At 38.6% G+C, this 288358-nt stretch overlaps 1 protein-coding gene, 1 non-coding gene and 1 pseudogene across 7 annotated transcripts; all 3 read right to left on the bottom strand.

The window, feature by feature from the left end:
• Positions 1–119057: 119057 nt before the first annotated feature.
• ADGB (androglobin) lies at positions 119058–279702 on the bottom strand. 6 transcript variants are annotated; one of them, XM_047857999.1, is made up of 36 exons: positions 279584–279702; positions 250166–250328; positions 245518–245610; positions 242126–242197; positions 240050–240259; positions 228238–228377; positions 225364–225450; positions 218115–218344; positions 216267–216407; positions 214535–214629; positions 206112–206286; positions 201764–201854; positions 196900–197029; positions 189889–189922; positions 188802–188985; positions 187859–187922; positions 184352–184454; positions 181130–181271; positions 179669–179783; positions 176964–177131; positions 172241–172376; positions 171601–171738; positions 169542–169635; positions 164497–164631; positions 163829–163982; positions 160055–160242; positions 156917–157101; positions 154044–154243; positions 151054–151165; positions 143752–143921; positions 136808–136984; positions 135972–136074; positions 132988–133197; positions 126664–126754; positions 125756–125942; positions 119058–119514 (listed from the first exon to the last, which is right to left on the bottom strand). In XM_047857999.1, exons 1-36 carry the CDS (start codon positions 279655–279657, stop codon positions 119329–119331), a joined length of 4977 nt encoding a protein of 1658 aa, XP_047713955.1. In that variant the 5' UTR covers positions 279658–279702; the 3' UTR covers positions 119058–119328. The 6 variants fall into 6 exon arrangements, with proteins under 6 accessions (XP_047713955.1, XP_047713956.1, XP_047713961.1 ...); XM_047858000.1 differs by having other exon boundaries at positions 154137–154243; XM_047858005.1 differs by lacking the exon at positions 279584–279702 and adding an exon at positions 257968–258341 and having other exon boundaries at positions 250150–250328.
• Positions 139457–141968, bottom strand: LOC125165575 (calcium-independent phospholipase A2-gamma-like; annotated as a pseudogene).
• Positions 276665–276749, bottom strand: TRNAP-UGG (transfer RNA proline (anticodon UGG)). Its single transcript has one exon. It is a non-coding gene; the product is annotated as a tRNA-Pro (tRNA).
• Positions 279703–288358: the final 8656 nt, after the last annotated feature.

Here is a 288358-nt window from a genome sequence, read left to right as displayed (position 1 = left end):
CTCAACTGAATTCGGAGACCATAAACATCCACTGAAGCTAACAATTCAGCAAATCTGCCCATGTAGATTTGTGTTAAAAAGCATCTTCCTTGAATTTAAACACTGACTGAAATCACATTTATTCATGAATTTTAGCACTAAGTACTGATTCATGCATAAACTTGTCTTGTGCGCTATAAAAATGTGCAAAGCACAACATTAGTGGTAAATAAGGGCACTCCTGGCTTTTCTGTGCATTTGGAACAGCTATTTTCAGGTGAAACATTTAAACATCAGATCTTTCAGTGAAATGGCAATTTTGAGAATGCTTTCCTTTCTTATGTCCTTAGCTGAGGATGTGAACCCTGTTTTAACTGAGCACAAGCAGGAGTATGCAATCCAATGTGCTATAACCATTTACATGTGGAATAGAATCAAATATTTGCCTGAAATGAGTTCGATTAGCATTATGATTAAATCAAGTGAGCTGTAGACTGAATATGCAATTGGCGACTACTACTCTTCTAAAATCTGTGCTTTTGGAGAAATGATTATCAGGGTGAGTGCTAAAATAGCTCTCTACCTGTGATCCTAGTTGCAAAGACAGTTGGTTGATCAGATTCAGTGATATTACAGGAGAAAGATGTGGCGGCGGTGCTAATCATCCTGGCGGTGCCCTTTGAAGATTTGGACGGGAATGGCAGCAATGGTCAAATGAATGGCTGGCGAAATTAAACTTGATGACCACATTACTTATTATACTGGAGCTCATACATTACACTCATGAAAGGAACCATGCCATACAAATAGGAAAGTCACTGTTTCTTCTGGTTCCTAATTATATCGCATTTTCCATCTGTTCCTATTCCAACACCTTAACTCATTCTAGCAGAGAAAGAAACAGGTTTCTTTAGGACTGAGGAAATGAAATTGCATTTTTTACCACTATTTATTGAACGGTTACAAAGACCCTGGAAACATGAGATGTTCTGAAGATTAGTGCAATATAAGGAGAAAGTTATGGTTCCTGCTCCACGCTGTCAATATGCGATTTTTGGCTTTGATATGCCAGACATGGTGTTAGGCACTGATAGGGTTGCAGCACACAGGAAACTGATACCTTACTGAAGGGTAGAAACAGAAGCTCAAATGACAATTGTCTGTGGAAGGAAACACATTTTTTTCTAAATTCAAAGCGAACAAACATGAACAGACAAGGCACTTACAAGTTGTAATCAATGGGGTCACACAGTGGGGAGTGATTGCTGGGAAAGGAAGGGCAACTTCAGTGTGAGGGTCAATGAGAAGTGAGGCTTGGGAAGGCCTAGTTTTAAGGAAAATGAGAAATCAGTACAGAATCAGTGGTTGAAGCTACGACAAGATGTCTGCTCCAAAGGCTGGCCTGTGGAAGATCATGGAGTTCTCTCTACTTCTCACTGCGGTCTTCTGTAGGGCAAGGGTTCACATTCTTAATCTCTCCTGCACCTTTGTGCCACAAACGTACATACTTCTTTTAATACATTTTTATGATTTTTTTCAACTTCAATTCCTCATTTCTCTCGTTGGGACATTTTAGCTATTAAAACTGGCCTCTTTAGCTTTCTCAACTTCCCCTTTACCCTCAAGCACTTACCAGTTGTGCATATTATTGCAAAATAATCTTGAATTTTCTTTTTTTTTATTTAAAAAATTTAATGTTTAGTTTTTTATTTTTGAGACAGAGAGAGACAGAGCATGAGTTGTGAGGCGGGGGGAGGGGGGGGAGGGTGCACAGAGAGAGAGATACACACACACACAGACTCGGAAGCAGGCTCCAGGCTCTGAGCTGTGAGCACAGAGCCTGATGCAGGTCTCAAATCCAGGAACAGTGAGATCATGACCTGAGTCAAAGTCAGACGTTTAACCAACTGAGCCACCCAGGCACCCCTTACCTTGCATTTTCTGATGGAATGCCTCTTCTGGCCCTTCTGACAACCTCATCTTTCAAGGTTCAGCTCAAATGGCCTCTCCTCTGTACCAGTCTTGTCTGATTGACTCAGATAGAAAATGGTCCCCTTCTCTCTAGCCTACCACGGCTCTTTGTAAACACTTCTATTATAGTACCCACCACAATGTGTTGAACTTCTGTTTATACTCCTGCTTCTCTACACAGACTCTAAGCTCTTTGAGAATAAGGACCTTCTCACCAGCTCCTGGTTCACTGTATAACATGTAGTAGGTTCTTAATAAATATTAAATATTTACTGACTAAACTTCCAACATTCACTAAATAAAAGAATGAATGACTATAAGAAGGATCGATCATATGACAACTCTAGGCCTGCACTGAGTAACCTAACTAGCTGAACTCCCTTACGAGTGGGGATAACCATGAGAAATTGATATCACATTCATCAAGTATGAAATTGCTTAGAAAGTTGAGGAGTCAAAGCAGCAAATCAATACTTGAAAAGAGGCAGAGAACTAAAACCTCTTGATGTTTAAATGCATGCAAACCTGACTCAGAAGAAAATTTATAAAATTAAAGAATGGGAGGGGTGCCTCGGTGGCTCAGTCAGTTAAGAGTCTGACTTTGGCTCAGGTCACGATTTTGTGGCTCGTGAGTTCGAGCCCCGCATCGGGCTCTGTTCTGACAGCTCAGAGCCTGGAGCCTGTTTTGGATTCTGTGTCTCCCTCTTTCTCTTCCCCTCCCCCTCCTCTCTCTCTCAAAAAAAAAATTAAAAAGAATTAAGTTTTTTTATTTAAAAAAAGAATGGAAGTGTCCTTAGAAAACAGGTAGCCAAACTTCCAGAGAGAACGTAAATGAACTTTTCCATAGCCTCCCACATGGTTGTTGCCAAAGGACCAAAATCCAAGCCTCCAAATTCCCAATCTTGTGCCATTTTCTCTGCCCTCACTGTTGTGACAAATCTTGTTTCCAATGCTTGTGCGTCTGCCATAGAATGCAGATAATGGGTTTCTCTTCTGTTTTGCTCTCATGAATAATTTTCAGCAACTTTCTGTTGCCCTGCTGGGTTTATCCTTGCAAAGGACATCTGGTCATGCAGCAGAGAATCACCCAGTACCTTTCCAATATCCCTTCAGTCAATCAGTCAACAAGTTATTTATTGAGCTGTTGCTGATGTGCCCAACACAGGGCTAATATGATAGAGTTGGCTGCTTTTAAGCTCAATGCATCAATTAAATACCACTTTGCATGATTTTGACTTGGCATACCTCGAAGGACAATATTTTTCAAGGCCACTGTGAACTCGGTAATGGGAAGCTTACCCGGTAATTAATTTTACATGGAATCATGCTTTTTGGCCCGATCCCCAGTGTAGGCTTTAAGGCTATCTACACAAAACATCCAGGACCAAATTCTGCCCTCAGATGTTGAATGACCATGTCCATCTGGTCTTTACATTTTACGACTAAAACTGAATACCCAGAAGGCAATAGAATGTGAAAGGCATTCTCTTCAATATGAAGTTTTGAGGATTGCATTGAGGATTGAGGAGTGGAGTGAGAGAGAAAATGGCCACCAAGGGTTTGTGACAACTTTTCTGTTTGGCATCGAAACACCCTACCTTTTGTGACTCAGTCTTCACTTGAAATATAAAGATATGGATTAAACCTTTTGACAAGGGCCTTCCCTACAATTCAGTCCGTGAAGTCATACTGCAGAGACAGTGGGCCTGCAAAGTTGCTACCACAGGGGGGCTGGTTAGCTGGGGAGGAGAGGGGATATAGGGGCTTATATAACCATATTACAAACCTGAACATATTTATATTTTTTAAATGTTGCATTTACCTAAGATTTGAATTTACCTGGGCATTCTATATTTTTATTTGCTAAATCTGGTATTTCTAAATCGGTGCCTTCTGTCTGTTGGTTACTTCCAGGTCAAGGAGTTTTGGGTGTTGTTGCATGACTGCGGATTCCATCTTGCATAGCTCTGTAAATTAGTCTCAACTCATCTGACAGTAGAAGTTTAGCAAGTTCAGGCTCTTGGATAATGCATGGGTGGGAAACTGCCCAGGAGTAAGCTTTATGGGTAGTTGTGCATACTGGTTAAGAAAACGAGTTTGGAGTCAGGTGACATAAGTCTGAACCCAGACTCTGCCACCACTAGTTATGTGACTGTGGGCAAGTTACTTAACCCTTCCTGTAGCTTAGCTTTTTAATTTGTGAAAGGGGCATAATAGTATCTAACTTAAAGTTGTTGTAAAGATTAAAAGATCTCATTTACATAAAGTGTTCAGCACAACAAAAAAAAAACATGTAAATACCAGCTTATTGTTTATAAGACCCACATAAGTTTCTGGGTATATTTTTATTTATTTTAAAAATTAACCTTAGACTACTTATATGTAACATTAACCTCAAGTCACCTATTTTGAATTAATTCTGTACATAAAAGGGATACTTAACTTAATTACATGTTCCTGAGCATTTATCTGTTTAATTAAACAACTTACACATATTTTAATTGCATGACCCAATACAGAGACCCACTGGAGCCTCTATGCCATTCTAGTTTGGTTAACTTCTACCGTAATATTACACCAGTGGAATGTTCCATGACAAAGATCCAGGGAAAGGTAGGAATTAAAAAAATTATTTTAAACATAAATAAAGCCATCATAAGAGGTAAGTGACTCCATGAAGTCCAGGTAAAGTTTACATTCAGCAACCCTGTCCGAAAAGAAGCACTTATCTCCTGGTTGAAGACATTGCCAAGAAAATGTGTGATGACTGTGATAGTGGGATCAGAAAAAAGAAAATGTGAGACAGTAAGTTCCCAAGTTTTCCATAAGGACAGTGGACTAAAAATTTGCTGAGTAAGGAAACTCTAGACATTTTAGATAATGTCCCAAGTCTAATTCAATATGATCATGTCACTAAATTGAAAGTATAAATATAATTTAGAATCCTATCTTAGGTCTATGAAGGGAGCCTCATTCCACTTAATTGTGCAGTTTTTAATAAGTCAGACATAGTGACTTTTTTCAGCTTCGATTGAAACACATGAAAATGAAAATATAATTTCATTTACATATAAATGAAATTATATCCAGTTATACGGAGATTTCCAATTGAAATGGGGGAAAATAAGACATTTCAAAGCCTTTGGAAAGGAGAATTGTGAAGAGGGTCTACTTGGAATGTACAGGCTCTTTGATACCTGCATGGGTGAAGTAGATTTTTTGGCCTTGGCCCCTTGTGAGTTTTTGGGTAAGAGCTTCAGTTCTTACGCAGATGTTTCCAGCAATGGTGTTTGCTAAGGTCCCCATAGCATTGTAGGGGTGGCAAGTCTTGAGACCCCCAGGGAAAACTTTAGTGATGATTCTTCTGAGATGGGGTGAGGCTTCCCTGTACTGCCATAAGAGCTTCCAGGGAGATATACAGAGAAACTGGGGTAGTCCTTCAACACTTGAAGAGACTCCTTCCAATGCCAAGTTCCATGTCAGTCACCAAAGAGGCACGGTTACTGGAATTGAGAAACTAACCACTTAAAATGTGGTCAAGTGGGATCAATACATATGAAAACACAAATGTCACATAGAAGGGCTCATTGAGTGTTTGCTTGTTTTCATGGTTAATCCTGTATCTTATGCCTCGTAGGATTAGGCAGCCCTTTCTTTTCCACTGGAATTACTTTCAGTGCTTTAACTAAAAGGTACCTGATTTGCTTCAACTCAGTTCCTGAACAGAAAACAACAACAAAAAGCTAACATACATAGGTAAAGCATAGGTAAAGTTGGTTTTTTTTTTATGAACTTTGAGTAAGAAATTTGACCCATTTTTAGGTGCCAAGAGAGAAAAGAATGAGTACTTAATGAATTCCATGTTTTTTGTTTTTTGGGTTTTTTTTTTTTTTGTGAGTTGTGCTATTTGTAATGGACTGTAAAATGTTTTAAGCAAGCTGTTATTGCTTATACCTGGATAAATGTAACAACCTAGTTATTCAGTCTTATCAAGGTTTATAGAAAATAAAGATGGTTCCCTATCTGCTGATACTCTCTGGAAAATTCAGATGAGTTCATCATTTCATTTCTTTTTCTAAGGTTCATGAAAACTGTATATATATTTGCTTGTGATCTGTTACTTAAGGTTGTACTTTCATTAGCACGTATTTGAAGATGACTGAACCAAGAGGCAAACATTGCAGGCCAGACAGCTAGAGACAAGAGCAATGTGGGACATGTAGAAGATTCAGAAGAAGCTAAAAGTTGCATACCTGTTCTTAGAGAAAAGCTCCAGGAGATGGCCATCCAAACCCATTGCATCACTTATAGTTTATTATAAATAAGAACGTTAGGGAACTCCTACTTTGTTCTATTTACCAGAACAATGCTATATTAGATGAAACTAGTCAACAAATCTTTTAATAATCATAAAGTATCTGAAATACTTTTCATTTACAATAAAATATATCAAAATTTTGTACTATTTTACCCAACAAAAAGAAAAGGTTAAGTGCATTTTTATTTACCTTGACTTATAAATTCACATTGCTAGTAAATTTTGGATTTAAAACAATCTTTTCTTTTAAGTTCTAAGCAATGTTCCTTCTTTCCTACAACCCTCTTCATTTATAAGGTTGAATTTGAAACAGAAGACCTGAATTGACAGGTCTTTTTACTGTGGTCCTGCAAGGTGGGCCTTATTAGGGTCAGATATTTTAAGGGAGTAAAAAATAATTAGTAGGAAGAATTGCTCAGCAAATGGAAATAGAGGTGAGTGGAACTAAATAAAATAGATTTAGTCTAAAGGGAAATTATGGCAATTCCAATCAAAGTCCCCATGGGAATTTTTTATTTGCATTTTTGGTATTTATAATAAAGGTATTCTGGATCAAGAAAAAGAAGAGAGTGAAAAAAATGAGAGAATTGGCACTGTAATATACGAAAGCATATTATAAAGATTTAACAGTAAATACTATGACACTGGCCTAAGAATAGATAGAACAATGGAATGGAATGGAAATCTTAGAAACAGACTATGATATTTATAAAATGTTAATATATAATAAATATGAGCTTCTAAACAACAAGAAAATAGATCATTAGTTCATGATACTGGGATAATTAACATTTGGGAAATAATAAGGTTCTAAAATTTCGTGTCAAATATCAAAATAAAATCCAAATGGGAAAGTTATATGAAAAGACTGAAAATGCAAGCAAATCAGAACAATGGCCGGATACTTTGGTGAGGAAGTTCTCTCAAAGAATAAACTCCTTCCTTGCCCCTCAAAATGAAGAAAAATAAAAATGATATCCTCCCAAACTTCCATAAAACAATACTTACCAAACACAGCCTTAACAAATGACAAACTAATAAATGTTAGGTCCACATGACGAAGGATTAGTAGCCTTAATACATAAAGAGATTTTGTAAATGTACGTGAAATGAACATAATTTTCTGCAAAAGCAGAAATTAACACACCATCTCCCCCTTAACCTCCAACATTCTTTTCCCTTAATCCAGCCCACTGCCTGGCACACTGCACAATGTGGTATGAATAAGTGAATTACTGAAAAGATAAATATCCCAATGGAAAAACAACAGGTAATGAATTTGAAGAGACCATTACAAAAGAAGTATAATTATTCATAAATATATGATAAGAATCTCTAACCTTACTAGTAATTAAAGAAATGCAAATTAAAGTGCTATAACATTGTCTATTTTTTCAGTAGTCAAAGCTGACACAGTTAATAGTGTTTGAAGAGAATAATGAACCAGATGGTAGAATTGTAAATTGTTATGTACTAGAGATTTAGTTATATATATATCAAAAACTTGAAAATGTCTTTTTTTATTAAGAAATGTATCAGCAATATTCAAGAAGATTGAAAATAAAGCTATGTATTGCTTTATTATTATTTTACTAAAATTGAACTTGGTCTGTATGTTTGTAGTGTAGGATTATTTAAATTAATCGCAATGAAGGTATAAGGTGAAATAATAAGCAGCCATAACAATTGTATTTTAGAGATTATTTAGGGATATGATGAAATGATTAGGATAGATAATATGAAAAGAGCAAGTTAAAAAATTCTAATTCTTGATTGTTATTTTCCTGGGTGTTCATCATATCATAAAAGTAACTTTATAAGTCAATTCAGTTCTGTGCATCTGAGATCCAAAGGGTTGGGGAATTCCTATGTGTAATCTTGTCCCAACCCCTTTAAAAAAGCATATTATATATTTCATAAAGATTGTTGAGGAATTGGTAGTGATTACTTCTTTGAGGTAGTATTACTGATGATTTTTATCTTTTTTAGTATTATGATATATGTGAAAAATCATCTTGTAATAAAGTGGCTTCACCTTTACAGAAAGAAAAAAGTATATTTTAAATAGAAGGTTGAGTTTCTCCAGGTTGCCTGAGTGCTGAGTGGGGAAGGTCGCAAAGTTTTCCAGAGAGATGAAGGGAACCTTAGAGACAGAAGTCCATCTCCCCAGCGATGTGGAACATAGGGTGGAGCCAGCCTTCCAGGGTTTTCTGCAGGGAGAAAGCCTGGCGGATGTGAAGCAGGGCAGGGAAGATGGCCAGCAGGGTGGGGGTGTTCTGTTTGGCATCAATCCAGGCTCCGTGTTCTCTTGTAAGCCCTTGGGGAATAGGGCAGCTGCGGAATAAGGGAGGTTTGGGAGTCATGGGAATACAATTCTTCTCAAGCAGCCTGGCCCAGGCAGAGGAATGAGATGTCGTGGAGTGGACTGAATAGCATACACCCTACCCAAAAATTCGTATGCCCCTGGAACCTCAGAGTGGAAATCGAGTTTTTGCAGATATAATTAGTTAAGAATCTCGATGATGCAATCACAGGCCATGTCTTTGTAAGAGAAAGGAGAGGGAGATTTTGGCTACAGAGGCCCACAGGGAAGGAGGCCATGTGAAGATACAGCAGAGTCTAGATGAAGTTATCCAGCCATAAGCCCAGGAGCATCCGGAGACACCAGAAGCTGGGAGAGGCAATGAAGGACTCTCCTCTAGAGCATTCTGAGAGAGGAACGCTCTGCTGACACCTTGATTTTGGACTTCTCATCTCTAGAACTATGAGAGAATAAGTTTCAGGTATCTAAAACCACCTGGATAGTGGTCATTTATTTTTGCCGTCTCAGGAAACAAATACACGGTGGTGAGTTGGTGAAGACAGGTAAAATCCAGAAGACAAAGGAGAACTCCTGATCCCTTTCATGGTGAAGTCCCTGGTGACTAGAGTTCTGTCCAGGACTCTCGCTCTGCCTCCCTGCCCAGTATTTGTGGCACTTGGTTTATATTACCTTCTATAAGTCCTGAGTCTTACACTGAGTGGTGATCTCCTAAAGAAGGTCAGTACTGGGCGCCTGGGTAGCTCAGTTGGTTGAGCGTCTGACTTTGGCTTGGGTCATGATCTCTTGGTTCGTGGGTTTGAGCCCCACATCGGGCTCTGTGCTGACGGCTCGGAACCTGGAGCCTGCTTTGGATTCTGTGTCTCCCTCTCTCTCTGTCCCTCTCCCGTTCACATTCTGTTTCTCTTTCAAAAAATAAATAAACATTAAAAAAAAAAAGAAGGTCAGTACTTCGTTTTGAATGCTTACTTCCTGCATGAATTTGAAAGATATTCATTTAAACTGGGCATCAGGCACAGAGATTGCCCTGATGGTGTTTTAGCAAAAGGAGTGCTGGTTTTCCTATCAATTTTGGTAAAGTGTTTGTATGTAGCCTTTAAGAGGAAGTAAAGGGGAAATCTCAGAGATTTTTGCCTTTACCCAACAGGGAAATTTTGAGATCCACTGGCCTCTTCTGAAGAATGGTTGGCAAGAAAAAGCCTAACCTTCCACTGAATGTTAGCGTATAAACTTTCATGCAATTTTTATTAATTCCGAGATAAAAATGATTGTATAGGAATTCCCACTTCTCTGTGATTGCCCAAAGGTAAATTCCCAAGCAAGACCAGATATATACTTTGGCTTGATTAACAATTCAAGCGATATGAGATTTCAAAAAATTCTGATGTCTATATTTTGTATTCTTCACCTTTAAGAAATCTTAGTATGAACATTGTTTATAATATAACAGGGAATAATATGAACGTATAACTTTGCAGTGGTAGTCATTGATGCCAAATGGATCTTGCCACTAGTTTATTTATGGCTGTGCTATAACCTTAAGCAGAACACAGACAAGCAGCTATTGCTATTTAGTTATTAGGCATAAGCACAAAGGGTTAGGAGCTTCTCGGGCATTATTCATTGACAATAATCTGTAGCCTGCTATGAACAGTGCCACATGCTGTGCAAATATAGCAAGACTGCCTTCATAAATAATGCCAGAAACACTAGCTGTGCCAAGGCAGTTAGAATATATCGATAGCAAGTTAATGTGTTAGGCCCCCGGGTTTGCTTAATTGTACAGGCTAACTTAGGCTAGGCAAGTGAAGAGAACTGCCTTAGCTCATTGCAAATTTTGTACTCTATCATTCGGGCCCTTCTCCTCCCCACACTCCATCTTCCGGGCTTAAGATAGATCCTTCTAATAATGGTGCAATTTCCTTGGCTCTCACGAAATTTTATCTTCTTACAATATACAGTGGTGGTGTCCTTATTTTGGTGATGGAAGTGGAATGCATTTTCTCTACTTGTAATTATCTTCTACTAGCAACAGAAATGAATTTTTAGCCTGTCCAGAGAAGTCAATGTCTGCTTATTTTTAGCCTGTTTAAGTGCATATGTGGCAGTAGCCTAAACTCTTCACTCAATGTGTGCAAAGTAGCATTACTAGCCCCCTCAGGCCACAGCCATGACACGGGAAAATGAGACATAAGATTATGGGGAATCCTCTCCAGCATGTGACCATGTAGCACTTTGAAAGATAAAAAGTTTCCATAGAATTACCCAAGACAAGGGTGATTTGTTCAGAATCATTCAAAAGGACGATGTAGCAGGCAGAATAATGGCCTTCCAAAGATGTCCATGTCCTAACCCCTGGAACCTATGGATATATCACATTACAGGGCAAAAAAGTATGTTGCAGATGTGATTGAATTAAGGATTTTAGGTGAGATTATTCTGGACTATCCAAGTAGGCCCAGAGAATCACAAGGGAAGCCAGAGAATCAGTGTCAGAGTGGTAGAGCGTGACAAAAATTCAATGGGTCATTGTTGGCGTTAAAGATGGGAGGAGGCAGGGGCGCCTGGGTGGCGCAGTCGGTTAAGCGTCCGACTTCAGCCAGGTCATGATCTCGCGGTCCGTGAGTTTGAGCCCCTCATCAGGCTCTGGGCTGATGGCTCAGAGCCTGGAGCCTGTTTCCGATTCTGTGTCTCCCTCTCTCTCTGCCCCTTCCCCATTCATGCTCTGTCTCTCTCTGTCCCAAAAATAAATAAATAAACGTTGGAGAAAAAAAAAGATGGGAGGAGGCTATGAGCCAAGGAATGCAGGCAACCTCTACAAACTGGAGAAGGCAAAGCAACAGATTCTCCCCTAAAATCTCCAGAATGAATGCAGCCCTGACAATATCTTGATGATACTGACAATACCCCATGATACTCATGTTAGAGTTCTCATCTCCAGAACTATAAAATAATAACTGTGTTGTTTTAAATCATCAAGTCTGTGGTCATTTGATACAGCAGTAATAGGAAGCCAATACAGAAAGATAATAAATAATTCATACCGCCACCTTTATAAGAATGTGATCAAGTTCACTCATTCAGTTACACTGAGAAAATATTTACGGAACACTTACTACACACCAAGCATTGCCATTGTCATTGTGCTTTGGTATTGGTGGCATATGATCATGCATTTATTCTCAAAATAATTATTTATTCCCTATTAGGCACTGTTGCAGAGGATACACAGAGGAATAAGATGGATAAGATCCCTGCCTTCACATAGCTTATGCACTTGTATGGAAGGAAGTAGATGAAGAGCAAGTAAATGAATAAAATCATCACAAGTTGCTAAAGAGAAAATTAAAACAGGGTAGGTGATAGAGATCAACTTGGGAAAAGCTCCCCTAGGTAAGCTGAGTAGGGAGAGCCTCTCTGAGAAGAAGGAGGTGACATTAGAGCTGAGACCCCACGGACAAGAAGGTGACAGCCTTGTATGTGGGACACAGGATGTTTAAAGAAAGGAGTGGCAAAGAGAAATGGAAAGCCAGGGGAGGCATTTCACCATTGAGCGTCATGAGCTAATGAATGTTACAGTTTATTATGACCTTGCAATAATTAGAGGGCTTTTGTAGTATTATTCAAATGCTGAACTTAAGGAGAGTTTAGAGATCAAATAGCTCAATTTTCTCTTCTTAATGAAAACTGGTGCCTACTTCGAGTAATTACTTGTTGGGGACACAAATTTGTCTCTTGTCTTCAGTTCATATGCTTTTTACCATACCACCCACCACCTGTACATATTTTTCCTAGTTTTTCTTCAGGATTGACCCTTTTCTTTCTTCCTCCTTTTAAATGAAATCACTCAGGAACTAAGATTGGTTGTACAAATAATAAAGAAATTCTCACAACTCGTGGAACTGGACTTGGAAATTGGTCGGAAGACTCCATGAGAAATAGACCCTGTACTGTCCTCTTCTTTGTGACCTTCTATTCATGAATGACTTATTCTAGGTCATTCATATTGTTTTATGAAATAACTTATTTCTAGTAACAACATGCATAACCTTTGATTTTTTTTTCTTTTTATTTGCCACAGAGAAAAGGATTAGCACTGAAAATTGGATGCTTGACAGTTGCTAGGCACCAAGCAGACACTCAAGAAGTGGCCATGAAACACAAAAAGATTTAAAAATCAACAACCGTTTACATCTTTAACCACAATCCCAATGAAGTAGATAAAGGTATCTGATTACTGGTATCCTCCAGATATTTAATAAAAGAAATGGAATAATACTTTTGAACTTGCTGTGCTCTAACAGTTGTGTCTACTGAATATAGTTATTAATAGGTTTGTCAGGTTCACTAAATGTTCAGGTTTAGTGGCCAGAAGGGTAGACAGTTGTTTGCAAGGCAAAGTAAAATTGATGCCATTTAAATTTCAGTGAAGTTGGCTTGAATGTATCCTTAAAAAGACCCTGGTAATCTGAGTAGAAATAGGGTAAATGATTTATTCATTCCATGATCCCTGGTGTTTTTGGTTTTTTTTTTCTACTTTCCTGTAGAGTTTCATGCTCAGACCTTCACCCTTCTGACCCTCTGAACTAGTTAACTCCGACCCTGAGATGTCACCAGCTATATCCCTTTTCCTCCAAACCACTCCCTTTTCATTCATGGCTCTCTTAAGAGAAAAGCACAACCTCTCCCCTAAGCTCTGTGGAGCCCTAGTAATCTCTGTCATAAATAATGTCAGTTTTGTGTGCTGAATTTTATATCTACAGTCATCTACCATGACAATGAATGAGATAGACCCAACTCTATCAGGAAGAGCAATGACCTGATAATGTGTTACTTTGCAGAATTAGCAACACAGATCAATGACACAGGCAGCATTATGCAGTGGTTGAAAGCACAGCCTCTAAAGCCGGACTGCTTGGGTTTGAATCTTGCTTTGCCATTTACAGGCTGTAAACCTCAGGCAAGTTACTTCTTTGCTTCTATTTTTTCATCTTTAAGAGGGGAAAAATAATAGTGACTACCTCGTTGTTATTAAGACAATTAAAAGGGATGCTGTTTGTAAAGCTTTTAGCAAAATTCCTGGCCTGGTAGATATTATGTAAGCTGTTTGATGAAGTAAAATGCAGAGCTTTCATCAGAATAATCTTTCATGAGATCCTACTATTTGGTCCACTTTCTTCTCCCATTTTCTTAAAGTACACTTAGAAAACAGGGTCATTTAATTATTTTCAAAAGACAGGCATTATGAATAAAGAAGTAAATACATCATTTCTATTGATAGCAAGTCGATCTTTGGACAGTTCCCACATGCATGAATTTCAGTTACCATGGTTGATTAACACCCGTCCTCCAGCAACACGGTTTGAATTTAAGTCACTATGACATAGTAACCAAATAGGCACATACGGTGCAAACTTCCTACTAGCTCTTCAGCCCACAACTTTTATGTCCATAACAGATGCCCATTATGATCAGGGACAAATCATGTCACTTTTAAAATATGTTGGTGATGGGTCACTGCACATCTGTTATTAGATCACATACAGACAGTAAAGCGTGTAGTGGTGTTGCTTGTCTCCGGGTGGCCAACCTATGTGACATTTTACAATATAGCTAATCAATTAACAGAGTGAACTGGCCAACAGAGACGAGAGTGCAGTGAAGAGATAAGTGACAGCAAGTTGAATGAACATAAATTCAGCTGTAGAAACAATGGCCAACTGTGGGAATGTTGGCATTGGCCCATTTGACAGTCCGTAGATACGTAGCCAGAGAGACTTACTCAAGGTGAACTTCGTGAAGGTGAACTTATCAACACAAACAAGGAAAGTGATTTGACAAAAAGGTGAAGCTGTCCTAGAGAAAGTACCTTCTTCACATTGAAAGAGCTCTCAGAGTTGTTTCACAACATTGACAGCACGAAGGCTAAAATGTTTTGAAGATGATCAAAATGTAGAAAGCACTATGACAGTTCCCCAAAGCAGGAAAGATGCTCCTTTTGTAGCTTAAGTTATGCAATGACAACGAGAAGCCAGGCACCATTCAGACTGCTCTTGATGAATGTACAGATAAATAATTTTAATTCTCAATGGTTGTAATATTTTAAATTAAAATGCACTAAGTAAATATTATTTTTACTCTTTTTTTTTTACCTTTTCCTATACATTTGTAAACTATGATAAGGGAGGTTTTAAAGTTTTGACAAACATTTTAAAGGTCATAGAATAATTGTAATTTTTCCCATCAGTTATTAAGATTACTCTGTAGGGTATCATCTTACATGGTCATTTCTATGGTCTTGCACTACGGTGCAGAATGAGGACTACGTGTACTATTTTGGTTGCAGTCATAATCTAATAAAAGGGGTAGGAAAGATCATCTGAGAAAAATTATTATGCTGTTTGGGCTACAGCCTTGAAAACAAACAAAAATTTTATTCAAACATGGTAAATTATTCTGTCCTTGGGACATTTTTTGGCCCAACTTTAATCACCATTAAATAGTGTCACAAAACTTCATTTATTTGGATTATCAGAATCGAGGATTCTCTAAATAGATCAAGATACCTGACATCTGAATTCTCATTTCCTGGCCCTATATTTTCCACAGGGAAGGAGCCTTTTTCCTTCAGCAGTTCAAGAGAGCGTGTCATTGGACATAAATTATATGCTCAATATAGAACTTGAATTGTGAAAGATCCCACACTAAAGGGCACTGAATGTCAATGTTCATCTGAAATAACACATAAAACATTATAGTCATTCTATCCAACTTAAGAAAGAACACAAAATTTAAGGTTTTGTAAGTAGGCATCGATATTATTTTGATACTTATAGATTCCTAACGTTTTTTCATTGAAAATAGGCCTAAATAGTTTGGCCATCTGTTTCCTATCCATTTGAATATAATAAATTGGGGTTAGGAATTTCTGCACATTTTAAGGACTGTTTATATGCCAGTGTTCATAAGAATATTCCTTCCTGGGGCCCCTGGGTGGCTCAGTCAGTTGAGCATCCGACTTTGGCTCAGGTCATGATCTCTCGGTTTGTGAGTTCGAGTCCGCGTCGGGCTCTGTGCTGACAGCTCAGAGCCTGGAGCCTGCTTGGGATTCTGTGTCTCCCTCTCTCTCTGCTCCCCCCCCCCCGCCCCCGCTCATGCCCTGTCTCTCTCTCTGTCAAAAATAAATAAAATATTTTAAAAAAATTTTAAAAAGAATATTCCTTCTTAATTCAGGATCTTGTAATATTAACCCTGCCCTTATCCATCTGAGCCCCAATCAAAGAGAAACTTCCTCCACATTCTTTGCAATGGAACCTCCACTTCTGTATCCTCCACTGAGAGAAAGAGATAATCCTAGAGTCATAAGAAAATCTTCATGATTATTACTTTCAAGCTGGAAGTGGTCAAAGTAAGATTCAGAGAGATCAGAGGATTCCAAGAATCTGGGACTCTGGTTATTGACACTTGTTGCCTCACATTCTTTTTTCCTGATTCTTTCCCTTGGGGAGATTCTCAAGATTAATTCCAACCACACTTAGGCTTCATGCTACTTGAATTCTCAAAAGTCAGTTAAAAATTACCAGAATATTCTACATTCTAAAACATAAAAAAAAGAAAAACATAGGAAACACCTATAATTGCAAGTAGTTCTTGATCATAGCATGCCCATTTCTAATCACGAAGGGAAATGCAATAAAATATGTTTTAGCGTCACCAAGTAGACATTATGTCTTGTTAGTAGTAGTGTGGAAAAACAGTCTCCCTCAGTTATTTGCTTCTGGGGGTGTAAATTAGTTCATATCTGTGCGTAGGAGTATAAACATCAATTTAGCAATATCCATCAGAAGTCAAAATGGGGACCTTTGGTCATTGGCTTCACTTCTTGGACTTATCTAACATCTTGAACATCTGTGAAATGATGCGTGTTTAAGAACATTCACCTGCAGAATCATTTATAATAGCAAACAATTGAATGTACCATGTAACAAGATGTTAAAAATTACATTTCAGTTATGATGCCAGTGAAGTGAGTTTCAAATACTAAAATAGTTCTAAGATGTATTTCCTTTTACAGGAATTATAAAGAAAATGCTATAGAAATGGTTTTACACCTATCATCCCAGGTGAAGGATTATAAGAAAGGGTCAGAGATTGGAGAGAGAATCTATAAAACCTATTATTTCTAAGAGGATGAAAGAGAGATACAATAACATTACAAGTTGGGTGCCATGGAGAGAACCACTCAGAAATGTGTTCCTTGAAGTAGAATGTTTCAGAGAACTTGGTGCCTTGGTCATGCCTAAGAAAGTTCAAGTGCCCTGTGGTAGTACATTCAAGTGGCTGCACTGGGATCAGGCAGCATTCTGTTTGTTAGAGCAAAGGCATAGCCAACAGGGTAGTGGATGCAGTAGGCCCTATAATGGCCTCATAAAAATGTCTATGCCATAATCCTTGCTACCTGCCAGTATGTTAAGTTACATGGCAAGGAGTTAAAATTGCAGGTAGAATTAGTGCTGGTAGTAAGCTGACCTTGAGGTAGGGAGTGTATTTTGGATTATTCTGAACCCAGTGTAGTAGGAATTTAGATCCAGGAGTGTGCTGAAATATAATGAGCCTCTGTCAAAAGGGAGGGAGAGATTGGAATATGCCTGGGTGTGTACTACTCAGATTATCATCACCTTCATCTACCAGGATTTGTGTGAGAACCCCAGGAAGTAGAGGAAGTAATAACATAGTCCCACACAGCTTGCTGTGAGAAAAAGGCATTTCTTCACTTCAGCAAGATGACTTGTTTGTGTCAAGGAGACAAGGCAAGGAATCAGCAGTGACATCAGAGTAGTCAGGAGCAGGACCAGGAGCAACCATAGAAACCATGGTAACCTGGGAAGTGCACCGACAGCCCATGGCAGGGTAGTAGAAGGCTTTAGGATGACAAGCTGGGACTGTGACACTACGGACAGGAACAACATAGGAGACAGAAGGACATGAAAGCAGGAGTGGCTCTGACAAAGGAGCATCACTGACCACCCAAAATCAAAGGATTCGTCCATCTATGCATTCAGAAGCACATGTGCAAAGCCCAGAGGACCTTCCTTAATGAGTCTGGGGAAATTAGGGGCGGATAGAGGACAGAGTATGGCATTTGGAAACTCTGCTGGAGGAGGCTGAATTTAAAAAGTTAATGTTTCTTAATAATTCTGAGCAGTCTTCAACTCTCATTTAATGGGATTTGGGCAAATACAGATGAAATTACATCAGAACCATTCAGACTTTAAAAATTGAACTCCTGTTTTACTTTCATCCTCTCTATCAAGAGAAAGAATTTTCACATTAGAAAGAGTAAAGTCACCACGGTTAAGAAAAACACCAAATAGCAACACAGTGAAAAGAGGAGTAGATCATATTTCTTTCATAATAAATAGTTGCTAATATGACTGTAGAGCCATTATATATTGTCTTCAAAAACTTATGGAATGTAGAGGAGGTTCCTCAGAATTTTTTTTCTGTCATTTTTCTCTTTTAAGTTTTCTGAAAGGAAAGAGATCTGTTCCAGGGTCATATATATATGATTTCAATGTTTAATGGACTTTCCAAAAGGATTATGATTATAAGCATGCTTTGGGATCACAAAGAGCTAACATGGTTTCACCAAGACTATATAATGTGATTTGATATTCTTGAGAAGAGTGTGTCTGTCAAGTCTCTAAACTTCATGAAAGAGATGGTAAAATATGACTTTAATCATAGTAATATAACAGCTACCCACAAGCTAAGTATTCGGCCCTGTGATTTTCAACATTTTAATCTATAACTTGAATGAAGACAAAGATAGCCAATTTATCCAATTTTATTTTTCTAAGTTCATTTATTTATTTTGAGAGACACAGAGAGGAGGGGTGGAGGGAGAGAAGAGGAGAAGCAGAGAGAAAGGGAAAGAGGGAGAATTGCAAACAGGCTCCTCATTGTCAGCGTGGAGCCGATGCAGGGCTCCAACTCACAAACTGTGAGATTATGACCTGAGCCAAAATCAAGAGTCGGAAGCTTAACAGACTGAGTTACCGAGACACCCCGAATTTATCCAGTTTTGAATGATGCAAACATAGGATTCTGAACGATAAACATTTTCAATAGGGTGAAATTAAAAGTTAAAAATTAATGAGATGCAATGCAACAGAAATTAATATAAATTATCGCATCTATGTTTAAAACAATAAATGCAAATAACAGATTTGGGGAATTTTAATATAATGAAAATCAGTGTAAAGTTTTAGTTGGCTAGTACAAATTGAATAGATGTGGATAATGAAAAGGTTTGCGAAATTTTGTTTTCCATAAATGAAAGTTTAGTGTATGGAATGAGAAAAGCAAAAGCTTATTGTTCTCTGAAGAACACAAACCATATCAAAATATTGAACTCAGTTTTAACAGACTTCACCAAGACATGTATACATTAGAGCATAATTATTGAAGAATGGCCAGGATCAGAGAAATGAATCCTGAAAACAGAAAACTTTGGTGACACAAAGTTGTTACTTAAATACCTGAGAAATGGTCATGAGGAAGAAGTATTAGATTTGTTCTCTAGATTTTCTATTGCAAAAATTGCAACATGTTGGTGAGTTGATTGCTAGGACCTGAGGTGGTGAGAGAGGAGGCTGGAGAAAACAAAGCATCCAAGTCATGAAGAAGTTGCCATGATAAGGAGAGTGGATAATGAGACAGAAGGGCTGTCTGCAGTAGAGAAAGAGGAGTAAGTTTGTATTTCTGGATGGTCTCTTGGGCTGCTCTGGGGAAGCAGAGGCTGCCATCTAAAGAAGATGTTGTGACAAGGGTGGGGTCAAGGAATGGAGTCTGGGTAGGGTAACCTCCAAGATTTGTAGATTTTAACTACGAATGTAAAACTTTAGAGAAAATCAAAGCACTGCTTTTCCAGAATCATCCTGTGGTCACAGCCACTCTTATAATTAACAAAAAGGCAAGGTTTATATTTCCTTGAGAAAATTTCAAACTTCTCATCTAGAAATAGCTCACACAGAAATACAGTGAATGAGAAAAGGGAACGCTGTAATAAATTATAAACTGGAATTTAATTAGCAAGGAAAACTAAGCATAAAGCAATTTAAAATAGGCTTGCCTGAGACAGGCTCTGGTTTCTGAAGCTTTAGAAAATAAGCTTACTCATACATAGAAAAAAAAATGGAACTGAGAAATTGTTCCCACCATCATCATCGTCATTACCAACTGGAACATAAACCCCAAAACCTCCATGGTATATATTTTTTTCCTTTCAAGTAGATAACAGTAAAAAATTGCAGAGATGGTGGATTTAGAATAGCCAATGCTACTTCTATTTATTGGGTCCCTTTGTTACTTGCTGTAAGGAAAACTAAATTGTAGAGACCAAAATACTAAATTTGCTAAGTAGGGTCTACACTTCATTTCTCAACTAGCATCACATTGTTGTTGGATTGAACTAGCTTAATTTTATTAGCTTTATTACTAATGTCAGTGAATGCCTACATGTTGTGCGTTTTTTACAAGTCTTTCATTTTATAGCAAGGGCCAGGGTCAGCCAATAGTTGCATACCCTGCTGCACTAACAAATGGAAATAGAATGGCAGAATAGAATGAGGACTAGATTGACAGAAGGTTCCAGCTGAAAGGAGTTATGGTTAAGCACGTGTACTCTGGAATCAGTCAAGACTGGAATCACTCTGTCTTTCTGCATGACTCTATTTTCCTATTAAATGAGCTATTGAGTACCTCATAGGATAGTTAAAGGTTAAAAAGGTTGAAATAAGGAAAGTTTTATAGCTGGGGCTGGTGTAGGGTAGGTAGTCAAATGATGTTAGCTATTATTCTTAGTGCTGGCTGTGGCTCAAGTAGTTACTATGCAGATCAAGATCATTAACTTCCTTGGGATTTAGTTTCCTCATCTCTATAAGGAAGGCGTTAGACTAGATGCTAGCAAATGATCCTTCCAGATCTCCTTAGTTAATAGAATCATACTATCTTTTTTAAAATCTTAATGTATCAGTTATATATTGAGTGCCTATTATGTACAAAGAATTATGCCTTGGAATAATGGGATATGTGGATATTTTATTGACCTTCAAGAGTTTACAAATTGTAAAGGAAATGAGACATAAAGATGTAACCTTGATCAGGCCCTATGGGACAACTTTTGTGCACTTCATACTGTGTTTAAGGTTCAGCCGGAAGAGTGGGGAAAAGGGAGAGGAGCATTTGGGTAGAGGAAACACAGAGAGCAAAGATACAGAGATGGGAAAGCACAAAAGTATAAATACTTTTGAAGCATACACCAATGGGGCATACACCAATTTAATGAGATTCCCCATAGTAAGAGTAGAAGACCAGGTTGGAAAGAGAAGTTGTGCCACATTGTGGAGCATACTGAATGCCTGCTGGGTAAGCATGGGTCAGTCTGTAAGTAAAAAAAAAAGCTGTTATAGATTTCAGACAGCAGAATCATGGTCCTGGTAAGAGGAGAGAAAAGTGAATGCTAGATAAGAGAGTGAGTAAGAGCCTGAGAAGAGGTAGTAAAAACAGACTTGACCTGGTGATTGGCATCCTTCTCATTAACTCCCTTGACATTTACCACTTCCTTGGTTCTCCAGTCAACCCTGGTTCCAATGCACATCCTTTCTGCTCCCTTCTGATGTTCCACTTGGGTAGGTCTCCTTTCCAAAGAGCTGAATGTTCTCTTTCCCTTCATGATGCTAGGAAGAAGTGGGAATACCAGCTGCATTCATTTTTGCTGCCACAACCATTCTTCTCTCTGATGAGGTACATTAAAGAACCCTCACCTCTATGAGATTTGTGCTTTATCCAGCCACCTATAATCGCACTTAAGTGCTAATACAAATAAATTCAGATTTTTCCTACCTGGAACTTTTGCTTTGAAGCCTCCTCTGCTCTCCTGCTCTGGAGAACTCCATTGGGCAAAGTGGAAATCCCATGATCTTTCCTCTTTTACCTTAAAGCCTTACACATAGCCAAACTCCACACAGTCCTCTTTCCTTTGTTCTCTCTCATCCTACAACCTCTATCAGATATCCAGAGCTGATAGATAGATAGCAACAAAAGGAACATCTGGCTTCAAATCTTACCAAGACTAAGAACATGAAAAAGGAAGAAGAGAGATTTGGCAATCACCTGATTCCTTCCTCTCAGAGGCCAATCCTGAGCATGGGTTTGCTGAACATTGCTGCAGTGGTTCGTTTAGGTCTTTGATAGAACCTTCATATCTGTATTTCCTGAGGAGGTTAGAGTGAAAAGGTCTGGGTGAATGGAGCAAATGATATCTTACAAAGAGCATGAACCTTGGAATTGGCAGCCATGTCTGGATTCAGATTTTTGATTTATCACTTAATGGTAGCAAATACTTCTCTACGCTTCTGTTTTCTCATCTGTAAGTGGGCATAAAACACCAGGGAGAAATAAACAAACAAACAAACAAAAAAAAAAAACGACTACATAATAGAAATGTATTGAATTCTACCCTCCTCATTACTTGCTGCAGTGAAAGCTTCTCCCCAATTTCTTACACACTTAGTGCCACATCAGTGGCTTGTTATTTATTCAGACTTGTGGCAGAAAAGAATCTATTATCAATTATTTAAACAATTTATTTAAATATACTATCTTTAATAGTAAAATAAAATGTTTAATTCCTCATTTAAAATGCCCTGGAGCTCCTGGGTGGCTCAATCGGTGGCTCAGGTCATGATCTTGCAGTTCATGAGTTCGAGCTCCACGTCGGGCTCTTTGCTGACAGCTCAGAGCCTGGAGCCTCGTTTGGATTCTGTGTCTCCCTCTCTCTGCCCCTCCCCCACTCATGCTGTCTCTATCTCAAAAACAAACGGTAAAAAATTTTTTAAAATGCCTCAAGCATTTTATACTTTCAAAATACCTTGGAATGGTTTAGAAATCAAAACATTGCACTAATTACCTACTATACCTCCTTTTCTGCTTGATCCATCCATTCTTTAGGAGCTGTCTCCTCAGAAATGTCCTTTTTCGTGACCTTTCTTTCCATCCTGGTAAATTAGCATTCCTCCAAAACTTCTTTGAATCATGCACACATCTCCATTTGAACATATACTGCAAGATAGTATAATTGTATATGACATATCTGCCTTCCTTCCTGGACTGAGAACTCCTTATGAGACGTCCATTGACATTGGTTTTTCCTCTTGGGCTCATTATACCCTCTTCTGCCACAGACTAAGCATTCAGTGTCTTCACAGCACCCCCTTGGCTTCCAAGTGCTCCTCTACAATAGCCCCTGTATTGTCTTAGTCTTCTAGAAGTTTCTTCATGTTTTTGATAATTCTACATTCATCCACCTTAAAATGTTTCTGTCCTGTGACCCAATTCTAATAGCTAAGCTATGTAACTAGCAACCAGCTAATACATTTAAACAATCCATGCTAAAATGTTATCAGGCAGGGGTTTGAAATGCACCTTCCATGTAATATACAGTATATTCTAATATTTGCTTTAAAATGTAACCACTGAAGTCTATGTCAGACATTGAACCTGGCTAATGAGATTATTTCCTTCTTAAATGCCATCACATATGATAGGGTTAGCTCTGGAGACACATTGCCTGAGATTACTTTTTGGTTGTATCACCATGGGCAAGTTCGTTGACTTCTCTGTGTTTGATATATAAAGGGAGTTTGCACATACATATATAAAATGGGGATGAAAAGAGAAATTATTTCCTAGGGTTGTCCTGATGTTTAAAAGATTTAATACACACAGTGTGGTTAACAAATGTATCTGACATTCAGTGACCCTATATAACTATAAAGCTAATGCTACTCCTTGCACAAGATGCCTGACTATAGAGTTGTAACTGAATATAGTGAGAGACCTCACTTAAGAAAATATTTTCCTGGGGCGCCTGGGTGGCGCAGTCGGTTAAGCGTCCGACTTCAGCCAGGTCACGATCTCGCGGTCCGTGAGTTCGAGCCCCGCGTCGGGCTCTGGGCTGATGGCTCAGAGCCTGGAGCCTGTTCCTGATTCTGTGTCTCCCTCTCTCTCTGCCCCTCCCCCGTTCATGCTCTGTCTTTCTCTGTCCCAAAAATAAATAAATGTTGAAAAAAAAATTAAAAAAAAAAAAAGAAAATATTTTCCTGAACTCACCATTCCATAACCACAAATTATGTGGGACAGAGAACTTGAAAGGGAGGTATTTACATTAACCCCATTTCCTATGAGATAGATGATAGATAGATAGATAGATAGATAGAAGATAGATGATAGATAGATGATAGATAGATAGATAGATAGACACACATATGACACATACACATATACACACCATATATGTACCGGGTGTTGAGTTTGAAAGAACATTGAATCAGGAATTAGATGATTCATGTACATGTCTTGATTCCACCATTCACCAGCAGTACAAACACAAAGTCTTAGAGCTCTAGTTTATCTCTAAAAAAATAGAACTGACTGCCTGCCAAACTCACAGGATGTTGTGGAGACCAAATAGGTTAAAAAGTAAATCCCTTGGTAAATTGTAAAGTGCAATGCAAACAGGAGGCATCCTACCATTAGTCCGTGAGATTTTCCAGGGAAGGGACAGCTCTTATCCCAGTGTTTGTCAACCAATAAATGTTCACTAGTCTTGTGTAATATGAATTCTTAAGGACAGGATGCTTGCACCAGGTTAAGAAAATATTTAAAATGTGTGAGACTTAACTTGAAGAGCAAAATAGAAACTTTAAGATCTCATACATCCTTTCACTTCCATGGTGTTTGAAAAGAAGTGTTTTCAAGCAGAGGGGAAAGTTTTAAGGGAAGCTTTTGCTTACAATATTACCTGAAGTAATTGTCTGTAGTTACATGAGTACATGTCCTTCTTCCCCTTGTGGTAGACTCTGGAACTTCTAACTATTGCAGTGTCCCAGAGAGCAGTGCTCAGCATATGCTTGCTGAATAAATGAACGGATGAACAAGTGAAAATTTTCTATATTCAGCCAAATGAGCAAAATTAAAAGCATTCAGAAAAATCCTGCATCCCTTAACTATACATCTCTTAAAATTTTTTTATTTGTTTTGGCTTTTTTTTTTTTCTTTAATGAATACTACTATAAAAACAGCAAGTCTTTCTTTAGGCTGGTTGTCATGAAAATTCTTTTATATTAATTGTGGTGTTAACAAATTCACAATGCTAATTGCTGCTTTCTTCACTATGATTTGTTTATTGCTGGAAAATCAAACATATCAAATTCTTGTCTGCCTTAGTCCCCTGATAACATTCACAGAGAATTAGATGCTCCCTCGGAGATATGTGTACGTGAACACTGGTTGAGGAGAGAAAAAATGCATTCATCAGATTCCATCTTGAGAGAAAAAAAGATAAAACTTTGGATGACAAACTTTCATTGACTTTACAACTGCTTATGGAGTAAAATTCAAACTCCCTCATTTGGAACTGAAGGCACTCCATGGTTGTGGCATCTTTGTTTAATCTGTGATATTGTCTATTTTTATTTACTGTTCCATTCACATATGTTTTCTTGCTTCTCTTTTATAAGAACTTATGTGAGTCCTTGTTGAAATTATTTTCACTATCTTGTAATGTAATTCCTGAGAAGTATTCCCTAAGTTTATTTCCTTATTTCCTTGTAGGTACGATTGTGGTTATTTCTTCTTTAAGCTTTTGATAAAATTTTGTGAAACCATCCAGATCTTGATTTTTTGTTTTTATTTTTGTGAGATTGTAAATTAAGGATTCAATTTTTTAAATTGACATAGGACAATTTGGATTCTCCATTTTCTTATGTCAGATTTAGCAACTTACTTTTTAAAGAAATTTGTCCATTTCATCTAAGGTATCTAGTTTCTTGGTATAAGTCTGTTCTCTCAGTTTTTCTATTTTGGGTCTATTTTTCTGCTTTTAAGCTCACTGATCATTTCTTTTATAGCATCTAATCTACTTTTTTTTTTAAGTTCATTTATTCATTTGGAGAGAGACAGAAACAGAGACAGCACGAGTTGGGGAAGGGCAGAGAGAGAGGAAGACAGAAAAAAGCCCAAGCAGGCTCTGCACTGTCAGTGTGGAGCTTGATCCCACAAAACCACAAGATCATGACCTGAGCTGAAACTGAGTCACCCAGGTGCCCCAAATCTAATCTGCTTTTAAGCTCAACCAGTGAATTTTTAATTTTAGATATTATGTTTTTCAACTCTAGAAATTGTATTTTTTCAAATCGGTTCAATTTCTCCTCTCATTTTGCTCCTAATTTTCTTTAAATCCTTGAAAATATTTATAACAGCCATTAAAGACCTTGCCTACCGATTCCATCACCTCAATGATTTCTGGGCCTATCTCTATTGATTGATTTTTCTTAGAGTTATAGGTCATATTTCCCTGTTTCATTGCATGTCTATTAATATGTATAAATATATAATATAATTATAATATAATATTAATATATATGTATGTATATGCTGGATGCTGGACATTTTGAATGTTTCATTGTTGAAATTCTGGATTTTATTATCTTCCTTTAAAGAGTATTGAGTTTGTTTTGGTCAGAAATCTACTTATGTGGCAATCAGCTTGATCTTTTCAACATTTGTTTTTAAGCTTGGTTAAGGCTGGTCCAGAGCATATTCTACTGTCCAGCTAGGTTAGGCCTTATCCTAGGTCATAGTCTTTCTCTGATCTCCACTGAATATTCATAGTGCGCATTGAGGTCTCTTACCCAGATTGGTTGGAAGTGGAATGTAGTGCAGCTCTGTGCAGGCTCCAACAATAGCTGAATTTATAGTTCTCTGGTAGTTATATCAACCTTGTGACATGTTCCTAACATGGACAACTTTTTATTACATCAAGTCTCAAGGATAACCCTGTGCAGGTTTCTAGGGCCCTTGCTGAGTGTACTCCCTTCTCTCCTGCTATTTCAAATACCCCAACCTCTCCAAACTCTTGATTAGTGAGATCTCTGTGCTTTGCATGGATTTCTCCTCTTGCCTCTGCCTCTGTTAGAAAACCTAGGTCATGAAAAAGAGCTCACTTCTTTCTTGTTTCCATTCCCTTAGAGATACTGCCTTGTGCTGCCTATTGTCCAATGTCTAAAAACATTATTTTATATATTTTTATGTATTTTGTTTAGCATTCTGGTTGTGTACAGATAGTCCAGTATCCATTGGCCATCATGGCCAAAAGTGTGGCTTCATACTCCCAAAATACAATTATATTAATCAGAATTTTTTTTTAATTTGAAGGATTTTTATTTTAGCAAAATATTTCTAAAGCAATGTTTATAGATAGCATATGAAAATACTGTCATTTTTAATGAACTTATTCTTTTGAATGAGCTATTTCTGTGTAATTTTTAGAATTGATCCATTGATAAAATTGGTATATATTAAATTTTACTGGTCATAACCTCTGAAACCTACTATACAAATCTGCTCTGGCAAAGTTTATCAATGACAAAGTTATGGGTGAAGACAATATTATAATCAGTCCTCATCTTGTTTAATTTTGAAATTGTTTATTTTCCCTTCCCTTCTAAATCATGACTCTCTCCTGGTAGTCTTCCTTATTATTAAAAAAAATTCTTCTTTTCTAATTTCTCTTCTTCTAATGATGGTTTAAAGTGTTTTTGTTCTCCAGGTCTCTGTTGTTAGGATGTTTCCCCCCAACTAGGCTCTCTCTGGGTGAGCTCGTTACTCTCTGGGTTTTAACATCATCTATCTGTTGACTTCCAAATCTGACAAACAAATCTTTTCATGCATCTCAGGCCTCTCCCTCTTGAGCTTGAGACTTAAGTGACTCAATTGTCTATTACTGAGATATGTTTCATATACTTCACAACGTGTCCAAAACTGACCTCATCGTCTTCCACAAACCTATGTCTCCTTCTGCATTCTTCATTTTAGGAGTTCACCAAGCTGTTCAAGCCAAAAAACGTAGACTTGTGTCTTTTTTTTCATCTCTTGATGTATAACCCTCACTAAATCCTATAAATTACGTCTTTGTAAATCCCCACTTCTCTAGTTTTGATTCAGGCCCTTCTCATCTCTCACCTTGACTATGGCAATGGTCTCTCCTGATATGTTTTTGTCTATAGTTTCGTACACTCTCAAGACACCCTCCACACTGCTGTCACTGCGACTATCCACAGAAATTCAATAATATGTGAAATTCACTTGCTCAAAATGTATCTGTTTTCCCCCTTACCTATGAAAAAGGGACAAAAGCCAAGTTCCAGAGTATGGCATAGAAAGCCATGTACATTCTGTCTCTCATTGATGTCAACTGTGATCCTCTTTCTATGCTGTAGAGAAATCAAGATAATCATCATAAATGGCAGGTTGCTTCACCTCTCCATTCATGTGCTACTCTCTTCCTGGAGTTCCTCAAAGTTCCTTTAAGTTTTTTTTTTTTTCCTTAACCTACTCCCTCCTCTAGTACATATTCGTATAGTAGTATGTCAAGTGAGCAAATAATTGAATAAATGCTAAAGTACAATTACCATGAACATTCAGAATAGACACTGAAAACTAAAGCTTTTAGGTTTACTCATTCATATATGAACTTATATGTGAACAACACCTTCACAGTTTTAAATTCTGTTAGAATTTTAATAGTAGGTCCGAAACCTTAGTTTCAATTTGGCCCAATAAAAACATTTTGACAATTTAAATAAACTGAAAACGAATATTTTCACTTACTATAAAAATATTATTGTTATGTTTAGTTAGTTTTAGACCAGAGAAGGCAATGAGATCACACACACACACACACACACACACACACACACACAATTATTTCTAATTAATACTTTGCCTTTTTTGATTTATTTAAAGCTCTTAGCATCATTCTGGAGCCCTTAATTTCTATTATTTTGGAATTAAAGAAATAGAGAATCTGCTGGTGGTCCTAGTACTTGGTTAGAGTAACCAAATTCGTATTATATAACTTTATTTTAAACACTTTGGCAGAGAATTTGATCAGAGGAAACGGAAGAACATGTAAAACATAATACCTTTCTCTCCCCATCTTCCTATTCTCTTCATTTATTTATAGCTATACTTTTCGCTTTCTAAGAAATGCTTTGAGAATAAATATCTGGCCCTCCTTGACATGAGGTTCAAGACCTTCATTTCAGAAGCTGCAACATAAGCTGGAAGGAAAAGTAGGTTTAAATAGTGAAATATTTTTTTTTAATTAAAGGCTTCTCCCCAACTCATCCACAGATTAAGTATTTAAATAGCAAAAGGGGGAGCTTAGAAGGATCCCTAGGGGACCAGTAATAGCAAGGAATGTTAGTGTTCATGATCAGAAAACAGGGAAATGGAAACTAACTGGAAACAGATAAGTCAACTGCTTAGTCAGTTCTTGCTAGGAACATATTGGCTATTCTAACATCAAATTTGAAAAGCAAGGTCCTCTCACAAGTCAGTTTGAGCTGTCTGGAGAATCACTGATGTGCCCTGGGAACACTGTTAGATTATAATTAAAGCCAGTTCTATAAATTCAAAGGGAGATAGAGAATAAGAGTGAGAAAGGAAGAAAAGAAAACACTTACCTCTTGTTAGTTACATAAGAAAGCTATTTGACTGAGCATTTGGTTCCAGTATTCAGTTGTGTAAAGGAGAGAAAAAGAAATTAAGAGATTCTGGCGTGGACACCATTCTATCACATTAGCTGAACTATAAATGTAATATGAAATGATGATAGTTACTAAGCTATGACACTTAATATGGGCTGCAGGGAGGAATTGATAAAACCGTGAGAGGGACTTTCAAGGGCAAATACAGTGAACTTGGAAAGAAGAAGGGAAAGAGAAAAGAGTGCCAGCCCCCTTCCTTTTTAAACAGTGTTGAGTTTTCAAAAGCACATACCCAGTAAAAGCAGGGAAATCTCTAAAATGAACAAGAAGACAACATCTTATGATAGACTGGTTTACTCCTTGATGAGCCATGAAATTCTGTATTAAAAATGAATAAAAGTCATGATAGTAAATCAGGTTTTTTTCAGCAGTGTTTTGCTTCTCAGACAGACCTTCATCCTACCAATTACCAGATTCTTTCAGGTGGGACAATATTTTCAAAACATTCATCTCAAGAAAAATAAAATATAAAATAAAAAGTATGAAAGTGAGGCTATAATGTCAACAAGAATCACCTTGATAAGAGTTTGTCTCCAAACGCACATGACCCTCCTCTTGCTTTACTTTTCAAACTAGACTTACTGTGCAGGTATCTTAGTAGGATATAACCTCTAGCATAAGAAAATAACTGTAACAGTAACTTGTTAATCGCATGTCAAATACATTTTCATAATAATGGTAGTTGTGAATGCTTTGCTTTTGGAAGGGATTGAGAAAAAAAAATTGAAGACACTACAAAATTCGTATGATATGATATGAAGAATATGATATAATCCTTGAGCCAGATGGACATTTGTAACTATGGATAGTAGGGAAAACAAAGACCGTTATAACTTTGTAATAATAGAAGTAATTTCATTGATTGTGTCTACTGACTGAGCAACTGTACCACATGCTTTGCATACATTATATCCTTTAATATAGGTAAGTACTATTATGTATGCTTTACAGATGAAGTAACAGGTTCAGAGAAGCAACGTGGCCGAAGAATCTTGGCCAATAAATTGTGTAACTGGGATGCAAGGTCAGCTGATTCCAGCCTTGAGTTCTTGCCTTTATACTACACTGCCTCTTCTCTGAACTTGTTTATAATGAGCAAGCATATTATAGTAAATAAACTTAAATATGGTTATAAAATTAAAAATAACATTCTGAGGTCAACAACAAAACTAATATTTTTAAGTTAACACATTATTTTACAGTTTCTGAAAAATTTTGTGACACTAATATTTTATATTATATCATTTCACAGTTTCTGAAACACTTTACAAACTTTAGATCATTTGATCTTTGTAATATCCCAGTGATAGGGGCAGAGCCATTATTTCCTGTACTCTATAGATGAAGTAATAGAAACTCAGAGAGATTAAGTGACTTCTCTGTGGTTCCTAAAGTTGCAAACTGAGATTTGGATGCAGGCCTTAAGATTCCCGGTCCCAGATGCTTTCTCATTCTTCTGGTGTCATGGGTAGTATAGTTCAGGCTGCAGGTATAGATACACCTACAAGTCAGAGTTTTACTATGAGTTCCCTCAACCAGCACCATTAAAGCATTTAGAGTCCATTGGGCCCATTTCAATATGTTTGGTTCATGTTTTCATTATGGTTTCACCAATCCAATACTCTTCAAAGCCCAAATTTTAGCCTACATAACAAGATAAGTGCTAGTGACTTAAATTATCACTAATAATTATTACTAAATGCTGACATCTGGAAAAGTATCACCTGAAAAACATGAATGCTTTATTTCCAATAAACAGAGTCACTCAAGAGTGAACCAACAGTTATTTCAATGTTTCTGAATATTGTTAGTATCGTGCAGTACATCCTTAGTCTGCAAGAGGTGTCTCCAAAATAAGCAAATGAGTATCTCAACAAGGGGTTAAATTCTATTTAGCTGGTAAGCCGCCACCAACTGGCATATTAAAGGCGCTCAATAATATATCAATTTTGAATAGATGATAAGGTGGAGAGATTCACTGAAATCATTTCCTATAGCATCCTTAGGAGTTTTGCTATTTTCTAATGAAGTAACTTACTCTATTTCTAATCTGATCATATGTCAGTATGCTGATGAAGTTATATGTGTGTGTGCAGAGTATGTTAGTGAAGCAAATAAGAGATATAAATTATTCATATCATGCTGAGAATATTGGTTGCATGGAGAATTGTGTGTGATACAAATGAGCTACCAAAACATATGAGAACCTAAATAAATTGAGAACAGATTATCTAGAACTTCCTTCACTCGAACGATATATCCCTGTATGTATAGAATAATGAAGAAGCATGGAATCCTTCACTTGGGTGGAAATTTACAAAGTGATATCATGACATTGTTTTGTTTTGTTGTTTTTTTTTTTTCAATTGTATTTTATTTTATTTATTTATTTTTTCTGAAATTTATTGACAAATTGGTTTCCATACAACACCCAGTGCTCATCCCAAAAGGTGCCCTCCTCAATACCCATCACCCACCCTCTCCTCCCTCCCACCCCCCATCAACCCTCAGTTTGTTCTCAGTTTTTAACAGTCTCTTATGCTTTGGCTCTCTCCCATTCTAACCTCTTTTTTTTTTTTCCTTCCCCTCCCCCATGGGTTCCTGTTAAGTTTCTCAGGATCCACATAAGAGTGAAATCATATGGTATCTGTCTTTCTCTGTATGGCTTATTTCACTTAGCATCACACTCTCCAGTTCCATCCACGTTGCTACAAAAGGCCGTATTTCATTTTTTCTCATTGCCACGTAATATTCCATTGTGTATATAAACCACAATTTCTTTATCCATTCATCAGTTGATGGACATTTAGGCTCTTTCCATAATTTGGCTATTGTTGAGAGTGCTGCAGTGTGGAGGTTCCTCAGAAAATTAAAAATAGACCTACCCTATGACCCAGCAATAGCACTGCTAGGAATTTATCCAAGGGATACAGGAGCACTGATGCATAGGGCCACTTGTACCCCAATGTTTTGTTTTTTCTTAATGAGCAAGCACTTCTAAGGAATAAGACACATTCTACCCATAACATTGACCTTCAGAAGTGAAGTGGGCTGGGGAGGAAATAGGAATGGAAGATGTGCTTGACTTGGTTGCACAAGTGATTCTGATGTGCTCCCCTTCCCCTGACTCCTCTCACTGAGAGCTACTTGTTTATATGTCACTGTACTCAAAATTATAGATGTACTATAACGGAAAATTTTGCCTCATCAAGTTTTGGCCTCTGATAAGCTCTTATCATTTTATAACAAAGATGTTAGTTAATCATCAGGCATTTTGAAATAATCATGTGCATTAGCTATAGGTGCATAAATTCCACTTTGTATCTTTATTGGTTGGAAATTAAAACCCACTTGGTTGGAAATTAAAACCCACCTGGAAATGAATGTCAGTCCTTTCATTGATGACTGTCTGATCTTGATACAGTAACTGAAACTCCTTGATTCTCAGTTTCTAGTGAAATGGGGATAGTTCCCCATCTATGGTTCTTAAGAATATTCCATGAGCAAGCAGGGAGAGTTTCTGGTATGATAAGTGACATATAGTACTTGCTCAATAAAACGCTCAATTAAATTACGTGTTCTTTTGCTCATTTCAGTCTGTTGTCCACAGCAAAATTTTAGAAACTCTTATTTAAGAGTTATGAGTTTCACTTGTTCCATTTCTGCAGTGTCTTTTCCTTTTGAAACCTGCCCTGGGGTGGGAGTCCTGAACAGAGCTGGGCCACAGCTCCGATACTCTAATGGGAATAAGAGCCTTCTGAGTAACAAGGCATTCACTGGAGCTGGGCACCGAGGGTGACAAGGTGTCCATTGTTGAGGGCAAGATCAGAGAGGTTAGTGCTACCAGGCCAAAGCTAGGTCTGGCCTGAGTCATCATTGCTCTCTTTTTCATATTTGACTAATCTTTGCCTTTATGATTCTCTCTTCTGACATATTCTGTCTGCAAACAAGCAGGCTCTTCATCCAACAAATTTTCCCTCCATTAGTCATATGAGACGCATGCTGTTTTGACCATTTTCATGTTAATCATTTATTGCTGCTCAGTCACTTGGGATATGGACACATGCTCTTGAGGTATTAAATTAGCCTTTCCTTAGTTGGGGTAAGGGTGGGGCACGGGGTGCACAGAGAATTTAATTCCTTTGCTAACCCAGCCAGCTATTAGAAGGGATTATACCTCAGGATCCGCTTTTCAGAATTTTGGTCACTATCCTCGCTCTGGGTCAAGTATTACTTTGCAAATGGAACTTGTTTCTTGGATTTTTCTGGAACCCATGTCTATTTCCCAATCTTCAAACAACAGATCTTTGGAAAATTGCTCCTATTGTGTCGACTTGGATTTTGCTTTAACTTCAGAATTCAGCTTTCGTGCTTGTTTATCCCATTTCCTATTTCTCCTTCTCCCTTCGCAAAAGGAGGTGGAATGACCTGATGGATGTCCATCCTAAGGCACAGGGCAGAAAAAAAAAAAAAAAAGGATTCTAATTGATTCCTTGGTTGCTGGAATGTGGAGGAGTTACTGACTGCTCTATGCCTCATTCCCTCATCTATACGATGAGGATAGTAATTTTAAGATAACTTCCTCCTAAAAACCTCCTGCCTGAACCCTTTCACTAGAGTCTCAAATGCAAGGGCTTCTGGGTCTGGGAATATGTGGCTCTGGCTACTCTTCATGGGTGACGTCTGGAACACTCCAGGTTCATGGTGATCAGCTTTCAGATCCTGCCCTAAGTGTTACTTGGTGACAGTCCTTGCAACCTAAAGGCATTATGGTGACTACCTCTTCCTGGCTTATCATCCAATTAGAGCCCCAGGGCTAACCTGACAGCCATGGTTATAAATAGTTTGGATCTCTGACTAGATTATTCGCTTTGGATCACTTTAAAAGATAAAGTAGGATTTTCGTTGTTTAGATAGTATTGAGATTTGGCATTTCCAAAATGCGGAAGAGAAAATAAAATTCTCACGTCTAGTATTTTTATTATAAAGTGGTAATAACCACGTCAAGATTGTTCTAGGGGCTGACCTAACTGATTAAGGGAACAAACAGTTATAAGCAGTTTATAAAAAAAAAAAACCTAAATAAATTAGAGCCAATCTTTAATTCTCTGTATCCCAAAATGACCTCTTTCTCAGGACTTTGATTTGAATCTTAGTCCCCTGTGATGAGAAAAAAAAAAAAAAAAAAAAAAGAAAAAAGAATCCTCATCTTCATTCTGCTTTGTAAGGAATTTCTTTACCCTTTTCTATGCTTATCACCACATCACTTTTAAAATCAGTTTAGCAGAGCGACTTTGACCTTTCCAATTGAAACTAAACATCTTCCTCTTTATCAAAGGGAGGTTGTAACTTTGGGCAGGAAATTACCCCAGGTGATATATTTATTAATTTTAGCATCTTAAAACAGACTCAGCCAGACCCACCTAACTGATAAAGTCCCAGATGATAAAGAAAAAAACTCATCTCAAAACAGAAGCAACAGCTTCAAATCTGAGCCGAATTTACGTGGGGAATTTTGATTGGTTCACATCAGATCACTCATGCTACAGTGAATTCCAGCTCTGTGGTCAGAAAATATGAGTCTCAGTCAGATGGAGGAGAACCTTAAGAAAACAGGAGCCAACAGCCCTGACATTCGGCTCAGCAGTGCAATGAAAACGCAGGCACTAATGAACTGGGCGCGGAATTGTCTTTCTGGGAATATCTGTGTGTTGCAGAAGGCTGGCTCTTCTGCAGAATCTTCTGTGCTTTCCGGTGAGGCTGCTGTCGGCTGCCGGCTGTCAGAGGACTTGCTGTGCTTCTCTGTACTTTAATCTTGTGCAGCAACACGGGGTAATATCATTGTATCATCCAGCCAGCCGACAAGAAGAGATTAAGCATTTTTTCAACAGCAATACATTAAAACTCCAAATTAGCCCATGGAACCAGGGTGACCTCCCATGAACCTTTCCTATATGACTCAGAGGCGAGATGTGGCCAGGTTGCGGCCAAGACGGATTTTGAGAAAAGGCAAATTTTGACTTTTCTGCCTCACTGGATTCAGTATACGCTGCTGACCCAGAGCTATCTAACACAAAGAGAGAAGCCAGCAGAGAGTCTCTTAAAGCCAGATTACTAAAAGGGCTCGAAGGACGTTTATTTTCAATGAAAGGAATTACAGCTCAGAGTGATTGCAAATCCGAATGGTCACCATAGGTCTCTCCTGAAAACCTCATCCCTTTGTTGAGCACTTACTGTGTGCCTTCACCACGGAAATGAAAACCCAAGGCAAAAGGGCAGCCCTGGAGTCTTTTGTCCTTTGTTCCTTCCAAGTGGCAGATCGCGTTTTTGTAGTTTCAGTTCAAGTCAGCCAATTTGCATTAGCCGATCATGAGCCTGGTTACCAAGAAAATGTGCCTGAAGAAGAAAAATCAGAGTGCGTTCATGGTCATTAGGCTTGTATCATGAGCATGAATCAGCAGTTTTGAACTGCACAGCTAGGGAAGAAGCAGGCCCATGAGCCAGCAGAGCGCACGGAAAAACTATCCATTGCCTGGACGAGCTCTACCTTTCGGTGCACTTCACCCTCCTACCTACCCAAGGGGCCAGGGGGACCCATGGCTCAGAAGCTCCTCGTTCCTGCACGCCTGCATTTGCCCTACTCCTTTATCAATTATTGACTAACTGTAAGAGCAAAACATACATTGGGCAATAGTCATATATGAATCTTTGTATTTGAAAGAAACAAAAATTAAGGCAAAAAAGGAAAATTAATTTCCTCTGATTTTCTGTGTGTGTTTTATACTGTCGGTATTGGAAAACAATAGCAGTAGTTTTCAAATAGCTGATTTATGTCTTGCACAATAAACGTACGAGATGCAAAATGGTTTTAAGACTCCTCTCATGCTAGCAGGAATATAAATAATTGGCAGTCTGTGTTGTTCCCTCACAGGACATCCTTTAAATTTTCATTTATTACATGGGGAGACAAAGGCACAGGCAACTGAAGTGGCTTATCCAACGCCAGGGCAGTCACTTGATGGTAAGCCTGCCCTTGAACCCAGATCTTCTACAGTTTTTTTGTTTTGTTTTGTTTCGTTTCGTTTTTGTTTTTCAATGCTTTCTTGCTCTAGCAATGAACAAAGCTATTGGTCAAGAACTCTCTGCCACCTGTCAGCACGTTGGGCTAAGACTTCGGGCTGAAGCTTACATGACACAGTCTGTGATCAGAGGCATGTGATCACTTGTCCCCTAATCAGTCATGACCCCCTCTGAGAGCTTCCTTTCATCAGAGGACTCAGAAAGTTAACAGCAGCTGCCTCCAGGGGGTCACACCTAAGGTAGATGGGGAGGGAGGGAGCAGGAACTGGAAGGTATTCAGGGTGGGGGGCACGGGAGGCTTGTGGATGCAGGACCCCTGAGTATTCATGAGAGGAGCTGCAAGGGAGGGAGGTGGCCAGACCCCACTTTTTTTCACAGTCCTGCCCGGGCCATCCTTCTGTCTCTGGTCTGCGTGGCTGGGGTCTTTCTGTTGCTCTCCCAGTTGATTCATGAATGCTGACAATTCCATGCTGATGGGATCATTTTGATGGCTCTCTGCGGGGTCAGAGTGTTCCCATTAACGATATATTATTGATTTCCTGAGTGTGTTGGGTATATACGTCTTTCTACATTGGGGCTCCTTAAAGGAGTGAGAGTTTTATTTATTTTCCTATCAGGTGGCTATCTTTTGGGACTCTTATGAGAAGGAGCACTAACCACCAAAGTGCACCACAATCAACTTGCATATTGAAATGACTTTTGTCACATTCCTCTTCATTTTGGAAAAATGTTAATGTTTTTTATATTCTTCAATAGAATTATTAGAGTATTGCCTCATGATAGCATAACCTGCTTGGGAAACCAGACCTCTTGTGATAGAAATAAAATTGAAGCTAAATCACATGTACCTTTATCTTGGCTCTAGCAGCAAAGTAACTTTATAAAGTGTGATCGTAAATAATTGAAAATGTTCTTAAAGATGGAAAAGTTGAAATAAAAGTCATCCAAAGGAAAAAAAAAACACACTGCCATGATTTTTGTTCATTTCTTAAATGATTCATAAAGTACAAGTTCAAGAAAAAATATTTATTTAGGTGTTTGTTTACAAACTGTTTTCGTCAAAGATAATTTAACAGGATGGGGCACCTGGGTGGCTCAGTCAGTTAAGCGTCCGACTTCGGCTCAGGTCATGATCTCGCGGTCCAGGAGTTCAAGCCCCCGCGTCGGGCTCTGAGCTGACAGCTCAGAGCCTGGAGCCTGCGTCGGATTCTGTGTCTGCCTCTCTCTCTCTGCCCCTCCCCCACTCATGCTCTGTCTCCCTCACCCTCAAAAATGAATAAATGTTAAAAAAAGATTTCAAGATAATTCAACAGGAACTATAATTGATTTTCTTCAGATCTAATTTAAAATTTAAAAACTGGGGTACCACCAGGTAGGATTCATCATCGTAAACGTTGGAGACTTGGGGACCAATCATTAAAATGCCATCCCGTCAAAACTTATGCATGAGCCCATGTGTGTGCTTGGCCAGGAGTGCTGACTGGGGCAAACATGTGCAGTCAAGGCATGTTCTTGTGACACCTCTTCCATTAGAGCTCTCTTCTCCCTCAGGGCTCTCTAGCTAAGAAAGTATAGATATATCCACTGGTTTTGAATAAGCTCTAACTGGGTCCCAAGCTAAAGCAAGGTCTGTCTCCAATGGAAGTCATATGACTTGAGCAACAGGAACATTTCTACCCGAGAATGTTTGGTGTCCTCCTCTCAACTCTTCTCAAATGGAAAACTATTAATTGTATCAACCTCTTGGGCTGGAGTGAGGGAGGAACACCAGCATGTGTGTGAAAGCCCTTTATAAATGCAGAATGCCGAGCAAATGTCAGCTCTCTTCTCTAGCAAGAGCATTAGGAGATTCTCATGACACTCGTGAGCTACTCTGCTCTGATGGAAATAGCATATACCGGTTTAAACATGAAGGAATTCTCAACATCGAAGATGCATTTAAACATATTCAATAGGTATGCATGGTCTTTACATATTTATTGAATATTTAAATATTCAATAGGTATGCATGGTCTTTACATATTTATTTGTGGAACTATTGCAGAATTATTTCATTTATGCAGTGGTAAATTAAAACCTCAGAAAATCTGAGGTGCCATCCACTTTCTTCTACAGGGTAGCCGTGTAGCCTTGAGTAAGTCACTTAACCATTCTAGGCTTTGTTTTTCTCATTTATAAAACATGAGATTTGGATTGGGACACATTTACAGGTTTTAAAGCCATGAAACTAAAGGAATGTGATGAGTTGATGTTCTAAAACTCAAAGCTAGTTCATTTAATATAGTTAAGTTAATAAGTTATAAGTTAATATAATCAGTTAAGGACTGATTATAATCCAGATAAAATTGTCCACTTCAGCCTTAATTTCTTTTAAAAAACTTTTTTTTAATGTTTGTTATTTTGAGAGAGAGAGACAGAGCATGAGCAGGGGAGGGGCAGAGAGAGAGGGAGACACAGAATCTGAAGCAGGCTCCAGGCTCTGAGCTGTCAGCACAGAGCCCAACGCGGGGCTCGAACTCACGGACCGCGAGATCGTGACCTGAGCCGAAGTCGGACGCTCAACAGACTGAGCCACCCAGGTGCCCCCGGCCTTAATTTTTCAAAACTTATAGTTCCCATTCAAGAATATGATCCCTCCAGAGGAGAGGACAAAGCAGAAAAGGAACCTAGTACCTTGCTATGCAATCCACAGACAGAACATACATTTTGCCTGAAGAGACAAATGTTTTATTCAAATAGCACCGTGCACAACTGAGGAATACTTATACCTTGGTGAAGATGAGGACAATGTGATCTAGAACTCATCTTTGAGAAACACCTTAGCACTTGAAAAGAAAAGGAACCTCCAGTCAGGAACACTAGACAGAATTTAAATGTTAAAAAGGAAAGTGTGATTAAGTATCCATAATGACATGGGCCTTGTTTCTTACAATTCTGTTGGCTGAGGAGCGCCTGGGTGGCCCAGTCAGTTGCACATCTGGCTTTGGCTCAGGTCATGATCTCATGGTCCCTGTGTCAGGCTCTGTGCTGACAGCTCAGAGTCTGGACCCTGCTTCGGATTCTGTGTCTTCCTGTCTCTCTGCCTCTCCCCTGCTCATGCTCCATCTCTCTCTCTCTCTCTTTCACACACACACACACACACACACACACATAAATAAATAAATAAATATTAGAAAAAAATTTTATTGGCTGAATTCAGAACCCCCAGCTCCCCTTGGAAGTGCATCTTGTCTCCTGTCTCTCAGCAGTAGCTGAGCATCTGGGAAGAGTCAGGGATGGGAAGGAGTAGGAAGGGGTGTGTCAAGCCACCATGACATGGAAATGGAGACAGAGTAGTTATGAACAATCCAGTTACACAACAGACTTAGAGACAAAGACTGGAGGTTGAAAGGAATCCCAGTACTATCCCTCTTGTGCAGCCAAGATGGCCGTCCACGCACAACTCCGCACCCGCTTTTGTCTTCATTCCCTGGGTAGTTTGGGAAAATGTAGTATTTTCTTCTGTGCTGGTTACATTTTTGGTTTTGGTTTTGGCTTTTCAGTGGGGGGAGGAATTATAAAAGGTAGGAAAGAAGAAGTAGTAAATCATTTAGGAAGACGGTAGAAGCTCTAGAAATAGTCTTTGTGGAAAGAATATCATATGATATGTTTACAAGAAGGTAAATTTTGTTGCAAGAGAAATGAGGAACAAATCAATATGAGGTAAAAGAGGTGCCAAATCATAGGAAAGAGGAGAGACAGAAACATTTTTTGGACTTGTCAGAACAACTCATTATTGTACTCTCTACGCCAAGGTCTTAAGAGTCAGTACATTTATTTATGTTTGCTCTTAGGAAACTATTGAGTTTAGGCATTCACCTCTCCCTAGAGACAAACGTTGCTTTATTTCTGCAGTACTTATGGTACATACTGTGCAAATTATATTATAATTGGGCATACTTTGCTAAGTAACTGACTTCTTGGTTTCTCCATTCTTGTTTTATACATTGCTTTTTCTAGCATTGACTTTGAGATTTTTCCAAATACTTGGAGACACTATGTGCAAAGACATAGTGTGTGGTCTGCTTAATGTCAAATGCACTTACTGCCAGAATGATTAAGAGTTCAAAGAAATTGCACACAAAGGCCGACATAGGAACAAATCTCCAACGTGCCTTACCTGAGAAGTAACTTGCAGATAAGTGGATCGTATTCTTCTATACAAGTATAAATGGGTAAGGTACTTCATCATCAGACTGCCTTGTGCTTTAGCAGCTCTGCATCCAAAGATAGCTTTAAATGCACATAAATGACTCAGGCTTGGTAAGCCAGAAAGAATGACAGGACAGAGAGATCAGTAAATATCTCAGATGGCTGGTGCTAAGAGGATGGAAGTAAAAATTAAGAAGAGCCATCTATGTCCAGGACTGGCGTTAGAAGAACATTAGTAAGGACATAAACACTGAAAATTCAAGAGTTTGTAGGTCCAAGAGAAAGCCATCTTGGCAGACAGAGTGTTATAAAGGGTAAATGACAAAAGTCATTTCTCTACATTTGCTATTGGTGTCACTGCATTTTTATTGCAGATTGCCCTGAAGGAGCTAAACTATGTATCTTAACATCAACCAGTAACAAGTGAATAACACTCATGTCCTCTGGTGCACAGACTGAAGTTACTTGTGTTTATTCAAACTGTTCTGCAGGGAACACTATCTTCCAAATATCCTCAGCTTCCAAAAAGAAATTGCTATAAAAAAAATGAATTTACTGCTCAGAATCCCAACTTCGATAACAAGGTTTGCAGTCTTTTATCCTATTCATTCAAGGATTTTATTGCTGCCTGTGGGTTGGAAGTGTTTCTAGTTTCTGGGACCTACGACCCCCCAAGAAAATGTTACTTTTTAAGAGACTTTCTGCTTTTTTGGTCAACAAACTGTTCTCTCTATATCTTAGACATATAGCTGGCTGAAGCAGTTTTCTAGTCAATGCTGTTTGTGAGTGTGATTGGCTTTTACTCACATTTTAAAGATGACCATTAACATTTTCCCTCGGGTGTCTCAGCAGCTGAACACTGTGGTGTTTTTCAGCGACCTGAGCCAGATACCTGATGATCCCCTAAACGGCTGGGCTGATTGTTTTCTGATTGACTGGTTCCATCTAATAAGATGCACCTCACTGGCCCCAAAGAAAAGGGAACCCAGTGTCCTAATTCCAGGACATCTTAAGGTGAAAGGGCACAAACTCAATGTTAACACCACTGAGTTCCAGAGACAGAAGTGCTGTCCATTCTCCAGCCACATAAGATTGGACTCTGCTTTCTCATGTACCCATGAGTCGCCCTCATCCCACACCCCCACCAATGTCACTCTCCCTTCTCAAATGTAAACATCAGAATCTTCCTGGAGGAGGTGAGAAATTTTAACACTTTATTCTTCTCTTTGGCTAAGGAATCTTCTTTTTCAGGAGGTTTAGAAGTGGCATTCTTACTTGTATTTTACCATTCCTTTTGAGTCTGAATCTCTACGTGAAGGGCCAAGTGTTTCAAGAGAGAGAGAGAAAAAAAAACCTCATTCTAGCTTTATTTATTGAACTAGATCAAAGTCTTAAACCAATATATAAGAGAATAGTGCTGATTTCTATTGAATAGAAATTTCAATGTTTCATCTACTTTGAGTTACCAAAAAGGTTCCATTTCACCTTTCACCATCCCAAAGCCATCCTGTTTATACTCCAAAGAACACGTTGATTGAATGAAAGGTAAACTTTAAAAAAAATCTTGTTTTTCTATCACCTTTATTGTCTGGTTGAGGACAGTTGCCTCATATTCGATTCATTCAGTTCACCTTTCAATATACGATTCCATCCATAATGGTTGTTGTGAAATCTCCCAAGGTTATCAACAGAGCCCGGCTTTAGAAATTCTTCTTTGATTCAACAAAAAAGGAAGAAAATAATCTGTGCTTAGGTATTTAATTCCATTTCACAATATACTTCACAGGTTTATTTTTTAAGTAGAAATAGGAGACTGTGTAAAATAATTTTCAAAAGGCTTCAAATGTTCTTGGCCATGGGAGATAAAATTGCAGGAAAAGTCTGGCATGGAACACCCAAGGATAGAATAGAAGGGGCATAATGTGAAGATATGAAAGAATGGTATCTTGAGTCTCCATCAATGTCTGTATTCACTAAGCCACCTTAAATAATCACATAATCTAAAGAAAATGAGTGTGCTTAGTATGTGAATTGCTCTGCTTCCAACCCTATTGCAGCCCTCAAGCCCATACTGTGTAGATATTCTTGTGACTTCTAGCTTCTTCATTTCTTTTTCTGTGTTAAGTCATGACACATCTTCAATTCAAGCAATTTATAAGTGGATAATATTAAGAATGATCATATTAACAATAACACTGCTTAAGCACTTATGCACTTGCTATGTTAAATGCATTATTAAGCACTTACTATATGCCAGACTCTGTTAAGTACTTCTTACACATTATCTCACTTGTTTCTCACAGTAGCACTGCGTGAAGTAGATACAATTATTTTTTCCATCTTAATAATTGAGAAAAACAAATCTCAGAGAGCACGAATTACTTACCAGAAGTCACATAGTGAGGGGCAGAGCTGGGAGGTTCTCACAGGCTGCCTGATGGGAAAGCCCAAGTTTGTACCCACCGTGCAATATGCCCAAACAGTAAGGGGATATTTGAGTTCTTAGAATCTGTGCACACATGCACTTTGATGAGTTCTGGGAAGCAAAATATGAAAATAGCTTGGCTTGTGCAGAGCAGAAAAATGTTGATTCTATTTCCTATGATGTAGGCTGGTGACAGAAAGGAGACCCTGGAGAACAGAAGCACTTGGTTCAAATAAAATATCTGCATTAAATATTCAGGGTTCCTGCAGTTTTATGTGAGTGCTCTACCAGAGAAATGGGCAAGCTGGCAAGAGCTCTGGCTCGGCATGAACAAATCTCTACACTGGCCCTATTGAAAGCCTAATATATTACCAACCAGTGCGATCCAGAAGCGGGGCCAGGAGCACACTGTTTCTTGGGGGCCAGTGCTGTTGCCTCCCTGGTTAGAGTGTGATGCCAGTCAGATGGGGGCTCTGAGTCGCTGTGAATTGATGTGGGTTCGTTTCATAGCTAATTCTCTGAGGCACAGTCAAATGCAAGGAAAACGTGAGCTCTCAAGGTGAACTAAATGTTGGCACTGAGAACTCAGAACGTTTGCTGTTGCTTGGATAGTAGGTGCGTTTATTTACCCTCTGCTATCTGGGCAAGTGCCAAGGTCCAGGCCCCTGGCTAAGGAAACGGAGGAAATCAAAGGGAAATTACAAAAGGGCTGGCTCTGGCTAATGGCTTCTGCTAGCAGATATTTGATCATTCCAAACATAAAGAGGAGGGGGAAGAGCCAAATTCATTTTGCAACTGGAGTTCTTTGGGTGTTTGGTCTCTTTGTAATCTACTGTTAATGTGATTAAAATGGAGGCATTTAGACTTAAATGGTTGTTGGAATAAATTAGAGACATCAAAATTGGCAGAGTTTAGGTTTTGAAGAGCTCCGTTCTGTCAGCTCTCCTTGAAATTTAATCACTCCCATATTAAGCTATTTTTTTTTCATGATGTGAAATTTGGCAGCGAGGAAAATCAACAGGGTCACAGTTTTGAAGAGGAATCCACTGCATTTTGGCAGAGGAACTATGGAGATTCTAATGCTTAAGAATACTTCTTCCAAAGGGCTTAAGAAAAAGCAGACATTAATTAAATCACTGCAGAAGGGGTAAAAAGAGGTCTGTGTGTATGTCTGTGCGTGTGTGCGCGTGCATGCATGTTAGAACGTGTACACATAGTCTGAACCCGATTTTGTGAAACAGATTTTTTTATGCAACCTCCTTTCTTTAAACCCTTTTCCATTGGCCTTTCAAAAATAAGAAGCGGCAAAAATTCAAATATAAAAATGACCTTAAACATACATATCACACACACACATACACACACACACACACGAACACACACATACAGAGAATGAGAATGTGAGAGACATGTGTATTTTTTTTTTGCTGTTTTTTTTTAAATTTGTTTTTAATTTCAGGAATAGAATTTAGTAATTCATCACTTACATACAACACCCAGTGCTCATCCCAACAAGTGTCTTCCCTAATGCCCCTTGCCCTTGCAGCCAACACCCCTCCAGAAACCCTCAATTTGTTCTCTGTATTTAAGTCTCCTATAGTTTGTCCTCTTCTCTGTTTTTACATTATTTTTGCTTCCCTTCCCTTATGTTCATCTGTTTTGTATCGTAAATTCCACATATGAATGAAATCATGTGGTATTTCTCTTTCTCTGACTGACTTATTTCACTTAGCATAATACACTCTAGTTCCATCCACGCTGTTGCAAATGGTAAGATTACACTCTTTTTGATGACCGAGTAATATTCCATTGTATATGTACACCATATCTTCTTTATCCATTCATCAGGAGAAGGACACGTGGGCTCTTTCCATACTTTGGCAATTGTCCATAGTGCTACTACAAACATTGAGATGCATGTGCCCCTTCGAATCAACACACCTATATCCCTTGGGTAAATACCTAGTAGTTCAATTGCTGGGTCATAGGGTAGTTCTAGTTTTAATTTTTTGAGGAGTCTCCATACTGTTTTCCAGAGTGGCTGCATCAGTTTGCATTCCCACCAGCAGTGCAAAAGGGTTCCTCTTTTTCCACATCCTTGCCAACATTTGTTGTTGCCTGACTTGTTAATTTTAGTCATTCTGACAGGTGTGAAGTGGTGTCTCATTGTGGTTTTAATTTGTATTTCCCTGATGATGAGTGATGTTAAGCATTTTTCATGTGTCTGTTAGCCATCTGGGTGTCTTCTTTGGAAAAGTGTCTGTTCATGTCTTCTGCCCATTTCTTCACCGGGTTGTTTTTGGGGTGTTGAGTTTGAGAAGTTCTTTATAGATGTTGGATACTAACTCTTTATCTGGTATGTCATTTTCAAATATCTTCTCCCATTCGGTCAGTTGTGTTTCACGTTTGCTTATTGTTTCCTTCACTCTGCAGAAGCTTTTTATCTCAATGAGGTCCCAATAGTTCATTTTGCTTTCATTTCCCATGCCTCTGGAGACATGTCGAGTAAGAAGTTGCTGTGGCTGAGGTCAAAGAGGTTGTTAACTGTTTTCTCCTCTAGGATTTTGATGGCTTCCTGTCTTACATTTAGGTCTTTCATTCACTTTGAGTTTGTTTTGCGTATGGTGTAAGAAAGTGGTCCAGGTTTATTCTTCAGCACATCGCTGTCCAGTTTTCCCAATACCATTTGCTGAAGAGACTGTCTTTTTTCTATCGGATATTCTTTCTTGCTTTGTCAAAGATTAGTTGGCCATACATTTGTGGTTCTATTTCTGGGTTCTCTATTCTGTTCCGTTGATCTAGACACACGTGTATTTCTACACACACATACATATATGTGCACAATGACATTCTGGTTGCCTGGACAGCAAGCAGAAAGTTACTTGGTAGAGTTAACCATGCTTGTGTCTGACGTGTCTCAGGTCATCCTGGATAGCTTAGACAAAAATCTTTGAAGAAGGCAAATTTAAATATTTCTTTGATAGTTTTTATATCTCAGACTTTTGGCTTTTTACTTGAGATATATATATATATATATATATATATATATATATATTTGGTATATATTTATATCAGACTCTTTAAATCTAGTAGGAAAAGACTGAAAATAGAGGATTGACTTGTTGGGCAAGGAATTAATATGAGTTTCTGGACCAGCTGTTTTCTAAAGAACACATCTCCTCTTTCTCCAACTCACACATTCACATATACACATGCATGCACACACTCAGAATTATTCAGTATTCTATATAATTGTGTCTGCCAGCTAGGAAATGTCATTCATTTTCAGGGTGTGTTAAATAATTCCCTGCAGGTTATCCAAAACTAGCTTTAGAAAAAAATACGTAAATGACCACATTCAAATTGTCTTTTAAATGATGCCCTTGCTAGCCATGAAAATAAGTTATTTTGATATGCCTGGGGCAGTACTAAAAAAGAATCAGGCCGTGGCCTTAATGAAAATCCAGTTTGGTGACTAGAAAAAATTTAATATACTGTGTCTTTTTTTCTGAGGTCATGACTCTATTCTCAAGAAGGTTAAAGCAAATAATATTTATGGGTGGACATCGCTATATGTAAAATATCCTTTGGGAAGACAGCATTAGCTTGCTCACATCGTGCTTTTGCTAGGGGAGAAAATGGAAGCCTTTAGTTCCTATGATATATCAACACTGGACTTTTTGCATGATCAGGCAGAAGGCAGAGTGGGATACGGGTCTGGGAACCAGTTTCTGTCCATTTTAGGCTTTGATTCTGTCTCGTTTCTGACCTCAGATACGTCATGTCCCTATTCAGGATTCTTACATGTGAAATCAGGATGAATATATCTATCGGCCTCCATAGCATCGTGGTTAAGACAAACGAACATGATTCTTAGATGTTGCACTGTTATGAAATTAAAACAAAGTGCTGTATAAGTATAAGCCATGATGTTAGGGATTTGCACTGAGGAAAACTAACGCATGCATGTCGTGCAGAGTGCTTTCTGAGTGAAGACGTTTCTGAAAAGGCAGGAGGGACCGGCTGCCATTATTTAAGGCATGTGACACGAGAGAGTGCCAGAAGTGCCTTTTGCATCTCTGTCTCCTAAGTGCCTACCTGGTTTGAATGCCTAGAAGGTCAATTTGAGTGCAACATCCAGCCTGCTGATAGGTGTTGATGTTGTTGCTGAGAAGCTTGTATTTCTCCCATAGATTATTTGATATGCTCTTCTATAGAGTATAAATTCCTAATGTTTCCCCAATTTTGGTGCTAATGTAATGAAAACAAAATTATGCCTTAACGATCCAGAGCCCTGGTTGATTCTCCAGCTGACTGCAATTGAATCTGTGACCTCAAAATCCATCCTGAAGTCTGTCACTGGTAGAACATTCTAACCAGAGCACAGGGCTACAATGGACAGTGAGGGAGCCTCAAGTACAGGAGATCTTATTTTAATTCATATTTGACCTTTTTAACAAAGGAGACTGGAGTTATTTTCAGGTCTCAGATGCTAACAGGAGCAAGAATCTTCCTGGGGCAAGTGAACCTCAATGTTTTTTCTAAAAAGTTATTAGCTTTTCAAATGACCAGCCTGCTCAGTCCCCCAACAATCTAGATAGTAGTCTGTCTATAAATAGCTTATCTCATTACATTCCTGTTTATTCTGTCTCTGTGGTTTTGGGCTTCATCTCTGCCTACTGTGCATAGATCCCTAGGCTCACAGGCAGCTTTGCATTTTTGTCCTCTGGCATAAAAAGAACATAGGGTGAAGGTGAAGAAGGATAAAGCTAATGATTCCCTCCAACGTAGCACCCCCCCATATTGCCTGTGCCAAGGGCCCCAAGGGCCCCAAATAAATGACAATGTTGTCAAAATGTGATTGAATTATTAAAGAAGGTGAATGATCTAGGTAACTGATAAAACCGAAGAGAAATACACATCCGTATAGATGCGTATTTGTATATGCCTATGTATGTGTGTATTAGGTACATATAGGTCCATACATAGTCTGCCCCTATGAATATAAATACGTTAAAAAATTTAAGTAAAAAGCAAGGAAGATAATGAGTGCCATCTCATGGAGATACCTACCACTGCATTTTCCAAATTGTCTCTACTTCAAACTTTTTAAAATGTTAAACCAATATTCCTGGAATAAAAATTCTCTTCCTCTCTTGCCAACTTGTTGATCAAAATGATAGCATGTACACTACATAAACAACGCGATGGTCCGATGTGCCAGGATACACCATAGAGAATGGTCTATGTTCATGGAAATGGATGTCGTGGTGAGTCAACAGAAAACCCATTCACTACAGATCCCAGCTCAGGCAAAAGCCTCAAAAGTTGTGACACTTAATGATAATTATGGTAATGGATTCTAGGACTCCCAGTTTTTTATTGATGATACTGCCTGGTGACCAGTTGATGTCGTTGCCACCATGCCTGACAGTGGAGTTCCCTCACTTGTTTATGCTCTGTCCATGCACAAAAGGCCAATCAATCCTAAAACAAACCTTTTTACTCCCTTTCAATAAACTGCCATCACAGTCTCAGAGCCCGTCTACACAGTGGTGGAGGCACCACTGGATCAATTGCCTGAGACACACACACAGGCAAATGTCTGTTCAAACTCTGTCATATCTAGAAATGTCTAAGAAGGTGCACTTCTTCCTACTGCAAACCTGACCAGGGATACAGGTTCCCATTCTGTTGGAGGGGGTGGGGGTGGGGAATCTTTAGAGAAATAGATTTCTGCTAAAGGTTACAATGAAGTAATAGGAGCTCCTGACTCAGCATAGGGGAAGAAAATCCACAAATGGGGAGTGGAAAAGGGTAACCACGTCAGGGTTTGTGACTATAAGTGAAAAAAGGGCACTAATCATAAGAGTAGCTCATGTGTATCATTTCATTGACTCATTCAACAAATTCTATGGAGTGATGGCCTGTGCACAGTCTGCACTAGGGTAATGGAAGAGACCAAACAGGCAAGAAGAGACAAAATTCTTTGCCCTCAAGGGGCTCGTGTTGTAGTAGAGAATACAGACAATAAACAAGTAAACTACATTGTTGAAGGACGATAAGGACTAAAGAGAAAAATAAAGCAGGTAAGGAGAAAGAGGGATCATCGAGGGAGAGAGTGTTGCAGTTTCATGTGAGGTGGCGAGGGAAAGCCTCATTGAGGACATGACATTGGAGTTAAAAGTGTAAGGACCAAGGAGAGCTAGCTTTGCAACTTTGTGGGGGCAGAAGAGAGAGTAGAACAAAAGCCCTGAGGCAGGCCTGTGCCTGGCACATCGAGAAACAGATTTCTAAACACCGGGTGCTGGGTTAGGTTCTTTTTCATGTTTTATCTCATTATACCCTCTCCACGGGCTGTGAGGTTGAATCTGATATAATCCCATTTCACAGAGGAGAAAGCCAGCACACCAGGCAGTTGCTCAATGCACCAAGACTAATGAGTGGTGGACTTGGGTGGGTGCCAGCTAACCCTACACTTGATGTGTTTTTTTTTTTTAATGTTTATTTATTTTTGAGAGAGGCAGAGACAGAGCTTGAGTGGGGGAGGGGCAGAGAGAGAGGGAGACACAGAATCCGGAGCGGGCTCCAGGCTCTGAGCTGTCAGCACAGAGCCCGACACGGGGCTAGAACCCATGACCTGAGCCGAAGTCAGACGCCCAACCGACTGAGCCACCCGGGCGCCCCGCCCCTCCTACACTTGATGTTGTTACACACAAAGCCTGGTAGCTAATCAAATGAGTCTCTCTTGGAGGTTAGAGAGGCACTGCAGCAGACTCAGAAGGAAAGGGTCTGGTTAGGATTTTTTTTTTTTTTTAATCCAGGGATAAATATCCAAGGATTTTTTTTTAATTTTGCAAAAAAAAAAAAAAAATTGGTATTTTCCACACAGACTGTTTTTTTCAGAAGTCTAGGTGTAGAATTTCAGTGCCTGTTCATATCTGATTTTCCATGCTTTCATATTTAAATTAGACCTCATATAGAAACTCAAATACTGTAGCCGTACGTGGACCCTTAGGTTCGATGAGCAACCCAGCGGTGCCCACCTGGATTCATGCAGAGTTCTCAAAAGGGAGAAATGAGCAAAATGAAGTAACCGTGCGCCCACGGTATGACAGAGAAATTGGCCCTTGTCCCACCATATGAGGTTGTTTGGGTTTTAGATTTATGTTCAACATAGCACAACAGCATATGCTCAGAGCAGAGATACTCAGAGTACTACTTGGTCTCCATGCTTCATTCACCTGCACCATAAACACAGCTCGACACCAGAGCTCACCCACTACCTGCCGTTTGGCTTTGCAGACAGGTAGCACACCCACCACCAAGCACTGACTGCAGCTTGTCCTGTCTCTAGAAGAGATTTCTTTTGCCCAGACCTGGGGACAATCTGGATAGGCTGGTGGCTGAAGTGGACCGTTCACCCGGGGTCTGGGCTGCCTCCTAAAGATTCGGCATATTGCGCAGCTCTGGTTGTTCTAGGCAGGGGCAGGGCTGAGATCAGCTTTCTTTCTCGCAAGGTGAAGGGGAGCAACACAAATCGGAACTCCTTAGTCGTGGATCGTGCCATCTTTCACGTTATATTTCCCACTAGTCTTTAAAAAGTACTTTACAATCATTGATTTTACGACCACAGAATAATGTTCTCATTTCCTGAGAGTGTCACCAGGCTGGTCAGCAGGAGTATGTGCGAATTCACCTGCCGACAAAGTGACATCTAAAACATCGACAGGTGAGAATCAGTTGTCCACTGAAGTCTTTCAGAGAAGATTTAATAACTGTTTTCATGCCCCCGTTCGGTATTTAAAACATCAGTAGAAAGGTTTTGGAAACCTAAGTTGTATCTCTCATGCTTTAAAATTTTTTTTCTTCCTATTTTCAAAAATAAAAAATTAGAATATTTGAAGTTAATACATCGACTCCTTGAAAACCATTAAGTTGTCCTAAACAGTCTGGTTCCAACTCACAGTGAGGTCTAGGAATCATATTTTACAATATCTGTTTTAAAAAGTAATAGATATTAGATATATCCTGATCTTTCTGGCTTTTTTCGGGGGGTGGGGAGGGAGAAGTTTTCTGTGTCATTGACTTCCTTCTGTCTTACAGACAAATCCCTCATATTTAAGGAATCAGTACTCATTTGAAGACTCATTCATAATTTGGGCATGGAAGATTCTGCCATAAACATAGTGATAGCCAAATGGTTTGTATGGAGAGATGGTGATTGAAGGGAAGGAGTTTTGATGAGAGGTTGGGGGAGGAGAGTCTTAACCATACAGGAAAAATGACAGAGTAACAAGGGAGGGAAGGTGAAGTGAGCTTCAGAGATGAGACCTCCAAAAAGGCAATTGTTGGCCCCAGCCCCAAACTGAAATAGCTCTTTTTGCCTCCCCTTCTGGATGGCATGTCTTCCTGCTTCACTCCTCAGGGTTTTTTTCTTTTCTTCCTCTCTCCAGATTTTCAGATGAGAAATAGTCCTAATGACAGCCACCATTGACTGAGCATATGTGACAGTTAAACACTTCCTATTTTAATCCTTATAAAAATTATGCGTTTACCATGGAAAGAGAGAAATGCAGACAGAGATGAAGAATTTGTCCAACTTCTACAACTACCAAATGGCAGAGCTGTCCCCCAAATGGGACAGACTGTGAGCCTGTCTATTTTCGTGCTGTGTGACTGCTCTATGCCCAAGTGATAACCTGTCCTTGGACCATTTGCATTTTCATCGAGAACACATTCAAAAGGTGAAGAAGGAATGGATTCCAGCATCGGATTTTAGGGGTCTCCTTGGTGTCTGTCCTTGAGACGGGTCCCTGATACGGCGTACTGCCCTTGTTCATGACAGTTCAATCAGCATTTATGGAGCACATCCAAGCTCCGTATGAAGCTCTGAAAATGATAATATTGTTATCAGTCACATTTCCCTTGTCTCTCCCTTTTTAACCTATCCTTCTTTTCTGGAATTTTCAAGTTGTAGAGTAATGTCCCTAAGATCTAGCTCTTCTCTTTTATTACTAAGAATAATTCTCATCCCACCTTAGCAGATATTCCCATGATGTCATTACTACGGTTTAAATTGTTCATTTCCAGGGGCGCCTGGGTGGCTCAGTCGGTTAAGCGTCCAACTTCGACTCAGGTCACGATCTCGCGGTCCGTGAGTTCGAGCCCACGTCGGGCTCTGGGCTGATGGCTCAGAGCCTGGAGCCTGCTTCCGATTCTGTGTCTTCCTCTCTCTCTGCCCCTCCCCCATTCATTCTCTGTCTCAAAAATAAATGAACATTATAAAAAATTTAAAACAATTGTTCATTTCCATACATCATATTGGCTGTATTTTTTTCAATTCATATTTGATCTGCTTATCCTTTAGGAAACAATAGGCACCTGAAAGATTGTTTTTAGCATGCCTGGTATTTAGCTTATACTAAAATAAGGGACATTAAAATGTCCAAAGTTAATTACCAAAATTTATTTGCAAAGAAACTTGCAAAGGGTCACACACACTCACACACACACACACACAAAGAAAACACCATATTTTTAATTTGGCAAAACGAGTCCCTTTTTCATGGACACTGATTCAGTTGGTGAAGGCGGTTTCCTTTTTCCTCAACTTTTTAATTATTTTTAATCCAAATGAGACATGCCCAATTTCTTCATTTACTCCCAGTGTGATTTTCCTGGGGCTTTTCTGGGGGTTCCCCCAGGATTACCTGTACGTTATCCTCCTTAAAATGTGCTGTTCAGAGTTAAAGATAGTATCTCAGCTAGGGGCCCACAAGACAAGAGTCCATGATGATTTCCTCTGTCTGAAAAATCGCTTTTTCTGTTGGTTTAGGTAGTGGCCATTTTTGAGCATTTCTCTAATGAAACGAGTTTATATTGAGCTCACTCATTCAGATCTTTTTCTCAAAAATTCTTTTAAAGTCCGTCCTTTTTTATCCTTAAAATTGAAATCAATTAAGTTTATTAAAAGGCACCCATTTAAAACTCCTGAAAAGTAGAATTTTCTGTGCATGCTGATGGAATTTCATCTTGTTCGTACCAATGTATCCTCTTGGCCTTTTGAGATGTTTTTGTGTCTTGGTGGGGATGGGGAAGGTGATGGCAGTGATAAAACAAAATTGGCCATGTGCTCCAAATGCTTGAAATGAAATGACAGGTACATTACCTTCCTAGCTATTTTTGCATACGCTTGAAAATTTCCAAAATAAAAAGTAAAATGAATAAATAAATACCCACAAATTATCTTTTTTGCTTATGCTTAACCTCAGCCACAGCATAGCAGAAAAGTTGCCCAGTGTTTTGCTAAAATGGAAATACATTTTTCAAAATCGTTTTTGTCAGTTAATTGGTAAATTTTTAGAATTCCTTAAAAATTGGAATAAAGCATTAAACAATTAAATTCACAATAAACTTTAACAGTTATCAATAATCTCTGTTAGTTTTGTCTCCAATCTTGGCCATAGCTCTGTTATATAGTGCAGCATTCCCTTGTTATTTTATTGCTGCCATAGCATTAAAATTGTACATTAATGTACATTTGGGGATCTTATTTATTAGCCAAGCTGAGTCAAAGGGTAGAGAGCCCAGGACATCTATCTATAAGGAGAGCTAAATGTCACTAGGTCAAAGATATTGACAAGGATATAAAAAGCAGAATAAATCATATTTACTAGAATTCCTCTAGGGAAAAGCAGTCATGGGATTTACTTTGTTAAGACTCTGGTGATGAGTGCAAAGGCTTCCGAAACTTGTGCTCAGGTTACAATAAGGAATCTCGAACCTGATTCTCAGAATAGTGAGTTGGGTAAGGGTACAGCCTATGTTTGCAGAGTGAGTGCTAGTTGCGTCTGGAATCAGAATTGAGTTACTCACAATGGTTCCACTTAGCTGAGAGCACCCCTCCCTCTCAGCCCCACCACCCAGAACATATAACATGTTGAACAAAGATTTTTAAACCATCAGTTTAAAGGGGCAACAAATTAATAGGTCAGCCCTGAGTCTCAGGAGTCCATTTGCAAAAATTAAAATTATATGCACATTATTTGAAAGTGAAAGAACACATGACTGGCACTTTTCTAGGTGATTTTTGCCTATCTTTGCTTCAGGAATTATAATGTTCGGTGATCCAACTCAGATTGTCTTAACTGTCTGATATTCAAAGATGTAGGAGGGGGAAATGCACCACAAAAAGAAGTGAAATGCCAAGGGAAAGGGACTGAGCCACAGCTCAGGAACACCACCAGACACCTGCTAGGCAAAGACAGACTATGCCTAGGGGGGTTTACCAACCCCACGGGGCCAAAGTAGCTACAAAGACTGTTTCCATTATTTTCCATGAGCACTGTAGACACAATCATTGATGCTACAGAGAACATCAAATACAGCTAACCAGCTCTAGGTTAAGAGAAGGGCAAATACAGTCATGACAGTGGTTAGAAATGTTTAATGAGGTGTTGTGTTTTTGTTTTTTTTTTCTTTTTTGCATCTTCCAGGAGACAAAAACGTGAAAGACGTGGCCTTGATAGACCTCCACATCTCTCTCATCAGGCTGTGGAAAATTAGAGTCTCCTCCTGTTAAATAGGAAAGGTTAGCATTTAATAGTTAATGAAGGCAACGGAATCTGAGCAGATAAGAGCCCAGTCTGCACAGGCTGCATTTGCACAATCCCAAATCCTCTTATCTCTTCTCAGAAAGTCTGCTGTTTGTAAGATATTGTTTTAAGGCAGAGGGAGGACAGGAACTGCAGTATATACAAGGAGAACTGCTATCCTTTCGAAAGAATGCTAAAGCAGAATTTATGAAGAAGGGCTGCTTTGCAATGTGCTGCTACACCAACATACTAGAGTTTTTGGTCCTGGAGTCAATACCCTGATTTCCTGACAGAAACTTTAAATGACTTACGATATTGTAGACAGATTGCAAGATGTCTACCTTCTTTTGGCACGTGCACTATTCTGTGATCTACACTGTTTATACCCAAGTGGCTCCGATTACTCGTACGGGGAAATGTTCTGAGCTGAGTGAACCCCAAGAGAGAATGGAGAGGGGGTTAAGCTTTCTTTCCTAGAGGCATTCAGGTAACATGCCTTTGAGCTCCGTGTTAAAGACAGATAGTGAAAGGAAAGGGGGGGGGGGTCTTGCCCTCATCCAACACCCACCCTAGCTTCTCTGTCTCTCGTTAGGGCAAATCTAGCCCGACCTCCCCAGTTCCCAGCCAGTCCCATCAACACAGATCACAAGTAAGTCTTCCACAGAAGCTTTATCCGTCTTTCCCTGACAATATCTCCTCCTGTTCACTGGAAACCAATGTAACAGATGCCTTCTGCCCCTGCTGCTTTGGTGACTGTATGGTGTGTAAGAACTTCTTCCTCTGTCTTCTTCCTACTTTTGATTCCCAGACACATCTGTCTTGTTCTTCCTATTATTTACCTTTTCCTTTCACATGGCCCTCCTCAGCTTTCCTTCGGTGCCCTTTCTTATCCTATATGCATAGGTCCCTACACCTAAGGCCCCTTCACCAGACACTCCATCCACATTCTTGCCTGACCTGATGCCTGACTTTCCCTGATAACATTGCTTCCCTCAAGTAGGGGTGGCCCAGTTCCCCAACTCCAGTGATGGGCAACATCCTTCTCATCCTCAAAGCTCCTCCCAGGTCATAAGTCCTCCCTTCTCAGTAAAGATTCTTGCTCAGGGCGCCTGGGTGACTCGGTGGGCTAAGTGGCTAAGCCTCTGACTCTTGATTTTGGCTCAGAACATGATCTCAGGGTTTGTGGGATCCCCGCGTCGCGCTCTGCACTGACAGTACGGAGCCTGCTTGGGATTCTCTGTCTCTGCCCCTCCTCCTGCTCACATGTGCTCTCTCCTTCTCTCAAAATAAATAAATGAACATTAAAAAAAAAATCTTGCTCTTTTGAGAGGGCCATCCAATGAAATCACCATGTCTCCTCATGTCATTCTCTGGAAGACCTGGCTCACGACCTCATCCCATTCTCCTCCGCAAGCTTCCTCTCCATCATGAGGTACTTCCCATGGGACACTCTGACCTTGAATTTTTTCTATCTTCTTCGGTCCAACAACCTTCACCTTTCCCCACTCCAGCTCCTCATTCTCACAATCCCACCCTCACCAAGATCCTTCTCTGATCACGGAGTCCTACGCTTGCTTTCAGCCTCCTCAGCCCAGAAGACCCACTGCCTCTGTTCCTCAACTTCATCAAGAGGCTCAGTCTACCAGAGGCCACCCCTGCTTCCAATGAGCCATGTTTTAGGTCTAGTATGAGTTCACATCAGGTTGCTATCTAGTCTTGAGGACTTGGACTCACTCTAGATCTTTTAGATGACCTTTATACATCTGCTAAGATCCATTATGAATTGATCTGTGGTTTTATACAATAGAGAATGATCATATATTTCTCATTTTCAAGTCCACAGTGAGTACTTCTTGGTGGTGCTCATCTATTGCCTATTCTACCACGTGCCAAGGGTTGACAGGGTTGGATCTCATTAATTAGTACTAACATTCATATTCTTACATATCAGTGCATGAGTCTATAATCCCATCGTGGTCACTTCCATGGCTTTGACTTCCTGCAGAATGCTCTCTTCCCTTCTCGGAATTGAATTTCCTAGAAGTTCCTACTTATCTTCATGGATCTCTATGGTTCAGTCAGCATCAGCTCCCTCCTAAAGAAAGAGAGAGTCGGGGTTTGGTTTTGTTTCTCTTTTAAAATTTTTAGAGCAGTTTTAGGCCTCCTCTATTATTAACATTCACTCACTAAATTGGTATATTTTTAAAGAAGGATGGACCTACATTGACATATTATCACCCAAAGTCCTAGCTCACCTCAGGGTTCACTCTTGGTGTTGTACATTCTATGGATTTGGACAAACATATGACACATAACCCGTGTTACAATATCAGAGTATATCACTTCCCTAAATGACCTCTGCCTTTTCTGTTCATCTCTGCCCCCAACCATGAGACTCAGTTTTAATTCTTGTACAAGATTCCACTCATGTGATATGTGAACTTAAGCAACTTCCTTCTCTTTGTGATGTTCTTCTTCAGTGTGATGCATAATAGCTGCCACTATAGCTCAAAGTACAGGGCAAAAGTTTGCTTGACAAACAATTTTAAAATTGTATTTGCCAAGCCAACAGATGCCCCTCATTCATTGTACAGGAATAAATCCTAAAATCTATTTTCTGCATAATTTGATGTATTATAGTCTTAAAAATTAAAGTGAATGTAGGGGCACCTGGGTGGCTCCATCGGTTAAGCCCCGACTTTAGCTCAGGTCACGATCTCACTGTTTGTGAGTTTGAGCCCCGCATCAGGCTCTGTGCTGACAGCTCAGAGCCTGGAGCCTGCTTTGGATTCTGTGTCTCCCTCTCTCTGCCCTTCCCCTGCTCGTGCTCTGTCTCTCTCTCAAAAATAAATAAGAATTTTTTTTTTTAAATAAAGAAAGTGAATTTATAGCGCTATGTAAGAATTCTGTGCAGGGCACCTGGGTGGCTCAGTCGGTTAAGCGTCTGACTTCAGCTCAGGTCATGATCTCGCGGTTTGTGAGTTTGAACCCTGTGTGGGGCTCTGTGCTGACAGCTCAGAGCCTGGAGCCTGCTTTGGATTCTGTGTGTGTCCCTCTCTCTGCCACTCCTCCCCTCTCACACTCTGTCTCAGTCTCTCTCAAAAATAAATAAACATTAAAAAAAAAACAATTCTGTGCTTCAACTCTATGACTGAGGTTAAAGTGTTTCTCTTTCTGCATTTGCTGAATAAACTGCACTGTATTCTCTTTTCAAATACCTAGAATAAAATACACATCATTGAATTATAATAGCTAATGTGCATCTGCTCCATTACTAACAATTTAATGATCAAGGTTGATAATTTTCCCCCAGATGAACTGGCTTCAATTTGCTTGCAACAATCCAGAAACGATAATAATAGTTCCTGTGCTAGCCATCATGTCTTGTTACAAGTCCAAGGATTAGCTCCATTTTTCATATGAATAAACTGAGAGAAAATGAGAAACCAAGATGACACAATAAGTAGTTTGGCTGATATTTCGCAAAAGGGTCACCAGCACTTAAACCCTGAACGTTACTATTTACAAGAAGTCGGGAAGAAACCGAACTATAATTTCCACTATGTTTCGAGCTCCTGTGTTCCCTCCCCTATGCCTACCATGTCCCTACCCATTCTTCATGTCCCACTGACATGACTGGTAATACATATACAGTTCCCAGCTGAAGAATGATTTTTGGGGGTTGGGATGGGTCAGTATTTAGGAAAGAAGAGGTGAGGCCATGGTTGACATTCCGGTGATAGATGGAATGTACTACCTGGAGAGGCACTTATGCTCCACACGGTAAGGAGAGTCTGAATGGAAACTATCTCCTGAAGGGTAGAAGGAACCGATAAACATGCCGGATGGACTGATAAACAGAGGAGGTTAGGTCATCTTCCCAGAAAAGAGGAAGTTGGGATGACACATAAGCACACGACTACTAACTAGAAAGGACATTTTTGCATAACAGGAAAGTTGGGGAAGAGAAATGCCATCCTGTTTAATTTTATTTATTTTATAACACTAAGGCATTCAAATAAGCATCTGTTGGTTTAATCAAAGGATTTAATGCAACGTGACTGGCAGCATTTCTCATTTAGACACAACCTGTGACCCTAATTTCAATGCTGCAGCTTTTAAGGAACATTGGCTATCTTAAATTAGGACCCAGAGTCATTCGTAGAAGAGCTATCACACATCATTATCTGCCCCTAAACTCTTGTATGCCGAATCCCTCACCTTACTTCCAGAGTCATTTTTCTAAGCCACCGATCAGCTAGAGTAACTTTCCCCCAAAAGCCTGCAATGGCTTCCCACTGTCTTGCAGGTAAATTCTAGCGCAGTGTTCCAAATTCTCCATGACGTGATGCCTTTCTGCCTCTCCTGGTTCAACACACAGGGTTTCTTTGAATTAATCATTAACCTCCCTCCAAAACTTTGCTCAGGCTGTTCCTGCAGTGTATTTTGTCCTTCCCCATTGCTCTGCAACTTAGGATCCTTTACCCCTTATTGTTTTACTCGACCCTCTCTACAAATCTTTTAATACCCCATCCTGAAGGGCCCTGTAATTCCCAAGCTCTGTCACACTCAGTTGCTACATAGTGCCTTGCGAGTAGCTAGTTGAAGTCTGTCTGACTTCCACTGCCTCAACTTATTTAATGCTTTCTTGAATTTCCTACATGCAGTAGTTCTCAAACTTTAAAAAAAAAATTTAATGTTTTTATTTATTTTTGAGGCAGAGAGAGACAGAGCATGAGCAGGGGAGGGGCAGAGAGAGAGGGAGACACAGAATCCGAAACGGGCTCCAGGCTCTGGGCTTTCAGCACAGCCTGACGTGGGGCTCGAACTCACAGACTGTGAGATCATGGCCTGAGCTGAAGTCAGACATTTAACCCACTGAGCCACCCAGACGCCCCAGTTCTCAAACTTTAGCAAGCATCAAAATTACAGGGGTGGGGGGGAGGGAGGCGGGAGGAGGGACTAGTTAAAACACAGCCAGCTAGACCCCACCCCATAGTTTTTGACTCAGTGGTTCTGAAGAGGGTCCCCCAAATCCCCATTTCTAATAAGTTCCCAGGGACTGTTACTTCTGCTGCAGCCCGGGGATTCTCTGCTCTCTTCCATCTAGTACACTTTAAACCTAACAGGCTCACCAGATAACTTCCTAGATAATTGGGGAGGTGATACAGCTCTATTTATTGATTGAAAATTTAAAAGGAGTTTTACTAAGACTTTCAGCAATGTGTCTAAGAATACAAATCCAGTGTTGGTTTTTTTTTTTTTAACCAGACGTAGAAAGTGGAGTTTATGTGATCAATAAGAGTTGGCAAATTTCATTTAAGTGGGTCATCCAGGCAGTTCTGATCTATAGAGGAACTTTGAACGTGTGTGATGGGGCACAAGGCGAATGAAGATCTATCTGTAGGGAACTGGCAGGAAAAGAAACTGCATATTTTCCTCAAGGACTTGTGACAATCTAAACAGTCCCACTTTACCAGCTTTACCGAAAGGGAGTTCGGAAAGATCATAGCAAGGACATAGCAGAACTGGAGTTCGAGTCTGTCTTTGGTCCCTCCTGCTCATCTGCTAACACTTCCGGCTTCTCCTCAGAAGCAGCGGTATCTTCTGTGAGATTAAATAACATGTCCTAAGCAAATATTAAGTTCCAGTTCAGGACGACAACCCAAAAATCGCAATGAATTTTGAGAGATTTGTAATGAGTAGGTGGCAAATATGTCACACTAAGCACGGGCCGTCTGTCCCCGGTATTCCGTAGGCACTATTCATCTCATGCCTCCATAGGCATGACATGGAATGTTGGCTTTCTGCTTTTGCTTGGTCAAGACCTGAGGCTTATTCTCTCTCTCTTTTATAATGTACACACAGCTCTTTTCTTCTCTTTGGGGGAATGAGCGAGATTAGAGCTGCTGCCACCCAGAGGTCAGAATAAGTCAATGAAATTGACAAATTGTCAGAGAATAAATCTATACCTGGATGTAAGGAGCAAAGTTCTATGACAAAATTATGAATTTCTGCTCTCAGAGATAACAACAACAAGCAACAACCAGATCGAAGCCTCCTTTGTGACAGTCAAATGGGTTATTCCTATATATATATGTGTGTGTGTGTGTGTGTGTGTGTAATATATATATACATATATATATTTTTTTTTGAAGAAGAAGAAGAAGAAGAGGGAGAGAGAGCAGAGGGAAGGACAGAGGGAGAGAGAGAATCCTAAGCAGGCTCCACACTCAGTGAAAAGTCTAGCTCAGGGTTTGATCTCATGAACTGTGAGATCATGACCTGAGCTGAAATCAGGAGTTGGACACCCACCTGACTAAGCCACCCAGGTGCCCCACAAATCCTATTATTGAAATACCTTACCGAGTACACAACACATGATTCTGTTTCCGACTGCAGAATTCCTCCAAGAACCATCAGGAGTTCCATAGAAGCCAAAATTAAGAGTTTCTGCCCTAAGAAGTTCACTTAACACCAAGATAAAGAAACAGCCTTTTCAAATTTTCCCTCTCAGCTGAAGACATTCTGTAGAAAACTTTTTTGCTCCCCTATGAATCCTATATAAATAAGTTCCACCTTGTTTCCCTCACCTCTACCTCCAATGCTCCAGACTCAGCCCTGCCTTTGGAAATGGCAAATGGTAAGGTCTAAGAGGCAGATCCTCCAGTTTATCTGCCGGAGACATTCTAGCTCTCTCTCCCCAAGGACTCCTGTCTTGCCACACTGAACCGGTATCGTCAATGTTAGTGGAAATAGTGGCAAGATCTGGAGCCATTTTTAATATGCCTTGTGGTAGCCGAGATAAGCAGAACATGCAACTCACTGCCGCGTGCTGGACATACAGATGCAGTAGAAATTGTATGCACGTTTGGAAAGCTTGCTTATTTTAGGATTTTGTTCAGACATGAATCACTTGAGCTTCTCTTTCTCACTGGCTTTCTCTTTTGTGGTTCTGTCTCTCAGAATGATAAAATTCCCAACTAGCAGCCGCAGAGAACAGATTAGTTTAAAATTTTTTCTAGTAAAGAAGCTCATCCAGTGAAAGTGCCAAAGGACATGTCATCACAGATTTACAGTTTGCACAATAAATAAAGAAGTGAAGCAGTCCAAAGGGAGGGTTTGAGGTGAGCACAGAGGATGCGTACAGTCGTGAGAACGGACGGGTCACGGAATCGGTAGACGTCGAGAAGACAGTGACGGTGCTGACTGTCTCTGGGATGCACACGGACATTCGGGTACAGACATCCTGTTACGAGGAGGTGCCAGGTGAAAAGGTGAAGATGTTATGTGTGGTTACTCTAGAATCCATTACCATAGGTTGAGTGATTGGTCACATAAACCACAAACAAAATCTAAACGATTCATCATGGATCCAGATATTTGGATTGGGGTAGATCGGATAGTTACATGGGGGAGGGGGGGCAAGCTGACGGGGGGCATAGCTGGGAAGAAGTGCAAGAGGATCATGTCTGGGGCGCCTGGGTGGCTCAGTGGGTTGAGCATCCGACTTCAGCTCAGGTCGTGATCTCATGGTTCCTGAGTTCTCGAGCCCCGCGTCAGGCTCTGTGCCGACAGCTCAGAGCCTGGAGCCTGCTTCGGATTCTGTGTCTCCCTCTCTCTCTCGGCCCCTCCCCAGCTTGCACCCTGTCTCTCCCTCTCTCAAAAATAAACATTAAAATTTTTTTTTAAAAAATGGGATCATGTCTGTGGTTAGGCTAAATGACCGTGGCAGGAAGACTTAGGAGGTCTAACAAGTGGGTAGGAGTCCCTAAAGCAGATCTATTTTTTTTTCTTACTATGTTCCCCAGTTTTTTGAAAAATTTTTCAAGAAGGGCTCTTATTAGCCTGACTAAAAAAAAGAAAAAAAAACTGTCTCCTATTTGAAATCCTTTTATGAAAAGTTCAAAATGACCCGGCAGATAATGAGAGCTATAGAAAACGGGATCCCTAAATAAACAGTTAATGGTTTGAGACATTAAAATTATTTTAGAATCTTATTTAAAGTTAGTAGGTCATTTTTCAAAAGAGTCTCCTTTTAAAATTGAGCCATCACCTAGTAAAATGTCAGAGGTTTCCTAATCGATAAGCTGTAATACGTGTGTTTGAAGTAACGACATATAGCTAATGCGTTCATTATTCATGACAATTGTATACGCACCATTTTAATCTTCATTACCCTCCACAGACATTAGCTAATTTATCTGCAGTGGGGCTCCAGAGCAGTGCACTGATTTTTCTGTTATTGGGCAGGGAGAGGAATTAATGCAAGGTGAAAGGCCTTGATTCTCCAAGGTCCTATTTCTGAAAACTGGTCCAGCTGAAATATTGAAGACAAATTGTTGACTGTAAGCAAACAGAAAGATAAAATGTTTGCCAGTTTGATTGGAAAGTGTCACTGGTGTTTACTTACCCTAGAAGGCTTAAATGAAGCAGGGATCTGGAAACAATTAAAAGCCTCATATGCATTTCCACTTTAATGCTCCAATTACAGTGTCAAGACTCTGCAACTTGTGAGTGGCACCAAGGAGTTCCCATACCCTTCCCTCTAGGGAGACTGAGGCAGCTTGGTTTTCCTAGAGCTCCCTGTTCTCTCTTTGTCTCAAAAATGGTGCCTAAAGTGAACATTTTCACAATCAGGCAAGTTTGCAATGCTCTTGTCTTGGGCCAACACTTTTAGTCATTTTTTTTTTCCCCACTGTGTGTCGATCTCTTTTGGTCAAAAGCATTCATGGCCACGGGAGAACAGCTGGCTAGCTTTTTACCTTCTTACCTATCTCCACTACCCTTTCTTGGCAATCTTTTTATTATTCTTTATTATTTTTATTTATTTTTTTTATTTGGCTCACCTAAAAGTGGCACCAATGAAATTAACCAGAAATCCATTTTAGAGGATCTGGTAGAACCATAGATAGGATAATCGGATTGTATGATCCTTGATTCCTCATAGACCCAAATCTTTCTTTTGGAGTTTTCCTCTATTGGCTAATCCAGCTTTAGAGTGTAGGGTCTGCAGTTGGTTGTGGAGTTTTACATGGTTCCACCACGTACCAGCCATGGAAATTTGGACACTTCGGCAGGTTGTTTCTTTCTTTCTTTTTTTTTTTTTTTTAATGTTTATTTATTTTTGAGAGAGAGAGAGAAAAAAAAAATGAGTGAGCAAGGGAGGGGCAGAGAGAAGGGGACAGAGGCTCTGAAGCAGGCTTCATGCTGACAGCAGTGAGCCCGATGTGGGGCGTGAACTCACCAACCATGAGATCATGACCTGAGCTGAAGTCAGGCACTCAACAGACTGTGCCACCCAAGCTCCCCAGTTGTTTCTCTTAACAACTTAAGTTTAAGTTTCCTCATCTAGAAAATAGTTTAGTTTCCTCATCTAGAAAATAGGACTAGTCCAAGCAATGCACTTAAATAATGCCTAGCTCATACCAAGCTTGAAAAAATTCTGAACTATTATTTGCTAAGTCACAGTATCATAATTTGATAATTAGATGTGTGCTTTTTATTAGGTGAATGGATTCCTTTAAAAAAATTTTTTTGGAAAATGTTCGTAATTTGTTTTATTTTCGGTAAAGAAAATATAACCTTCCTTTAGAACATAAATGCTGGCCTCTGGTTCCCTAGAACGATCTGAATTCTGTTACCAATGGCAAACCAGCATCTCTCCAGCTTTTTGCCTGTTCTTACTTCCCTTTCTGAAATTCCCCTTCAAGAAACTGACACCTCCTTACACGTTCTCCCCTAGTCTCTCAAAGACATCCTTCTGGCTGACCCTGGACTTGTCACCACGCTCTTTCCACCATTTCCTTAGCATCCACATAATTTCTGGAAGCCAGGCGTAGGTAAAAATGGAGAAGGTCTGTCCACAGGAGATCGTAACAATCATTACAAGAGGAGGGCACCGATGGGGGGAGCCGTTCATCTTGATCCTGGCAGCAGAAATCTTCAAAAGATGAGTGCCTTCAATTTACCTTAATTCTCGTTGGCTTCTCTTTTCTCCTGAGAGAAACAGTTCTTGTCTGAGTTTTTTCTCTTGAGATGGCATCAGCAGAGGGAGGCACAGCAGTGGCGAAACTTTTATTAACTCTGACACAGGCCTGTCCACAAGGCAGAAAACTCTTTCAAACCGACAAGGAGTCAATGGTTGGAAAAAGCGGAGATGCAAGAACCAGGAGGGAGGAGCTGTGGGCAGAGGGTCTCGACAAGGGAGCAAAGTGCTGACATCTTTCAGGGTTCTGCAAACAGAACCAGGGGCCTTGTCCTTTTCACAAGCTGTGTTTGCTCTTCTGGGACAAGCGGATGGAGAAACCTACTGGAAAATCTTTTGTACTCCCTTCTATTCCAAGGTAGAATATAGAAATCAACATTGTTGTTCTCGATTTCAAAACAATGAGAGGTTGTGTGTGAGGTAAACTCGATGCTTCATGGTCTGATACCCCAAAGTTAGAAAAGTGTAAAAGAAAAGGCTGGAGTAAGTGGCTGTTTGGGGGGAAATCCGGTTGTTTTGGGAATGGGTTCTGCTTGGGGAACATTTTGGCAATATCATTTGAATAAAATATATTATTTAACACCCATAAAAGCTTCCTTGGATATATGTACAATTTTGAACACAGGCACAGAAGTTGCCTAAAGTTCTGATATTTTTTTTTCTGAATTAGTCTTTGTGACAGAAAAAAAAGAGTGCTTCAAAAATGACTAACCTCACAAAACATTCCAAAAAATTCACAAAATTAAGGCAATTTTTGCAAATTTTCTTATCGTATTGAGTGGCTTTCTTTTGTCTTATGTTAAATCAGGACATAGTTGAGATTTTGGTCTGGTCTGGAGACATTTGGTGTCTCTCTCTTCTTCTAAGATCTCGTCTTGATTCTTGCAAAGGCAGAAAATAATTCGTTTAGTTTGACATTGCTTCCCAAATAGCTATATTTACTCTATAAGGCCACTATAAAAAAATTCCCTACCTCTTACTCTTTTTCACATATGTAAGGGTCACTTTCTTCTATAGGAAAGCATAACACCATGCATAGTCCCAAACCAGTTACAGTAAGTCCAAAACCCAACAGGTAATGATGTTTCAACTGAAGCTGTCAACCTCTTAGCACTCCTCCTGTTGACCTATTTTAGTTAGTGTTTTACACCAAACGAAACTTGAAAGTGTATCATAATCTAGGGTCTGATCTTATTTTAGGATCTTAGGCTAATTGGTTGATTTTTCTAAGCTCTTGTAAAACAAGGATTCGACTTTTACCCCCTTACATCTTCCTCAGAATGACTAAGAGAGAAGTGGAAGCCAAAAGCTGAACCAAAACTTGACCAAGTGTCATTTAAAGCTTTGGCTGAGTTGGTATACACATTGGGAGGCAGGCACAGTGCAATTTACTGTAAGGAAGGGGGAATTATGGTTGAATTATTTTCCATAAACATATGCAAGGAAGTTAATCTTTGTGTTCATTAGAGGTGAAATAGAGAGAAGCTTGGTAGGTGAGACTGGGAGCATGGAGGCAAGACAAATCATTTTTTTTTTTTTTTTTTTTAATTTTTTTTTTTTTTCAACGTTTATTTATTTCTGGGACAGAGAGAGACAGAGCATGAACGGGGGAGGGGCAGAGAGAGAGGGAGACACAGAATCGGAAACAGGCTCCAGGCTCTGAGCCATCAGCCCAGAGCCCGACGCGGGGCTCGAACTCCCGGACCACGAGATCGTGACCTGGCTGAAGTCGGACGCTTAACCAACTGCGCCACCCAGGCGCCCCAAGACAAATCATTTTTAAGAATAGAAATATCTAATGTTCAACTCCAGATTCTTGGTGGAGGTAAAGTAAACCTTGTCCTTTCTTTAATATCTCTACAAACCTTCAGTAAAGTCTGCTACCCACATAGAAGAAGCTCTTTATGGATAGAAATCAAAGGAAGAAAGTGGGCTCAACATTTGGGTTAGTGTGGAATAAGAAAACTAATTCATCAGGGCCAGGAAGCTGGAACCAGAGTTTCCACAAGAATGTAAGTCCCAGACAGAGTTACAGGAATCTTAATAAAGGCAATGGATGTTTCCTGAGATGTGGCATTGGAATTGGAACCAATCTTATCATGAACGTAAGGGGCATCATGACCCCAGACACCAGCTAATTATGAGTCTGAGGCCCTGACTAGTTTTGAAGGCTGGCTCAGCCACACATGAGCTGGTTAATAGGAAGAAAGCACAGCTTGGTTTCCTCATCAGTAAAATGGGAATAATATTTTTTTATTTTATTTATTTATTTTTAATTTGCATCCAAATTAATTAGCATATAGTGCTAATTAACCCCCTCCAGTAACCCTCTGATGTTCTCCATATTTAAGAGTCTCTTATGGTTTGTCCCCCTCCCTGTTTTTATATTATCTTTGTTTCCCTTCCCTTATGTTCATCTGTTTTGTCTCTTGAAGTCCTCATATGAGTGAAGTCATATGATATTTGTCTTTCTCTGACTGACTAATTTAGCTTACAATAATACCCTCTAGTTCCATCCATGTAATTGCAAATGGCAAGATTTCATTTTTTTTATTGCCAAGTAGTACTCCATTGTGTGTGTGTGTGTATATATATATATATATATATACACCACATCTTCTTTATCCATTCATCTGTTGATGGACGTTTGAGCTCTTTCCATACTTTGGTTATTGTTGATAGTGCTGCTATAAACATGAGGGTGCATGTGTCCCTTCGAAACAGCACACCTGTATCCCATGGATAAATGCCTAGTAGTGCAACTTTTGGGGAAATAATATTCTTGTAATAACTGATTCAGGGTCACCAATGGATGCTGAAATAGTCAGGTGAAACATTGTTGATGAAACAGATATTCTCAAAGTGGCACCCTCCATCCCATATTACCTTCAAATTACGTGAGAAAATGTGTTTTTACAGTTGAGAAGTCGCAAGTGATCTTGTAATTGAGATATTTCCGAGAGATCAAACATGACATCACTAATAACGAGAGTGTGAACAGTACAGAGATTTTGTGGACGAGCATCCTTGTTTTGTAGAGGTGAGTGCTGAAGTATTTAGAGGTCAAGTGTCATGACATCTACAACTTACTTAAAAATATATCACTATATATATGCATATATTTCTAATATATAATAAGTATAAACATATTACATGCCACATATATATATGCACACATACATAATGCATGTATTTCTCTTTCTCTATATATATACACACACACAGACACAGACACAGACAGACATATATATGTCTTTCTCTCAATATATATCTCTCTATATATAGGTATACATTTCATCTTATCTATATATAATATAGATAAATAGAGACAGAGAGTGTGCAAATGGGGTGAAATTTTAACAATCAGTGAGTATAAGTAAAGAGCATGTAAGTGTTTATTGTACCATTCTTTCAAATTTTCCAAAATCAAATGTTTACCGTGCAATTAAGGTAAAGTAGATTACCCATCATCACATCAGGCACCATGCCTATGCTCGTTTTGTGTGGATTACCTTTTCCTTTTCCTTTATCCTCTACCAGAGTTGTTCACTTTCCCCTGATCATGATAAGCTCCCATAATGTTTAAATATACCTTGGGTCCAGTTACATTGCCCTAAAAAAAAGCATTTTCTGAAAAAGCATAAAGTACGAAAAGGGCAGAACATTGTAAAAATGCCAAGAGTGGCAATAATTGGCAGCTGGGCAAGATGGTTCTGTTCTCCGAAAGGGGCGTCTCATGGCATTGCATGTGAAATATTTTGCAGAATTATGGGAGGAAGAAATCAATAGTTTAGGGGGGAAAAAACAAACAAAACTCAGAATATTAACATTTCTCAATAAACACCAAAATAGAGAAAACATGTTGTTTCAGAGTGCTGATTTAGGAATGCAAAACCAAGATTATCTTTCCTGAGAGCTTTTCTCCTTAAAGTAATAGTTTTAATGCTTGTAGAAATGATGAAAATTTAGTTGGAAGTTGCCTCGGGGGCCTGAATTATGTGCACAGTTAATTCTGTACCATTGAAGGATTTTTCTGCCAAACCTATTGGTCAACTTAAGTACAGGCCAGTGTATGTCTTGATTTTTAGGATAAATATTCCAGGGTTCTGGGATATTCTTTCTTTTGCTGTGCCTAGTTCATATCCTTAAAGCTGGGATGGATATAGGAAGGGAATGGGAGAATATGCCCAGTCTGGGTACCTCTTTGGGCTCCAATTCTCTTCAATTCCATTTCTTCCCTTGGTGGTTTTGTAAAAGGAGTCCTTTTCCTAATTTTATCACTAATCCTCAAAGCTTTCCTGATAGAGGGAAGGGGGTGGCAAATTATTTACCAGCCCAACTTGGAAAGGGAGAAAACAGGAGGGCTAGTAGGGGAAATTATTTTCTAAAACCATGCAGTGAAAAGCTCAGTTTTTCTATCTAGCTTTCTATGCACAAACGTAAAAGCACTATGTAAAATGTAGGAAGATGTGAGGAAGAAACAAACTTAGGACTCAGTTTCTGCTAATCAAATAATAGAGATTGTAATAACAACACTCTAAGTGTGTGTATCAGAAATTGCTATGCAAATTGCAAACTCCCGCCCAAATGTAAGCTGTGGCTACTATTTTATTCATCAAAGTTATGACCATTATCTTCCCCATCATCCTTTATGTTCATAATGGCAGGGTTCTCAGGAATTGAGGAGGAAGAAGAAAAATGATTTACTGTCTGGGAAGAATAATTACAAGCGAGTTTCCAGGGAAAGCCGTCATCCTGAGGATTTTTAAAAAGTCATGGTTGGGCAAGTTGGGGGGGGGGGTGGCAGGTGTATTCATATGGAAGAGGCAGCATACGTGACGAGGCGTGAGGGGGAGGACAACACATGAAATTCTGATGGCAGCAGAATGTGTGGTGATAGCAGACAGGCAGTTAGGGTCGGAATAAAATGGGAGGGTGGGAGGGAGGTGTCCAACACCAGGAAGGCAATGAAACCCCTAGTCAGATTTTAATGAGATTCAGGAAGCAATAAAGAGCAACTGTAGAATTCTAAGAAAAGAAATATTGTGACAAAGTGATGCTTGGGAAAATGAAGTCTTTTCAAGTGTTTTGAATAGATTGTGGACAATTGAAACCAGGAGAGGAAGGAGGGTTTAAGATAGAGCAGATTCAGGGAAATAAAGATCTTGCTTTGATCAGCAAGGTGAAGGCCGAGACGATGGATGCCTTGGCACAGATGGGGATGGGGGTGAGATACGCTCGAGAAGTGAGGCTTTGCTAGATGCTGGATGTGTAAGAACACAAAGAGGCTAACATGGATCTAAAGTCAGAAAAGCATCTCACTGGGGGCCTGGAGAGGAAGTCGGACCCGCGTGACATTCAAGTGTGTTCGATGAGATTGGAAACCTGGCACTTCTGGGGTGCCTGGGTGGATCAATCATTTCGGTGTCCCGCTCTTGATTTCCACTCAGGTCATAATCTCAGGGTTCATGAGATCGAGCCCCATGTCAGGCTCTGCATTTACAGCATGGAGCCTGAATGGGATTCTCTCTCTCTCTCTCTCTCTCTCTCAAATATATGGATAAACTTAAAAAAAAAGAAACAAAACTGACACTTCTAAGATTTTGTCAGCCCTATCACCATTGAAAACCTCTGATCACTGCCTTGTGCTCTCAAGTTCTTCCCTCTTTCCATAGTTGCGGGGCTCCAAGTGTCCAGTTTAGGGTCCCCTATCATGGGGTGACGACAGAGCCAGGGCAGGACAGTGATTGTCAGCCTGCCAAGGCATACGTTTTAGATACTGCTGTTGTTGTTCTGCTTTAGAGAATTCCAAATAACACGTGATTCTTAAAAAATGCCTTGTTGAGGGGCGCCTGGGTGGCTCAGTTGGTTGAGCCTCCGACTTCGGACGGTTGGCGGGTTCTTGGGACTTGCTGCCGTCAACCTGCTTCGGATCTTCTGCTTCCCTCTCTCTGTGCCCCTTTCCCCACTCACACTGTCTCATAAATAAATAAACATATAAATTTTTTTTTAAAAAAGTGGCTTGATGAAGGCTACTTCTTAAAAATGTCTTGTTGGGGCGCCTGGGTGGCGCAGTCGGTTAAGCGTCCGACTTCAGCCAGGTCACGATCTCACGGTCCGTGGGTTCGAGCCCCGCGTCAGGCTCTGGGCTGATGGCTCAGAGCCTGGAGCCTGTTTCCGATTCTGTGTCTCCCTCTCTCTCTGCCCCTCCCCCATTCATGCTCTGTCTCTCTCTGTCCCAAAAATAAATAAACGTTGAAAAAAAAATTAAAAAAAAAAATGTCTTGTTGCTGTAACCTCTGAATCACCGCTCTTCCTGCCTTTTTGCAACTCAGATGTGCCCGTGTGGCATAACCTTTCCCATCCAGACATGGGGAAGATGCAGGAGTGACTGTGGCATCCCGGAACTGCTGTCCCCCGATGGCGCCCGCATTCTCCACACAAGGTTTTATAGTTTTCTCTCCCTGCTGTTCAGCGTTGTGGGAAGAAAGAAATCCTAGAGTCCTTTTGAAAAAGTTCTCTCTTTATTTATTCTGCTAGCAAGCTCCCCAAACAGGACTCCTATGCCATCATATCATGTATTCATTATGAAAAAGATGGTTAGTGTTTTACCTAAGTCCACAGGGGCCTGGGATGGGAAACAAATCTGTGCGACCCACTGTACTTTTATGGACTCTTTGGAAATAAAAAGATGCTACATTTATTTAACAACGCTTATGTAGTTCTTACTATGCACTCTGTCGTAAGCACTGTATATAAGTCCTGTAACAGCCCTAAGAAGTAGATGCAACTATCTCCATCCTCCTCATTGGTTTTAGATGTGGAATCTGAGGCACGGAGACATGGGAACCTGCCCTGGGTTAAACAGCTGGTTCGTAGGGAAGCTGCCATTTCATTCCAAACCCTTAGGTGCCAGAGTTTAACCCCCATGCTATAGTGTCTCTCTAAGTAAAGACGAAGATATATGTATCTCCTCCAGGTAATGCTATTTATAAACACATTAAATCCTGCAATTTGTAAGCTTGGAAAGAAGCCTCATAAGCTGAAAGGCAGCGAGGCCTCTTTCACGCCACGGTAGCCCACTTTCTCTGCCCGTGGGGATGTAGGAGCTGAGGCATTACGGATATTTCCATAAATTCCCAGGGAAAGAGCCTGACGTCCCAAGGCCTGCCTCATAAGCTTTCGCTTACTCATCTCTTGTGGGAACCACTGGGATACCTGGCTTCTTGTGGATGCCGGAAACAGAGACTCAAGATCTAAGGGAGTGGATGAGGGATCATGTCGTGTTTGGTCTGCCTGTCACCTTCTCTTTGCTTCCCTCTGCTATCACATGAAAAGTTTCAAATTCCAAAGGAGGTTCGTATACATAATGTAGCTAAGCACTCTCACCTCTTCTGGGCGGAGGGCTGTTTTACCAGGACACTATCGGAGTGGTAATTGGGTTGCTTTTGAGTGACTTGTACAAATTATAAAAAAGGGAGGCAGGTTAGGGCTTCTTGCCTAATCAGGAGGCGGTAGGCTGGTCAGTTTCCAAGAGAAGGGGTCCTCTGGGTATGGCAAGCTCTAGGACCTACATTCCAAAACACCTCCATTCCAGCCAGTGTGCGTGCTCACTGTACCCCAAACCTATTTCATAGTTTGTTACTGCTTTTATTCTTTGGTTTATTCCTTATCTTCCATCGGTAGTGTCTCTTCCCTCACTTCAATGTCTTAAATCTTTCCCATCCTTGAAAACTCGGTTGATATTGTCCAAGAACTCTTCCATGCTTATCCAAGCTGGAGGTGACTGTGCTGTGATTATGTCCTGCCAAGATTTTTTTTTTTAATTTTTTTTTCAACGTTTATTTATTTTTGGGACAGAGAGAGACAGAGCATGAACGGGGGAGGGGCAGAGAGAGAGGGAGACACAGAATCGGAAACAGGCTCCAGGCTCTGAGCCATCAGCCCAGAGCCTGACGCGGGGCTCGAACTCACGGACCGCGAGATCGTGACCTGGCTGAAGTCGGACGCTTAACCGACTGCGCCACCCAGGCGCCCCTGTCCTGCCAAGATTTTTAAGTTTATGTCCCATTTATTTGGTAATCATCATTTACTGCTTTCCATAACCTATTCATGGGTCAGTGTCTCATCTCCCCAACTATATTGAATGCTCTTTGAGGCTAGGTAATAGGTACTTAATAAAGACCTGTTAATTAAGAGTCACTTCTACTCTAATCCCTGGGAACTCACCATGGTCTTGGTTATACCTTGTACATCAGTACCTAAAGAGCTGCCCCATTCCCCTGTGGTACTAGTGTTATATAAGTGTATGAAGGACTAACCTAAGAGTAAAAGCCTACATAGTAACCAACAGGAAGGAGGACAGCATATACGATCAAGGGAAAAGGTATCAGTGGAGGCTTTAACAAGGAGGTACAATGACCCCGATTACCAAATCCTAGAGCAGGGATCTCCGACTCCCAGAATCCAACCATTCCAAGTGAAGCTACCAGAAGACAATGGGGCTAGATGGGGGGATGAGCACAACTCTTTTCCACTAATGTTATGCCATGCTGCAAACAAACATAAGCGAGGAGCTTCCTAAACTAGAACATCAATTTAGAATCTAGGGGAAAGCCAAAGGCTATTTTAGTTTGACCTTTAGCACACAGTCTATTTCAGACTAAATTTTATTATGGAGGCACATCCCACAATATACTTGTAGTGGGAAATAGAACCTAATCAGAGCTGACAGCAGCTCCTAGCCTCAGCAGAACTAACAACGGTCTGAGACAGAGCCTGGCTTGGTGGAAATCTGAAAGGAAATTATGGGGGAACTGGATGTAAACAGAGTACCCAGGGTAATTCAGGGAGTGACTAGACAGGCACATGGTAGTCGCATGGATGAGATTGGCAATGGTTAAAAGGTTGAATAACTCACTGCATTGGCAGCAGGAGCTAAATAAAACCTGACAACAAAAACCTAAATGAGAACAGAAGTCGCTAAAATAGATGCACTCAAACCAGAGAAAGCAGAAGAAAAAGAAAAGGTTTTATAAAATAATTCTTTGAATTAAAAAGATTAACATTCAAACAGGCTACCCCTTCTCTAAGGATTCTAGGGAACCCATTTTTAGGACCATGGAGCAGGCTTGCTAAAAAAGCAAAATCACTCCGTTCTGTGCTTTATTTTTCAGCATTACATTTGATTTGAAAAGATAGAAGGATAGAAGTCGTATAGTTGTTGTGCAAAGAGTTAGACATAAAAGCATAAAAAGATAAAATGAGTTCCTCACAATTAGGTGAGGAGTCAGCGTGGGTCCAAGTTTTGGACCATAGATCTCTTGGCATCAGTTTTGGGAAAATGCTTTGAAATCTAAAATCCTATAAAAAAAACGGAGTGAATAATTACCAGTAAAGGCCTATTGCCTTTCATACAGTAAGCACTTTACTCATGTTGAATTGATTGTACACAGAATTATCTTTATGTTCTTTTTCTCTTGCTTTCTCTCTTTATATTATTATCATCATTATTATTATTATTTGCTCTGGGTAACATCTGTGCATGATACAAATTTAAGCGTTTTCTCATTTTTATCCCCATATGTAACCACTTTTGTTGCTTTTATATGTATCCCTCTGGAGCTAATCTGTGCACCGATAGGCCTATATGAGGAAATAGAATTATATTTTGCCCATTATTCTACATTTTGGTTTTGTCCTTAAAATTGTATCTGATGAATTTGTACATAGTTGTCTGCCTTATCCTTCTTAGAAGCTATATTTCATTGTTCATATCTATAAGCCAAAGATATGTATTTTATAGCCCTCTATTGATGCATACTTAAGTTGTTTCCAAGGTTTTTGTTTGTTTTTTGGTTTTGGTATTGCCAGCAATGATTCAATTAATATCTTTGTTCAAAGACATTTCGCATGAGTGGGAGTGTATCAGTAGAATCATTTCTTAAAATTAGAACTTACTGAAATGATAGGCTGCATCTGTAATTTTGATAGATATGGCCAAGTTGCTCTCTATAGAACTTCCATGAACATATATTCACAACAGCAAAAGATAAGGATGCCAGTTTCCCATACCCTGGTCAATGGGCATGTTTTTTAACTTAAGAAAAATTGTTGCCAACTTAATCCATACAGAATGTTATCCTATTTATTTATTTTTTCTTTTTTTTCACTTTGAATGAAAATGAGAATCTTACCATATATTTAAAAGTCACTTTTATTTCCTAAACAGTTAGCATCAGTTTGAAAAAGTATTCTTATATCTTTTCATTTAGTTATTAATTAAATTTAAAAAATTAATGACACTTTGCATGACACTTTGCACCTTGACCTTGTAGCTTTGTCTGGGCCTCTTCATTTTTCTCTTCTTTTTTTTAAATTTATTTACTTATTTTGAGAGAGACTGAGAGCAGGGGAGGAGCAGAGAGAGAGGGAGAGAGAGAGAGAATCCCAAGCAGGCTCCATGCCATCAGCACAGAACCTGACTTGGTCCGATTTCCCAAACTGCAAGATCATGACCGGAGCCGAAACCAAGAATCGGATGCGTAAACATCTGAGCCATCCGGGTGACCCCATTTTTCTCTTCTAAAAGCAGAGGGGTGTATATATGCATGAAATGGGTTATCACCAAGGTGGCTTTTATTCAGCATATCACAATGTGACTCCTTTGACAAGCTTATATATCTGTCCCTTTGTTGTCTGTCTTTAAATGTTGAATATTCATGAGTACAGTCTATCTGAGTACATTAGCCAATAAATATACATTGGCTTCAAGGAGTAAATGCCAGAATAAGGGTGATGGTTATCTTTTCTTTTGTTCCTTTGAGAGGGATGATTAGAGTTTTTTTCCTTGTGCTCAGCACATTTTGCAAGTTCTTTATGTGACTTCAACTCAGTTAATCCTAACTTCCCTATCTCATCTCAGAAGCTCTCCTGCAGTCTCAGGAAGAGATAAGATCTGAATCTTTTAGGAGGTTCTGAGGACAGTAAAGACGGCCAATGCCAAAGGAGAAGACTTTTACCAGAAAAGAAATGTACTTCATCTTTTAATACACAAATAGAGTCTGCACTGTCAATGAAAACGTCCTACGTGAGACCTTCTGGTGGAGGATTGATGCCGTCCCTTATGTCTGCTGCAAACCTCCCTGGGTTTGCTCAGGCTACATTTCTCTAATCTTATTTCCACGAAAACGCCAGTAGAGAATGGCAGCCTATATCTGGCAACGCTGGACTGTGTCACATGACTCGACAAAACAGATCAGAAGCGGTCAAAGGAACTGTGCAGGTCTCTGTTGCCAATTTTATTGAGGGAAAAATGAGTCATTAAAAAAGGACATCTGAAATTATAGGCCTAATTTAGTTCCTGTGTATTAACCAGCAATTCAATAAAGCCCGAGAGCAGTTTTAATGCACCTGAAGTAGCTGAGTGTAACCAGTTTCAAAATCTGTTTAGTCTAGTCCCAGGAAAACTCAAAGATCTGATTTCTCTCCCTTTCTCTAAAACATAACATCTGCAAACCTGGAAGATATTCACCCCTCTGCAAGATGGTGATAGCATTTCACAACCTTCTCAACCTCTTTCTGTAGACACCAATTTTGGAAGAAGAAATAACTTAAAGCTGTATGTTTCCTTATTTGAGGATTTGATTTTATCCTTTGAAAGGTTTCATTAAAATCTTTGATTTTATAAGTGATGTTACTACCTTAGGAAAAGGGTATTTGCTTATAAAATTCTCCCATTTGGCTCTAATCATATCTTTTTCTTGCCATCACAAACACCATCGGTGAGATCACTATTGAGTGTGGGAATAATTGGGGGAAATACAAGAGGCAGGGAGGTTTTTTATAAACCTTTTTTTTAATAAGAAACTAAATGCCTATAAATTCTGAAATAAGTATACTGAATATTTTAGCCTTTATACCTTTTGCTTTTTAAAGAATGTATCTTATAACAATTTTAGATATAGAAGCTGAAATCAAACGGAGAAAATGAAAAGAATATTCTGTGATTCTTTCAGTGGAATGCCATTTATACAAGTATATTTTTTTAAAAATAAGAAGCCACTCAAACAATGTGGAATTATACTCAAAGTTTATGCTGTAATTCCCAAGACTCTTATCAGAGGACAGTATTTTCCTCCATAATGGTGTCCTCACATATGGAATATGGCAAAGCAGATGGACCAAATTTAATGGTCTGGTGACTGTATACAAATTGACTATTTACAGTTTTCCTTTATGCCAATAATAGCCATCTAGAAAATATAATGAAGAGAAGATATCATTATAAATAGCAACAAAAATTTAAAATCCATAGGAATGACCTTAAAAGAAGTGTCTACCCATATGGAAAAAAACCCACTAAACTTCAGTGAGTCACACAGATGATTTGAATAAATGCCTTCCAAATGGAAAAACAAAATATTGTGTGATATCAGTGATTTCCAAAATGATATTTATATTTAATTCAATCCCCCTCAAACATTTGGATTTTTGAGAAACATTCTAAAGTTCGTTTGGAAGGACAAATAGCTGAGACTCGCCATTTTTTTTTTTTTTATTATTTTGTTTAAGTTTATTTATTTTTGACAGAGACAGAGTGTGAGCATGAGCTGGGGAGGGACAGAGAGAGAGGAAGACACAGAATTTGAAGCAGGCTCCAGGCTCTGAGCTGTCAGCACAGAGCCTGACGTGGGTCTCAAACCCAAGGACCGTGAGATCATGACCTGGGCCGAAGTTGGACGCTTAACCGACTGAGCCACCCAGGAGCCCCAAGACTCACTATTTTTAAATTTTTTTTTCAACGTTTATTTATTTTTGGGACAGAGAGAGACAGAGCATGAACGGGGGAGGGGCAGAGAGAGAGGGAGACACAGAATCGGAAACAGGCTCCAGGCTCTGAGCCATCAGCCCAGAGCCTGACGCGGGGCTCGAACTCACGGACCGCGAGATCGTGACCTGGCTGAAGTCGGACGCTTAACCGACTGCGCCACCCAGGCGCCCCTAGACTCACTATTTTTAAAAGAAAGTCTTAAGATGAAACTTGCATTGCCAAAGATATCAACATATTATCAAGCTATGCAATGTAAAGTGGGTAGTCTCCATGTCAGGTTAGGCACACAGATCAATGAAACAGAGTAGAAACACCAGAAAAAGACCCATGATTACACGTTTTTAGCATATAATGAAAACGATATTTCGAATGAGTGGAGAAAAGAATGAATTATGCAATAACTTGAATGATTGATTATTTTGTAAAAAGTCATATATTTACTTATCTTATACCAGAAGTGCCAGCGGTATGCCAGGAATGGGATTACAGATGAGCTGGGATGCCATCCTCTCAGAGACAAGGGTGGCTAATCAATTCTATGGCTAATCAATTCTCATTTGTTTGCCCCAGAGTGCCATAAAATAGTCATTGTCTATGTGCAATTTCTATGTTACAAAATATGATAGCAAGCACTGTGTTTTACCATATACCGAAATACATTTAAAATGGATTTAAGATGTGGGGATACCTGGGTGGCTCAGTGGGTTGAGCATCGGACTTTGGCTCAGGTCATGATTTCACGGCTTGGGGTTCAAGCCCCACGTCGGCCTCTGCGCTGACAGCCCAGAGCCTGGAGCTGCTTTGGATTCTGTCTCCCTCTCTCTCTGCCCCTCCCTCGTTTGCACTCTGTCTCCCTCCCAAAAATAAATAAGCATTAAAAATTTTTTTCTTAATGGATTTAAAATGTTATTTTTAAGGAATCTCTACACCCATGGGGTTCAAACTCACAGCCCTGAGATCAAGAGTTGCATGCTTTTCTGACTGAGCCAGCCAGGCACCCCCTACGTTTAAAATGGGTTTAAAAACTACATGCAGATAAAACTGTAAAAGAACCACCAGAAAATATGAACAAGTATCTTGGGCTCTGGAAGCTCTTTGGAAGAAGAGAACAGAACGTGGATATTATAATGGAAAACAAATAAGACTTGATGAGCTATCATGAAGATTTCTGTACTTCAACAGCACAAGACTAAAAGAATTAAAGGGCAAGTGAGAAACGGGGTGGCGTGGGGGGCCAATGTTTCAGAGTGTGTTCAGCAAGGTAGAAAACAGAGAAGGAAAAGACAGCTATCTACATATCTTAAAGCAAAAGGTATGAGCAGACAATTCACACAAGTTATATTTTTAAAAAACATCAAACATGAAAAAAATGTCAACGGTCATTATAGAAATGCAAACTGAAACAAATGATGGCACCACTTTTCATGTGTCACATGGGTAGGGAGAAAAGATACTCATAATTCCCAGGATTGGTTAGGGTGTGGGACAGTGGTCACTTTCACACATGGTTGAGGAGTAAGTAAATCGAAATAAAATTTTAGAAGGCAATTTGAAAATAGATTCCCGAGGCCTTTAAAATGTCTATGCACTTTGACCGTCTGGTTTTAGGGATCTATTCTAAGTAAATAGTTAAAAATGGAGTCAAAATTAAACATATTCAGTCAGCATAATTCATAAAAGGGTTAATTTAAAGAAGTCTAAAAGTTCTGTAAGGGCTTATATCAACTCTGCTGTATATTTATTGTAGAGTTCTATCTAGTCATTTAAAGTATTAACAGAAAATGCTTACTGTTAAGACAAAAATACTCACAATGTAGAACCAACAAATAAAATGCAAGATGTTGAGTATGACACTATTTTTACAAAACAGTATTTAAAGAAATGAAAAAAAAAAAAACCCCAGCAGTCAAAAGTAAAGGATTATATATCAGTGCTGGATTACAGATAACTAGAACTTTCCTGTGATTTTTCTACTTCTTCAGTAATCTGCACAGAACATGTATTCCTTTTGCAACTATTTTTAAAAGACAGGTGTTATTAAAATACAAAAAGCAAAAAAAAAAAAAAATTATCCCAGTTTAGCTATGTTTATGTCCTCTTGTTTTAAGTGATGATTCAAACTTGGGCCACATTTCTAAGCTACCATACATAGAAGAGTCAGTCTTCTGATTTTTGATTTGTCATGGTCATGGAAGATTGGGCCATTTTAGAAGAGGGGATGATGAGACAGGATGGAAATCTGCAACGGGCATGGGCACTAGCCAAGACTCTCCTAGCTTTCCGGTCCAACCCAGAGAGATAGCTTCACCTAAATAAGTACCTTGCACACAGCCAATAAATATTTGATGCTTATTTTGAAAATTCTTAACCTTATTCACTTTCATTGCAGACACTTTGCATCATCGATTCTGACAAAAATAGTAACCCAGGGGCGCGTGGGTGGCTCAGGCAGTTGAGCAGCTGACTTCAGCTCAGGTCATGATCTCGTGGTTGGTGAATTTGGGCCCCGTGGCCGGCTCTGTGCCCACAGCTCATAGCCTGAAGCCTGCTTTGGATTTTGTGTCTCCTCTCTCTCTGCCCCTCCCCCACTCCAGCTCTGTTTCTCTCTCTCAAAAATAAATACACATTAAAAAAAAATTTATAACCAAAAAATAAAAAAAAATAGTAACCCCAAATTTAAAACTATCATTTATATTTCAGCTACCCAAAAGTTTGTGTTTATATAATGCTATATTTTGATCTCATATATTAGTTAAGAAATAGATTTAGCTTTCAGGATTGTATATAACTTTCAGGATTATGTATAAAAGAAGAATCTTTAACTTATTCTCATGGCACTCTTTGAAAGGGGGCATGGCTTTATGTGTTCATAAGTTTGGGAAACTCACAAAATTTAATATCCTACCGTGGTTTATTTATTTTTATCAGATGTAGAATATTGAAACCTAACATATGCATGGCTATGTTTACATTGATAATGCAAGTACTTATCTGAAGTACTTAAGGAAGAACAGAGTACTTATGAAAGTACTTATCTGAAGAACAGGGACAAATAACTCCGTTTAAGAGAAGGTGGGGGCGGGGCGCCTGGGTGGCGCAGTCGGTTAAGCCAGGTCACGATCTCACGGTCCGTGAGTTCGAGCCCCGCATCAGGCTCTGGACTGATGGCTCGGAGCCTGGAGCCTGTTTCCAATTCTGTGTCTCCCTCTCTCTCTGCCCCTCCCCCGTTCATGCTCTGTCTCTCTCCGTCCCAAAAATAAATAAAAACGTTGAAAAAAAAAATTTAAAAGAGGAGGTGGGGGCAAGTACTGTAAGTGTCTTAAATACTTAGGAATATTTAAATATTCCTTATAACTCAAGTTATTATGCTGAATGAAATTGACCAAGGATGATGTCATAATTTGTAGCATGTTTTTGTCAGTTCTGGAAAACTGTTGACTTGCAACGTCTTTGACCTCAGACGCACACCCACTCTCCTAGTGAGTGTGTGGCTGAACTTGAACCCAGAAGGAGCATGTAAAAGGCCTTCCTTATGAAAGTCCAAGAAGCATCTTGACGGATAATATGTAGTGTTTCACAGCATGAGTCACTAGGGTTTCGAAGCAACATCGATTTGGCCATAATGTTTCTATGGTTTCCACATTTATCACTCTCTACCTTGGTAATGAGCACCAATAAAATATGACCTGAGTGGATTATAGAAAGAAAAAAAAAATCTGGAAAACACTCTTTGTTATAGTTTCTTCTCTTGTAAAACACTCGACTGACTCCTCTTGCTGAAGCTATCCTCTATTTTCCTGTACAGCTCAGTGTGAGGTCATTGGCTCTCAGGATTGCAGGAGGGTTCTATGCTGCAATTAGCTCAGTATTGTGTGCCTTGCCAGTGTCATTAGAAGAGATACCTGCCTAGTTACCGGAGTGGGAAAAAAAATGCCATTGAGTGGCATTAACAGGAAAATGCGCAGTGTTGCCAATGTCTGTAAGATGCATGAAATGCACAAAAACCTGCATCTTTTATGGGTAACAGATGGAGCTCAGGTAATGGTAAAAAAAAAAAAAAAAAAAAAAACCAAAAAAAAACAAAAAAAACAAGCGAAAGCGAGTTACATAAGGGATCCTCCAGAGCTGTTTGGAGAAGAGACACACACTGCATCCAGCTTTCAGCTCCTTAGTGTTGGGTTAGGTGGTAGAACAAAACGGGAGTAGTTTTTCATGATGTGATGGTTTATAGGTCACTCAGTCACACTGAGTTCCTTCTGAGGAAGATTCAACATCTAGTTATGTTTTCTGTGCCAGCTGTGTGGCCTTTTCATTGATAGGAATTCCCAGCTTCCTTTTAATAAAAGTGCAGCATGTTCGGGAAGAAGAGGCTTGCTTTCTGTTTTACGAACCCCACATGCCCCTCCTCCCGGGGGCCCTCTCTTCCTCTGCTCTCCAGCACCTGGCTTGACTAGCAGCTGCCTCTCAGCCTCGCCTGATGGGTGAAAGGGTTTACCAATGGGCTGTTTAGTGCCTGTCCTAGTGGGGGAAAGTGGCACAAAGGACTTTGTACCTCAAGCATTTGGCAGACCAGTAGAGGCTGACAACAGGCATCCTTGCTGCTTGGATCTTGACTGCTGCTATCTGAGTCATGCCCAGAAAATTCCTGGCACAAAGTCACAGGGTCCTGTTTTTCCGGAGTGTTGTGAGATCTCCTCTAGTGTCTATGGCTGACAACTCTCGGAAACCAAGTTCATTTTCACTGTTTTTTGTTCCCCCCCAAAGAAAATGAGAGAAACAGAAAGAGAGAAGGTAACAGAGCGTGAAGCTGACGGAACAGAAGTTGTATAGCGATCGTGATAAGTCCTATCCATTTTCATGTTCGGATATCATGGAGACCAAAGGTTGAGTTCTGGAATAGGGAAACCATCTTGTTTTGAAATTCTTCAAATGTTTCTGTCCAGATAGGGAGCTCTAGTCATGGCGAAGATGTTTATTCTGCCACTTGTCAGTTGTGCTGGCCTGAGCAACTGACTTGACATTTTTCTAGCACAGTCTCCTTATCTGTAAAACTGAGATAATAATGATGCCTATCGTGAGCTTAAATGAGATAATGCATCTGATGTTGTAGCATATGATAAAAACTCAATAAATGTCATTTATCGGTATTATTATTTCAAGGGAACAGCATAGTATTTTTCTAATTATTACACATTTCCTGGCTGTTCTAGGCACAGACTGCTTTTGTTCAGAAAAAAAAAAATAACCTTCAAAAAGCACTTTTATTTCTCCAGGGGCTATAAAAATGTCTAGTCCTATTATAAAGACTTTTACTTTCAGCCCAACAGACATGCTCAGAAATGGACTGGACTCTGGGGCAGCTGGGCCTATGGGTTTAATGACATCAGACACATAACAACTGCTACTTTAGGCAAGTCTAGAAATACCCTCTGCCCTGCCTGAACCACATGGCAGGCCAAAATCAAGCAAGCTACACAGCTAAGAAATGGTTTTTAGGCTCTGGGAGCCGTTTTCATTAATTCTTTATCAATTACATACTGAGTATTTACTGAGTTCTTTAAGTGAAATGTGGTAGGCTAGTTGCTTTGGGGCTGTATAAAAATGTATAAGACACAATCTGGTGACCCACAGGAACAGAAGTATAGTAGAAAAATTTATGTGCAAAAAATAACCACAATAAAAGTAGGTGTAGAAACTACCATCAGAGCTATGTAAACATGGGAGCTCAGACTGTTCACTTTTTCTAACAAAAATAAATTTGGATTTTGCAGGATAATTATGCGTTGAAGAAAAAGGCATTCAATGAGGAGCAAATGGCAAAAGCAAATGTGTTAAGATTCTAAAAATGACTACTATCCTAGTAAAAAATGACTACATTTTATACTATGTGCTATACACACATACGTACTCACCTGATCAGATGGGCGCTAGGGAGTGTGTCTGAAGGCAGGTAAGGGATTAAGCTGCAAAGGTAAACTGGGATAAGAATGAGATTTTTAACCCTTCAGCGATATCACACTTCTCTAACAGGACTAAAGGGCGTTCTCATCTGGAGTGGCCTATAGCTATGGGATCTGGTGGCAGGTGACTAAGTGAATATAGGTCTGGTCTGCTCAGCTTCTGGGGTTCAGCACCTATTAGGTAATCCTATTAGGTAGGGAGTGAAGGTATTGTTATGCCCACTTTACAGGAGGTAAGAATGAGGCACAGAAGGTTTAAATGACTAAGCCAGGGGGACTTGGAGAGTCATTTCCAGAGCTCAGAGTATCCAAATCTTGCTTGGCTGACTTCAAATGCACTTCCATTCTCACATCCAGGTTGTTATCCTGTGGCTATAATACTACATGTTGTTGATTTTAGAGTGGAAGGCAAAACATTCATGTCCAGAGATTACCGTAACAGATTAAAGTAAGCAGCAGCAAGCCCAGCGATTTGGGGCTGGTTGAACTGCATGTAAATTGTAGAAATGCTAAAGACTGTGGTTGTGCTCTTACTTATTTTTGAGGAGCTACAAGAGTGGTTCTAAAGGATTTGGGAGAGTCCAAGCACTTGAGCATTAGGAATTCATAGTTCATAGAATTTCAGAAGTGGGAGAAGTTTTGAAATCATCCAATTCCTTTATTTTACTAGTGAGGAAGCAAAGGTTCAGAGAAGTCAAGTGAATTGCCAAAGTCATATGGAGAGTGTAGTAAAGGACATCCAGGTCTTTTTTCTCTTAATCTACTTGTATCAGTCAGGGTTCTCTAGAGAAACAGAACATGCCAAATCTATATCATCTATATCTATATCTATATCTATATCTATATCTATATATGTATTTATTGAGAGAGATTTATGTATTTTTATATATAAGATTCATATTTTTATATATAAAATAAATATATATGTGAACATTTATTTATTATGAGAATTGGCTCACATGATTATGCAGCCTGAGAAGTTCCATGATATCTGCCATCTGCAAACTGGCAATCTAGGAAAGCCAATGGTGTATGTTAATATAAGTTCAAAAGCCTGAGAACCAAGGAAGCCAATGGTACAAATCCCAATCCAAAGACCAGAGAAGATGAGATGAGATGTCCCCACTGAAGCAAGGAGAAAGAGAGAAACAAAAAAGATGGGAAATTCTTCCTTCCTTTGCCTTTTGTTCTATTCAGGCCATCAACAGGTTGGAGGTGCCCACCCAAGTTGTGGAGGGCATTCAGTTTACCAAATCCACCAACTCAAATGTTCATCTCATCCAGAAACACCCTTGCAGACACACCCAAAGCTAATGTTAAATCTGAGAACCTTGTGGTCAGGCAAATTAACATATAAAATTGACCATCACACCACTGCTGATGGAGAATGAAGACCTATTTTCTTAGTCCTTTAGAATAAGTATTAAAAGTGGCAACAGATGAGATGGGAAAAGAATAATGGATTAAGGAGCGGAAGAGGGTGAGCTTAGCATTGCTGTGTGTGTCCAGAGGAGAAGATACTCCTGGGGCATTTACCAGAGCTGGGACACCAATGTGAAATTGTAAAGTGTCCTGCCTCCTTTTGGAAACACTGTCTTCAATTTCACCATGTTCAATTTTATCATGTCCCTCCCCAGATGAGGAAGTAGAAAAAGGTAAGTGGTCTTGAATATGTCTGAATTTTCAACTCAGAGTGACTGAGAAAATCACCAAATCGTATTAGATTTAAATGGGATTGATTAAATTGTTTCCTACATAAGAAAAATTGGAGGTTCAGAGTCATACGTTAAAATTGGTTGCAGAAAATAAAGTTAGGGTTCAGTAACACCTGAGAATACTACGGTAAAAAATTCATATTTATAAGATTTCAGGTGAAAAAAAATCCTGAGGTTTAAAAAAGCTTTTAAGCTTCTGTGCTATTGAACAGAGAAGGGTGAAAATTCCTGGTCTGTTCTACAGAGAAATTTAGTGATTTGCCCAAGGTCACAAAAATGAACAGGCTGGAGCAAAGATATGACCCAGGAATATGTCTATCCTTGACTTTTAGAATCTGTGCAAAGCAAAGGAATGCCACATGTTACTAGGTGTTGAGCAGGGTAGAATCCTTTTATAAACACACTGACCTCTTTGCGTTGAGGTACTTTAGGGCAGATATCCTTGGTTCTGCCCAGGGTGACCTGAAGCCCCTCTCCCCTGAAGGCTGGAGAGACCTTTACTGTCCCAAGGGAAGACCAGACCAGGACCTCCAACCACTTGAAGAAGTCTGCCCTCCCTAAATCCGAAAGAGGAGATCCATAAGTTTGCCTAAGAATCCCTGGGACTTTAGAGAAGCAAAGGGCTGAGGACTGAATTTTGACATTTGAAGTTAGAGTAACTTGTATCCTGGACAACGAAAGACCTGTAGGCAAGAAGGAACACCAAGTGCCCTAAGAAGAAACTCATGAAAAGAGATGGGATAAATTGTACTGGTAACGTTGGCACAATAACTTCGAGTGTTAGGAAGAACAGGTTCAGATTATATAGATCCAGGCTTCAGCAGTGGACCCTGGTGTCACTATTGCTTGTGCATTGACCAGACTCTATATTTTTCTCTCTCACGGACCCACCACCTGTCCTTCTCGTATAGAGGGAACACTCTGGAATGAGTAATCCTGTACTATTCTCAGTTAAGTTGGTAAGAGGGAACCTGAATAAAGTGATGCTGGATGTTTTTTTTCTAATAAAAAAATTGTGGGAATTCAAAAATTAACTGGGAGGGAGTAGAAAATAAAAAGTGATGTGATCTATAAACTGAAAAAAATGACTCATGCAGGCTACACAAGAATATCATCAGCTCTACTAATCTGTAGATAATTTTTTTAATGTCTTATTTATTTTTGAGAGAGAGAGAGAGACAGAGCATGAACGGGGGAGGGGCAGAGAGAGAGGGAGACACAGAATCTGAAGCAGGCTCCAGGTTCTGAGCTGTCAGCACAGAGCCCAACACAGGGATCGAACCCACGAACCTTAGATCATGACCTGAACTGAAGTTGGATGCAGGCGCCCCAGGTAATTTTTGTTCTCAAATTCTCCAATTCAATATTTTAAAGAGCTCATGCACCTCAAATGTATTGGTGGATGCTATGGTGAAAAAGACAGGCATAGCAAGAATACTTTGGAAAAACTAAAAAAAAGAAACTTTGTGAATTTCCGGGGAGAAGCTTCTATTATAATTATTTAATGAGACCCTAATTTTGAATGAAAAAATAATGTACTTAATGTTTTATCTTAGCAGTTTTTGCCAGTTGTTCTTATCTGGTTTCTTCAGTTGACTGACAAAAAAGTACCAATAAATGCGCAGTTAGGTGAGCAAAATAATTTCTTGTACTTTTTTTTTTTTTTAATTTTTGGGACAGAGAGAGACAGAGCATGAACGGGGGAGGGGCAGAGAGAGAGGGAGACACAGAATCGGAAACAGGCTCCAGGCTCTGAGCCATCAGCCCAGAGCCTGACGCGGGGCTCGAACTCACGGACCGCGAGATCGTGACCTGGCTGAAGTCGGACGCCCAACCGACTGCGCCACCCAGGCGCCCCAATTTCTTGTACTTTTATTCTCCTTAATTTGTGAAGGAGTGCCTTATTTCTTTTTACCCCATTGGGTACCTTAACAACACATATTCAAGGTTCGCTACAAAACAAATAGCACCTGGAAATGATTTAAGTGCAGTTATAGAAATAATATACAAGAAGATTACTTCTGACCTTGAACTTGCATGCCAGTGATAAGCATTACATCTGTACCTATTCAGTTATTTCCATTATTAATTTTGCTGCTGGCTCCCTTTGGAACTTAAAACAAATCATCTGTTTGTATCAATTGCCTTCTTCAAAACAATAATAAATAATGTTATTCTTAAAAATCCACACACAAAAAAATGAAAATTCAAACTCTTTTTCAATAGGCTACAGTGCCTTTTAGAGGCAACTGTCCTCAAGCAGAAAGAAATGAGAGAAAAAGCCCTTTCATAACATGAGCCGGAAAATGGGTCTCCCTGTGGCGCAGGAGATAGGAGGTTTCTTTCTGATGGTGCTCCCTGGATTTCACAGAAGACATGTATTTTGGGAGATTCAGTTTGAGTGTTCACAGAAAACTGTGTATAATACACTTCTACAAATACCATGTTGGTCATTGGGAAAAGAAAGACATACAAGAGAAAGTCACAGAGAAATGTAATAAAAGCTTGATTATTTTGGCAAATATGCTATGTTTAAGCATTCATTTGTTTTTTGGACTCTGTAGTTTAAACTCCATAAAGATGATTTGGCGTATTGGCCTCTTCCTTGGCTAGTTTATGGGCCCAGATCATGTACGTCTACTCTAACCTCACCTACTAACGCGCTAATTGGCTTTTCCAATCCAGCAGTTCATAGCTATGTGCACTCTGGCCATTGCGATTCTGAGGAAGATGGGCAAGTTGGCTTTCTCCACTCTTCTACCAAACCTCTGCTCAACACTTCTCGGAGGTGCTGTACAAATCAGATAATTGAAGAAGTTCCTGATAGCTTCGCTCTCTTCTTCCTTACATAGTTACCTTTTTGGTGACTATATTTGCCCATAATTTAGAATCACTCAGTGGGTTAAATGGGCGTGTGGAAGTGAATGAAACCCCATTCAAAACTCCATTCGTGGAAACAGATTTGAAATATGGAATTCACAATGCGTGTGGCCAGACAATAACATCCTGCAAACCAGCTTAGGATTTGAACTTCTCAACCATTTCACGTCCACTTCACTCCTCGTGCCACGGGCTGTTAGCAGCTTTTCTGGCACATGTCAGCAATGCCCCGTGACACCAATGCCTTAATTTCTTCTAGGAGGGTTGCAGGTTCATGTTTCTGGATTACTCACGAAACTCCAGCCATAGTTCTGTGCTCTCCACGGCCTGTTCCATGTAATTTCATTTAACCCATAGATTCATATTTGAAGATTGCGGGGCATAGGCTACAATTCCTTAGCATGACTGAGATGACCAGTACAACTTATGTAGGCGCCAAACCCTGCCATGTGGTAGAATACAGGATTTGGAGAAGCAAGCCCCAGCTTTCCCTTGTGTAACTATGTGGTTTCTCCCATATATTCGCCGTGCCTTGTGCCAACCTTGGACCTCTGAAGGTCAGCTTTATCCTCTGGTATGTAGGACTGTATTGCTGAATAACGTAGCCAGGAAATACATGGCTAGTTCTCGTACAGTTTGCTATGGGCCTTGATGCTACATCATTTCAAATGGAAAACAGAAACTCACCCACTCTTCCCAGAAGCTCAACTTTTGAGGCTGTCGGAGGAGCTCCCGTGCATGTTTGCTGGAAAGAGCTCAGAGATACAAGAGTTCAGTTTGTGGAGCACAGCCAGGGTCTAAGGCTTCTTCCCACAAATGCATACACTGTAATGGTGGAAAGGCCAAGGATTGTGGAGAGGTCTTGAGCCAAGCATAGAGTCACTGCTCCGGTCCTTGGATCTGTGCCAGTCTCTCCACTCCCAAGTAAATGTGGGATAATGTATTGTGCTCTTCCAAGGCAAAGCAGATCAGGGAAATTATTTTATGAAAAGTACCTGGGAGTTTTGCCAAGCTCATTTTTGGTTCATTATACCATCTATTATTAATACATTATCACATAATGATCACTTGGCCTGATGTTTTTTTTACCCCATGAACACAGTGGTGGTTTTTCCCCCTTCTGTGTTTGCAGACAATGTAACTGAGTCATCGTCAATGTTGAATTTTAAAATTTGATCATCTGAATATTGGAAGAAAGAATCATTCTAATGATTGCAGTTCTGAGCAGTTCTTAACGTATTTTGTCACAAGGCTCACATTTAAGAAGATAGAGAAAAGAAAAATAAAATTACCATTATGGACTGAAGTCTGAGAAGCTGGTAAAAAAATATGAGGTGAAGTGAAGTCATAAAGAATGTTGGGAGACAGTAATTATATCACCATAGTTTTCATCATAAACTTGGAGGACATACAGAGAAAACACAATACACAGGTTTTTAAGTGATCAGACAAAAAAAATAGGAACACTTCCATGACTGAAAGTTTTAAATAGTAAAGAAAACTCAAAAGGAATGAGATTTCCAAAATATTGTAGTGATACAATCTTGGAAGATCTTGATAATAAGGCAGTTAAGGAACTAGCACAGTAGGAAAGGCTCGCTGTTTACTTTTAGAAGGTATTTAGGCCAGAAATGGAAGGGCCGGGGGCACCTGGGTGGCTCAGTTGGTTGAGTGTCCTACTTCTGCTCAGGTCATGATCATGCAGTTCATGAGTTCAAGCCCCGCATGTGTTGACGGCTCAGAGCCTGGAGCCTGTTTCAGATTCTATGTCTCCCTCTCTCTCTGGCCCTCCCCAACTCATGCTCTGTCTCTCTCTGTCTCAAAAATAAATAAACCTTTAAAATTTTTGTTTTTAAGATGCGCCTGGTTGGCTTAGTCGCTTGAGCATCTGACTTCGGCTCAGGTCATGATCTCACGGTTCGTGGGTTCGAGCCCCGCGTCGGGGTCTGTGCTGACAGCTCAGAGCCTGGAGCCTGCTTTGGATTCTTTCTCTGCCCCTCCCCCACTTGTACTCTGTCTCTGTCTGTCAAAAATAAATAAATGTAAAAAAAATTTTTTAATGTTTTTGTTTAAAAAATTTTTTTAATGTTTTATTTATTTTTGAGGGAGAGAGAGAGAGTGAGTGGGGGAAGGGCAGAGAGAGACACACACACACACACACAGAATCCAAAGCAGGTCCAGGCTCCGAGCTGACAACACAAAGCCCGACACGGGGCTTGAACTCACGAATGGACAGATCATGACCTGAGCTGAAGTCAATGCTTAACCGACTGAGCCACCCAGGTGCCCCCAATTTTTTTTGTTTTTAAAAAGGAAAGGTCAGTGCATAAAGAAGAATCTATTTTTATTTTCAAAATTTTTTGTTTGTTTCTTTATTTACTTATTTATTGAGAGAGAGAGAGAACAGAAGCAAGGGAGAGGCAGAGACAGAGAGAGAGAGAATCTGAAGCAGGCTCCAGGCTCTGAGCTGTCAGCACAGATCCCAAAGCAGGGCTTGAACCCACAAACCATGAGATCATGATCTGAGCTGAAGTTGGACGCTCAACCAACTGAGCCACCCAGGTGTCCTAAGAAGAATCCATTTGTAGAGACCCACATGGCATCTGTTTACAAAAAGGACTAATGTGTGGTCCTATTTTATTCATCTTTATAACTCCAGCATCTACTGTAATGTGACAGTCACCACTGTTTCCTTCTTGATTCCAGGGTTTGGAGAAATTTTAACACAAGTTCTTATAATAAGTTGCTGATGAGATTCCAGCGTCATTGTTGATAACATGTGATGACACGTGGAGAATAAGGGAGGCATCAAAAGATGCAAAAATACCGTGGCAGAGACATCTAGTTGCTCACCCCAAGAGTCATTCTCTTTTTCTTCTTTCCTAACAGGACTAAAGTGAACTAAACAGAAGTAACGAAACTGATTTCATTTGGGGCAATGTTTTCAATGGCTGGTGACAATATTCTGGCCAAGGAAATCCAAGAGCAGGTGTTAATGCGAGTTCTGGATTGACCAAGATCACTGAGCCAGGAAGAGTGGCTCTTTTTTCTCTCTGCTGTTCTGGCAACTGTCATCCTGTAATGAAGCCATCTTGGGTCATGGCAGAGTCCGAAAGAGGGAGGTTATGAGCTGAGAACAGTGAAAGTGACAATTGAGACACGGATTCTTCATGGCTCCACGGACTGTCTGCCACTGACCTATCTCTGGATTCTCTTATTTCAGAAAAAAATAAAACACATCTATTTGAATGAGATTATGTTATTAATGGTGAATGTGTTATGCAACTGAACCTAATCCTACCTGATAAAATATCCAGAGTCTATAGACGGGCTTCAAGGACTAGACACAAGTGTGTGTAAATCCCAGGAAAAACCCTTGAAGAGAATTCTAAGTCACTTTGAAAGCACTTTGGGAAAGAAATTGTGATTTATAGGGGATAAGACACATTCAAAAAGAATAATTATTGCCAAATTACCTTCATTTATTTGGACCTCGTTATCAGATTAGTAGCTTTCATTTAACAGCAAACACTTGGGGAAGATTGACTACTTGCCAGGTGCTGTTTGAAGTACTTTACATGTATTTTTTTATAATCATCACACAGGTACTGTGAAAATCCTCACCCTGCAAACGGTGAAACCAAGGCACTAAGGTTTATATAACCAATCCAATAAGACACGGTTATGAAGGGATGGAGACAAGACACAGCCCGAATAGCCTGAGTTCAGAGGTCACTCTAACTCGTACTCTACATTGTCCTTTAGAGGAAAGCCGTCGACAACCAGTGGATTACAATTTTGCCACTAGACACAATCTCATAATAGTGGCATGGAGACATGGGAGATGAGCACTTGGATAAATTCATGATGCTCAACCACTGTCAGCCTGGACGTCTCCTGACATATGTCAAGGTTCTTAATCCATTCATGTTTAGAGTTTTATTAACAGCTGCAGACACAGAAGATATCTTTTATCAAGCGTGTGAGGACCAAAATAAGTTTAGCCTGCAAAAGAGAACACCTGTGGAAACATGGGAGGTCTCATTAAAATAATTATTCCATAATTTTAGAGCCTTAGCAGTCTCCAACATCATCAGTTTAGTGGCCCTTCCTGGAGGCAAGAAGGCAAAGTGGTACAAAACCCATGGGGACAATATTTTGCAATACTGTAAGAATTGACAATATACTGAAAAAACATGTACATTTACCCTTTAATCCAGAAATTCCATTTCTAGGGCATTATTGCAAAGATACACTAGTGAAAATGAAAAAAAAAAGCAGCAAAGCAGCACAAATTCATAAAGCTCTCCATTGTATACTAATTACATATAACTTAGTTTCCTTAACAAATAAATTGTAAGAAAAAAATAAAAATGAAATGGACAGAGGGCACCTATAGAGTCAAAGAGACTTAACTAATTGTAGTGACAGGTCCTTATTTGCATCCTGATCCAAGCAGAGAGAGACGGGCGGGGAGAGTACATGTTGGAGAAAGATGAACCCTGCCCTTAGAGTTAAGATACTTAGGAATTGTTTTTAATTTGGGAGAGAATAATAATGGCATTGGGGTTGTTACAAAGTCAGAGCCCTTATGTCTCAGAGAAGCTTTAAATCATTATGGATGACTTGATATGGTATCAGGGATTCGCTTCAACACAAACCCAGGGAGGAGGGAACGAGGGTGAAGGTAAAGGTGAAATCAGATGAATCTCAAGCTGATATCTTTACAGCTGGGTGTCGACTAAAAGGAGCACTCATTATCCCATTATACTGATTTTTGTACGTTTGAAATTTTGCATTGTAAAAAGTCATCCTTAAACCGTATCTCTGTTGAAACTAAAATATTCAATTTGCCAAAAAAAAAAAAGTTTTCCCACTTGAAACGTACGGATGCAGATCTTTAAAAAAAGAAACTCACCAAGAAGGAAACACAATGAAATCCTTAAGGAAAAACTCACTGAATTTAAGCACAGGTCATTCATTCGATCTTTCGCAGAGCTAAGGAGCCAATCTGGGACTCCAGAAACTTACTCCAGTGGTCTATTTTGTGGCTGGCTTGCAGTCAAAGGGCACTGATGTCAAAGGCAGTGCACTGTTTCCTGGGTTGCTGGAGGGGAACCAATCAACCAAAGTTCTACAGAGACATATTTCGACTCAAAATAACAAAAAGTCTTTCCTACAATTGGAGCTACTGGGCAGCACAATGGGATTTTTCTCTAGGTTCTGCACAGCCCCAGGCGGGGTGAATGCCTGGATAGAGGCTTGAGGGCCCCTGGTATTGTAAAGGATGTGACAAAGAGAATTCCTGTATCAGCTTCGAGGCTGCGCGAGGTGACCTTGAACCTCCGTTCCTAGTTGATGATGCCATAATTCTATAATGAGAGGATCCTTCTTGTTTCGACACATAACCCATAACTCTTGCTGGAGGGCCGGCATGCACCAAGGGCAGCATTAGTACCTGACTTGAGAGAAAAACACTTGATTGTAAGAAACAAACTGATACAGTCCTTCAACAAACTAAAAGCTTGAAGACTCAAAGTATTAATGCTAAATATTTACAGTTGTAGTAGTTTGGCTTTTAATGCATATATTGAATTCTTAGAAAGTGCAATGGGCTAGGAAATAGACCATAGAGAATAAAGGAGACCGGGCCCTGGTCCCAGTTCTGAGTGCCCAGATGGGTCTGGGACCCCCTGCCTCTGCTCCCCCTCTGCTGGGAGCTGCCCATGGCCCACCATTCCTGACCAGCTATTTCCTGCATGGAAACTTGCTCCTAGACAAAGTTCTGATACCTACCTTGTAGAGCCAAGTGTGAGCTAAAAGCAACATGTCGCCATTCTCAACCATGTTTCTTAAAGCTTTATTTCTAACCAGAGTGAAAAGACTTATTTTTCTTAAAAAAAAAAAAAAAAGAATTCTTAGTGTCAACAAATAAATGGGGTGATAATTGAGGTTGGAGTTCTGGAATGGTACAGTATAACCGGCCCAGCTATTCTGATGATTACAGAGAGAAGTTAACTCCATGGTCTACATCACAGTGGGTCAGGGCCCTGCTGCCTCAGGCCAAAGGTGAATGCCATCTAGGACCTCAGAGTTAGCCTTGCAAGGACAGATCAGGAAGGATATAGTGCCAGCCTTCCAGAGAGATCCATAAGGGAGTCCATTCTGCCCCTGTGATACTATTAGCTTCTCCTCCCTGCCACTTTTTCCTCTGATTGTCAGTGACGTGGATCTCGGCTCCATTTTATATGGGATATTTATGATATAATTCTAATAGCCCCTGCTTTTCAAGAGATGGTTATAAACACCAGATGGATATTACAAGGAAATTGAATTGCTCTGTGGTGAGTGAGATATGGAAAGGCCTTTTCTGAACCAAGCAATAGACAGAATTGTAACAATAAGTTGTGTTTGAAACAAAATGGTTCCTAGATCAGGGGTGACACTGCCTTTTGTAAAGTGTGAAGCTGTTCCTTCTTCTGGGTAGAATGAGGATTTTAAAAAAAAGAATAACACGGATATGTTATGATCGGCCTTAATTCACAAATATCTACCTATATATATGAATACAACAATAAGAGTCTTTAAAAGGCTACAGATTTAATGTTTCCATGCTTGATGGAGAGCAAATCTGATTTGTCCCTGCAGATAAATTATCTTGAGCTCTAGAGTTCTAAAGGGTTGACTTCCAACAGTCACCTGCTAGATTTCCAACACATCCATTACTCAATTATATCTCCTCTTTTACATTTCAGGCCCTACGTCAACGTGCCCTTGACATTGCCTTTCAGTTCACTCTCCCATCTTCCTTAATCATTTCAGCACCTAACTCACAATTTTGCTTCTTTGTGTGACCTCTGCCAGCATCCTTGGTGTCCTATCAAGTTTATGACCCTTCTGGAACCTTACCATAGTGCGTAACAGCTTGTATCGTAAGTTTTATAAACACATTTTTATCTACCTGTAGACTCGAACTATAGCAAAAGTTGCATTTCCCATTCAGAGAATGCTCTGCTGCAAATGTGAGCTTACCCGACGTCTGCTATGACCCTGTGTGTGGTGGGACAGCTTTTATCTCGGGCTCACCCTGTCCACCATCCCCATCACCTAAATCCTGCATAGAGGCTGACATCTACCAAGGTTACAATCACAGAAGAGGGCTTTGAAAAATGTAATCAGGCTGAGAAGGAGATGTACTTTTAGGCACATTTGTGAGAAAAGTGGCAGGAAGTTAACCTCAGTGCAAAATGTTCGCTTACCCCTCCCTTTCCACAGGCCAGATCACCATGAGGGACCCGCACTCCTTGCCAGTCTCCAAGCTTTCAGTGGCCTCTGTTCAGAAGTGGGTCAAACACCGAGTACCTCACCCCAGGGGCAGAGGCAAGTGGCAGCAACAGGGATTGTTACTTCGTTTTAGTTTTTGTTCAGTGGGCAGCGATCGGAGGATAATGAGGCTGCAGGAAAGGGCACGCATCGGGCGGAACAGGGGCCTCTCTTGTCCAACAGTGGGGCTCTTGAAGGCCCTGTGACCACAGATGGAGCTGGAGGGCAGACTGGAGTAGGTCACAGAAGTTATTTTCAAGTCATCACCATCTCATGGGTTTTGAATGTATTATTTGACATTATTAAAGGTCCCCTAAGGTTCCACATAAGCCCTTTAGCCAGCTAACAGTTAAAGTTTTATGTCCCAAAGTAAGTAATGAGTGTTGGGGTTATAACTGTGAATCGCTCCATCTCAAGGTCTAGGTAAAAGTACAGCTTTGGATGAGGAAGGACTGAAAAGGGGGTATTTCTAGAAGCAGGTGCCAAAACAGGACTCTGGGCCAATTTGTTGAAAGCTAATTTACTAAAATTAACTTCATGAATGACCAATATCCCGACTCACTGAGAGCTTTGTTTGTAAATTTTCGTTTAGTTCCTTCCCCTACCTCTGCCTCTCCTAGACCGTGGCTCCGAGCTTGACCCTGCCTCTCTAAGAAAACCTGGGAAAGCCTCTGAGAGGGGACAAGAGAAAGCACAGGTTAAGATAAAACAAACTTAAGGGTCCCCAAAGTTTTGAAAATTGAGCATTTGGCAAGTTGTTTTTCAGTAAATTGATGGCTGGGGACACTGACTTGCCTTCCCCAGAGCAAAGCTATCTCTCACTTGTCTCTCTCTTTCCTAGCACAGGCTCCTGTCTCTTTTACACTCAGTTAAAATAAGAAGGGATGATATCTGCAAAGACATGAATTCCCAGCTATGCACACTTGCGCCCTGAAAGATGACAGATGTGCACACCTGTGTGTACAAACCAGTACGGAGTTTGAGTCCCTGGTTGAAGAAAGACTTCCGAAAGGTCATCTCTTTCCCCTATGCAAACAATCTCACCTTGTTAGGCCACCTTGGGGGAAAAAATCACCAGAATTCTTGTGTGAGTCTTTCTGGCCATGGTGGGTCTTTTAGTTACTAAAACCGAGTAACCGGGGGGGGGGGGGGGGCACCTGGGTGGTTCAGTCTGTTAAGCATCTGACTCTTGATTTTGGCTTAGGTCATGATCTCACAGTTGTGAGTTCGAGCCCTGTGTTGGGCTCTGCGCTGACAGTGTGGAGCCTGCTTGGGATTCTCTCTCTCTCTCTCTCTCTCTCTCTCTCTCTCTCTCTCCCTCTGCCCCTCTCCCGCTCTTTCTCTATCTCAAAAATAAATAAACATTAAAAAAAAAAAACCCTGAGTAACCAAATTAAGCATTGTTCCAACCTGGATCCCCATGCCCAGTCCCTCTCTGATTTTCTTGGCTGTGAATATTTCCCAGTAAAGATCCCGAGTCTCTATAAAAGCATCAGTCTATGCAAGAGGCATTGTTTCATCGTCTCAGATGCCTTAAATGCCAGAGCCTCCCACCGCATGGCCCTGTTTCTTCCGCTGCTACACATTCTTATCTTTTATTGCTTACATCAGAATCTTTGCCCATTAGAAAGGTCCTTACAGAAAATGTCAGAAATTCAAAAGAAAACGACAGAGGAATACAAATTGGAACAACAACAAAATACCACTTTTAACTTACAAAGTTGGCAGAGCATACAAAAAGGAACTGTATCAGTGTTTGCTTAGAACTGGTGAAAAGACAAATTGGCATCATGTGTCTGGAAGGACCTTTGCAAACACACACTGAGTATCTTAAAATGACTGTTGATCTTTAATTTCTCTGCTAGGAATTTTCCTAAGGAAATACATACGTATACAAAGACTATCACCCCAATGATGTTTACCATTGTAAAAAAAAAATGGAATTATCTTTAATGTCCAATCTTATGGTACCAGCTGAATATATTATGCTACATTTATACGACATATGATAAGGAATACTATGCAGGTATTAAAAAATTATCACAATATAGTAAAGAAGGAAAACAACAGAATTAAACCAGTATGTATACACTTTGTAGCATAGCATTTATAATGTTAGAACAGAAGGCCTTCAATTCATATACTAAATTAAATAACAATTATCTCTAGGTCGAGAGATTATGGGTGAATTTTATCTTTGCTTATTTTCCAGATCTATACTTTCCAAATTTTCTACACATGACATGTCTTCAATGTCATAAAATGGGTTTTGCCCTCTTCCTTATTTTTCTTTAAAAATATTTTCATGATTTTCCTTATAGATAATTAAGTAAGGAAAGGGGTAAAACAACCAAAAAGCCCTATTACCCTACCCGAAAGAACTGCATAGCACCTTTCCTCTCCTTTAGCCAGTATCTTCTTTAGAATACGGTATCAGAAGAGATCACCAACACATTTGAGGGAAACTGAAAACAAAAGAAAGCGAAACGCACACACACAAACCATTAAACGGTGAAACAGCCGCAAGATGCAACTGATTTCAAAAGAAGAAAATCCAACAATACTCAGTTCCCTGTCCGTTCTCTAAACTCAAGCTGTCTGCTAAGCCCAGTAAATTCAGGAAGCGGTTGTTTTCCTCCCTCCCTCTCTCCTTTAGAACGAGCTGTATTCACGCAGCTGCAAAGGCTGGTAGGACCCCTTGCTGCAGGATGGGGGAGAGAACGCAGAGCAGAAAAAGATCCACGGTGCACAATCAGGCGCGTAGCTCAGCGAAGGCATATAGGGGCTGCTCAGGGAAGGGTGCCTATAATAACTGCTATTATTTTTTACTTAAAAAATGTAAAAATCAGGACAGCCCCTTTTGGAGGAAAACAAGCAGGAGCACTGAGCTAGCGTCACCCAGTTCCCAGCAGCTGACCGCTGTGCACAGCAGCAAGTCAACCAGAAGAACTACTGAGCCGTTTCCGGGGTTTCACGGGAAGGATGAAGAGTCCTGAGAGTCCGTATCCCCTTAGGGGAAGTGGGTCACTTGGGCCCCAGATGTGCCTCTCAGCCCAGACTCAAGCCTGCGTCAGCACCTGCCGGTTGGCCGGTCACCGGGCGGAGCGTGCGCCCTTGGCGTTGCATAATCCTCCCGGGGCTGCCTCGCACCGCGCGCTTGTCGTAGGCTCCCCCTGCTGGAGCAACGGGGAAACGGCGCGTTCCCGGACCTGGGCTCCTGGCCCCAAGCTTTCTCCACTTGTCTTTTCCCACCGCGCCATCACCAGAAGGGAATTTTCTGCAGAGGAGGAGAAGCAATGAACCTTAACCCCGCAGCATAAAGCATCCACTGGAGCATCCGTCAGTAGACACTTGCAATGGGAGGAAGGGCTCATTCTCAACAGTTTCCTCACATGCTCCAATTCTTGTCTTAAGCCTGTGCACCGAGGCGTGGGGAGGCCAGGCCTCCGTCTAGCAGAGCAGAGCAGAGACCCGGCCATAGTGTCCCAGGGGAGCACCAAGAGACCGGTGTCTTGCTTTTAACCGCGCATCATACCACAGAGGCAGAAGGACCCTCAGACTACAGGGACGTCCTAAGCTTTCTCTCCTCCCTTCCCCTTCCCTACCTTCCCCCTGCACCCCCACTTCCCCACCCCCCCCCCCACCCTTCCCCACTTAACTCCTGTCTGGACCAACGGCCTGTGGCTTCTGTAGAAATGCAGTAATGCCCCTTGAAGTGAGATTCAACTAGCAATAAGAATATCAGAGGCATTCAGTCTTGCCTCTGACTTGTCTTTTCAAAAATTTACGACCACTGAGCTTGGGTGGGCTGTGTCAGCCCCAAATTTCCCATACCACGGTGCCCTTGCACTTAGAGAAAGGCGGTGTCCTAATTGTGCGACCGAGAAAAAGTAACCGATACCGTCACCTTCCCTTTGCTCTGTGACAGATGTGACACATCTCTCACCGGAGCTGTGGCTGAAGTGTGTCCAGGGTGAGTAGAGACCGAGGGGCTGACCGTGTTGTGCAGGCGAAAACCACGTGCCCCCAGAGAACTCTCTCAGAATCTTTTAGGGAATCCTTGACATTTAATTTTGGTCCACGTTATTTATGATCTTGTCTTCTCGTGGCTCTCAATCCTAGCTGCCCTTCAGAATCACCTAGGGAGCTTTTAAAAATCGCTGATGTTCAGGCTGTGAATAATTAAATCAGAACCTCTGGGGAGTGGATCCGGGTCGTCTGTATTTTTTTTTTAATTTTTTTATTTTTTATTTTTTTTAAGATTCTCAGGTAAGTACAAGGATCAGCCCAGGTTTAAAAACACTGCCCTAGTCTTTACTTTCCTAGCTTGAAAGATACGACCTGATACAAAATAGGAACTCAGCAGTGTTTGATGAATGAACAAATTAATAACAAGGAATGAAAAGCAGCCTGTGTCTAGTAAAAGAATCGATTCTTGCTTGGAGGCTGGGGGGGGGGGGGGGGGAGACCCAGACCCAGACCCAGACCCAGGACAGGAAGGAGTTGGGAGAGGGGAGGAATTTGAAATCTCCCAACTGATTAGGAAGAGAGGATGGCAGGGTTCCCTGTGTTTCAGCGAGTTAATGTGCCTGCAGAGCCTTGTTGAGCACACAGAGCATGTGGAACTTGGGGCACCCGGGAATGGTTGAAGCAGAGCATCAGGGTGCCACGTGTTGAGTGGGGACGGGACACAAACCCATCCAAGAGACTCAGGAACAAGATACCCATGCAGGGAGTCTCGGCACATCCGGTCTGCCACCCAAACTAGCAGGTGAACTCACTGAGATCAGAAGTAGTATATTTCTCAGACCCTTTCTGGAAAGTTTCCCCACACACCTGGAAGTGGACTGGCTTCTCAAGTGAGTGTAAACAGTAGGGCAACTGAAAGAAAAATTAAGGACAGAATTCAAGTTCAATGGGATTGCAAATAATTAAAACTCATGCAGTAAGTGTGGCACCAGACAGAGCCCTTCTGGGACAAGTGGATTGCTAAAAAGGAGCTAAGTGGTTAAGACATGCGCGGAATGAAAACAGGTCTCGGGTAGGACTAAGCTGGCCCTCAGGAATTGTATCTCCAGGCTTGAAGCTGGCCAATTTTTCATAAACAGCGAAGATTGGTTCCTTTCTCATGTTTAGATTCAAAAGAGGATTAATAGCTTAGAGTTTCTGTCAATGCTTGAAGCAAAACAGTGTACCTTATTAGTCACTTCAGAATGACCTGCTTCATAATTCAGTGGTATCAGTTCTCTCCCCAGCTAACATTTCAAATATAACTGGCTCATTTAACACAATGGAATAGTTAGATAAATGTGGAAGCTCTTAGGTAAAAGTGGAAGGAAAAAAAAAATTGTTTTTCTATCCTGGGTTGGGGGACAGGGCTTTGATGAGGTCTTGGACCCTCACAAATATTCCCTGATTTGACATTAAGAAGCCTTGCCCAGTCTCATAATTCTGTAATTCCCAGTCGACTGTTACAATGCATACTCTGAATGCTCAGATGATCTGAAGTTTCTCCTTCCTCCAACTTGAACCCAAGTGAGGCTTTGGAGATGAGAAAGATGGGTGGGAGCACAGGTGGCCCTCTCACTACTTCCTTACTTGCTAGTTGTCTTTTAATTGCTCTGAGGTTGGGGGTGAAGGGTTAGAGGGTGGCACAGTTGTCATCTGGTGCTGGTGACCTTGCAGACGCATTACATGTTTGAAGGTCTCCTGTGGGATGTCTGTTTGCAAGTCTTTGGAGGTCCTTTCTCTGGAGACGTGAAGCTCTCTCCAAATGGGAAATGCCTGTCACCTGTCATCTGGCAGTTGCCTGCAGCTTCTAGCTCAGTCTCTGCACTTTGGTGCTCCACCCCTCTCTTGGGTCATACGTGGCTCCAGGCATTCCCCATGGGTGACCTTTTTCTAGATTATCTCAACCCAACTCCCCCAAAGGTTCATACTTCTTTTCTGACAAACTCAAGCCTTTGCCTTGCTTAAGTGAGGGGACACCTGGCTCATTCTCCTATAGGAGGCTTACACGCATGTCCTCTGACCTTTAGACTTTTAAGCATATCTTGGAATTTGGTCCTCATGTTCCCTACATTCCCAGACACACAGAAACAACTCTCCACAAGTCTCCTTAAAAACCTTTCCACTTGGGCTTAAGGTAAGGGGCACCCATTCCTTTTCCCATGTTGGCAGGATCTAAGGAACGTAACTAACTCCAGATATGTCCTCCGGACCTTTCCATCTTAATCTCTCAAAAACTTGCAAGTGAGGTCGAGCATCTCACTTTAGAAGAGAGAGGTTGTTGGCACTTGTGGAAGTTTTAAAATATATTTATAATTTGTATTAACATCTCGCTTTGAAAAGCGGAAGTTAATTTCCTTACCCTTGTGTGTGGCTGGACTTAGGGGCTTATTTCTAGAAAATAGAATAGAAACAAAGTGATGAGATTTCCAAGATAAGGTCATAAAAAGGCATTGTAGCTTCCTTCTTGCTTCTTTTCTTTTTTGGATCACTTGCTGTGGGAGAAAACAGCTGCCGTATTGTGAGGACACTCACACAACCCCTGGAGAGGTCCATGTGGCAAGAAACTAAGCCTCCTGTCAACAGCCTTCTGGGTAAGCCACTTTAACAATGGATCTTCCGTCCTCAGTCAAGCCCTTGCCAACATCTTGTTTACAACCTCATGAGGGACCCTGAGCTAGAATCACCCACCTAAGTTGCTCCCAAATTTCTGGCCCACAGAAATTGTGGGATATAAGAAAAGTCATAGTGATGCTTTTGTTGCATTATCATGGACTATAAAATAGTAACTTCACCTTTTTAAAAAGAAATTAATGTTTATTTTTGAGAGAGAGACAGAGCATGAGTGGGGGAGGGGCAGAGAGAGAGGAGACGCAGAATCCAAAGCAGGCCCCAGGCTCTGAGCTGTCAGCACAGAGCTCGACGCGGGGCTCAAACCCACGAACCAGGAGATCATGACCTGAGCGAAAGTCGGTCACTTAACCGACTGAGCCACCCAGGCACTCCAGTAACTATGCCTTTTGAGAAGTACCAGGGAGAGTTGCACAGGGCAGAAGCTGGTAAGACCCCACCCATATCTCCAGAACTCTTAGCACTCCCCTCAGTTCTACTGCTTTTTTTTTTTTTTTTTTTTTTTTTTTTTCCTGCAAGCCAAGTGAGAGTCTCTACCTGAGGGCTTCCTCTGGCCACAGGAGCCTACTGTCTTGAATGGTGGCCACACAACTACTGAGGAGTTCTTGCCTCCAGGAGCAGCTGTCCTCTGCTGATGGGAAGGGTTGGTGAATAATACCTCAGGAACCTCTCCGACTGTGTGGGGCAACTTTCCGATGTGTTCTCCACAGTAACTCAGGGGCTCCCAGTAGCACCTTGTCCACTGATGCCCCATATTGGCTTCTGTCCCTTTTGGGTCTCACTTTCCTACTCCATGGTGGAATGGGATCATTTCCCATATAAATCATTTGTACTTAAGTTCTGTCTCAGAGTCTGCTTCTGAGGAAACCCAACCCAGATCATGTCCCCTCTGCCCCATTACACCCTCTTGCCTTGGGGAAGACCGACGGAGCTGATGGGTGAGTTTGAGAAAAAGAATGGAGCATGGGTGACTCAGCCAAGGCTGGGCTCTCTCATCAGAGATAAGTGAATCAGGGTCAGGGTGCCCTGTCATCAAGAGGCCCACGATCTCTGTGCATCCAATAACATGCTATCAGGGCACATTCTGCCTTCACACAGGGGGATATGAGATTTGGGGTTGGTGAGCTCAGGGGGAGTTAGATGTTTTAGGAAACCTGATGGTGGATGGAGATTAACCCATGCTTTCCAATCCTGTCCTTTTTCTCGAATAAACTGCTGATTCCTGCCACGATTCCTGTCTCTTTTCTCAAATTGTTTTAGTATTCAGTAAAAGTTAAGGACAACGATTTTTATTTGTTCCCTAAAACTTCAACTACTTGCAAAATATAGGCGGTGAAATGTGTAATTTGTGAGCATTTTCAAATAACCTGAAAAATTAATTGTAGAATACTCTACCAAGTATCAGTTTTTTTGTCTATACAAAGATTACTCAAGAATCTTTAGTAAGGCATCATTTTAAAAGTCCATCTCAGATAATCAAGCTCTACAAAAGACTGAAAAGGAAAAATAACATGGCAGGAAAACAGATTTGTAAGCCATACACACTTGTATCTAATACTGTTGGGAGAACTCTGGTATAGGGGTTCTAGAATGCTGTTGGGATTTTAGCTTCACAGAGTGCAATATCTCCTAGCTTAGTATGAATTTGTTTTTGGCACAGTGGGATGTCCTTAGTCATAAGCTTCTGGGTATTTTCTAGTCAAGATGGTATTTAGCATTTACTTTTTAGCTGCTTTAAGCTTAATTCCACTGCACTCCCACACATCCCCACTACCACTCCCTCCTTAGAAACAAATAATTATAAATTAAAGATACATTTTAAAATTGTAATAAAAAAGATGTCGTTCACTCCAAATTTGACTTTTTTAAAAGAAAGGCAGAGAGACAAGCACCGTAGAAACTAGAGCTGAATCTGGGGATATATCAGCTTCCAGGAAGACAAACAAGTGCTTGATTGTATAAGATGATGGCGACTAAACACACCCAGTAGACAAGAGAGAACCATAGCCAAAGTCATGGTACCAATTGGAGCTGGGGTGGCATCCTCCCTCCAGTAAGGAGACTGAGGAATCAACCTGCTCATTGTCAAGGGCGGTGACTTGTCCAAGCTGCATGATGGGAAGAACATAGTAGGACATCCACTGCCTGGGCCACGGCACCCACCAACTCCACGCACAGACTCTCACTGTCTCTGATATAATTGCTAGATAGGAGCACTGAACGATAGCAGAAGACCTGGGGCCCGTTGGGAGGAAGCTGTAAAACTGCCAGAAACGGAAGGAAGATGAAGGCACAGAGGGTTTCACTTCAGCTTGCAAACTGAAGTTTGAACATATGCAGGGAAAATGATTGCTAAGAAAGGCATCCCACAAAGCCAACATAGGAACTCAACGAGCTATTTTCAATAAAATACAAGCAATAGAACGCTCTGAATAGAATTACAGCATAACTGAGCTTAATATCCAGACGTTGTTCTAAGAACCTCACACGTATTGGATCATCTGATCAAGACAATAGCACCGCAAAAGAGGTAATATTATCCTCACTTTACCAATGAGAAAAACCAAGATACAGAGAAGTTTAGGAAGTAACACTAGGACATCTTTTCATGGAGAGTGCCAGAGTACGAAATTATAGATTGGAGCAATGAATTATGAAATTAAATGGAATAGAACAATAAATTATGAAATTTTAAAAGGACATAGAATAAAAATAGGTGGATATAAAAAACATTATAAATCTTGGCGGGGGCGGGGGCGGAAGATGGTCAAAGAAGTATTCCCAGTAGAGAATAAATTTCTCTGAGATACAGTTGAAGGATGACCCAGTGAAGACACACTGAGTCATTTTCCTGTAACTTGACATGGGCAAGATTAAAAAAAAAAAAAATCAAATGTATGAAGCAGATGTTAACAGTCATGGTGAATACACAGGGGGGATTCCAACTTGTATCTCATAGAAATCCCAAAAGTAGAAGCGTGAGAGAATGCCTGAGAAAAACCATTCCTAACCCTGTATAAACACTGTACCTAAAGAGACATCAGCTGGAAGGTCTCTAGAACCAGACGAAGATACATTACTCAGCTTGAAAGTATATACTGAGTGCTAATCAGGATGAACAGAAATAAACTCACACTACACACATTGAGTGGAATTGCAGAACAAGGGTAAAGATTATACCTTAAATGCAACCGGCGAGCAAAAAAATCACACTGCATTTAAAATAATTACAATTAGACTGAGGTCAGACTTATCAGCAAAAATAGATGCCAAACATCAGTGAAGCAATATCTTTAAATGCTTTGGGAAGTCGTCTGGCCAAGTCTCCTTTGTGGTCAACTTCTCTTACAAGGGTAATAAAAGGGCTAAGAAAGTTGGCCATGTGGCCTCTCACTGAAATAACTAGCGAAGGATGTATTTGTTACTACAAGAAAAAAGTCATTCCAGAGGGAATAAGTAGAACTCCAGACAATGCAGTGAGCTGGGAAAAATTCTTTCAATATATCAGGAAAATCTGAATTGTGTGTATTCATGAGTTTTGCTAGTCTGTTGAAGTGCTGATGTATATGATAGCCTTCAATTATACAGCCCCAAGTTTCTCTGAGAAAAGGAGGTCAGTTGCCTTGGTTTAAAGGTATAATCAATGGGGGTGCATGAGACTATATTAGGAGCAATAGGGACGGAGAAATACAAGTGTGTTCGAGCTTCTGGATTTAGGGAAACAGTGAGTAGTTTTGTCCTAAAGTCATGCCAGAATATGAAAGAGTGTAGTGAAGGGAAAAACTAGGAAAGCAAGTTTTCTTTACCTTAGTTTATAATACTAAGCACAAAGCCATGATAAATTTTTAAGTTTTGGAGAACAAAAATTCGGAACCAAATCTATGTGTGTCAGCATATACAGCATGCATCTGAACCAAAAGTCAAATATCTTTGTAGCATATATAATAATGACGCCATATAAATTCAATTGCAAAACAATACTGAACATACACTAACATTCGTGTTACCATCACTTGATGAAAAGGAGATTAAAACTGTTATCTCACAACGTCTTGTCCCCTGGCAAACTCTCCCCTTCCTGAAGGTAACCACTATTCTAATTTTGACACTATAGTTTAGTTTTGTCTTCAAACTTCATATTAATGAGACCATTTGCTATGCATTCTGTTGTGTGTTCATTCTTTTGTTCAGCATTAGATTTGTGATGTTTATTCATGTTGTTGGTTTGGATCCTACTGTCTATTCATTCGGAAGAAAATTCTATCTGGCTATCATCTGTTCATTTTGAAGTGATAGTATTTTACCTGGTATTAGTCAAGGTAACTTACATTTATGTTAGTAACGTGAGGGTAGTAAAAGAGTTACAACATCTCAGTGGATTAACACAGTGTTTATTTCTTGTTCATGCAAAGTCTTCCACAGGTCAGGGGAACCTCCATGGCTATTGTCCTTCCACATGTGACTCAGAGACCCAAGTTGCCAGGGTCTTATGGCTCTGACATTCAACACATGGCCCCACACTTGCTGCCAACAGGGAAGCAAAGGATGTGAAAGCACAAAAGGACTGTTTTCTGCTCCAGCATGGAAGTGACACACGCGTCATGTGGACTCACATCCATTCGCCACAAACAGACACAGAGCCTTCTTTACCTGCCTGGAAGCTGGGAAGTCTAGGCAGGAGAGGAGAGTTAGATATGGGGGGGAAGGGGGCATTCATGAGGTCCATCGCACATACTTTAATAAAAAGAATTTTTAGATAGATCTAATATAAAGTATATGTTGCAATCATGGTAGGAAAAATATTGGTTACTCTTTTATGATAAACTAATGCTGGATGAAACCTATTTAAGCAAGATAAAGAATTCAGCTGCCATGACAACAAAAAAAGACAAATTTAATTACAAAATATGTTTAAATGTTTGTATATGAAGGAACACCATAAACAAAGTCAGATATATACAAAGTGAGATGTAAGTAATGTAAGCCTGGCTGAAAGTCGATTACGTACCTCCCCCAATCTTCCTTAGAACACCCTTCTCACACCTCTCCTCCACCTCCGCTCCTCAGTGAAGACACTAAACCTTCATGACATTATCACCTTTACGAAGAAGGAATTTTGTTTGCCCTCAAGTTGTTTCTTATTGTGTATGTAAATTCGATTTTATTGTCAATGAACCTTTTTTGATATCGTAGATTGGATTGGAAGAAATCATAATTTTCCCATTAAAATTGATATAAATATTTCCTTTCAATTTAATGACTTTCTACTTAATGGCATGGTTTGGGGTATGAATGGAAGTTGCCTAAACAAAGTATGGATGTATTAAGGAAATTTTGCATAATGATGCTCAAAGTTTTCCCTGGTCACTGAATAAGAAAAAGCAAGTTGCTGGGTGTTTTGTAAGTTATGATCTCTTTTTTATAAACATGATCTGGGATGATCCAGAATGACACTATTAGCTGTGATTCTGTCTGGGCTTATACAGAATATTAGTTATTAGTTTTAAGAGCCGGAGACACGATGCAAGGATCATGCACTGGCTCGATCGCCGGTTAACAGTAAAACCTTGGGCACATAACCCTTTACTCCTTAGCCACACTTTTCTTTTTAAACTGAATAGTCAGGATAATAATTGTTCTACTTCCCGAAGTGGTTCTGATGATTAAAGGAATCAATTAACTGTCAGATATAGTAGTTTAACTACACGTTGAAGTTATGGTTACTAGGTTTTTGGGTTTTTTGTTTTTTGTTTTTTAACATATCTGCATTGTCCAAGTTTGTGTAGAAAGGAACATGTAATAACTTTGTAACAAAATTAAAACAAATCTGTAAGGTCTGCTGAGCTTTTCAAAAGAATTTTTTTAATGTTTATTTATATTCGAGAGAGAGACAGAGTGTGGACCAGGGTGGGGCAGAGTGGGAGACACCGAATCTGAAGCAGCCTCCAGGTTCCAAGCTATCAGCCCAGAGCCCCACGCTCTGGGGCTCGAATCCTTGAACTGCGAGATCATGACCTGAGCCAAAGTCTGATGCTTAACTGAACCACCCCAGATGCCTCTCTTTATTTTTGAGTGAGAAAGAGAGCACATGCACGTGCACACATGAACGTGGGGGAGGGGCAGAGAGAGAAAGGGAGAGCGAGAATCCCAAGCAGGCCCCATGCTGGCAGCTCAGAGCCTAACCAAGGGTGAGATCTGACCTGAGCCAAAAACAAATCGGGGGCTCAACCGACTAAGCCATCCAGCCTCCCCAGAGTACTGGGATTTTAAATGACAAACGGAATAGGTGTATTTTTTTCACCTAAGTCATAAATACCTATGATTTATTTATTATTCCTTCTGTCTCATGTTGCATTTGTTCTCATCGTTTGAGAGAGGTGAGATGGTCATGAGAATACTTTAATGTGGAAACCCTGAGTGCATGACTTCCACTCCCCTGTCTAAACAGGGTTTGGTAAGGAAATTGGGAAGCTCCCGGAACTAGCATAGTAAACCTCTGTCCACTGCCACACCAGAGACAGAGGGGCCTTATGGGTAAAGTAATGAGGGTTAAGGGAAAACAAACGAACACTGACCTAGACCTAGATTATCTACCCAGAGAGCATTCTGTGGTAGAGCGCAGTCTCTGTGTGAAGTACTCGAAGAACACTGAGCAAACAGGCCTCCTCTTCTTTGAAATATAAATAAACGCGTGTCTCCTAGCCATCGTGGGGAGGAGGTTGGATGGAAGGTGAAAATTAAAAGGGGAAGAAGAGCTAAGGGAAGGACATGGAATCACTGTAGATTTATAGATGTAGCTTTCATTCCTTGCTTTCTTCACACACAAAAAATTACATAACGAACTTTAATTTTGCTGGAAATCAACTTGCAACATCAAACTTGCTTCCCCTTGGCCTGCCTGGGTTTCGGTCCTCACGGATTAGGAGTTATTCTGGGTGTTCCATCAGTCAGCCATGGTTCTGAGGCTCGAGAATCATTTCACACTTCGACAGCTCTTTAACTGAAGCATCAAGTTACCTCATAATCAACTTGTCTCCACTGCGTGCTTCAAACACACAAAATTCCAGCCAAATTGAAATACAACAGATGGGAAAAGTCGCCTGGAAAGAAACACTAATGAAATAGTTTTACTTTCTCTTTGAAAGCTAGAATAATATACGGATTTTAAATCGCTCAGGTTGTGTTTCAAATCCTTGGGGTTTGGAACATGAGTATGCGGCTTAAAAATCCAAGCAGTTTGGGGCGCCTGGGTGGCTCAGTCGGTTGAGTGTCCGACTTCAGCTCAGGTCATGATCTCACAGTTCGTGAGTTCAAGCCCCGCATTGGCCTCTGTGCTGACAGCTCGGAGCCTGGAGCCTGCTTCAGATTCTGTGTCTCCCTCTCTCTCTGCCCCTTCCCTGCTCATGCTCTGTCTCTCTCTGTCTCAAAAATAAATAAACATTAAAAAATAATTTAAAAAAAATAAAAAATAAAAATCCAAGCAGCAATTAATGCTTCTTCCAAGTCTTTAAGGTAATGTCCCCATTTCAGATGGGTCTTTATCGGGGTCATCACGTGCCATAGCCTCTGCCCTAGGTACTGAGCTCCTGCTTGGGCATTGCACTACTCAGTGCTTGTGAAAGCAGCCGACGCTACAATTATCAGCCTAGTGCTCGTCAGTTCTGTTCCTACACAGGAACAAAGCAAGATAAATCTAGCTAGTCAGGATCATTCTCAGCAAACCCCAAATCCCAATCTCCTCAAGCATGTAGTTAGCCTTCCGCGATAAGTATAATGCCACATGGAGGATATTGACATTGGTACAATCTACCAATCTTATTCATGTTTCCATAGCTTCATTCATATTCCTTTGTGTGCACATGTATTTAGTTCTATAGAATTTTATCACCTACTTTCACAATGACGAACACTTCCAACACCACAAGGGTACCTTGTCACACCTTTTTATAGTGAAAGCAGGCTCCCCTCTCCAAATCCTGGCCACCATGAACTTGTCCTCCATTTCTAAAATTTTGTCATTTCAACAATGTTATTATATAAATGGAATCATACACCACGTAACCTTTTGGGGTTGGCTTTTTTCACTGAATATAATTTCTTAGAGATTTATGAAAGCTGTTACATGTATCCATTGTTCATTCCTTTGTATCGCTGAGAACTATTCCATGGTATATGTCTATCACTGTTTGTTTAAACATTCAACTGCTTAAGTGTATCGGGCTGATTCCAATTTGTGGCTATTGTGGATAAAGCCTCTATGAATTTTCATGTAGAAGTTTTTAGGTGAACGAAGTTTTTATTTTCTGAGGTAAACATCTAAGAGTTCAGTTGCTGAGTCATACAGTAGTTGCATGTTTAGTCTTTTTGAGGAACTACCAAATTTGCCAGAGTGACTGTGCTGTTTTATATTACTCCTGGCAATATATGAGTAACCCAGCTTCTTGTTATCCTCGTCAGAATTTGATATCGTCGATATTTTTTTAGCCATCTGATGGGCATACAATAATATTTCATTGTGGTCGTAATTTGTATTTCCCTGATTGTTAATGATGTGTTGTGCTGATTTGCTGTCTCTCTTTCCTCTTCTGTGATGTCTCTTCAATGTCATTTGCCCATTTTCTGTTACTTTTTGCTTACTGTTGAATTTTGAGTTACTTATGTATTTTAGATACTGGTTCTTTGTCAGACGCGTGGTTTGCAGATATTTTCTCTCATATTTTATCTTCATATGTACTGCAGTGCAAGTTTTTAATTTTGATCAAACACAATTTATTGAATTTTCCTCTTTCGGGATTGTGATTTAGATGTCAAGTCTAAAACTCTTTGCCAAGAATCCCAAAGATTTTATCCTATATTTTTTTCTAAAAGTTTTATAGTTTTATGTTTCCATGTTAAATTCGTGGTCCATTTTGACTTAAGATTTATCGGAGACAGCAGGTCTATGTTGAAGTTATTTTCTTTTGCTTTCTTTTGTTTTCTTTTTCTTTTTTTTCTTTTTCTTTCTTTGTTTGTTTGTTTATGGATGTCCATTCTCTCCAGAACCATTTGTTGCAATGTTATCTTTCCTCCATTGATGTGGTTTTGAATTTTTTGCATCTTGGTCAAAAATCAACTGGGTGCGTTTGTGTGAATCTCTGTGGGGCATCTCTGTTCTATTGATCTATGGTCTATCAGACTGACAATATCTCATTGTTTTGATCACAATAGCTGGAGTGTTTGCCTTATATTGGGTATAGTAATTTTCCTCTTCACTATTTCAGCTGCTCTAGGACTTGTGACCTAGAGAATATTGGGCATGTGGGGACAAAGAGGCTTCCTTGACCAGGTATCAGCTATGGCAGGGTCCCTTCACTAAACAACCGGGTATTTAAGTGAAAGGGGGGAATCCCAGGCCTGATGAAGGATAATGCTTCCGCCAGCTGCTTGTTTGTTATGGGTCTCAGCTGATTATCCTTGCCAGTGGTGTCAGCTCACCTGTGGTTGGAGAGATTGCCATTCTAACAGGGAGAAAAATGAACCTACCCCTGACTGCTTTTGCTAATTTGGTGATCAGAAAACAATGGGTCTGGGTGGTCTTCCTCTGTAGGGTGGGGAGAAGAAAGATGCCCTGCTGCTGGGCTGTTCTCCAGTCCTGGAGTCCAAAATCAGTTCATCTCCTTACCACTTTCCAGAGTCTTCCTTCGGTTGTCTGGGGCAGCATTTTCAGAGTTTATCGTTGTATGTAGTGGGGAGGAGCAAGGATAAGGTCAGGAGTCAGGGCCTATCACATAGATATTTTTAAAAGACAATAGATAAGCAGCTACTTATTTCAATAAAGAAGATACTGGTATATCAAGAGTGGTGCTCGACTCTTCGTGCAGAATCGGACAGAAATTTCAGAGCCTGGAAGATGCGTGCCATATCCCCAATTAACTGATGTTCTTGTTCTTTATTAAAATGCTTAAACTTTTTTTCTCTTCTTTTCTTTTTTTTTCCCCCTTTGACAAAAATAGAGTCTGGGCTAAATTCCAATTTGAATAAGTACACTGATCTTCCAAATTCCCTTGGCAGTGTAAATCACACGCAGTTTTCCTCATGTTCTGTCTTTAGTGGAACAGGATGGCTGTGCACACTGAGATAGATGCCGAGTTCTACTGAGAGCTGCCTGGAGATGAGACACCTTTCAATTAAGTATCCCACCAGATTTACAATATTACCAGAGCCTACAAACTGTGTACTTGAATCAGCACTCTGTTTTTCTCCCTGATTGAAACCCGCTTATTTTCCTTGCCATTGTTTTCGAATCTGTTTGATACTTTTATGAAAATAAAGAGATCTGTTTGCTGAAAAAAAAATCATGTTGACATTTCCAAGTGCAACATTTGGATGAGTGTACTAGCTCCTGCCAATGAATCTGCACATACCTCTGTGCTTTACCCTCCCACATGGTAGTTCTATGGAGGAAAGAATCTCCACCTTTATTTCTCAATTGAACACCTTCTCTTTGCTCTTATGTCCTTTTTAAAAACTGGTGGCCCAAAGCGCTGACACCATACAGTATTTTGTATTTAGATACCATTCTATTTTTTTCCCCAAAAGATAGAATCTTAAAAACATAGAATTCATAAGATGTCCAACTCAATCTTTTTAAGGACAAATTTAAATCAATTTACATTGTATTTTAGAACTTTCAGGGAAATTTATTTCATGATATCTTTTGCAGATACATTCTAATATTGAATAGCTTTATTTATAAGAGCATTTCTGCAAGTATTAGAGGCCTTGAGACACTCTTAAAAGAAAAAAAATAATATGCAGTAGGAGAAAGTATTTTACTATTTTACTATCCCTTATGCTAATTAAAAATTGAAAATAACTTTCTAGAGCAGTAATTGTTAGAATTTTATGGATTGCAGACACTAATAATCTGATTAAAACTACATATTTCACCAAAAGAAGATATATATAATTGCAGGATACTCAGGGGTCACCAAAACCCACCCAAAGCCCCCAGATCAAGAACACTTGCTCTGAAAGGTAAGTAAAGTTTCTCTGAGAACTTCTGAAGTATCTCTTCTAAATTTTAGAATCCACCAAATGGGATGTAATTCAAGGAGGAGAATCTAAAATAAAATTTGAGTGGATCAATTATGATTCTTTGGTTATATTTAACAGAAGCAGATTCTGATTAACTTAAGAAGAAATCAAGTCACTGGAGATATTGTCTGAGTAATTCATAGATTTGAAGAAAAACCCAGACCAGAAATGACATCAAGTCTTTGGCAGACACTAAGGTAATGGGCAGTCTCTCTGAGAGGTTCATAATGACTCAGCTTCAACTCTTTTGTTACTACTACCAAAAGGGATTCAGGGTAGGCAGAAAAAAATAAGAAATACCCATTATAGAATCCATGGACTTCTGAGAAGTTAAGAATGGAAACTACTGTTATCCTTTATCTTCACTGACATTTAATATTTTCATTATGGCCACAATTATACTCTTACTTCATATTAATTTATGTCTGCATATATATCTAGATGAATTTTGAGGAACCAAGATATAAAACCTGGTCAGCCTCCAAGAAGGATATACTTTCAAACAACCTCTTCACGTGTGGCCAAAGAGTGTAACAGACAAGAAGACATTCTGAGAAGATGGAACCAGGGGCCATGGACATCAACTGAACAGAGAAGTCTTGTCAGAGTACAAAATCAGACCTAATCATGGACTTCAAGGACCAAGAAGCAGGGACCTTCATGATGTCTACACTGAGTCACTGTGGAGGGTGTGTGTCTTCCATTCTCGTTTCTGAACGAGAGAGCTGAGTGATCCATACATTGCATGTTGGGCTTGTGTTAGAGTAATGGACCAAAAACAAAAGAGAATTCTCCTTTGGCCAAAGACATCAGTAAAAGGCAGGTACTGGCAACAATTTGGAATATTCTCATTTTAATTGCATGAACATAATGAGCTCCCTGGCTGCTTTAGTGGTATATGAATTAAGATCCCCTCTGGAAAACAAAACTGTCTTGACAAAACTATGATACGTGTCTTCTGTGAACATGGCAGAATACTATTGGTGACAACCTGCCATCTGGTATTATCACAGTCTCTTAAAGGGTGTGAATATTTTTTCAGGTTCTATAAACTATATTTTTCAATATTTTCACATGATGGCCGATCTGATACATTTTTGTAAATGATCATAAGCATTGCTGTAGACCCATTTTAACATCAGCCTAATAGCCCACATGATGTGAAATAGAGCAGTTTATTCCATTGTAATCTACTGAAACCCTACTCTGTGAGGTTTTATGCTATAATTTGTGGGTGATTAAAATGCATAATATATGACAATTACAATTTAGTCCTTGCACTCAAGGAGAGTATAACCCATTATATAACAGAGAGATGAAATCTTTATTCAGAGTATTAGAAATGTTCTCAATGTGACAAGCTAATTAAACAGTAGTAGCACAATATAAGAAATAAAGCTTATCATCCAAATTTGAAGCATCCAGATTTCTGAAGGCCAAGAGTTACTGAAATCTGCAAATGATATGTGAGCATCTCATGAGGAATTTTTACTTCCCTTCAGGACATTTTTCTGTTATATCTGTAAACCACAAATGAATTTTTGGATTTTCCCCTGCTTTCTTCCTCTTTGTCTTTATGGAACTGGAGATTATTTAAGTGTTGATAAATGGAGAGTAAATATAAGCACTCTGTATGAATCATTAAATTGGAAAGCAGCTTTTCAATCCAAGTTGACTATTTTTTGTTTTTCAAGTAGGCTTCATGCCCAGAGCGGAGCTTGAACTCATGGCCCTGAGATCAAGACCTGAAATGAGATCAAGAGTCAGATGTTTGGGACGCCTGGATGGCTCAGTTGGGTAAGAGTCTGACTCTTAATCTTGGCTCAGTCCATAACCTCAGGGTCATGAGATCGAGCCCCCGCCCAGTGTGGAGCCTGCTTAAGATTCTCCCTCTCCTTCTGCCCCTTGCTTATGTGCTCTCTCTCGCTCTCTCTCTCTCTCTCCAAATAAATAAATAAATAAATAAATAAAGAGTTGGATACTTAAGTGTCTGAGCCCCCAGACACGCCCAAGTTGACTATTTTAAATACTGTTTCCATGCAGTCTTTTTTTTTTCTTTTAATATGAAATTTCTTGTCAAATTGGTTTCCATACAACACCCAGTGCTCATCCCAACAGGTGCCCTCCTCAATGCCCATCACCCACTTTCCCCTCCCTCCCACCCCCCATCAACCCTCAGTTCATTCTCAGTTTTTAAGAGTCTCTTATGGTTTGGCTTATTTTAATAGTTAATGGCTTCAGACGATTTGCTATGGCAATGATGGTCTTCGACAAAACTATGTTTGCCAAAGGTTGTTTTCCACACATTATGTTGTAAAATATGCAGACTTTGGGCACATGCTACTCCAGAAGTAACAGTTAAAACCTGGCTAAGTTCATGAAAAAATACATGGAAATTTCAAAGTTCCTACAGAAAAAAATACATACAAACAATTTTGTATATAATTAATTGTATAACAATATAACCATTAATTCATCATTAATCAAATAGTCCTTGATTAGGTTGTATCTAATATGATTTTGGCCATTTGCACAAGTTTAAACTAATATTCTTAGTGAAAATAGCATGTAAATTTTCTTTTCAAACCTGTAAAATATTATAGAGATATTAACCAACTGAGCCCAGTTTCAACAATGAGCTATATTGATTATTATTATTATTATTATTATCTGATGTCTTTCTATGTAAAATAGTAATTTGGAATCTTTTCTACAAAAGCAAACAACATTTTTTACAAATTTTCTTTATATCTTTATAAATATATCAACCACCCACAGTGGAATGAAAGAGATATTCATATGCTATCTGTATTGGTGATTCTGAAATCAATGGTTTGATAAACATAGAAAATAGTGTCATTGTATTATATGCCAGATGGGAAAAGGATTTTTTTAGAATTAATAAAACGTATTAAAAGTGCTTGATTTATTTGGATAAACTTAGGTTTGTTTAAAGCTATGGATTGAAATTATTATACATGGTAATTTGTTATATGGGTTCACTTAAAAAATAAATCATACTGTCTGTTGATGCTGCCCTCTGTGCCTGTACCAAAAACAAGGATGTTTAGCCTAAAGTTCTGAGCACATGCAAAGTCTTCAATATGTAATGAAACTATTCCGTGAAAACACACCTGTGGTTGGAAACTATTTTATCTAAATCAAGATGAATAGACTGTTTCATAGTTGATTGGACAAAAAATGTTACACCAGCTTAAAACAAGTTTCTTTCATAATGTTAATTTCAGAAATGTCCTGTGAAGGCCATTGAAAACTTTCATTAGTCTGTTATAAATGCTCCCACCTGGAATATGACCCAGGGCACACAGTTGCTTCTCGGAGGCAATTCCCTTATACATGGCTCTTGTCACTTCCCCCACTAATTTCCATTTTCCAAGAGGCAGTGGTTGGCTAGGGTTTCTTTTGAACAAAACTGAGACACAAGGTAAACATCAATTAACGAGTGTCAGAAAATCATGCAACATTTTTTTTAATGTGTAAAAATAGTCTATATGTAACAGAGGGCTCAGAGACCAGAAGTCAGTGTTTTTTGTTTTTGAAAACTTGATTTCTAAAACCTAGTTAAAAGTTTATGGAAGTTGTCAGCAATTTTCTGATCCATTTAAATGAAGACCGTCCTTTGTTACATTTCAGAAAACACTGTAACGCACACTGTGATTTTGCAAAAGGGAAAACCACAATCCTACTCTTCGGTGGAGGTGTTGGAGACCCTGAGGTGTTAAACTGCTCTTATAACGATGTTTCATAGTCACTAGAGTTGCACCCTGGGGATTATTACTATTGACTCAGAGGCAGGCCTGTGACTGCAGAAGAGAAAATTGTTTTCTCTGCTCTTACAAGAGCCCCTGAGATAGGGGGAGGAGGGTTGACCTTAAAGCACTTGAGGGCATAGAAAGAGGTAGATGGCAGGAGAATATGGAGAAAGAAACTGAATGAGAGGCCATCCATGTGTCAAAGACAATGATCTAAGGATTGTAGGAACTATGAGATGTTTCGTATCTATACCCTGGTTAACTCGATCAACACAATGGAGGGTACTTATCTAGCTATGTATTCTAATGGAGTTACTTATTAACCAAGATCCACAGACATTACTATCTTCAGCTTCTCATTAATATTTACTGATCTTCTATATGGAGATGATCTCAGTGGGGAGAATATTTAGGAAATATGTGGGGGCATTTGGGGTTGTCCCAATAATGGTAGAGAATTACTGCTATTTACTGATTGAAGGCTAAGGATGTTAGCTATCCCTCAGCATTTGAAAGAGTCACATACAACAGAGAATTCTCTTACCTCTATATGAGTTGAATGGCCCATCATTCACATAGTCTAAAGGTAAGATAATGACCCGAGAACCTAATTCTGTAAGATACAGAAAGCAAAGGTATTTTTTGCACAGATTTAAAGTTCACTGAATATTTCACGGATGCAGCAGTTGCATACACTAAGGGCGTGGTTATCTTTGAAAATTTACCAACCTTGTTCACCATTTTGGAAAATGTATCACCAATGGCAACCCCATTCCAAAAATTTGAGTGACAATTACAAACCACCTGTAAGTCAGTCTGCGTGCATTTGTATCTACTGCGTTGTCAGTGATTCCAAGCATAGGAATGAACATCGCACCTCGTGTCCTGTGTCCCATGTGCTTCCAGTGTAGTCACTCCGAACTTGTATACAGTAATAGGTATAATGTCTTATTACAAAATGATTTCCTTCGTTTTTCCTTCTTTTTAAAGGACAGGCGTTATATTTCTTTTTTATTTACTAGGAAATAATTTGTTAAATCTATCATCATGTTACCTCTTTTCTGTTTTTACCACTTTTTCTTGTATGGAAAAGATCTGGAAACAAAGTAAATATCCTTCAAAGAAGAATTAGCTGAGTCGATTATGATATATTTGTGCCAGGGAATATTTCACAACAATCAAAAAGAATGAATTACTGGGCCACCTGGGTCGCTCAGTCAGTTGAGTGTCCAACTTTGGCTCAGGTCATGATCTCACGGTTCGTGGGTTTGAGCCCTGCATTGGGTTCACTGATGTCAGCGCAGGGCCCACTGTGGATCCTCTGTCTCCCACTCTCTGTCCCTCCCTCGCTCATGCTCTCTCTCAAAAATAAGCAAATAAATGTTAAAAAGAAAGGTTTTAAAACAGAATGAATTACTTTTGTCTCAAAGAGGTTTTGTAATCCTTGGGAAGAAAAATCAAGATATGGTGAAGCATGTAAAATAAAATGCCATTTTGTAAAAATAGGCCATGATATAATATAAAATATTGATGTGTGATTATATGAGATGAATGACAAACATGGAAACATTTATACCAGGTTGTTATCATGTATTATTTCGCTGGGCTGGCAGAGCATAGGGTCATGAAGGAGAGTTTAGGCAAAGAATAATAGAGAGAAAATGCATGTGCTTGCACATTTAAGTAAAACTGCATATATATGTATAGAGAGAGAGCTGAACATTTTAATACTAAAGATTTAAATACATGAAAAAAGGAAGAACACCTATCAAAGTGGAAAAGCTATGACTGATTAAAAAATACTGTTGGGAGTTTTCATCTGAGAAAGTCATGAATTCAAAGTGTGCTTTTGGGAGCAGTTCATTTCCTATCACGTGCCTCGGTGAATGCACTCACTTCAGTTTTCTATAACTGGTGTACAGAACATGTTCTGGGTCTTACAAAAAACACGAGGCTGGGACACGTGACAAGGGATGCGTCTGCGATCACACTCCCTAAGTCTGGGTGACCTGGCCTGTGAGGATTCAGAGTTCGCGCTTAACTGCTGTGAGCTTAACCCACAACAGATTTTGCCCAATGAAGGACGTTTTTGGAAGTTCAGTTTAAAAAAAAAAAAAAAAAAAAAAGCACAAGACTGAAGCATATTTTAAAAATATTTTAAAGTCTTTCAAGTTAGAAACAAAATTTCCTGTAAGAACCGTAGCTATTTTCCTCATCGTTGAATTTTTTCAAATGCAATCCTGTTAGCCCATTTCTGATCTTGTTTTACTACTTGCTGAAAATGCAGCAATTCAGAGGGAGACACGTACATTGTATTGCATTCTAAATATGTTGAGGCAATTTTTATTGAAATTAGAGAAACCTAAACTCTAATGATTACTCAAACAATAGGTTTCTGGGAAAACAACAACAACAACAAATGAACCATAAAATGCAGAAACTAGTTCTGAGAAGGAAAACTTCTATTTTCTATTGGCCTAATACCTTATCAACAGGAAAGGTTATAGATCACTAAAAAAAAAAAAAAAAGATAAACAAATAGGGATTTTCCTCTTCAGAAGAAGGTGAGTTTTGAGCTCCTTCTGGTTACTTCTTCTTTCCTTTCTTCTTTTCCCGTGTGTCAGGAACCGGCGTCTTCTTTTCCGTCTCCGCCCGACTTGCTGCTTCCTCCGCAGCCAGAGCTTCCAATCTTAGGCGCTCAGCTTCCAGCAACTTCTTTCTATACTCTTCCCGGACACTGAAGATCTTCTGCCGGGCTTCATCTAAGGAGTCCTATTCCAAAACAAAACCTCAAGCAATTAAGGTTTACTGATAACGAGAGAAAACATTTTTTGAAAGCAATCCCTTTATCCCTCCCTTATACCCATAGATTCATGTGGCAAATTACTGAGGCCAGATGAAAATTAGGTTATGGTCTCAAATGTCTATCAATACATGAAACACGAGAAGGCAACAAAAGGGTACAAGAGATTTTAACAGAACGGGGAATAAAAGCATCAGTAGGAGAAAAAAGAGAGAAAGGTGAAGAGATAGGTATGCGTTCAAATATAATCTATAAAACATGCAGCTCATTGTGTCCCTCACAGGAATTGTGCTAAGTTACTGGTTTCCCACATTGTTCTAGCCCCAATGAAATGTGTCTGAGCTATATTTGAAGAACTTTCAAATAATATCACCTAGTTCACTGGTTACCTTTGTTATTGTCAGTTTGGCTTTCATTCAAGGACACCAAACTGAATCTGAAATCACATCTGGGTCCCCTTCTTACTCACCTCTACTCTCACCGCCGGGATCAATTGATTCACTTCGTTTTCTGGACAATACATCCCACTGACGTTTCTTCTACTTCTCTAGCTGCTCTGTATCAGTTGCCTTTGCTGATTTCTCCTTTCCCCCTTCATCTCTCTCTCTCTCTCTCTTTTTATTCCTTCATCTCTAAATGAGGGGATGGCCACATCTTAGATCTTAGGCCTCTTTCCTTGCTGATTTTATGTAGCCCCATTGCTTTAAATTCATTTCTCTACTGATGGGTCCCCCAAATTTTTTAATCTCCAGCCCAAACCTCTCTTCCAAATTCCAGAACTATATATGTAATTTCTATTCAACATCTCCATGTGACTGTAATAGATATCTAAGAATTCTGGTTTTTTTTTTTTAAGTTTATTTATTTTGAGAGAGAGCATGAGCAGGAGAGGGGCAGAGAGAGAGGGAGAGAGAGAGAGAATCCCAAGCAGGCCCTGCACTGTCAACATGGAGCTCAATATGATGCTTGAACTCATGAATCATGAGATAATGACCTGAGTCGAAACCGAGGGTCAGACGCTTAACCAACCGAGCCACCCAGATGCCCCAAGAATGCTTTTTTTTTTTTGGTCCAATACATATATCAAAAAATGTCCCAAACTGAAATCTTTCTTTCCTCTCAAACCATCAGATTTGATGGCCTCTCAACCCTATCAGTTGTTTAAGTGAAAACCTCAGAGTATTTCCTGACTCTTCACTTTCTCTTATAATATACCAAGAATCCATCAGAAAATCCTGAGTCTACTTTCAAAATATATACAATATTCAATTGCTTTTCACTACCTCCACTCTGCAACTTGGTGTGAACCACTGTTATGTGTCCAATGCATACGCCTCCTCACAGATTTATCTGCTGTTACATGTGCCCCATTCCATACTTACTTGTTTTCCACACAATATTCAGAGTACTCCTTTTAAAACAGAAGTCCAGGGGTGCCTGGGTGGCGCAGTCGGTTAAGCGTCCGACTTCAGCCAGGTCACGATCTCGCGGTCCGTGAGTTCGAGCCCCGCGTCAGGCTCTGGGCTGATGGCTCAGAGCCTGGAGCCTGTTTCCGATTCTGTGTCTCCCTCTCTCTCTGCCCCTCCCCCATTCAGGCTCTGTCTCTCTCTATCCCAAAAATAAATAAACGTTGAAAAAAAAAATTTTTTTAAAACAGAAGTCCAGGGGCGCCTGGGTGGCTCAGTTGTTTAAGTGTCCAACTGCGGCTCAGGTCATCATCTCACGGTTTGTCAGTTCGAGCCTCATGCCGGGGTTTGTGCTGACAGAACCTATTTCAAGTTCTGTGTCTCCCTCTCTCTCTGCCCCTCCCCCACTCATGTGCGTGTGCATGAGCGCACATGTCCCTGTCTTTGTCTCTCTCTCAAAAATAAATAAACATTAAAAAATTGAAAATAAAATGGAAGTCAGATCATGTTACCCCTCTGCTCTTTAGAACCCTGTCGTGGTTCTGTACATCCCTCTGAATAAACGCTAATGTCCTTACAGTCTTTTGCAAGTCCTATGTGACTACCTTGTCTGTCCACTTCCCCCCAGTTCCTCTCTGACCTCCTCTCCCACTCATCTACCCCTGGCTCACTCTGCTCCAGGGGCACAGACCTCCTTGCTGTCCTGCCTCTAACGCACCAAGTGTTCACTGCCCCGGGGCCTTTCCTCCAGCCAGTATCTCTTCTGAATCACTGTGTTCTCGTAGTGTTCCACTTTTCTTTTTTTTCAACACTTTCCCTTTCTATCATACCATACCTTGTATTTATATATTGTGTTTGTATTTTAGCGTCTTTTGCTCCACTAGTATGTGAGCTCCACAATGGCCAGGGTTTATCTTTTTTGTTCATGCTTAGGACAGTCTCTGATACAAAAATGCCCAGAAATATTTCTTGAATGAATAAATTGTGGAAATGGGAACTGTCAGAAAATGATAAACGGGTAAGGATAGTTTCTCTATAGTTTAACTGTCCTTAAATATAGTTTATATTTTTTTTTAAAAAGGGTAATTTTCTTTTTTAAAAAAATTTTTTTATGTTTATTTTTAAGAGAGAGAGATAGAGTGCAAGTAGGGGAGGGGCAGAGAGAGAGAGAGAGAGGGAGGGAGGCACAGATCTGAAGCAGCCTCCAGGCTCTGAGCTGTCAGCACAGAGCCCGAGATGGGGCTCGAACTCTGAAACGGTGCGATCCTGACCTGAGCCGAAGTTGGACGCTTAACTGACTGAGCCACCCCTGCCCTCCCCACCCCCCCCACCCCTGCCAAAAAAAGGGTAATTTTCAAAGCTATAGGCAAGAACTGAGTTAATGACCTATTAATGACTGACTTAATGGCAACATTCTAGAAATGGCTTCCCTGAAAATGTTCACAAATAAAGCAGTGATAACTAAGGGCCAATGTAGGTTTATGAAGAGGCTTTGGCTTTCTCATTTCACTTGCGTTTCTGATAGTATGGGTACAATTATGGTTCAACCTGTTGACGGTTTCCTGTTTCAAGAATGATATAATTAAAAACAGAAGGATGAACGAACTGATGCTAACCAGAAGAGAATCTTCTAGAGTGACTGTTTTGTCTTCATTGCTGAATTCTTCAAGAAATTTTGCCTGGCTTTGCAACTTGCAGAAGTTGACTGGAGACTGCAGAAGAGCTAAATGTCAGAACCAGGCTCTTCTCCACGCTTTGGGTGGAAGCAAAGCACTGTATCTACCACAATAAAATTGGCTTTACTAAACCTACTGCATGAGATGATAGTGGTGCAATATTAAGAAGAGAGAAAAAATCATCTAAAGGGTTTAGTGTAAAGTAAGTTTAATATATATCCGTAACCTCTTGAGGATAGGCATGCTTTTCTCCCATCTGATGAGAAATGTCGTGCTGACGATGTTTCTATTAAGATAGCTTCAATCAAAACTAGGATTTTTGTACCTCACACTTAAAGAATGAGATCTGAATTAAAAACCATCCCAGGTGATACGTCTTCCCTTATGGCCTTCCCATCTACTGCATTTTCTTGTCTTTTAAACACAGAAAGAAACTAGCTGATTGGCAATAATGAATTTCCCTTTTGTCTTATAATATTTTAATTTAAACTATTTTCTATACGATATGAACTGAATTTACATAATTTAAACATTCATTTATGGATTCACTGATTCATTTTTGAAACAAATTTCTGTGAAATAGACATCTCTTCCAGGTTTGGGGTATTCAACAGTGAATCAAAGTTCCTGTTCACATATGATCTATATTCTACACAAGATATATTTAAAATGTGTGCATGTTATATACATATATATGTTATATATGAATATTATATATTTATATATGATAAAGAAATACTTCTAATATTTATAAATAACATGTATCAAATACATACCTTCCCATGCTGAACCATGGTAAATCCTGTAAAGAAAATAATAAGGCCAGATACAGGTATACAAATCTTGAAGGGTGCTAATTGAAAAATAATAGCTTAGAGAAGATCTCTCTAATAAAATGGCAATAGATGAAAGATCGCAGAAAGTGAGGCTATAAACCATTTGGCTGTCTAGAGGAAGAATATTCCAGGAAGAGGTGGGAGCAAGCCAAAGGCTCAGAGGTGGGAACATGTCTGGCTATTAGTGGAAAGGTGAGGTCAGTTTGGAAAAAAAAAACAAAAGGAAAGCATATAGAATCAGAGAGAAAAGATCAGAGAGGAAAGTGGACACTAGATTATAGAGAGCTCTAGACACCATAGTTAAGCCTTTATTTCTTAGTGGAAAATGAAGCCACTACTGGAGTGAGATAGTCCCACTCTCCATTTTAAAGATGTACTATGATCTGCACCAGCGCAGTTCATAAAGGGTCTGCAGTTGTTCTCCAGGCCTAGGGTAGCACTGCACTGTGTATTAGCATGCTAGGGCTTTCGTAACAAAGTGCCACAGACTGGGTGGCTTAAGGAACAGTAATTTAATGTCTCAGGGTTACTGATGCTAGAAATTTGAAATCACGGTGTCAGCAAGATTAATTCTTTCACTGAAGTTGTATGTGACCATGTGACTAGCTTTGGCCAATGCAATGTGGCAATGAAATGTAACTGTGAGAAGGACCCTCTGCTCAACTTCACTGGACCTGTAGCTACAAGGAGAAATACTCTTTTACTGTTTTCATCCAGTGGTTGCTCAACAAAGGCCTATGGAAAAATCTGGCTCATTGCCTAGTTTTCCAAATAGAATTTATTGAAACACATGTAGGCGTTATCCTTGACTGAATTTGTGGTAACAACGGCAGAGTTAAGTAGATACAACATATGGTCTGCAAAGGCAAAAATATTTACTATCTGGCCCTTTATAGAAAACAAGTTTGCCAACCCGTCTTAAACCACTGAGACACTGTGGCTGTCTGTTACCACAGGATAAAATAGTTTATCCTCATGGTTAGAGCCATTTTGGCTTCTAACAGAGATTCCATTGTAGGACATGATGGAAGCAGTGAGATCAGTCAGGAGGCTATGGCAATAGAATAGAAAACACTGAATAGGACACTCTGAATAGAAAACACAGACCATTTGGACTATGGTGGTAGGGGTAGAGAGAATGAAAGGTGATTGAATTAGAGATATGTTTTAAAAATGTTGGTAAACGTTGATTACGGGTTAGATGAGGGAGGTAAGAGAAGTCAAGGATGTCTCCAAAGTCTGTACTCTGAGCAATGGAAAGACTACAATTGCCCTTCCTGGGTGGGGAATATTGATGGAGGAAATGTTTGGGCTGACATGAAAGAGAGGGCAAAAATGACAAGAATGATAGAATAATGGATTTGGAGAGGTTTGGTTTAAGATGCCTATTGGACAAACAAGAGAAGGTGTCAAAGAAGCATATTCCTCAGATCAGCTAGTGCTGGAAACAACATAGAGAACCTAATGTCACTGTGGCTGAAACGTTTAGAAAGTCTTGTAGCCATCAGTATCTTTGGGAGTGTGTGTGTATGTGTGTGTGTGTGTGTGTGTGTGTGTGTGTGTGTGTTGTAGGAAAGAGGGAGGGAAAAAAAGTCTTTATCCACTATAGTGGAAGTCAGCGATATATATTTATCGAATTTTCCCATTCCTTGTATGATACTTCCATTTTTAATTAAACTTGGTCTTCTTCACTACGCTAATCCACCCCCCACCCCTTTTTCATTTTGGCCCTTGTCTAAATAAAGCAACTTTAGTCTTCTGCTAGGGTGGAGGGACAGTCACCTGGCTACAAAACATTGAGTTGGTGATCTGAAAATGAACTACTTCTTAAATAGCTTCAAGCCAAGTAAAACCAAAAGTCTTGTCTTCCTCCCACCTCACCTCCATTTCTTCATGTGGCTGATGCCACCAATTGCTGAGCCTTTTAGGGATTCTATGGAGCGAATTGGATTGATTGTTTAAGAGCTTTTCTACTGCCACCTTACAATTTGGGTGCCTCAAGTCTATTAATACGTTCTTCATCCAGCTCTCTGTCAACTTCACAAGTATTTGGTCATTGTCTTCTTTCTCCTTCTTATTTTGTGGATAGATTCCCAATACTGCATTTTGGAGGGGTTTAAGGAAGTAAGTGAAATTAAATGTGTTTCACCATTTCTCCACCTTTTCTGAGGAGCTGACAACTAAATACTTTCAAAATGTCTTTCTACCCAGTCCTACTTGATTCTATGGTATCTTTTCAACATTATAAGAGAATGTATCAACTCTGACCCATGGGTGTATGTTGAGACTCACCCGCATTTCCCCATACATCTCCAGGATTTTATCCTTTATTTTAAGCTGTTCCTCTTGCTCAATGTCTCGAATGCTGAGTACTCTGGTCCTATACTGTCGGAACTGGTGAACCTCTTCTGCCTTTTGCATTGCCTGCTGCTGGTTCAGATCCTCTGTTTGTAGCACAGGATCAGCGTCTCTTGTTTTTCTACAAAGACATCACAGGAGATGCATAAATCATTTGGGAACACTGCGATGAACTTTAGAATTCAAATAATTTAAATTCGTCTTGACAGTGTGGTAGACTGAATCCAATAGAATATTAGCAATGGAAAGAATACACTGTTATTTTTTGATTGGCTATGCTCCATTTACTGGTTCACTAATATTTTAGGAAACAATTCTAGAGAAATACCAGTAACATTCGAGCTCCATCTGATAAGGTGTTCGTGGGATTGGTGTTGGAAACTATGAGATTATTTTGGAGGTTTTCTTTTTAATTTATGCGGCTAAATAATGTTGAAATATTTTCAAACTTATAAGTATGCTTGAGTAACTATCTCTCTATTAATCCTATTGTCTTCTTCTTAATAAAATTGAACCTACTAAAAAATTAAATTAAATTAAATTAAATTAAACCTACTTAAATAATGCCAGCAGACCTAGTGGGAATTTTTTGTAGCTCAACTCCCCTTAATCAGCTTGCAAACTAAAATGTTAAAGAAAATACTTAAATGCTTTTATGATTGACTTAATAAAAGATTTGCTAAATGGAAGATGTAAAACCACGTACATCTAGAAATTTGAATATACTGAAAATATATTAAGCATTTAATTTCAAATTTTCACTAGTTTAGTAACTGGTTATCCCTGTATCAAAAATTCTGTGAACAGAGATGTTTGCATTAATCGTGTCTATTAAAACTTACCGTACATATTGTGTTATGTCTACACATTCTAGTGCTTTTCGAATAAGTTGTGGAGACATTTCCAAAATTGTTGGGGATCGCGAACGAGGCCCTGTTGAAAAAATAAGTCCTAGATTTTCAAAAAAGAATAGACACTGACAGACAGTTACATCTCATTTTAGTTAAAAATAATATCTTCTGTTTAAGAAAAACCACCACCATTTTGGGCACCTGGGTGGCTTAGTCAGGTAAGCATCCAACTTAGGCTCAGGTCAGGATCTCACGGTTCAGGAGTTCAAGCCCCGGGTCAGGCTCTGTGCTGACAGCTCAGAGACTGGAGCCTGCTTCAGATTCTGTATCTCCCTCTCTCTCTGCCCCTCGGCCACTTGCACTCTCTCTCTCTCTCTGTCTCTCTCAAAAATATATAAACATTAAAAAAAAAAAACACTGATTGGACTTACCTAATTTAATATTATTTTAATGTGACTTTATTTTAATGTGACTCAATATGATTTTATTAAAATTTAATGATATTTCGTATTTGTCCTCTAGCTGGTGTTACTGTACTTACAGCAAAATGAAGGAGATGGGCAAAGTGCATATACTCTATAAGCAGAGTAACAGAACGTTATCATGACTGTAGTTAAGTGAAGGTAGAGACAAAAAGGAAAAGTCCTACTGTACTTCATTATAAACAAATTAAGTGACCCAATATTGAAAACACTTAGTCTAGGCATGAAAGGTCTCATAAGCATTATGGGGGTGGAATGTAAAAATACTTAAGACATAGTACTCTAATTCAAGAAACTTGTAGATCCAGCGGAGTGGGTAACATACACCGAATGCAAATCAAGTTAGCAGGAGATCTCTACCCCAGGGACCCATAGGTACCCACTAGAACGTACTTAAACAAGAGACTTTAGAGTCTAAAATAGTAACCATTCAGCCTTCCCAGGACATTTAATCTCCTGTTTAAAAATTTCTGGAGTATAATTTACATGCCATCAAATTCCCCCATTTTAAATTTTTTTTTTTCAACGTTTATTTATTTTTGGGATAGAGAGAGACAGAGCTTGAACGGGGGAAGGGCAGAGAGAGAGGGAGACACAGAATCGGAAACAGGCTCCAGGCTCTGAGCCATCAGCCCAGAGCCGGACGCGGGGCTCAAACTCACGGACCGCGAGATCGTGACCTGGCTGAAGTCGGACGCTTAACCGACTGCGCCACCCAGGCGCCCCAAATTCCCCCATTTTAAAAGTGTAATTCAATATGTTTTAGTAAGTTTACAGAGTTGCGCTACCAGCGCCAAAACCCAGTCTCAAAACATTTCCGCTCTCCACGCAGATCTCCTGGGCTTTTTACATCCCCTCTCCATTCTCACCTCAAGCCTTGGGCAGACATCCATGGGCTCTGTCTCTACAGATCTGCCTTTCCTGGATATTCAATGTAACTAGGAATGGTAAAATGACATCTAACTTTTTAAAGAAACTGTCAAATTGGAGTGTTTTGATTATTGTTAGCTTCAAAGAAATTCTAAAATCATGAAGTAAAAATCCTCCTCCTTGGTTCTTTATCAAAGTTATCTTGATCATTCTGGGTCTTTTGCATTTCCAAATAAGTTTTGAGATCAGGATGTTAAATTCTATAAAATGTCTACTAGAATTTTGATAGAGATTATACTGGATTTATAGATCAATTTGGGGAGAATTGCTATCTTACTATAGTGAGTCTTCTAGTCCAAAGCATGGACAGCCTCCCTCTTTAGATTTTTAAAAATTTCCATTAGTGATGTTTTGTAGTTTTCAGTAGACAAGTCTTGCGCTTTTGTTAAATTTATTTCCATACATTTGTTACTGACATTACTGTGAATAAAATTGTCTTAATTTACTTTTTTGATTGCTCATTGATAATATATAGACATAAAAATAGTTTTTATATATTAACCTTGTATCTTGTATTTTTTTATTTAGTTGTATGCTTTCAGAGTTTAAATTTTTTTTTAATTTTTTTAAGGTTTATTTATTTTTGAGAGAGAGCGAGAGACAGAGTGTGAGTGGGGGAGGAGCAGACAGGGAGAGGGAGACACAGAATCTGAAGCAGGCTCCAGGCTCTGAGCTGTCAGCACAGAGTCCAACACGGGGCTCAAACTTGGGACCAGTGAGATCATGACCTAGGCTGAAGTCAGATGCTTAACCGACTGAGCCACCCAGGTGCCCCTAAAATGTATTTTAATTAATTGTTTTCAGTTTATTATTGCTTTTTGGGAGAGGATATGTCAAATCCATGCAAGAGGTCTCATGCCCACTAATCCTGCTTTTTACATGTGGTTGCAATAGCCTTCAGAAATATTGTTAAAGTGCTTAATGCATAACAACTTGTTAAAAATTATCGCTCATTCAGAAATGTAATCTAATGTAAACCTTTAAAAACATTTTTAAAATAATATCCAAATTATTTTTTCATTTTTCAAAAACATAAAGACATGGTCCATGTGAGAAAACAGAATATTTCAACTCTACTCCATTATTAAAACTTAAATTCAATCAAGTTTTTTATTTTATAACATTAAATAAAACAATCCTGAGGAATTAACATTTTACCATATGTTTTTTAGAAACCAGTAGCCGGGGTGCCTGGGTGGCTCAATCAGTTAAGTGTCTGACTTCAGCTCAGATCATGAGCTTGTGTGGTTCCTGAGTTCAAGTCCTGGATTGGTCTCTGTGCTAACAGCTCAGAGCCTGGAGCCTGCTTTCGATTCTGTGTCCCTGTCTCTCTGCCCCTTCCCCGCTCATGCTCTGTCTCTCTGTCTCTGTCTCTCTCTCAAAGAATGAATAAACATTTTAAAAAAAGAAAAGAAATCAGTGGCCAATAGTTTTTCTTTTTTCATTGTGATTGCTATGGTATCTAAAGTTCATTTGCTTTTCTTATGAACATACCTACTTATGCTGGGTATATTTTTGGCAGTTCAAACATGAGTGATTTCTATAAGACACCAACTCTGCTGACTTTGACTGGAAAGAACATACTTTCTGATTAATGAGATGTTTGTGTTTTCTTACATCCTGCCAAGTAACATACATTTAAGCAGAAGAGGGTGTGGGAAAGGGACAGAAAGGATTAACTTTCATGTTCTTCTACAAAACTCTGTTGTGTCAGAAAAGCGTATAAGAGTACTATGACAGTCTTGTACCTCTAGAATAGTACAGCCCAAAGTGTGTGTGTGTGTGTGTGTGTGTGTGTGTGTAGGTACCATCCTTTGCAAACTGAGTCTCTATGGGATAAGTTCTGAAAGTGAGAATATGTATTTAGAAATATCTTTATAGTAATTGGTCATCACTGGGTCATTTTATTACATTTTTCAAAAGTTTCAGCTTTCAGCAGACTAGGGGAGAAGACTGACTTCATCATAGGTAGTCTGAGAATCTCTGCTTAAGACCTAGTGATTGTGATGGCCTGGCAAAAGATGTGGGAATAAAGACAGAGATCACCTGCAACCTCTGGAAGAGGAATTTTCTAGAGGCTCCCAGAGATCAAAGGGAATTTGAAAGCAATGTTTATACTCTTGACCTTGATGATGGCTTTGGTATTGAGGAAGAATGCGTAGGAGTAAAATCCATAATGACATCATTTCCATGTCCTCTGGTACTACGAAAGAAATCATCTAAGTTACCTATTGTATGAAAATATAAAGTGGCAAGAATAAAGTAGTTTTCTGGGAATCACAAGTATCTCCAGGTGTGTAGAGGCCAGATCACCCAAAGCTCTCATAGGATCTGTAATCTCTTATGGGTGATGCTTCCCCAGGAGTGAGGGCCAGTATGACGGAGGCACCAACAGCAGAGGTGGCAACAACATACAGAGTTCCAGAGAACAGCTGGACAGCCAGACCCATGGCTCTCAAACAGGATTCCTTCTACTACCCCAGTACCTGGAGTACATGGTAGTGTTTCGGTGCTGTAAGATGTGCGGGAGACACAAAAGCACCCCTCTTCTCAGAGGGAGAGGGGCTCAAGTTTACTTGGTAGTGTGATTAAATTTATATTTTATTTTATATATAATATATTTTCATATTATTATATTATACATATGTTATATTATTTATATTCAATAAGAATTATAATAAAACACATATAAGAATGTTTTGGGGGAATTTTGCTTGAGGACAGGCTGCTTTGCCCTCAGTCCACTCCTGCTCACATTTACCTTTCCTCCGTGTTTCCTGCCCCTTCCTTTCTGCCCCAAAGTACACTCTTTCATGGGGATGTGAACTTTAGTACAAAGGTATGAAACTCTGCCGGCCAAAAGTATGAAGACCTGAGAAGCAGGAGAGCCGACACTGACACAGCCCTTCACAGCACTGGTCTGGGGCTCAGAGTGAAAGTGAAAGCAAGGCGCCTGGGTGGCTCAGTTGGTTCAGCCTCTGACTCTTGATTTCAGCTCAGGTCATGATCTTGCAGTTAGTGGGTTCCCGCCCGGCATCGGGCTCTGTGTCAGCAGTGCAGAGCCTGCTTGGAATTCTCTCTCTGCCTCTTCCCTGCTCTTCCTTGTGCATGCACTCTTTCTCTCTCTCTCTCTCTCTCTCTCTCTCTCTCTCTCAAAATAAATCAACGTTAAAAAATAAATGAAATCTCCACCACCTGTGGGACACAGTACCCGAGGCTGGTGTGAAGAATCATGATTACATTCAATTTTTTCAACTTAAAAAGTTACCTTATTAGCACATAAATAAACAGTTGACCTCGGAATTTAATTGTATTTTCATTTCACAGGTTTCTAATCGAGTGTAGGGAAAAATTTGCCTTCTGTTAGAGATCACAACGTGCGGAATTCCAAGAACTAGGGTTTGATTCCTACAAACTGTTTTGGCTTCCTGCCCTAGGGTGAGGCATTTATCAATCACATCAGTTTTGAGACAGAGATACCAGTATATGGTTTGTTTAGCTCATGGAGGCTCTAGTGAGATAATATATGCAAAACCACTCTACAAATTAAATGTTCATATAGAATGAGAAGTATTATTCTAATAAGCTTTAGTGTTATGTCATGTATGTTATTATTTATTAAATGAGTGCTTGCTTTCAAAATATTGGCTCAAAAATAAAATCTTTTGTAACTATAGTAAAACACCCTTTGAACTTTGGAATTTTCTTCTTCCCTGTGGAAATCCTTCAAGGACGTGTTTTAACCTTAAACAGTTTTTGATTTTAAGCTTCTCAGAGTGGTTTAGCCATTTGGAGTAGAGAACCATTTTTGGTGTTTCTGAGGATGCATCCTTCCAAAATATCTTTCTCTCCTGCCTGGGTTCTGAATAAGTAGGGACATAAAGAGTAAGATTGTACTCCTGATACAGGTATGGTTGGAGGATGTAGCTTGATGTGAAAGGCCAACCATCCAGGGTCACAGAACTTTAGAGCCAGCTGACCCTTGCAGCCCCCTCAGTCATAGGTAGTGCTTCCAACTCAGGGACTAGCAGGGGATTCAGGACCCCCTATGATCAGCCCAATTCATTGTTTCAACCATATGGGACACTAAGTCCTTTACCAACAGAAAGTCCAGGAGTTGCTTAGGGGAAATCCTTCCACATGGAGGCCAGCATAGAAAGACCTTTCTCCTTAAAACCTTCAATCGAGGATTTACATTCATTTTATTTTTTATTTTCTTTAAAGTTTATTTATTTATTTTGAGAGAGCAAGCACACCAACAAGAAAGGGGCAGAGAGAGTGGGAGAGAGAATCCTAAGCGGGCTCCTCACTGTCAGCACAGAGCCCAATGCAGGGCTGGAACTCAGGAAAACTGAGATCATGACCTAACCGAAATCAAGAGTCAGACGTTTGAATGGCTGAGCCACCCAGGTGCCCTGGATTTGCACTCATTTTAGTGAATAAATACGAATCTCCATTATACAGAAATGAACCAAATTAGTGTGGCTCGTACACCACTGAAACTTCCTCCCCTCCAGAATTTTAGAATCCAAATATTTAAAACTTGTTATAAAAGGTAAAAAGAAAATCTACCATGTAGCATATCACAGATTAACAAAAAGCGTCTGTGTTGAGTGACAATGGCATATGTGGTCACTGCAATTTTATTTTTAGTATTTGTAGACACAGAAAAATATACAAAAATACACCTGCTACATTTGTTGGCCCACTTCTATCCCTAAGATAACTGGTTAGTAATGAGGTCCTTGAGCAGATTATCAGCTCTGACAAGCAAAATGAAGACTTATAAATCCAAAATACATATTTTTCCATTTATCACCCTAGACATCACATGTGTTTGTGCCTCTTCCAGAATTTTTATTTCCAAGTATGTCTTTGTCTCACAAATGAGAATAATGCTTACTGATATTTTCCTTCCGCACAGTCTGTTCCTCCTTCCCTGCTGGAGACGTTCCTCCAATTTCGCTGCTCACCAGTTTTGACCAGTCCTTCAAGCCCCTGGTCATCTGCCACTTCTTCCACAGCATACTCCCCAACGGCGGGATATCTTTGCTCTCTGAACTCATGGAACCCTTTGCGTCTGGCTCTTTTATGGCACTTGAAGATGTTTCAACTACAACATGACATGTGCATTACTGAAAAAAAAAAAGCTTGCATTCTATGAAATCATATCCAAAAAGTAACCGGGCTAGTGGGAGCACAGATTTGGAGCAGACTTGAAATATTTGTCACCTCTAAGGAGCACTAGCAAACAGCAATCATTGGTCCCTCAGAATACATTGTGGATGGCTCAGGCAACCCGTGTGTCTGGAAGCTGCCCCAGGATATGAAAAGATTACATAAGAATAGAGGCTTTTTGGAGGTGAGACATTACAAATGGAAATGGGGTCTCTGAACCACTGGGGCCACTGCTACGCTGGGCCCTGGAGGAAATACAACCTGCCTTGTGTAAGAAATGTATGTGAATGGGATTCTCATCTCTGGATAGGGGAGCCCTGTGTATAGGTACTTGTCTAAAGTTATCTTAAAATAGAGCAGAGATCAGCTATTGCTTGTGAAGTAGGAAAGTTTTTCCTTCATGCCATAATTCTACTCTCATTTTTCTAGATCTTTATGCCTAGGAAAAACCATGTAAAACCTACCCCAATTCCACAGCACACAGATATTTCCCTCCTATTTATGAACTGCAGACAATTTAACTGACATTATATTCCACTTTGAATAAAAGGTGATGATAGGTTAATGCGCAAAACCTGGGAGAAATGTTGAAATAAGTACATTTAAAAATAATAAAATTGGTACACCCCTAGAGCAAAACTGATGAACTAAAAAGAGATTAAAATAAAATTTATTCCAGGAAGTTTAACTTAGATGAAGTGGACAAATCTCTTATAAAACACAACTTACTAAGCCTGACACAAGAAGCAGTGGAACAGCTTAACAGTGAGGAGTTTAAAGTGTATACTGTCTGAGTCCAAATATAAGAAGTTCAAGAACAGACAAAGCAATACATGGTAACAGAGGACTTAACCTTGAGGGAGGAAATGGCTGAGGGAAGGGAAGGAGAAAGACTCTGGGGATGTATTTATGTGTTTTAGATCTTGATCTGAATGGTCGTTCCTGAGTGTATCTGCACGTAAAAATGCATCAAGCTATACAGTAAATATTTATGCCTTAACTGCAGGTATGTTGTAGGACAAGTTCAGGCTCCTCAGAACCTTGTTCTCTACCAGGCCTTGTCCTTGGCTCGAATCCTAGTTTTAGCAAAGAATCCTGTTAGACTAATTTATCAAGTATCGCATTTCCAGCCCCCCCCCACCCCTGCTTTGATATCCAATCTAGTTCCTCTCTTTTTCCACCCTCCTAACCATACCTAACCAAGTTTTTCTGAGTAACTTCCCACCCACTCCCTGCCTATTTGCTATGAATCCCCATTTGTCCCTGTGGTATTCAAAGTCGGATTCAACCTCTCTCTCCTACTACAACAGTCTTGACTCCTATTACAAGTCTTGAATGATCTCCCTTGCCATTTTTAACAAGCATCCAGTGCAACATTTTTCTTACATATAATTTAATACAACGTTTAAAAAATAATAAAATCTAATTAAGCAATACAATTTAAAGTAATAAAATCATAAAATCATAATAAAACCCATCCACCTTTGTGTCGTTAATAGGACATGAGACTTTAACCCTTAGGAAAGGGAGTACTTTAGCAGTTAGAAATATTTCAAATCCCAACTCTGTCACGTTTTAGATGTGTGACTTAGGAGCAGTTCGGGGACTCTAAGCATTGGTCTCTTTGTCTATAAAATGGGAATAGCAGGGTCTACCTCATGGTTGCTATAAGTTAAAATGAGATAAACAAAAAGTGATGTGAGGAATGCGCATCCCAAGAAAACAAAATCAGGATGATATTTGTTATTCATACTCCTTATATGAAAAGTTAAGAGGCGTTATTATCTTTATAACAATTATTGAATTATACTCCTGTAGATGTGACCATGGAAAAGCATGATTTGGGATGTGAATGCGGTCAGCCTCCCTGGGTGTCCCAGTGAGGTTGGAATGGGCCAGCCAGGTTTTTGTGAGAAGGCACTCGGGGTCATGGGGAGCTGTTTGCAAGCTGGTTGTGTCTCTGGGTATCTTATGAATTTAACAAATTACAGAGCAAATTACTCTGGGCCTGTGTTCTTATTGGTAAGTTGAAAATAACATTACAGATCAGTGGATTGATGTCTTAACTGGAATAATTAATATTTTCAGTTTCAGGCCCACGGCAATCACTCAATAAAGGCAGTCTGTTTTATATTATTGCTATTATTTATAGTTATTATTACTAGAAAGGAGCCAGAGTAACAGCATCAGGCCTACCTTCAAGTTTACACACTGATACCTTTGAACTATGTTGCATTCTTATTTCTGGTTTCATCTCTTGTTTGTTTGTTTGAGAGAGAGAGAGGAGGGAGGGAGTGCATGTGAGCTGGGGAGGGGCAGAGGGAGAGGAAGAGAGAGAATCCCAAGAAGGCTCCACGCTCAGCACAAAGCCTGACGCAGGGCTCTATCCCACTACCCTGGCATCATGGCCCAAGTGGAAATCAAGAATGGGACGCTTGACCAATGAGCCACCCAGATGCCCCTGGTTTCATCTTTTCTGAAATGGAGAAAACCATATCTACTTGGGGGGAAAAGTAAACATCTGCTAGGCAAAGAGAAAATGTTCCAGGACCTGTTTTCCTACAGGATTGTACGTAACTTTTCACAATCCTGTAGGCAAACAGCTTGTCCAATGCTTTCTTTTTACCCAGGGTGATGCCCTGACTATCTTTTAAGAGGTGCAAGGAGCAGTCTTGTGCTCTGAGGTCGCGGGGGGCAGAGTTCACTGACCGTCCTCTGGTGCTTTAGTTTGGCATTCAGATATAGGCATACTCTCAGCATCCGGAATTTTCCTAATGAACCGGCTGAGGTAATGCAGGCGAGCCTGGGAAGCCTAAAGAACAAACACTGTCAACAAACAGTATAGGCAACAACATCTTAACAGTACATGAAACATGTACCACTTCAGCAGTTTGAACTAGTGCATTATTATCAGATACACTCCAATTCTGAGCCATCCGTAATTTTGACGGTTATTTTTGCGAACTAGGGAAGCAGCAGTCCTAAAGCAAATACACCAGTCATGCAGTCTTAGATCTAGCTGTTCCTGAACCTTTTTTTATCTGGCTTAATAACCCTGAGTTGGGACATGAAACACATACAAGTAATAATGGCCCACTATGGCAATGGTTCTTACATAAAATACAGTGAGGGGAAACCATGAAGTATGTATATTCCACAAGGGGAAGCAATGCTGTTTATCTAGTCAAGGATGTTCAAAGTACATGAAAGGACATATTAAACATTTTTATGTTTTCTTACTTGGAGTGTGAAGGACAGACATGGATATGGCTCACACGGTGTGGAAGGATGAGGGAACCCACGGTTTGGGCCAATAAGTGGCACCACTATGCGCTTTGCTTTTGCGCCTCATCTGGTACCAGTCATCTGCGCAACATTTCACGATTTGTTCAGATGTGGTCTTAACATTTAGTTAGTCAGTGTCTAACAAAATCCCAGATATCACTCCTAAAGGAAAGACTGTGTGGTTTCACCATCATGGCTCTCCCTTCAGACCAACGCCTGGGAGTGGAAAGGTAAAGAACAACTTTTCAAACTCAAGTGACCTTGATAGCCCTTCCAGGTTCAGTCATCTCCCAGGCTTGCTTCATGGCTCGGATTTCATCTGCTCGTTCGGTATCTTTTTTCACTTCGAAACTGTCTGCTTCGTTGTGCTCGGTGACCAGCCTCAAAATCCAGTAGGGTTTATTTGGGTCTTCTTGTTGAGGGTGAAAAGTGGACATCTGATAAATAACATACAAACCTTTGGGTCAGGTGTTTTGCTCCATTCAAAGAGTTTGAATTTTACCTTATGATCCATAATTTCACTACTAAGTATTTACCAAGAGAAATGAAAACACATGTTCACAAAAATGCTTGGAGAACATTCATTACACCTTACTCTTAAGAGCCAAAAAAGGAAACAATATAAATGTCTACCAATTGGTGAATAAATGATCATCTATCCATATGATTGAATACTATTTAATATTGAAAAGTAATTGGGGCGTCTGGATGGCTCAGTTGGTTAAGCATCCGACTTTGGCTGCAGTCATGATCTCATGGTTTGTGAGTTTGAGTCCCACATCGGGCTCTGTGCTCCAACCAGAGCCTGGAGCCTCCTTCAGATTCTGTGTCTCCTTCTCTCTGCCCACCCCCCCCCCCCACTTGCACTCTGTCTCTCTCTCTCTCAAAAATAAATAAACATTACATTTTTTTTAAAGAAGTAATAAACTACAGAAGTATACCACAATGTAGAGGAATCTCACAGATAGACATCATACTGAGATAAAGGAGCTGAGCAAAAGAGAATACATTTTGCATGATTCATGTGTATGAAAATAATGGAACAGTCAAAACTGCTCCCTGGGGTAAGGTATGAAGATGACAGAATCCATTGCAAAGAGGTTTGAGGGATTCCCAAATTATGGAAATGGCCTGTACTTTATTCCTTGATAGAGGTGCGGATGTGGATTACAGGGTGAATACACTTGTCAAAATTCATTGAATTGTACATTTAAAATGATTGCATTTCACTGCATGCAATGAAACAAAACAAAACAAAAACTAAATTACATTGAGGGTTACCTAGTATCTCTTTCCAAAACATGTGGGCAGGGATGATAGATCATTTCCAGGTGTGGATATACGGAAGGTTAACTTTTTGATATTTATGAAATCATTATGAAAGTTAACATTTTGATATTTCATAGGATCATTTTCATGAACCATAGGCTGAGAGCAGATCGACATAGGGCTTGAAATGTCTAGACAAGTGAGCCTCATTGGTGAGAGTCTGGTAGGGTGAGAGGCTTGAATCTAACATGGTTACTAACACTTTACATATGACTGAGACAATGTCAGTTACCCAGGTTAAATGATACACGGGGGAAACAGGGATCAGTAGGGTCATTGAATAAAGGTTTTGTGGGCAGTTTGCTTTCAATCTTACCAAAAAGATCTTGCTTTCTACAACATTCCCCTAATATTTGGATGAGAACCTAAATCTCACAATTGGAAATTCTTTTATTTCTTTCTTTTACACCACAGTACAAAGGATTTTACCGTCTTTTATATTACTTGATAAATGAATTTATCAGAAACTTCTCTGGGATCAGGAAAGGGAGTATTATGAAATATTAAGGGGTGGGGGGCACATGTCTTATAAATAAGTTTATGGATTGAGTTAAGCTCATTTGTTTAAAACTTCAATAGCATATTTTGTTGATGATACGAATATTTTCTCAGTGAGTTCAAATAATTGAAACACTGAATTATAAATTGAAGCTATGTTTAGAAAAGTTAACACACAGCATTGTCTTGAAGCTTCAAGGGAAAAAAGTGGTGAACTAAAACCACTTCACCTCTGTTTTTTAAACAAACAACGTTAAAATAAGCTAATTTTATTAAATTTTTAAAAATATTTATTTATTTTTGGGAGAGTGCAAGGAGCAGAGGGTCACAGAGATGGGGACAAAGGATCTGAAGCGAGCTCTGTGCTGATTGGCTGATAGGCTGACAGCAGCCAGCTAATGTGGGGCTTGAACTCAGGAACGGTGAGATCATGACCTGAGCCAGTCAGACACTCAACCGACTGAGCGACCCAGGTGCTCCCAAATAAGCTAATCTTAAATAGAGAACTGTACCTGGTCCTCTTATATTTCAAATACAATAATCCCTTTATAGAGAAACTTCCCCTTTTCCCTATCCATTTAGATATTGCAATAAAAGACAGCATTTGGATTGGAATATGTAGCCAGTGAAAAAGTAAGTAAGGTAAATTTAAGAAATTATCTTTTCCACATGAAATAAAATCAATGATCAAATAAATTCGACACGATCATGGTGACTAAGGTGAAAATACAAAGTATAATATAAAAGTTTCCAGTTTCTGGTTTGGCACATATACTAATACATTTTCAAACAGGAAGCATTATAACTGCAGTGTCTGCTAAAACCGACTAGCACAATATTAAGATTCCTAAAGCTTAGTTATTAATATCTTAAAACGTAATTCCCATATGAATTCTGTAACCAAGCATGCACTTTTTGCTGTGCAAGCTAAGCCAAGCACCATCTTTCTTTCCCAGGATTCCCCAGAATTCATGAGTATCTCAAAGTTAACTCAGATCAGATCCCACAATTCCTTCTTAAATGGTAGATCTTCTGAAGAAGCTTTTCAGTTTCCAGAATATATGCATATATTCATTACAATTTCAAACAGAAAGAAGGCCACCATCCATGTCAGTTTTTTGTTTTATACAATCATCAATTTTCTGCAGAATTGCTTTTTCTTGACTTCACATTTTTGCAAACTTTTTAATTTCTTCTTCAGTTCTTTTTATGTACCTCAACCCTTCCAACTGCACTGATTCAGCTTTTCACTTTAACTGTCATCTAGAGGTATCTTTTCACACAATATAGGGCTAAATCTAAAGTAAGTGTCCCAGGGCACCTGGGTGGCTCAGTTGGCTGAATGACTGAGTCTTGATTTCGGCTCAGGTGATGGTCTCATGGTTGTGAGATCGACTCCCGTGTTGGTTTCTGCACTGACAGTGCGGAATCTGCTTGGGATTCTCCCTTTCCCTTTCTGCCCCTTCCGTTCCTCACTCTCTCAAAATAATTAACCTTAAAAAAAAAAAAAAATTCTCTCTCCCTCTGACTCTCTTTCTCTCTTTCAAAAAAATAAAATAAAATAGGTTGCAGGAAGTAATAAATCATCAAGTACTATATGGACTTCTGTATCTGTAGCACCGTTTATGATATTAAACAGTTTGGTTTTCTAGCTTGTGTATGTTGTGGTGTTTCTCACATTTGTCTTATAATTCCCAATGCCTAGGGACACTACTATGCGTGCTAAGGGAACATCTGGCCAAAGACGTTTAGGCGACGTTTATGCTCGGGCAGCGCTCATACCTATGAGTTACTCAGAAACAAGCCACCTTGAAGAAGATCGTTTCCCAAATGCACGCTCGGCAAAGTGGCCTGGAGCAGCAGATGTGGCTGAAATGGCCTGCCACACTTTATAACGACAGCTGCCCAAATCGTGAGAGCTGACTCCAGGAAAATGAGCGTCGTTTCTGCACACAAAAGCCTTCGGCATATTCCCTGTTTATCACGGCCCTTAACTGCAGCCACCTCAGGACGCGCAGGATTTCTGCCTCTTCCAATCGTTAGTGCATTTTCCATTCTAAATCTTCAACGTATTTTCCCACAGCTGACTCATAAAATGCATGGCTCCAACTCATTTTGACTGCTTTAACTGTGACATTTTGTGAAAGCATAAGTGATACGAATTTTTGATGAAGTTCCTCGCATTCATCCGGGGTCCTGTGAATTAACCCCCACAGGAAAGCTCATACAGCACCGGTGTTTACACCTCAAATGCAGTCATAGAGCTTCTAAGTAAGTTCGACTAGTTTTTGAAGTATCTAAAAGTGCCCCTCTAACATCAGTGGTGAGAATTTGGACACCTCTTCCTTTCACTGGATTCAGGTAGCCAATTAAGGCCTGAAGGGCACCATTCTTTTCCCCATTGTAATAAATATGGACTAATTCTTTCCATGGAAGCCATTTGTCTTCCCTCGGGAAATTCTAGTAGATGAAAAGTCCGTTCTTCAACTCTCTTAATGCAGAGTTGTGGGTCAGTTGTTCTTAATGTTTGAACTAAACCCGGGTTCTGTCATTAATACTCACCCTTGCAATCTTCTCTTGCTGAGTAGATGAATTCTTCTTCTCTTCTGCTTTTTTGCCTTTGCCATAGCCCACTCAGCTTTAATCACCTGTTTTTGTTCTTCTGACTCTTCTGACTGAATGATACTTTGATTTGGGGGTAAGCCCTCCATATAACCAGCTGTCAAGCTTCTATGCCTTCAGTGGGATAAGAAAGCAAGTTAGCAGTACTTTGTTTAGTAGAAACTGGACGAATGTCAGCTGTCCCAGTGGGGCTTGAAGACTTGCTCATGGAGTATAAAGAAGATTCTGAGCACAGTTTCTTGTCAGTCAGGATGTCAGGACCTGGAGAAAACCAGATTTTTCTTCTCCAATGTTTTGTCTTCAATTTCTGATTCATCCTAGACATGTTTATGTTCGTTTTTTTGAGGCATTTTCCCCTCGGCATGTGAAGTATGAATTAACATGATTTGACAAAAATTGGAATGACTTTAAATTTTGTGGTTATACTATTTGTGTAATAAAAGGCTTTACTCATCATGACTCTTCTTTTCTGGAAAACTATTTTCTGCCGATTGAGCACTGTATCTTCTCAGAGATTTTTAACCAGCCGCCAACTGATACTTTTTAAAATATCCTAGAACTCAGCTTACCTTGGGCTAAATGTGAAATCATTTCATTCTGATTGTCCAAAACAGCTTCTGAAACAAACTTCAAAGTACTTTTAAAAATAGGACATACAGATGCTCCCTTCTGTAAGTCCCTTGGGAGAAGAAGTGCTAAGTTTCCAAATCCCAATATGTAGATTGGGGGTGCTTAAAGAGTCACAGGGCTTACCACAACAATCTGCTTCACTTTGGGCCCATTTACATCTTATTTTGCTTGTATGAAAACCCTCTTTGTAGACCGATGTGACTTGTCCTGCGAGTACAAGAAATGCAGCTGCTTGCTTCTCGGCTTCGCAGGGGACTTCTTGCGTCATGGTTTGTAGGTTGCAACCTCTCCAGCAGCAGTGGTGGCTTGCCTGTTTCCGGCACTGGCATTGACAGGGGCCATTGTGCGGCAGCTGAGTCCCCATGAAAGTAAGAGCACCAGCCCGGGGGCCACGTGGTCATTTCCATTCCAACCCCCGCAGAGGTCAGGTTAAGCTTCTTTACTTCACAGTGTTTCCAAGAGTAGACTCCAATTAAGAAATTAAATCTTGGCAATGCAAGTGGACAGGATTTTCCACTACCGGAGTGTAGGACAGCTGACCGTTATCTCTTCTAGTTTGTTAATTTTCCTTCATTGTCCTTTACTGGTGGTCTCAACATCCTTCCTCTTCAGTTGATTCATTTGCAAACTTGAGAGATAACCTTTGTTCCTTCTTGTTCCTGACCCCCATCTTGGGATTAAGAACTACAGACAGCAGTCGGTTAAGCGTCCGACTTCAGCCAGGTCACGATCTTGCGGTCCGTGAGTTCGAGCCCCTCGTCGGGCTCTGGGCTGATGGCTCAGAGCCTGGAGCCTGTTTCCGATTCTGTGTCTCCCTCTCTCTCTGCCCTTCCCCCGTTCATGCTCTGTCTCTCTCTGTCCCAAAAATAAATAAACGTTGAAAAAAAAAAATTAAAAAAAAAAAAAGAACTACAGACACTGTTTCCTTGATAGTTCTTTTTGGTCCTCTGCTTCTTTCTTACCTGTACCTGCTATACCTTGCCCTCTCTTGCCTAGACTACTGCAGTACTTTGTTGAATGATTTTCTCCATCTCTAGCCTTTCCCCTTTAAAAGTATACCTTTAAAAGCCACCAGGGTATCTGAAATGTAAATCTGATCATGTCAATACATTTTTTTTACCCCCCCTTCCCCCGTCCTACGTCTACCCTGGCTTAACTTACGCAGTGATCACCAATGTTGGGAAGATTTTGTCCTCATAGGTATTTTGAGTTCAGTGCTTTTAAATAACCTGAATTTGAGTATATTTAGGCCTGTGCTTGTATTTCTCAACTTTGCCCCACATCCTCTTCCTTACCCCTAATCATTGTAATTACCTAACTGGCCCTGAAGGAATTTGGAATCGTGACCTCTGGGCTGTAGACAGAGTCCCAGCCTCCTAATCAAAATTAAAGGCCCTCCCCCTTCTGACCCTTACTTACCCCTCTAGCCCCATCTCTCAAACTTTAATGCTAAAGAAAAAAAAAGGCAGATTGTGTAAGATTTCACCTTAGAAGTCTTTGCTCATTGACTCAGGTCAGGATTTCACTGCTCTTGGAGAAAGAGGCCAGAATAAGTACAATATCTACCATTAAAACCTCTGTTTACCTTCGGTCTCTTCCATTAGACTGTAAGTTCTTTGAAGATAGGGACTGTGTAATATTAATATTAGAAGCCCAATGCCCCAAAGCAGTGTCTTACAGACACACATGTCTTAAAAGTTTGATTAATGATTTTTGATACTAAACTAGGGCAAGCAGCTTGCAGAAGGTGTCCAAGGAATTTCCTTAATTTATCTAGTCAGTTGCTAGAATCAAGGAGATGGAATTTTTCAGTTTTGACCTCAGGAGAGATAGTCAAGTAGGGACCCAATGAATCTACATTTATTAAGTGACTCCAATAAAAAAAAAAGGGGGGGGGGGCGCCTGGGTGGCTCAGTCGGTTAAGCCTCCGACTTCAGCCAGGTCACCATCTCGAGGTCCATGAGTTTGAGCCCCGCGTCGGGCTCTGTGCTGACTGCTCAGAGCCTGGAGCCTGTTTCGGATTCTGTGTCTCCCTCTCTCTCTGACCCTCCCCCGTTCATGCTCTGTCTCTCCCTGTCTCAAAAATAAATAAAACGTTAAAAAAAAAAAAAAGTATCACACCCACCTGAGGCTCAAAGCGAGGTGCTTGTTTTTCTTTGGCTAACTTTTCTTTCTCAGAGGACCTCTCTTTGCCTTTTCTTGTTTTGGAAGTTCCTGAAGATTTTTGCCCCTCACTAATAGTATGGGAATCCGGGCTTCCTAAGGTAATTAATTCCTCATGTTTCTCTCCATGAACTAGAGAGACATAAAAAAGAAAACCAGTGAGCTGTAACAATAAAATCATGTCATATAGGAAAAGGGGAGCAAGTCAGGGAAGAGTTGTTAATTTAAGAGGCTTGGATTTCTTTTCTTTTTTAAAACAAATATTTTATAAAGATTCTCTTTTACAAAATCATTTTATAAAGATTCTCTTTTACAAAATCATTTTATAAAGATTCTCTTTTACAAAATCAAGAGGTAATTCACATGCCACACACTCACCACTTGAAGTGTGTAAATCAGTAGGTTTTGATTTAATTGCAAGGTTATGCAAAAATTATCACCATCTAATTTGTTTCCAATCTGGATGCGTTCAGTTCATTTTGTTGCCTAATTTCCTTGGCTAAGATCTCCATTATGATATTGAATTCATTTATCTCTGCTATAATATGTGTTATTCTCTTCCCTCCTGCTTTCTCCAAGCAGGGTGTGAAGGGTTTTTTGCCTTATGTGCTATTAATTCTTTCTAACAACTAAATATCCAAGTGGCAGAGGGACAAATAACATTTGTTGAATCCCTACAATGTTTCTTTCTTTTTTAATTCTCAAACCACCCCAACAGGGCAGATTCAGAGAGGCAATGAATTTTCTTACGTTCCCCCAAGTGGTTGGAATTCAAATATGAGTTCCAAAGACATGTCAGCCCCTTTCAAAACTGGAGTCTTGTAAGTGGTAAGTGATCCCGTTAGCAAAGTAAAATAGTAATTGTCAGAACCCAGCTCTTATCGATTGCTTAGTGCTGGTTGTTAGCTACTCGCAAATGTGGGCAGATCATCCTGTATGACTGCAAACTGACTATAAGTAACCCAAGTTCACAAGCGGGCGACTGGTCTTTCTGCCAACAATCCTAGCTGCTGAGAAATGTTGCACTAGGGAAAAATTCTTCGGTCATATAATCAAAGGGCACGGAGGTAAATTGTGGATCAGCCACTGGATAGGTTAAATTTGGCAGGTTTATTACATTCTTTGATTTTGTTTCCTCCTCTATATAATGGAGATATTAATTCCATGCCCACAGGGCTTAAAACTAATCAGTATAGGTGGGCGCCTGGGTGGCTCAGTTGGTTAAGGGTCCGACTTGGGTTCAGGTCATGATCTCACAGCTTGTGAGTTCAAGCCCTGTCTTGAGCTCTGTGCTGGCAGCTGGAGCCTGGAGCCTGCTTCAGATTCTGTGTCTCACTCTCTCCCCCTCCCCCCGTGCTCGCTCTCTCTCTCTCTCTCTCTCTCTCTCTCTCTCTCGGCAGCGGGGGGGGGAAATAAATAAACATTAAAAAAGTAATCAATATAGGGCATTTAAAATAAGATAGTATCTGATATCATACACACTGGGTTTTTAAGATATTAACAAGTGTCAGCTGAAATTGAATCTCAAACTGCCCCATTAAGTATTTCTGGGGCTCCATTTTTCTTACTACTCATAGGTCTTAGTGTTTGAATCATATATTTAGGTGTATTTGATTCCTTTCAAAGTAACATATTCTAATATTCAAGTTTATATATGTAAACACATAATACAGTATCAGGCAAACAACAGGTGCACTCTTCCTTTACATTTTAAAATATAGAGTAAAATAATTTCTCTATTCTTTAATGTCATATAGTATAGTAACATTTTTTCCAATTAATTACAAGTTCTCCAAAGGCCAGAATATCATTATATACTTCATTATTTTTAATGTTTATTTTTGAGATAGAGAGTGAGTGATCCCTAGTTGGGGAGGAGCAGAGAGAGAGAGAGAGAGGATCTGAAGTGGGCTCTGTCCTTACAGCAGGGAGCCCAATGTGGGGCTCGATCTCAGGACCACGAGATCATGACCTGAGCCGAAATCCGACGCTCGACTGACTGAGCCACTTAAGTGCCCCTATATATTTCCTTTTGATCCCGAATTTCACCTAGTATGAGTCTAAGCTCATTGTATGTATTCGTTATCACATTGTTTAACTTTAATATATAAAACTTTATAGGGAAACTGTGTTGAGAGTATGTGTATCAGTTAGGTGCAAGAATAAATGTCCTCCTGATTCAAACACCATGAAAAATGTGACATCATATTGTATATACCTGTAATTAGAAGAGGTCTAGAATAAATGACAATCAGACTAAACTAATATACTCCTTGCAGAGAGGAAGCAGCAGTATCTGTTGATGAAATGAACTTGAAAAGACCTTTAGCATTATGGCTTTAATTTTCCTCCTACATTATCTTACATTTATCCAGGATGCAGCAAATAGAAATCTTCAGTGGATACTAAGACATAAAAATTACAGAAATGTATTTTTTATGATTAAAGTTCAGTGCTTTGATTTATGTATCCAGGAACTAAAAACTGGCTGGGATTTTAACATTAACATAATTTCTAAGCTAGAATACTTGTTCAGGATAAGGTATACATTTACCAAGTACAATCATACTTGGTAAATGTAAACAAGAAAATCTTTAGATAATAGATGATAGATAGATAGATGATAGATAGATAGATAGACAGAATCTAATCATGTTTGGTTTCTTCAAAGACCTTGAATTGGAAACACCATGCATATATTGTGCCTAAGAAAGAACAATATACTATTATTTAGAGTTAAGAAAATAGTGTTACAGTCCTGTTAACAAAGGTGGGTTGGGCTTGAAACCAAAGACCTTTGAGAATGACAAGCCAAATTTATATGTGTCTTTGCAAATAGAGTTAGAACCTGAAAGGTGCAGGCCAGTAACATAAAAATGTAACATATTGGCAAGAACTTTAAAATAACAACACAACTAATTATACACGAAGGCAGATGATATCCCAAAGTACTACCTGGTCCAGATCTTCCAATTTCTATTTCTTTAAGAGAAAGCCACCTGTCTCTGCAAGCAATTTTTACCAAAACTTAGGTATTGAAATATACTAAAGGTGGCACTGTTGTCTCATGTTAACCAGAGGGTAAGCTTCCTAAAAATTTATAACAGAAATATTCTAGGTTGAACATAGTTATATTTCAGAACTTACTTTTTTATTATGGGTTATAAAGATGTGAGTCTTTGGGGGAAGATTTTTATTTCTCACAGAAATTAAATGTTAAATTTAAATGAATAAATGTGGTGATATTTCCATTAAATTCAGGATGTACACAAAATTTAAAGTTAGGACACCAATATACTTATGAAAAAAATTGCTTCCTCATCTTCTTCTTAATCTGAAGTATTGATAACTGAAAAGTAAGCTAAATTAATTATTGAACATGTTAGTAGCAATTTTTCTAAAATGCATCATACCCTTAAAGTTGAAGTTTGTAGGTCTTGAGTTGTAAATATAATTGACACATAGAATCTGACATATCTATGTTTTCATTTAAACAAACTGGCTTCCTAAAAATCCACATTTATAAACATGATACTGATTAGTCTGAATTCAAAAGCTGCTTAACTTTCATAAAGATTGGCCAACATATTCTTTCAAATGGAAAATTTTCCTATTTCATTGTAAACATCATTCAATTCCAAATTTATTTGCTAGCTACTTTCAGCAACAAATGTGTGATACAATGCAACTTGTAATTTAATTTTAGTAGCTTGCACATAAAATCATCAAATGTGATGTCAAAAAAAAGAAGATGCAATTATGCCTGGAGGCTTTTTTTCTAGTTAGATGCATAATCATGGGAATACCATTTTGTTGAGGTCTACTAGGTTCTAGAAACTTTACATATATTATCTTGAATCTTACAACAACCTTGAAAGATAGGAGTTATTATTCTAATTTCTCAGGTGATAAATAACTCAGTTTCAGACAGCCTAAGGTATTTTAGCTTCTGTGTTATATTTCTCCATTTAATATTAACTTCAGTTTCTTTTCCTTATTTTTTTTGTGTTTATTTTTTTATTGAGGTATAATTGACATGCAACATTACATTAGTTTCAGGTATACAATGTGCTGTTTTATATTTGTACATACTGTAAAATGTTCACCATGATAAATCTAGTAAATGTTAACTTAAAGAAAATTTAATTTATATTATTAATTTTGTACCATTACCCAACTCTATACATTATACTATTTCATGAATTATACTACTGTGTTTATTTTAGATATTAACTTTTTAGTTTCCTCTAGAATTTTAACATTTATCCATTAACATACCTAATGTATTAAATACAATAATTTGCCACATTGATTTGTTTACTGGAACTCCATCTATGGTGGACAACCTGAAGTTGAGAAACCTAAAAGATCTTCAGGAAAAACATGATAAGACTCTACACAAACTTGTATGTTCAGCAAAATATAGACAATTCCCTAAATAAAGACATTAATTCACCACTTCCACTTCAAAGCAAGTTTCACTTCTGGGGCGTCTGGGGGGCTCAGTCAGCTAAGCCTCTGACTTCCTCTCAGGTCATGTTATCATGGTTCCTGGGATTGAGCCCCCATCAGGCTCTGCCCTGACAAAGCCCAGCAGGCTTGGGATCCCTGGTCTTCCTCTCTCTCTCTCTGCCCCTCCCCCACCCACGCACACCCTCATGCTCTCTCTCCCTCTCCCTCTATCTCTCTCTCTCTCACTTCCCTGCCTGGCATACTTTGGGACTGCATGGTACAAACTATTTGACACCCCCTCCCCTGTTCACATTTCAGAGTGTCATTTCTTCTTTTCCTAAGGATCCCCAGTTTACATAAGTTTACACAATTCACACAACTTACACGTACTGGGAACAAATTTCAATTATTGAAGAAAATAGACACAGAGATTTAAAAACCTGAATTTGACTAGATGTAAGGGTATTTGCAGGTATTTTGTGCCTTTTTTAGATGTTAGAACTTCACCTTGGAGAGTTGGAAAGAAAGCCTCATTCACTGTTCTGAAAGCATTGTTCAATGTGATGCTACCTTTCCTGAACAGCTTAAATGTTTTCACAAATATCTCCTCCTTTATCACTGTGCATTCTTCTATCTTGTTGGAACATTATTTTGAAACAGGTTTCCCCTGTGAACAAGATCTCCAATTGAATTTAGAAGGACTGTCTCTGTTGTTTCCTTTTCATGATTTATAATGGGATCATTTATTCCCCGTCATGTGGATATGAGTTTCCATTGATAATTTCTATAAACAACAGTGGTATGACTATTTTGAGTTTATAGAGATAGGCACAACAGAATATTATAATATAAAAATCAGAAGTATCAAGAGCTACAAACAACCCATTAAAAAGCCCACACAGGAAAACAACAAAATAAGACAAAACAACAACAACAACAACAACAACAACAACAAAACTAGATTTGACTCTCACTCTCTGACCTATGAAAATTCCTCATACCCAGAAATGTTATGTAAAATAGAGTAGTCTATAAATTTTCCTTGAAAAACAAAAAAAGAAATAATGACTTTGCTGAACACACATCAGACACATGTGCACACACAAACTAGGCAGTTTCTCACACACAAACTGTTACTTTGACTTATCTTACAATTATGAATATTTTATTTGTACATAGATCTTTAACATAAAATATTTAATCCAATTAGTATGAAGCACATATTACCAACTTCTTTACGGGGGGGGGAGACACAAAATCACCCAGTAATTTGCACCATCCATTATTTCAAGCAGATTTCCATTGATTTATATAGGAAAAATATCTAGATTTTTTTAAGCACAGTATAAACTATAAGACTTTGATTTAGACTAGAGAGAAAGTGGAGCGAATGACCAATTTAGAGAAATTTCCAGCTTCCACATGCCGCTTATTCATATTGTAATTGTGTCCTTTTCTGGTAGACGAGAATTCTAGATTGTAATACCTGTCTCTGGGGATTGTATGTTCATCACTAGTAAGCAGTAAGCTGGTTCAAGAAACAAATTTTGAGCTCCAGAGCACCTGCCCTGGGTGATACACACAACACACGTGAATAGCAAAGAGGTGGCAACAACGTGGCTCTGGTGCCACCACTCTGTCTACATGTGTCCATGCTAGACCCTGATAAAAGATCACAACACTCTCTTGCTAACCCCCAAACCGCCCAGAATGTTTTCGAGACAACACTCCCGCTGTTCCTGGCATGGCACTTTTATACATTTGTTCAAGAAACGTTTACCAACAGCTTCTATCTGGTTCTAGAGGAACAGGGATGAAGCTGCAGCAGAATCCCTTTCCCAGCAAGAGAGGTGCAGTGGGGAGTCAGACAAGTTCAAGATTCCCATAGGGTGGCGTATATTTCATGGACATGAACTCAGTATATGCGAAAGGAAATGGGGATTCTTTGTGGTCATGCATTCTTATAAATCTTCTTTGGATTTTATGTCCCACCATAGAATCTGTCCCTTCTAATAAAGGGGAAGCTCAGCCATAATAGCTTTCTCTAACTTTGGTGATAAACAAACCTCTATCGACGCTTTCAATGATCAGGTTCATGCAGTTAGTATAAGCAAGCAAACATAGGAACGGTTTTTGATAATCAGTGAATAGAAGCAACAATAATAATGAGCAGCTTTCGTGTATCCCCTCATTCATTCGTTCAACAATAATCATGGAGTGATTACTGTGTGCATAGTTTGCACTATGGATAATGTAAGACTGAACAGGCAAGATTTGGCAGAACTTCCTACCCTCAAGGGGATTGCATTCTAGTAGGAAATAAGGTTGACCCTGGAACAACATTGGTTTGAACTCCATGGGTCCACTTGCGAATTTCTTTTTCTAGTGCATCAAATTTCCTGCTCAGGAATATTGAGAGTAGTTTATATTTGAAAAATAAACCTGAATCTTCTTTCACTTGGAGATTCTCCTCTTAAATATTTCAAGAACTAATCTTCAGGGTGATACCTTCTCAATGACTTAGACAATAATAATTTTATAACTAGAAAAGTTTTTTGTACACTTATTAGATAATCATCAAGTAATATTCACTAACTGGACAAAACATTTTTAACTAGACCTAAACAATCTCATATTTTGGTTCTTATAAACCAAGTTGTAAAGAGTTTGAAACATAATTAAAAAACAGAAAATGTCACTGGGTATGAAATACAAATTGTAAGCAATAATGATTTAATAATTACATGATCAATTTGCTATTAAATATTTATATAAAATATAAAATGCATGAAAAACACTTAGGGTTACATACCTTTGCTATCATTTTTCTCCATTTCTTTTAGCGCTTGAACAAACGCCATCTGACTTTTGGTGAGAGGCCAACTGTTATACAACACCAAACACTGTATAATGTACTTGTTAACCTGCGAAATAAAATGTAATGTTTACGCACAAACGATAAGAATAAACATAGTATAAATCTAATAATTTATTATTTTAAGCACATAAGTGCATATTTTTCTGGATCGCATAATCATAATTTGATGAAATGCTATCACATGTTCTCCAAATTTTGTAATGCCACAGTCTATAAAATTTATCCTCACCTCCCCACCAACACCCACCGTTTTATAACCTACTATCAATAATTTTTGCATTCCTGTTTAAAAATGAAACTTATTTACTTTACATTTGTTACTTATCAGTTTTGGAATCAGGATTACATTAATCTCTTAAAAACAATTTGGAAGTTTGTATTGTTTTTCTGTTTTCTAGAGCAATTTATTCCTTAAAAGTCTATTAGATCTATCTTGTGAAGTCAGTGGGGCCTGTGACTTTTGGAAAGGTAAAACTTTGATTATCATTTCAGTTGTATTATTCTTTATTATTATGATTTCATATTTTGTATTTTTCTGCTGAAGCAGCTTTGACAATCCTCTCCCACCCCAGGAAGTTGTTATGCCTTTTGCCCTAAGTTTTAAATTCACTGGCATAGAGTTGTATAATAGTTTACGTTTTTGTTGTTGTTGTTGTTTTCCAAAACTGTTGCTTGCACTTATATCTCCACCTAGTTTTAGTTCTGGATTTGATTTATTTTCTTTTATTTTTCTTTTTTACGAGAAGCATGTTCACTTATTATTTTTTATATTAGAGAGAGAGAGAGAGAGAGGGAAAGAGAGCACGAGTAGGGGAGGGGCAGAGGGATGGAGAGAGAGAATCTGCAGGCTCCAGGATCCAAGCTGTTAGCACAGAGCCCCACGCAGAGCTCGAACTCACTAGCAGTGAGCTCATGACCTGAGCCAAAGTCGGATGCCTCACTGACTGAGCCACCCAGGCGCCCCGCATGTTCACTTATTAATCTTAAAAAAGCTTAGGGTTCATGAATCTTGCTAAATTTTGTTTCCCATTTTATTAATTTCTACCCTTGTTTTCATTAAAATTTTTTCTTCGTTTTTCTTTGAGTTATTCTTTGGCTCTTTTTCTAACTCTTTTGTTTTGATAGCTTAGCTCATTTGTTTTGAATCATTCATGCTTCCTGATGAATTAATCTAAAAATGAACATTCTACTGAATGCTGCTTTAGATGTAGCTATAAATTTTGATTTGTATTTTCTAGTTGTTACTGAGTTCTTTGTATTCATGGTTTCTTTTGTGATGTTCTTTGTAACTAAAGAACTATTTAGCATATTTTACTTTGTTTCCACATTTATGGGATTTTAGACTGTTATTCACTGATTTCTATATTTTTGCACTATGTTAAGATAACACCTATATAATATAGTTTGGTTTTTATTGAGGCTTTCTTTCTCAATAGGCTATGAAAAATATATTCTCAGTGTATTCAGGGAAGTGTTCTATATAAATGTCTCAAGAATTAAGCTTATGCTTAAATCTTCAAAAATTTTTTTTAATGTTTATTTATTTTTAAGAGATGGAGAGACAGAGTGTGAGTAGGGAAGGGATAGAGAGAGAGGGAGACACAGAATCTGAAGCAGGCTCCAGGCTCTGAGCTGTCAGCACAGAGCCTGACGCGGAGCTCAAACCCACAAACCTTGAGATCATGACCTAAGCCAAACTCGGACGCCCAACCTACTGAGTCACCCAGGCACCCCTTATGCTTAAATTTTCAAATCCTAGGGATCATATATATTCTTTGAGCTCAGTCTGTTGGTTTCTGAGAGTTGCATATTCAAGTCTTCAACTGTTAATTAACATTACTTTTCTCTGTAGTTCTAAAGAGTTTTTGCTTTTAATTCATTGAGTCTTGACAGGTTATACTATATGTTAGTTATGGTCATTTTTAATTGTTATGTTCTTCCTTTTATTTTTATACAATATCCTTCATGAATTCTATGCGCTGAGATATTAATGTATCATCACACTTCTTTCGGTTCAACTTTAAACTTTCTGTGCCATTTTGTTTAAAAGTGTCACTTTTAGATTATTTATAGTTGGATCTTAATATTTAATCTGACTTTAGTTTTCTATTCTTTTAATTGATTAATAATTTGGTTTTGTTTATTGTAATTAGTCAGATCAAGACTTATTTCTGGTCTTTTGTGTATTTATTTATTTGTTTAATTTTATTTCATTTCCAATGGATAGATCATGTTTTCTTCTGTTGCTTTAAATTACATGAATTGTTATATATATATAGTCATATTAATTGTTTTATATATATATATATATATATATATATATATATACATTTTTTTTTTACCTTAAGGCACATGCAAATTAGAATTTATTAATATAAGACCTTTTCCGGGGCACCTGGGTGGCTCAGTTGGTTAAGTGTCTGACTTTGGCTCAGGTCATGATCTCGCCGTTTATGAGTTCAAGCCCTGCATTGGGCTCTATGCTGACAGCTTGGAGCCTGGAGCCTGCTTCAGATTCTGTGTCTCCCTCTCTCTCTGCCCCTCCCCTGTTCATGCTCTGTCTCTCTCTGTCTCTCAGTAATAATAAATAAACATTAAAATTTTTTTTTAAATATGTAAGACCTTTTCTGTAATTATAGAGCCTCCTAATTCATATGTAACATGATATTTTTAGATCTACATTATAAGGTTAGTGTACATATTAAATTTGCTATATATTTTAAAATCTCTGCACAGAGAAACTATTGAATAATGTCTTATTCCTTAATTCTGTTTATACGGGTGGCATTACACTGGTGGGATTGCATATAGAAAGAATCACATACAATTCATTGACAGTTTTTAGGAAGAGAATTCTTGTAATTTTTGTCAGATTTTTAGAAGCAATACCATTCATTGAATGATTCTCTTAAATGTCAAGATACCTGCTGTGGCATGCTAGCATTTTCTTCTATGGTGGGCATACTGATAGGTTCCTCGTCCAAAATAGGCTGACCAGTGTCTACTGTTGCACTTACAGTTCTACCCTTATAGGATTTCTGACTTCCCTGGGTGGATTTCTTCTTAGTGTACAATTCTTGCTCCTTCTTGGATGAAGTCTGCACTGCAAGAATCTGCTTACTAGCTGAAGGGAGAAATACCACACTTAAGTGAAAATGTGTGAGATGCATAGTTATGACTGTGTTATTTAGGTATATCCTTTTATAAGACACTCAGAGGACAGGTATATTTGTTTTGTTTTAGTAAGATAAAAAAGCAACATCACTGGCTTTGGAAATATTCTGGTCTTAAACAAATTTACCGTAATAGCATGTGATTTGCATACAGCAATGCATATTCTGAGCAACCACTCATTATATTAATTATGGTATATCATCAACAAAACTGAGCCTTACACAGTCATATGAAATAAAATATTTTACTATCCCTAGTCCATAATACTTCCCAAAGACCCAATTTCTTAAATTGTAAATTTTGTGGAAAATTACAAATTTTATCTTAATCTTACAGCATGAGTACTGGTAAAGATCTTGTTCCTGAAAATTATATGACATATATTGAGATTCTTTAAAATTCCCAAGAGATAAAGCAAAACCTGAAGAGGCCTATATTTAAGATTTTGTTACAGGGTCACTTCCGAGCCTTCGACATCTTTGCAATGGAGTTTATTCCTTCCTTAGTACAGTAGAATGTTTGCTTACAGAATAAATATCACAGTCTGTCATATCTTATTTCACTACAAATATCATGTACACACACACACATTTCTTTTTCTTTTCTTTTCTTTTTTTTTTTTTTGGAGGCAATTTTGGCAGGGATACTCTAGAAATACAGGTCATAAAGAATTCATAAATGAATATGCTTCCAAGAGGAGCAACTGAAAAACATTTAGAAAGAAAAAGGAATTTCAATGTCTACTTACATAATAAATAAATACAAATTAATAGCATCCCTTTAAAATTAATGCCCCATTTGAAATCTAAATAAAGAAAATATCTAACTCACAATAACAACTCTATCAATATCTATGGAGAAATTTTTAAATCTGTGAAATATAAAATAAGTCATGGATAAATGGAAAAAATAGCTTTTACTTGCATATGAATTCAAACAACAAAGTTGTCTGTTCTCCTCAAATTAATCAATCTACATATTCAAAGGCAATCAGAAGGAAAATGATAGATTTTTACATCGTTTGAGGGGAGTTTGAAAAAACTGTATTGAAGTTCATCTAGAAATACAAATGTGAAAATGGAAGCATCTTGTAAAAGAAGAACAATTTTGGGTAGTGGCTATAATTTTGGATTAATTTCTGAATTCTGTCCCAATTATCCTTCTACTCCATTTCTATTCCCTTCTTTGCCACGTGTAAACTCATAAAATTATTTTTCAAATGTTTGTGTGTAATTCTCGTGGAATAGTAATTTTTGAAGTGAAATAATGATAAGCCATATGACAAACCAGAAACAGTGTTTGACTCCACTAACTTCAATCAAAGGGATTTGGAGAGGAATGTTGGGGTTAACTAGTTGTTTAAAGAGAAAACAGGAGGCCACAAATACTATAGGAGAGTTGCACATAAGTGCCTGCTGACATTTTAGAATTAAGATATCCCTGCGTGAACAAAACTATGAAATCTGTGTTGAGTGGAATAGAGTGAAGAAAACAGAACCAATTTAAAGAGTAGGAGCATCATTCAGACTAGCAAAACTTAATGGTACTCTGATGGTCTTCATGTATCAGAAGGAAGATATAAATGGCGTGCAGGCCAATTTGAGTGAAAAGCCACACGCAGTAATGTGAACTGAATACTGAAAACAACTCTGGGTGTATTTAGGGATAAAGGTCAAATAATGTCAGAAAAGGAAACAGGATCAAAAGAATTGCTTAATTTGTAATTTTACTCAAGTTCAACCTTACTAATCTAATATGGTACATTTCCCACTTAAATAAAGAAAATAAATAGAGCCCTGCTTTGGGTGCATCTATTTTAAAAAAGAGAGAAAAGAAAAAATATATATAAATATTAGGTAGAACATAGGTAAAAAGTTCTTTTTAGTAATTTGCTTCTATACTTAAGATAATCAACATAAGCACTATTGGGAATGAGAGTTCAGGAAGGATGCTGGCTATAAATTGTTATGTAAAGGTCAACTATAAGATATAATCAGTTATTTAAAAAAAAAAGACACAATGGCAGTATTCAGGGAAAGCACAAGGGATTTTTTCTTCTCTTGTTTATAATTTTCTGTCTCAAAATTTTCTACATTGGGCAATGTATTATTTTTATGGTCAGAATCAAGTTACTAAAATAATTGAATATGTAACTCAGTATCTCTGTTTTCCATTATTTCAGAAATAATTTTATTTTATTAATTAATAGTTCTTGTGACTATTACATTGAAAGTAATAGCTTCAAAACTTCTGTTAATTTTAATACATAAGAGTATTTTCTAAAAAGAATGAATGAGGGATAAAAGAACAGTGAAAAAATCTTTCAAAATAATATTTTAATTATTTCAATTAAATATTTATATATTCATATGAAATATGAAATATTTATATATTTCAATTATAATATTGTAATTCTTAGAATTATAACAATTTGTTGATCTTCAGAGACTAATTTGACACACAAATGCAATCATTTTTTAAAATATTTTACTATAATATCAGGTTTTACAGATTTAAATATTTATTTACTATTTTCTCTTAAATAAATCATTTTAAAATCAGTTATGTAAACATAAATATCTACTTATGGATCTAAATAACAAATTTAAAAAGCCACACTTACACTGGGAGCTCACCACTTTTTCACTCCCCAAGAAGTTAATTGCTGGGATTATAGCCTGGCCTTTCCCAATGGAGCTGACAATAGTTTCCTCATTTTCTAAGACCTGTAGCTTGATGAACGCATCTGATTTGGACGTCCGTACCTGCACTGTAACAGGATGTGGTGAAGCAACTTTAACTGAATACCTATAAGGAAAAACATTTGACTTGTAAGCAATTTATTGATCTTCCCTTAAATCAGTAAAAGAAACTGTGTAATTAGCTGATATGAAAATCTAAAAGTAAAACCATTTTTTAAAATTGACCCAAAACCTAGAAATATTATCGCTATTATAGACTTTGACAAAAGATCTCAATACGCTATGGTAAAATGAAATAGGTATAGGACATTCATCATCATCAACTCCAAACAGGAAATGCAACTTTTTGTTTGTATATGATAAACACTCATAAAACATGATAGATCTGCAAACTACTGACACATCAAATCTTTCCATTATACCCTCCTCTCCAGTCGAACAACAGGCAGCATCCTTCAAAACCTCACTCTTTACCATGTTTTCTTTGACTCATAAAAATACAGAGAAATCAAAATTAGTACCCAATGTCTATACTCTTGACCATGTAGCTTGGGAATCTTACAAAAAGATGAAATGTGTAGTATATTGCCATCCCAACCCCTCCCTTAATGCAACTGAAGAGGTTTTTGTTTTATCTTGTTTTTATTTTTCTTATTTTAGGTAAATCCTCATAAATAGGTGAATCCCCTATAAACTTTCAATTTCTCTATAAATTTTGCTTTTCTGTGTATCCTCTTTTTTTGTATCTTAAATCTCCCTTTTTTTAAAAAATTATTTATTTTATTTATTTTGAGAGAGAGAGAGAGAGGAGAGAGTGCGTTTTGTTGCCTTTAAGGTGAAATGGAAATCTCTTGCCTGATGAGGCCCCTCAGGGAAGGGCGCTGCTAACCTCTCTGGCCTTACTGCTTGCCATCACCCCCTAGAACTCCACTTTGCAAACAAGTATCTTCAATTCCCTAAAAAGGTCACACACTTCTTAATTCCCGAATTTTCACATATGCTCATGAAGCAGTTCCCTCCTCACCTTCCCCCAACTCTGCTTGATAGCTTTAGGACCAGCTTCTAGGATGAATTTAGGTATTGGGTTAAATATCACTTCTTAGTCTATTAGTGGCCCTGCAGTGTGATACAGTGGTTTCCCATCAGAGTCGTTAAAATGTCTTATCACAGGGGCGCCTGGGTGGCTCAGTCGATTGGGCTTTCCAACTTCGGCTCAGGTCATGATCTCACTGCTGGTGGGTTCGAACCCCGCATTGGGCTCTGTGCTGACAGCTTGGAGCCTCGAGCCTGCTTCGAATTCTGTGTCTCCCCCTCTCTCTGCCCCTCTCATGCTCTGTCTCTGTCTCTCAATAGTGAATAAATGTTAAAAAAATTTTAAAAATATATCACAATTATTTTTTAATTGCTGGAATGTTTTCCTCCCACTTCTTTCCTTTATTCCCTTGCTTTCTAATAGCCAGTGTGCAAACATATGACAAAAGGCAGATGGATTAAAAAGAGAGTTTTGCCCCTTCTATTACCTACAGTTCATATGTTTTCTGTTAGTATTTTTTCTAAACTTTTACCTACATGTGAAATATATAAAGAAACATAAAAACAAAAAATATGCTTGGGATATATCATTCTGTAATTTAATTTTACTACTGATTATTTTACATTACAAAATGTATGCATGTTTCTTAAAAGAAAAAAAAGTTCTAAAATACACATAAATAAAGGGGCACTTGGGTGGCTCAGTTGGTTAAGAGTCCGACTTTGGCTCAGGTCATGATCTCACGTCTCATGAGTTTGAGCCCTGCATCTGGCTCTGTGCTGACAGCTCAGAGCCTGGAGCCTGCTTCAGACTCTGTGTCTCCCTCTCTCTCTGCCCCTCCCTAGCTCACACTCTGTCTCTCTCTCTCAAAAATAAATAAATATTTTAAAAGTTTTTTTTTTTAACAAATAACTAAGGATTAGAGGGAAAAGTAGCCAGAATACAGTAAATTATATTTGTGCATATATTGTCAAATAGACTCAGGTGTTTCTTTAGAAGACAAATTTACCAAGACATATAGAATCTTTAAAACATATAATCTCTTTAAAATAATAAATAGATAATAATAATTTACTTTAATATTTACAATAAAATGTGCCTATCATACCTCTATTAATAGTGTAGAAAATATAGAAATGGGAAATTTGTAATAAAAACAAAAATAACCAAAGTAAATTGTTGCATACTCATACAAATGACTACTATGTAATCAAGAGTTTATAAAAAGTTTCAATGGCACTGGGAAGTGTGCACACTATAAAGTGAAGTAAAAAGGTCAGATTATAGGGTGGCTTTGTGGACTGAGTGTCTGACTTCAGCTCAGGCCATGACCTCACAGTTCATGAGTTCCAGCCCTGTATTGGGCTCTCTGTTGTCAGTGCAGAGCCCTCTTTGCATCCTCTGTCCTCCTCACTCTCTGCCCCTCCCCCACTCACCCTCTGTCTCAAAAATGAATAAACATTTATTTTAAAAAGTCAGGTTACAAAACTTTAATTATGTTATGATCTTAATAATGATAAACTGTGATTAGAATAAAACACTATACAAAAATACAATAGGATACTAACAGCGATTGTTTCTAGGTTGTTTGATTACAGGTGACCTTTACTTCCCTTTTTTTTAAGTTTATGTATTTATTTTTTGAGAGAGAGAGCATATGCAGGGGAGGAGCAAAGAGAGAGGAAGAGAGAGAATCTCAAGTAGGCTCTGTGCTGTCAGCATGGAGCCCAACACAGACAGGGCTTGAGCCCATGAACGGTGAGATCATGACCTGAGCCAAAACAGAGTCGGACACTCAACCAACTGAGCCATCCAGGTGCCCTATTTCCTTAATAATATATTTATATGTTAAAAAATTTAACCGTGGTCAAGCCCAGAGCCCCGTGTATCTAGAGGCTTAACCTCTCTGGCCACAGTCACTGAAGGACAACATGTCAGCACCCATCTGGTGGTCAAAAAAAATGCCAATTTAAGGTATTTCCCTCTTGTTATATATTATATATTACATATAATGCATATAATATACCTGAATAAAATTTTCTTGTCATTGGGTATGTAGTAATCCCTGATTTCCTTTATGGTGAAGGTATTGTTTGGAGAGTCTCGAGATAGGCATGGGAGTGGGTTATAAGAACCAATGAGGCGCAGTTTCCAACGTGAGGACAATACATATGTGTCACCAGTAAATGCTTCAGCCACGAATGTGTAGCCTTTCTAGAGAAAGAGAATTAGACAGAAGTAAGTCATACCATTGCTAGTCTCTCAAATGTACACCATATGGTTTCCTAGTACTAAAATGCTTTATTATCTTGATAAATGTAAAGATCCCAAGATCTCTTGATAAACAAAAATTACTAGCATTAGGTTTTGAAATCCCGTTTAGAAAGTCCATCTTACAATTTCCAGAGAAAATGAGGAACTCTAACACTTCTGTTTATGCGGATCCCAATCTATAACACAAAGTGCGTAACTCTGGGAGAGGATTGCTATGTTTTCCTCCAATTCTTTTAATGCTTCTTTAGGCAGATTTTTACCATCACATCATCCTAGAGTATCCCAATAACTTCTTACTTGATTTCCCTGTTTTTTAAATACAAGATGAGAAAAGCAAGAGTGCTCAGGGAAATGTAGTTCCCTTGCAATGTCAATTGGCAGATAAAGCTATCAAGTTAACAGCAGATATGGTTCCAGGGATCCCACATGTGAGTATGGGGATGAGCTCTTCAGGTTGCGGAAAAGAAGCAGTTGAAAAACCTGGGATGATGTCATAGTGGGTGATAACTTGGGTCCACATAATTGGCTATCCATCGGCCCAAAATGCCAGTGAAGCAACAGCATGATATCATAATGAGATACAAAAGTTCAAAGCAATTCTGAGTTTATAATTCCAGACACTTCTTTTTTTTTAATTTTTTAATGTTTATTTATTTTTGATAGAGAGGGAGAGTGTGAGTGGGGGAGGGCAGAGAGAGAGGGAGACACAGAATCCTAAGCAGGCTCCAGGCTCTGAGCTGTCTGCACAGAGTCTGACTCAAGGCTTAAACTCTCGAACTGTGAGATCATGACCTGAGCTGAAGTTGGATGCTCAACTGACTGAGCCACTCAGGAGCCCCAAGACACTTCTAATAAGGAAGAAAAATATAGATTTGCATTCCAGTTGATTCTGATGCAAAGGACACTCTCTTATGTGTTTAGATTTCCAGAAACGAAATATGAAATACGTAAGACAGAATGAACTCAACACATTGCCATAAACATCTAGGAATATTAACCAGAATTATAATACTCGAGATGAGAATCACTACACCAATAAAAACTTTTTGACATTATATTGGGGCAAGGAAATAAGGGAAGATTTACACAGAATTACCTCTCTTTTCATTATTATTTGAGTTTGTGGTACTAATGCATTAAAGAAACAGAACAAAATTACATGACTCTGATTTTGTGTTTGCCTAGGCTCAGAGAATAATTTTAAGAGGGAAAATAAAGAGTTATAAAATGGTAGGATACATATTGGTAAGTGAAAGTCTATAGCTAAACCAGTGATAGGGTTTTAAGAGAGAACCTGACTGTTCTAAACTACTTCAAGACTCCTGAATGACAGTAACGTAATATTTAAATATTTGCAAAAGACACATATAATAAAGGACCGTTATCCAAAATATACAAAGACCCTTAAAACCCAACAATAAGGAAACAACCTGGTTAAAAAATTTTTAACAGACATCTCGCCAAAGAAGATACACAGATGGCAAATAAACATACAAAAAGATCCTCCACATCGCATGTTATCAGAGAAACTCAACCAACCATGAGATACCACTGCATACATATTAGAATAGTGAAGATCCACAACACTGAAAACACCAAATGTTGATGAGGATACAGAGCAACAGAAAGTCTCATTCATTGCCAGTGGGAATACAAAATGGTACAGACACTCTGAAGGATAATTTGGTGATTTCTTATAAAACCACACATATTCTCATTATTCAGTCCAGCAATAGTGCTCCTTGGTATTTACCCAGAGGAGTCGAAAAATTATGTCCGTACAAAAACCTGCACACAGATGTATGTAGCCATAGTTGCCATAACTTGGAAGCAGCGAAAATGTCCTTCAGTAGGTGAATCAATAAACTTTGATACATGCGGACAATGGAATATTATTATTACAAAGAAATGGGCTATTAAGCCATAAAAAGACAGGGACAAAATTTAAATGCGTGTTTTTAAGTGAAAGAAGCCAATCTGAAAGGGCTACATATTTTAAGATTCCAACTTTATGACATTCTGGAAAAAGTAAATCCCCACAGAAAAAAGTTCAGGGATTGCAAGCGGGTGGGGGAAGGAGAATACATAGGTGGATCACAGAATATTTTTATGGCTGTGAAAACCCTCTTTATGATACCGTAATGATGGCTACATGTTATTTTATATTTGTCCAAACCCAAAGAATGTACAGCACCATCAGTGAGCCATAATGTATAAACTATGGACTTTGGGAGATTATGATGTGTCAATGTAGGATGATCAATGTATAATAAATGTGGCACTCTGGTGGAGCATGTTGATAATGGGGGGGGGGACAGGGCGATTATGAGAAATCTCTGTACTTGCCTCTCTATTTTGCTGTGAACCTAAAACACTTATTTATTGTTAACATAACGTGCAAAGAAGTCTTAAAATTTTTTTAATCTTATTTTTTTAAATACCTAAAACAACTCAAAAGAGCTATTCGGTTTTTTATGGAGTTAGTATTTTTTAAAATTTATTGTTCATTCCCATACACCAGTATTCATGTCTTAATTTGTGCAAAATACTGCAAAGAATCATAGGCGAAATGAAGTTTCAAAGTCAATTACAGCCATAGTTCAAAAAGAAAGACAAAAAGGTTCAAAGTTATCCAGCTGAAGAATGAGGCAAAAAAAAAAGTCCCAACTTGCAGTGTAGGTATGTACTGCCTTTTGTTGTCCTTCCCTCTTAGAGGAGATAACCCAAAACACAAAGATGAGATTCAAATAGAGAGGCAACATGATTTGACTGATCATCAGATTAGGATCTACCATCTGGCAGAAATAAAGTGTCAAGTGCTTTTTTTTTTAATTTTTTTTCAACGTTTTTTATTTATTTTTGGGACAGAGAGAGATAGAGCATGAATGGGGGAGGGGCAGAGAGAGAGGGAGACACAGAATCGGAAACAGGTTCCAGGCTCTGAGCCATCAGCCCAGAGCCCGACGCGGGGCTCGAACCCACGGACCGCGAGATCATGACCTGGCTGAAGTTAGACGCTTAACCGACTGCGCCACCCAGGCGCCCCAAGTGTCAAGTGCTTTTTAAGGAATCTGTGTATCCCTATAAAAGACTGGGGGTGGTAGGTAAGGAGTGGCCACGTAATCACAAATCTCCTGAAATATTTAGGGATAGAGTAAAACCCAGAGGAAATGAGGCAACCGGCTGATTTGATCAAATAACAGGACTAACTGAACCCTTCAGCTCCATTTCCATTTTAAGAGTTTGTATGATTTTATGATTTTAATAAGAATTTCCAATGCTTTCCTTTTGTCATACCTTCTTTGGAGAGAAGACAAAAAGAGAGCTGAGAGGTGAATGTTCTAGCACTCACGTTAAATACCTCAGGTTGTCAAATAAATGGGACTTCTAGAAAAAAAGACCAGGACCCTTATTCCTCTTTTAAGCAGATGGAAAGCACATCTGCTCTACCTTCTCCTGGAATCTTGCAAGGCACTGGCTTCTCACTGTCACTGTATCGTATGAGGAGAATACATTTTGCACCTACCTTATTCTTTGTGTAATGATAAGGCACCACTTTTTGGAACACTTTTGGCACTTGTTCCATTGTGTCGTTGTTAACAACGTGGAGCATGCAGACTGGAAGCGTGGTATATACTTTGGGAAGCAAGATCATATCTTGAGGAAACAAAAATGTTTCTCTGTAATTACAAAAGCATAAACTTTCTCTTGACATGAATCATACAGAAAGTTTGAAATTAGGTTTACTGCCAAGAAATAAAAAAGTAAGTGTGAAGTTTCAAATAACTAGAAAGTGTACATATTGGTTTCTTAATTATTAATATGCTTTGTCATATAAATGAAAACCCTTTAAAAATCTCATTTTGTAAGTTATTTGTGACTTTTACCTAGTAATATTACTTGCAAATGAAATTATTTCTTTCTATAGAGAAAGCACTTGCATTTATTATATTATTTTTTCATACACATAAAAATTTCTAATAATTAACTTCACATTCTTCATATTTCATTTAAAGAAACATGGATAAAAATTCCTATAATATCTCAGTAATGTATAGCAGGTGGGGAAGAAGTGCTAACTTGTGAAAGTAAGCTAAAAGTTTGTAGTTTCACTACTACCATGAACAAAACTACACATATGAATACTGCATGCCTTTAAAGGTGACATCATATGACAATTTATGATAACCTCACCTGAATACTATAAACCAGCTATTTGGTGGCTGGTCTGCATACGTCACAGTATAGTCGGCAAAAGCAATCTTAGTTTCTTCATCTTGATAGCATGGATAAGATTCAACAGACTTGCACTTGCTTTTAAACATTAGTCTAGAAGTGTAAAAAGAATTTAAGTTGCAATGGCCAAGACAACTTCTAAAATAAACTTTATGTACAAAAAAATAAATAGGCAAGACAACATAAAAGACTACAGTCTATTGTTGGCTGGATTGAGTCCTTAGTCAAAGGCTGAGGGTTCATGGTGCATGGCTCCCAGGTAGGGGACTCCCATTCCAGGTCAACTTGAAAGATGTCTCTCAAAGATCTCCAAAGTTATCTGAAGTTCTTAATCAAAGGAGAACTTAATTCATGATTGAGAAAGTAATTAAAGTTTCTGGGTAGGAAATCAGCACCAAAACTCAAACTATAAGGGTAGGAAAATGAGAAACAGGCAAAGTAGCAGTAAAACTGGGTGGAGGCCACTGAAGGTCTGAAATTGACATAGGGAATCAATACAGAATATAGTTTAAAGTAAGGCATGGATTTGTAAAAAAACGAATAAAACAAACAAGAAAACCCACTAAAGACATGAACAAGGAAAGAATGTCAGAGTTTTCCTTCTACATGATTTCTGGCCCATAAGGGAATGGTGTGTGCAACTGGCTAAAACAATTACCGGTCGAGATTTCTCTGTTTCCTCCTGGAAGGCTGCGGCTTATCTCAGAACAGGATGAGAGTGATGTGAAAGATCCTCTATGTTCTTATCCTCCCACTCTGCCAGGAACTGGATCTAGCTTCAGTAGCACAAGGAATCTAGGGTCTTTGGAATAATGTCAATGGAATTTGCTGGGATGGAAGCCGTCATGGCCATAGAAAATGGTTCTGTATTAGAGGTCAAGACAGAGCCAGAGGTGTTCTTGCCTTCCAGGAGGCATGGCTTAACTACACTGTCAGTGAGAAGCAAAGCCATGAGAGTCTTATGGGGCATAGGATCCACATGTTCCATTTGATCATTGGTCTTTGATGATGGGAGAAAATTGACAGATTTATCCTTGTGGCAGTTGTAAGCCTTTGAGGGAGTCATGAGAACTAAGATTGACACATATCCTGGTTTGCCTGGGGCAGTCCTGATGTATGCTCATAATCCTGGCATAATTATTAATAGTGCTCCTTCTGTCCCTTTTGGAAAAGTGTCCCAGTTCAAATGATAAATACCCTGACCACGCTAACTAGGAACTATGACGTGATGGTCTTTCAATGCAGAGCACCACTACCAATCCCATGGGAACTGGCCTAACCCAAATGTGGGTGTTGGCTGAGCCAAAGCAGCCACTAAGCAGGCGACCTCGGGAATTGTAATGGGAGCAGCCACCATTCTAAGGTAAGGGAAGGAGTTAGAGGCATTCCAGTTACTATTCCCATCATACATTTCACACTTTTTCATAAGCTTTAGGATATTCTAGTGCATATAGGGCCATCAAAATCCTGATATACTATATAGAATATCTTGAATGACCCAGAGAACTGACCCAGAGAAATATTTCCAAAAGACTTGAAAGATTTTAACTTTGCATCCTAGTACAGAAAGAAAGTTATACCCGTAAACTGAGCCTTGCCCAAAGTTCACTTGGCGAAGTTCTGCCCCTTAAGATCTGGGAATGTAAGGCTAGGCTGCAAGACCTCAAAGTTCCCATTCAGTAGTAATAATAAAGCAGTATTTACAATTGCTAATGTTCTGTAATGACTCAATCTGTAGCTTGTGGTAAGTACTTTTCCTGTGTTACCTTAATTTATCTTTACATCCTTATGAAGGAATAGTACTGTGAGGTACATTTTGTTTTCCTTATATTAAAATTGTTATTTCCCCATATTAAATATTATTAATAAAATTTTAAATTTAGAAAGAATAAGAGACTTACCCCAGGGTACACATCTGATAATTAGTAGAGCTGCGGTTAGTATAGGTCTTATGCTGAAAGATGGGCTTTTGACCAAATAAGAGAATCCAGCTAGGGTGAGGAGGTAGCTTTGGATGCTCCCACTATTTACATTTAAAGATCAGTCAGCCATGTCAGTTTCATCCATCCAATAGATGTGGGTCTAGAACTCAAACTATTGAAAGAGCATGGCCTCTGTATTGGATGGTCACTGAATTTCTAAGAAATGCTCTTGGCTATGGTGGAAAGAGCACCTGGAGAGGAACAGTGGCCCCCTGATGTAGTTCTGCCTATGTTTCAAAGACACCTACACCTCAAATACACCAGCTCCCTAACAGGGGAGCTCATAGTTTTGACACTTCATTTACATGAAAACTATATATAATTTCTGGCCCAGAGATTTTCCCCAGAATGCAAAGGCAGGTTAGAGACGAAGGGTTGTGCCCTTTCTTTGTATCCACTCAGCTGGAATCTCAGGCAAAAGGGTTGCCCTTTTAGAAAACACATTCTGGACCAAAAGTGAGTCAAGCTGGATGATCAGCTATCGGCAGCATCTGTGAGCCAGGATTACGGTGAGGTGAGTGAGACTCACTTTCAGGGTGAGGCAAATACTACAAAGATTTGGATTTCTTCTGTGTCTAAAATTTTGATATTTGGTCCACTGTGCAATTTTGTTTCACTATCTTTAGGTTATTCAAAATGTTTATACATTTTCATATGTAATTTTCTATTTGTCTCTTACTTACAAACAGAAATCTAATTGTTATTTTATATCGACCTTGTCTCTGACAACTTTTCTTAATTCTCTCATTAATTCTAATAATTTTTCTGCAGATTTTAAAAAACACCCTACATATACAATTACGTCATCTGTAAACAGTGGTGGTTTTATTTTTTTCCCTTCAAATACCAATGACTTTTATTTTGCTTTATTGCCATTTTGCCCTTCTCAGAATTATGCCATGTTTATCGTGAATGGAAGTAGTAGGCAGACGTTTTTGTCTCATTTCTAAACTTAAGAAAAAGCTTTCAAAATTCTACCACCAGTCATGTTTGTAGTAAGTTTTGAAAATACTGGATACCAATAACATATTAGTGAAAGACTTCTCTAGTCCAAGTTTTCTAAAAACAAAAAAAAAAAAATAATTTTCAGTTTGTGTTAAATTCTATCAAATGTTTTTTTTTGGAACCTATCTGCAGGACCAAATGATTTGTTCCTTTTCCCTGTTAATGCAATGAATTAAAATGAAAACTTTTCTAATGTTAAGTCACCATTATATGTCTGGGAATAGGAGACCCGCTTGATTATAAGGTATTATCCTTTTTTATTTAATTCCAATGTTGATTTGCTAATATTTTATTACATATTTTTGCACCTACTCAAAAAAGTGATTGGATGACAATTTCAAGAGGGTGATTGGTTTGCAATTTCATTTTCTTTCTGCCCTTGGTGAATTTTTTAAATCAAGATTATGAATTGGTTAATGTTTCCTCCCTTTCTGTTCTTCAGAAGATTTGTGAGATTAATCTTATTTCTTCTTAAAATCACTGGTTGGTTCATTAGCATATTGCTAGAAAGGATACTATGTATCCCTTCCCCTGTTAGAGCTTCACCTAAAGTATTACTTACACCATTTCGGCAGTAATGCTATAACATTAGAACTCTTTAAAACCTTTTACCCAACTTCTACATTTTTCATTGCTAAGGTCATGAAATTTACTCCTATATGTAGCTATTTGTTGATTGCCCTTTGAAGCTAATGCGCATTATTTTTCTGGCTCTTTGAAGGGTTTTCTTTTGGCCTCTGTTTTTGAGTTTTACTACTGTGAGTCTAGGTGTGCTTTTCTCTGCATCCTTTCTGCATGGAATTTGCATGCAGTCTCCCAAAAACATGAGTTGATGTGTTTTACCTGTTTGGGAAAGGCCTCAGTCATCATCTTTTTGCATTCTGGGGCTATAATTACAGTATCAGACTTTCTGAGCATACTCCACATGTCCCTTGTGCTCTTTTCTTATTTCCCACTGGCTTTCCCCTATGCTTCAGTTTGGATATTTTTCTATTGATCTGTCTCCAAGTTCAAGTTCACCAATGTCTTCTTCTGTTCTGACAAATCTGCTGTTAAACCCACCAATAATTTTTTTTAAGTTTATTTATTTATTTATTTTGAAAGAGAGAGGGAGGAAGAGGGGTAGAGAAAGGGAGGAAGAGAGAATCCCATGCAGGCCCTGCACTGTCAGTGCAGAGCCTGATGCAGGGCTCGGTCTTATGAAATGTGAGACCATGACCTGAGCCAAAATCAACAGTTGGACTCTTAATCGACTGAGCCACCCTGGTGCCCCAAACCCACTAATATGTTTTTAATATTAGTTGTTAAAATCTTCATTTATATAATTTCTATTTGACTGTGCTTTATTAATCTAAACGTTTGATCTATTTTCTCCTTATTCTTTATTTTCTTTGGCATTTCCATTATAGTTAACTTTTGAGATTTTGTTTGCTAACTCCAACATCACCAGAAGGTCTACTTCTTTTATGTGTGTGTGTCTGTAATGTAAATTATATATATGTATATATATATATGTGTGTATATATATATATAGTAATATATATGTAATATAATGTAAATTATATATATATATAATTTATAATTTCTCTTAGTTCTGTTCAGATTATCTTGTCTCTCAAATATAGTTTGTGGCTATAGTACAGTTTAGCTAAGGCTCAGTCTACTTCTGGTTTACGTGTGTTTTTAGAATGTTGCCCTCCAGACATCACAAATGACAATTGTAATTGTTTTCTGGAATCCCCTCCCCCAGCAACTCTGATCTTGGTCATCTCAGCACCACAAGACTTCAAGAAACTTTGCTCAAGAGAACAGAGGCTTTCTGCCTAGAATTTTAGTCAAGAATAATTGATACAAACCAAAAATAGTAAGTAGCATAGAAATGTTTCAGACAAAATATCGTGGAAGTTTGGAAGCAGTGGTGTGTGATTAGGGAAACTCACTGAACATGGTCGCATTTGAATAGGAATTTGCAGGACACGAAGATTCTGTAATAAGAAAACCCATCTACTGCTTTACCTTAAGAGAGAAATTGCATACTGTTCTATATTCAGCTCCAATATAGCCCAAACTCTTTGAAGCATATCTGCAACGCTGGTATTTTCCTTTGTGTCTAAAAATAATTAAAAATTAAAATAATTAAAAAATAAAAGCTGTAAGATGCCTGAAAGATCATCCTGTTCAAAACCCTCCTTTTACCAACAAAGAAGTTGAAATTCATAAGGTGCTGTCCAAAGCCATAGGATTTATTAGCAGCAAAATCATGTTTAAAATATAAAGCTATAAACTTCCTCACCGACAGTTCTGCTCACTGTTTTATGCTGTTTCACTTCATCTTTAGGGTAAAAATCATGAAGTGTTCTTTGACCTAATTGAAGATTCTCATCAAAGAGTTTTACATCAGGAGATCTTTTATCACACCAAGAGTTCCTTATGAAAGCTCTTATGTCAGAAAAGAATAATTCAACCATTTTTCTAAAAATAAATAAATAAACAGTGGATAATGGGATCCCACTAAAGCTCCATCCCATAACCCACATTGGTTTAGAAGTAGGTGATTTGGCAAGAAAAATGGAAATCCATAGTAAATGGCTCAAATTTAACATGCCAGAACCTGACTTTTTCCCTAAATTATCCTAATTTCTTCATGGTACTTAACAGTATCTGAAATTGATGTCTTAATATAGTTACTTTCCTATTGTATGCCTACCCCAACTAGAACACAATATTCATCAAAGCAGAAACTCTGTCAGTTTAACTGACTTGAATAAGGTCAGAATTTAGAACAGTGCTGTGTGCCCAAGTCATTCAATAAATATCCACTGAGTGAAAGCAATGCAAATATGATTAAAACATTAAATTGCCCAAGTTTCTGTCTCTAAAAAGAGAAAGAAAATCATTGTTTGAATGTAATTTTTACAGCATATGTGGACAACAAAATGTATATTTTACTATATGTTTAATTTGATACTTTTATCTTTACTTTCTCTAATAGAATAATATCAAAACCAAGCAATGGTATATTTTTTCATCACACAACTACACAATGTAGTTTTTTTTTAATGTTTCTTTATTTATTTATGCCTGTTTGCACACATGAGCAGGGAAGGGGCAGAGAGAGAGAGAGGGAGACAGAGAATCCGAAACAGCCTCAGCGCTGTCTCCACACTGTCAGCACAGAGCCCCATATGGGGCTCAAACCCACAAGCTGTGAGATCATGACCTGAGCCAAAGTTGGACGCTTAACCAACTGAGTCACCCAGGCGCCCCTACAATGTGGTTTATTTGTTTATTTGTGTAGCTGCAGTTTTCACTGCTGATGTGAACATTTTGACCATTCTCATTAAATACTTCAAATAGAGACACTTTATAACAAAATGTTTCAATATATTCAAAGAATTAATTCTATTGGGCATAAGACTTTTCTCATGGAAGTGTCAACAAAAATTGCAGGAAAAAATGGTTAAATATGATTTTTACCTCTGCAATGCTGTATTTTAAGCTGATAAAAAGTTAAAATAAAATAAATGTTTTCACAAAAATAGTTCATTATATATACATAAATAATTTGATTCAATAGAATACAGTTCAAATGCATTCTGTGCTTTCTAAGTATATGTCACATGGATACAGGAAAGCTTATTTCATCCAATTCATTCATTTACTCATTCATTCATTTATTTCTTTGAAAAATGGTCTGCAAATGTAAACACATCCATGACTTAGTTGAAGCTGACTGCTGTAGCATTCTACTAGGCATTGGAGATGTACAGAGAAACAGTTGTTTTAAAGAGCTCATAACGGACTGGGAAAGCATAGCTGATCATTCATGCACTCATCCATTCTTTGAGCACGTATTTGTGGTGTGCTTACTCTGCCAGCCATGGTGCCAAATTCTGGAAACAAGAGAGTGAATGAGCTGACATGCATTCTGATCTCAAGGTATTTCAGTATTTACAAAATTAAAAAGAATTAGCCAAGTCATAAAGAAGGAGAACTCCAAAATGCTTTTCATTAACACACAAATATCCATTCTTGCATACACAAGTTCATTTTATGAATGATAGAAAAACTATACCTGGTGTTCTAGCTTTCATAAGTAATCTGACATAAGTCCCTCTCCACATGGCTTGAATTTTAATCGCTGCTGCTACTTCCTCAGGAGAATATTCTTTATCACTTATGGGTACAGAATATTTCACGTCTACCCATTCCGCTGGTCAAGAGAAAAACAAACTCTGGACTGAGGGTTAGATTTAATCCCATCCCAAATTTTCCGTGCCTTTAACTGCTAAAGTCCCCTGGCATAGAAAGTGCCACAATGAGAAGTTTGTCTTCATATTTAATACTGTGCTCTGCACATTGTCCTTTCTTAGAATGTAAACTTCCTGGAGAAGAAAAACACTAAATACTGACACCTAAGTGAGCCACTCACTGTTCATACTTCTGTGGAAGTAGTGAGAGGTTTCTTTCAAAATTTAAAGGAAGTGTTAAAATTGCATGGGGGGAGCCAGGAAAGGAGGGTTGAGGCTGTGAGCTTGGGGACACATGGCAGATCCTTGGAGCCCATGGGCTTCCCAGAGCACGGCTTAAATTCTCTGCCTGTCAGTATAGACAGTCTACCCACGTCACAAAAACTTGGCGCTTTTCTCAAATCATTTATCTTATATAAGGCTAGAAATTCTTTTGTCAAACAAATATCTAAAATTATTCAGTACCTAAAGAAGCCTCTTCCATGGAGGAATCAAGTAACTCTAAATCCAGAACCAAAGCACGAAAGGCAAATTTAAAATTGGGAGGAGGTTTTGTTAGTTGAGTTTTTTTCATTAAGCGCCATAAAGAAATATGAAAAACCTGAAAAAGATAAAATACATTAGTACATTTTTTTTAAGCCAAGAAAATGCTATGACCTAGCCAGAGAGGCTCTAAAGAACTTTAGATACTCTAAAAATAAAAAATACATATTTTTTCAAAAGCACAATATAACAGAAGACTTCCAAATGTCATTCACTCAGTAAGAGCTCAAAATTATGTATCATCTATTTCATTTTCTTAAAGTTTTTTTAAAGTAATCTCTATACCCAATGTGGAGCTTGAACCCTTACCCTGAGATCAAGAGTCACATGCTCCACTGACTGAGCCAGCCAGGTGTCCCTCATCTGACTGTTTCTAATTTCATAAAACTTAATCACTACAACAATGTTTATAATGTATGCTCAATCAAAATATAACAGGTTGAAGAGATAGAGTGTAAGGTGAAAAATCTGGCCCTTGTTTTTCAGCAAGTTAAATACAATATTTCATTGGTTCTATAACACCATTTGCTATAAGACACACTATGATTTCATGTGCTACCAAAGAAGATAATATGCTGTTTAGAGTTTTTATCACTTTCTTATGTCCATCTAAGAGTATTTACTTCTTATTGAAAAAGCTTTTTTAGATTTACTTACACAGAGCTTTTTCATCATATATCACACTTAAACATACATGAAAAAACAAAATAATCTACATAAGTTGGTTAAGTATTCTGAAGACATTCATATTCAAACTCTTGTAAATCACTTTTTGAAAGTACTTAACATTCGTGTTTTCCTACATGATTTTGTATTTTTCGTTGTTTTTATCTTGATATACTGAGGGATTCCATTTATCCAGTCATGCCACTAAGAATAATAAGCAAGCCCCAGCAGATTGTTGCTGGCTTACTTTTAGCTATTTATTTGTCCGCAGGGAGTAATGTGCTTGGTGGATTATATAATACACCTGGGGCACTGTTTAAGGTGGCTTTTATTGAGGTACTCCCCTCCCTCTCTCTCTTTCCCTGTGCCCTGGGGGGGCTCAGTCTGGTGTGGAGAAAATCTTTCTCCTTTCATGTTTCTTTGAGAGGCTCAATAATATCATTTAATTCTCTTCCCCCAAGGATCAGGCTTTTGTCAAACAATATACACATTTCTTCTGAAGTGGTGACAATATGAACCCTTATGAACAAGTCCGTGTGTATGCGGAGAATTCTGAAAGCCACCTGGCCAGCAGTGATTGTAAGGAACCACCAATTATAAGACACACTGTGATTTCCTCCCGATGTTGAAGTGTGAAAAGAAATGCACATCGTTGAATTGGTGAAACACAGTGCCCTTCAAAGACATATGACTATTGTACTTCCTGCTTCGTCTATATTTTCTGACCACGCCTCACCCCTCCCCATATATTGACAGACAGGGACCTAATGTTACAATCTGTGTTTGTAACTGCCCCATCAGCTGACAATGGTGGGCAAGCCTGCAGGCAACCATCTAACCCAAGCTAAGCAAATCAGTGTTACTCTGGCTGACTAATTGGAAATCAGGATGAAGACATTCTAAACTGGCCTCATATGGAAAAGTGATATAAATCAGGAGCCAGTTTTTCCAGGATATGCACTTAGGGCTAGAGACACCATGTGGATAAGAGAAAACAAAATGAAGAAGGTAAGTTGCAAGGGCTGTCTATCCCCTCTTTGAAGTTCCTCACTGAGCCATTCCTATCAAGAAGATTTCCCTGTATCTTTTTCATAAATTAACACATCCCGCTACTTGTTATGACTTAAATGAGTTAGATGTGTTTTCTGTGATACGCTAATAAAATGTCCTAAATATTTCAACATGTAAGGTAAAAATAAGAAAAATACACAGTTATGCTAATACTCCTCCTCTCTGTTACGTTTGAGCGAGCAGAGTCTCTGATCATGCTGGGAGTTCTACAGGATATTACTCTGTGCTACCTGTGGGCAGAAAGGGGCCATTATTGTGACTTCCTGATTAAGACACAGGCATGCTAGAGAGTGGGGAATAAACACTGCACAAATTCACGGATCCACTACATCAGTGGAGATTTTAGGGATCCAGAGGATGAGACTTCCTGAGACATCCCCAGTAAGGCAAAGGATAAGAAACTGCAATGAAGAAAGAGGCCAGTACTTGATGGTCCTCTCTGGAGTTGGTGCTAGAACATTCTGCTTTGGGGAATATTATCCCATTGCATGTACTGAGGGCTTAGAAGGCCATAAACTTTGATAGGGATCTAAAGAAAGAGAAGGAACTGTAGGAGATGTGAGCATCCCACAGAAATACAGATGACCTGGCCCGTTTCTATCGTCAACATGCTAATGAAAGACCTCTCAAGTAATACACTAATATTATTTTCTAGTGAGAGAGTCCTTATCTATGGGACACTTACAGAATGCTGCACCTGATCTACCTGGAATTGTTTATGGTAGATAAATTTGGAATCTATTCATTTATGGGACATGGCTCTTTGAAAACAATGTCACATTAACTATGTAATATCATGATCTCACGGTTCATGAGTTCGAGCCCCGTGATGGGCTCTGTGCTGACAGCTCAGAGCCTGGAGCCTGCTTCGGATTCTGTGTCTCCCTCTCTCTCTGCCCCTCCTCCACTCGTGCTCTGTCTCTCTCTCAAAAATAAATACACATTAAAAAGAAAAAAATGTTTTTTTTAAATATAAAAATGTTTCATTATCAAGATGTGTAAATGACGCATGCACAAAGTTTCCTTACATATCAGATCTGACCTAGCAACAACAGGCTCATGAATGAGTAATATTGATGGCAGGGACAGGAACTATGAATGGTGCCAATAGTTTGAGCTCTCTTTCACCCATGCTTAGCTGTCTAACCTGCTGGTAGCAGAAACTTTAATGTGATATCATCCTCTGGGGTTACCAGTCAGCCACTTGGTGGCAAGTTTATTCCAGTGGGCTTCTGTAAAGGGTAGTGATTGTCCTTACTAGAATTGACACCTACTTCAATGATGAGTTTGCTTTGTCTCTCCTTGGTGCCTCTGTCAGCACCATTAACCAAGGGAAATTACAGAAAATCTGATTTACAAGCATTGGATCCAGCCTAACATCCCCTTGGACCAAGGGTCGCATTTTACAGAGAAGAGTTAACCACTGAGAAATGTCTGGGACTCAATGCCCTAATATATACCATAGGAAGAGTGGATAAGATTCCTGGTAAAGTGGAATGGCATATAAAAGCCTCAGCTAAGAATCCAGCCTGGAGATGATACCTTGCAGAACTGACACAGTAACCTCCAGGGCACGGTATAGATGAGCAGGACCAAAGACTGACATAGTGATATATCTGTAAAAGCTAACATGTGCAGGCCTGGGATTCAAAATTGGAAGTAGGATTGGCCTCTCTCACCATTATTTCCAGTGGCCCATTTGCAATTATTAATGTTCTCTGTCCCAACAGGTAGTTTGCTAAATTGGAGAACCTAATTCCGAAGGATGGATGGCAGGGAATGTTTCCATCAGGGAACATGGTATGATTTGCAATAAACCTAAATTATGATACACGCTTTCTTGCTTTGTGCTCCTCATCTTGATATACAAATAGGGGAAAAGGAACTAATATAATGGGGTGGAGGAAGAATTTACCCTGATTGTCATGAAGTACTAGGGTTTCTGCTGCATAATGAGGACAGGAAGAATTATGTCTGAATTTGTCTTGATACTTTTTTTTAAATTTTTTAATGTGTACTCATTTTTGAGAGATGGAGTGTCAGCTGGGGAGGGGCAGAGAGAGAGGCTCCAGGCTCAGGCTCTGAGCTGTCAGCACAGAGTCTGATGCAGGGCTCCAACTCATGAACCATGAGATCACGACCTGAGACGAAGTTGGCCGCTTTAAATGACTAAGCCACCCAGGCATCCCTGTCGTGATACATCTTGGTGCTTCCACAGTGAATGATTAGTCACAGCCTGAAAAGAGTAAGGCAATCAAGGTCCTGTACCCACAAGGATTGAAGGTCTAGGTTACCTACCAGGCAACTAGAACAGCTGAGGCTTTGGCTGGAAGAATGGGAAATCTAGAATGAGTGGTAGAGGAGAGAGATGTTGCATACCAACTACAGCCTTAGGGCTGACTGTAGCAGTGGAGACCATAGGTTTCTTGTCATATGATGATTTAATCATTTGCTTATTTTTAGAGCTTGTGGATACCACTTTAAGCCATTTAGAGCCATCACCTTCAAGAGTGGATGACAGAGTTCACTGAAGGGAGGCAATCATACTGGTTCAAGAGTAAATCACAGCAGGTATGTCTTGTAGGTTACCCATGCCCCAGGTGAGCAGTTCTCCATTGGGAATGTTGTGTCCCAAGTAGAGTTGCCCAGATAGAATACAAGGTACCATAAGGGCAAATACAAATAACAAAAGCAGGCTTAATTCTCTCTATGGAAAATAAAGGAAGAGACTCTTTCCCTCCCTTTTTCTTAGACACCACTTTAGAAAACTTGCAAGTTCTCTCTCTTCCTCTTTGAAATACATGTAAATCTTTTTAAAGGCTAAATTTGGAGGATCACCTAATATAAGATATATCTTTTTCAAACAGAAAGTATCCTTCTAGGAACATCATAACTTGAACATACTTACCCTGAAGTGTTGTGCTGTTAGTTCTTTATTGTGGAGGGGAATAGGGTAGTGAGCTGTTTGTAAATCCTTCAGAGCCACAGGAAGTTTAGCCTTATCTTTGAAACTAGCAATCACATTTCCAACAGCTTTCAAAATTGTTAGAGACTGCTCTGTGAATCGGTAGCTCTCCTGTGAAGGGAAAGCAAAGCAGCCAGCCTCACTTTTTTTGTTTTTGTTTTTGTTTTTGTTTTTTTACTTAAGTGTAATTAAGCTTACAAAAATTTAGTTTCTGTTAATATATTAAACCTCTTCTCTATGGTTGATTCAACAGTTATTTGTGAAGGGCTTACTTGCTCAAGGCATTTTGCTAGGGGCTGTGATCTCAAAGATATAAAACAAGGGATATGATTCCTGCTGTAGTGGGAACACATAGGAATAACACCTACCTCACATTGGGAGCCAGGGGACATTTCTCCATGGTATTAATACCCATATTTAGGTCTGAAGGGTGTCTAGGAATTAGTTCGACAAAATTGTGTGGGTTTGGAGAACCAATGGGCAGAGAAGAGTTCAGGGAGATAGTGATGAAGATTAAAAAGATAAGGGGGTAAGCTGGGAGAGATTAGAAAAAGGGTGCACACCTTCAATTATAATATGAACAAGGTCTGAAGATCTATCTAAATGTAAACCATAGTGACTACAGTTGATAGCACTGTGTTACAGAATTGATATTTGTTAATAAAACTTGAATGTTGTCACACACACACACAAAAAGATAAGTACGTGAGGTGAGGTGATGGTTGTGTTAATTAACTAGATGATGGGGATCCTTTCACAATATTTATGTATACAAAATCACCAGCATGTAGAGTTTATATAACTTATAATTTTGCTTGACTGTTTTGCCTCAATAAAGCTGGTGAAAAAAAAAAAAAAAAGGAACTGGATGTCAAATTGCAAAACTGTAGGTCAAAACCAAAGAGTGGGGAATGGGGGGGAGAGAGAGAGAGAGAAAGAGAAACCTAAGGCGTTTGCAGATCATCTTGATTGGTATGTGGTGGGTAGTTGGTGGGTAGGGGAGGAGCTGCCCAGAGTAGAGGGTGCTTTGAGACAGCACGGAGGGGGTGAAGTGGGAACAAAAACTTGTGAGGTCTACTTTTGCCCCCTTTCCTAGGGAGCACCATGCTGCCATCGTGCCCCTTGGTTCCCTGCAGAAGTTTTGAGGAATGGCCCTGAAGCTATACCTGGACAGTACCAATTCGCTGCTTGGGGCGAACTGATGAAGACAGACACAACCAACTTGCCCCATTAACGCATTTACTATCCTATTACCTTCTCCCCAACCTCCCAAAGCCTACAGAAAGCCTCTTCTCAATGGTATTTCCCCCTTAGGTGAAGCCAGGACCAGAAAAGTTGTCTGGTCAAGAGGCAGCACTGGGAGTGATCACATACGGCTCTGAGCAGCTTGAATCTTTCTGCTCTTGGACTGGTCTATCACTTCTTGCTTCCTCATTCAAACTGAAGAATAATAGGGCCTGACTTTAAGCCCCAGTAGGTTTTACAAGATGGAGGAATTTATAACCCCAGGGAAAGATGAGTTCACAGATCAAAATAACTAGACACCTACGAAGTTCAGTCACCTAAAGAAAAAAAAAAAAAAAAAAACAGACTGGATAATTCATACTACCTAAAGCAGAATTGTTTTTTAAGAAAAGAAAACAAAGATGAAAAAAATAATTTAAAAAAGCAAGATAAATGTGATTAAGGGATAAAGAGACATGTACTTATAAGGTGAGCTTGCTGATCTTTCTTCTGCGCAGGAGGGAGAGGACTGGAGAGAGACAGCACAGCAGAGAGGAGGCCGTCGGGGGAATCCTGCACAATCTCTGCCTAGAGAGGCAAGAATCCGTGACTGAGCCTGTCTGGGCCACAGCAACATTAGCACAAAAGAGCTGCTTCTGAATCATCATGATGCTACCTTGGCCGAGAGAGTTATCGACTGGCTGAGAGGATCTCGCCTCCCTAATAAGAGGCTGTGCTACATGGAGATGGGATGGGGGGAGGGTGTAAAACTGAATTATGCAGTGAGAATGCCCCATGCAAATTGGTCCCCCCAAAGCAGAGGCCCACATATCTAAATGGGATGCCTTTTAGAGGACATCTAAAACTGAGACAGGACCTCAGGGGAGTGGCCGGTTGCATTTACCTCGTTTCTTCTTTCAGACACCGTCAGAACAGCGGTGTAAGAGAAACTAAGAAGAGGCCAAGAAAAGAGGAGATGAAGAAGAGTGACAGGACTTTCCATGGATCCTCTTACCCTGAATCCCAGAGACAAATGCTCCAAATCTCTTAGGCTGAGGAAGGGGTAAAAGGAGTCAATGATACCAGAATTTCAAGCTGTAGTGGAAAGGACTGCACTGATCCTCTATACATTCCGAAGGACCGGTGTGCTATGGGATCTACCTGAGATGTTAACAGAGGTGAAAGGGGATTCCACAGAGCAGAAGTGAATGCAGCTGTCGGAGAAAAACTAAAATTATTTTGCATTCCTGCAGAGTGTAGGCTATTTATTGTACGTGTCATTTTGGAGAATTTCTTGCAGAATATACTTAACAGTTTTAAAAGGTAAAACATGGGTAAGTTGAATTACAAAAAATAGGCCTATGATTTAGTTCAAAATCTTTGAAAATAAGGCACCAAAAAAATCACAACTGCTTAAAGTTTACCGGCTCAAAGTTGGGTAGCACGGCATCTTCGTCCCCAATGACAAAAGTCACCATGCTGCAGATGTGTATGGAATGCCCCACGGGGGAGTATGCGGCGAAGAGAAGCATATGTCTCCTAAAGAGAACAGACAATATATGAGGACCCAGGGGTTCCCGTTGTAGTCCTTGACTCTGATGGTTGTTTGATGACAGCTTGTGCTCAAATGAAGTCACACATTACTGAGAGTAGAATTCTTTAACTCTGGTGGGATAAAGACTTTTGGCTATTCACTCTGAAAGAACCATCAGAGATCATGGAATCTATGTTTCATTAGTCACATAAAACATAGTTACGCTAAATGAGGAACTTGCGCATGCTGGAGGAATCTCCCATACGCTGCAGTCCCAGTGCAAGCGACTCCTGATTTTTCACTGACAAGAATAATTCACAGTGGTCTAGGGCTTTGTTGATTTCATAGTCACTTTCCCACAGATGCATAATTTTATGTGTGTTGTTTGTGTCTTTCCTACCAGGGTTGCGGTGTCACCGAGAGCAGGGACACTCATTCCCCCCATTGTTGAGCACTTAGAGTGTGTTCAAAACATACATGTTGATAGGTTAGGCCCTGCAGGGAAACACCCAGATATATATAAGGAGGTTCTTTATTAATTTCCTGTTCTTGGTTGTCTTAATGGATTAGCACTCAGAGTAATGACTTCTGGGAGAACCTCTCTATGCCAGGGTTTTCAGGGTAGGATGTGAGAAATATTGAAGTTTTAAAATTTATTATTTCCTAGGAAGATTGGATGCTTGCCATATATTATGTTAGCATTTGATTTTCCTGTTTAGGCTTTGCTTTTTTTCATAAGGGCCATCACTTTTCATTGATCACATAGAATTAACATGATTGATCTTAGGAAATACAGTACAAATATTCATTTCATCTGAAATATGAGGTAATATTTTGAATTTTATTCATCAAAATCAAGAAAACTTTTTGATTATGCATATTTTATTTAAAATGGAAAATATAATCTGCTGAGCCAAGTTTATTTTAATTAAAAATAAAGCTATAGGTAATATTAAACACAAGGTAAAACTATAGTCTGGTAGGGGAAAAAGTCTGTTTTTAAATAAAATCGTGGTTCTTGCCAAGGCATGTAAGATTCTGAAGAAAACAAAAAGCATTGTTTGATGCATTGATTTTAAGAAATGCTGATTTAAACCCTATTCTTTACTAAAGAAATTGTTAATCTTTGACAATTATGGGTCTTCCAAATGGAGATTCGGTGAACAGCATTTCTTTAATATATGTGCTCGTGGAGTTATTTTTCGCAAGAATCATAATGATAGATCTGTTTCATACGAAATCACTTTCAGAAACCATATCCTATATCCCATATTGTTTAATTATCAGGTAGCCAGTAGCTTACAAGGCTTCAAAAAGTTCTTCATGTGGGAAAAAGGAAGTTACTCCATACCCAACAGGCAGCCGGACCACCGCAGCCTTGGTGGCATACGTATGAATCTTCAAAACAAGATCTCGTGGCTTCAGAGATTTCCAGGAAAGGGATTCCGCTGTAAGCAGTCCAGGCCCTACGTGGGGGCTGTCTTTTGTTAAAGCTAGGGAAGGGAAAAATATGAAAATTTGACTGTGAGAGTATAGCTGGCCTTCACTTCACGACCCTAGTAATGACACTAACAATATCAGGAATTAGAGGTGTTCTGAAAATATTCATAAAACCCAGAGAAATTACTCTGGGGAGATAATTACTGGAAATAATATGAAGTGGGATTCAGGTTTTCCTCTCCGTCCCATCTTCCTCCTCAGAATCATCCCCATCACTTTGATTACCTTATTATCTGTGGCAGAAATCACAATATCCCTCTAGGTGCAATTTTAAAGGGTGGGGGAAACATATCTGGGAAATTAAGAGGTTATCCTAAAATAGTGGCCAAGCAAAGTCTAAATATCCTACTGCTTATGTTTTTACTTTGGATTCTTAGCTTTAATTGTGTGTAGAAATAGCAAATCAGTAACAAAAATTTAATTTTAGCATTTAGTGTTCCTCTGAAAATGAATAAAGAATATCAGGCATGCATTCTTCATGGGTAGCTAAGGCCAAAACACTTCTTAAATTAATAAAATTAATTTAATTTAATTTAATTTAATTAATTGAAACAAACTTGACACACAACATTGTATTAGTTTTAGATGTACAGCATAATGATTTGATACATGTATATATTGTGAAATGGTTACCATGAAAATTTAGTTAACATCCATTACCCCACACAATTACAGTTTTTTTTTTCTTGTAATGAGAACCTTTAAGATTCTCTCTTAGCAACTTTCAAATATATAATACAGTATCATTACCTATAGTCACCCTACTGTATATTACATCTCCAGAACTTATATTACCCTATATTTTTACCCTATTTCCCGATAATACTCAAACTGAGGATATAAGAGCACAACATGACTTGAAACACCTCTACACACATAGAATTTCAATGTTTTAGGACATGGTATGGCTTAGGAGCTCTTACTTAATATATATACTAAGCTTATACCAATAAAGTTTGTAAATATTCAACAAGTATTTATTGCCCACTGGGATGCCTGGGTGGCGCAGTCGGTTAAGCGTCCGACTTCAGCCAGGTCACGATCTCGCGGTCCGGGAGTTCGAGCCCCGCGTCAGGCTCTGGGCTGATGGCTCAGAGCCTGGAGCCTGTTTCCGATTCTGTGTCTCCCTCTCTCTCTGCCCCTCCCCCGTTCATGCTCTGTCTCTCTCTGTCCCAAAAATAAATAAACGTTGAAAAAAAAAAAAAAAGTATTTATTGCCCACTGATACACACTAACACTAGACCCTGTTCTGACCGCTGGGTATACCTGGGTAGAAAATCATAGGCCTGCCATCAAAGTTGGTAGGACATTTAATATCCAGCATTCAGCAAATTTTTATTGAACCTCCATAGTGTCAGGTATTATAAATTTGAATTAGAGATGCTTTGATTTTGCTGTTTAGGCTTTTATTTTTCTATAAAAGCCATAGCTTTTCATGGATTACATAGAATTAGTAGGATTGATCTTGGTAATCCAGTAAAAACATTTATTCATTTGAGATAGGAGGTAGTATTTTGAATTTTATTCATCAAAATCAGGAAAACTTTCAATTATGCATATTTTCCTTAAAATGGAAAGTGTGATCTGCTTAGCCAAATTTATCTTGAAAATAAAACTACAGGCACAATTAAAAACAAACCATAGTTGGGGCACCTGGGTGGCTCAGTTGGTTAAGCGTCCAACTCTTGATTTATGCTCAGGTCATGATCTCACAGTTCGTGAGATTGAGCCCCATGTGGGGCCTGCCTGGGATTTTCTCCTTCCCCCTCTCTCTGCCCCTCCTCTGCTCTCTCTCTCTTTCTCTCAAAAGTAAATAAATAAATATTTTTAAAAACCTCATAGGTAATGAGATTGATGGTGGGGGGGGGGGATGCTGTTTCTTAATCTGTTTTGAAATAAACAGATTTAACTTTAACAAACAGGACAAAGAATTGAAGAATGATGTTTTGTGCATATATGCACATGTGCAAAGAGCTGGCTTCAGACAAAAGCAAGAACAGTCCATCCATGAGCAGGAGGGAAGGTGACTAGAACTGGGGAGAACTCATTATGGGAAAGATGAAGTGGGTCATTCCTGACTTTTTCTCTCTCTCCAGTGAAAATAGCAGCAAGGTCATCAGCTGAAAATACACAAGGATGAGAGCAGCTGTTAGAAGATCTGAAGGTTTGAGATAGTCGTCCAGGAGGAGGAGAGTGAGGAATGCATGAACCAGGGAAGCGTTGGCAGTGTTTAGGAGGCCATTTTGAAATCTGTGGTCCTCAGTTGAAAGTGGGGCTAGCTGATAGGGTTATTTTTTCTCCAGTCACATCCAATCGGTGCACATTCATCAGTGCTCTGATGCACCACACGTAAGATACAGAGCTCATTGGCTGAATTCAACCAGTATTGGGATTTTGCCAAGACAGTAAGTTGAGGGGGTAAAGATGAGCAATCACGCTGAGGTATGTCCAAGGCTACAATTACAACAACAGGCCATGGAAACTGGGGGATGAGAGAAATAAGGACACGAGGAGACAGACGAATAGGGAAAAGTGGGAGGGTCAATGGATGGCAGTCCCAGTGGAGTCAAAGGATTGTAGAAGCAAGGGTTCTAGAGAAAGTGGACTGGAGAGTCAGAGTGTGTAGTCAGAGCTTGAAATGGGGATGCTTGAGATGATATAGTTACTGGCAGGTAAGTTCTAAAGTGTAATCATGAAAACAAAGGCCAGGGTGGGATGGAGGAAAAGATCTTCAGAATTGTCAAATCAAAGGAAGAGTGCATGTTTTTCAACAGATCTTGAAAGACTCAAGAATGGTGACATGCAAAGGTGGAAAGAAAAACAGAGTGACTAGTCATGCTGAAGAGGTGAACATGTGACCGCAACAAGGAGAGGAGCAGGTGGTAAGAGTGAGCATAACCCATGACGTCTGAGGAGGAAGACCATCCTAGGAGGCGGTGTGAGGGTGACTCTCTTGCAGACTCTGGAGAGGAAATAGTTTCCTTCATCCAGAGCCCCAAAATCTTGTATTTCCCCTGGACTGAATGAAAGTGAGCTGGGATTTAAGACTATAATTTTCTCAAAGCCCTCTTACCTCCAGATTCTCCCCATCGTACCAGTGCAGAAAAGCAAACCAGCAGTTCAATGGGTTTCAGACTATCCACAAACAGATAGTAGGACACGCGTTCATCTGAGAACTGCGAGAAATCAGACAAATCATTGAATTTAATATTAGTCAACTAATGCCGTATTTCACACTTCTAATAATTCTACCTAACATTTATAGAGAACCTACTGTGCTCTAGACACCACAGTAAGTACTTTACAGCTTTAATGATGGAAGAAAATCACACTGAGTAAATGCTGGCAATAGTCTATAGAACCTGGGTCTATAGGACCTGTGTGAGTTTGGCTCCCTATCAGAGAGAGTCAAAGCTCCTCTCCACGAGTGAAGAAAAGGGATATGCTTGTTTCAGAAATAACAAATGGAGGAGACTGGGCTTGAGGCTGGGCAATACTCAGAAAATACAGATCTCTGATAAATAGACAGGACACAAAGTAACTGTGGCAAAGAATGGAAATGTCTAATGGGGATGTATCAAGGTATTTTATAGGATGGTATGTGATATAAACCCTTTCTTCCTTTTATTTACAAGATCTCTAGAAATAAAGCCAACGCACACTAATGAACCAGACTGGATTTTCGCTTTGATGATGCAAGAGAGTACTGAGTAAAACCAGAACTTCCCTTAAAGGACAGCCACGGAAGGGTTACATGCACATGATCTCAATCCATCCTATAGGGGCACTATTAATATCCATAATCATGGATGAAGAAACTGAAACACAAAGAGAGTAAGTAGCTTTCCAAACGTCACAGATCTTGCAAGTTCAAAGCTGAAATTCAAAGGTAGGTCTATCTATTTACCAACTCCAAGGTTGGTCTTTGAGACTGTAGCACTTTTATTGCCTCTCAAATTCTTGGTGCTTCCACATAATTTTGATTGATGGTATATGGTAAGTGTGTTAAATTAACTTAATGTCATTATACATTAAAAGCTTTCATAGTATTTTACAATATGAAAACAATTAAAATATGAAAGAAAAACCTCTAGTGATACTGTAAAAACTGCAGGCTTATTACTTAATTGAATGACAAGCATTTCTGGAAACGCTTGATACAGTGTAACTAGGTTTTAAAAGATTGTTTCCCTCAGTATCTTTCAATAGTAAGCATTTGACATCTGTTTTGTTTGTTTCCTTTTAGCTGCAACATGTTGGCAATAAAGACAGTTGTTTCAAATATTCACTATCCAAAATCATGAAAGAAGCTTGGATTTGCCAGCCCAGTGTGCGTGCCAGAGGAAGAGCTCCTGCAAAGAGCTCATTTGCTGTCATTTTTGAGGGCCTGCGAATTTGGGGACAGGATGGGCATGGAGGCCACCCAGAGGAACTCTGCACTGGTGTCAGCACCGGGCACCTTGGGAGCACCTATCCCACCTACACACTGAGCACTGATGGGACATCCATGGAATGTGCTGGGAGAGGCCTCAGGCTCAGCCACTAAAATCACCCATGGCCACTAAAATCAGGAATGCCTGGCCTGAGCCCACAACCAATCCGTCCTCCCATGCCATCCTAATGGCTGTTAAGTTTGAATTCCAATGCCCTCCAAGAAAAAGCTGTTGTTTTTTCATATCATTGATGTAAACAACAAATCGGGGGACTAAAGGGACTCGTAGGAACTGCTATCATCTTATTTTGCCCAGCTGGGACTTGGGAAGGGAGAAAAAAATCTATATTTACCACCAGTTTGTAAAATCAGTTGGCCATTTTACTGCACAGATACACATGTGTCCTAGGAGGGTGGTGTATAACAAAAACTCGTAACCAAAGTGCCTTTAGTGACAAGAGTGACAGCAACATTGCTTACACTTGCCTTTAGTAGGCATTCTTCTAAGTGTTTTACATACATCCTCTCAATTATTTTCCCAATGCTAGGATAATGGGCTCTTACTGCAATCATTTTAGAGGAAAGAAAACTGAGGCAAAGTGGACTTAACTTAGTCAGGGTCTCACTCCAATGAAACCTGGATTCGAAGCCAGGCAGTCTGGCTCCAGGCCACCAACCTGGTGTACTTTGCGAGAGAGGCGTACTCGTGACAAAGTCCCAGGCTTCACATCAGGCAAACCTTATTCTCATGATGCTTGTGCCACTTACCAGTGTGGTGGTCTTGGGCAATTTACTCAGCCTTAACCTGCCTCAGTTTCCTTACCTGAAAAATGATGATAATAATAATCCTTTCATAGGGTTTGCTATGGGGAGCTAATGCAATAAAAAACCTAGTTCAGGGCCGGCAACAGAGTAGCCACCTATCAATGACTTTCATTTTATTATTGCCAACAGTGAATATGGAGATACAGCGAAGTGCCTGTAAACTGTATGTTATTCTCACATCTCTGGGGCCACTTATTCCCAATCAGCAGTTATGTTATTTTCATAAAGTCAAAGCATTCTTCTGGGTATTTTCATAGATAAACTCCAGAGCTAGGTTGACCAGTTCTCCCACGACCTTCCCCCACAGGCACCACCACAGACTTGATTCTTGCTTTCAGAGCAGACAACCAGCTGCAAAGCACCTCCTGAAAAATGCTAAAAAAGGTTTTCTCTGCTGGCATTCTCATCTAGTACAAATGCAATGATAGAAGTCATCTCCAAGACTTCTTTCTTCCCCCAACTGTGTGTACCGCTCCTGGAGATGTGGCATTATTGCAGGGGGATTGAACGGCCCCATACAAGCAACATAAGAGTTTCAGTTAAATTTAGTTTCCCAGAATATGCTTCATAGTTTTCCCCAAAATTCCACTCCATGTGAGATTTGTTAATTAATTCATTCAATAATTTTTTTTGTTGAGTTCCTACCTCATGCTAGGACCAATATTATAATAGTAAACAAAAGGACAGAGTCTTTCTCCTTAAGATGTTGACATCAAATGGGTGGGTAGGTGGAGGGCCACAGAGAAAAACAATCAGGCAGTTGGGATGGAGAAGGGTAAGCATAGGTTACACAGAGTGCATGCAGTCAGGGTACTTGACTTAGACTCTGTGGCCAGGGAAGGAGGTCTCACAGGGTCAAGGACATTCACGCTGTTCTGAAAGACTTCTAGCATTAGCCTGATGAAGGCAATAAAGATGGAGAATGAACTCGAGGTAGAGGGAAGAACATGGGCAAAAACAGCAGAAATGATAGTAAAAATGTGCTTTTGTTGTAGGAATAGCATGTATTTCAATAAACAATATAAATCAAATATAGCGAATTTATTTGTGATTCATTTATTCGCAAATCAAGCACTTTTAATGTGAATTCACATAATAACACAGCTCAGGACTGAACATAATCAGATGACTCATACTTGGAGACACGAGTAGCAGAATTTTGCTTATTGTCTGGATAAGAGATTAGTAGAAGACCCTAAGAACTGATTTTGTTAATATAATCATAATTTTAGAAATGCTTGATAGATTTGAAGGTGTTTCTCACTAGCATGATTTAATCACAAACTTACATATGAGAAGGAAAGGAGATAAAAATACATTTACCTTGAATTCTGTTTTTTGAAAGTTAAGGCAATATGAACTTGGTTTGTGAAAAATATATATATTCCTGGAAAACATTATTTATAACAGGTTAATGCCATCATATGCAACAGACTAGTACAACACGTTAGGATCGTAGGATCAAATAATTACAGGGGTGGGTGTAGAAAATAGGAAGAGGTTGGTAAATGGATACAAACATTCACTTATAAGATGAATAAGGTCCGAGGATCTAATGTATAATATGGTGACTAAACTTAAAAAAAAAAAAAATCTTAAGCTTCTATTTCTTTATTTTGAGAGAGACAGAGACAGCACAAGTGGGGAAGGGACACAGAGAAGGGGAGAGAGAGAATCCCAAGCAGGCTCTATACTGCCTGCACAGAGCCCGATACGAGCCACGCAGGCATCCCATAGGGTGACTAAACTTGATAATACTGGATTGTGTTACTGAAATTTGCTAAGAGAGTAGAACTTCAATGTTCCCACCCTGTCCCCCCAAATTGGTAAATGTGTGAGGTGTTGGATGTGTTAACTCAAAGGGAAGAGTCTTTCACAATGTGTATTTATATCAATTCATCACCATGTACATTTTAAATCTCTTAAAATTTTATTTACCAATCATACGTCAATAAAGCTGAGAAAAAAATCATAACAACTGTATTGAATTAGTTGTCTTAAAGGGACACAAATGATCTCTCTTAGTGAATAAACAGTCTTCATCTTAATCAATAAGTAAGTCTCTGAGGATGGCCTGAAACTGGCCTGAGTTTCGGCTATTGATGTTCTATGTGGATAGTCAACTCATCGATCTTTCTTTCTAACAGTTTCTCTTGCTATTATATCAATGCCAGAGTAATATTGGTTTAATCCCTTTAAATGATAGCTAAAAATTAATGGCTTATATATCCACCACATTTAATACACACAAAAAGTTCATACTTACTGAAAGCATACACAGAAGTCTTCAAAATCTAACCATATTTCTTTAGAAACGCTATTATTTATTGTTGGGAGGTCCTCCTGTGATTTTTCCTGTGTTGCTGTCGTCTGGCTGACTAAATCTCTTTCCAAACTAAGTCCTTCACCTTGATGAGCTGTGTCATTTAATCCAAGTTCTGTTAGCTCTTCTGTGCATAGCAGAAGACAAACATGTCAGTTGCACCTATGTTGTTAAATATTAAGCTATTGAGGTATGGAAAGTTATAGAGGGAGTTTGCATATTGAAGTCTATTTTTGAAAGAAAAAATCCATTTCCTGAGACAATCATTTACAGCAAGCCTCAGATTTGGGGATGTTCATGCAGAGACACATTTTCATACACTCGGGAATCTAATTCTAACTCATACACATAGCAGAGTGTTAAGAACTTTGGAAATCACTTTCATAAAGTCGTATGCACATTTTTCACAGATTATAAAGTTATAACAGTTTCACAGATTATACAGTTATTAGCTAGTTTGTTTAAAATTAGCTAGTGTATTTAAAATCGACTATAGGCAGACATGTTCCTATAAGGCTCACGCAACAGAAGAAAGGACAACCTGAGAAAGCCATTGCAATAAACGTGCTTCAGTGAGCCATTTAATGGCACCTCACAGTTTGTCATTTCTGTATCTTGTTTTATGTCTATTAAGTAATGTCACAAAGTTCTTGTAGACTTCTTGACTCAAAATGTTACATATGCACGTGCCACATAATGCTTTTTTGGATGTGAGGATTGGCCAAGTCTTCATTTAGAAACTGAGGAATTGGCAACGGTTTCAGCACTTTGATCATCACATGCCTGCATTAAAACACATGAACTGTACTCGTGGGCCCTTAATCAGATCATCTTTTATTTTGACTTTAAGTGTGAATTTAACCAGTGAGATTATCAGGGTTTTCTAGCCCAGAGTAGATTAGACTCAACACATCAGAGGAGACATTGGAGACACACTGCTGAGGAAAAGGGGAAGTTAAGAGCTGTCAAGAAACAGAGATCCCTTTGTGCTTTGATGTTTTTCAAAGTCATGAGAAGTTTATGAATTTACCTTTTCCAGGTATAACTTGTGAAGTAATGTGTCCCTGTGAATTGAAAGGAACACATTAAGAAACCATTTTTAAATTCAACAAAACATGTTAGTGATCTAAAGCACCAATGCTTTTAAAAGAGTTAATACTGTCTTTAAATATTAAAGAAACAGATTTCTGCAATAGTTACTAAAACATGGCAAAGCAGAAACTTTGTTTTCAACCTTAAAATTCAAAGATGTGAATTTAATTAAATAATTGGCTGAGGGTTTAAGTTTGTGACATTAAAACAAAGAATATGTGAGTTTCTTAAATAATCGAACCTTATAATAAAAGTTAAATTAAAACAATAATATCCTTATCCTTATCCTTATCCTTATCCTTATCCTTATCCTTATCCTTATCCTTATCCTTATCCAAGAAGCAAGCCCATCCATGCCTTAGAGCCCCTGAAACAATTAGCAGTCCTCTGAGACGCAGAGAATGAGATATGGGCTCATATCAAAACACAGGAAGGGGTTAAATGTCTATTTAAGGAACAGAACAAATCCCCACTTTGCCCTAAATCCTTTCAACATTAGCATCTAGCTTTCTTCTGCCTCAACAGAACTCTGGAAATGGCTTCACGTGGAAAAATTAAATGAGAAATCTCCGGATCTGGGTTCGCAGGTACCGTGGGAAACAGGAGAAGCTACTATACAAAGAGGAGAGGAATTAAGTGAAAGTCCACATGCTGAACTTTGAACTCTCAGCTCCTCTGTGCTGCTTGGTTCAATAACACTTATGGGTCAGTGTATACCAACGCCTTTGACCCAGTCCACCCCAGGAGGGAGATTAGAGGACTCTAAACTGGAGAAACTGACCAGAGCCAGGGGAAAACCCCAAGATCTACATTTGGAGCTAATCCCAGTCCCAAATGAACCTCACTTACCCCCAATTATCCTAAATTAATTACCCTACCAGCTGACAAGCTCTAGCCATTCTGTAAAGCCACTTCCAATCAGCAGCTTTTTAATGTCATAAATTCTTTAGACACGTATATGCAGCAGAGTATCACCAGACAATTAAGGAAGGAGTCTTATATCAAAGAAAGAAACTAAAGGGTGTGGGTGGAAAGATTAAGAGAAAACAGAAACAACTATATAGGATATATTTTTGAAATTGGTAATATTAGACAGATAAGAGAATATCCATCTATCAAATAAGAAATGTCTCCAAAAATACAATCAAGAGGGGAGCCTGGGTGGCTCAGTTGGTTGAGCTTCCAACCTCAGCTCAGGTCATGATCTCACGGTTTGTGAGTTCCAGCCCACGTCAGGCTCAGAGCCTGGAGCCTGCTTCGGATTCTGTCTCCTTCTTTCTCTCTGCCCCTCCCCACTTGTGCTCTGTCTCTCAAAAATAAATAAATGTTTAAAAAAATTTTTTAAAAATACAATCAAGAATGAGAGCTCTTAGAAACTGAAAATAAGAAAGTAGAATAAATTCAACAGAAAGTTTCGATGACAAAGTCGACACAAAAGACAAAGAGATTAAAGCTATAAATCTTTTAGAAGAAGACCTAGGGGGAAAGCTTCATGACATTGGATTTTGCAGTGATGTCTTGGTTGTGATACTACACAACAATAACAAATGTAAAAATACATACTACATCAAAATAAAAAAATTCTGTCCATCAAAGGACATAATCAATACAGTGCAACCTACAGAATGGGAGAAAAATTCTGCAAATGATGCATCCGAGAAAAGGGTAGCATCAAGAATATATAAAGAACTTATGTAAAGAACAACAGAAAACAAATGAATTAATTTAAAAATGGGCAAGGGACTTAAGTAGATATTTACCCAAGTAAGATAAACAAATGACCAACAAGCACATGAAAAGACACTCAACATCACTAATCATTAGGGAAATGCAAATCAAAAGTATAATGAGATTCAACCTCATACCCATTATGATAGCTACTGTTATAAAATAAATAAATAAATAAACAGGCATGGGTGTTGGTGAGGACGTGGGGAAACTGGAAGTCCTGTGCACTCCTAGTGAGAATATAAAATGAAAAACAGTATTGCAGCTCCTGAAAAATAAAAGTTGATTTAATATGTGACTCAACAAGTCCTCGTTTGGATAAAAACCCAACAGAATTAAAAGCAGTATCTCAAGGAGATATTTGTATACCTATGGTCATATTAGCATCATGCACCCAGTGTCCATTGTTGGCTTAATGAATAAACAAAGTGATATACATATATATGTATATATACTATTCCATCATATTATATACTATTACATATATACATATATACACACGCATATGAATGACACTTGCTACAACATGGGAAGGACTGTGGGAACATTATACTAAATGACATAAGCCAGTCACAAGCATATAAATACTGTATGATCCCCCCTTATATAAGGCACCTAGAGTAGTCAAATTCATAGAGACAAAGTACAATGGTGGTTCTAAGGGACTGAGAGAAGGGGGAATGAGAAACTGTTTATGGGTATAGAGTTTTAGTTTTGTAATATGAAGTAAGATCTGAAGATCGGTTGTGCAGCAATGTGAATGTACTTAACATTGTGTTGAGAAGAAGGAACTCTCCAAGAAACAGTATTAAGAAAAATCATCCAGACTGAATAAATCCTCCAGGAAACACTATTAGGAGAAATTATCCAGGTTGAATGGGTTCATGGAGTACCCAGCACAGTTCATGAAAAAGACTCATACCAAGGCCAATCACTGCAAAGTTTAATTATTCCAAGAATGAAAAGATGGTCTTTGAGATGGCAGAGAGTCACATACAAATGATCAAGAATCCCAGTGTCATGTGTATTCTCAAGGACAATGCTTATATTTCTGTAAATACATTGTAGAATGCTACTAAGATCAACCTAATTTACAAATTCATTCCCTCACACAGTTAACATAGTTAACCATTCTTCTTTGCGTGTGTGGGCGGGGGGAGGGGACATTCGGTTAAGTTAAAAAGAAAAAGAAAAAGAAAACCAATGCTTAAAGGTAGAATACAAGGGATTAAAGAAAGGGATTAAGGGAGAACTTCAAAATTCTAAAGGAATGATTTCTAAACTGAAATCTATATCCCACCAAAATATAAATCAGGTGGAGGGTGGATTATAGATAACTGCAAGCACATCAATTCTCATAATTTCCAATTCTCATAAATCTTTTCCCAGAAGTTTTGGAAAATGCAATTCACCAAAATTAGGTTTTAACCTAGAAACATAGTTTCCAGAAAACAAGAAATCCATCACAGAGAGACAAAAGGAAGTCTCAAGATGACGGGTGTAAGGTTCCATTCATTTGAACTGTAGGAAGAAAGCAAAGGATTCTGGGGTGGGGAGGTGTCTCCAGGAACATAACTGGCACTTAAAGAAAACCTAATGTGTTTGTGTGCCAAACAGTCTTTAGAGGGATTTTCTTTTCCTTCCTTTCTTCCTCCCTCCTTTCTTTCTTTCTTTCTTTCTTTCTTTCTTTCTTTCTTTCTTTCTTTTCTTCCTTCCATCCTTCCTTCCCTCCTTCCTTTCTTTTCTCTCTTTTCTTTCTTTCATTCATTATTTGGGAAGGTTTACTAATGTGTCACAGAAAAGTAACCAAATGATGGGGTGCCTGGGTGGCTCAGTCGGTTAAGTGTCTGACTCTTGATTTGGTTCAGGACATAATCTTATGGTTCATGGGCTCAGGCCCACATCAGGCTCCATGCTGACAGTGTAGAGGCTGGTTTGGATTCTCTCTCTCTGTCCCTCTCTCTCTGTCCCTCCCCTGCTCCTGCACACTCATTCTCTCCCCAAACAAACACACAAACTTGAAAACAAAAAAAAGTAACCAAATGAAAAAACACCATAATTAGCTTGTACAAAAATCTATGTAAGAAATGTTTTTGTATTTGCCTCCGCAGTAATAATCCTTAAATAACTAGAATATCAATTCAATAAAGACTTCTGAAATTAAAAAAAAAAAAAAAAACAACCTGGAAGAGAGAAGAAAGCAGAGGTGTGTGATGGTGAGTGAAGACAGTACTGTATCCTTATCTTCCACAACAAGGGATAATATATAACTTGATAGATAAAGAAATAACAAAATCCCATCATTCAATAAACACATAATGGTGTCTGCCATGTGCTAGGAATTTTCACTAGTGCTGAAAGAAAAACAGTGTATTATAAAATCATCGTCTCTGCCTTCATAAGGCCTACTATTTAGAAATGTAGAGATACAGGAGCATCTGGGTGGCTCAGTCCACTGAGAGGCCAATTCGATTTTGGCTCAGGTCATGATCTCTAAGTTGTGGGATAGAGCCCTGGGTAGGGCTCTGCACTGAGCATGCAGTCTGCTTAAGATTGTATCCCTCCCTCTCCCTCTGGCCCTCCCCTGATGCATGCTCTCTCTCTCTGTCTCTCTCTCTCTCTGTCTCTCAAAAAATAAGAAAGAAAGAAAGAAAGAAAGAAAGAAAGAAAGGAAGAAAGAAAACAAGAAAACAAGAAATAAAACTAGTTTTAAAAAAGAAATGTAGAGATAAACACCAGAAGAAACACAAATAAAATAAAAGTGATTGACTCTGGAGAGAAAGACTAAGGAATGAGGAGGAGTAAAACAGGTTGGCTATTTTTATGTTTTGGGTACTTTTTGACTTTTTAAAAATACTGCATGGAATAGATTAAAACTTAAAGAAAAACTTTAAAAGTGTGAAAAATCTATTCATTCTCTTTACGAGATTTCTCATTTGTTAGTCTGTTTTTCAACTAATACTAAAAAAATTGTTTACCTCTATGCAATGGCCTGCCCCACAAGTTATCTTATGCCATCTGTAGAGGTTGGTAGAAATGAACTGTGATTCATTCACATAATGAAATATTATGCAATTTTAAGAATAAAGACACTCTTTAGGTATAGATATGAAATTTTCACCTGTACATATTCAGTAAAAACTTTTTTGTTTGTTAAATTTTGAACAGAAAAAGGGGAGGTGATGGATTATTGTGTGTTTCTTTGCATTTGCACAAAGAAACACCGAAAGTGTCCTACAGAGGGCAGAGCAGTGAAAATGGAGAAGTACATGAATGGAAACAAGACTTCTTAATGTATGCCTTATATTTTTATTTTTTAACATGTTAATATATTACCTTTTATTTTTTTTATTTAATTTTTTTTCAATGTTTATTTATTTTTGGGACAGAGAGAGACAGAGCATGAACGGGGGAAGGGCAGAGAGAGAGGGAGACACAGAATCGGAAACAGGCTCCAGGCTCTGAGCCATCAGCCCAGAGCCTGACGCGGGGCTCGAACTCACGGACCGCGAGATCGTGACCTGGCTGAAGTGGGACGCTTAACCGACTGCGCCACCCAGGCGCCCCTAATATATTACCTTTTAAACAACAACTACCTTTTTACAGCCACCACACTGGCAGAAGTTGAAATATCAGACACTGTAAGTGTTGGCCAGGATGTGGTGTGAAGAAAATTCTTATCCAAGGCTGACAGAAGTGGATATTGATACACCTGTATTGGAAAATTGTTGGGCATTTTGTTGTGATGTTAAATGGGTAAATGCCCTATGACCCAACAACTATACTGCCAGATTCACATCCTGGAGCAGGGATTCCTAGCCTAGTGTCCTTTGGGACTCATTGTTAAGATTTCAGGAATCCGTGAACATGGATGGTTGAAAAAATTCATCTTTAACCCAAGTTCAGCATTTTCCTCCATTATCAATTTATCAATGCAGGTGAGTAGCCACAATGTGGTTAACAATAATTGTGACTTTACACACAAAAGAAATCACAGTACCCTACGTATCATTAGAATTGCAAATATCAAAAAAAAAAAAAAAGAATTGCAAATATCCTAAAATGTCACATGTGTTGATCAGTACTCTGAAATTACACAGTTATGAGGCTCACTGTCAGGTTTCAAGTGGCTACATCTTACTCTCTATGGATACTCTCATGACCTGTAGCTGCCCAATCATACTATACTTAGCAGGCAACTATACTTAGCAGTCATTCCACCCCCAGACAGCAAAGTTGTGTGTCCTCACAGTGCTAATACACACAGATGTTTTGCTTTCCACTATTCCCTATCGTCAATAGTCAACTAATACGCAGACACAGATAAATTGTTGTCATTGTGTGTTAAAGTTTTAAAAAAGTTGGCAAAGGGACACATTGTCCATAAAATATTACAAACCCTGGAACTAAGGAAACTCTTACAGATGCATACAGGGAGAGCAAAGAACAGTCATGGTATTACTGCTTACAATAGTAAGAAACATGAAGCGGGGCGCCTGGGTGGCTCAGTCGGTTGAGCGTCCAACTTCAGCTCAGGTCATGATCTCACTGTCTGTGAGTTCGAGCCCCACATTGGGCCCTGTGCTGACAGCTCAGAGCCTGGAGCCTGTTTCCGATTCTGTGTCTCCCTCTCTCTCTGACCCTCCCCTGCTCATGCTCTGTCTCTCTGTCTCAAAAATAAATAAAAACACTTAAAAATTAAAAAAAAAGAAACATGAAGCAGTGAATATAACCATCAACAATGTGAAAGATTAAAAAAAACAGTAGGTTGGTTATCCATTAAATACCTTCAACCAGTGAAATGAATTGAATGAACTGTGACACGCAGCAAGAGACAAATCTCAGAACTGATGTTAAGTGAAAGGAGTCCCAGAAGAATTAATATGAATCCATTCAGATAAAATTATATAGCAATTAAACTAAGGTTATATTGTTTAAAAACGTATACATAATTGGAAAAATTAGAAGAGTATGAGGTTGGTTAATGACAAACTCTGAATGGCAGAGAGGAGATGTAACCTGGAAGAGACACGCAGGGGACTGCTATGAATATGGCATTTTCTAATCTAGATGATAGATATGTAAAAAGCTTATTTTCATGGTATTCTTTATTCTGTTCAGATGCATGTTATACATTGTTTGGTGTATAACATATTTCACAATTTAAGAAAAAAACATTTATAATTAAGAATTGGGCCAATAATAAGAGTAACATAGTTACCTGAGATACCGTTCCTGTCAACTGAATTAAGTCTGGCTGGCTAAAGGTGATGGTTTCATCATTTTCAGCAAGGGAAGATAAACCAGATCCTGGAGGTACCCCTTTCTTGATAAAATATTGTACAAAATGACTAATAAAAGAAAAAAAACAACCTCTGTTACCTTAATGTCTTGCTTAAAGTTATAACTGCATTTTTTATTGAGGCATAATTGCTGTATAACATTATATTAGTTTCAGGTGTACGACATGATGATTTTACATTAATATGTATTGTAAAATGATCACATGTCTAGTTAACAACCATCTCCATACATAGTTATCATTTTTTTCTTGTAATGAGAACTCTTGAGATTTACTCTCTTAGCAGCTTTCAAATATGCAATACATATTGTTAACTATAGTCATCATGCTGTACATTACATCTCATGACTTATTTATTTTATAACTGGAATTTTGTACATTTTGACACCCCCCCCTTTACCCATGTCAGCCACCCCTTATCTCTGGCAACCACCAATCTGTTCTCTGTATCTTGGGTGTTTGTTTTTGTTTTTGAATTTTTAGATTCCCCATGTAAGTGAGATCATACGGTATTCATCTTTCTCTGACTGCCTTATTTCACTTAGCATAATGCCCTCAAGGTCCATCCACGTTGTCAGAAATGGTAAGATTCCCTTCTCTTTCATGGCTTAATGCCATTGCATTGTATATTAAATAACAGCAGTTTAGTCCAGAGAAATTTCTGATTTTGCTCATTTCATCATCTCATCAATTTGCATCCAATAACAAATTTTTATTTCATATTAAAAACCTCGACTTGCTTTATGTACTATGAAGAAGTATCTCTATCAGTCAACGCACTGCTGTAAAAATTTTCTAGAACACTATTTTAAAACTATGGTGGTCGTCTTTAAATGTTGATGATCAGAACGAAGGAATTTTACATTTAGACTTGATTTAACTCAGCATCAGAGTAATGTATCAGTGAAATAGGGCTCAGAGTAAGAAATTGTGAGTCTTGAGCACTTGAGTTTATAACTGTGGCACTCTTACTAGCTACTCAAGGGTACAGGATTTCCTTTCAAGTAATTACTGATAAGACCTTGAATCGCCATTGTCATACCTCGAAGTTTATAGGCACAATAAAAAGACATTGTTATAGCACATATATTTTACTTTAAGTGTTTGTCAACGATAAAATTAAATTTCATGTATACAGTCTTCCTAAACTTCTTTTTTTCTTTGCGAATGTTTAGTGGAAGTTCTTAATTCACAAGCTAAGCATCTCTGATTTACCTGAAGCTGACGCTAGAGGGTAGCACAGACATATTTGTTGTGAGGCTCTGAGCGGCTTCCACTTGGCCAGGAGCCAAGAATGGGCAACTCTGGGATGTTGCTACAGAGGTAGTGTTCCAGGGAAAGGCACTTGTGATCGCAGTCGCTCTCAAGGGCTCACCGAAAAAGGGCTTGCACTCATATTGACCTGAGAACTCTGCACAGCAAAGCTGGACAAGGGACATTTCTTTCTTGTACGATAAAATGTCATTCACATATCTTTGTTTTTGGCTCTGGCAGATTGAATAAATATGCCAGGAAATTCATAACAGAGTCAAACAGTGAATAGATTAGTTGAATCTAATCAGGTGCCAAAGTCACCTAGATTTGGTTTGTAGACTTCCGTCCACCTTGACCAGATAATAAAGCTGAAGGAAAATATAAGAAAATAGAGTAAGGGAGTAACTCAGGGAGTTCAGGTTATGGAACCAACCCATATGTGGTGCCTACTGGCACAGAGATTCTAGAAATTTGGGAGTGACATTTTGAATTGTGAGGAAATTTCTCCTGGTGGTCTGCAGCTCTCAAAATCCATAAAACCTCTGGTTAGTATGAAACCTAAATCAATTGAGAGACAGCAAAAAGGGATTTGAAATGGAAAAAAGCATCATCTTAGTGGGTAATATTAAGTATGAAATTAATTAGAAAAATTATGAAGCACTAACATTTTTATGTTAAGTTTAGGAAAATTCTATGTATATGTGCTATTTTGTATTTCTAGCATATGAAAGAATTTAGCATGTTACATAATGCAACAAATTAGGCTTTAAAATCTATATAGCATATTTAATTTTAGTTTTATGATTATGTTACAAGGTATAAGAAAATTGGGGTTTATAAAAACTAATGGTAGGTATAGGAAAAATTAAGTTTCTCAAAATATGTGAATTTTATTATTTGACCTTAAAAAAAAATAATGTTTATTTATTTTAGAGAGAGAGACAGAGTGCAAGCAGGGGAGGGGCAGAGAGAGAGGAAGACACCAAATCCAAAGCAGGCTCCAGGCTCTGAGCTGTGAGCACAGAGCCCAACATGGGGCTCAAACTCACCAACAGTGAGATCATGACCTAAGCCAAAGTCGGATGCTTAACCCAATGAGCTACTCAGATGCCCTGGTTATTTGAACTTTTATAATGATTTAAATACTTTGCAAGATTTTATTTGCTATGATTTTTGGCTTTTAAAGTACTTAAAGAGATAACAAAATATAATTATATTGTAAATGCCATTTAAAATGTTTAAATAGGGGCACCTAGGTGGTTCAGTTGAGGATCCAACTCTTGATTTCAGCTCAGATCATAATCTCACAGTTTGTGAGTTCAAGCCCCACATCAGGCTCTGAGCTAAATGGAGGATTCTCTCTCTCTCCCTCTCTCTCTGCCCCTCCCTTGCTTTCTCTCTCTCTCAAAATAAATAAACTTAAAAAAAATTTTTTTAATGTATAAATAAATTCAGAAAACTAAATTTATTTAAAACTTTAGTGGAAATTAATAGATTTATGTATAACAAAATTTTATTAAAAGTTAAAATTAGATTTATAAATTCGTAACAGTAAAATTTTTTAAATTAAAGTAGCAGCACACTGTCTTTTTGGTTTATAGAGCTGTCTTTCAATGCTTGACATTGCTGACTGCCAATGACTGTCCTGTGTTAGGGCTGCCTAGGGGTCCCTCCTAACCCCCTCTCAGTGCTCAATTGTTGATGCATAGAGTTGACAGGAGCCTTAAAAGGAAACGATTGGAAGAATATCTCTAACATTTTCAACTTATAGAGTTCATAAAATGTAAATTGACTGGCTCTGAAAGTAAAACCATACAACGAACTGCCTTCTGATCTCAATTTTGACTGCTTTACTTCATCCGCTTACATTCCGGTCATGGATTTTAATACGTCCAAAGAAGGCTAACCTACGTCTAATGGCCACTGTGTGACCGATAATATAAGCCATTCAAAATGTTCACTAAAGTTTTATTTAAGTTTAAAATACATTCAAACAAGGAGCAAATCATAAATGCAAACCTTGCTGAAAATCTCAAAGCAAGCACGGCCATATCACCATTATGCTGATCAAGGGACATTATTGTTGCCAGTGCCCCATGAGTCCTGCCGGATAGGTCTCCCAACCACGGCCAGTCCTGCTCACCACAGAAAACTATTCTCCTGACTTCCAACACCATAGATTGCTTTTGATTTTTCTTCTCATAATGAACGTTAATAGAATCCTTAAAAGCAACCCGTGTACTTTTTTACACCAGGCTTCTTTGGTCTAATATTTTGTGTGTGTGACATTCATCCATGTTGGTTTGTGAGGCAGCATTTCTTTCACTGTCTGCAGGTCACTGTATCTGATTTGTCTTCGGTTTCACTGGGATTGGATCCAGCTGCACTTTTCTCTGTGTTTACTTGCTGGATTTCAGAACTTCCTGAATCTTGACTTGAGGGTTTTTTTTTTTTTTTACTTTTGGATATTTTGCCATTATATTTTTAGTTTTTGACTATTCTCCCATCTCTCTATCCTCTATTTCTGAGACCCACTTGGAAGTATGTTGGTCCTTTTCAACTTGTTCCATTTGTTTTTACTATACATTTCCCTTTCTTGCTTTCTTGCTTTCTTGTCTTTGTGCTTCAGTCTGGATATTATCTCTGATCTGTTTTCCCTTTTGCTAACTGTCTTTTTTAGCTGCATCTAATCTCTGATGAAATACGTCCATTGAATTCTTAGTTTCGGTTATTATTGTATTCCTTGAATTATTGAATTCCTAGAATTCCTATTTAATTTTTTAAAAACTTTTCACATATTATTATTTATTTTTATGTATTACAACTTCGTTGATGGGTAATTGAAGTACAATTATCTGCAAAATTCAGAGTATAAATTTGGTAATCTTTGACACATGCGTATGTCTATGTATTACTTATGCATGGCTGCTTAAAAAATTACCACACTTTGAGTGGTAATAATCATCACTTCCACTCATATCACTATTTCTTCACATTATTGCTATTTGTTGACTTCCTGTTCCCTTATCTGAACTCATTAGAAATTTTAGATCCAGGATGTTAGTCTTTCTTTCGTTGTCATATTCAAATATTAATATATTTGGATTTCTCCTCCTTCTTTTACTTCTTTATTTTCTTTGTTGTTCTATTTAGGGTTTCTTCCTCTAAAAGTAACATACTTCATCTCCCTAGTTTCTATGACAATCATCTGATCTTACAATTTAAGTATCAGATAATAACCAAAAGCATTTGTTAGTGCTAATGTTTCAGGTTCAACAAAATCCTTCACTGTTCTAAAACAGTAGCCAAGGCTGTAAAGCCAGACATATTAAAGCTTTATTTTAATTGATTCAGAATTTATCTTAGCTATTTATTACTGTGGGGAAAAGAATCTAAGATTATTGTTTTCTTGCAATCACTGTCACCAAAGCATAATTGTCAGACAATTTGTCTCACAGTTGTGAGACAATTCACAAACACTTCATTTGTCAACCAGATGTATTTGTGGGAAAGAACGTGATATACTTACGTTTCTGTTGGAATTGTAAACGGATTCATCCTATAATTCAAAAACGGACTTGAAATTTCAAGAAACTGTTCGGGCTTCTTTATTATTGTTTCTAAAAGAAAAATTCTCTATTATTGATTCTTTATCATTGGTTCTATAAGATCTAGAAGATTCTAAAAGAATCTAAAAGATAATTATTGATTCAGTATGATACACTTTTGTTTTTTAATCTTCTAAAATTAAATGCATAACTTAACATCTACTGCAGTGCTGATGAGATTAACTGTCTACCCAGCAAACCTACAATGTGAAACATTGTCTTATTATTACTGGACATTCATTGCTACTTCTTTAAAAGTTTTTCACTAAAAACTGTTCTTTTAGTTAACCTCTGCAACACAAATGCTCAAATATGAAGAAAAAATACAGACTAATATCTGGATATGGTACGAGAACCAAAAATGTAACAAAGTCAAGGTCATGGGAAGGAAAGAAAGCATTAGATCAAGAAAGACTTTGTGAATACTCCTAAAGGAGTCTGAAGCCAATATAGAAGTAAGAAGTTCTCAGTGGAGGGGCACCTGGGTGGCTCAGTGGATTGAGCTTCCAAATCTCGATTTTGGCTCAGGTCATGATCTCACAGTTTGTGGGTTTGAGCCCTGCATCGGTCTCTGTGCTGACAGTACTGGGCTTGCTTGGAATTCTCTCCCCCTCCCCCCCCCCCCCGTCAAAATCAATAAACAAACATTAAAATTTTTTTTTACATTTATTTATTTTTGAGTGACAGAGCACAAGTGGGGGAGGGGCAAAGAGAGAAGGAGACACAGAATCCGAAGCAGGCTCCAGGCTCCGAGCTGTCAGCACAGAGTCCAATGCGGGGCTCGAACTCACAAACCATGAGATCATGACCTGAGCCAAGTCGGACGCTCAACCAACTGAGCCACCCAGGTGCCCCAATAAATAAACATTTTATTTTTTTTTTTAATTTTTTTTTTAATTTTTTTTTATTTATTTATTTTTCAACGTTTATTTATTTTTGGGACAGAGAGAGACAGAGCATGAACGGGAGAGGGGTAGAGAGAGAGGGAGACACAGAATCGGAAACAGGCTCCAGGCTCCGAGCCATCAGCCCAGAGCCTGACGCGGGCCTCGAACTCCCGGACCGCGAGATCGTGACCTGGCCGAAGTCGGACGCTTAACCGACTGCGCCACCCAGGCGCCCCGGTAAATAAACATTTTAAAAAAAGAAATTCTCAGTGTATACGGAACAGAACTCAAGCACTAACATGGTGATCACAGGAATTAAACATTAGAGAGGATTAGTTTAATAAAACTCTGCTACAATGGAAAGGATGTCCACTGGAGAAAAATAAGAGAAACTCTAAATGTGCACATAACTTCTCTGTGCTTATTCTGTGGTAAGCTCTCAAATGATCTCTCTCTCTCTCTCTCTCTCTCTCTGTCTCTCTCTCCCTCCCTCCCTCTCTGTCTTGCTGTCTCTCTTTCTATTTCCTATTATTTTTCACCTTAAATATTAAACCCAATAGATAGAAGAAAGACAATTATGGGGTGAGCCTTGAGGTGGGACACCATAGGTTGGAATCCTACCAATTTTAGATTTTCTTCCCCAGTTCACCCTAAAGCCATCATGCAGCTAGAATTATACCACAGTCAGTGTCAAAATCAGAAAACGCCTGTATGTTCAATATTTTCTCCTTTATTCAGCTATTCTTTGATGCATTTTAGAGCAAAGATTTTCTCTCAAGCATCATGTGCATGCTGATCTTTGGTTCAGAAGGACAGAGAACAGGAAAGAGGATAGAAAGGATGGAGGGAGGGAGAGAGGGAGGAAAGAATGGAAATTGCAAAGTTCCTGTATCCCAATGCAGCAGCTGGCAGGCACCAAGAGTCAACTGCAGAAGCTCAAAGAAAGTACAGACTGAAATAATCAAGCAAGAGAGAGAGGGGGCAGATAGGCTTGGTAAACAAACAAACAAACAACAACAACAAACCTGACCTTTTCTTCTTTCCACCCAAACCAGATATTTCTTTAGTCTTTGTTCTTTTCTGGCAAAGACTGAGCGTGTTGTGCTAGAAAATCTTTGCTACCAGCTGTACTGCTTGTATCATGTAGGCAAGAAGCAAAGGCGAGGAAAATTACATGGTTACAGTTGTTAATTTATATTCTAAAAACATGTAAATTATGGTTGAAAGTAGGAAGCAGGGAACAGGTAAGTCTTTCAATCCATGTGACCATTGCAGTTGTAGAATCCTGAGCACCACGGAGACTTCCGTACTGCATTGTGACCAAGATAGGGTTCCCTGGTCCCCTGCCATGAGGAATCAGTGACACTTGCATTGGTATCAGGAGCCACAGCAGGTGCCACCAATAGGGGTATAAGCCTTGGTCCACGGGACCGAACCCTTAGAGCATACTGTTTGTTTGGTTTTTAATGTTTATTTATTTTTGAGAGAGAGAGACAGAGAGACAGAGCATGAGTGGCTGAGGGGTAGAGAAAGGGAGACACAGAATCTGAAGCAGGGTCCAGGCTCCGAGCTGCCAGCACAGAGCCTGACGCTGACGCCAGCTGGAACCCACGAAACGCGAGATCATGACCTGAGCTAAGTCGGGTGCTTAACCAACTGAGCCACCCAGGTGCCCCGCTTAGAGCATACTTATAAGCTTCACGGCGAGGCCACCGGTAAACGGGCGCTAGGTATGTTCAAGGTGGCTTTGCCTTCATTGCGCATTCAGGTAACGGGCCTGTGAACATAGCCTGTAATGCAGTAACCTCTAGAAGGTGGTATACTGTGGCTGGATGAATACAATTAGAAAATCATGAGCAATTAGCAAAGACAAAGGGAGAAAGTGCAAAATCAAGAAAACAAACACAAAAGACATACTAAAGAAAGCTTTTTTGAACAAAGACAATTTAAGCTTTTTGGAATAAGAAATATATACATATATATATATTTCAAATATTTGAATATATATTCAAATATATATATTTGAAATATATATATATATTTCAAAAAATATATGTATATTTCAAAACCAAGAGTTGTACCCTTAACCAACTGAGCCACTCAGGCGTCCTATAGGCCATAATTTTTAAATTATAAGTTTTCATTCTCCTTTAATCCCATCTCATGCATCTGCTTTAGAATTGAGTTTCTTTTAATGCTCTCACTCATTTCTTTTGCCATTCAAACTTGGTACTTATGAAATACTGGAATCAGAATGAAGACTTGGAGAGAAGAACATTGAATGAGTAAAGACTGAGATTTGGATTACGAAGAAGTTGGAAGTAAACTGAGAATTAAGAACAAGGTGGGCAGGACGCCGAGGCGGCTTTGTCTTTTAAATGTCCAGCTCTTCATCTGGGATCAGAGCATGATCTCACAGTTCGGTTCCGAGATTGTGTCTCCTGTAGGGCTTTGTGCTAACACTGCAGAGCCTGCCTGGTATTCTCTTCCTCCCTCTCTCTCTGCCCCTCCCCCACTCATGCTCTCTCAAAATATATAAACTCAAAAAAATGATCAAAAAGTTAAAAAAAAAAAGAACTAGGTGAGCACAGTCCCCCACCCCACCCTGAGCCCACATGAACCTCTTTATTTCTAGCACAACTACCATTCATGGTGGCTTATGACAGTATTCACACAGGGGGAGCCCAAGAATGAAGTTATATCCCTATATTCTAAATAAGGGTCAATTTCTATTCTTAATATAAATCAGTTAATTCAAAGACTACGTTCTACAGGGCACTCTAGAGTGATTGCACACCAGGGGCTTAAATATGTTACCTAAGTTTTTAAATATTATTTGCTACAAACCATTTTCTATCACAATAATGACAATACCCTCACCCAAAGAATGGCATGGATATATCTTGTCAGTTTAGATGTGAACCAAACTATTCAGCTTCTGAAATGTGGAGAATTAACCCTTTAAAAACTTAAAATTTAGGGGCACCTGGGTGGCTTAGTCGGATTAAGTGTCTGACTTTGGCTCAGGTCATGATCTCACAGTTTGTGAGTTCGAGCCCCGCGTTGGGCTCTGTGCTGACAGCTCAGAGCCTGGAGCCTGCTTCGGATTCTGTGTCTCCCTCTCTCTCTGCCCCTCCCCCATTCATCCTCTCTCTCTCTCTCTCTCTCTCTCTCTATCTCTATCTCTCACTCCCCCCCTCTCAAAAATAAATAACACTAAAAAAATTAAAGACATAACATTTAGATATAAAATTAAAAGTAGGCTTTAGGTATAATTTTGGGTAGCTTGCCTTGATAGATGTATTCTATTACAAATTCAACTGTTAGACCCACAGATAGAGAAATGGTAATCAGAAAGATTTCCAGACAACATGACCCATACCTTGAGCTTCATCTGTTATAACAGTTTCCTTTTTTTGACGAAAGATTTTCCAGGCAGGTATGGGAGGTGGCTTTGGAGGTGCTATGAGAGGGCAAGACCTAGTTCTAGTCACCAGCACAGGATGGCTACAGATATGGGAAAGTCCATATTCTCTCAGCTTCTCGGCAGAATCAGCCTAAAGAGTGGAAGGCACATTTAAAAGGATATGTGCAATTGCCTTATGCATAAAAAATACTTTCTGTCATTACGAAAATGCTGTTACCACAAGAAAGTGGTAATAAAGGAACAATAACCCATATTTCTACCTCCTAACATAAATGTGAGTACCATTGGCATTTCTTGTCATGTTTTTTTTTTCCCCAGAGACCCCTATCTACTGATTTACAAAATGAGAGACTTGAGAGACTTGAACTAGAAGCCACTCTTCAGTTCTAAAAGTTTAAGATGTTCTGAGATTGAAAAAAAAAATCTCAGCACCTCAGTTTGGCCCAACATTAATCAACCATTACTATTCTAAGTTAAAGCTTTTTTTTTTTAATATGAAATTTATTGTCAAATTGGTTTCCATACAACACCCAGTGCTCATCCCAACAGGTGCCCTCCTCAATGCCCGTCACCCACCCACCTCCTCCCTCCCACCCCCCCATCAACCTTCAGTTTATTCTCAGTTTTTAAGAGTCTCTTATGGTTTGCCTTCCTCCCTCTCTAACTTTTTTTCCCTTCCCCTCCCCCATGGTCTTCTGTTAAGTTTCTCAGGATCCACATAAGAGTGAAAACATATGGTATCTGTCTTTCTCTGTATGACTTATTTCACTTAGCATCACACTCTCCAGTTCCATCTACGTTGCTACAAAAGGCCATATTTCATTTTTTCTCATTGCCAACTAGTATTCCATTGTATATATAAACCACAATTTCTTTATCCGTTCATCAGTTGATGGACATTTAGGCTCTTTCCATAATTTGGCTATTGTTGAGAGTGCTGCTATAAACATTGGGGTACAAGTGCCCCTATGCATCAGCACTCCTGTATCCCTTGGGTAAATTTCTAGGTTAAAGCTTTAATAACAGTGCTTAATATGTGAAGGTTGTGTCTGTTTGTCTATTTGTTTGTTTAGTCACCAGAACGGCTACATAGTTTTAAGGAAAAAATCCACTACATGTAGTGTGTGAGGTCCATGAGGTGATAAGCCAGTGCCTTGTCTATGGCTCATGCCTTCACCCTCCAACAGAAGCTCTCCCACAGGAAATCCCCATGATCTCTGCGGACAATGGAGCCTTTCACAGAAGGGCAGAGGAGAGAGGCTGCCCTAAATCCTGCTAAATCAAGTCATTGTCTGGGAAGATGCTTCCCATATTCGACTGTTCAGATATCCTGAAGCCACGCTGCTTTGGCACAATTCAGTATCATATTTAAGCAGAACTTCAGTTACTAACTGATAGCTGAAATATGCCATAAGAAATCAAAAAGTCTGCGAAAGTTAAAGTAATATATTCTGTCGCCAAATTCTGGCATTCACAGTCTAAATGTTGAAACATTTAAAGTAAAATAAAATAACTACATTTAAGTCAGTTTTGCCAGTAACTACTTTTCCTCCTAGTGACTTTGCATCATTGATTTCTATGCAAAAAGCAATGCTTGAAAATGTACATTTATAAAGCTGTCATTTAAATTAGGACCAGAAACCCACCTACTAGCCTATTGCAAAGTATTGCCTCAGCCAGAACCTGCCTTACTTTTGTCACTGTTTTTCTATAGCTCAATGGCCACTTCTGGGAGGTGCAAAACAGGTGGGGTCACTGTCAGATAAAACAGTTCTTCAGGAATCCAGGGCTTAACTAATGACTATAACAATTAATTCATAATTGAAAGGAGACAATCAGTGCACTATTGAGTCCAGAAAAGCCACTTAAAAGTGTTTAAAGGTGCAAAATAAAGAGGAAAGTGATTCAATGTTTAAGCGGTGAGCGGGGTGGGGGGGTGGGGGAAGGCCTAATAAAAGGCAGAGAGAATTGTAACATCCCTTTATTGCTCTTGTGAATGTTAGTGATTCCTTGAAAACAATTCAGAAACCTCTGGTATTATGCCTTAGAGTGGTTTAAAAATGTTTTTTTCAGAAATATTCTAAAGACTAAACCTTTTTTCTACAACTTTTGCCCTGCCAAGTTTGAAAGTCTCCCAACACTCGAGATGGGGGTTTATGGGATGATTTACTGATGTCATTTCATATAGTAACCAAGAACAGTACTATACTTTGTCTCCAGAATCGAAGCCATGCCCAAAGTAGTATTTATAAATTGAATCATTTCCAAATAGCTTACTATTTAACATTTAGCGAATTTGGTCTACATATCTCTTATAATTCTTCTTATAACTGCAACCAAAGGTGTAGATTCTTTACTCTTTTTGAAGCCATAGAGCATCGGAAAATAAAATTATTTAAGGCATTTGAAAATGTAAGGTTTTGTGTCAAACAATTAAATATGGTGTTAAACACCTATTGTATTATTTGAATAATCCACAAAAGTACTAGCTTGATTTAAAGTAAGTAAGCTGATTTCTCATAGTTCATTTTAATTCCAACATACATACCATATCTCCTTTCAATTATGAATTAATTGTGACAGTCATAATCCCTGGATTCACCATGAACTGTTTTATCTCACAGTAATCCCACCTGTTTTGTACCTCCCAAAATTTCTGAATGATGTAAGTAATGCTATTGAAAATAGTTATATAGTTGATGTTGAGAAACTTTGTTAAAGGATCTCAAATTTTCTTAGATTAGAGTTTGAGGCAGAGAGACTTGGAGTAGTAAAAATTCACTCAGGTGAAACCTTAGGTAAGGACTTAAGAAACATTTTTTAACCATTTATGTGTAGACTTAAATTAGAAACTTCCTTGCCCATAAGGCTTGTTCATTCCTCTGCCCCCTCCCACTTCAAACATCTTGTTTCTATTTATTTATTTTTTTAAAGTAAGTTCTACCCCCAGCGTGGGGCTGGATGGAGTTCATTATCCCAAGACCAAGAGTCAAATGCTCTACCGAGGGAGTCAGCCAGGCACCCTTCAAACATTCTAAAAGTAGGAGTTTGAGCAAGTGGGTAGCTTTCTTAGAACTTGCAGATCGCACATTTAAATAAAATTAAAACAATTTAGAATATCCAAGAACAAGAAGATGGGGAATAATGTGGGGGTAATTCATGGCATCCTGTTCCTTTCCAAGTTTTCTTTTTCTTGTATTCTAGACCAATTCTTTCAAAAAATGTAAAGTATTGACTTTATTTTAAATGTTGGTCTCATTGTCTTTGGGGCTATAATTTTTAGCAGTGTACTCCATTTAACAAAGTGCCATTAGAATACAATTATTTTAGTTGGTTTATCTTTAAAACATTGTGTCTCATTCTATTTTGATTTTGACCAAGAGAACAAGATCAGGCTATCAGCTAATGTAAAAGAATCAGCAGGCAAGTTAGGGAGACAGTGAGGTTATATAACCAGTTCATCATAGCCTTGAAGTTCATTTTTTTAATATTAGTTTCAGGTGTACAATATAGTGATTTAACAGTTCACCCAGTGCTCAGCACAAGTGCGCTCCTTAATCCCCATCACTACCCAAGAAATAGACTCTTAAGTACAGAGAACAAACTGATGGTCACCAGAGTGGAGGTAGGTAGGGGGATGGGTCAAACAGTTCATTTAATTATTGTTACAGATATTGGGTTAGTTCCTGAACCTCTGGACCCCTTAAACCATTTTCAATCCCTCAGAAGAAGGATTTATAATACTCTGTATGTCCTGACTCCCTCCCACGTCTCAAGCTGCCTCTGAGACTTCTCCCCTTGCTATCTACTCAACTTCTAGCACTTCTCTGAACCCAGAGAGCTCTCCTTCACCTCCAGACTTTCCAACATAAGTCCTCCTCTGCTTTGAGCACACTTTTTTCCTATTTATTAAGCTAACTTTTTAAGGCCATCGCTTAAACACTTCTTCCTTTAAGAAGGCTTCCCCAGTCAACCACTAAACAGAAACATGTTTCTGCTATGTGTGCCATATTCATTCTTCCACTCATTGATTCATTCATTTGGTCACGCATCAAACACACATTGTTTGAAAACTATATTTCTACCATATTCCAGATAACTTTTATGATCTCTGTTATACCAGTTTTCTAATTTCATTACTATTGTTGGAGTGTCTGTCTCCTTCATTAGGCTCTGAGTTTTGTGACGAGAGAGTTTTGTTAATCTTGCTCAGCACAGGTCCTCAAAACCTAACTTATTATTTAGCACATAATAGATCATCAATAAAATCTGTTGGATTAACAACAAACATAGGTGATCTTTTTTGTCCTTTAAATTTGAAACTAACTTTGTGCTTAAATATTAATTTCTCAGTGGGACAGCCAAGAGTTCAAATGGATTATTTTGTAGGATTTGTGTGTGTGTGTGTGTGTGTGTGTGTGTGTGTGCATGTGTGATGTATTCATCCCATTCTTGTATTTTATAGTTTTAAAAATAGTTTAAGTACTTCCCATAGTGAGACCATGGCAGTCCACAAAGCATGGCTCAGGTCATTTTTTAGTCCATGGTATTAGAGCATTTGATCTCTGGAATATTTAGGACAGCAGGTAGGCCAATGCCATGTAAAGAGGTTAAAAGAAAATCAGGGCTGAGATAGATGACCCACCCAAATCTTAATCAGAGACTCAAATTTGTGGGAGGTCAAGGAAACACACTTGGATTTAGGCAATGAGTAAAGTTAATTAACTTTGAATTAAAATCAGAGAAACTGCCACTATATGCCCTGTCATCTTGACAATATTACCCCTGTTAAATGGCAGATTTTTGTATGGATAAATGGTGTCTGTTCAAAAAGGACAAAGAAGGAGGAGGAAAAGGAGGCAGAAAAGGAGGGGGAGGAAGAAGAGGTGGAAGAAAAAAGAGAGAAAAAGAACGAAAGAGTGATGCTGCTTGGACGAATCATCTAGAAGACAAATATACTGTGTAGTAAAGCTCAATAAGCATCCAATTGGATTATTTACACTTCAACCAAATTTTCATTGAATTTTTAATATCCAGCTGTTTGTAACTAACCCAATGAACATTTATGTATAATTATATTACTAAACCATCTAGTCTTCTCCAACTTTAAATGCAGTGATTTCAGAACACGGAATTCTAGAACTAAAGTGCTAGATGTCTAGGGGTCCCCCAAAGGGTTAAGATTTAATAAGCTCCAAATGCAGTATTGTGTTTGTTTTAAACAGAGAGAAGAGCAAGTAAGCTGGTGGACTTTACTCTTTATAAGGGAAAGAGAAAAGTGATTTTCATATCCAATAAAAAGTCTAGCTGATTGCACCCAGACTTAAAGTGAAAGGCTCACTGGCTTAGATTAAAGCCTCGTCCTGAGGGGCCAGCATCTTATTTAACACACACAGTAGGTGCCTGGTGGAACACTCTCCAAGAACAGAGCCTGGGGGGAACTAGCTTCACACTCTCCCTTTGCCCTGATTGAGAACACCAGTCCTCCTGGAGGGGAGCTTCTACAAGCTTCTGATGCCTGATCTTTGCAGCAGCTACCCAGAGGAGGCCTCCTGACTTCCTGGCTCTGGAGGCCAGAGGAACTTGCATTCCTGGTCCTCGTGGAACTAGAATAATCAGTGACACCCAGAAAGGAGCTCATATTCTCATCTGGTGCCCTGAATTTGCAGTTGCTGCTAGGAGACCCCTCTCTAATCACCGGGCTCCAGCAGCGAGTGGAGCTTACGCCTGTGGGTCCCACCAGACTGTTACCAATGGAGAAAGAGTCATCACAGCTACCACCCCCGGGACACAGCAAAAGGCAACAGACCCAGAAGTTCAGTCTTTCTGTGGGGGAGGCCTATTAACTAACCATCATGGCTGCAGCCTGAGGAGCAGACTTGTAATTAAACACACATCTTGGGACTGACTGTGATCCTTTCCAGAGACCATGGAGGGCAAGCACTAGGTTTTATGCTTTTCCTCTGCCGCCCTCCAGAGTCACTGTGTCTCCTGGAGAGGAGATTCACACGTGGTCGGTGCCCTGGTTTTTATGCCTGGCCCTCCAGTTTTTTGCAGCTGCTACCCACAGGAAGCCTCTGGATTGCCTGGCTCCCATAGCAAGGGGGAGCTCGCGTTCCTGGGTTCCACAGGACTGTGGCAATTGGAGAGACAGCCCTTGGCAGGCTGCCACCCTCAGTGCACTGTGCAGACAGCAAATTGAGCCACACCCCCAGTCTGTCTGTGAAGGAAGACTCTTGGCTTGTCCTGGAGCTTCCGTCTGAGGCAGGCTTCAAGTCTGGCACGCACCTAGTGGACTATGGAGCTGCTCTCAAGGAACGCAGGCTGCAGACACCATCTTGGCACTCTCCCTCTGCTTTGTTCCAGCTCACCCGTATCTCAAAAAAAGGGTTTTTTGATCATTTGGGGCCCCAACTTCCAACTTTTTGTGACTGCCAACCAGGGGACATCTCCAGATAGCATGGCCACTTGCTTGCCCTATGACTGTATATATTTGCATACTTTCAAGAGCTGCTGCTTATAGGTTTGAATCTAAATGCTCAGATCCTCCCTTTAGGGACACTGACAGGTCTTAGCACTTCCTCATTGATGGGGAGCTATTAAAAATATAATGGACTGCCTGGACCAACACAGAGCTGGGGGAAAGACGGTTGTTTCATCTACTGTATAGAAACCAACACAGAGAGTCAAGCAAGATGAAGAACAGAGGGATATGCGCCCAAACAGAGAGAGAGAGAGAGAGAGAGAGAGAGAGGAAGAGTGAAAACAAGATAAAAACTCAAAGAAAAACTTTAATAAAATGGAGATAAGTAATTTGTCTCTTAAAAAGCTCAAGGTAATGCTCATAAAAATGCTCACTGAACAGGGGAGAAAAATGGATGAACACAGTGAGAACTTGCACACACACAACCACACACACACACACACACACACACACACACACACACACATACAAAGGAAAATATAAGAAAGTACCAAAGAGAAGTCATAAAGCTGAAGAACACCATAACTAAACTGAAAAGTACACTAGAGGGGTTCAACATCAGACTAAACAAAGCAGAAGAAAGGATCAGTCAACTCAGAGACAAGGCACTGGAACTCACTCTATCAGTGCAACAAAAAGAAAACAGAATGATGGAATATTACTCAGCCGTAAAAGAGAATGAAATCTTTCCATTTGTGACAACATGGAATAGACCTCAAGGGCATTATGCTGAATGAAATAAGTCAGACAGAGAAAGACAAATACCGTATGGTCACTCATATGCAGAATCTAAAACAAAGCAAACAAACAAGCTCATAGAAACAGAGACAGATTGGTAGGGTTGTCAGAGGCAGAGGGTCGGGGGTGGGAGAAATGAGTGAAAGCAGTATAAATTTGCTTAAATATATGTATTTAAGCATAAATATATGTATTTAAAGATTATGAGAAACCCATACAGACCATGCCATTACTAATAATTATGTTGTCAAATATTTAACATCATGGAAAAAAAGTTAGTGGTATAGTATCAAGTGAAAAACCTGGCTTCCAAAATGTAATAAATTCATAAAGGTTAATTCTACTGTGTAAAAAAAAGTATATACATATACACACAGAATACATGCACAGAGGGAAAAAAATCAAAGGATATGTGCCAAAATGTTAGCATTGCCTATGTCTAGATATTTATACTATAAATATTTAAATTTATATGCCTTTGTGTATATTTTCTAAATTTTCTCTAAGTTGTTAGATTTATAAGAAAAAATCAATTAACATTTGTGTATGTGTGTTATCTAAAGATACAAGGAGGTTACAGCAGTGATTTACCAGATGTGGATATGAGTTCATTTAAATCATCTTATGTTAAGAAAATATTTATCATCTGTTTATGGAAAGATAACTTATTATTATTTAGATATGTTTACATGATTCTTACTAAAATATGTAATACATATGCCTTTTCTTTTGCTTAGAATGGAAAAAAAATAATACATGAGTCTACATTTTTAAACATGAAACTATTGCAATCATCTAAGATAAAGATAACTGTGAATGTTTCAGGTTCCTGCATTCCAGTGCTTAATTTTAAAGATAAGTAAAATGAAATTCAGGAATAGAATTTTGATTAAAGTCTGGTATAGCTTCTACCACAACAAATCTCTCTGTTTCTTTCTCTGTTCCTCTCTTTCTCTCTCTCTCTCTCTCTCTCACACACAAACACACACACACACACACTCTCACATACTCTCTCTCACACACTCATATACACACACTCTCCCTCTCTTTCTCTCTCCCCCTTCTAATGCAAACAGGCACACACACACACACACACACACACACACACACACACACACACTAAATGGTACTGTATTTCCTGGCCTTGAGTGCTTACCACTTTTTCTAACAAAAAGATCTTCCTTTCAAACAAATAGAGGGGTGTAAAGGTAGCATATACAACCATGTGAGCAGACTGTGTTGCTGAAGAACCTGTAAAAACAAATATATATTGTGTCATGGAAATTTTAGCCAAATGGGTCTGTCTGAGATCATTCCAGTCTGTTCAAATTCCTTAATGAGTTTATCTTTGCTGGTGAAAAATAGGTAAATGACTCAATATATTTAATAAACATTAAATTTTGCATGTGTATCTATTTCATAGAACATCTCATTAGTTTTACCTTGATCATAATACCATCTAATTTTTTAAGAAATCATTTTACGTCATTGTAAAAAAAGTTATCACAAAAACTCTATCAGCCAATGTCATTTAGAATAGTCTACAAATGATTATGTTCAAAAGGATAAAATTGACATTTTTTAGTTCTCCTAGATAAAATGTTACTTTGAATTTAAAGAAATCCAGAAGTTTCTATGTCATGTCAAGAAGAAAGAAAATATAAATAAAGTAATCCTTCTATGAAGAAGGAAAACTTAGACAGTAACTTAGTTTATATATATTGCCATATATATATATATATATATATATATATATATGGTCAGAAAATTCTTATTTATTTATTTATTTATTTCCAGTATAGTTAGCATACAATGTTATATTAGTTTCATACACAAAACTGATTGCTTAATATTTAATACTTCTGAGCATCACTTAATTTTTCATGTATTTCTTAACAGACCTGAAATTACTATATTTAATTCAATGTGCTTTTGTTCTTTAAAGATTCTGGCTAAAACAATGTAGTTTATTTTCTTTTATTGTCTTTATTTTTAATTAGAAAGTTTTGTTTTATTTCTTTGCAAATTCAAACACTAATATTTAACTCTATTAAATATTTTTTGGAAGAATAATATTTTTAGAGATGTAAAATACAAATTAGATATTAATAAGGATCTCTCCAGAATAGATTAATATATAAAATATTCCAAATTTATGGAAACATATTTTTACATTTAAAAATTAAACTATGTATGTTTTTCATGGAGCAGAGATCTGAAGCCAGGCAAATTTATATATATATATATATATATATACACACACACACACACACACACACATATATAATTTATACAGAAGGAGACATATACTAGACATATACTAATACATATTTATATACACTAATATATAATTATATTTTATATTTATATAAATGTTTTATATTTGTATAGTTTGTATAATTATACATTGATATTTATGGATCTTATATAATATGTGTCATATATTATATCTTATATAGTATAATAAATTTTATATATTATACTATATATAACAATATATAACATATTATTTGTGATATGTTAATATATAACATATACATTTATTTATTAGTATATGTCTCTAAATGTAATGTCTCTAAATGTAATAAATACATTTATTTATTAGTATATGTCTTTGCATAGAAGGTGCAAACCCTTCTATGACTGTTGTACCATAAAAACTTGGACAAACTTGGCCTCTGTCGCATATGTAAGACTTTGCCCAATATGCATACCAATTTGAGAGTTTAACAATTATGGGCAAACTGGAACAAGCTTATTTAGATATGATTGAACAGGAACCACATTTTTGTATTCCCACATTGTATTACAACTTTTACAATTCAAAATTTTCCAACATTTCAGGAAACAGCTAAAATAGGTATTATTCTGGAAGACTGAAAGCTTACAATCTGACAGAGACTGCAGAGAGTATTGTACATCTGATGAGGGTCTTGATCCATGAAGTGACCATTTGAATTTTTCCTTTTCCTTTTCTTTGTCTCCATTTTTACTCTTCTTCTTCCCAAGGTCTTTTGCATCTGCTTTTTCTAACACATTAAAAATATATAATAAATCTTCTAACTATAAAACCTCAAACTATATTACTTGCTCAGTTATTATGTTGGAAAGGAGGCCAAAACAGTAGTGCTATTTAAATGTAAAACAATAGCCATAAATTTCCCAAAACACTACTCATCTCTAATTAGAAACATCAAAATAAAGCAAGAGAAAACTGAAAATTGACAATGCACTGTCAAAGACATGCAGAATTATTTATTATTGACTACACATAATTTTGTATTAAGTGGAGATGATCATTTGAATATAATTTACATTATACATATTAATATATATAATTATATATTATATATAATTCTGGCTAATTTTCTCATTTTAGAATAAAGCTAGTATTTTTATTCTTCCTACTATATCATAAGCTCTCTATCTGCTGTTTCCTCCACGTAGAATACTCTTCTCTCCACATACCTTCATCTTTCTCAAGAAATCCCTCTCATCTTTGCAAACCTAGCTCAAAATTACTTAGAGAATTTTACCCTGATGCCCTAGACTAAATATGAATTCGTGTAGTTTTCTGAATTTCCCTTCAGGTCTCATGTCCAAGTATATGGTTATAGTTGTTTGTTTGTTTGTTTGTTTGTTTAATTAACATTAGTCTCTCTCACTAGATCATAAATGCTAGGAGCTAAGTTCCACATCTGATTTTCTTCACCGAGTTATCACTAACTCTTGGAACATTTATTGTTATTCTACTCAGCAAGCAGTAGATTTTAATGGATGGATGGACAGTTGTTAATCTGTGATACATGCAAAAAGTCTTCTAAGTTCAAATTAACTTGAGAAATATTGCATGAAACAAATTTAATCAGCTTTCTTGGTTTGCTTTCTTTCATAAACTAATGCACACTAGGTCATTTAAAGAAGGGCTTATGATAAGCAGATATCACTCACATACTTGATCTTGGTATGTTTTTAAGGAACATTTATAGAAATAGTTTCTCTGTGGTAAATGTTGGTAGATAAAATCTTGATAAGGAATAATTTGGACAAATTGTCAATATTTTATAAAACAATTATTTGAAATATCATTATAAAGGCTATCAAGGTATATAAAAAAAGCTAAGTATATTCTAGAATATCTAATCCTACTTTACTGTAAAAGCTTTGTTGCTCATATGCATAGCTATGTGAAATATTTTAGAAAATATAAAATAAATAATTATTCAATATATTTCTTATTTTATGATCTTATACTTTATAAAATAACTTGAAATTATTTTATTTTAAAATTTGAACTTCTACCTTGCAATAAATGGTCAGGTAATCATAATCTGTGTCTATTTCACATTTTCTTGGTGGGGGGCAATAAAGACAAAAACAGGACAACTTTCTCTTTTGTTGTTTTGGTCCATTCCACTCTACATATAACATATAAGGTAGATGAGTTTGATGGAAATTAAAAACTTAATGTCTCTTCCTATATTAACACTATACTATCAGTATCATCAAAATATATAGTTGCCTTTGATTTTTAAGACAGTAAAACATGGAACGATAACTACCATATAGTAAACAGCATTACTAGTCCTAAAATTCTACAAAGAAAGGATCGTAATTATTTTCATAACACTTAGTAAATGACAATGACAATAAAAAGTCATTAAATTCAGCAATGATTATAAAGCATTTGTATATAACAGTCATGTTGAATGGCATTGTAATAGAAAATCTCTTACCCTTTGGAACTTTGTCACTTTTCTCAGGTGCCTTTAATGCTGTCACTGAAGTGTCAAGTTTGAATTCTTTGCCATCTTTCATTTCTTTGCCATTCTTCACTTCTTTCCCTGCCTCTTTTAATTTGGTATCTACAACAGTTGTTTTGCTTTCAGAGCTGGACTCATCTGACAGCTTAAACTCAGGCAATATTTCTTTCAAGAGCTCCCAAACTTTGTCCGTATATCCTGGGCTTAAATAAAACACACCAACATTAATTTCCAAATTGAACTTTTTACTCCACCATTGATCATCAAGAAATTACTGACAGAAAAATCAATTGACAATTTCACAAGACTAATTTCAATAGTTACTTCAAATTTCAATAGTTACTTCAAATAGACACATTTATCCATCCAACATGTTTTGATTGAGTACCTACTGTGTGCTGGGCTTTGCTGATGCAAAGAGACCAAACAGAGTTCTGGTTCCAAATGGTGGTGTAAGATTCTGAACTTAGCAATTCCCATGACACACCAAACCTATAACTACATATGGAACAACTTCCTCTGGAAAAAAAACAAAAACAAAAAAAACAACACAAAAAAAACCCCTAGCTGAGTGACTCCTATACATTTGCTGAATTAGAAAAAAAAACAAAAAAACAAACCATACCGATGCAGCAAAAGTTACCCCAAGAGGGAAGTTCATAGCAATAAATGCCTATTTCAAGAAACAAGAAATATCTCAATTAAATTTTATACCTCAGAAACTAGAAAAGAAGAACAAACAAAACACAAAACTAATAAAAAGATGAAAATAACAAAGATCAGAGTGGAAATCAATGAAATAGAGCCTAACAATACAATAGAAAAAAAAATCAATGAAACTTAGAACTGGTTTTTTGAACAGATGGACAACACTGAAATATCTTTAGCTAGACTCACCAAGAAAACGAGAAGACTCAAATAAAAACTGATACTACAGAAATACAAAGGATCACAATACAATCTATAAATAATTATATGACCACAAGTCAGACAACCTAGAAGAAATCGATAAATTCCTAGAAATGTACAACCTACCAAGAGTGAATCATAAAGAAATAAAAAATCTGGACAGACCAATTGCTAGGCAGGTGATTGAATCAGTAATCAAAACAATCCCGACAAACAAAATTCCAGGATGAGATGGCTTCACTGGTGAATTCTACCAACATTTAAAGAATAATGAATGCCAATTCTTCTCAAACTCTTGTGAAAAAAATAGAAGGAACACATTCTAATTCATCTTACAAGGCCATCATTACTTTGATACCAAAACCAGACAAGGACACCACAAGTAAAGGAAATTACTGACCAAAATTTGTGAAGAACATAGATGCAAAAATCCTCAACAAAATATTATCAAATCAAATTTAACAATACATTAGAAGAATAATACACCATGAACAAGTGAGATTAATCCCAGGGATGTGTGTGAGGATGGTTCAACATTTGCAAATCTGTTTCATACACCAAACTAATGAAATGAATGATAAAAACCATAAGGTCATCTCAATAGGTGCAGAAAAAGCATTTGACAAAGTACAACGTCCATTTATGGTAAAAGTTCTCAACAAAGTGGGTTTAGAGAGAACATACCTCAACATAATAATGAAAAATATATCTTTTCCTCAAGGTCAGGAACAAGACAAGGATGCTACCTCTCACCACTTTCATTCAACATAGTATTGTCAGTCTTGACCAGAACAAGTAGACAAGAGAAATAAAAGGCATACAAATTGGACAGGAAGAAGTAAAATTGTCACTATTTGCAGATGACTTAATATATGTAGAAAATCCAAAAGATACAACCTAAAACTGTTAGAACTAATAGATGACTTAGGTTAAGTTGCAGGATACAAAATCAATATACAAAATATGTTGCATCAGAAAGACAAATAAAACAATCCCATTTACAACTGCATCAAAAATAATGAAACATCTAGGAATAAATTTACCCAATGAGCTGAAAGACTTGTACACTGAAAACTGTAGGACATTAATAAAAGAAATTGAAGAAAGCTCAAATAAATGGGAAGACATTCTGTGCTCATGGATTGGAAGAATTAAGATTGTTAAAATGTCCACACTACCCCAAATCATTTGGTGCAATCTCTTTCAAATTCTAACATTTTTCACATAAGTAGGGATCATCTTAAAAACTGTGTGGAACCACAAAAAACTCTGAATAGCCAGAGCAACTGGAGACAGAACAAAGCAGGAGTCATCACACTTCCTGATTTCAAACTACGTTCTAAGTCTATAATGATCAAACAATATGCTATTGACATACAGACACTTAGATCAATAGAACACAATAGACAGTGAAAAAATAAACCCACATGTATAGTCAATTAACTTATGACAACAGAGACAAGAATACACCATGTGAAAAAGATAGTCTCTTCAAGAAATGGTGTTGGAAGAATTGGATAGCCACATGCAAAAGAATGAAATCGGATCACTATCTTACACCATACACAAAAATCAACTCATAATGGATTAAAGATTTGAATGTAAGACCTAAAACCACAAAACTCCTAGAGAAAACATAGGCATCTTGACATTGGTCTTGACATTGTCGTTTTTGTTTTTGTTTGGATTTGACTCCAAAGACAAGGGCCACAAGTGTAAAAACAAATAAGTGGGACTGTATCAAACTGGAAAGCTTCTGCACAGCAAACGAAATGACCAACAGAATGAAAAGGCAATCTACTGAATGGAAGAAAATATTCTTAGTTTTTTTTTTAATATTTATTTATTTTTGAGAAAGAGAGAGAGAACATGAGCAGGGGAGGGACAGAGAAAGAGGGAGACACAGAATCCAAAGCAGGCTCCAGGCTCTAAACTGTCAGCACAGAGCCTGAAACGGGGCTCGAACTCACAAGCTGTGAGATTATGACCCGAACTGAGGTCGAACGCTTAACCAACTGAGTCACCGAGCCACCCAAGAAAATATTTTCAAATCTTATATCTCATAAGGAGTTAAAAATATATGAAGTACTCACATACCTCAAAAGCAACAAACAAACCATCAAAACCCAAACTGTTCAATTAATAAATGGATAGAGGATCTGACTGGACAATTCCCCGCCCCCCCAAAAAAAGACATAGGTACATTAAAAGATATTCAGCATCACTAATCGTCACTTAAATGTAAACAAAAACCACAATGAGATTTTACTTCATAACTGTTAGAATGACTGTTATACAAAAAATAAAATAAAAGTACAGTTGTGGTGAGGATGTGGAAAAAAAGGAAACTTTATGCACTCTTGGTGAGATTGTAAGCTGGTGCAGTCACTATGGAAAACAGTATGGAATTTCTTCAAAATATTTAAAAAAAGAACTATCATACAATCCAGAAATTCCAATTCTGGGTTATCTGAATAAAAGTAAAACATCAGTATGAAGAGATATGTGCACCCCTATGTTTATTGCGCATTATGTACAAGATCCAAGATATGGATAAGAAAGGTGTGGCATATATATACAACGGAATATTACTTAGCCATAAGAAAGGATAAAAATCCTTCCATTTGTGCACAACATGATGGATCTAGAGGGTATTATGTTAAAGGTAATAAGTCAGAGAAAGACAAAAACTGTATGTGTGTACATGTAGAATCTAAAACACAAAACAAACAAAAGAAAACAAAAACAGACATGTAGATACAGGAAATAAACTGTTGGCTATCAGAGGCGGAGGCATTAGGGGTTGGATGAAGTAGGTGAAGGGATTAAGTAGAAATTCCCAGTTATAAAAATAAGTCATGGTGATGCACTGTACAGCATAGAGGATATAGTCAATGATATTGTCACAACTATATCATAACAGATGGTAACTAGACATCATGGGGACCATTTAGTAATGTGTAAAAATGTTGAATCACCATAATGTAAGCCTGAAACTAATAGGAAATTATATGTCAATCACATTTCAGCTTAAAGAAGCCAGGTGGCAAAGTGCTCTATTCCAGATGAACTACACCGACATCAGAGAAATGTGCCAAGAAACAAATATTCTCCTCATTTGAAATTGCCTTCTTACATCCTCTCAGACATATCATTGATTATGTTCCTATTATTATATGGAGAGTTAAAGGGTTTCTTTTTTTCTTTTCAGATGGTAAAACTGCACGAGTGGAAGGAAAACATAAGAGGCAAGGCCAATAATTGCACGTAGACCAGTGCCTCCTTTTGGTACTCCCTCAGGAGAGTGGAAGGGAAGGTGTCTGTTGGAAATGCCACAAAACACTTTCCTCCTAGCTGATTTTCACACGGGAAAAGGTTCCAGTAGTCAACACTAGTTCTCCTTGACCATGTACAACCATGGAAAACCATGAATGTGACTGCAAGGCCCTCAGAGTCTTTCTCTTCACACTCAAATCCTTCCTAGCAACAGAAATATTCTACTCCTGAACATACCATGTGGCTCTGACAGTATCATTCTCCCACCTTCAATGCCCCTCCCCTTCCTCTCCTTCAATCAAATCCAGCCAACGGCAAAGGCTCAGACCAACTCAGAACACTCCACGAGGCCCTATCTGACCCCTACCAGCATCCTGGGCTGATGGCCATTGCTTCCATATTTCAACTTAAACGTTTCTTGACACTCTTTTTTCATGACATTCTTTTCATTTAAAATTATATATGTATACATAAAATTGAAATTTTATAGCATAATTGTAATTTAAAATTATATGAATAATGCAGCAGAATGTTCATAGGAAAATACTCTTCAAATTGTGACATACATACATCAGAGATAGTGTATATCTTTTACTTTTCAGTTGTATTTAGGAGAAAATTGATAAATTTGAATGTCTGGGTCAGTCTCACTCTTCTTTAGACTTTTCCCCATTTGCAAAGATTGAGTACCAACTACCATATATCTTTCTAGATAATATTAAATAATCTAGTGACAGTCACTAGACAAGGAAAGAAACTTATAGTAATTATGTCTCTTCCATACATTAGTATTTTTTCTGTCACCTACTCACTTATCTTAAGAACAACCATATTGATAGGTCATTTTACTCTCATTTTACGTATAAAGAAAGATATATTACTTGCAAAATTCACATAGCTTGAAATTGAAAGTGCAGGAACATAAACCTAGGTATATAGTTCTGATTCCTGAGCTCAAGCTTTTCTGCCTCATTTTCATAGAAATGAGCACCCATAAATTCATGCAAATTGGACATCTAAAATTGCTCAACATTTTTATTAATTTTAAAGTGGTCTCCTTATAATTCTGAAAATAGATGAATACTTTTCAATTTTCATATATGATTTCAGTGTATGATTCTGGCAAGAGACAATTCACGATTCTTTTGACTAATTTTCTAGTTGTGAATGATTTTAATCTCCTATTTCTGTACTGGTCTCCAATGGACTTCTGATGATTTCATGTCCCTGCTATCTTTATTCACTTCCATGCAGGAAAAATTACGCAAAATTATAAACATTCTATCAACACTGAAGATAAAAATTTAGAAAAGCCCATACTTTTACACCTCATTCTGTATCTACCTCTCTCCATTAATATTGTCCATATAATGTCAAGAAATATTCTGTTTTATTAGGTATCAAAAAAAGGATTTTCCATGAGACGACCCAAAAGAGTGTTGTCTAGATCTTTCCTTAAGATTAAAAAAATAATAATAAGATTATCTCCCCTTTCAGGAAAGTAGTCCTTTGAGGAAGGGATCTATACATCCACTTTTTCCCTGCAGATATTTTTATTTGAACCAAGCAATAGCTAATTTATCCTGCTGAAATGATGCTTTAGATGGTAAGATCCAAGTTACTAGGGACCAAATTCAATCTCCTCTAACCTGGACCCTTTGAGAACAGTAGCTTCCCAATATCAGTCAAAGATCAGAGATGATCCAAACTGATAACTGAACTATGGATTTGATCTTCTTATAAAACACAACATCTGAATTGATGATATGTTCAGATGTATCAATGTAATGTTTTTCTATGCACTTTGACCTGATTAATTTCTTTTTTTTTCTTTTTAACATTTATTTATTTTTGGAGACAGAGAGAGACAGAGTGTGAGCAGGGGAGGGGCAGAGAGAGAGGGAGACACAGAATCCTAAGCAGGCTCCAGGTTCTGAGCTGTCAGCACAGAGCCCGATGTGGGGCAAAAACTCATGAACCACAAGATCATGACCTGAGCCAAAGTCAGGCACTTAACCGACTGAGCCACTCAGGCGCCCCTGACATGATTAATTTCTACTATTAATGGTAATATAATCAAATTGTGTGTCTATAACCTTTATGTACGAAATAAAAGTACTTGTGAAATTTTTAGTAAGCATTACATTAAATGGCCTCTCTTGTTTGGACATAGACAAACATTTAGAATCACAGGAAAGAAAGACTGTGGGCTTTGGACCCAACAAGACTTAGATTTGTATTTTTTTCTCCTCCAGGTACAATGTACACAGCTTTGGGGTATTTGACCACTCTGGGCTTCAGTTTCTTCATTTGTAATAACATATATCCAGCTAATGAGGTCATATGAATGATTATATGAAATAATATTTTCAGGATTGTGATTTTTAATTAGAAATAATATATTAGTGTTCCTAATGCCTAACAGGTATTTTATTACTATTAATTATTTCCTAATATATGTGGCTAATTACAAGTTGCCTTTATGGGCTAGAGAGGGCTATTCTTTTCGTTTAAAATTATATGTATACATAAAAGTGAAATTTTATAGTATAATTGAGAGAGAGAGGGATCGAGAGAATCCCAAGCAGGCTCTGCGATGTCAGCACAAAGCCTAATAAGGGACTTGATCTTACAAACCGTGAGATTGTGACCTCAGCTGAAATCAAGAGGTGGATGCTTAACCTACTGAGCCACCTAGGGCCCCCATATGTTTCTGTATTAAGTAAGGTTAGTAGTTGTATAAGTATAAAGGGACACCTGTAAACATGATAAATAACATGGTTTTAATATTTGTAATTCATATATTTATATATTAAACTCACAGTATTCTTTTAAAAACAGAATTTATCCTGAAATTCTCAAGGAAGTTTATATAATACTATAAAATATTAATACACTAAAACATTATTTTCACAAACATTTTGTAAAATATGAGATTTTCTTTATATTTTCTGAAAGCTTAATAATACTTTAGTTAAAGAAACATTACTGGGACAGAAAGAAAAATACATATGAAGAACTTAATGGTAAAACCTACTGGAGAGGAATCACTTCTGGTAACCATCCGGTAAGCGCATGAATCACCGTGAACTCCCCTAATTCTCTCCTCTCGGCTACATGGATGCTAAAAAAGCAAATGCGCAATAGCATAGTTAATAACATTTGAAAACATACACAAAGAGATATATAAGCACCGAGAATCTTTAGTAAGCAGTGATATAATAATAAATGTAGGAGGGGCGCCTGGGTGGCGCAGTCGGTTAAGCGTCCGACTTCAGCCAGGTCACGATCTCGCGGTCCGGGAGTTCGAGCCCCGCGTCAGGCTCTGGGCTGATGGCTCAGAGCCTGGAGCCTGTTTCCGATTCTGTGTCTCCCTCTCTCTCTGCCCCTCCCCCATTCATGCTCTGTCTCTCTCTGTCCGAAAAATAAATAAACGTTGAAAAAAAAAAATAATAAATGTAGGGGTCATACGGCTTATATGTTAGAGTAGAAGAAAATACTATTCCAACAGCCAGATGATTCGTTTTGTTAAAGCGCTTAAAGGAATCCAATCTAAAAGTTCATGTCTATTTTAAAAACACACTATACGTCTTATTTTAAAAAGATGTAAGTTAACATTCATGTCATATACACAAAGCATATTCAAATATATATTATAAAATATATAAATTTAGATGATATACATTGTATATATTCAATATACTATCATATTCTTTACAAAATAGAACCATGTCTTTTTATATTTCCGATGTTAGCTCCTATTCCAGGATGCCCATGAGGCTGGGTACTAAATCAGTCTCATACATAGCAGGTCAAGGCTACATCAGATAGCCCTAATTTAGTCCTTAGATAATCTCAGAGAGATGACAAATATCTCTTCTATCCAATACAAATGAGTAGATCTGCCACCGTAGCATGAAGTCAGAGGAGAGTATGATGACCCAATACCACTCTGCTCATTTTAGTCCCTTTTTCCCCCAAAGTGATTGGTGTATTTGCACTGAGACGCAGAAATGCCACAGCCCTGTTCTGGCCAGGAGACACACTGGCAGTTTACCACATGCCAACGGAGGGGATTAATGATATTGACCAGACGTGTTCTTTTCTTCAGAAAGAAATCTTACTATCTTAGTCACATGTTCTAACATTTACAAACTTTTATTGGTTTGTTGCTCAGACGTTATGAATTTTGATGTGCCTACACATGTCACAGATACCAGAATTCTCCTGGGAAAGTTCACAGTCTAAACTATGAATAATCACATTTAGGAAGTGACTGCATACCTCATGCGAAGAGGGTCCTTTCCTTTGCGTAGCGCACAGTGATAGTGAAATACTTACTACACGTTAATTTTTTAATGTAGAAAGCTAAAACTCATATTAAAATAATTGCTATATACTATAAAATTTGAGAAAAAAATGTAGAGACAAGTATAAATTGTACCACAAGTATACAGGCAGCCACTATAATGCCTAAGAAATGTCTTACATTTAGTCTGGTCCTTTATTTCTAAGCTGGATTTATTTATTTTTTACAATAGCAATAGTTCTATTTCTTAGGAGGCTCTAAAATTCTATGGAACTATAGCTTTAAGAAAGACAAAATACCACTCCAATTTTCCAGGTCACCCATTTAGCACTTCACTGGCATTAATTCAGCTCCAGTTCTCAGAACTTCAAGTTAGGTCTGAGAATTAGGAGCATTAGGAACATCATTTTCTTTCAAAACAAACAAATGTGGTTGTCACCAGCGTGAATACTCAGTTCTATTCAGCTACTTTAAAAGATCTGGGCTGAGTTTTTTTTTTTTTTTTTTTTTTTTTTTTTAATCATTGAAATTAAGAGTTGTGAGCTTGGTGAAACAAATTCTGAACAGAAGATCGAAGGTTGGTGAGAGAAAAGAGATCTGTCTAGGATGTCAGTGGAGTGGCTTGTTTTACTGTGTAGCCTTGGGAAAGAACAAAGGAAGCTGAGCCAAAGGAAAATCCAGACAAAAAAACCAAAATGGAGTGCCCTTCTGATGGACAGAGCTCTGTTTACAGAAGGGGAAGAGGCTGAGCAAAGGGTTGCAGTGGTCTGTTGGAGCCCAAGGGCATCCTGCTGACAATGAGATGCTGTCACACCCTGCAGGAGGGAGAATGGTATCAAATTCAAGGTGGCTCAGTATAAGTGAGAATCCCCCCCCACTGAGGAATGATACAAAGTTGCCAGGCCTTTGCAACTCAAGCATCTAAAATTCTTTTTGCATGGCTAGGGCGGGGATGCGTTGACCTAAGGTCTCTGTAGGTGGGAGCCAAGAGGATGAATGTATGTGGCAGACACATCTCATACATGTTGATGCACAAGACATGCAAGCATGGAAGGCATACGCAGATTTCACAAGAATATTGAAGCAAATGGAAGAAGTTTTTATCACAAATGTATTAAAAGGGAGCAGTGTTACCAAAATCCTGAGGAGGATATCAAAAACATTGTTATCCTTCAGAAGAGCTCAGGTTTTCAAGATTATAAATTATTGCTGCATGTACAGAACCTAAAACTTTAACTGGATTCCAGTGTACATGATTCGCTATTTAGATGAACCAGTACTTCCCCCTACAAAAACCACCTTTTTCTCCTGCTGAGGTGAAACACTATTTTTCACGATCACCTTCTGTTCATCGTAAGAAAGCACTGGATATAGAATAATTTTTGAGTATTTTCTCTTGAGAGAATTTTGTCTTATTGCTGGATAACCCAATATTTCAAATTAGTGGTTTTGGTATTTTTATATCAAAACGTTTACAGTGTTTGGAAAGAAAGCTATTTTAAATAGATTTTTTTTTTAATGAAGCTATGTGATATAGATGTATAGTTTTTTGTTGTTTGTCTTTTTGTTTTTATGCGAGTGATAGTTCTTCCGTCTACATACTCAACATTTGCCAGCTTAATGATAGCTTTACACAAAAGCATTGGCCAGAGTTCAAAGTCATAGGTTGTGGCTGGAAGCAATAGATTGTTGTCTTCATCAAAAGGCAGAAAGTCATCAATAGTTATCTTTCTCCAACAACCCTAAAAATGTGAAGAAAGGAAGGTACAGTTAGTGATTTACATTATTTTTTCTCATATATTATTGTATACTACTGATGTTATTATTTACTCTTTCATAATTTTACCTTACCTTCTTACATCTAAAGACTGGTGTGCTGGTTTTCAATACTACTGTGGCTGAGAATTTCAGCTGTTTTATTTAATTTAATTTATTTTATTTTATTTATCTGTATCAGCAGTCATTATTGATGAAACCTTATAAACACATTCTTGGGTGCCCATCCTATATAATGCAGTAAATCACAGTGTTTCAAACAGCAGAACCAAAACATTATACAACCATGGATAAGTTTGGTCATAATTAAATAACTTAACATAATCATAACACAAATTCTCCAAGTATAAGTAATTATTGTTCACTCTGATAGACTCAGTGACTTTAAACTTCCAATTACCAGAGTCCTTTTTACTCCTAATTAAAGATCTAATTTTTAACATGAAGTTAATTAATACTTTAATAAAATGATTATATATTTACCTGTATGCATATTACTTCACAGTTAAAAGTTTGGGACAAATGGTAACTTTAATGGTTATGAATGCAAATATTTTTTAAACTTTGGTTTTACATGCAAAATTTTACTATGAATTTATTCTTTTGCCCAAGAAGTATTTTCAGCAGTGATGCAGGCATTGTGAACCCCAAGTCTGCATTAACACCTGGCCTATAGCAGTGAATTGCTTAGAGTCTAGTGACAGGAGACATATAGGCAAATAACATAAAACATAATATTTTCATGGTGCTCTAGGACCAGAAAAGCAAGTGTGACAAATATTGCTTGTGCAGTCTTCACAAGAAGGTGACATCTGAACTAAAGATTCAAAAAACACTAGTTTTCCCAGTACATAGGGGCAACAGGGGCATGATTTCTTTGTATGGGACAAGTAACTCTGAATTCATATTGCCTTATTTAGTGATTTCATGTCTTTCTTCTCTAACGGGTCATATAGGGCAAGACAGGATTAAAACTTAGGTGTATAGCCACTCCCTCTCCTAATTTCAGATGACATGACCCAAAAGAATACACAACGAAATAAGCCGGAAACAAAAGGACAAATATTTTGTAATCCTATTTGTATGACATATTTGGAAAAAAAGCAACCTTACAGAGACAAAAGGCATACTTGAAGTTCCCAGGGGTTGGGGGTGGAGGGGAATGAAAGATTATTGTTTAAGGGGTACAGAGTTTCCAGTTGGGATGATGAAAAAGTTGTGGAAATAGATAGTGGTGATAGTTGTACAGCATTGTAAGAATACTTAATGGCTCTGAATTGTGCATTTATAACATTCAAAATGCCAAATATTATGGCACATATATTTTACCACAATGAAACCTAGTAATATGAGAACAATGTTGAACGAACCAACTAGGTTCCCACGAAAGAAATGTTTTAAAGCAGACATAAGCACTTAAACTAAACCAGTTCAATGAGTATCATCTACTTACAGCTGATCAATAATATATTTCGATTGAGAATGCTTTCATTCCTAAACACCATTGAACTGTATAGTCTAAATAGATCGAACTGCATGGTACATGAATTGCATCTCAGAAAAGCTATTATGAAAAATACACCGGGATAAGTGTTCAGTATTACATTTAAAAAGACACTTTGACTAGACTTATAGCAATTTTCCTGGGAGTTTTTTGATTCTTTCATATTAAAATTTGGTTGGTGGCTTCCTTAAGGTTTATGAAGAAATTAAATGTTATATATGTAAGTATAAATGTTACATATGAATATTATATATATGAGACCTCATCATAGAACATTGACTTTATTTATTTGAGACTTTATCTTAGAACACTGAAATTTTTGAAATTTTATTTTAGAGAGAAAGAGAACACGAGAGAGAGAGCAGGGGAGAGGTAGAGGGAGAGAAGAAAGAGAGATAGAGAGAGAGAGAATCTTAAGCAGGCTCCATGCTCAGCATGGAACCCAACGAGGGGCTCAAACCCACTGCCCTTGGGTCATGACCTGACCCGAAATCAAGAGTTGGCTGCTCAACCAACTGAGCCACCCAGGTGCCCAACACTGAAACATTTTTACACTTTTTTTTCTTACCTGCATGTAAAAGATGTACATGGGGCAGTTTTTACTGAGCTTACTGTGTTAGCACCACATAATTTGAAATGACCATCAAAATGTTTAATTACTTAGCACATTTATGAAGAAGGATGCTTCCTTTATTAGTATAAATATACATTACTAAGTTACTTTAGAATATAGTCATGTTCAAATTTTAATATCTTCCACACTTGAATTCTAGGTCAAGATAACTAAATGGCTACATATATTTATATCCTCTGCCTCCTAAGACCATGCTAAAGGGATAATAAAAAAATATTTTCGGGGGGGGGCTTGGGTGGCAGGGTCGGTTAAGCATATGACTTTGACTCAGGTCATGACCTCGTGGTTCATGATTTCAAGCCCCGAGTGGGTCTCTGTGCTGACAGCTGGGAGCCTGGAGCCTGCTTCGGATTCTGTGTCTCCCTCTCTCTCTACCCCTCCCCTGCTCATGCTCTGTCTCTCTCTCAAAAATAAATAAACATTAAAAAATTTGTTTGTTTGTTTTAATTAATAGCATCAATCACAATTACAAAAGATCAAGGAAGGAGCAATCAGCAGACAGAGATTTCAGCACGTATCTGAATGAACATAATTATATAGATTAGGATAGAACCCTAACAGCACTCCCCCACTTTCAGCCCAGTAACAGGTGGTGCCCTTCCCATACAGGGCCTGAGGGTGAAAGTCTGACTTCTGTGACTGTCCTGAAGTAAACAGGGCAGTTTCTCTTCCCAGTGGAGTCAGCGGGCAGAATTGTGACTTCTATCAACCTCCTGCAATAAAGAGGAAGTGCTTTCTGCATTAGTAGAACCTGTTGGAGGAAGTCTTATTTCCACACTCTACCCATGCAGGGATGAAGCAGTACACCTCCCCTTCCTCAGCTAGTGCTAAGGACACTGGGGGATCAAGTCTTATCATGGGACAACAAAGGAGTGACAGAGCAGAGTAGCATTGCACAGGCTTTATAAACCAAATTAACATATGAAGCACAGCCCACAAAAGTGAGCCAGGATGTGCACTCTGAATCTAAACAGGTTGACTACTTGCTAAAATAAAAAATTTAATTAGCAATCAGTCATACAACATAACACTAAAGATGTCCAGGAAACTGTCCAAAATTACCCATCATGCAAAAACCAGGAAAATCTAAATTTCAATGAGAAAACACAGTCAAGAGAGTACAGTGCCAAAATGACAGGGAATTTAGAATTTTTAGTTAAGAAATCTAAAGCAGATGTCATAAAAATGCTCCAGGAAGCAACTATGAATATTCTTTGAAACAAATAAAAAATAGAATACCTTATCAAAGAAATAAAAAATATGAGGAAAAACAACAGAAATTTTGAAATTAAAAAAAAAAAAACCCTTCATAGAAAAAGATCAATAGCAGAACGCAAATGGGAAAGAAATTGGTGAATTGGAATTTAAGTCAATAGAAATTATGAACAACCAGGAAAAATAGATTTTTACAAATGATAGGAACCTCAAGGACCTATGAGACAGTGAAAGAAGATATAACATGCATGCCATCAGAGTCCCCCCAAAATGAGAAAAAGAATGTGGGGCTGAAAAAATATTTAAATGAGTAATGACTGAAAACTTCCCCAAATTTTCTTAAGACATGACCCTACAGGTTCAAGGAGCTCAACATATCCCAGAGAGGATAATCTCAAAGAAATCTACACCCAGACACATTACATTCAAACTTCTGAAAACTGGAGACACAGAAAAAAGCCAGAAACCAGCTACCTGGCGAGAAAAGAACACCAAATCGCTCTCCAGAAACCACAGAGGCCAAAAGGAAGTATCAGACTAGTTTTCAATGCTGAGGAAAAAGGCCTGCCCAACCCACAACACTGTGTCAAGTGAAAATACCGTTTAGGAATAAGGGTGAAATAAAACATTTTCAGATAAAAGGAAGTTAAGATAATTTGTCACCAGAAGACTAAGAAAGGATGGTGAAAAAGAAAGAAGAAAAAAACATAAATAAAAACGGTAGTGAAAACAAGACAAAAAAAAAAAGGAAATGACAGAAATCTTAGGACATCAGGAGTGAAGAAAGAGTAAAGAAAAATACAAATATACGGCTAAATACAATAAAGTATTCTTTGCTTCTCGAGCTTTTAAAATTATATTTGACATTTGAAAGCAACATTTATTTTATAAAGGTTCTGAATATGTATAAAAACATCTAATCAATTATGTTATAAAGGTGTAAAGGGACCCAAATGGTGGTAAAGGGTCTATATTCTAATTTAAGTGGTAAAATGCTGATATTACTAGACTGTGATAAGCTAAGTATGTATATTTTAATCCCTAGAACAACCACTAGAAAAAAAAGTAATGCTTAGAGATACACTCATAAACACTAGAGATAATTCAACATGGAATCCCAAAGCATGTTCAAGAAAACACACAGGAATAGGGAAATAGACACAAAAAAATAAATAAATAAATAAATAACAGAAGTAACAGAGTAAGCAAATAATACAATGACAGACTTAAATCCCAATTATATCAAATATAAATTGCATACAAATTAAGGTGTAAGAAAAAAAGAAAGAAAAAGAAAAAAATAAAGTGTAAGAGCAAAGTGGATATATTTATGAAAATTAAGAATTTGCATATATTTGAATAATTCCACATGTAGAAATCCCTGAAAAATAATCATAAATGGGCAAAAATATATACACATGAATGCTATTTTACAGAATTGTATTGGTAAAACACTGGTCATAATCTAAATATCAATAAGAAATTAACAAAAAATGTATAATTATCATTACATTCAAACAATGGAGTACAAGGTATATTGATATATTAGCATAAATAATGCCCGTAGTTAGGGAAAAAACACATTATAGAATAAGAAGTATCATATGATCCCATTGTTGCTATAAATTATAAATAGTGGGTTTCATATAAGATACAAGTTTCTATTCAACCAGAATACCAGGTAGCCATCTTTCAATCCCATGAATACAGTCTCTGAGAAAACAAAGTCCTTGTTTTTGTCATTTAAAAATTGCATCTATCTATTTATTATCACTGTTATTAGTATTCTATGTTCTTTCAAGGACTGCAATTCCCATTTCAAAGAATGGACCAAAGTAGAGAAAACCAGCAGGAGAGTATTATAACCTGGCTTGTGTATTTGCCTAACAAACAGAACTGTAGGTTGCATTTGCAGATCACATGATACTGTACACAGAAAATCCTAAATACTCCACCACAAAACTATTAGAGGTAATAAGTAAATTCAGTAAGCTTGCAAGATACAAAATTAATATGCAGAAATCAGTTGTGTTTCTATATACTAAAAATGAAGTAGCAGAGAGAAAAATTAAGAAAATAATCCCATTTACAATTGCACCAAAAAGAATAAAATACTTAAGAATAAACTTAATCAGGGAGGTGAAAGGTCTGTACTCTGAAAACTATAAAACATTTAAAAGAAATTGAAGACAACACAAACAAATGGAAAACTATTCCATGCTCATAGATTAAAAGAATTAATTTTGTTAAAATGTCCATGCTATCCAAAACAGTCTACAGATTCAATGCAATCCCTATGGAAATACCAACAATACTTTTCACAGAACTAGAATAAAAAATACTTAAATTTGTATGGAACCACAAAAGACCCCAAATAGCCAAAGAAATCTTGAGAAAGAAGAACAAAACTGGAGGTATCACAATCCCAGATTTCAGATATACTACAAAGCTGTGGTAGTCAAAACAGTATGGCACTGGCACAAAAATAAACACATAGATCAATGGAACAGAATAGAAAGCACAAAAATAAATCCATAATTATATGGTCAGTTAATCTATGAAAGAGGTAAAAATATACAATGGGGAAAGGACAGTGTTTTCAATAAATGGTGCTGGGAAAAAATGGACAGCTACATGCCAAAAACTGACACTGGGCCACTTTCTTACCATACACAAAAATAAACCGAAAATGGATTAAAGACCTAAATGTGAGACCTGAATTTATAAAATTCCCAGAAGAAACCATAGGCAGTAATTTATTTGCCATCAGCCATAGAAACTTTTTCTTGATAGGTCTCCTAAAGCAAGAGAAACAAAAGCAAAAATAAACTTTTGAGACTACATCCCCCCCAAAAAAGTTTGAAACAGCTGAGGAAGCCGTAAAAAAAGGTAATATAATGAATGGGAGAAAATACTCATAAATTATATACCTAATAAGGTATACAAAATATATCATATCTAAAATATATAAAGAATGTATACAACTTAAAACCCAGAAAACCCACAAATAATCCAATTAAAAAATGAACAGAGGATCTAAACAGACATTTCTCCAAAGAAGATATACAAATGGCCAACAGACACATGAAAATAAGCTCAACATCACTAATCATTAGGGAAATGCAAACCAAAGTCACAAGGAGATATCACTTTACACCTGTCACAATGGCTAGAATAAAAAGACAAGAAATAATAAATGTTGGTGAGGATGAGAACCCTTATGCACTGTTGGTGGGAATATAAATTGGTGCTGCCAGTGTGGAAAATAGTATGAAAGTTCCACAAAAAATTAAAAACAGAAATACCACAGGATCCAATAATTCTACTACTGGGTATTTACCCAAAGAAAACAAAAATACTAATTTGAGAAGATACGTGCACCCCAGTGTTTACTGCAGCATTATTTACAATAGCCAAGATATAGAAGCAGCCCAACTGACCATGGATATATGAAGAGATAAAGATATAGTGTGCGTGTGTGTGTGTGTGTGTGTGTGTGTGTGTGTGTGTGTGATGGAATATTTTTTGGCCATAAAAATGAATGAGATCTTGCCATTTGTGACAACATGGATGGATCTAGAGGGTATTATGCTAAGTGAAATAAGTCAGTCAGAGAAGGACAAATACCATATGATCTCACTTATATGTGGAATCTAAAAAACAAAACAAATGAATAAACAAAAAAAGAAAAAGAAAAAAACACACCCATAAATACAGAGAACTGGTGGTTGCTGGAGGGGAGGAGGGGGAGAAAATGGGAAAAATGAGTGAAGGGGAGTGGGAGATACAGTTTTCTAGTTATGAATGAATAAGTCATGGGGATAAAAGGTACAGCACAGGGAATATCGTCAAAGGTATCATCATGGTGTTAGATGGTGACAGACAGTAGTTACACTTGTGGTGAGCACAGCATAATGTGCAAACTTATCAAATCACTATGTTATAAACCTGAAACGAATGTAAACACTGTGTGTCATTTATACCTCAACAATTTGAAAAACTAGGTTGGATCAATATATGAATATAAAATATATATATTTAAGCAAAATCCCTGAATAGAAAGCATCTAGACGGTAACAGCTTCTTATATATTTGTTACACATAGTAATGAATTTACTACGAGGATAGGGCATTGGATGTTCCATACGCAGTGCTATGGGGAAAAATGAAGCAAAAGCAGGTGAGATAAAGTGCAAGGGTTTCAGATACAGTGGAGAGTGAAAGCTTCAGAACAAGTGTCTTTAACACTGAAACTAGAAGATACTCAGGCATTGGCTACTGTGTTCTAAAACGAACAAACAAACAAAAAGTATTATCCAAGTATTCCATATGTAAGCAAATTATCATTCATATAGCAATCATATATAAAGGAAAATAGACCACAATATTTAAAGTTACCCAAAATATATAACATACATATTCGAAGTAAATATAAATTTGGAATGCACATTCCAACTGAATGAAAGATGAATCAAAATACAATAATCAAGGGAAGACAAGCTGTAGCAGGATGATGAGGACTAAACCCTTTTATATATAGAATAAAGGATACATAATTATAAATATGTGTTCAAAGATAAATACCAATTAAAGTGTTTATTTAAAAAGCATGTGTGCCAAGAAAATATTGAAGCAGAAGAATATTAGGTGGATCTTATTCTAAAAAATCAAATCATACTGTAAATCCATAACAATTAAAGTGGTATTTAAAAAGGACAAGAAAAATAGCAGGAGAAAATGGAGTCCAAAAACAAACACAAGTCCACATTGGAATGCAGTGTATGATCAAAGTAGTTTTCAAAATTAGTGGATAAGAGGCACCTGGGAGGCTCAGTTGGTTGAGCATCCGACTTCGGCTCAGTTCATGATCTCACAGTTCATGGGTTCGAGCCCTGCATCGGGCTCTGTGCTGATAGCTCAGAGCCTGGAGCCTGCTTCAGGTTCTGTGTCTCCCTCTCTCTCTGCCCCTCCCCTACTCGCATTCTGTCTCTGTCTCTCTCAAAAATAAATAAACATTAACAATTTTTTTTAAATAAACAAAATAAAATTAGTGGATAAAAAGTACAACATTCAATATGTAATCCTGGGGCAATTCACTGAAATTTTAGGACAAAAAGGAAACCAGGTCTTCATTTCTCACTGTAGATAAATCAAAGACCCAAATTAAAAAAAAAAAAAAAAAGCCCAAAATGCTAGATAATATAAGGGTTTTTTTTAATGTTCTTGAGATAATGATATCTTACATTAAATAACATAAACATCCTAGAGTCAGTTAATAAAAATAATGACATAATCAACTACATAAAAATTACAAGCCTCCATTGGGTAGAAGACACAAAGTTAAAAGACAAATTTCAAAGCACTTCCTCTACCCCCACATTTGTGATTATCTGCACAAATAAAAGAATACTTAGAGCTCTGTGACAAAACTTTGAATAACCTGTTTTATAAATAGGCAAAATACAGGCAATTCAAGAAGTATGTAAGAGATGCACAGATTTGATGGGACACTAGAGGACTGCACATCAGACCTTGGCAGGAACGAAGCAAGTTTGGGCAAAAGATGCACAGCCAGGCCGCGTTGCAGGAGCATGGGACACAGCATTGCCACCATCTATGTATATCCTCTCCACCCTCACATCCTCACTTAATAGCCGTTGTTGGGCAAGTGAGCACCAGGTAAGCTGATCACATGCTTTCCCCCTGGCTCTAGCGAGAGGGGGAAAGAGGAAAGATCTTTTCCTCTGGCTTTCCTGGTGGAAGGTGGTAGCGGTGGGAAAGAGAGAAGGAAGGAATACATGAAAGAAAGAAGAATAGCAATAGTGTCGCAAATCTACCATTTGTCAGGACTTTTGCTAGTTTCTTCTACACAATTACCACATTTTCTCTTTATCTGTATTCATTCCATGACATATTTGATGTCTATTATCTTGAGGGATGTGGTCTCTTTGCCTCTGTGTGCAAGGGACCCTGAAGGGTCCATGGGGCCAGGTGAATGGATCTAGAAATGCTGAGAGCCAGTAAAGCTCTCTCTCAGCCTCAGAGGGAGAACATGGCCTTGCACGTCCGCGACGAGTGCCAACAAATTGCCTACAAAAATAATTCATATGGAAAAAGTTGTGTCTCAGGGCTCAACAGTTTGGCAACAGCCCTGCAAGCCATTCGTCAGATGAGACCACTGAGGAACCAGAAGAAGCCACTGGACACCACGCCCCTCTTCCCTCAAGGGCTACCTTGTCTAGCCTGCTCAAATGATTGGATCAGACTGAAACTTCCAAGTTGGACTACATTTTTTTGTTTTTTGTTTTTTGTTTTAATTCTGAATACAGGTGGGTTTGCACCTATGAGGAATCAGTACAGTTAAAAAGAAATAAGTCACAGTTTTACTGTAAAACGGAATGTAGTGTTAATAAATGTTGCAAATTCACATAGAAGGAAATTCCCAAAGAAGGAAGGATGTCAGGAAGCAGAGAGAAAGAAACTAACAGGGTTGGTTTACTATTCTGCTGATGCTCCTTTGCAATTCTTAATAACCGTCTTGAAGTTTATTTATTTTCAGAGAGAGAGAGTGTGTGAGCACAGGAAGGGCAGAGAGAGAGGGTGAGAGAGAATCCCAAGCAGGCTTTGCACTGCCAGAGCAGAACCTGATGCCTGGCTTGAGCTCACAAACTGTGAGATCATGACCTGAGCCAGAATCAAGAGTCGGATACTCAACTGACTGGGCCACCAAGGCGCCCCATAATTCTTAATAATTTTGAACTCCCTCCCACCTCAGTTTAAGTAAATGTGTGGAAAGTGGGGAGAGGGGAGCCAATACCGGGCATTTGACCTTGTCATTCTTCCCATGTTTACCTTCTGTCTATAATCCCTCAGCCCTATCCATGGTGTATCCTTACTCTCATTCTTCGGTGTACATTAAAACTTCAGAGTCTTGTCCCCCAAATCTGCCTCCTGACTGGTAAATAAGGAAGATAAAGGCATTTAGGAAGTCATTTTCTCTCTTCACAAAGTTTTGACTTTCAAAGTCTCTCACCTTGCTGTGAATATCAAAACACCAACAATCCTATTTTAGATATCAGAGGCTAATATTACCTTCTTTACTTTTATGTCCCTGCTGTAACAATCTCACTAATTCCTTTAAAAAAAAAAAAGTCTCATTTTATTTTTGAGAGAGAGCAGCGGAGGGGCAGAGAGAGAGGGAGACAGAGGATCAGAAGCAGGCTCTGCGCTGACAGCAGAGAGCCACAAGTGGGACTTGAACTCGAGACCCCTGAGATAGTGACCTGAGCCGAGCCAGCAGCTTAACTGACTGAGTCACCCAGGCGCCCCATGATCTTATTAATTCCTAATGCCTTTCAGCATTCTCCACCCCAGGAAGGGTAGATGGTTCTGGCTTACTGAGGGGAAAGCCATGTTCTTTAGAAATACAGACTGGGTTGGTTAACTTTTCATACTTCCCGCTTCCTCAAATATTCAAGAACATTCTTCCTAAGTGACCAGGACCAGGTTCATGGGTGTACGACCTGCACAGTCACAAGGAACCTCACCCTAAGAGGGGTGCCATTTTTTTTCAAGTGCTGCTATCACCATATTGAAATTCCCAATCATTTTCGAGCAAGGGGCTCTGCAAATCATGTAGCTGGCTCTGCCTGTGAGTATGGGCCTTTAGAGAGAGCATTCCATCCACAAAAACTAAAGGGATTTCATAATCTAGTGTTACATGTGGTGTAAGCCTACTCTGCCATATAAGCGGGGTGTTTTTCATTCTCTATTTCTGCTATCCCATTTGCTTCCTTTCAGGCAGGAGCAAAAACTTTTTGTGTCAAGGTAAGATTTGTTAACATGAGTACAAATCTCAAGCTTAGGAAAAAGATTGGGTGGGACCGGGCCTCTCAGTAGCAGGAGAGAAAGAATGGACCGTATGCTCAAGCACTCTCTTTGTTCAAGACTGCATACCACATCAGAGAGAAGGGAGGAAGGAAGAGAGCCCTGTGCATCCATCTGTCTACCCACCTCCCCGAGAGGGCAGAGAGAGCAGAGGACCACCCCTCCTTGTGCCAAGCAGCAACAGTTTAAAAAGCACATGGGACTGGTGTCACAGGACTAACAACGATGCTTCTTATCGATCCCAAATTACATATGCAGGACATTTCTTCCCAGTAAGTGCACAATTGCTGTCCTGTATAAATGCATGACCTTGTATCAGCCTGGGTAACAGCATGTAAAACAAATATATTTCAATATGAAAGACAATTTTTAATGCACATGAACACGAACTTACTTACCATCCAGTAAAGTTTCACAACATACTTTCCGTAGCTATTGAATAAGGGCATGTGACCTTTCACAGCCTTGCACAGAGAGTAGATGTGTTCCCAGGGCTTCCAGGCAAGACAAGGAGGCTCCCCTGTGGTCCCTTTGAAATAATTGTTCAAAATGCCTCCATTGAATATCTTCCACACTGCATAGATTTCACTGATAATCCATCTCATCAGCTAGAGACAAAAGCCACTAGTGTTAATCAGTTGCTTTTCAGTTGTTGGTACTATAATTTAGGGGGGAAACCAGTTGAAAATCTACTTCCAGTAGTAATATTAAGTTCTACATGTAATGTGTTCCACATTTTGATTTCTAACTTATAAATAAATTCACTGTTCTTGCCTTTGTTGTTGGGAAGCAGAGTCACAATACAAGCTAAAAAGGCTTAACATTAAACATACTCTTAGCTAAGAGCTATCTTCCAGAGTAAACTGTCAGTGATTTGAGATTGATCTCCATTTCAGGTGTGTGTGTGTGTGTGTGTGTGTGTGTGTGTGTGTGTGTGTGTGAAAGAGAGAGAGAGAAAGAGAGAGACAGAGACAGAGAGGGGAGAGACAGGGTGAGAGAGAGAGAGAGAGAGAGAGAGGGAGAGAGACTGAATGCTTCTGAGAGTAGTGGTGATTTTATTCTGGAATTAACTTCCTATAAATGGTAAGCTACTCTTCTGTAAGTGTTGAGAAGTTTGAGAAGAAAATGATCTCTTTTATGTCAATAGGATCAGTTAGACAATGAATGAGATGAGAAAGAATTAAAATTGCATACACAGTTAAATCTCTAAGTCTCGTATTTCATGTGTCAGTCTGCAGGTGCAGAAGTGATCTAAGTAAAACTCCCATGGGCAGAGTTTTCAACAGGCAGCAAGGTGCAGTGGGGAGTGGGGCCGAAACAGAGACCAGGGTTTGAATTTTCTTCCAGGTCTTTCTGCTCTAGGGCACGTCATTTCACTGTCTCTAAACTGCAGTTTCTGTAATGCAGTCTGTAAAACGTAGACTATGCTATCTATTTTTCAGTATTTTACAGGGAATAGAAACAATGCAAAAAAAAAAAAAAGGATCTGTGAGTCACAGTGGTGTTAAGTAAAGACATTATTACCCTCAGTAATATTGGATTTTTGGAAATATTCATCTTATGTTTAACTGCCTGGTTTATAAGAAGATTAAATACTTGAGACTAACCTCATAAGATTTAGGTTTGCCTTAATTTACATTATCTAGGACATTTCTTCTAGTTTAGTTAAGTTGAAAAAGGTAAACCAAGTATCTTCCTGTATATCTGGTAATTTTAATATAGAATATTTTATGCTTTTCTTCCCTCAAAAAATAAAAAGGTAAAGTCTATGCATGCTCTGGATCATAAAATAAGCATATGTTAGACTAAAATATAAGGTATAAAACCATTCAAAGGTAACTTTATGCTAATCAGTAAAACCTGGTTGAAGAAATAAGTGTTTTGATTTTAATATTGGTCAAGATATTTAAGATAAGAAAGACAAAGTGTTTGAATCAATAATGACAATTGATTTCGACTGGGTCTTAGGAGAAAATAATTTTTTTAAAAAACACCCTGTTTCTGATATAACCGCCTTAGGGGAGTGGAACAGGCTTGCTTCTGATGGATAAAACCCAGGGTGTGGAGGTGGGGGTGTTTAGGTGAGATTTCCCTTCGTTAGCAAGTCAAACAATATCAGTACACCCTGCTCTGGAGCACAGAGCAGAGCAAGTCAGGCAGCAACTTGATGTCAATTACTAGGCACATGGGTCAAGAGGCCAAATGCGCAGATTGTGAGTCTCAGCTACCCGAGGTCTACGGGCAGGAGGATAGGGACACAGCAATTGTACTACCAACATTTCCCCACCATTTGCTCATTAAACTCAATTGAAGAGGCTTCTCTTCCTCTTTGAATGTCTGGCTTATAAAATACTGAGCAATTCCAAAACTTAGAGGTAAGCGAGAGATAACTGAAATTGACAGTCTGGGAACTGTTTTAAGCAGGTCTGGAAGATATTCTGCAATCAGACTTCAGTTAGAAATTCCCTACATACCTCACTGCAGAGTAAATGTTCATTTGCTGAAAACAAGTCAAACAGGATTTCATTTTTCACAACTACTGGAGTCTGAAATTAAAAAAAAAAATATATATATATATATATATATATAGAGAGAGAGAGAGAGAGAGAGAGAGAGAAAGAGAGAGATATTACTCCTTAAGAAAAATAAAGGAAATGTAGCTGAATGAAATATAGTTTCATGTGATATAAACAAGTCAAACCTATTTCGTTTCTCACAACCAGAGAAATTAAAAGAAAAAAAAATAAGCACATAATTCCATAAGATAACCCTCTTACAGCTATACGTGACATTCACTTAATACTGTAATGCCTATCAAATAGAGTCTTTTCATATAAAAAAAGGAATGTTATAAGATATGATATACGCAGATAAAGTCAGCATGCATACACACATAAACTGACAGTTTAAAAAGTGACCTAAAATTTAAGTTAACCTCTCAAGTTACACCTGAAGCTTAGTTAACACGATAGCAGGAAAAATATCTTCATCTTTGATAAAAAATATTAACTGTGACAGCTTTTTAAAATCTTGCCCAATTTCAAATCCTGTTATCTTTTTAAGAATTCATCTAATGGTCATTATTTTATTGGTATATGTCTAAAGATGCTTCTATATACTTAGAGCGCTAATGAATAAACACAATAAAGGAAAATATTATTTATAGTAGTTTTTAAAAATGTGTTACAATTCATATCAAGCTTATATACTCAACATATCAAATTAACATAAATGTGTTTTTGATTAGTAAAATCATGGAAACTAATGCCATCAACTACTCTCAATCACATGGACAATTAACACCTTGAAAACTCAACAAAATATTGTTTTACGTCTGAGAAAAAACTTACTAACTACCTTGAAGGCCTGAACTGACTGTTATGTTTATAATTTATGAACATAGCAAGTTACATACATATTATATAAATATTTTACATAAAAATATATTTTAAATTCTGGTTTGGCTAATTAATTGCAAGGTGACACTTCTAAAATGTCCATACTCTTCAGCAAGTACCAATGTACATTGACTTCGATTAATAATAGATTAAATAAATATTGAATACCTAAAATTTGAGGAGTGAAACTTAACAGCTGCCTGCCAACAAATGAAAGTAGGCACTGACAGTGTGTAAAAGACAGCAAATATTAAGGCAGAAGTCTCTACAGAGGTCTCTATTCCCTGTACCTATACCAGAGACAGAATAAATCTTCAGACATCTTACATCTCTTCAATATAATCAACACTCAAGAGCCTGGGCCATCAATACCTGGTTCTCAGAAATAAACAGTTCTGATCACTCCCCTAGTGGTTAGGGCTTGTTAACCTTCTCAGTTGGAAAAAGTCCATGTTGGTTCTAATATCTTAAATCCAGGCTTTTCAGTTTTTTCATAACTTAGTTTCTCTCTGACTTAAATCATGTCCTGTGACTTCATCCCTTGCTTTGAGTAGAAGAGAGTAAATTTCATATAGATAATTCATTATTGGGGCACCTGGTTGGCTCAGTCAGTTAAGCATCCGACTTCAGCTCAGGTCAGGATCTCATGGTTCACGAGTTCAAGCCTCACATCAGGCTGTGTGCTGACAGCTCAGAGCCTGGAGCCTGCTTTGGATTCTTTGTCTCCCTCTCTCTCTGTCCCTCCCCTGCTCATATTCTCTCTCTCTCTCTTTCTCTTTCTCTCTCTCTCTCTCTCCCTCTCTCTCAAAAGTAAATAAAACATTTAAAAAATTCTTAAAAAAAGGAAGTTCATTACTGTTTTGCTAAATTTTTGTCTAAGCTTTATATATGCCCATATTTAATGAGTTTCAATATAAAGTGTATATATCACCATGGACCTGGGCATTAAAACTTGAAAAACATTATTCTTAGACTTCATAGTCAGCGAGACTTTCAGTTGTGGCTGTTCTGGTGCATACCCCAAGAGGAGCAGGTGCACGGGATCAAGAGAAAGAGCACAGAGGGAGAGCAGAGGTGCGAAGATGGGTGTCAACATTATAAGTTTAGGTAGAAGTGCCACCAACAACAACGGATGAATTTATTTATAAAACAAGCATATCTCTCAGAACTAAGGTATGCTAAAAAGAAAAAGAGATGGCATATAACTCTTCTACTTATTCACATTTGAAATACCCCCACTTTATGGAATTAATATCCTTTATTTGCATGAAATGTAAACTCTGCACTTCCATTGCACAGAGCCTGGATATTATTAATAATACATTACTATTAAGTGCATTATATTAACACCACAGAATTTACATTCTTCACATCAATATTACCTAACAGCATAAGTTATTTAAAGGCATAGTTCATGTACATTTGATTTATTTTATTTATTTAAAATGTCTTACAAGTAGACATTCAATAAATATTCTGATGGACAGAGGTGCATCTTCTGATTTTCTCATTTTACTAAATATCTCTGAATTTAGAATTATCTTTCTCAGATAGTAACGGTTGTTGGAAATACGGTGACTGAATTGTATTTTCTTGCATTAGTAGCAGTCTTATTAAGGCTAAAGCTTTTAGGAATAAAATCACTTTGTGTAGAAATTGAGATTGAGTGGGTTCCATAGTAAATGGAAGATTCAGCTCCATTACAAACATTTGACTCGCACTAAATAACTATTTTAGCCTACTGGTTTTCATTTAAAATGATGGTTACTCAGGGTGCCTAGGTGTCTCAGTCAGTTAAGCATCTGACTCTATTTCTGCTCAGAACATGATCTCACAGTTCATGAGTTCAAGCCACACATCTCACTGTCAATGTGAGGCCTGCTTGGGATTCTCTCTCTCTCTCTGCCCCTCTCTCTCTTTCTCAAAATGAATAAACAAACTTTAAGAAAATAAATTAAAATATGGTTTCTTGAGCACTGTGCTAGTCAATGTGATTCAAGTAGCTGAGCATGGGGTCCAGAAATGAAGATGGCCCTTGGAAAATGCTTCAAGAATACCTGGAACACAGGTAACCAAGGGCAAACCTCTCGGACTAGAAAATTAACACTAATACACACTAGAGTAAACAGAATTTCATGTCACATAGGTTCTGGCTAAGAAGCAGAAAAGGCAAAGTCAGTCAAAACTTAAGGAATAGCTTCCCACACATTTTAGGCTATCCTTTGACATCATGTAGAGAAAACTCAAGACTAAACAAAATTTCAATATTCTCTTGGAAACCAGTACAAGAAATAGTAAACTATATTGATAATCATTTTTTTCTATTAAATGCCAAAAAGCAATTCCTTTTTCTTACTAAATACCATGGGGAAAATTTACAGTGTTTTAAGAAATGAGAATGTCCATAAGTAGGATAGTACAGCCCATAGTTAGTATGTATTTTATTCAATAGTAAAAATATTTCTTACCCGATTAAATAAAAAATCCTGTGGACGCTTCCAGGAATAAATTTTCAACGATGGTGGCAATTCAATCTTTCCTTCAGGGTCTTCAAAAAAATGCTATATAAAAATATATTGAGGGTTTTTCTCTCCATATGGTTTTATTAAAATAAAAGCAACTCAATCTTAAAAAAAATTAATAAGTGCATAGATTTGATGAATAAACAAGCATTTATAGAGCAATTTTTATGTTCTCAGAGGTAGTTCATGGAATACTTGGTAAAGACTGAAGTTAACAATGCTGTATTTAATTAACGAAACCTTGATTGTTGAGTAACATTTTATTGCAGAGGAAGCAGTCCAAACAAGCATAAGCTGCTTTGGGATGTGAATTTGGTATGGTAGGAAAACAATTTGGATGGGACAGATATGGACATATTTTGCACTGAAAATATTGTGCTTTTTTTAACCTGAGTAGAGAAGATTTAAAAAGTATGATTGTATGTAAATGAAATTCATACCTCTGATCTGAATTTCATTTATTAGTTTCCAAAATTAAACTTGTTATTTTGAGATAATTATTGATTCACATGTCGTGGTGTGAAATTATAATAAAGAGAGTCCCTGTGTCCTCTTTAGCCAGTCTCTCTGATGGTAAAATCTTCTAAAACTATAGTGCAATATCACAACCATGATAATAACATTGACGCACTCAAGATACAGAACAATTCCACCAGCACAAGGACCCATCCTAGGCTCTTTTATGGCCATACCCACCCTCCAACCCCCTTACCACCTGTTTAATACCACCAGATCATTAATCTGGTCTCTTTTTCATTAATTTTATCATTTCAGTAATGTTATATGAATGAAATCAGATAGCAGGTAACCTGTGGATTGGCTTTTTGCCCTCTCTGCCTAATTTCCTGGAGATTCAATTCATTCAAGCTGTTGCATATATATATCAATAGTTTGTTCTTGTTTATTGCTGAGTAATATTTCATGATACAAATATTTGTTTGTTTGTGTACCATCTGTCCATTGAAGGACATCTGAGCTGTTTCGAATTTGGGGTTATTACTTAATAAAGCTGCTATAAATTTTTGCATACAATTTACAGGCTTTTGTATGAACATTAGTTTCCATTTCTCTGAGATAAATGCCCAATAATGCAAGTAATTTATTAGCTTCTGAGCCCATAGAATGGGTCAGTTAGTGAGCTCGGGAAGAAAAATGACATACAAATGTCTACTCTCAAATGCTAGCAATATAGTAAATTAGAGAGACTTCAAGTAGCTACTGTGTAAAAGTTCTTACAGCTCACAAGGTAATTAGGTTGTTGGGGTGGTCCTTACAAAACTGAAAAGTACTGCGGGTACAAAAACAATGCTCTATAAAGGTAAACTGTATTGTTAAAATGGGTAACTAAATTTCACCTGAGTTAATAGCGATGAGACAAATAAATATCATTTGTGATTTTTATGGTACTCATATTTTTATCCTAATGCTGTTGTGGCCTGAGAAATAGGCTCTATTTGAGGGTATTATCTGAGCTTTCAACCCAGTAATTGTCTATGTGTATCTGGAACATATTCAAGGTACTGGAATACTTGGAATGAAGACAAAGGTAATCCCAACATCTAGTCAAAATGATCAAAGAATGAGTCCCTGAAAACCAGACTGAAGTTTCCAGGAGCCACACTAGACTTCCAGGGTTGCCTCATGTTGTTTTTTCCCTCACAAATATGAACTCAGTTACTTTGAACTCCCCTATCTGACAATTCCAATCAGAGTCACCCATGGATCTATTTCTATTGTCTGATTTTTCCTCTCGTTTTTCAGCCACTTGGTTCTGTTCCTCTTCAAAACTCTAGGTAATGATGTCTTCCTCCAGAGGACAATTTTATTCCTTTCTAGCAGGCAAAGTACAAAATGAACTTCACCCTGTCAACAGTGGGTTTCAAGATTTGGTCGGCTTGGTGTAGTTCTGGTTTACCCTTACTCAATACAGAATGCTACAGCCATGTTGGGGGACTAACTGGAAGGCTGAGTGTCTGAGTCCCTTCACCTTGGTATACCCTTAATCCCAATCTCTTGCCATAGCATCATGAAATAGTTTCTCTTATTTAGCTTCCAAGCTGTTGCATTTTACTTATTTGCTCAGCAGCAAAGTCTTCACACATATAGCTTAGGAGTTGGGTAAATGTCTCGACATAAAACTATACACAAAATTTTCAGATTGTGTCTCTATAGTTACCTCTGGGATTCTGCTTCAAGTGTTAACTGTTTTTGTAGCCCCAGACAATATCCTCTCTCTGAGCCCAGAGAAACTGACATAAGCCCCAAGTCACTACTTTCTGCTTGCCTTCTAATTTTCATGTCTTGAATTATTAAATTTCTTTGAGGAGCAAATAAAAAGGTAAAGGGGGGCCCATCTTATCATAATCTGTTGTGATTTCCTTTTCTCCATGTTAAGTTAACGGTACTCTTTCCATGTCGCTTTGCCTTAGGTGTATTTCTTATACCCACTTTACAATGCTTCATTAAATATGTCTCAGTTTGGTTTACCATCCATGTCATTTTATTGCTGTCCCTTAGCTGAAGAAGCGAGACCCAAATCTAGAATTACAAGGAAGGGTTAGCTTATCTGACGCTGATTTCCTGATCACTAGCCTCACATCTAAAGAAGTGACTTTCTATAAAATCGCAAGGATACCTGCTATAGGTCCAGGTTTATGATAACTGATCCTGGTAAAATATGGATGTTGCAAATCATGGCTAAGAGCTACTGTGCTACTGTATCATAGAAATGTAATCACCATGCTTGGAGTGTCCACCACTCACTTCTGTAGAGGGACTGTCACTTGCCACGCCATGAATGCTGAGGTCGTAGAACAGAACTGTGAGTGGGAAGCAAAATTATACCCCAGATGGTACCTTTGCGCAGTTGTAATAACCAAGGTTTGAGCTGCTGTTCTACCTTGTGAGGGCAGGAGAGGCAGAACGGAGTGTTAGCTAAAGTTCTGAAGTATCACACTCCATTGTTATAGCCCCTATTTACCACAGGAGGAGGGCTGGCGCTTCCCTAATTATGCAGTTCTATGTAGCTCCATAGTCCAAGGGCGACAGTATCTATTTTGTGGTCTGATGTTCAGCCAGCACCATTTCTGTATGTTGCCTCCAAGTGAAATGGGCATCCAGTGACCAGCACACATGTCTAGAATTTGATGCCTGGCCTTCCAGAGACCAGCAATATTTTTTCATAGTCATCTGATAAAGACATACTTGCACTCCAAGGGCCCTAACGTGTTATAGTTTAGGTCTTATTTCCTAGTTCAGAGTTTTCAGTCACTTCTACTTTTCTCTTCCTTATTGTTGGGAGTGACTCATTTTTAGACCTTTTCTAGAGCTCAAATTCTTAACTGAGGATTTGTACAATCTATCTTCCTAATGTAACTTCACATTCAATCCCCACTAGTTGTAAATTTCTGTTAAAAATATGTAGAATATGAACGTTTTCATTTGAACCCAGAGAGTTCCAAAGTCCCTTGCATCTAAAAGTGCCACAAGTTAGAACTTGAAATTGTTCAAGTACTAAGAGAATCAGCAATTCGTTATATTTACTATCTTTTGTAAACAAATTAATGTTATGAATAACGCAGCTTATAATTCCGCATTTTGTGAATAAAACATAATTGCTAATAAACACCATTTTGGAGTTCTCTATGCAAATAAAGACACCAGAGTTCAATGTGGTCATTCTGGCAATTTTGTTTTTGCTTTGAAACTGGATTGTGTTCCATAAACATTTTTGTTAAATGAATTGCTGCACCAAATAAATGGGTCCTATTTAAAATGCAACCCAGACCCATACCCCCAACAAAGAAGTCTTTAGATGTAACATTTTTAAATAGACAGAAGAACCTAAGATAACATAATTGGAAAAGGTAGTAACACCATTCTCAGCTCCAATCCCAGGGACACATCATGTCTGAATGGCCACAGATAAATGAAAAGTACCTGAGATCGTTCCCCAAATATCTTGAAGAGAATATTAAGAGGGATTCAACTGTTATCTCATATAACATCTTTAAAAAAATTGTCCCCTATAATCTCCAGATAACAGCTCACAGGTCTCCTGGGGCATTTCATTGTCTAAATCACTCTCTCTACTCTTTTTTTTTTAAATTTATTTACTTATTTTGAGAAGGGGGCGGGGTGGGGGAGGGAAAGAATCCCAAGCAGGCCCCCTGCTGGCAGCATAGAGCTCAAGGAGGGGCTCGAACCCATGTACTGTGAGATCATGACCTGAGCTGAAATCAAGTGTCAATCACTTAATCTACCCAGGCACCCCCTCTAAATCACTGTCTTTAAATGTCTGGTTCCCCACTCTGTCCAAAATCCACTAGCTAACTGTTCTATCGATTTCCCCTTTATTTCACCGTGACTCTTTGATCACGTCTCTCCTTTCATTTACTCAAATACAATCAGCAAAGCTCAGGTCTAAGGCTTGGAAAGACAGGTGGGTAGGATGGGGGGAGACAGAGGGAGAAAGACAAAATTTCTCTCCTTTGAATGGAGGCTGTGGAGAAAATGGACTCACATGTTAGGCGATCCTATTCCGTGACAAAATTTAAAACTAAAATGAAATATAGTCACCTTCAAATGGACTTACAAATACAGGGCTTTTTCCCATTTTATCCTTTTCTTTTCCACCTTTGCCTGCATCCCACTTTTCTGCATTTATGTCGGCTTCATTCCATTCTGGCCAGATCGGGAACTTCCCCTTCTTCTGCTCAACGGAGCCAGGTTGCACATTACCGCCAAAAAGGTACTGACTAGAGACAGAGCAAGGAGGCGAGTTAGTTTTCATTTGAATCTCTAAGGTAAGATATTGGATTAATTGCATGGTAGACATTTAATTATCTTGTCAGCATCCATGTTAATGACATTTTTTGATATAGTCTTACCTGTGGCAGATGGCATCCACAGGTTAACGTTCAAAAGACTGAAATACCCAAAGAGATTATTCCACAAACAAATCTTGAACTTTAGCCCTTACTAACTAATGCAAGACATTCATCATAAACACATAAGATGCCATAAATGGGAATATTTCTATACAGTTCACACTTGAAGAAAATCCTTTATGCGTATAATATTAAAAGCTTTTTGAAAATCAGCACAGATATAATTTTGATGCTTCCCAGGATAAAAGTGCTATGTGATCATTATTTTAAAAGAAAAAAATTCTTAATTAGATAAGTAGGAAAGACATACCCACCCCATTCTAGAATCCACATTGTTGACAACTGTCCATTCTTTCAAGTTAGTGGGAAAATATATGCATTTCTTCTTCAAAACATCATCCAGCTTATTCTTTTTAGACTGTTTTTCCCACTTACCAGTATATTGCAAATAGTTCCCATGTCAATGAGAATTTAACTAAATACAAATTTAATGATTGCAAACTATCCCATCACATGAATTTACAGCCTTTCATTTAATTAAGATCCTATAGCGAAAAATTTGAAAGTTTTGATTTGAATTTTGTGTTCCCTATTATAAATGAGACTGTAGGGTTATCCTTATTGCCAAATATTTGCAGACATTATTTTTTTTTCTTAAAATTTGTTTATTTATTTTTTGGGAGAGTGGGGGGGGGGTGGGCAGAAAGAGAGGGAAAGCAGCATGGAGCACACAGCAGCATGGAGCCCAACAAGGGGCTGGACCTCACAAACCGTGAGACCCTGGCCTGAGCCAAAATCTAGAGGTGGACGCTTAACCAACTGAGCCACCCAGGTGCCCCTTTGCAGACATTATTAATTCTTTTATTAGTATAGATTTTTATAAGAAGTCTTACTGTACCTAAATATATGCATATTTAAAATTTGTGATATATTTTGACTAATTAGCTACAGAGAAGTTGGACTTGTTTTTTTACTCTTATTATTAATCTATGACAATTTCCAATCTCTAAACCTTGACTTTCACTTTTTTTTATTATTGTAAATTTTAAAATCTAAAATACGCATCTTGCTTAATTTGTCAAGTTTTAACAAGTGAGTGAGGTTAGAACCCTGTTCTCAATCCTGGGATAAGCAGTGAACAAAGCAGACTAAAATCTTTACCCTTATGGAGTTCTTACTCTAGTGGGTGGAGACGCAAAAACACAGCATAAATTAAGTAAAATATATAGTACATTCAAAAGGGAAAAATGCTAGGGGTAAATATAAAATCGGAAGGGGAAACTAAAGAGTTAAGGTACAAAATTTTTAACACAGTGGTTAAGGAGAGTGGTCCATAATAGGACCATATTTAAGTAAATAGTGAAAGAAACTAAAAAATTAAGCTGTGTGGATCCGTGGAAAGACTGTTCTGGATACAGGGACGCGGCAAGTACGAAGGGCAAGAAAAAGTTTTCTACATGCGGAGAGTGTCCTGGCTTCTGTGAAGAAGAAAAATATCAGTGTGGCTGAGGGGCAGTAAAAGGAGATCATTTCAGAGAGGTGTCTGGAATGTAGAGAGTATACCGCTGATCTCAGCTAAAGGAAGGACTGGGTTTGCCTAAGTGAGGTGGGAAAAGCCAAAGGAGAGTTTCAAGCATGGATTTTTATAACCATTCTTGCTGCAGTGTCGAGAAAAGGTCAAAGGAAACAAAAGAGAGAATTTAGAAGGCACTAAAATACCATGTGAGAGCTAATGGTGACTTGGACCAGAATGCTAACAGTAGAGGACACAGGAAATAATCCCCTGTTTTTAAGAGAGAGCCAATAGATTGAATTGATATTTGCTGCAAGATAGAAGACTGTGGGATGGGGCAAAACTGAGGTAAGGAATGAAGCAGCATTTCACTTCTGAATGAGTTGCGTTCTAAATGTTTGTCACGCGTTTGTGGACATGTTGAGTAGTCAGTTAGATGTAGGATTCTGAGGCTTTAGGAGATAGCATTAGTGAAAATCTGAGTCATCAACATTTAGATGATATTTAGAGTCTTAAGACTGGATTAAATCACCAAGAAAATTACTATACCTAAGGAAAGGCACTCCCAAGAATGCTATTCAAAATACCCAACAACTGGTAAGGAATGAGCATGTCAATCCTCAAAGCCTCCAGTTCCAGTTATGCCAGATCTTATTCACCTAACTAGAGGGGTCAGGGATGTAGTAGGGTTCTCAGGGTAGGTCAGGGACCTAGGGAAGGAGGCAGAAATATCTGGGGCTCAGGGGGTTTGGTAAGGTTATTGTTAAGGCTATTCAACAATCAAATGAAAATATTTCAATATTCTAACGTCGACAGTTGTATACCTGCCCTGATACTCCATGTTAAAAGTCTGAAAGAGTAGGAAGAAAACTGAGGAAAGCAGTCAATGAGTGTGGTAGACAGAATAATCCGCCCCCATCAATATACCCACACCATGATCACCAGAACGGTGAATAGATTACCTTCCATGGCAAAAGAGGTATGCAAACAACTCACAGTATTTGAGTTGGGAGATTATCCTGGATTATCTGGGTGGCCTCAATGTAATCCCCAAGGGTTCTCAAAAGTCCAAGAAGGAGACAGAAGTACTCAGAGGGAGATCCAGAAGAATAAATAGAAAAGGAGAAGATTGAGCAGATGGCTCACCAGTCCTGTTTTCCATTTCCTACGTTTCCCATACTATGCAATTTGGCTGGTACTTTGTGGCGGTGTTTTGGACAATGGCATGTGGGGGAAACGTGTTGCATCCTACCTTGAGGCTCATAAAACATCCTGTGAGATACTTGTCAGCATGACTCAATCCTTCAGGGAAGATCTTAGAAAATGGTAATGCCACAAGATGAAGGGAGCCAAGAATCCTCATAGAGCACATACAAAGCCACTACTAAACTCCTGATCATACTCTAGTATAAATGAGAAATATCCTTTGGTGTGTGATTTGGGGTTGTGTGATATTAGAGCTAGCATTGATTACTTCCTACTTGCTACTCTGATGTTGTAATTAGCATTGATTATTAACATTGACAAATATATAGGGTAATTCCTTTTTTAGGAGTTGATCTTTTCTATCTTTAATCATTGTAAACATATGCATGGTAAATTACTTATAGATTATTTTTCTATTATCTTAAGTTTTTGACACTTGATTCATTTTTTATCGTTGTGATTTCTGCCTATTTTTTGTATATTCATGTGTTTGAGGACACTTTTATTATCAGCCTATCCTTATCAGGGTTTTCTTTTCCTCCAAACCCCTTTCCCCAAGGCAATCCTGTATTGAAAGAATGTGTTTTCAATGTAATATAGAATTTTCTTCTGTCAGTGATCCCAAATAAATATGCCATCCAGGAACCCATAGGTCCTTTAAAATCAGATCTCAAACCTACATAAGTCTCAGTCCAAAGGTTTTCATTTCTCAAGGAAGATTTGTTTTTTTTTTTCACCCAGCATAGAAAAAGCATAGAAAGCCTAGCCTTCTTATAATCTAAGATTCTAAAGCAGATTTTCTTATTCACCTTTTTAAAAAAAGATCTAAACTCTGGAAAGTCATGCCTTTACCTAAGGCTGGAGCACTCCCTTTCCTCATTTGTCCAATCTATGTTAAAACAAAATACTCTATTTTCATAAGACTCCCTAAGGAAGTTACAGCCTCAGCTTAGAGTTACAACATCCTGACTTTCAGTTCCCTCCTCATTTCTGGATTCTGAATATTTTTATTTCTCCCTTTTTTTTTAATGTTTATTTATTTTTGAGAGAGAGAGAGAGAGAGAGAGAGAGAGCAAGCAGGGGAGGGGCAGAGAGAGAAGGAGACACAGAATCCCAAGCAGGCTCCAGGCCCTTAGCTGTCAGCACAGAGCCCAACGTGGAACTCAAACTCACAAACTGCGAGATCATGACCTGAACTGAAGTCAGATGTTTAACTGACTGAGCCACCCAGGAACCCCCTGAAGATTTTTATTTCTTTATGTAGGCATTTGTAGGTATCTTTTTTTTTTTTTACCTTAATCCACCATCTTGCTGGAAAAGAGAGGTTGAAAATATATGTATTGTAAAGCAGTGTTTCTAAATAGCATGTAAGAAAATAGGAGAGAAGGATGACAATAGGGAGAGAGGGAAAATTTTCATAATATTAATTAAAAATCAAGATACAAAATAGTACATTATAGTACATCTGTTTTATTGAGTGTTGGGACAAACTGTACAGATAAAAAGAAATTGGTGATTTTGTATCCATCAAAACCATGCTAAAATTTACCTCATTCAGGAAGCTCAGAATTTTAAAAGTTATTTTTGTAAAAGGAAGATCTAATTTCTTTAAAAAAATAAATAAAGGCTTTGCTAAGATTATGTTTTGCTTTCCTCTTCATTCTGTCAAGTGTAAGTAAATGTTCTGGCTCCCTCCCTTAAGCTATTAAGCTTTATCACTAATTGGCCTACTTTCTTTGTAACATGTCAAATTTGATTCCATCTATATCGAAGATCACTTAAAAAGACGTTTATTTGAGGTATCTTATACCAGCTCAATAGCTCACCTATATTGCTACATGCACAATATAAACAGTGGTCAAATATAGCCCAATGTCAAACATGTTGTAGACTTCAAAAGATCATGCACAAATATGTGGCTTTTGAAACTCTCAGCACAATATGCCTTTGACGTTCACTGCCAGAATGTACGTACTGCTCTAGTATAGTTGAGATCCTTAAATATTCAAAGCATCTTATTCCTGGTCTCATCAATTCTGAGAACAATCTAATCTTTAAACACAGAAGTAACTCAGGACTTTTGAAGATTTAGGAACTGGTAATACTGGGAAATAAATGTGGCCAAGTTCCAGAAAAATCAAATATGCAAAGAAATCAAACCTGACATACTGAAAAATCAGGGGGATACAGAGTTATCTAAATCACATAGCAGTACACCCAAGTACTAGTAAATGATTCAATCCATTAAAATTACAATTTGTAAAACAGATTTGAAAGATAAGTATATCCTCTACATATATGGCTATATACTTCCTTCTACACAGTGAGTCTAAGTATGCTATTGAAATAGGGGAAGTGTCACTGGAGATTTTAGGAGAGGCTAGAATTTCATGATCAAAAGCCATGGAGGGGCTCGTGGGTGGTTCAGACGGTTAAGCGTCTGACTTTGGCTTAGGTCATAATCTTGCAGTTCATGGGTTCGAGCCCCACATTGGACTCTGCACTGACAGCTCAGAGCCTGGAGCCTGCTTCGGATTCTGTGTCTCCCTCTCTCTCTGTGTCTGCCCCTTCCCTGCTCATGCTCTGTCTCTCTGTGTCAAAAATAAATAAACATTAAAAAATTAAAAAAAAAAAAAAACATTGAAAAATGTGAATGGGTGTTTGCCAGAGACAGGATGGGTGAAGCCAAATGGGTGAAGGTTGTCAAAAGGTATAAATTTCCAGTTATAAAATAAGGGAGTCATGAGGTTGTAATGTACAGCATCATAACTACAGTTAATAATACTTTACTGCATATTTGAAAGTTGCTAAGGGAGTAGGTCTTTAAAGGTCTCATCACAAGAAAAAATTTTGTAACTGTATGTGGTGACCGATGTTAACTAGACTTATTGTGGTGATCATTTTTCAATACATGCAAATATCAAATCATTATGTTGTACACCTGAGCTAATATAATGTTGTATGTAAATTACATCTCAAGAGAAAAAAGAAGTCAATGGACTAAATACAGAAAGAAACTGTAGTGGTGGGTAGGGGGTTGAGATAGCATAATCTACAAGTAGGTACTGGAATTTGATTTGACCTGTGGTAGTCCAAGCTTAAAAAATCTGTAAGGCTGTTTCGGAAAAGAAGCTAAATTTACCCTGTAAATGTCAAGAGGCCAGTAATAGGCTTCATGAATGAGTGAGTGGCTACAGCTACTAATGAGCTCCTGGCTTTGAACTAAAGCCAGGTATATGGCTTTATATGTGGTATATTCCCCCTATAGTTTATGGCACAACAGGCAACGTGCCAATGTCCTGTGATGATGTGAAGAAATAGGTTGGCCAAAACAAATTAAAAAATGGCAATAGGAGGTGGCCTCTACCACAGTGGGTGTGGTATCAGGGATAGCACTTCCCACATGGGAGAAAAGACTTCCACCTCCCAAACTTAAGGTTTGGGTGGGGGCGGGGTAATATAAAAATGCACCTCCTGGGGCGCCTGGGTGGCGCAGTCGGTTAGGCGTCCGACTTCAGCCAGGTCACGATCTCGCGGTCTGTGAGTTCGAGCCCCGCGTCGGGCTCTGGGCTGATGGCTCAGAGACTGGAGCCTGTTTCCGATTCTGTGTCTCCCTCTCTCTCTGCCCCTCCCCTGTTCATGCTCTGTCTCTCTCTGTCCCAAAAATAAATAAACGTTGAAAAAAAAAAATTAAAAAAAAAAAAAATGCACCTCCTAATCAGAAAGGACCCTGCTTTTACACTGGAGCAACGTCCTAGAGACCTCCTAGTGGTCCTTTAACCACTTAGTGTGGACAGGTCCTGGGGTTTTTAGAGAGGATCAACATTCAAAAGGAGGGAGATATTCCTCATAAATCTCAAAAAAGCAACTATTTATCAACTGATAAGGAAGTATTTCAATTTTGGAACAACTGTCCTCTCTTTTTCAATAGTGTATCACGACTGGATGATGGCAATGGGTAAGGAGTGAATCATTCTGGAAAACCATCCAAACCACATGACAAAGAACAGTATACATGAGTCTAAAATAGCTATAAAATATGAACTAAAAAACTAACATTAAAAAGCAAAAAAAAGAAATGGAAAATTATGAAGGACAGTCGGTAAATAAAAGAAAGAAATCCACCCAAGAGAACTAATGTAGCCAACTTAAAAGATATTTAAATATGTTTAGAATTGCCAAAAAAATAAAGGAGGGAAAGTTCTGCTTTGCAATGAGTGCAAAAAGGTATTAAGCAAACATATGACAAAGAAGATCAATGTGAACAGAGATGCTGGAAAATTTTAGCAGTGACAACTTCAGCTGTTGAAAGAATAGACTAAATAAAGCCAAAGAAAGGAGAAGACTAGTGATTTAGAAGGTAGTTTTTTTTGGAGGAGCCAAGATGGCAGAACAGCATGGAAGTTTTTTGTGTCTCATGTCCATGAAATACAGCCAGACCAACACTAAACCATCATACACACCTAGAAAACTGATTGGAGGATTAACACAACAATCTGCACAACCTGAACCACAGAATTCGGCAGGTATGTGGCACAGAGAGGTGAACTTGGGAGGAGAGAAGCCAGCGGTGGGCAGGGAACCGCCTTTGCAGGCGGAGAAAGGACGGGGCGGGGGGTGGGTTAGAATACGGGAAAAGCACCCCTCCCCAAAAGCAGCTGGAGAGCAAGTGGAAAACTGGAAACAGACACAGGGCCTAAACTAAAAAGAGAGAAAAGGAGAGGGTTTAAATTCCATTAAGACTGTAAACAAGGGAAGCGCAAAGTCTACAACTCCGCAGCTCTATACCTGGCGGTGCTCTGGTGGGAAGGGCGAATCCCCAGGAACAAAGTGGGGTCCGGGAGGTTCTCAGGCCACACATAGAAAAGCGGCTCCACTGCTGGAAGCACATTTGGTGGAGACTGTTGAAGCCACCTGGTCCCAGCAGACCCCAGAAGGCGGCCACATTCGCTGGTGCTGGAACAAGGTCGTTAAGGGTGAAGCCTGGTGCCAGATGTGTGTTGTGATTTTCCACGATCCCTGAAAAGCTGCTGCTACACTATCTCGAGAACTTTTTCTGGGGCGGGCTGGCACCTGGCCACAGTCTCGGGGCACCGGCAGTAGCAGGATCCAGCAGGCGTTCCTGGGTGTATCCGGCATTCCGGCCATTGCTCGGTGAGATCCTCCCACAGAGGGCGGGACGGGTCAAAGCCGCAGTCCTTCGAAGTAAGGGGCCGGGGAAAACAGCCGCATCTGAGACAAAACTCGGGAGAGAGGTACTGCCTGGGGCTTGGTCACGGACAGTGAAAAAGCGGGGAGTGGACGAAAGCTGAAGACAGAGGACGGGTGCGCGATTGCTGATCGGAGAGAACAGAGTTCCCACACTGGAGACCAGGTGACGCCATTTTCCCTGCCCCCATGCACGCATAGATGCACCTATGCAACAATCCACCCCAGTAGGCTAGCAGCGCCATCTAGTGGAGAACAGAGCCGTTACACTGAGCTCACCCAACTGGGCCAACCTTGCTCTTCAAGAACACAAGTTTCACCGCCTACTTAGTTTATGGACTATAAAGCGCTTCATAGTCTGACTTCTAGGGGAAAAACGAAGTCATTTCAGTGCTATTTCCATCTATTAGCAGGTCCCTCTATTCAATTTTCTTTCTTTTTTTTCCTCTCTTTTACACTATACTTTTTCTTGAATACAAGCAAGAGAAAAAAATTCATTTTTATTTTCAATTTTTCTTAAAAATATTTTTCTTTAATTTTTTTACTCTATTTCTTACTTTTGTGTATTTTTTTTTCAAATTCTATCTTACTTCCATCATTCTATTTTAGTCTACTACAGTGTATTCACCCTTTCAAATTTTCAAATGATATCTTTTTTCTTTTTTCTTTCTTTTCTTTTTCTTGAATAGAGAAAGAGAAAAAAATTCATTTTTATTTTCAATTCTTATTAAAAATATTTTTCTTTATTTTTTTCCTACTATATTCTTTACTTTTGTGTACATTTTTTCAAATTCTATTTTACTCCCATCATCTCATTTTAGTCTACTTCAGTGCATTCATTTTTTCAAATTCTCAAATGATTTCCTTTTTTCTTCCCTTTTTTTTCTCTAATCTGCCAAACCACTTTCAACACCCAGACCAGAACAAACCTAGGATCTAGCACAGTTATTAGATTTGTGTGTGTGTGTCTGTGTGTTTTTAATTTTTTAATTTTAATATTTTTTTAATTTTAATTTTTTATTTTAATTTTTCTACCTCATTAATTCCTTTTCTCCCTTCAAAATGACAAAATCAAGGAATTAACCCCAAAAGAAAGAGCACGAAGAAACAACAGCCAGGGATTTAACCAACACAGATACAAGCAAGATGTCTGAACCAGAATTTAGAATCACGATAATAAGAATACTAGCCGGAGTCGAAAATAGATTAGAATCCCTTTCTGCAGAGATAAAAGAAGTAAAAACTAGTCAGAATGAAATTAATAATGCTATAACTGAGCTGCAATCACAGATGGATGCAGTGGTGGCGAGGATGGACGAGGCAGAACAGAGAATCAGCGATATAGAGGACAAACTTATAGAGAATAATGAAGCAGAAAAAAAGAGGGAGATTAAGGCAAAAGGACATGATTTAAGAATTAGAGAAATCAGTGACTCATTAAAAAGGAACATCATGGGGTGCCTGAGTGGCTCAGTCGGTTAAGCGGCCAACTTCGGCTCAGGTCATGATTTCGCGGTCCGTGGGTTTGAGCCCCGCGTCAGGCTCTGTGCTGACAGCTCAGAGCCTGGAGCCTGTTTCAGATTCTGTGTCTCCCTCTCTTTGACCTTCCCCCGTTCACGCTCTGTCTCTCTCTGTCTCAAAAATAAAAATAGGGGCGCCTGGGTGGCTCAGTCGGTTGAGCGTCCAACTTCAGCTCAGGTCACGATCTCACAGTCCATGGGTTTGAGCCCCGCATCGGGCTCTGGGCTGATGGCTTAGAGCCTGGAGCACACTTCCGATTCTGTGTCTCTCTCTCTGCCCCTCCCCCGTTCATGCTCTGTCTCTCTCTGTCTCAAAAATAAATAAACATTAAAAAAAATTTTTAAAATAAAAATAAAAATAAACGTTAAAAAAAAAGTTTATTTTAAAAAGGAACATCAGAATCATAGGGGTCCCAGAAGAGGAAGAGAGAGAAATAAGGGTAGAAGGGTTATGTGAGCAAATCATGGCAGAAAACTTTCCTAACCTGGGGAAAGACACAGACATCAAAATCCAGGAAGCACAGAGGACCCCCATTAGATTCAACAAAAACCGACCATCAACAAGGCATATCATAGTCAAATTCACAAAATACTCAGGCAAGAAGAGAATCATGAAAGCAGCAAGGGGAAAAAAAAGTCCCTAACCTACAAGGGAAGACAGATCAGGTTTGCAGCAGACCTATACACAGAAATTTGGCAGGCCAGAAAGGAGTGGAAGGATATGTTCAATGTGCTGAATCAGAAAAATATGCAGCCATGAATTCTCTACCCAGCCTTTCAAAATAGAAGGAGAAATAAAAAGTTTCCCAGACAAACAAAAATTAAAGGAGTTTGTGACCACTAAACCAGCCCTGCAAGAAATTTTAAGGGGGACTCTCTAAGGGGAAAAAAGATGAAAATATAAATAAATAAATAAATACCAAAAGCAACAAAGATTAGAAAGGACAAGAGAACACCACCAGAAAATCCAACTCTACAAGCAACATAATGGCAATAAATTCATATCTTTCAGTACTCACTCTAAACGTCAATGGAGTCAATGCTCCAATCAAAAGACATAGGGTAACAGAATGGATAAGAAAACAAGATCCTTCTATATGCTGTTTACCCACTTTAGACCTAAAAACACCTTCAGATTGAAAATAAGGAGATGGAGAGCCATCTATCATGCTAATGGTCAACAAAAGAAAGCCGGAGTAGCCATACGTATATCAGACAATCTAGACTTTAAAATAAAGACTATCAAGATATGCAGAAGGGTGTTATATCATAATCAAGGGGTCTATCCACCAAGAAGACCTAACAATTGTAAACTATGTGCCAATTGTGGAAGCACCCAAATATATTAATTAATCACAAGCATAAAGAAACTCACTGATAGTAATACCATAATAGTAAGAGACTTCACCCCACTCACAGCAATGGACAGATCATCTAATCAAAAAATCAACAAGGAAACAATGGCTTTGAATGACACACTGGACTAGATGGACTTAACAGATATATTCAGAACATTTCATCCTAAAGAAGCAGAATATACATTCTTCTCCAGTGCACATGGAACGTTCTCCAGAATAGACCATATCCTGGGACACAAATCAGCCCTAAGTAAGTACAAAAAGATCGAGATCATACTGTGCATATTTTCAGACCACAACGCTATGAAACTCCAAGTCAACCACAAGAAATAATTTGGAAAGGTAGAAAATACTTGGAGACTGAAGAACATCCTACTAAAGAATGAATGGGCTAACCAAGAAGTTAAAGAGCAAATTAAAAAGTATATGGAAGTCAATGAAAACGATAACACCACAACCCAAAACCTCTGGGAAACAGCAAAGGTGGTCATTAGAGAAAAGTATATAGCAATCCAGGCCTTCCTAAAGAAGGAAGAAACATCTCAGATACACAACCTAACCTTATGCCTTAAGGAGCTGGAAAAAGAACAGCAAATAAAACTCAAAACCTGCAGAAGACAGGAAATAATAAAGATTAGAGAAGAAATTAATGCTATTGAAACAAAAACAAAAACAAAAAACAAACAAACAAAAACAGTAGAACAGATCAATGAAACCAGAAGCTGGTTCTTTGAAAGAATTAATAAAATTGATAAACCACTAGCCAGTTTGATCAAGAAGAAAAAGGAAAGGACCCAAATAAATAAAATCAAGAATGAAAGAGGAGAGACCACAACCAACACAGCAGAAATAAAAACAATAATAAGAGAATATTATGAGCAATTATATGCCAATAAAATGACCAATCTGGAAGAAATGGACAAATTCCTCGAAACATATACCCTACCAAAACTGAAAGAGGAAGAAATAGAAAATTTGAACAGACCCATAACCAGTAAAGAAATCGAATTACTAATCAAAAATCTGCCATAAAACAAGAGCCTAGGGCCAGATGGCTTTCCAGGAGAATTCTACCAAACATTTAAGGAAGAGTTAACACCTATTCTCTTGAAGCTCTTCCAAAACATAGAAATGGAAGGAAAACTTCCAAGTTCTTTCTATGAAGCCAGCATTACCTTGATTCCAAAACCAGAGATCCCCCCTAAAAAGGAGAACTATAGACTAATTTCCCTGATGAACATGGATGCAAAAGTCCTCAACAAGACATTAGCCAACTGGATCCAACAATACATTAAAAATATTATTCACCACGATCAAGCGGGATTTATACCTGGGATGCAGGGCTGGTTCAATATCCGCAAAACAATTAACGTGATTCATCACGTCAATAAAAGAAAGGACAAGAAACATATGATCCTTTCAATAGATGCAGAGAAAGCATCTGACAAAACACAGCATCCTTTCTTGATAAAAACCCTCAAGAAAGTAGGGATAGAAGGAGCACACCTTGAGATCACAAAAGCCACATATGAACGACCCAATGCTAATATCATCCTCAATGTGGAAAAACTGAGAGCTTTTCCCCCAAGGTCAGGAACAAGACAGGGATGTCCACTCTAGCCACTGTTATTCAGCATAATATTGGAAGTCTTAGCCTCTGCAATCAGACAACACAAAGAAATAAAATGGCATATTTCACCCAAAGAGGTGAAAAATCTATACACTGAAAACTATAGAAGGCTTATGAAAGAAATTGAAGAAGACACACACACACACAAAAAGGAAAACGATTCCATGCTCCTGGATAGGAAGAACAAATATTGTTAAAATGTTCATATTACCTAAAGCAATCTGCATATTCAATGCAATCCCTATCAAAATAACACCAGCATTCTTCACAGAGCTAGAACAAACAATCCTAAAATTTGTATGGAACCAGAAGAGACCCTGAATAGCCAAAGCATCTTGAAAAAGAAAACCAAAGCAGGAGGCATCACAATCCCAGACTTCAACCTATATTACAAAGCTGTAACCATCAAGACAGTATGGTAATGGCACAAGAACAGACACTCAGATCAATGGAACAGAATAGAGAACTCAGAAATGGACCCACAAACGTATGGCCAACTAATCTTTGACAAAAATGGAAAGAATATCTAATGGAATAAAGACAGTTTCTCCAGAAATGGTGCTGGGGAAACTGGACCACGACACACAGAAGAATGAACCTGGACCACTTTCTTACACCAGACACAAAAATAAACTCAAAATGGATGAAAGACCTAAACATAAGACAGGAAGCCATCAAAATCCTCGAGGAGAAAGCAGGCAAAAACCTCTTTGATCTTGGCCACAGCAACTTCTTACTCAACACGTCTCTGGAGGCAAGGAAAACAAAAGCAAAAATGAACTACTGGGACCTTATCAAAATAAAAAGCTTTTGCACAGCGAAGGAAACAATCAACAAAACTAAAAGGCAACTGACAGAATGGGAGAAGATATTTGCAAATGACATATCAGATAAAGGGCTGGTATCCAAAATCTATAAAGAACTTAGCGAACTCAACACCCCAAAAACAAATAATCTAGTGAAGAGATGGACACAAGACATGAATAGACACTTCTCCAAAGAAGACAATCAGATGGCCAACTGACACATGAAAAAATGCTCCACATCACTCATCATCAGGGAAATACAAATCAAAACCACAATGAGATACTACCTCACACCTGTCAGAATGGCTAACATTAACAACTCAGGCAACAACAGATGTTGGCGAGGATGCAGAGAAAGAGGATCTCTTTTGCATTGTTGGTGGCAAGCAAGCTGGTGCAGCCACTCTGGAAAACAGTATGGAGGTTCCTCAAATAATTAAAAATAGAACTACCCTACTAGGCATTTATCCACGGCATACAGGTGTGCTGTTTCGAAGGGACTCATGCACCCCCATGTTTATAGCAGCACTATCAACAATAGCCAAAGTATGGAAAGAGCCCAAATGTCCATCAATGGATAAATGGATAAAGAAGATGTGGTATATATACAGTGGAGTATTATTCGGCAATCAAAAAGAATGAAATCTTGCCATTTGCAACCACGTGGATGGAACTGGAGGGTATTATGCTAAGTGAAATTAGTCAGAGAAAGACAAAAATCATATGTCTTCACTTATATGAGGACTTTAAGAGACAAAATAGATGAACATAATGGAAGGAAAATAAAAATAATAAAAAAACAGGGAGGGGGATAAAACAGAAGAGATTCATAAATATGGAGAACAAACTGAGGGTTACTGGAGGGGTTGTGGGAGGGGGGATGGGCTAAATGGGGAAGGGGCATTAAGGAATCTGCTCCTGAAATCATTGGTGCACTATATGCTAACAAATTTGGATGTAAATTTTAAAAAATAAAACAAGTTAAAATAAAAGAAGGTAATTTTTTTAATCAAGTGTTTGAAACAGACCCCTTTTAAAAATATTTATTTATTTTTGAGAGAGAGAGAGAGAGAATAAATGGGGGAGAGGCAGAGAAGATGGGGGACAGAGGATTTCAAGAGGGTTCCATGCTAACAGTAGAGAGCCTGATGTGGGACTCAAACTCACAAACCATGAGATCATGACCTGAGCCAAAGTCAGATGCTTAACTGACTGAGCCACACAGGTACCCCTGAAACACACTCTTTTTGAAATTTTTTTTTTAAATTTAAATCCAAGTTAGTTAAAATATAGTGTAATAATGATTTCAGGAGTAGAATTTAGTGATTCATCACTTACACGTAACACCCAGTGCTCATCCAACAAGTGCCCTCCTTAATGCCCATCACGCATTTCTCCCATCCCTCTACCCAACACCCCACCGGCAACCCTCAGTTTGTTCTCCATATTTAAGAGTCTCTTATGGTTCGTCTCCTCTCTGCTTTTATCTCATTTTTTCTTCCCCTCCCCTATGTTCATCTGTTTTGTGAAACAGACTCTTTTTGTTAATTAAAAAAATGATTTTATTGTTTTTTGTTTATTTCTTTTTGAGAGAGGGACAGAGCACAAGTTGGGGAGGGGCAGAGAGAGAGAGAGAGAGGGAGACACAGACTCTGAAGCAGGCTCCAGACTCCAAGCTGTTAGCACAGAGCCTGATGTGGGGCTCAAACCACAAACTGTGAGACCATGACCTGAGTTGACGTTGGATGCTTAACCACCTGAGCCACCCAGGTACTGTGAAACAGATTCTTAACTAGAGAGAACAAACTGATGGCTACCAGAAGGGAGGTGGGTGGGTGTATGGGTGAAATAGGTGATAGGGATTAAAGAGTTCACTTGTGATGAGTACCGGGTGATGTATGGAAGTGTTGGATCACTATATTGTACACCTGAAACTAACATGAGACTGTATGCTAACTAACTGAAATTTAAATAAAAATGTTTAAAAAATCCAGTGTTTGCATAGATAGATAAAGAGATAGAAACAGTGAACTGAACAGGTGGATAGATTGAAAAACTCCAGGGGTGCCTGGGTGGCTCAGTTGGTTGAGTTTCCACCTCTTGATTTTGCCTCAGGTCACAATCTTATGGTTCATGGGACTGAGCTGGCATAGGGCTCCAGGCAGACAGCACAGAGCCTGCTTGGGATTCTCTTTCCCCCCCTCTCTCCGCCCTTCCCCTACTCACGCGTGCATGCTCTCTCCCTCTCTCTCTCAATATAAATAAATAATGAAAACATTAAAAATTTTTAAAAAGAAACAAACCTCCAGTGTATGCCTAATAGAAGACTCAGGCAGATAAATAGTTCAGATGGGGGTGGAGAGAAATATTAGAAGATTTGACTGCTGAAAAATGTTCAGAATTGATGGAAGACATGTCCTCAGATGGGAAAAAGTACATCAGGGAATAATAAAGGATAAATGGGAGGTCAGGGAATGGAAATCTGCATCCAGATAATTCGACTTAAATTGTAGGTAACTGATGAAAGTGAAAATCTATCTACATTAAAAAATGACAAGTTACCTTAATATAAAAACAATCAAATTGACAGCAATAACAGACACTGTAAAGCAATGAAGTGATATCTTTAAAGCTGAGGGAAAATAACTGTCAATCTTGGAATTAAGATCCAATTACACTCTTATTTAAAAGTGAAGCAGAAACATTTCTCTAAAATTAAATAAAAACATTTAAAATTATGAGTTTACCAGAATAGATTCCTACAAAAATATTTCCTGAAGGATTTATCTCAGGAAAACGGGAAATGAACCCAGATTGAAACTGGGGGCTACAAGTACTAATGGCAAACAAACAAGTCAATACATTTTGGTAGAATTCTGAAACGTATTTCCTACTAACACATAATGATAACAGTAGCTTTGTGTTTTTAAAAACTCTCAAAAATAAATGAGAGAACAAAAAAAGGGAATTCTGCTGGATACTGGTGTGCCTGGTTTTTTTCAGGAATAATGCTGAGCAACTGTAGAGTTTGTAGGAAAGTATTTGGAGATAAATGTATTTAAGAAAATAAGGATTGCCTTAGTCAGCTTGGGCTGCTGTAACAGACTACCATAGACCGTGTGGCTTATAAACAATGGAAATGTATTCCTCAATAGTTCTGGAGGCCAGAAGTCTAACATCAAGGTGCCAGCATGATCAGGGTCTGAGAAGAGCTGTCCTCTGGCTTGCACTGTGTCCTCACTGTGTCCTCATTGTGTCGTCACATGGTGGAAAGAGCTAAAAGACACGAATCCCATTCATGAGAGCGTCACCCTCATGACCTCATTACCTCTCAAATGCCCCATATTCAACACCATCACATTTGGATTAGGGTTTCCATATACAAATTTCAGAGTACACAAACATTCAGTCCCTTGCAAGGATACATCAAGAAACAAACTTTAAAAGTCCCAAACTGAGAAGGAACAGAAAGAGTGGCCCTTACATTAGGGAACAACTCACTGTAAGCTGTGCCATAGGTAGACAAGAAACTGAGAATGCAGAATTATTTTCACGAAGATCAAATTGGTTTAACGAAGATCTGTCTGGAGACTAAAACATTTTAGAAGAATACCGTTTCAGAATGAGAAAGGAATCTCAATCAACTGACAGTTCACTTATTTTTAACTAACATTTATTGAACACCTGTACTGTGACAAGCACTGTGCTAGATGATAGGGTTACAGACCCGTAAAATATATATATATATCTCTGCTCTTGAGTTTATTTTGGAATTCAAACAGGTAAACAGATTATCTCAATATAATGTGGTAGACGCAGAGATGGAAGTATTCACAGATGGCAAAGAGGGGGGCATTGTGCCTCACGTGAGGCAATTAGAAAAAACGTCCTGCGATAAATAGCATCTGAGCTGTTTTGAAAGGCAACGAGAAATTTTCCAGGTGGTAAAAGCAGAAAGGGCATCAGCAAGGAGAGAGAAGGACACAAGCAACCGAGTGGGTGCAGAGAACTAGGAGCTTTTCAGCACTGCATGAGCATGAGTAAAAAGCAGTGGGGAAATTAGGTTGGAGAGAAACGCTAGGTCAGCAGGCAGGCAGCTCCCCACCGAGGGCCTTGCTGATGAGCTTGGACTTTGTTTTCTAGATAGTGTTGACTTGGCCCATTGCACAGAGATGAACATTTTATTATTAGATATATATTATTTAATGTTTACCCAGAATGGACCATCGGTTTAAAATAGGAAGCTTGAGGAAGAGTGAAGTTGCAATACAACCCAAAAGGGAGCACGGTGATGATAATTATGAAGATGTGATTTAAGATCGTCCTTATCACGTATGTAAGTTGCATTCTTTTAGTTAAAATTCTTATAATGAGATGTCTCTACTACAACGAAAAACAATCTTGTAGAAGATGATATACAGGGCAATTACATATAATCTGGGATTTCAGTTTTAAGGAAAGAATTATATCCATACTTACAATATGTGACTTGTGGCTATATGTGTGTAAATGCTGCTTTAACATGTCCCATCTTAATATTTAGACATCAAATGTAAAATTTAAGTAATAAACCTAAGTGATATTATGTTCGCGTCAATTAAAATAACAGGGACTGGATTTATCCTTCCACCTCAGACAACCAAACACCTGAGCAAAACATATGAAAATGATTTTCAGGACAGTCATCAAGTGATGAGGGATGGTGATTCTGAAAACATGGGCAGCACATGAGGGGAGCCCTCTCGTTGCCTTAGCTTATGATTGTGAGAGAAGTTTGGACTGCAGTGCAGACAGAGGTAATCCAGGCATCTCTCAGCAGATTCCTTGAGTAGAGGGGCAGATGAGAGTTTGGGGGAGACCAAGGCAGCTAGAGAACATTTCATCACAACAGAATGTACATCCTTTTCGAGAATATACATTATATTTATCCAAATAGACCATAATCTGAGACATAGGATGTCTCAGCAAATTTAAAATAATCCAAGTTATGGGGCGCCTGGGTGGCTCGGTTGGTTCAGTGTCTGATTTCAGCTCAGGTCATGATTTCATGGTTCGTGACTTCAAGCCCCACATCAGGCTCCGTGCTAACAGTTCAGAGACTAGAGCCTGCTTCACATTCTGTGTCTCCCTCTCTCTCTGCCCCTTCCCTGCTCATGCTCTGTCTCTGTCTCTGTCTCTCTCTCTCAAAAATAAAGATTAAAAACATTTTAAATAATTCAAGTTATAAAAAGTATCTTCTCTGACCAATGCAGTTATACTAGAAATCACTAAGAAAAAAATCTGAAAAATTCAAAGATATTTAGAATCTAAGCAAAACAATTATGATTAACCAATATGTTAAAGAAGAAATCAAAAAGGAAGTTAGGCAGTATTTGAGTTGAATGAAAATGAAAAAAAAAACATATTATGATTTACAGGATGCCACTAAAGCAATACATAAAGGAAATTTTATAGAAAAAATATCTGTATTAGGAAAGAATACAAGTCTCAAAACAATATATTCAGTTTCTACCTTAAACTAGAAAATTATAAAGTAAATCAAATGAGGAAGTTAAGATTAGATCAAATCAACAAAAACAAAAAACAGAAAAATTATAGAGAAACATCAATGAACCCAAAATCCAGTTTTTGAGATCATCAAAATTAATCAAACTCTAGTCAGACTGATCAGGAATATAAGAGAGAAGACACAAACAACCAATATCAGAAGCTAATGTGGGGTCATCACTACAGATTCTAGATATTAAAAGGATAACAAATGGGGTAACTGAGTGGTTCAGTCAGTTGAGCACCCAACTCTTGATTTTCGCTCAGGTCATGATCCCAGAGTTCTAGGATAGAGGCCTGCACTGGGCTCCATGCTGAGTGTGGAATCTGCTTAGGATCCTCTCTCTCTCTCTCTCTCTCTCTCTCTCTCTCTCTCTTTCTCTCTCCTCCCCCCCCCCCCACACTCTGTCTCTAAAATAAAAAAAGATAATAAAGAAATATTACAAACAACTCTGCTTATATAGTCGATAACCTAGATGAAATGGATCAATTCCTTGAAGGATATAAACTAAGAATACTCACTAAAGAACAGATAGATTGAGTTGGACATACTGAATATCCATGTGCCTATTTAAAAAAGTGAATTTATCATTAAAAACTTGCCCAGCGAAGAAAACTTCAGGCCCCAATGGTTTCACTGGTGAACCTACTACATATTCAAGGGAAAAATAATACCAATTCTACACCAACTGCTAGCAACAACACGGAAGAATATCAAAATAATTATAATGAGTGAAAGAAATCATACAAAAAAAGATACATAGTTTATGATTCCATTTACATAAAACTCTAGAAAATGAAAACTAATCTATAGTGACAGAACACAGAATAGTGGTTGCCTGGAGACTGTAGTCAGGAAGGGACAGAAGGTAGGGATCACCAATAAATCGCAGAAACCTTCTTGAATGGTAGACCTGTTCATTATCTTAATCATGTTGACATTTTCACATGTGTACATGCACTTCAGAACTTATCAGAACATATCCTTTAAATATCTGTGATTTACTGCATATCAGATTTATATCAGTAAACCTACTTTTAAAAAGAAAGAAGAAAAAAAAAAAAACAAGACTGGGAGTAATAAGAGGCAACTTAAGGAAACTCCAAACAACATACTATGATAGCAATGTTATATGTTCCTAGAGTCATAATACACAGTAAAATTAAATCCACATTTTATGATATATTTGATTACTGAGTCGTATGCAGTAAAACATATTTCGTCTACATTTCTGTCTTTCATGTATACCTATTCCTGGTAAATTAAATGCCCTCCATAGTTTGGAAATGGGAAGAAGTCAAAACTATATAAATAATGATAGATAAATAATTGTATTGAATTGTATTTTACAATCCAATTTTTAATAGAACATGAATAAAATAACCTTTTAAAACTTAAAAACACATTAATTACATACCTTGCAAAGATGACAAAATGGTTTTTAAAAATTCTTACATCGATTAAGATTATATAATACAGTAGAAAATGTATAAGAGTTGAAAACCTTCAAAGAAAACTTTAGCTGATACAAAGTCATTAGAGACTTTTGAGAAAAAAAAAAAATCAGAACCTGATTTACATACACACAGTCCTATACGTGCTTTAATGATTTTATTTTCACTGTAGGGATTAAAACTTCAATAAAATGAGGGTCTGGAATTTTGCCATTGTTTTCTTCAAGCACGCTGTTCAGTGTAAAGACATGATTTTATTCATAGTGGGAGGCAGTTTATTTGTGCAACGTGCAATCAGCATGCCTTCTGAAGTAGTGTCAGTAAGTATCCTGAAGGAATTAGAACATGAACGGAATTGCACAATCGACTTAATTTGCGTTGGGGCATTCTGAGCCAGCCGCGATCTTCAGAAGTATCCAATAGGTAAGGAAATAAACTGCAATCTTAAAAAAAGTTTAAATTAAAAATAAAGCCAGGTTGTCGTGTTGACCTTTTATTCCCTTGGTTTCGTTCAAATTATTTAATTGGGCACTTAATTGTAAAAGTTCAACATTTATCTCTTTTTTTCAATACATTGTGCTTGAGTGAATATGAAGATCAGTAAGACTCGGTTTTATTCTCAAATAACTTAAAAGTAGTGAGAATAAATACACACAGTAAGGGAACTGCAAAGGCAAAAGTGGAAAGAGCTCAAGAAAAGTTAAAAACTCAGTGCTTCATCAGCACAGAAGAGGGGATAGTGGCTTCCAAGTTAGCAAATCAATGATGGCTGCGAGGAAAAGCAGGTCTTAAGACATGCATAGAATTATAGGGTAGGGTGAAAGCAACTGTAAGCAGAGAAAAGAGAATGGGGAGAGGCACAGAGACCGAAAAGTGGGAAAATGTAAATAGTATGTTAGTATTTGGTTGGTAACAGAAAATAGGAGGGAGTTGAAGCTGGTTGTGGCCCTATCAACCAGCTTGCTTGCTCTCTCTCTCAATCTCTCTTTTACTTTCTCCCTTCTTTCTTCTTTCTTTCTTTCCTTTTTTTCTTTCCTTTTCTTTCTTTCTTTCTAGCTTTCTTTCTTTCTTTCTCTCTCTCTCTTTCTTTCTTTTTTTCTCTTTTTTTTTTCAAAGCAGGAACAACCTACTGGTGGAATAGGGTGTTAAGATTACTAACAGTATTGCATATAAAGAAGATTGGAAATTAGACTGAAGGACAAGGAAATTAGAATGCTTTTTCAGTGGTTCCACCTGGAGTTATTAAAAGCCCAAACTAGAAAATGACAAGGAAGAAAATGGAGGCTAAGCCAGGCTAGAGAAGAAATTTGAAGGTAAAATCAAAAGAACGTAGAGACCACCTAGACGCAATGGGCAAAGAGGAGGGAAAAGTCAAGTACGACTGAACCGTGGAGTCAGAGTGTCAGCGAGGATGGTAACAAGACTCTTTAAAATGAAACACATGGGAAATATGTACACTTGGGAGAAAACAAACAAACAAAAAAAACATGACCTCCATTGTGGATATATTTAACTTGGAATAGTAGAGCACATCCAAGCAGATTTGTCCACTTGAACTTGAGCTCGATTACACAGTAAGTACCACTGATGCTAATTTAGTTGACTTTGATCAGGAATGACTGTTTTAGATGATCAAAGGAGAGATAAGAGAGGCAATGAGAGGAGAGGGAAGTAAGACCATTCCAGAATGACTTAATTTGGGGGGTAGAAGAAAGAAAACAAGACAGGTAGGCCGGAGAGAAAGGAGGCCTCTAGGAGAGGGCAAGAAAGGTGAGATTCAGCTGTAGTGACACATGCTCCCCTGTTAGGCAGCTGAACCCTCTGGAGGGACAGGAGGAACTGGGAGAGTAGAACAAGAAGTTTCTCACTCAAAAGCCCAAGTACGCAGGCCACTGGGATCTTAAGCTTCCCATGTGCCAGGATCTGACACCCTACCCTCCAGCCGCAAAGCTGGTATTTATAAAACACAAACATAAAACATGGTGGTCAAATACATGAAACAGTGTCTACAATGACTTTAAGCAAAATCCACTGAAGAAACAACAGGTATGCAGGACCCACAGGCTTGTACGTGCACAGGTTCCAACTGACTTTTTTTTAACTGCAACTCCAGCTGCTATCCTCATAACCTCATTCTCTGTCTATGGTGGAAACTAGTCCTAAATTCCTACTGGACTTTGACCCAAGGTGGCACAAACGTGAGGCTTTGTCTCTAATTTCCAATTCATTATAATAGTACGCAGAATGGGCCCTCTTGGGACTGCATGCGGTACAGACTTCACCTTTGACTTTGACCTTACCTGGTTAAACTCTCACTGTGTTTCTGACCCAGACTAACACAGGCACAAAAGTCCAGAGTTCTTCCTGCTTCCATTCCTTTTGCCTCTGATTCTACAAGGTTTGATGAGCTGTAGACACATTCTCACTAATTTATAACTACCCTGGGTACCTCTCCTTCCCTCAGATTCAGTAGGTAGCTCTTCTGCATACCCCAGTTTGCAGTTCTACTCAGAAACAAACATTGTAGAAAAGTCTGAAGATGTAGAGAACAGAGAAGCTCTGAGCTGACCCGGCCTCTGAGAGTCTCCATGGAGGCTGTGGATGGAAACCACAGAGCCTGGAGTGAATACTGAGAGGTGAAGAAATGAGGGCAGAAAGGGCACACTGGGTTTTTAAGAACTTCAACGGAAGTAATATATGTAAGTCTAATATTCATCGTATCAGAAAGATGGGATAAAAATAATCACAAAATATTTGGACCATCACATTCATATTGCCACCAGCAAAAACAAAAAACAAACAAAATAACCATTCAAAATAAAAGTTGTTTACTTTAAACATGTGGCTTGTGTTAATTCAGCCATATAACTCAACAGAGTTATAGCCCCAGAACTTGTAATTAATCAGCCTGGACCTATCCCTGGAGGATTGTTAGTACAGCTTCAAAACACCTAGTTGGATACTTTTTATGACAACATATGCATATGTTCTTTGTTGGGATGAAAGTGAGAAATATTAGTAATATTTCTATCCAATCTTTCACATTCCACATATTATATCAAATTATACAAATCTGTCTTAGATACAGGTTTTAGTCATTTTATCTCACATTAAGTAGTATAATCAGTTTGTAAATTATTTAATCCCTTGAATTAAATAAGCTGTGACCTGGAAATGTCAAGGAAATGTTAAAGTCCATTAAACTACCTTTAAATAATCACTTTTGATGGAGGCAATATTAGTTTGCTCATCTGAGAAGCACTGGCAACAACATTACTAGTTTCAAAGTACACATTTGATTATGTTTTTAGGTAACAATAAAGTACAAATTCTATAGGAGTTTATAAATTTAAATCTTTTTAAGGTAACTTCTACTTCCTTAGTAATGTTACTGAGTCAACTTTAGAGGGAACTATTTCTTCTCCAAAACTAAACAAACTAAAAATTGGGTGTTTAAAAAAAAAAAAAAAAAAAAAAAGACTTCACTGTTAGAGATGATTCTTAAGCCATGTCAAATCTGAATAAATTATTTAAAAAGTGCTTAGATGAGGTTTATTTTAAAGGGAGAATTGATGGCAGACCCGACCAAGATGAACGTGATACTTCTATCCTCATGAAGCAGGACTTTGGGCTGAGATATTATATTTAAAGCTATGCAACGGATATTTATTAGTGTCCTAACCTATGCCAAGTGTCGCCCTGCATTCTGGGGATGACTGACAGGCCTCCTCCCCTCTGGCTCTCGAAGTCTTTCTCTGGTTCTGACTCAGAGGGTTTTATGGCCAAGCTGCCACATCAGGTTTCCGGTTCAACTCAGTTAAATCATACACACATTTATTAAACATGCATTGTGCCAGGCCTGAGAGAATGCAAGATAGACCAGACAAGGCCTTTAGAAATTTGTCACTGCATTTTATTTACACTTTTTTGTCCCCTTGTCTTTTCAGACAGAGTGGTGTCATAGCTGGACATCACAACAAATATTACCATGGCAATAGAAGATCAGAAATTTGGGTTTTGTAGTCTTTGACTTCAATCACCTTATAGCTAAGCTCTGCACCCATCCACTCCCCCTTTAAAAATGTTCCTCACTACCATCAAGAGTTCCCCAAATTAGGCATTCTCCATCATCTTAGACCACCACTTATTTCTTGCTATGACTCTTAATCCAGCATAAAGTCCATGCAGACGATTGTTGAATTATTCCTCACAAAGCATCATTTTAATATAGAAAAATATCTATGTTTTCCCTCATAGTTTCAATCCCTTAATATAGTTTAAACCCCTTGGTCTGTCCCTCTCATTCTGCTGCATATTCATTCTGGGTGCCTTATGTGCCAGTCCATTCATACACAGACTGTCTATACCAGCCATCCGGATGGCTTTCTGGGACCTAAACGTTCCTGTTGGCTGCACTGACCATCTCGCTAACCTGTGCCTTCTGATTTGGGCATTGGCTGTTAGAGGAGTGAGGACAGACCAGCTCTAGTTGGAAATGATCTTCCTCTCCTCTGCCTCATAGAGCCCTCATTTTAGGAATCTCACGATGTCTCTAATCTAACCCCAAGCCAACATATGACTCCTTCCATGATTTCTAACAAGTACCTCCTGACCAGTGTGGCATCACCATATGCTTCTTAGTTACTTCTGTATGAATCTTAAGGGCTTTTTTTGTGCTCCCCGATTACATAACCCTGGAGAGAAGATACCATGTTTCACAACTCCTTGTCCTCCCAGACCTACCGGTGACTTGGGCATGAGCAGTGCTCATTGAATAGTTCAGAAACGAACATAAAGAACAAGCTTCCCCCTAGGGAAGCATCTGTCACAGGAGCTGACCTTTCAAATTTGTTAATTGACTTTAGTTGTTGGGGTCCACAGAGGTCACCTGAGGAAATCCCAAAACTCAGTGTGAGCCCTGGGTTGTTTCCTCCTCTCCTGGTCTTTTTACTTCTGCCTTTCTCTGTGGAGCTGTGACGACTGGACATGGGGCTAGAGGGAAGCTTTCCACTCTCTGGTGAGGAATTTCTTTCCTGATCTCTGAAGGTGGAGGAACATATGCATGTTTTCATTTAACCAGCTCTCCCTCGTGAACCTCTGATAACCAAGAACCCACTTAATTTAATCCTCAGTAAGATATGTATCTTCTATTTTATGTTGCTTTCATAATACCCATCACAATTGGGCTTTTCTAATAGTCCCGTTTTCAAATTTTCACATAGGCTGATGTGGTGATCTTTTTTGAGAAGTCTACAAAATTTAGATATGCACTTAGGGCACTAAGGATACATTAACTCGGGCATTATGAAATACATCTCATTCTGTTTTGGAAAGAGGTTTAATGATATTTCATCATCACTAAGAATCTACAAGATGGCATAATTTTTGTTAGTTTAAGAGGTTGTCTGTTCATTTGACTTGGTTTGTGCTGTTGGAAGTGAAACAAAATTTTGTTGACCATAAACACTCAATTATTTCCCTTTCTCATACTGTCCATTAAAGTTCCAAAGAATTTAGTGTTAAAAAGTATAAGCTTGAACATTTCTAATAACTATGAATACTTAAAATTCATGCTTCCTTTTCTCTCTTTTAAGTTATCCATGACCTACCAAAGGCTTATATTTAGTACAAATTTTTGACTTGGTGTCACTACATATCTTTCTCATAGCGTCTAACAATGAAAGCGTCTTTACAATGCCAGTTGGTTTTCAAATTGGTTAGACTGGTTCATACTTTCTATTTATCATTAGCTATTTGATAAGGAGAGCTGCAACTTGTGACATTTGCTACGGCAACGATTTTTCCTGAAGATGGAATTTAAAAAAGATAACTTCTTTTTTTTTTTTTTTTAACATTTATTGTTGAGAGACAGAGACAGACAGAGCATGAGCAGGGGAGGGGCAGAAAGAGAGGGAGACACAGAATCCTAAGCAGGCTCCAGACTCTGAGCTGTCAGCACAGAGCCCAACGCGGGGCTTGAACCCACGAACCATGAGATCATGACCTGAGCCCAAGTCAGACGCTCAACCGACTGAGCCACCCAGGCACCCCTAAAAAGACAACTTCTATTAGAAACCATAAATTAAATCAAAGTTTGAAATGCTTAACTAACAAAATCCCTCACTCATTACGGAGACACTGGAGTTTTTAAAAAATCTGATGAAGTCATGTAAGTTTGTTGCTGGAGGGAAAAATAAAGCAGAGAAGGAAGGACAGAGTGCATTGGGAGCAATTTTAATTAGATGGTTCTTCATTTAAATAAGAAAAACACTGAATGTCAGAATAGAAAAATGACATGCCCAATGTCACAAAAAAAATTAGTGTCAGAATGAACCATGTAACAGAGATGCCATTCTTCCTGATACAGGGAAACAGAGCAAATGATAATAAGTTCACCTAATGTCAAGACTGACAATTCAGCTCTCTGGCATAACTTGTATTAATGACTCAAAGTCACATTTACTTCTGAATTTGGTCAGAGCTGGACATAGATGCCTCTGCTTTCTCAGTTGTAACATCTCATTTTTTGCACTTTGCCAACAGCAGATCAGATTAGAAAGGGAGGGAGAACCAGGCTTTAATCCAACCCAGACGGGATGGAAATCAAGCTAGGTCCCTAACCTATGAGCTCATTTAATCAACAAGTGGTAATGCTCAGTACTAGCCAGCATGCTAGGCAAAAGCCAGACGTGTCCCCATTATGACACATAATTTTAGGGAATAAAAGAGGTAGGCTGGTGATTGGTATTTGCAAGGCTCTGCAGACCTTTTCTCTCATTTCCAGATCTAGCACCACAGTAGAGTTGGTTGCAACTATTGGCTGTGTAACTGCAAGTTGTGGTAAAATAATATGTAAAACTTAGTATAAATGCCCCCAGCACATTTCAAACCACAATTACACTGGAGCCTTGACAGACTTCGATCTCTAGGCCCCATGCTGGGTGGTACCTTATCTTTTAATGACGACTAAGCCTGGTAGCTATGATTGGATTTTCAGTTAAACTTGGAGGGCCGACTTGATTTATAACAAACTTCACCTTCTGTCACATAATGCTACAGTAAAATCTAATGGTTTGATGTTTAATCCTCAATACATAGTTTCTGGCAAAGCCTAGATTTTGTGTACCTATTTGCCTTTGCTCTTCTATTTTCACAAATATACATGTTCAGTTTTATTGACATAATTCAACTCAGATGTTTTCTGGAAAAATTAACATGTTAGAAATAACATTATCATCTCAAAAAGAAATGGGAAGTGCTGGAGAGGAGAAGTTAGCATCTTATCAGTAAGCACCTTATCTCTCTCATGTGACACACCCATCATAGGACCAGGCCCTGTACTGTGCTTTATGGTATCTTGTTTGATCATTTTATTTTTTTCCTTAACAATCTCATCTCTCCCAGGATATAAACTCGTTAAAGTCAAAGATTTTCCCCCAAACTCCTTAAGAGTTATAAGCCTTCAACATGCATTAATTATAACCATCATTGACTAGGGTTTTTTTTAATATATTCAATAATTCTTTTGCAACCCTTTCATAACCTCTTATTTAATCACTGTCATTCATTCATTAAATAAGCATTTTTGAGTGTCTGCTACCTATGATCCAGGAATCACTTTAGGTACTAAGGAGTCAACAGCGTATCAAATAGAAAAAGACAAAGCTCTACCGTCATGGAACTTACATCTATCCGGAAGACATAAAAATAAACATAATTTTTAAAAAGTAAAATATGTAATATTTTAAATGAACAACAATTTTAAGAAAAATAAAGCAGGAAAGGAAAATATGGAGGGCTTTGTTTGTTTGTTTGTTTTGTTTGCTTGTTTTGGTTTTTGGTTTTAGCAGGAAAATGGGTGTTGTGATTTTAAAACAGTTGGCCAAAGAAGCTGACATGAGAAAATGACATTTAGGTACACACTTAAAGGAGATGAGGAAGAAAACCATACAAAAACCTGGGGGAAGTGCTTTCAAGCAGCAGAAATAGCAAGTGCAAAGGCCCCGAGGTAGGAACAGCACAGGGGTATTCCAGGGAGTGGAGAGGAGACTAGTATGTGAACAAGGAGGTGGTAAAGTTAGAAATGTAATAAGAGCCTGATCTTATAGGACCTCGTAGGCCTTGTACCTTTAGTAAATGTTGAAATGACCTGACCTACATTGGTATTTAGCAGGAGAGCGATCTTGTTAAAATCACTTGTGTATGTAATATAGTACCTGAAATTTAAGTTAATAAAATGAATGGGTTATCTGCCAGGTAGTTGGAAGCCTTACGAGCAAAGACAGAACTGGGGACTAGGGAATCAGGAACATGGGAATGAGTGCGGAAGAGGAGTTATATTAGTAACGTGAACTACATATTGATATAGTTTTAACTTTTTAAAACCATTTTACATCTGATGGCATCTGATTAAAGGCCTTTACTTGTCCTACTGAGGCAGATACAAAATAGGGAATCACCATTAAGCATTAAGGTCAAAGTTCTCTTTCTGTCTCTCTATCTCTGTCTCTGTCTGTCATTACTGGGGCCAGACATGACCATAACTGGACAGCCTTTGAGCTATGCCTCTTCCTTAAGGCAGCTGCAACCCTTCTAAGAGCCAGGGTGGCCTATGAAGGAAGTGAGGAGGGGCGGGTAGAGAGGGGGGTTCACGGATGGAAACCAGAAGTGCAGCTGGGCAGCTGAGTCAGGGAAACCAGGGGCTCTGGGAAGGGGACGGATCAAGACAGGCATGGGGTTCCCAGCGAGGATAGAGAAGCAGCGAGCAGGCCAGCCCCACTCCCGCCCTGGCAGAGCCTGCTGCAGGGAAGCAGCCCGGGGAGGAGGGGTCAGGCCAAGAGGTTAGGCCAGGGGTGGGATGGGCAGGCAAAGGTCCCTTACTCTTTAGATTTATCCGATCCGTGCGCCGAATTGATACGATGCACTTCTCTCTTTTTGGCTTGTTTGGAGGCCATGGCAGAGGCGGACTCAGGCCCCAGGACCCTGCGCGGACTGAGCTCGGAGCAAGCAGCCGGCCTCTGCCGGCCCGGCTCCGCGTCTGCTGTTGCCAGGAGACGGCGGCCAAGCGTCTGCTGCCGGGCGGGGGCAGATCCCGGGCTCCTCCACAGCGACTCTGCGGCCGCGGGTGGGGCCGCTGAGGCGGTGAGTTCAGGTCTCCAAATCCAGGTGGGAACCTAGCAGTTGGGTGTCCGGGGAGGAACTCGGAGGGACTGGATTTGACGCTAGGATTGATGGGCAGCTCTGAAAAATTGCAGCCGTATCAGGTCCGCTCTACCTGGCTGTACTCTTCAGAGCCATGCACACTACTCTCTCTTGGATTTTCAGTTGTTTGAAGATGGATTATTATGCGATGTCGCCTCTCTCCAGGTCTTCTCCCCGCTGAACAAGTTCTTTCAATTATAACTAAGGAGACATTATGGACGAACTGAATTTGTTAATGGCTTGAAAAGGGGGGGTCCAGAAATGAATACAGGGCAGTGCGGGGAAGATCCCTGCAGCGAAGGCAAGATCAGGCACCCTAGTCGCTCAAGTTTAGCTAATAATGAATGAAGTCTGTGACGAAAAAGTCCAGTGTCCCTGTTGTTCGTGTGAAAGAAAACATTCAAGTCATAGAATCCAGTGGCCCTTGATACACTTGAGAAGGCGCTGGAGACAGAAGAAACAGATCCAAGAAAACCAAGACCTATTAAGACTCAAGCCTAATGCTCAGCCAGTCCCTGGCGGTATTTATTAGTCATCCTGCCTTGGCAAGTTCTTCCTTGTGAGCCTCAATTTACTTATTTGCAATCAGGAGATGCTAACATCTAACTCACAATTCTGTCTTGAAAATAAATATGTGTGTAAAATGTTTAGCACACGATGAAAGCACAGCATATAGAAGCCCCTGTTCCAGAGATGACAGCCCAAATGCCATCAAAGAGTGGGCAGATAATGTGAATAAATGAAGTTGGAAAATGCTTAGACTGGAAACACTTGAAAACTTATTATAACGAAGCAAAATATTGTGTAGGCCCGATGCAATTTCACCATAGAGAAATTTGACCGTGCACAGACCTGAGGTTTAGAACCCCAGTAACTCTCTGGGCTCTCCCATGAGCCTAGAAATAATTAACTATTTTTAAATTTTTGTTTAATGTTTATTTATTTTGAGAGAGAGAGAGACAGACAGACAGACAAAGTGCGAGTAGGGGAGGGGCAGAGAGAGAGAGGGAGACACAGAATCCGAAGCAGTCTACAGGCTATGAGCTGTCAGCACAGAGCCCGAAGTGGGGCTCGAACCCAGGAACCGTGAGATCATGACCTGAGCCGAAGTCAGAGGCCCAACAACTGAGCCACCCAGGCACCCCATAATTAACTATTTTTAAATAATCCCCTCTGCTCTTGGGACTAGGCAATGCTCAGAAGCCCAGCTCTGCAGGGGAAAACCAGCTTCCTCAAAAGCAAATCGTTCGGCTCTCCTCACAAATGAATGCCCAGCCCTCTCTACTCAGCATAGCCTTTGTGTGGCAGACTGTCCCAATCTTATTGTTATTGGGGGTTGCACAGATAACAATCAGGCAGCAATTTCATTATATTTCTATATGCAAGATAAATAACTTCAGCCCATTTTATGATTGAAAAAGTGCCCTACAAACATCCCCTTTATACGTGGGGGAAAAAATGAAGACATTTTGAACACCCTGCCTCATGTATCCCAAGGTTGAAATTTCCAGAGAACTCTCCTGAATGAAAGCAGAGGACCAAACTTTGAGAAAATATTATTTAACACCAAATCTTATCAAAGGAATCAAATGCATAACCAGAAGCATATTTGAAGATGAGTGGCTAAAAATAGCACAATTTTAAGCAATCAACCCATTAACGGGTGAGTTTCATCTTGAGCCAAGGCCATCCCTGAAGCCATTTGTTAATGGTTGCAAGATGCCAAGACCCTTGGAGAAGAAAAGTCTTAGCAATTAAGTAATCTTCAGCCCACCCATAGTTTACCCCAGACCAAGAAGAGAGAAGTGTCTTGCCAAGAGTTTCTGGCTGCTGGTGTAGTCTAGACTAGAGGCGTTAAAGGAAAGAGCACTGGTTGAAGCCAAACATATCACTACACCCACTCAGAGACTACTTTCTCATCTATTAAATTAGGATAAAAATAAAGGAGTTGACATAAGGATGGAATAAGATAATATTTTTTTAAATATGAAATGCTTATTCATTCTTAGTCCAGTGTTCTTTCTCCTTTATTATGCTATGTATGCAGCATGCATAAACAGAATTTCTCTTCTTTCTGCAACTAAACTCTGGTCAGGCCATGATTCCAAGAGATAAATATGCTCTTTGTGAAACCATAAGATGGTATTCATATGTGCCAGTGCAAAAAGGACAATTGGCCCTACATCTATATATATATATATATATATATTTCTCCATATTATGGACAGGTGGTAATCATGGTCAATGCCATTATGTAATAGCAGTGATTTATTACATTCCTGGCACACCCCGGGCTTAGGAAGGCATGCTAGCTCCTTCGGGAATAGGCTTTAGAAACAAACTTGAATTTTAATACTGACTGAGTTACCCTGGATAGGTTATTTATACTCTCTGAATTCCATTTTCTTCATTTGTGAAAGGAGAAGAATAATACTCTAGCTCAGATGTTATGTTTGGAACATCATAAGCAATCGGATAATGATAGCTAACATCGCCTTTTACAGGTAAGGAAACTGAAGTGCAGAGAAGTAAAGAGACTTACTTGCCTGACGTGGGGCGGTTGGCAGAGCACGATTAGCCACACACTGCAGGCTTCGCTCTCCGCCCTACTCCAGGCTAACCACCCTTGCTACAACCTTCCAGGGTCACAAATCCAAATAGTTGCCCCGCAACTCAGCTTATGGATTTCCAAGTTCTCTGACTATTTAATAAACTCCAAAGGCTGAGAAACAGGGCTTGTATTTTATTAGAACTACCCACGGTGCAGCCTCTCTCCAATCTATGTTTATCTTTTTTGAGGAAGAGTTATTTGGCTTCAGGCGGCAGGAATGCTACCCTGCTCCATAGGGAAGTGGTTAGAAATACTTCCCCATGCCTGCACAAACAGAGCAGGCAGGGCTCTCTGGTCTACTTGGGGATCTGCTGAAATGGGGAAGTGAACTGTGGTAAACATTCTGCCGCCCAGCATAGGGGGTCCCAGAGGACTGAGGCAGGGCGGGCTATTGCAGAGAGAGGGGAAGCATTTCTGTTTCTTCAAGTCCTAGCTCATAGCTCAGGGTGGCTTCGGACACTTGGTCCCACAGTCAGAGACAATAACACCAAACGTGCTCAGCCACCTCTTTGCAGTCGGGTCAGTTATAAGTTGCCTAGAATTTAACCAATCAAGTGAGAAGGTGTAAATTCTCCACGTTCCGCTTATGGCTCAAGTTAGCTGTCCTTTCATACCCTGCTCTTGAATTGTCATCTCTCTTTGACACTCATATCATTTTCCTCAATTTGCCACAGAGCTTTTATGTGTGTTAAAATTCTCAGCATACCCTGACCTATTTTTATCCTTACTTATGCCCTGGCCCTTCTCATCCGCCAGCCTTCAAGGGCATGAGAGCAGGGCGTGTTCTAGTGTTAATCTTCACCAAATTCGGTTGAAATTCGCAAGCCCCCTGGGCATCTCATCATCAGAGCTCAGGCCGGCTGAGAGCTTGCTATATGCTTGGCACTCTGTTAAGCTCTTTTCCTGCATTAATGCACATAATTCGTATAAACACCCTAGGAATTTGTTAATAATACAATCTCTCTCTCTTTTTTGTAAACACGGAAATAGGCGGAAAAGTGAAAATAAATTAGTGTCAGGCAGGATTCTAGCCCATGCAGTCTGGTGCCAGACTCTTCCTCTTTTTACAACCACATTATTCTGCCTCTGACTCACTTAGAGGTCACGACTCTGTGATGGATACAATCAGCCCATTTTATAGAGAAGAAAGGTGAGCTTTTGCCCAAAGTCCAAGGCACAGAGGGAGTGGAGCCATAATGTAAATGTGAGCAGCTTGGCTTCAGACTGCACACTATTACATCATTCTGTATTGCATTGCATTGTATTATATTGTATTTCTTGATTGTGGCAAGAACACTTACTACGAGATCTACCCTCCTAACATATTTGTGAGTGTACTATACAGTATTGTTAATTATAGGCACAGTCCCCAGAATTTATTCATCTTGCAAAATTAAAGCTTTATACCGGTGGTCACTCTTCAGCTCTCTGCTACCCTGCCCCCTTTGAACAGAGGGCCTACAGAGAAATGGTTATTCTGTCATCGAAAATATTATTAAAAGTTGCAGCTTCGATGCAGTTTTGTCCCCTAACGTTCTGTCTCTTCAGAGCCCACTAGTTATGGAGGATTTGAATCCTGCAGATATGGCCCAAATGTCCCTGCCAGAGAGAGCCTCATTATTGTGGATAAACCATAACTTAGAGTTTTAATTATCTTTGAGAAGAAATTTCTGGTAGAATTTCTTTAAAAATGGGAGACGAAGGAAATACGATATTTTCATGACACTCGCTGAAAAATTATTCCCATTTTGATTAGCTGTATAATTAATAAGCAATAGTTTTCCTGAGTATACTAAAACACTTCATCAGGTGGCATAATAACCTGCCGCTGAATAATGCTACTAATCCAGATACCCCTTCTGGATAGAGGCGCTCCCTCTGCTACTGGAAGACACTGTGTCACTCGCCCCTAGAAGAGCTTCTCCCTAAAGGCTACTTGCACCTCACTCATGTATGTGAGGGAGTGGATATAACTGGGACAATTCTGGAAGCTTCTTGAGGCCTCTGTTACAACAGCATTGCAGTTTATTTTATTCTGCCCAAATTTGCTTGCTTTACACTCAGAGAAGTTACCCAGAACACTCAATAATAAACATCATGCATGCAAACCTCCAAGTGTTAGAGTCGATTTCCTGAACGTTGGCCCAGGATCGTTGATTTCAGGCATGATTCTAGTGAGTGGCCTTTCAAGTGAGATTTAGAAAGGTTACTGCTCTGAAGCAAGGTGCAGTAACAGGACGTGAATTTACCTTCTCACATGCAATAACAAATAAACTGAATAGAATAGATGAAGACATCAATATTGAAAGGCAGTATTCCCCAAGAGGTAGAAAACAAAAAAAGACAGGCTTTATAACTGTCCTAGCTTACTGTGAGGCTCTGACATAGGGCGGGGAACCCAGGCAGAGCCTGATGATGCCCTTGAGTTGGGGAGACAGAGCTGGAGTCCAGGGAAGCTTTGTGGCTAAGGTTCCCAGCGCAGAGTATGAGGGGGAAAGCCTTGTGCAGGAGGAGACCCTTGGAGGGTAGGGCCTCAGTGTCTGAGTGCTGATCTGTAGGAGCATGTGAAGAAATGTCTCGAGGCCATGGAAAAACCAGGAGACTGAAACGTTCTCTGAGCTTACATGGGGCCTGTTCCCACCAGGAAAATAGTGTCTGTTCCAACTGGCATGATTGGAAAAATCTCATAATTCAAAGGGAACCGCGTGTGGCATTTTCCTCCCTCAGTAAGGGTGAAAGTTTCACCATCTACATATGCTTCATTGTCCCTTCCAACAACCTTAAAAGCAGAAGCTGAAATAAACTGTTTCCATGTAAGTTAACAGCTTCCCTGAACAAATCTTAAAAATGTTCATAGGAATACAAATATAACGAGCACCCAACAGGTAAGTTTCAAAATGACTGGTATCCAATAAAGTTTACCAGGCTTAAAAAGAAGCGTGAAAATATGTCCCATTAAAAGGAGAAAAAAAAAAAAAAAAAACCCAGCCACTTGAACAGGACTCAGAAAAAAAACAAAAAACAAAAAACAAAAAAAAAACAAAAAACAAACAAACAAAAAAATACAAGCATGGATGATGGAATTAGACAGGTATTATTAAAATAGTTATTATAACTGTGTGCCATGTGTTCAAGAAGCTAGCAAAAAAATTGAATATGTTAAGCTCAACTTAAGAATATCTAAAACTGCAAACACAATGTTAATATTGAAAAACATGCATATGGGTTGGGATCGAGGCATATTAGATACTGCAGAAGAGCAGATTAGTGAATTTGAAGACAAAACAATAAAAACAATTCAAAATGAAAAGGAGAAAAAGAGACTTAAAAAAAAATGAAGAGGAGATCATTAGGGAGCTGGAAAACAACCTCAAATGGACTAGTACATGTGCAGTTGGAACTCTGAATGGGCAGGGAGGGTGAGCAGGTGCGAGAAGAAAATACAGAAAAACTTGAATGGAAACATAATGATTGAAAAATTTCCAAATTTTGTAAAATCTATAAATCCCAGGGACTTAATAAACCCAAAGCCCAATAAACATGAAAATACTACACCCAGGGACATCATAATTGGATGGATCAGAAACACAGTTAAAGGGAAGATCTTGAATTGGATCATCACAGGTGACAGAGGGAGCCTCTGCAGCCCTGACATGGGAATGCAGTGCTGCTGTGGGAAACTGGGACAGGTGTTCATGGAAGAGAGTGCACCAACAGGTATTTCCCAGGCTTATGAGAGGTTCCAGAAATAATTATAAGAACTAAAGGGGTGCCTGAGTGGCTCAGTCGGTTGGGTGTCTGACTTCGGCTCAGGTCATGATCTTGCAGTCTGTGAGTTTGAGCCCCACATCGGGCTCTGTGCTGACAGCTCAGAGCCGGGAGCCTGCTTCAGATTCTGTCTCTGTCTCTCTCTGTCCCTCCCCTGCTCTCACTGTGTCTCTGTCTCAAAAATAAAAACATAAAAAAAATTTTTAAAAAGAACTAAAAACCTGGAAGGCTTTTTCCATATTAAAATATGAAATACAGTTATAATAATAACTGTTTTAATATATCAATCTATTAAATTGTCACCTATGTCATTTCTGGGCCAATTTTAGTTGATTTGATTTCCCCCTCCTAATGGGATATGTATTTTCCTCCTTACTTGCTACATTTTTTTATTAGCTCCAAGACCTAGTGAATTTTACCTTTTGGGTGCTGGCACCATCTACTACAAATAATATTTATTTCTTTTGTAATTTTAACTTAATTGTGCTTATCTAGAGATTTAGCTTGCCTAGAGATTTAATTTTATGCATCAGATATTTCCAAATAGGTGAATAAGATGTTGTTCCTGTCAGCGAAGAATTCACAATCTTGTGGAACAAGCAGAAACCAGAACAGATAATTACAAAATGATGCAATGAATTCTACAGGAAAGATGTGAGTCAGGCACAGTGGAAACCCCGAGTGTGGTTATCCAAAGGGATGTCCTCAGCACACGTGACTGGAACCAAGCATCGAGAGAAAGCCGGCAGCATGTGGGCGCAGGCACAGAAGAGATACAGTGTGACAGCGGGAGTGACAATTCAGATCTGGATCACGGAACAGCCCTGGGTAACTTGCTGTGGCCAGAAGTTCTGGATGGTGAGAGGTGGTGCTTTGAGGGCCTGGGAAGAGTGCACGAGGAGATGAAAGGACCCTTGTGCTGACAAATGCCATCAAATTAATTTAAGACAGACAGCAGACCAAGTGTATTGATGTGTAGACTTAAGCGTCGACCAAACTCCATCACATACTAGAAAGTATGAGTTAGGCGAACTATTTAGACTCTGAACCTCATTGTATTTGTCCAAAAAAAAAAAAAAAAAGGTTATAAGTGGATAATTGTGATGACTGATCGAGATGCTCATGTGACAACAACAAAACAAAGTTTAGTGCCGTCGTTCTCCTGAAGCACTGTCACTTGTACCTATGACAGTTTTAAAATAATTTGACAAAAACTGCAGTTGCAAAAAGGAAGTAACGATTCTGGGTTAGAGTGATCTATGAGAGCTTTAAGGAGCTTTAAAAAACTTCACAAATTTGGGGAAAGGTAAAAAAAAGAAATTAGTTTGAAGTATAACTTTAGAATGTGATAATTACAAGGAAAAAGGCAAGGCTTTCTGATTGTAATGGTGTGTGTATTTCCACAAAACAAAACAAAACAAAACAAAACAAAACGGCCTCACCTTAGATACCTGGTTAAGACAGTTAAAAGTCCTTCCCTCTTTCAGTTTAATTTCTAGTGATTCTTTACATTCACGAAGCTTGTTCCGTTTTCCACACATTTATATCTCATGCTTATTGTAGGAATGCTGTTTATACAAAAAAGTTAACATTTATAAATGTACTGTCGTGTTTAAAAATACAGACCTTGGGGCGCCTGGGTGGCTCAGTCGGTTAAGCAGCCGACTTCGGCTCAGGTCATGATCTCGTGGTCCGTGAGTTCGAGCCCCGCGTAGGGCTCTGTGCTGACGGCTCGGAGCCTGGAGCCTGTTTCAGATTCTGTGCCTCCCTCTCTCTCTGCCCCTCCCCTGTTCATGCTCTGTCTCTCCCTGTCTCAAAAATAAATAAAACGTTAAAAAAAAATACAGACCTTAAAATTAATCAGAAGTGTGGTACAGGGGAGAAATTTAAACTACACTTTTGTCACAAAAGGATCGATTTTGGAATTATAAAGTATGAAGACAAATAAAAATACCTCCAGCCTCATCTTCCAGAAATGTCAATTGATACCATTTTGATGTACAGACCCTTCCCTTATGTACACAAATCACATACACAAAATTGCAATTTTACTACTTGACTTTTTCACTTAGCCA

This window comes from Prionailurus viverrinus, chromosome B2 (genome assembly GCF_022837055.1).
Source record: "Prionailurus viverrinus isolate Anna chromosome B2, UM_Priviv_1.0, whole genome shotgun sequence".
In the NCBI taxonomy this organism is placed as follows: Eukaryota; Metazoa; Chordata; class Mammalia; order Carnivora; family Felidae; genus Prionailurus; species Prionailurus viverrinus.
This window is presented reverse-complemented; position numbering and strand designations above follow the sequence as displayed.

Bases quoted from the DNA above. Each gene is read 5' to 3' on its own strand.
- ADGB (XM_047857999.1), bottom strand. From the start codon at position 279,657: ATGGCCTCCAAACAAGCCAAAAAGAGAGAAGTGCATCGTATCAATTCG. The intron at 164,632-169,541 runs GTAAAGCAGTAG...TTACACTTCTAG, and splicing joins TATGCAATTTCTCTCTTAAG to ACTAATGTTTAAAAGCAAGT. The intron at 119,515-125,755 runs GTGAGTCTCAAC...GTTTTGGAATAG, and splicing joins AGATGTATGGGGAAATGCGG to GACTCCTTAGATGAAGCCCG.